Source organism: Pseudopipra pipra, chromosome 7 (assembly GCF_036250125.1).
Source record: "Pseudopipra pipra isolate bDixPip1 chromosome 7, bDixPip1.hap1, whole genome shotgun sequence".
Lineage (NCBI taxonomy): Eukaryota > Metazoa > Chordata > Aves > Passeriformes > Pipridae > Pseudopipra > Pseudopipra pipra.
This window is the reverse complement of record NC_087555.1, coordinates 22,804,430-23,029,869: the sequence shown is the minus strand read 5'-3', so window position 1 is coordinate 23,029,869 and position 225,440 is coordinate 22,804,430. Positions and strand designations below refer to the sequence as shown.

General features: G+C 38.3%; 2 protein-coding genes across 6 annotated transcripts; both read right to left on the bottom strand.

The window, feature by feature from the left end:
- Positions 1-2,859: 2,859 nt before the first annotated feature.
- On the bottom strand, positions 2,860-61,477 carry ITGB6 (integrin subunit beta 6). Of its 2 annotated transcripts, XM_064661094.1 has the most exons (18): positions 52,834-61,477; positions 51,945-52,182; positions 37,524-37,588; positions 37,010-37,086; positions 36,191-36,270; positions 33,267-33,468; positions 32,109-32,355; positions 31,063-31,228; positions 30,365-30,526; positions 29,509-29,604; positions 24,128-24,217; positions 19,343-19,477; positions 18,730-19,147; positions 18,046-18,268; positions 15,130-15,227; positions 10,414-10,533; positions 7,809-7,975; positions 2,860-6,483 (listed from the first exon to the last, which is right to left on the bottom strand). In XM_064661094.1, the coding sequence occupies exons 4-18, from the start codon at positions 37,068-37,070 to the stop codon at positions 6,382-6,384; spliced, it is 2,367 nt and encodes a 788-aa protein (XP_064517164.1). In that variant the 5' UTR covers positions 37,071-37,086; positions 37,524-37,588; positions 51,945-52,182; positions 52,834-61,477; the 3' UTR covers positions 2,860-6,381. The 2 variants fall into 2 exon arrangements, with proteins under 2 accessions (XP_064517164.1, XP_064517165.1); XM_064661095.1 differs by lacking the exons at positions 37,524-37,588; positions 51,945-52,182; positions 52,834-61,477 and adding an exon at positions 37,184-37,474.
- A 6,352-nt stretch (positions 61,478-67,829) lies between these two features.
- Positions 67,830-211,935, bottom strand: RBMS1 (RNA binding motif single stranded interacting protein 1). Of its 4 annotated transcripts, none has more exons than XM_064661096.1 (14): positions 211,524-211,935; positions 131,972-132,147; positions 107,011-107,069; positions 104,051-104,142; positions 92,068-92,225; positions 88,884-88,963; positions 80,196-80,311; positions 79,264-79,313; positions 79,076-79,169; positions 75,781-75,831; positions 73,497-73,607; positions 72,750-72,830; positions 71,429-71,513; positions 67,830-68,562 (listed from the first exon to the last, which is right to left on the bottom strand). In XM_064661096.1, the coding sequence occupies exons 1-13, from the start codon at positions 211,596-211,598 to the stop codon at positions 71,436-71,438; spliced, it is 1,221 nt and encodes a 406-aa protein (XP_064517166.1). In that variant the 5' UTR covers positions 211,599-211,935; the 3' UTR covers positions 67,830-68,562; positions 71,429-71,435. The 4 variants fall into 4 exon arrangements, with proteins under 4 accessions (XP_064517166.1, XP_064517167.1, XP_064517168.1 ...); XM_064661097.1 differs by having other exon boundaries at positions 80,205-80,311; positions 211,524-211,878; XM_064661098.1 differs by lacking the exon at positions 211,524-211,935 and adding an exon at positions 159,044-159,321.
- Positions 211,936-225,440: the final 13,505 nt, after the last annotated feature.

The following is a 225,440-nucleotide window of genomic DNA, read 5'->3' as shown; positions in this document are numbered from 1 at the left end:
TTCAGGAAAGTCTGGAAACCAGAGCTCCCATTGGTTTTGCAAGCGATAGAATCTGTCTTCATTACTTATACAGTTATATTTTATATTATATCAGCACACACACATATGTGTAGGCACCAGTGAACCAATTGTTAAAATTTCTGCTCTCTTCTCTGAATTTTATGCTGCTAAGAAAATAGAAAAAGCAAAAATATTTTTCCTTTGCATTCCTCCATGCCCAAATTGAAAATTCATTAACAAGCACAAGAAATCAAATTGGATTGATAAGACCAAGCGTTTTCTAGTCCCTGCTCATTTCAGGAAGAAGGAGAATAACACTTGCTCGTGGATTTTTTCCTATGAAGAGTTAGACATGTTGGTGAGAACTGCATAATTTTTCTGCAGGGAAATTCTGTTTACTAACATGAGGCTGAGTTTATCATCAGATGCAAATGTGCAGTCAAAAAACTTAAATGCTTTAACTGTAATAGGGTAGATGCTGTGACTATGAGTCACTGAAAGGTTCTAATCAGTGGGAACGACTTGCCAGCAGTGCTTTTTAACCAGTTTGGCCTTTGATATAGAGAAAGAAAATTCCCAGCTATTAAACTTTCTCCATCCTTAGAATCTCAACATGAAAAAACTCAAAATTTAATCTAAATTAATTAAATTAGTGACTGTACAGTAAATCACATCAATTGAATTAAACATGTTCAGACACTCTTGCCCTTACTTTGAAATAAAGATTAACTTGATTAAGACCAGTCCAATTCAAAGTGAACATTTTCTACACAGTTTTCATGTGGATTATTCAGCCCATAATAAATTCCTCAATATATTTCCGAATTAATTTCTTGAGTGCCACTAGTGGACAAACCCTTAGGGACAATCTTTCCATAAGCTCTTTTGGGATGCTGACAAATCACCCACAGTAAATAAAGTGTTGAGTGAGAAGCCTCTCTAATAAAGCTCTCTATCTGCAAGATTCAGAGAGCATCAGAAAGGAAATCCAAAAGTCGTAGTCTATGGGAGGGGGATGTTGAACTGTTCTCTTGCAGCTGCTGTTCCAGACATGTGGCAGCAGTAGCTGTAAGTACTCTAGGATGAATACAAGAAGTACAGACCACTGTTTCTGTAAAAAGCCAGATTCTCTTGACTGTGGTTCATTGGACTGTCACCTTGTGTGCTGGCTCGTGACACAGTACCACAGAGGACTTTCTCTCCCTGCAGATGCTGGTGAAGGAGAGGAAAAGTGTGTCAAAAGGGACTCTTTTGCTAGGACTCTTAGGCTAAACAGTTCTTTTCTGGTTGGATATATTTTCAGGCTTAATTTCTCCATCACCTTTGAGATATTTGGGGATTTTTGTTATTGTTGCTGGACTTTGTTTTGGTTTTGTTTTGTTTTTTTTTTTTTAATCTATCATTTTTCAAATCCTCCATAACCTAAAATAGAAGCAATCAAGGTTTTGTTATGTGGTAATTACACTATAATTATAGGTCTGGTTTTTAAGTTGTTGAGAGTTTTTAGAGAAAGCAAATTTTAACCTCACCTAAGAAGATCAACATGAGATACAATTTGCCTTTGAACTAGAGTTATTAACTTTGAAGCCTGATGTTGGTACACAGTTTTCCAAACACAGGTAACATCTAACTGCTGAATGCTAAATAGAAATTTCCTGTTTCTTCACACCTAAAGACTTTAGTTTTATTTACACTCCTACCTTTTCTAAATATGGAAACAGTAATGAAAAAAACCCCTGTTGAGGAAATTTACCCTGTGGAAAAATGGCTTTTTAAAAAAAGTATCATGTTTTGAGAACCTCATCTATCTGAATACAGAAATGTCTTGAAATTGTTTTAAATTGTCCAATTTGATTAAAAATAAGTCTAAATTGTAGTGTAAATACCGCAAGGAAGGAAGAGGTTGCAATGAAAGGGTTCTCTCTGCTTTTCCGTGATGATTGGTTGAAAAGAGAGAATGACCCAGCTTCAAGAAACTAAGTTCTTGTCTACCAAGGTCTTTGAAAAGCCAAAGCCTTTTTTTTTATCTACACCACCTGTTGTTATTGTGGGTTAGTTGCTATCTGTCAATGTTAGCTGATATGTAGATCAGTAAAAACATAGAGGTTTCTAAGCGTGATCATTCATAAAAACAAACAAACCAAGAAAGTCTTGGGGTAAAATACGTTCCAAATTACATGCCATGAGTATACATTATGCAATTGTATCACTTTTTTTTTCACAATCCACTGTGAAATGCAAGAGAACATGATCTTACTGTATGCCTGGAGAATACAACAGACTTTAAATATGGTTCTGTTAAGGATGGAGAGGAATTCCTGCTCTTCCTCAGAGCAGGAAATCAGCAAACATCAAAATACATGACTTTTCATTAGAGGAAAAAAAGGAATTAAAGGGATTAAAAAGAAAATATACACCTTGTTGTGTATTTCCTAAAAGATATTGCTGCTGTTACACTTACAGAATGGATGGATCTTTAGCTTTAAGCAAGTTGTGTAATTTAGGGGTCACTGTACAAAAGAATCATAGAATGGTTTGAGTTGGAAGGGAACTAAAAAATCATCTAGTTCCAAAGAATGAAAGAATGCCATATGTCATCAATCAGGGTTCCAGAAATAGGTTGCTTACAACATTCATCCACTAACTCATTTCCTTGAAAAGTAAAAGGATCACAAATGAAGAAAATCCAGACATTAAATTGCTGTCTTAAAAAAAGGGAGAGAAGTAATAAAATAATCTCTAGGCTATGACAAAGCATGAAAAATTTGCTAAGATTCATGAAACTATTTGAAAACAATGATAAAGACAGATGCCAAAAAAGAAAATGTAGAATGAACAATTAAAAATATTAAAAATGCATTCAATTTTACAATCTTTATTCAAGGTCAGATAACTCCTTTTTTTACACAAACAAGTTGAGACATTTACCGGTTTCTTTCAAATGGATGAAGCTAAAAATTGTCTTTTTTTTTTTACTTTTAGACTGTGTGTGGTAATTTTCATGCCCACTGCAAAACGGACTTGAACTTCTACATAAAGACAGATGAGACATGGAGAGTTGCACTTGACATCTCAGTCCTGTATCCCAGACTCATTACCCACTTGTTATATCACAAAACAAAGTTGAATGCAATCTGGACATGTAAAATACCAACCAACATGCAACTTCTATAAATCAAACAAAAATTATCCATTTAACATACATTACTGAAATTACTATGCTATAGGATGTAAAAGATACACAAATACCCTAAAATTGCTAAGGATTATTCTTTAATTCAGTTTAACTCTTCAGTGAACAGTAGTATTACTATTAAAAAATGTTTTGTCCACTCTCAAGGTCCAGCCTCAGGCCAAAACAGTATTTGTGAAAACAGCAGAAAGACTTTTTCATCCCACTCACCACACACAAACCCACTTATAGTTTGGTGGAGGAAAATAGAATAGACAGAAAAATATGAACTTTGATACAAATGCTACAAGATGAAAGTGATATAGTTAATACAGAAGGATGAACATCACTCTTATCTCTAGGGTGAATGCCAAGTAAGATCTTGAAAGTTCTTGAAATCTGGGAGTTTAGTTGAAATCTAAATTAATGCTGGTAAAAGAATGGCTCATATGAATGAATCTAGTTATTTGATATCCCTCAATAACAGAAACCTTCCTCACCAAGCCCTTCTATTTTCTCTCTTCTCATGAATTCCTAATTATTTGAGTGATTTCCATCCTGACAGTTCGGAAGGTGGACAGAAAATTTATAGTACAGTCATTGCAGCAGGGAAATTGCAAATCATACTTCCTGATTTCATTACATCTTTGATAATTTGGAGAGAGATTGTTAGGAGGAGTAATTGGGCTGTAAACATTGTCTACATACCAAATTGGATCCTTGATGATGACCGGAAGATGCAAGTGACAAGAAGAGAGCAAGAAGCTTTGTGAAACAAGATCTCCTGTAGGAACATGGAATGTAGACCACCAAGCATTTGATATGAAATGCAAACACCACCCTTTTAATAACATTTGAATACTGAGATATGTTGCAATATTGAAATGGGTGACCTACAGAAGAAAGGCTTTCAACCCTAATATTGAGCAACAGAATCAGCCTTCTCAGAAACAGAACTTAAATGGTATTTAATAAACACTATAGATTTTTATTACTTAAAAAGTAATAAAAATATTTTCATGTCTTTCAGAGAAAGTTTATAATTTGATGACTTCTGCGTGAGAAACAAAAGAGTAACAGATTACTTACATGGGCTAAATCCAGATTTCCCTAGTCCCTTAGGCAATCCTGACCCAAGTAGTATCTAAGCAGATTCAGGGGCCAGCTTTGCATCCCATGAGTTTATCCACGTGCCAGGGAAACAGGATTTGATCCCACATGTAACTTGCACTGATATCTGTGGGAGTCTAGCGGTTGGAAGGGCCACAGATGCAAGTTTTTATCTGTGCACAGTTTCCACAATGAGATATGCAGGAATACCAAAGAGTACAGATGTGAATCTGTTCCAGTATAATAACAGACATCATTTCCATCATACTGCTATATTTTTGTACTTACTTCGTTCGCGAAGCTTAGCCATGAAAATGAAAATGGATATTGCATCACCTTCTTTCCAAAAGCATCTGATACTATTTCTCTTTGCACAGAAGTATATAAGTTCTAATCCACTTACAGAGAGTATTAATCAGTTTGTTTAAACAAAACAATCTTTGTAAACGAAAACTAATAGTTTCACTGAAACTAGATCCTCATCTGTAGCCATTGACTCCAGTAGGCTTTGGATCAGGCCCTAGAACAGGCATGGGTCAGTCTCACTTCCAGAAACTGTAGCAGATATGGAGTCTGAAGCTGCACAGACTTTGTAAATATTTATTACAAAATGGACATAATTTTTTTTAGATCAAACACATGATTTACCACAGGGAATGTATGTGATTGTTTGTGACTGTGTCAATGTTTCTTTGATTTCTGTTTTCTTTTCTAAGTACCTTCATATGTACCTTTTGACCACCTGTTTCAGAGTAGCAAAAAATGTAGCTGAAAAGTGATATTAAAAAGTAAAGTACATTAGTGGTATCTTAAAATAGCCAAATGCTGTAATTTTTCTATGCCAGCATGTTAGCTGCTTTTTGGGGCTTCTTTACCTGGTGCTATGCATGATAACAGCATTACAATTTAAATATTTATGGCAAGTCATCTGTAACTAGCTAAAACTGAGATTTAAAAATCCTCATTAACATGATGTAAATGAATATGAAGTGAAATCCATAGATCTGTTTCTTGCTTAGTTTGGGGGAAAATAACCAAACAACCCAGCCCAAAAGAGCTGAATATGTTATTTCACATATGACTAAACAGTTTGGCTGCTGGGCATTGAAAAAACCTCAAAATTTTGGATATATCAACAAAAAAGTACTGTCTTTGTGTGTGATCCTGAGTATTTTGTGTGAACATTTTCTGCATGTAAAGGGCTCCTGAACCAGTTTGTGTGATAGGCCAGCATGTGAGGTTTATTTTGAGTGTCTAAACCATTCACAGGATGCAAATGGTGAAATGGAGTTCTGGTAATCCTCTGGTTTAAGAGTCTCTACTGGGACCTCTAATTTACAGATATTTACCTTTTGTTCTGGATCCTTTCTACTAGAATTTAAAGGAAAAAAAAAAAACAGTCTATGCCTGGAGGAGAAAAGTATTCACTGCAAGTGAATAAGGCTTGTCTTAGCTTTCCCTGAGAAAACCCCAGGGACTGGGTTCTTAAAGAACATCAAACGGCAACAAGGACAAGGAAAGAGGGAAACAGGACAAGAAAGAAGAATCAGAGAGGAAATGCTTCTGTATAACTTAGACACATAAAACAGTCAATAACACTACTTTTTTCTGATGAAAAACTATTCAGTCACACAGGTGGTATGAGGAAGCTCTATCCTCAGTAGTTCATTCATGAAAAAAAATCTTTTTTAAATTTAAATCAGCCCACCAGATAGACTGGTACAAATACATTCCTAAACATAAATATATGGGATTGTTTGTATGAACAAAGTAGTGTAAAGCTCATTGTAAATACCTAATTTAACAAAAATAGGCTTACATATGATAATTTTTAATCCTCAGTATTAATGACAAAATTATTTGTGATGCCATTTTTTTAAGATGGGAGCTTAATAGTAAAGAATTCAATTTTTTAATATTTCTACCAACCTTTATGTCTAATATGATATCTGTATTTTTCCCAACACAAGATATATTTTCTCCAACAGAACAGTTATACCACTGCAAGGTGAAAACAAATATATCACATAATCAGCTGAGAAGAAACAGGTGTTTTTAGATTCCCTGCCAGGATAACTAAGTTTGTAGTGTTGGAGGTGCTAGTAGAAATCTGCAGCCATGGCCCCTTTTTGCTTTTCTTGGTTCTTGTAAGTTATATTTTTAAAAGTGGTTGTTGAGCCTCTGTACAGTGGATTTGTTTCCTAAAAAAAAACAAAACAAAACAAAAGAACCAAAACAAAAAGAGGTGAAATGGGAGTCACACAGTGTTCGTATAGAAGTAATTCTGTACTTTTGATGATTTTAGAATAGCCTTCAGTGCCTCACTTATATTCCAAGCCACTGAAATTCAGAGTGGTCTATAAGAGGCAGCACAAACCAGCCTGGGGTCAGGAACATGCTCCCCTTCACGTCTGCCTCCCAGATTAAAGTAATGCACATTGTCAAACAATACTTTATTAAATGCGTCCCATATAATCTGTGTATCAAACCTGGCGGCTGGACGATTATAAAAGCACAGAGAGTGTCTCAGCAGTGAGGTGTTACCTGTCATGGTCCTCTTTCTTGAGCCACATAGGCTATCTACCCTGTGGTGGGAGAAGGGCAAGTCTCATCTGAGCTTTTAATCCTGGTCTCTCATCAATCACTTCCTATCCTTTCGACTTGTGACAGAAAAGAAAATTAAAATGCTTCTATCAGGTGTATCCTTCCCTTCCCTCTTACCATATGTAGCTCTCCTGAAGGATCAAGAAAACATTCTCAGGTGGCCTTGCCTGTAAGTAACTGATTTTTCCCATCTCAAAAGCTGAAAGGCTGACTGTGCCCATTCTTGGAGAAATGTTGCAATCACAGGACTTGGTAGGAGAATGGAGCGGAATGAACAGCAGCACATTGCCTATCCTCCTGACACTCCCTAGAAATGCTTACTCAACATGTTTGTTTTTCAAAGATCCTCAGAAGGCTTGAAGATTTTGCAAAAGAGCAAAAAAGTCAAGGGCAGAAAGGAAAGAAGAAAAGGGAACATGTGGTGTAAGCTTGCATTAGATGCCTGAAGCTATAGATAGAAGATAAGGCCTGAATTTCTCTGTCCTTTTACCTACATTTTGGACAGCTTCCATTTGCTGCTCCTCTGTGTGAGTGGGCTCCCATCACACAGGCCATCACAACAGCTCTTTCCTAAACAGCTGTTTCTGGGCAGAGGGGTACACCTCTGATAATCACATAGGCAGCCAAGAACTTTGTTAAAATTAATCAAAGACAGGGCACTAATTAAAAGCAACTAATAAAAATAAAGTTATCTACACATTCTTACATGTGCAAGAAATTAAACCAGGAGATTAAACTCCAGATATTTTTCATCCATAAAGGAATCATAATTTTACTTTATAGGATACTAAATGTAGTGAAAACCTACCAGCAAAATCTATCCATTTAAAAGAACAAAACCAAGACACAGAATTTTAAAGGCAGTTGTGCATCATGCAACCAAATTAAATAACCTTGTATGAAATCAATGCTTGTCACGTACCGTTTGCCATTTAACTTTTGATTTTTCTGCTTCAAACTTGGCCACCTCTTTTCGGTCTTGAACTGACACCAGCAATTTCCATATACAAAGTAAAACAATACCAATGAGAAGGATAGCAAGGGTGACACCCACCATTATCATTGGGATATTTGGAAGTTGTGTGCAATCTGTGGAAAAAAAAACGTTATGACCGTGGATATCTCCAATCAGTAAATTTTAGGCAATTAAAAACAGCCAAGAAGTGTTCTGAGCTTCTCATTTGCCATGAGCTGTGCACACCTTTTTCTCCAAGTCCACTTTATTTTCCTCCTGCTAGCTTGCTAAAGGGTTTGTGAAACCAGTTGAAAAATATTGCATTAAAAAATTAAAAAAATTAATTGCTAACTTGTTCCACTGCGCTTTTACCATGTCAATCAGTTAGCAGCTGCTGGATACAGAAACAGATTCAGAAAAGCCAGAAAATTGATTTCAGATCTGTGCCAATATAATCCTAAAAAACAGGGCTGAGTTGACAAGGTTATGAATTTTACAATGTTATGGCTGGAGCTCTAGTCCAATTAACTGATATTCAGTGTGTTGCAGAAGAAAAGATTCTGGCGAGATCTGTATAAGGGTAAAGTCATCAATGATATTGATAAAACAGAGGAAACTACATTACTGTCATGAATACAATCGGTAAAAAAAACCCTTTAGACTTGTTGAAAATGTAGGACTGGGCAATTGGAAGCAATTTTGGATTTCAAGTCCTGAATTAATTTATCATACAATATTTCAGAGAGTCAAAATTAAAACTGAAGTTTTTGCTTCTCCAAAACACAAAGAAGTTTGATTCTTTTAATATTAGAAAGTATTGCTTATGTAAGTTGAACACTACTATTTTAAAAAATTTTCTGCTGAACTATGGTTTAAGGACATCAAAAAATTCATTTTAACTAATCTGTCTTACATGATTGTATTTCACATTTTGATTTTCCTTGATGTCATCATTTGACTAATTCTGAGGGGTCTGATTTGAGCAGTGGGCTGGCATTCTGGCTGCTGGTACCATGTTGACTTTACTGTCATCTACTGTTCTGCTTCTGGGCCTTGAAATGTGAACTGAGGTAAGACCTCAAGAAATTCTCTAGAAATATGATTTCATTCATGGAAGTGAAGATGGTTATTGTAGCACTGTGGGAGAGCCACTACACAGCAGTCACTGCTTAAGGAAATACCTTCTTTAAAATATTTCTTTTGGGTTTTTTTTCCTAAATCTACTTAAAATACATAATAAAGATATTTAATAAAGAGAAAAATCTTACCCTTAAATTCTTGTATCTTAAGAATGTAGTTTACAAAGAGCTGTGCTTCTTTAATACTAGCTTTGTTACAACCATCTTTACTGTACTAGTAACCTATATAAAACCAGACCACTGTTCTTATGGCAGAAGTCGCTTTTGTTGTGCAGTGAAATCACTTTTGTTCTCATGTTTGCTAAAGAAAGGCTACACAAAGGGTTAATAAAACAAATGCCATTTGTGCTAACAGAAGTAAGTTACAAATCTGCATGGCTTTGCCTAAAACATAACTAACATTTAGTACGAAGATGTCTTAATTGCCTGGAAGATAAACTATTTGGCTGCTGAAAAGTGGTGTCTGGGTTCTCTCTTGTCCTGCCTGATTAGGAGATTTAATAAAAAATCAGTAGTGAAACAACAGTAAATAAAGAAGTCATGTTAATGAAAGGACATAAAGAGATCTGTTCTGTATCTGTTAGTTATTCAAAATATTCAGAACTTAATGAGAGCTGGAGCACACCTCCTATGAAGATGGGCAGAGCAAGTGGGGGTTGTTCAGCCTGGAAAAAAAAAGGCTTTGGGGAGACCTAAAGAGCACTTTCCACTACCTGAAGGGGCTACAAGACAGCTGGAGGGGGACTTTTTACAAGGGCATGTAGTGACAGGACAAGGGGGATTGGCTTTAAATTGAAAGAGGGTAGATTTAGATTGGATATTAGGAAGAAACTCTTTACTGTGAGGGTGATGAGGCCCTGGCACAGGCTGCTCAACACCTCAACACCTCAACCCTGGCAGTGTTCAAGGCCAGGCTGGAGAGAGCTCTGAGAGTGGTATCCCTGCTTGGATCAGGGTGCTTGAAACTAGATGATCTTTTAGGTCCCTTCCAACCCAAACCATTCTATGATTCTATGATACTGCAACATTCAACAGAATTACAAATATATTTTAGAATTTCATCAGGTAAACTCAATCAGATAGTCTTTTGAATATTTGTCCATCTATGAAATATATATACATTTCAAAGTGAATTCTAGTTTTATCATATAATGCAAATGACATCTAGTATCTCAGAATTGCACAGGACTTTAAAAAAATTTGCTTATTCTTGTAGCAATGATCACTGTGCCCATCTTTCATGAAAGGTCAAGTATTCATTTTACCACTGCATTAAATAAGTACTTGAGGAGGTGCTCTTTTGGCTGGGCAGAGAAGAACTACAAACACAGGGAGGTGCTGTTCTGCTTAAAAGAGCTCAGCTTCTAGATTGCTCACCCTGTCTGTGGTTTTAAATCAGATTTCACATAGGAAAAGCAATATTCACTGCTTACCTTTCTGTTCTATGCTGTGAATGACTGTCCTTCCCTGTTCATCCACAGCCAGTAGAAATGTGGTTATACATTCATTTTCCCCCTGCAAAGAGCAGGAAATGGATTTATCCTCTGAATAATCTGCAGAGAGAAGAAAAAAAGTCATTCATCAGATGAAATTAAATTTAACATTAAATAACTAGAGAGACTGCTGGCATCACGTTTGTCATAGCCTCATCTGTGGATGGTAAAGAGTGAAAGACAAAAGCAGTAACACTCTCAGAATTTCCACTAAATTTAATGGCTTTTCTACCAATCCCAATTTTGTTTAGTTTCTGATTTTTCGCTTATATTTCCAAAGAACTAATCCCGATGTTGTCAATCTGCACTGACCATCTAGTGTATCCTATTAGTGTGCTGTGAATTTCAATGAATTGGAAGTGCCTTCAGGATGCTTAACTGCCATCTGTCTAGGAAATGTAGTAGTCCCAAATTAGAGGACAAAGTAAAGAGTAGAACCAAGTGTGTTCCTTTGGTTTACAGCTACTCCTGCCATCTCTAGATCACGTGTCAGAAGTAAATATACATATATCAAACAGCAGTGGATGCTGTTAGAAGGGCTGCCATTCATTTCTTCCACAAGACCCCCCTCAAAGGTCAGTGTGTGTCCTGTACCGTCACAAGAGTAAATATAGATTAATAACAGAAAACTGTAATTCTGGGATTTTTGTAATGTGATTCCAGGGAAAGCAAATAATGTGACCTGAGATGACAGTCTGCCCTTGTTTATTCATCTCTCCACTTACTGTTGATCTGCACAAAAGCTTAATCCACTTCTTTCCTTCCAGATTATTCCTAACTGGGGAGCTTTTCTGCTGAGAAAAATTCATTCAAAGGGAACAGGGAGACAGGAGGAAGCTGGCTTTGAGGGACAATATAAAGCAAATAAGACAATCAAAAATTACCATAATTTGGAGCGCAATCATAGTATAATATTTTACAGAGAAAAAATATCTTATAACTGTGTGCAATAATGGATTATAAAGAAACCTGTGGTACATAAAGAAATAAGTGCTCACTCTGGTTTTTTTATTCACATGCCTTATTATCATAAGGTTTGGTCTTACAGAAAACACTATTAAACGCTATAGAAAATATGACAGTATTGACTATAATAGCCCCTTTCTCTGCTTGTTATAAAAAGAGAATCACATCTGGTTGGATTTTAATGGAAACATGCTTTTGATTTGCGATAATCTTGTATTTAACCTGTTGCCTGTCCTTAGTGGCAGAGCAATGTGTTATCTAGCAAAGTGACAGGCAGCCAAGACTTGCTGATTTAACAAGATTTGGTTCTGTTAGAAGGGCCACAAACTGCAGACTGATGGCTCTCATTGCCAGGTCACAGTTCCAGTAACACTGTCAGAAGTTCTGCAATATTTGTACTTTCCCAACTCCTTTAAGCAAGCAGATTCAAAATATTAGCTTGCTTAAAACAAACAAAAAAAAAAAGGGTAGTTGTTAGCTATCCTGAAGACAGCGAAAAACTTGCAGACATATTCCAAATATCATCCAGAAGGCAGTAACAGCACATGTATTAGATATTTTTAAATAGTAATTTTTAATTTAATGTCATCATTTGAAACCAAGGGGAGCAGAAACATGATTATGTGTAATGATGTAGAAATGAAAGCAAAGATGCCCGTTCAAGCTATTCAGAACCCATCTTACAGTTAATATTTTTATTTCTCTGATGTTATTTTTAGGATGAGGGATCACTAAGAGACTCTGTTGCATATATTATTTGCAGTTCATCAGCACAAAAATTTGCCTACATAGGTAAATTTCTGTAATTTACATCTGTGTAATTTTTTGCATTCTGCAGTGAATCATCACACTCTTCTCACTTCTGTCTGCAGCCTAAGGCTATTAATTTCAATTTTATTTGAAATCATCAGAGTCATACTGGAGGAGGAATTGGGTAACAGTGGCAAGATGGATACTCAAAGCATGAAAGACTCCTAACAGAAACTAATATAAAAGATTCAACAAAAAAAATTGACTGTAAATTTAAATGTCATTATGCCCTTTCTTGTTTGCCTTTTGCTCAACAAAATGCTTTTTTTGAACAGAGTTCATCTCACTTTGAGTCATAACAGAGCAGTGTTTATATAGAGGTTTATTCAGGCTTCAGTATCCACTTTGCTGCTGCACTTGGAATTCGTGAGGTGTCAGCACTACGAGGGAGGAAAAACTCAGTTTCTCCAAAGAAAGTGTAACTGTCCCTGCTGGGCTTGTGGCAGGAACAGCCTGGTGCCCTGTGGCTGGGGTGGTGGCAGGAACCACGTTTTTGGAACAGTGGTTCTTCTTGGGTAGCGAGGGCTCCTCTTGCACCCATCTGGCAAAGGAGGGATTAGCCTAACTTAAATGTTCAAGTACTAAAAGTGAATGAAAATAAATGTATAAAAGTGATACCTGCTGTGGAGATAAGCCCAGAAAGTGTGAAGCCATTAGCACCTCCAGAGCTGCTGGGCATCCCATTCCCTGACAGATCCTTAAGGGGAATGGCTGACCCATTGTGTTGTGGGGAGCAGGAGGAGAAACCCCTGGCAACCTCAGAACCAAAGCAGAGGAAGCGAAAGTCACGACTCAGAGCCTAAAATGGGCATTGCCATTTAGGAAACAGGAAAATGTAAAGCCTACCCTTTTTTCCTTGCTTCATACTTCCAGTCATTGTATTGCAACATACACATGCAAAAGAGAAATGAAATTTTTTAAGTGCTAATGTGTTATTTAAACTAAAGCTATTGCTTTTGTTTGTCCCCAAAGCCTTGAAGCATTAAAGAAACCGAAATATAAACCAGAAAGAAGTAGACTACCATATGAAGTTGCTCAATACTCTTTCTTAAATATTATGTGGTGTGCCAGTTATAGTGTTTTCAAATTGTTGAGTTTTGTTTAAGTAATAGTGTTTATTCTATGATTATTTTTTAATTCTTATTTTGAAGGTTATTTTTTTCCTCTAAGGACTTCTTAATGAGGCTACCTCCATGCCAAAACAAATCCTTGGAGCTATTAGACAGGCATTTAAGATGAAACACAGTTTGCAACAGCTTCATCTTTTTCTCTTTTTTCTTTCTTTTTAGAGGTCCAGATGGGAAGAGTTCACTTCACTACAGTAGTTACTGTAACTGCTAGAAATAAATTTTAAACCTAAAGAAGTAGCTGACAGTCCCAGTCAGGGAAGCATAGGACATGAAAAAAAGGAAATAAGCAGGAATAGGAGATGGTATTGTCATACTCATATTCCAGCGAGCTCTGTGTATGTGAACAGAGGCATATAAATGGCTCTTTCTGCTCTTGATTATTTTTCATTATATTTGAAAATAGAATGTTTTACATATTCCAATCTACAAATATCTGCCATCTGACAACAGCAACTTGCAAACTTTACAGAGATACAATAGAAGTGTTTATATTTTTTTTAAGCCTGTAAAGATGTTTTATATTTATAAACAAATACTGATGTTTAGAAAGGCAAAGCATGATAATAATTTTAATAAAAATACAAAATTATAATTAATTGTCCTTACAAGGGCAATATTTGTGATATTTTAGCTCTGTATTATGGAGTATTGTCATCCAAAAAAAAAGGAGTAGCTTTCCTGAAAATATGTACATCAGTGATGACATTTCTGCATGCACAGCTCTGGATAGCCTTCCAACAGCTTGCAGACACAAACCTTAGACATGCACACAGGATTCTGCATTATCATCCTTATTCTTACATTTGTCTTATTTAATGCTTATTGTACATATGCGATGTGGATACAATACACCTATGCAGAATATACCACCTAAGGAGTCCTTCTGCTGTACCTTTTGCAACCAGACATGTCTATCTCGTATTGGCCTTTTTAGCCACCAGCGTGCTTGTAACAAATGTGGGTAGAGCCCTTCCCAAATCTTTGATCGCAAAGCCTGGCCATGATGTCCTGCCTCACTTAACAATTGCATGTGCCACAGGGTTAGGACTAGAATTACCATTAGAATACATACAGACTACCTGTTGAACAGGCAAGTGTCTTCCCCTACAAAAAGAAAAATATGCACTCTTTCATTTAAAGGTTTGCTTCTGTTTTTTTTTTATTTTGATGCTTTTTGGTTTTCTTTTTCTGATAGTATTATCTCACTGAAGATTAATTACTGTTCCAGAAACTTCCCTTGATGGAGGGCGGCTTTGAATTAAAGTGAACGACTGGAAGATGTGCTTAGCCTTTTAGAATATAAGAAATGTCTTTGCCACAGATTAAAGGGCTGTGTCTAGTCAACCAGCGATAATCAAGGGTCTGCCTAAGGACTGGAGTCAGGTTTTGTATTTGTATGGTAGAAGAAGCCCCATTGGAACTCATGGTACAGTCGTAACTTAAACTTAGGGACTTTCATTAATCACTGGTTTGCAGGGACTGGTATTTATTACATTCTATACTTTCCTGCATAAACTTCTTAGAAAATAGGCATGACTCAATATGATAATTAACCTGAAAGGGTAACACCAGCCCTGTTCTGCATTTCCTGCTTGCCTCAGAAGAGCCATAAATGACAGTAATTGCCTTATGAGCCGTAAAATAATTCCACAGCAGAAAAACAAGGATACTTTCAAATATAAAATTACTGAAAGTGGAACCTACCACTAATCACACACAGACACAAGAAAGGAGGACTGAGTATACCAACCCTTTGCAATGCTGACAGTTGCATCAACCAATTTGCATTTTTCACTGCAATCTCCCAGTGACTTGTCATCTGAAGCCAAGTGACATTCCACACAGCTCCTGTGGAAAATAATTCAGCAGCCCATCAATCTCTGCCTGTCACAAAGCAACAAGACAAAAGCCAGTATGTGTGCATCTGCATTTTAAAAGGAAGCTAAATAAAAGGTCTCCTGCTATGGATACAGCAGTTCTCAGGAATATGATAGGTACTGCCGCAAAAAAAAATCCCAACAAAACCAAGCAAAAAAACCCCCACCTGAATAAAGGTATTGTGGATAAGCTCTGTCTTGTCCTCTATTCTCTCCCAGTTTATTAGCTACCAGACAGAACCCCAGGCAACATTATTCATGTAGGTCTATCAAAGACATGTGATTAGTCACACACAACATTCATTTTTAAAAATTTAGAAAATAAATATTCTGAACATTAAATACTCTTACACAAAATATCAGCTGAAGGAATTCCTATCAGATGAGTGATATCTGAAATTGACTTCAAAGAGATCAAGTTGGGGCACCAAGTATAAGTCTGCCTTTGTTGAAAGTCTGTTGAATAATGTATTAAAACACTTTTCAGGTGTCTCAATGGTTGTCTCTTGAATGTGATTACTTGTGTCAGGAATTACTTAGATCCTAATAATACTAATGAAATTTACTGGAAAATGATTTTTTTATTTAATGGTGGAATGATTGAAATACTATTTAAAAACACAGAATCTAAACCAATTCCTTTAGAAATCTCTGAAAATCTTCCCATAAATTCAATGAGGATTTTAATAAATCCAGAGCTTATTAATGGAAAATAAAACAACAAACAGAATTAATACATGAAAATTTCTGATGAAAAATGCATATACTGATTTCTTACAAATAGCTTCAGGGGCTGAGACTCTGAGAAGCAATCTGAAGAACTGAATGCATAAAAGAAGGGAAGGGGAAGGGGAAGGGGAAGGGGAAGGGGAGGGAAGGGGAGGGAAGGGGAGGGAAGGGAAGGGAAGGGAAGGGAAGGGAAGGGAAGGGAAGGGAAGGGAAGGGAAGGGAAGGGAAGGGAAGGGAAGGGAAGGGAAGGGAAGGGAAGGGAAGGGAAGGGAAGGGAAGGGAAGGGAAGGGAAGGGAAGGGAAGGGAAGGGAAGGGAAGGGAAGGGAAGGGAAGGGAAGGGAAGGGAAGGGAAGGGAAGGGAAGGGAAGGGAAGGGAAGGGAAGGGAAGGGAAGGGAAGGGAAGGGAAGGGAAGGGAAGGGAAGGGAAAACAGTGGCTATGTTCTGTTGCACTGAGTTACATATATCCATGGGAATATGCTGAGGCTGCTGAGTTTATCTTCAGGGGATGGAGCTGACCTTACCACTTGCTCTGTAGATAGTGAATAATAAAGTGAGCAGGTAATGGGATAGCCTCTATCTCATGGAGACAAATTCAGTGTTGTTGGTTTTGTCATATTTGCCATGTTTCTTTTACAACACACTCTCTCAGCTGCCTAGCCATTGATCTCCACCCTCTCTGACCTGGTCTTTCAGCTCTCTTGGTTACCCTACCCAGGTATTCCCAATATTCTCTCTCTCCTGGCTTTTTGTATCCTGCATTTCAGCACGAGAAGACACTGAAGTAGAGAGAAAAGATCTAATATTGTATACAATATACATGTTTAAGTGGGATAATGTAATGCCTATCATGTAACTTTATATTTCTTATTCTCTGCCAAATCAGGCAGAGCAAAGCAGCAGCCCCGTCCTTCATGTTTAGAGCAGTTGCATGCAGAAGTTCTCTTTACTCACAGCTTTGAATATACTGAGAGGCTTACTTTTGTAGGTCAAATTTAGCACTAACAGAAACAGATTCATGATTTAATCACATGCCGTGGAATAACTTCTTACTTAGATACAGTAGAGACTGCAATGACAGGTATGAAAATGCAGTGGTGGAGAGCTGGTATGGAAGAGAAATGGGACTCAACTCTAAATAAGGAGACAGGACATCATCATGAAACATGCAGCTGAAACTGCTCATCACTCAGAAGGCAAAGCCAGGGTCATTAATAACATGTTCTGTGAAGCCTAATTCAACTTCTAGCTTAAATTTCTACTGAAGACTGCCCAGTTTGGACTGTAGCCCTGCAAGAACTCATTTAATACAAGCATGAGCGATGGTGGTCAGCTTCACAACCTGAGTATTTTTGGTTGATTTTCCTGTTATGCACCATAGCATTCACCTCGTATCACAGCAGGAAAGCTACATAAATTTTGTATGCTCAGTGGACAGAAGTCATTTCACCATTTACAATCAATTTATCATCAACTTACACATGACATACAGTTACCCACTAATTCATCCCCAGACTATTACCTAGTTTATCATACTTGCATCTTTTTAATTCAGCCAAGCTTAACTGAATTTGGACTATGAATTTGCAGATGTGTAAAACTTGAGTGGACAACACTACCTTATTCATTCATATGCATGAGAATGGTAATAAAAATGCCAATTTTTTCTGCAAGTCCTCATTTTTGCTGCAGCAGCCATGCTGGGACATTTTTATTTTGTACTATGCACTGGAAGGAGGTTTGTCTGTTTTTGTCTGATGTCATATAAGGTCACCGTTCTGATTAGTTGTACAGCCAGGGACAGCAGTGGAACTGTGAAGTTTTACCTGTGCTGCTTGAAGGTGATTTAATTGTTTTCCATAAAGTCCTTTTATATGAGAGTAGTGCTCATGAATGGTTGAAATATGAATTATGACTACCTCTCTCAAAGGGCAAAGAAGGTCTTGGGTTCTGGTCTGTAAATCCAATTTACAGACACAGCAGTAAACATACTGCTGAGGCAGTATAGGAAATAGATACCTGGATGATGCAAACATCAGAGATGTAAAACCAGCACATTACCATCTGGAACTGCAAGAGTCACCGCAGAGAGGGCATTTTTCACATGTTTGGCCTGAAGTCCCTGGATGGGTGCAAGCACATGTCCCACAGATGCATTCTCCTCTCCCACTGCACAGTGTCCCATCCTCAGCAATGCAGGCGCTGGTGTCAGTTGTGCAATTACAGTATTCACCACTCCATCCACTGTGGCACTTGCATTCCCCACAATCACAGTCACCATTGCCTGGAAAAACATTTATTGTGCTTCAGATCAGTCTCTTAATAAGAACCTGAAAGATGACCTATAAAATCATTCTCCTTAATAGAAAATATTTTTTCCTCTCTAACCTTTCTTCCAAACATCTTTCTCTCCCAGCATTTTCAGTTTTAAGCTAGAGGATCAAATTTTTGTTTAGACTGGCTGTAAGCCAGTGCAGCTCCATTGTCTTTACTGGAGTCCTCCACACAGACCTTGTCTCCTGACAGTGCACAACCTAATGGGTAAATACTTCTGACTTATAATGGTATAGCCCAGGAAAAAACTGGTTTAAGTCTAAAGACCATCCAGAAATAGCAAATTACACTTTATACTGAATTGATTGCAACTGAATATATGATGAAAATACAAATTCACAAGCTCACAGCTAAGGATGAGTCAATAAAGCTCTAAATACAGACACTCAAAATAGCACCAAGGGACCATACCTCCACACTGAAGCCCTCTGTGCCTCCCACAGGAGAAGTCATCACACTCGCAGTGAGGCCCGTACACCTTTCCGTACGGGGACGGGTGGCACACACACTGCCCGCAGTAGCAGTCGCCTCTCCCGCTGCAGGAGCTCTGACCAGCTGAGCCCTTGCAGGAACTGGTGCCCAGGGAGCTCTCGTCACACTCACAGTGCGGCCCCACATACCCCGGGCTGCAGACGCACACCCCACACTCGAATGATCCTTTCCCTTGGTTGCATTTTGGGCTGTTCATCTCGGCCTTTGCCTGACAGTTGCAGCTGCATAGGGGATGTATTTCCATTTCCAGCACATCACTGAGCCCCACAGGTTTTACCATGATATGCCTTCTGTTTTTATCACAAGAGGGGAGACTTACAGTCACATTGAAAGAGACCTGGAAGAGAGAATGGGGGCTGTTAGGAGGTGAAGCACAGGGAGCTCTGCAGAGTAGTCAGGACAGAGTAATAGATACTGCCAGCTTTTTGGTAATTTTTTTGGAGGAAGATTATTTAATAAAGAGAAAACTCTCTACCTTGGTGTCCTAAATTCTCTGGACTTGATGTCTTTTGAGAATTTGTTCTTTACTTACTGTATCTCCCACTTTCACGCGAGAGCATTTCTTCTGATGTGGAAAAATGGTCCCATTGTTACAAATGGCCGTGAAGGAGAGATTGAGCCCTTCTGTCTCTCCCAGGATCTCCAACTCCACCTCAGACCTTAGCTCCTTCAAGGGAAAAAAGTGAGATGAATGGAGTGATAACACTGCCAAGCTCTGCCAATGTTCTGCGTCTGTGTAACGTGGACTGTAACTTATCCCAACTTACATAGAAGTAAACCCATGCTTTGGTACTTTGTTTACAGACCTCTCTATTGCAAGAAAAACAGGGAACAAGCAAAACAAAGCAAATGCCGATAGGCCTGGCTTTCAGTGGAAAGCAATGGTGGCATCAGTTTAATATCCACTATCACGGGGCTTATTTCCTGCCCTTGCAGGAGAACAAATTCAATGTTTTATTAAATCATCTTTCATCACTCTGCTAACTGATACAGGTTTTTCTTTAGATCTGGTCTTACTGAGGTGTGGATTTGTGTCCCTGATTGCATTGCTAGCTCTGGGCTTTTCCTGATTAGCCAGGTTGTGTCAATATTGTTCCCTCCCTTCCTTTCTTCTCACGATGGAAATTCCTACTTCATAAGCTGTATGTGCTATTTCAAGCTGTATTCAACAACATTCTCATTTCTTAAATCAATTTGTTCAGTCAAACTTTCGTTTCGTAATTCACAAACTTTCTTCCTGAACTTGCTCATACTAGGTTTTTGTATTTTAAGTCTTTAAAATATTTTACAGCAACTTTGCTTACATAGCCTTAATCCAAAGCCTGTCACAGACAATGGGGAAATTCCCTATGATTTCATTGGCCTGTGGATCCAGTAAATGGAAATTTTTCAAAAGTACCTCAGCAACTGCTGAGTAAACATCTCACTGACTTGACTTTGTGCTCATGCGAGCCTAATTGCTTACAAAATACCCCCTGCCCTTCAGTCAGAGCATGAGGAGCTTGCTGACTTTACTTCAGTTAGTCATTCTACTAAAGTTATCAGGATGACTCACTGGAGTAAAGGTCTGGTGGAGTAAATCAAAGTAAAAGTAGAATAGGTATAAACCTGCATAGACAACAACTCTCTGTCCTTTGTACATTCCCTGGAAATTTGTCTTAGGGTTGTAAAACTGTGCCCTGGGCATCAGGTTGGTAATGTTGGTAGCTTTAGATATGTCCAAATTTCCCTTTACGTTTGTTTTAGAGATAGGTGCTTGTGTCGCTATTGAAACAATACAGAGAGTCATAAAAATTTGTTTGCAATAGATGGGCTCTCACGAAAGGACCAAATATAAACATCTAGATAAAACTGTAACTGTTGGTATGTGCTGATGTTACAGGAGATATCACCAATAGTTCCTCTTCCACCAGCTGCAAAACTTCAAGGCTCGAACAGAGTGCAACTGTGAGAGAAAATTAAATGCTATGGAACACCAAATCATAATACTTTGAATTCTGGAGTCTGTATTGGGTCATTGGAATGTGCCTTGCTATTGTGAGAGGTCAGATTGGACACTTTATGCCACCGAAAATGAACACATAAACTGTGACAAATTTGAATTTTTTTTATCTTAATATCTGTGAGCACTTCTAATGATGTTTTAAATTTACTGAGCTGCCTGACCATAGTTTGAGGACAGATAGCAGACAGTTTAGTGAGCTTCAAGCCATTCACAGAGAAACATTTATGGTTCAAAAAATTTTCTGAATGAAAGAACAGAAAAAGCAGTGTTACATACTTGTGCCCTTTTGTTACCTGTCTTTTCTAATATACTATTTCTTTGGTCTCATTTTCTTGCAAGTGAAAGGATCAAACACTGGGGAAAAAAAGCAACAAGTGGAATTTTTCTGAAATTTTAAAATCTTGGAATGGCTTTAATCAAATGGCCTGCTATCTGTCACAATGCATTTTAGCCTATAGCTTGGCAATACAAAGTTATGGGGAATTCAATGCTAAACAAAACAGGCAGAAATATGCTTACAGAAGAAAATGAATCATACTTGGAAAGAACATGAGAACTCCTTGTAACAAATATTTTGACAGCTCAGATTTTCTTAACTTTCTTACTTCCTCTCTGAAGAGTCTAGATGGCAACACATTGTGAATGGCATTAGCAAACCTTATGTTTGCACAGCAAGCAAATACTCGAAAACACTTTAAAAGTGTTAAAAGATTTAATCTAACTCTACCCAGGGGGACAAAGAGTTATTTATTCCTTTTGTGTGAGTAAAGAAACAGAGACACACCACATTGAATTACATTGCTAAGAATATCATGAAAAGTGTCTGACAGATCTTCAGGGTTTGCATGTGATTTTTAACTGTAGATCTACCTTCATTTCCCCCCTCACAGTAAAAACCTCAAAATTAGATATCTTCACTTACATCAAATAAGGTGGGTTTTGTGTTTCCTACTTGGAAGATTTTCAATCTTGAAGCAATAAGATTTTTAATCTTTAAGGTTATATGTAATAAGATGGACTTAGGGAAATTTTGAGTGTGACATGTTGCTACTTGTACACATTTTACATCTTGAAATGTATGTGGGATTTTAAGAACCTATGTGCCGCCCTGGTGAACTGTCTGGACATGCTGTACCTGGATGAGGATGAGATGAGTTATGGCCCAAAGGCAGAACCACCCTTTCTCCAGTCACCTCCCTGATGCTCCTCGAGTGGAACAAGCATAGAGCTTGGAGCTCCCTCCAAACCATGTCCATGGGATGGGTGAAAACAGGATCAGCTGAAACAGCTCAGGAGCTACATCGTGGTCACCACTGACAGCTCTGAGAGCTGGTCGTCTCAAAGCATGCAGCAGCTAAAAAGCCAACAGTGTCCTAAGTATATGAGCAAGGAGGCTGAGAACAAGACAGAGGGCATAATTTTGTCTTTGTATAAACATTAGTGTGCCCTCTATTGTGTACTGCAAGCTCTTGTGGTCTCCACATGTCAGGAAGCACTCGTTAGAGTCAGGGAGCATAAAGGTACAGTCAGATAAAGTCACCAAGAGCATGGAGCAGCCAAAGAGAGACTTAAAAGGCTGGGATTTTCCAATTTGAGATTGGACAACAGAGAAGATTGGACTGTGGGTGGAAGATGTTTTAGTGATAAAATATTAAGAAATCATGAAGACATTAAGATAAGGTAAATGCAGAGCTCTTATTCACCAAATTCTGCAACAGCAGAACTAAAGTGGACTCTGTGAAATTTTAAAGCATAGGGAGTAGGCTAAGATAGGAATAAGAAAAGTGTATCTTGACACAGTGTGACTGAAGTCCTTTTTGCTGTAGAAGGCAATAGTAGCTGAAAAATCAGCAGGTTCAAAAATGAGAGTAGGAAAAAAGTCATACATGATAGGAACATGAGCAGATGTTAAGAGGAATAGGCAAGGATGCACTCTCCACATTAGCAATGTTTCAGTGAAGCACCATTCTGTACTTGATGTTACAGCACCAGCACATAGCCCTGGAACTTTTTTTGTGTGTTTTTCCATTACTTACTGGACAACAAATTGGTATTTCAGCTGTTAAATGTCGGAACCTCTGCCTATATGTTAGAGTACCATCTTGGAGAAATCCTGGTAGGAACCAGGTGTGACTTAACAGCAGGTTGGAATCCAGAAGTGAAATTCTGTTGCCACTTAAAGTTTAGCAATTGCTTTCCTCATGTAAAAATTCCCTCACTTATATTTATTACAATTTGTAAACTCCTAAGACTAGTCCTGAAGCTCTTTCCTTATATATAATTTTCCATAGAATGGAGAATCTTCTAGTACTTTGTATCTCATTTAAAAAATCATACCTCACAAATTGTATTACTTTCATAAGAGTTATAAGAGTCGTAAGAATCTGGTTTGGTTTTGACCAAGACCAAAATAATTTTTGCATAGGGATGATTATCTCATTCAGGTGATAGAAGGAAGAGCAGGAAAAAAAGTAAGGAAAGAAGCAGAAGCTATTTGCAAAGAGTTGTTTGTCATTGCAGACAACTGGTAGAGCAGGTTTTTTAAAAAAATGGGCTGAGACAGAAGAGAGAAATCTGTTGTATATCAGTATATATATAAATTAATATATCTGAGTGAAGACCTGTACAACTGTCTAAGAACATTCCCCTGACAGAAGAGAAACAGGCACGCAGAATGCATTTTACAAACAAAGCTCTGAAGAGCAGTGCTGTGTTTATGTTCCAGACATCGTTACAGTATTTCTTTGTATTACTTAAACAAACCCATTCAAGTCTTGATATTATCTAAACAAACCCATATTGGCTCCTGTGTTCCCCTTTTCAAAAACTTCAGAACAGCCTCACAGGGACAGCACCAAATTGCTAAAGCAGAGAAAAGCACTGAGCATGGGATAGCGCTTTTTTCCCCCAGATATTCCCACGAGGCAATTGTATATCTGCTCTGGTGGCAGCTACCAACTGGGAGGAAACTGAGTCCCTGTCCAGGTGCAGAACTGGGAGCCCTGAATATTAAAGAAGCGTCGAGAGTAGGTGTGAAATAAAAGACTATGATGAAGGCAAGACAGATGAGACGCTGATTAAATTCAGTATTCCAGAAGAACCAAGGTGTGACAGATGATTATAGGAATTTCGTTTCTGCGCTCCCTCAATCCTCAGAGTGAACACAACCTTTCCTGTTAAGGTCATCACCTAGCATTAAAAGATGATGTAATCAGTGCATAAAAACAATCAAAGACACTTGTTTTTACTAAATTGCAAGCCAATTTTGAACACAGAAACATGAAGGAAAAGACTGCATTATAACCATCTTACCTGATATGCAGTAATGATCAATTGGAGAATATTTCCAGAATCCTTCTGTAGTCGTCCAACGGTAGCTCCAGGAATAAGTTTTGCATAGTTCTGAAAACATAAAAAATTAATTTAAAGCACAAAAAACCCCTAGGTGATAAGGAGCTAACGTCTAAAAAACCCAAATCAAAACAAAAAACCAAAACCCAAAAAACCCTCCACAATACCCCCACAACAAAACCAAATACATTGAAGCCAGCAAAAATAAATGACAGTGACATTTTCAAGGATCCTTGTAGACTCCATTCCACATGTCCTAATGAAAAAGTCCTATGGAGAAGAGCTAGTTTCACTGCAAATTCATTGGACATATATTGCTGAATCACCTCTATAAGTTTGATTCTATAGTATTCTTTGAGCTCTAATTTTTCAAATTTAGAAGGAGGATATATTCTATCAACAGTTTTGTTTTTCTCTAATAAAAATATCGAGAAACAGACTCATCTGCTCTACTGTTGCTGCACGATTCAAGAGTCTTGGACTCTACATTTTTGTCCTTGCAGATGTATCTCAGTGGTCTGTGGCTACGATGGATTGTATGTTAAATTTATGTTAATATTATAGTACCTATTTAGCAAATTCTTTTGGTGATAAGCTTTCTTTTAATTTTGCATTAAATTGCATTGTGCCACTAGCATGACACCTAGCAGCTAGAGTTTAAATATGCTGAATTAAAATTTATCTTGCCTGATTGTTAATGACATGAACTTCTCTTGCTTGTACCCGTGACTTTGGAAAACAATGTATTCATCATTAAAAAAACCATATTGTAGCATTAATTTTCTTTTGCATGATATCATATCAATGCTGTTATTCTTAATAAAAAAAATCCAGAGAACTATTAATAACATGGATAATTTGATACTCTTATATCCTTCTTATACTTCATATCTCCAAAAGTCCTGTGATTACTTTATATATTATGTGTGGAATAGTTATCATTCATTAGATTTCTAAAGTGCTATTGTTAATCAGTGGGATTAACTACATTTCAAGTTACAGCTGGTGACTTCTCATTCCTGACTCCTCCTGTGATTAGTGTCCTCTCAAGGATTCCTGGAATATTGAAACTGCATTTTTTGCACATGACCTTTTTTGTGAGAAAAGATGATAAACCTGGAATTTAAAATATAGCCCTCTTTAATCTGTGGTATGCAAAACAAACAGCAGGGATATACCACTCTGAAGACTTCATTTGATCTTTCCTCTTTGAACAAAAATTTTCTGCATGGTGATACAAGGATGACATTTCAAGCCCAGGCTAAGCACGTATCTCCAGTCCATTGGTTAAACCCTACATTTTAGCAAATATTTCTGTTTAACCATGAATAAGGTGAGGCATATTGATGCTTTTGGGGTGCTACTATGGTAAAATATCCAAAGGATGCAATGGAATTTACTCTTTTGGCAAATATTCATTAAGAGGCGAAGTGCCAATTTATAGAGATACTCTAATTTATATTAGAGAAATTGGACAATTATATATTTGACCTCAGTGGGGTCGTGTCTAACTTTTAGCTTGGTAAATGAAAGAAGAATTTTCATCATAAATAGAGTGTCATGCCAAATATATAAAAATAATTTAAAATTCTGTTAAAGTGTGGAGACTAGAGTATTTTTAGTTAAATTTTCAGCAATGCAATGCAGCATGAAACTCCAATTTTAAAGCCGCATTATTCCGTGATATAAATAGAAATAATTAATCCAAAAAAGAGTAATTTCTGTTTTGAAAGAAGTGCTGCTTAGTCAGGATTAAAGAGAGAGTCTTTCCCTTATCTAGATTTGAATAAATTTTTAAAGAATTCTGCTTGAAAACAAATAATATCAACAATAATAGCAACTACTTCATAGAAGCTTAAAAACTGGTGTTTTCTTTTATGCTAAAATAGGATACGTCAAAATATAATTATTGTTACAATAGTCACAGATGAGTGAATGGCTTCTATAGGATAAAAACATCCTCTGCTGCTTTGGTAAGACTCATCTGAGACTAATGATGCTAAAAGTTAGATATACATGAATATATTTTAAAAGATAATTAAAAAAAATCCTTTTTATAAATCATCTCAAATTATCTGGGCTCAGTGCAAGGAACTTTCTCTACTCTCTTGAATTTAATTTTGAGTGGCTGTAAAAATGTTTCCACATGACTGCTTCTTGTACACAGAAGTTCTTGTGCTCAGGGACAGCGTCAGATGTCAGACCTAAGTGATCTCTTGCAGTTGCTGTACAGTAGCTGTTTGGATGCATAGAAGGATCAAAACTAACACCAGCTCTGTAAAAGCATATGTATTCTGTGCTTGTGCCACCCATAATAATTGTGTGTTAGATAATTATACACATACAGTAAGTGGGTAAAGTGAAAATTCAGTTGAAGAGGATCAACAATATAACATGAATGAATTATTTTGGGCTAAATTGTTGGGGATTATACAGGGCTAGAAATATAAACCATGTATTTGACAGTCAGAACACTGCACTTAAGACTAATGGAATCTATCAAGTGCATTTAAAGAGGTGCTTTCTAAGTCCTCACAGTAATTTTAATGTATGTTTGTCCCTAAGAACTGAATTATAAATAGCAATGGTCAGTATTGGGATCTGATATAATTAGATGCTGAGTTCAAGTAGATTTGTGATGAGATATGGGGAGAGGCTTTCCACCTCCAAGAATAATTGGAAAGGTTTTCAGAGGGAGGCTGCAGAATCTCCATTGCTGAAGCTTTTAAAAAGTGAAACACCAAGACAAATGTGATTTAATGGTGGTTTAGGGTCCTCTGCTACCTCTTCCAGGCTACCTGAGCAGTGGCCTTACCACAAGAATAACTCTTGCCTTGTTTTGCTCTTTTTGCATTCTTAAGTGTGGATACTGGTTATTTACATTTATATTACAAAATTTGCATCACACAGATGAAAACATGGCACTATTGCCCTGTTTGCACATCCTACATGCACCCTTGAAAGTATATTGCACTGTGAAAAAACTGCACTGTGACACTTACATGTGTTTTTTGTATTTGCTTTGACTGCTTTTCCACGTCACCTACAGGACAAAAAGCAGACCGTAACAACTACAGCTATCCAAAGAAGTGAAAGAAAGCAGTACTAGAAGACGAAAGCAGCAGATAGAATACATTCAGTGGGATTACTCTATACCCTACAAGATAGAAGATAGTTGTACTTTCTTTTTTCTGACAAAGAAAGTAATGAGAACAAACCATTCCCTAGTTGGGTTAACCAGGACTTTCATTTTTTTGTAGCTATAAGCCTTTGTTTAGTGTTACCATGAACAAAGGGTGCCCCTTGGTAACTTTGATACTGGTATAAGACACAGGGATACTGGAATAGAAACACCTTGATAAGAATGCTGTTGGCCATCTCTGAGGGTAACCACTAGCAATTTCCAAGGAAAAATACAATGCCATCAGTAAGAAAAAAGTTTCTTTGGACAGAATAAGACTCTTTAAATCAGATATTTCCAAACTACCTTCCTAGAACTGCCCTCATTTATGCAGCACCTATTAAAATCAGGAAAAATATTTCACTTTTCGTTAACCAGGTCTCTATTAATAAATTGCTGAGCAATAATGGAATTTAGTAATTTTTTTTAAATGTAAAAATATTAATTAAACTATGCAAGGACTATAGAATCTCACTGCATTTCTAGATGACTTCTGCTGTTATCGATCTAAATTTTCATGATCCAGCTCAGTATTTAATACAGTCTTTAAAAAGGCCAGGCAGTCAGTGCTTCAAGATGCAGAGTGTTTCCTCCCTTGTCAAGGCTGTAATATGAGAATCAGTTTATGAAAGTTGTGACTTCTGTCAATTTTGTAAAACAGCTGGAGCATTAGTTTTACTCTAAACAACTCTACCACTGGAATCAGTTACAGAAGTACTGGGGGAGTCTTCCCTGGCTTACACAGAGGACAGAAATAGAAAACCGTCATACTGGTGAGTACTTCAAGGATGCATCTGCTCTCTCTTTTCCCCTACGCTTTCTTTCCTTTTTTCCATGTGGTAATCACACCAGAGGAGTACCTCTCTCCTCATTACCGTACTTTTGTTTTTAATGAGGAATGTTTTGCAAAGGTTTTTCCTTTGGAAAGCCAAGCTTATTGTATTAGCAGGATCACCCTTATTGACTCCCTCTCAACCAACCTGAATAAATTTGGAGGAACAATTTCTCTCTGCTTGTCCCCTTTCACACAGCAGCAGCAGTACGTGACCAGGCAGCCAAGCTTAGGCTGCAAAACCCCTTATTATCCACACTGAACTCAAATCTAGAATTTCTTTTAGCATGTGAAAATTTCTTTCCCGGAGCAGGACTGGACAGGAAAAGAAATAAGAATTGCCAATATCCATCCTATTTTATCTTAGACGGCTTTTGCTCACATTCATTGTAAGAACAGTGAAGCAGCTGTTGGCAGCTCTGCCTCAGCTCACAGCTGGAACATCCAGTGGGTCAAAAGTAGCAGAGGCCTGCGGAAGGGCTTGTAACTGTGGAGGCTGAAAACAGATGCCTGCACAGATGACTGATGGAGCTGCAGGTATAAATTATATTTGAGTTATTAAAAATATGGATTTTGTATATCTGTAACCACTGCTCTTCTGCTCTCCCCTCTCTCCTGGCTCCCGTTTGCCATGACATGACTTCACAGAGCAGGAAATTGACTTCACTGAAGAGGATTCTGCTAGTCCCAGTGTCCAAAATTCCTGTAATGAAGTGTTTTCCTTCAGTAGTCATGAGGACAAATATATGAGGAAAGAGGACCTTGTCCTTCATCTTCTTCACTTTTCATCTTGATGCTAGTTTCCTACTAGTCTCACTGGAAAGCATCATAGAAATAAAAGAAAAATGGAAAAAACCCCAACCAACCAACCAACCAAAACACAACCCCCCCCAACGAAAAAACCCAAGAAACCCAAAACCCCAAAAAACAAGATCTCAGAGTTGAGCGTGAAAACAACTGTATGTTTCAGAGTGTGTTCTTTTCTTATAGAAGGCTCAATTGTCCTCTAGCCTTATAAATTACAGAAGACTAATCCCAATGATCACACTGAAGTTTAGCAATGCTTAGTTTGACAATCCTTGACTTAAAAGATTAGCGTGATTCAATTTGAAATCCAATTTAAAAGTTACCTAAGAATGTCAAAATCAATACATGAAGAAGCACTTCTTAAGCAGAAGAACTTTCCTCCAATATACGATTTCCTAGTTATTTTTAATATATAAATATCTTGCAGAATTCAATCCTTAGTACTAGAATTATTGCATCAGCTGTGCAAAAAGGTGAACTTTAAAACAAATACCAGCAAACTGAACATTTTAATTTGCTCACCTCATATGTGTGAACTTGCTCATTTGTTACAGCAAAAATTAATAGAACATTGTTTTGCACAAGTTTGTCAATTAATTGTCCAATTGTGGGATACTCCTGCAAACAAACAGAAGAGAGGCACATCAATCTGTTTCTCAAGTGCTTCCAGTTACTGTCTGTCTCTCCCGTGAGAACACACATTCAAGTGATCATAATTAACATTATGTTCAAGTGATCATAATTAACTCTGTGTTCTCTGTGTAGTACAAACTATAATTAGGAATACATGTATACAAAATAGAAGATAGTTTATATAATTTCCTCACATTGTTTTTAAGGAAACCCCTCTAAGAAAAGTATAGAGCCTGCTTCCATGCTGGGAGATTTGGCTCAATAGCCTCTGTTATCTATATATTTAATCCAAAGAATAACACTGCACCAGAGCAACTGGATATTTGTCCTACACTGAACACCATAGTGTATATATGCGGTATTTTTGAACAATGAAACTTAAGCTGGTTCCTACAGGAACAGTGTCCTGGAAATCCCTGAACTACTCCTGAATTCACACCCTTTTAGGGAACATGATCAAGGAGGAAATACTAGTCAGTCCAATTCTATGTGCTTTCCTGGTTAGCAAAAATCAGATTTGCTATTTCTTTTTTCTTAGTTATAATCTATCCTAATTCCATACAAACACACCTCTCTGTTTACTGAAATGTGCACTTACAGATAAATAGACTACATGAAATACCTGCATTCCCTGGCTTTTATACATTTCAGTGTTAAAAGTATAATTCATTAATTTTTTAAGTTGCTCATTTTAGTCTTTAAATTTCCAGAATGCGAGAGTTGTACAAAATTCATAGTTACTTGCCAGAACAGTTGACATGGAATATTCATTATTGTGGTCCAAATGACAGTTCCCATCATTAGGAATAACAATTCCTGCCAGTTTACTGTCCATCCCAAAATGGGAATCAGCATCACTCACAAACACCAGCAAATGTAGAGAATCATTCCTCCATCCGATTTTTTCCTGTCATTTAAAACACATCAATTTAGCAGACTATATTGCATGACAATATAGAAAAGCAGCAAAATATTTGGAGGACGGCACCTCAAAATAAATGAAGAGCATAATTTTCAAGGGAGTGTCAAAGGCAACACTGTCTCTTAAAAGATGATGTTCATTCCATTGTCTTTGGCTAACATTTTGTCTCCCCATCCCTGTGTTTAATAACACAGGCTGGCCATATTCATATCAATCTGCTTACTACTCTTAACAAAGTTAATGAGAAATATTTGAAGAAAAAACAATCAAGAAAACAGACACAGTAATTATACAGTTATTTGGGGTTATTTATCCCTGGCAATTAAAAGGAAACACTAAAATATTGCAATGTGCATGTTTTACTTGGTACAGCCAAAACTATTTTAACACAGATTTAATGAGGCTCTTGGATGGCACTAAAAATTCTTGAAAAATATTCTGCCACTTTGAAATACCACCATATAATACTAGAAGCAGTAATACACGGAATAATTAATATCATGCCTAGAAATTTCAATTACCTTGCAAACAGCTGCCTGCATAATTGCATCAAATCCTCCCTCTGGAGTGTCTATATTAGCAGAGATTCGCTGTACTTTCACGATTTCATTGAATTTTTCAGCATCATTTGTTAGCGGCAAAACATGCTTATATCCAAAGGTGGGTAAGCACTCATATGGTACACTTCTGCAAGAAAAGTGAGACAGCTTATGGATAATACAGAGTGAAAATTCACTACAATGAACACTTCAAAGGCCTGCCTGGATTAGTTTTTGGCCATGTATCTCTCCTCTGTGTCTGAGAAGATCTAATGAAAAACATGAAATAATTAAAGAGCATCCAGTAAATTGGGCAATGGAAAAAGGTCTGCATAAGGGCTGGGAAATGCCTCCTAGAGCAGTAATTCAGCCAATTACAAAAGTGCAGCCCTCGTCATGCACCCTGCTGTGTCTTGATTTCATATTCGGAAGCCCATTAGGACCTGTAGTTCCTTAATGACATTCAGAGAGCACCACCAAGCTGCTGCAGTCCTGCTCCAGACTGCAGAGCACAGCTTCTCCCTCACAAGGGCTAGGGCAAGAACTAGGGCAGGCTGGGTTTAGGCAGACTGCTAGACCTTCAGGGTGTGGAAAAAAAAACAGGAAAACAACATTGATGGCTAAATGAAACTGATATTCTGTGTTGGGTTTGAGTTTGCAAATCCTTAGTTTGGTGTCATAAAATTCTTATATATATATATTTATTTTTTTTTCTGGAGAATTAAAGAAGAGTATAATAACTATTCTGCATATCTGTTTGTTAATGCATTAAGCACATTTGTCACTAGCAGCAAAGACTAAAACGCACAATCAGTCTCAGTTTCCTCTCTCCAAATAACATCATATTTAACAGAATACTGACCAGAGTGTGAATTTAAAGAAACAAATCTTGTTTCACAAACTTAGTCATTTACAGCTGGAAGAGGGCAGAGGTTCCAGTGAAGCTGCTTAATTGAATTTTATCCAAAAGATTAATATTATGACTTAATGTTGGCATGCAAACAGATGTTGGGACTTTCCCTGCCTACCTGCAAGGGTTGTTTATTTCTGCAGCTGTAGTTTTGATAAATGGTGAAACTGGTTTTTCAACAAAAGATCCAAACCCCAGTCTGAAGTTGCTTGTCAGTTTTGACATTTCTTTAGAAAGAGTTGAACCCAGTTCTTTGATTGTATTCAGATCATCATCCATGGAGGCTGAAAGATCCATGAGGTAATAGAGATCAATTGGATAATCTTCAGTCTGGCGAACCTTGATCTGTATCGTTTCTTCATGTCCTATAAAGTGGGATACACATCAGCACTTCTAGGCAGAAGGTATGAACAATGTCAATTTCTTCATAAACTTCTATATGGTGAAAATTATCTGGTATATTAAATAACCAGCAGCATTAACAAAATAACTTTAAAAATTCTTTGTCAAGAAAAATCTCAAATGAGGGTCTGATAAATTAAAAGCAGTTCTAATGTTTGGGGCTTTTTCCAAACAGTTCTGCAGTAAAGCCATAAGCACAGAATTAAAACTGATTGCTATAATTTGAAAAAATATGAGAACATCTTCAGCAGTATACAGCTTTAGAAAATTTAGATGTGAAGCTAATCAAAACTAAAGGTAGAGCTTATGGGTCCTACCATATACTTTAGCAATTCAAAGAAGGCCAGAGTGTACACATAAGTTTTATTCTCAGTTCCAGCACTATGACATGACCTAACTGGATGTCTCCTACTCTTCTTTATTTCAAATTTTCTCCAGGAAAAATTCACACCTGAAGGACCCCAAAGTAGGTCTGATGTGTAACCATAAACGTCACTGGTACCTTGTAAATCCTCAAAGCAAGATTTTACGCTGCCTCTGAGATATGCTGTTTGCCAGACCAGCAGAGGAGAGGCAAAGGAGGTGGGCTCAGGAGGAGCCAGGGGGTTTCATTCTATCCCTGCCACCTCAATGACAAGAGAAGAGAAGAACTAAAAATATGAATCCCTACTTTTATGATGTACCCAGCACTTCTGAAAGTATTTTGAACTCAGTCAAACCTAGTTTGCATATGATGTGTCAACATATAACTCTGGACTCAACGCAGGTTTTCATCTTAATTCTGCCAAGATTTTTGTAGACCATTCAATATGAGAAGCTTCAGCATATCACATTGTCTGAAAAAAATATCCCACATCTATGAACTGTGACTTACCTGGTCGCAGCCTGAGAGTTAATTTTTGAGGAGAAATCTGTGTGACATCAGAATTGTTCTGGACTGATATAGTTAGGGGCTTGTTTCTGTGAATTTCTACTTCTGAAATGGGAAATTCAATCAAATTCAACTGGCATCCTTTTGACAAAAGATTTTCTGGGGTATCACACCTCCCATGAATTCCAGCCGAGTCTGTGTAATTCTAAGGCAAATAGGAGAAGGAAGGGATGAATTAAATGTTTTTCCTGACTAGCCACCAGCATCTGACTGATGAAAGGTGAGTCCAATGCAGGCAATAGAAACAAAAATGCAAGTTACTGCAAACTAGTGCAGAATTAGATCTAGGTGGCACAGAAACCCAAATTTGCCCTGTATGGATCATGTCACACAGGCGCATAATTAACGTAACTTACACTGACTTGTTGTCCTGGGAGAAACTGCCCTATTGTTGGGGAATGGGAATTGTGCCGCTCACTGCATTTGGCTTTTCACAGTGCTGGGAATGATAACACAAAGCCCCTCTGAGCCTCTGTTTTTTCTATTAAAGAATTATGCCACAAATTCATCAGTCTTTCCTAAACAGTTTTGAACTGCTGTTCGAACCACATCATTTAATAATGGAAGAGGTCTTGCAGATAATAAACCCCTAGACATTTTGTGACAAATTGATTGTGGGGTACCAAATGTTCACTGTTTCTTTTCTTAACTGACCTACTCTTTCTCCACAGCACTCATTTAACATGTTCACTGAAGCAGGTAGAAAGTCCTTGTTCCTCTCCCTGGTGCCCAGCAAGCACCACAGCCTGCCCCCACTGCTCCCCAGCACTAGAGGGGTTCCCGGCATCCCCACATCTATGTTTTGCCCGGTATCCCACTTGACCTTCTTCCATCCAGAGGCAATCACAAACCTATTAATATCAGTTGGATATCTTGCAGTTTACTTTTGTTATTCAATTCAAAGCATTGATATGCATTCCTTTCCACAACACTGCTGCATGGTAGGTACTAACCCCATGTAGTGGTGAGGTTAATGGTTAGTTTTAAAAAGCGGCTTCTGTGTCTTATTACCATTTCCCAGAGCTATGTCTGGAGTTTAGATCCTCAAAATCAGTCAGCTGTCTCCTGAAATGGAAACTGCTCTGGCCTGCAAGACCTTTCTAATCAAAATCAGGCATTAGCCGGTCAAACCAGCTCTGAAACATTTAATTCCTGGCTGATGGTCATGGGCCCATGCCATGGAGCCACTCTTCTCTCCTACATTTGGGCAAGTAGCCTGAGTTTCAGCCATTAAACCACAAATATTCTTTGAATTCAGTCACTGAAAAAAATTCCATCCAAAGCAAAGCAAATTTATTTAAACCTATTAAAACCAGAACTATGACCCTTTTTTCTACCAAAACATCACCCTTCATGCCTGAAAATTGTCAGGGATCTTATATATTTTGGTGGAAGCAATGCTGAGACACCTGCTGGGAACAGTGGTTTATTATTCTTCAGACTGGATGCCTTTGCTCAGGCAAAACTCTCACCCACTGCTTCTTGAATACAGAGTGCATGTAATACATGTACCATTATAAAGCTTTCACAGGGAGATCCATATCATCTCCTTTAGTTACACAGTTTGTAACTTTTCAAAACATGTGTGAAGAGACAACCTCATATTTCAAATACAATTACAAGGTGTATTTTTATCCTACTGAAAAAAGTGATTTCTTTGGAGGTGCTTGTGTTTGCTCTGACGCTAAAACTCCTATGTCTTTTGCACTCTTAATGTGCTGTTCTCTAGCAAACAAGTGAATGAGTTCATGAACAAAATAAAAGATTATGTTTACTACTCTGAAGTTTTCAGTAGTTCCACAGTTTTGCTTTTGTTTGGTTTTAAATAAATAAATTATATTGGGCTTTTTTTTTCCTGAAAAGACATGGTAGTAGTCAAAATTATGTGATCTCATTTCAATAAAATCCTGTTGCAAAAGGCAAAAGATATTTCTTAGAAAACTTATTTTTTAAAAAAGTGCAGTTTGGTCTTTGTGAGCTATTTCATAAAGCACTATGTTAGTCCCATCCTAGGTATCATTTTGTTATACACAAAAGCAATAAATACATTTAGCAGCAAAGGTGCAAATCAGAAACTATAATGAAAAAGACGTTTTATTTCTCTATTACTTCTGTCAAGTTTTAATTGTGATAGCTGGATAACTCACTAACATTAATGAACTAGAATATTCATTGTGAAGTGGGGAGATATTATTTAGCATAATTTACAGGTAAAAGTTTTAGAAGCAGAGATGTGAGTTCACTTGCCCAAGGTTACACAGAAAACCTGAAACAGATGTACAGGAAAAAATCCAGATATATTTTTAAGTCCAATATTTTAGCCAAAACACATCTATATCACACTAATTATAAAACTAACACTATCATCATACTTAAAGTCCACCACAGATTAATAATTTCTGTATGTAAATTTTACATCAGCAAACTTACACACTGTTTACACCTGCAAACCTTCTGTTTACACTGTCTGGCTTGACACATAATATGTAAGATACAGTCTGGACTCTGACTTCATGTCTGGAGCTTCATCATTGCTATGGGTGAGTCACCCCTCGGGCTGGTGAACTGAGCCCCTCTAATAGCACTTTTATTTCTGCCTTAGATGACGAAGGTTGATGTTCTTGTGTTTTTTAAAAAAAAACAAACACAAAACCAAACCAAAACAAAAACAAACCAATCACACTCCAACAATGAATAATAGACCATGAAGGGTAGATTCAATTCCACTTCTGATCCCCAGGAAGGCTTCACTAAGTGCTGTATGCACTACAAAAACATGGGCTGACCCAATTAAGTCAATACTTCATCACTCAGAGCGACTACAAAGACTTCAAGTCTTACTTTGAATTTTTTTTTAATCACTGTACCTCTTGCAAACACCAAGCGCAGTGCGGTCCGGAAAGCAAACAATCTTCACAAGTCACTGTGCTTTCCTGCGAACAGGTCCCTAAATTTAAATCCAAGAAGATAAAAGGCTATTAATAACATGCTTAATCATTCAATTTATGAAGAAATGAATAATTTAGAGAATGTGGGAGGTGAAAAATGCACATGTTTAGCCATATTTAGGATTACTGATAAAATTCCTTCTTAATGGTAGTTCTATTGGTAGAAGATTAACTCTCTAATAAAGATTAAAACATCAGAATTGCTGGCAATTAACATACTTACTTTTGCGTGCTTTATGGGTGGCATTCGCTGAGAGCATGCTAACTTGTTTTCTCCAGTGCACCTGATAAAGGGTTACATGTGTTTCTAGTATGGTGTAGGTAAGTAATTTCCAACATAACCAGGGATATTAAAAGAACAGATTTATGTTCACTCTATATGCTTAAAATTGCTTCACTCAGCTGTGTAGGTACTTAATATGATTTTTATCCACTGTGCAAGTACCAGTGAAACACTCAGTCATATGTATAATATTAAAGTTTCTCAGCAGATCAAACTGTGATTAGTATAAACGAAATTGCTCAAATGTCTGTCTCTTTCGAACATGTTGTGCTATGTAATGACCACCAAATCATAGTGAATTGGCAGTGTAGCCCTACAGCAGTCTGTCAAAAAAAAGTCATTAAACAGAAAGGAAGGATTAAATACAGAAGACACAAAGCTATTTCATTTCAACTTCAGGCAAGAAACAATGCAGAAAAGGTTTTGAAATGGATCTCCCTGCCCCTGAGCCTTACCTTGCACATAGTTATTTCTTTGCAGGAATAGGAAACAGAGGCAAAGCAATTCAATCCCCATTCGTTTTCAGTGCTGGCTGCGTGACAAAAAAGTATTAGCTTGTTAATTATCATCTGCGTAAAGGTAGAATGTCGTAAAAATTGTACATTCCTGGAGGGTATGTTTTCACCTACACCAGATTGCGAGGAAACTTCAACCCCAGCAGGAGGGACCATGAACAAAAGTGAAAACAAGGGCTACCTGGGCAGGTAAAGAGCTGTGCATACAGTAACTTGAACATGGTTATCACTTCCTTGTTTTCCTGGACTCCTTATAAGGCATACAGGGAAAATTCATTCAGGTGAAGATTTCTGTCAATCCCAGTCACTCTGGGTCCTAGAGCAACCCGGCCAAGAGACTCTGTTTGTATGTGTACAGCAAAGCTTAAAAGGGTCCTTCAAAATAACACCTTTAATTGTTCACCGAGGGAGTGCACTGAAGAGATGGATCATTACAATTGCCAAGTGAGTATACCTGGAGAGATGTAAAAATCCCATTTTTTCAGATTTCCTGATGTGTAGGGAAACTCGTAAGGGCAACTGTGAAAAAAAACAAACAAACAAACAAAAAGCAAAAACCAAAAAGCAATTACATATTAAAATTGAGGACCTGGTTTCAGTATTTCAAGATACATAGTAATTGATTTTATTAAAATTCCAGACTGAAAGGGAAATGCTGCAGTTCTGTGGTTTTTTAATATGTAGAAGGAGGAATAATTGCATTCCCAGTTCTGCAGCTGACTTGGAAAAAAAAATCATGTCAAAAAAACTCTGCCTAATAAGTCACTGAATATTCTACAGCACAGATACAACTGCATAACAAGTTATTGCTATCTACTCTTTCCCCTTCCCAACCTGAAATGAATGCAAAATATGCATTTCTTACCACCTCATTAAAAGGAAATAAAATTTCTTATTTGTATGTTCCATTTCTTCCCATCTTTTCTGCTCTGCTATTGTCTGTTTTGAAAACCATTTGGTCAAGACAAGTCCTATCTTTTCATAGGTGCTTGCAATAGACTACATGGAGCAGCATAAAATTCTAATTTAGTAATTTGTGTTGCTGGTCTGAAAACATATATCCTTTTTCTCTACAGTCAGAAATCCTACTCAAGTTAGCTCATAAGGACTAGGTTGCTCTCACCAAGCAAGAAAGCTGGCAAGATCAGACCCCCCCCCCGCCCTTTTCAGACTGGTAGTAGCTGCACTCTCAGGGCAGGATGTGAAAAGTAGGGATGGGTCTGTACTAGTTACACTCCTGAAACACTCCTGGGCATTGAGGCTAACTGGCACAGAAAGACCTGAGTTCATTCCAAAGTGCCTATTGGAACCATTTTAGCAACCAAATCGTGCCCAGAAATTGTTTGCAGAGAGTGTTAATTGGAAGAGGTCAAATTCATGCCAGGGAGCATTTTAACAGTTTAATAGCATAGACGATCTCATTCCAGTGCTTGGAAATATTCCCAGGCCCATCCAATTTTACTAGTATTTACACAGTCTACGGGTAGTTTCAATAGCAGCTCAAACTGGATTACATCAGGACTACCTTTCCTCCGCCCTTGTGTTCCCACCCCTTCTCTCTTACCAGTCAGTGCTCATGTCCGAACAAGCAGTGAGCTGTTTCATACTGATCCAACTAAAATCCAATCACCTACTGTGGGGAAGGTGGGGGGCTGTTTTTCATCTGGGTAGGTCCCTTGAACCCTGTGACTGTCCAGTCCAGAGTGCAAGGCAGAGTTGGCAGGAAAGGTGGGAATATGTTAGGCTGAATTTATCCCAGTTTAGGCTGTTGCGGAACCATATCCTAACATTTCTATTTATAACAACAGTCCTAAGTCTCCTTCAACTGCTCTCTATACCTTGGAGTGTCCCTTGTAAGGCACTTGTTCAGCTACAGCAACTTTCCTGTGGCACAAAAAAAGCATTGATTAGATTATGTTCCCTCAGCTTGTGAAGACACAACTCTATCAGAACGCTGTAATTACATAAGGTCAAAAAGAAGTGTAATCAACTGAAAATGTTTGCTCTTACTAAAAAAAAAAAATCCTCCTGTAAGTGCCATCTTATTTCCCTGTTTGTAACTGTCATTTGTGTACGTGTCCTTTAATATTGTTGCTGTGTCGACAGCCTTGCAGAGCTCCAAAACCCAGTGCTTTCCCTTTCAATGTAGAAGGTCACCTTGTAGCTCTTACCAGCCCCTGGTAATGTAACAATTCAAAGCATGTGCTCAAAGGACTCAGTGGCAGTCCTTCAGCCACCAAAATGTACCAGCCACCAGCAGTGACCCAAATTAAGGACCAACCAGCTGAACAGCTGGCAATTAGGAATTGCTTATTCTTAGATTCAAGATATCAGACTTTTAAGTGTAGAGAGAATGAATAATACAGCCTACACAAAACTTACAAATTCTATTTGATATTATCACTTCCCCATTTGCTTGTGAGGTAATATTTTATATATGTCTTGGCAAGGACAGCATGGCTGGAGGCTAAGTGCGTGCCTGCCTCTGAATGGGGTGGCTGCCAAAGACTATCTGCATAAGTCTTTCCTGAATAAAATAGCTAAGTTTCTGCAAATTATTAGGAACAGACCTCCCCAGATTGTCTGGAGAGAGCAGAGAAGAAAAAGAAAGTAGCAGAACTAACAACAATAAAAACACACAGGAAAAAGTGATATCTAAAGGTAAGTTGATTAGGAAGTTCCTCTAGTAGGTCAATGCTTTACTGGCTTTAACTATCTCTAGAAGAATAGAATTTCAATCTGGAGTAGCCATGCTGATGTGGGAAGGATGTGTAAAATCCTTTGGGGTCCTGGCATTGCTTGATTTGACAGGGTTTCCATCCTTCATAAGGGTTTTAAGAGAGTCTTGTTTCACTTACCCAAATTAAAGGCATCAATTCAATGAGATACAACAAAAAGGTAGTTTAGAGTACAGTCATAACACAATTATTATTGTTTCCATCAGCCACTATATTTTCATTTTGGAGCAAATTCTGGTTCAGTTAAATCAGAGTTACAGTTTTATAATGCCACATCAGAACAGAAAATAACTGTTTATCTTTCACTATGGGCAATGTTGCAAAATGCAAGTCTGTGGCTCTCCAAAAGATAATAAAATCTGTATAGGTTAAAACCCTTAGTACATTTTCACCCATACCTGGCACTTATAATACACAAAGATAGCACAGATCTCTCAACGTCACATACAACCCAGCTCTTAACTCCCAATGCTCTTCTCACACGCACACTCACCCTGAAAGCCTTGAAAAATATGGAGCAATTTAAAGTCTGAATGTCCCCTGGGCTGAGATGATTCTCAGAATATTTACAAAGGCAGGGGGAGGCATCTCCTGCACTTCAAAAAACATTTCTCTCTTCTGGTGAGAGGGGGGTCTCCCTTCTCTCCACCATATAGAGCCACCATATTCACATCCTCAACGCATCTTTAAGAGGCAAAGGGCTGCAATTCGTAGGTCAGAGGCAGGTTACTTTGTACTTGGAACATCTGGTGACTTTATTCTCTCCCTGGTTGGCTTCCCAATCAAATTGGACTAAAAAGCTCCTGAAAATCTCTTTGTGAGGAATCAAAGTAGACTTTAAAGTTTTGGTCAAACTTTTTAACCCAAAAGATAGTAACTGAAAAATATACAAAAGTCTGCAGGCTAAAACACTTTTTTCTTGAAGAAGACATATGTTCCATAGCTGTATAGTCAAGTGCTTCCAGACTCTTGGGCCAGCAGAAATGGAAGGCATTTTCTTTGGAAAGTCTGAGCAGAAATATATGCCTCAGCAGCCTGACAGACACAGTTCCAAATATGTTTTAGAGGATTTCTGTCAGTTAGCTAAGCAATGAAGCCTGAAAAAAGTTTCCAAGCTTGAAACTTTGATTCATCTCTAAACAACTAAAGGTGATTTGAGTAGCCACATAGCGGCGTGAGAGTCCTGAAAACAGGCCAGTCCAGCACAGACAGAAACCACAGACAAATACTGCAGTGACACTGGAAGGACTGTCCTGTCTCTGCCTTTGCTGCAGGACAGGTCTGACAATGCTTTACAAAGAGCTGGTAAAAACATTTAAAGAGGAAGCAACAGTCCCTAACAAACAGTTGTATTTAATGGGGAAATTCACAGTGATGGTGAATATGACTAATCAGCAACTTTTTTTTCAGTTGATACTACCTGCTATCTCTTTCTTTGTCAATCACCATGGCAAGAGATGGGTCCCGCTCCAACAGCAAATGGCATCCATCCAAAGAAACCACTGTAAGCATTTAGGTCCTGTATAAGTGACATGGAGCCTGTTGTAAGCAAAGGTCTGAACATACAGGGATGGAGCTGCTTCACTCCAGCTCCTGTGTTTTGGGGTGTACAAATATCATATCCCATTAGGAGCCTAGGACCAAAACACCCCTGTGTAGGGTGAGCCACAGAGGCCACCGAGACATGGCCGGGCACATGGAAAGGCAAAGGTGCTGTTTCCAAGCACACCTATGCACAGTGGAGAGCAGATTTGAAAGAAGAGGAGGAGTGTCTATAGCTCCTTCCAGAGGGTTGCAGAAGATGAAGAGCCACATAGAGGAAAGGAATTTTCCCCTCCAGCTCTGATCAAAGCAGGGTGTTTGGGATTGGTGACTCAGTCTGTGATTCATGCTCTGGTCTCCTCTGGTTTCCGGAGCAGCATGCTGCTGGTGGACGAGGGCAGAGAGTGAAGTCAACAACCTACCTCTGAACAAACAGAGAGGAAGAGAAGGAAGGAGGAGGAATTGCTCACCAACTGTGCGATGAGCAGCAGGCAGGCAAGTCAGGGAGTTTTCAACCCATGTTTACCTTACCCACAGCTCTGACCTGGCTGGTTCCAGCCGAAAGCATGAGCAAACCTCTGTTCTTGGTTTTCTTGGCATGGGTAAGCACCCTGAAAGATTTGTTTGCTTTTCAGATTTGAATACACACTCACACCCAAAGCAAAATAATCAAACCTCTGAACTGCAGAAGGGCTCAGTTGGAACTGTAGGAAAATCACCTGGCATTGGAAAAGGACTGCCAATCAGCCTATGACACTCAAACCTGGCCAGGGACTTCCACACAGCCCATCAAATCTGGCCTTGGTTTCTGTCTGTTTTTCATGGTTACATGGTACCTCTTATTTTCCCTACTTGATAAAAACCTGGGGCAGGGGTACCAGAGTAAGCACCTCTCCTCAAGGCTGGTGCAAGGCTGAGCATATTTGGGATGGGAACGACACTGAATACTGACTGCACAGCTCTTCAGACGCCTGCACTTCAGCTGAAGAACTTTCTGTAACTTACTCTATTCAGATTAATGCTAAATTCAGACCAGACCTGCTGTCCCCAGCACAGAAGGCCAAAGTGAGTCCTGAGCCAGGTGTGTTGGAGTGGCATGAAGGGAAAGACAACCCTTTAGCACAGCCCAGCAGCAAGCTGAGCTTGCTTTTGGAAAGGCCTCTCAGGTTATGCAAACACAACGTCTTCAGGCCTGACCATATAAACTATGGAGCTGGGATTAAATCACTTGTAAAAAGTGATTCCACCCTGGCTTTACACATAGAAAATAGTTTTAGAGCTGACCTTACTGAGACCTACAGAGGTGTTGTGCTTTGCTACAATACGTAGTTTGAATAAAGTTACTCTAGAATAACCAGAACAGATAAGAAAAGAGTGCTTAGCTCAGCACCCAAACAGCTGCTAAAAACTGAGGAAAATGGGCTCAGGTACTGCATGAAAGCATTTCTGAAGCTTCTCAGGAGTTATTCTGGGCTCAGTCAGCTTGATTTTCATTTACAGACACCCAGCGTTCAGGCCACTTGTTCCCACCAGTGGCTGACGTCTCTTTTTGGGAAAAGAGCAGGATTTAGGGTTTCAGGAGCTTTTGTGCAGAGTGCTGCCATCTTATGGCTACTCTGCTCCTCTGGAGTAGAGAAGTGAGGACTTTCAAACTCACGAGGGAAAAAGGTGTTCAGATACTGACAGGTCTGTTACCATTTAGCAATATTTTGCCTTGCAACTTATATAAGAATCTTTGGAGGCATTCACATATTTTTTAAACAATTTAGTCACTTATGTTATATTAGAGTTATAATTTAGTTTGCATGTTTTTTTCAAATTCCATCTCTCACAGTAAACAGAACATTGTACTTCTATTGTCTTTGTTATAAGCTCAGTTACATGATTCTGAAATGTCAGAAATTGTTTGCAACATCTTTGTCAATGTAAATTATTACTATATTTTATAAATTTTGCCTTATTCTTATGTGTTTCTTCTGGAAATAGGAAGGAAATTTAAACAAACCGTGTCTGTTCACATGTAAACAGGAACATTGGAAAAAACAACATTATATATAATGATTAGTGCTTCTACAATTCTTAAAGAACTGATCAGAACTGTTGATATTCTATATCTAATAAAACCATGCAAGACTAGGAACATGTAAATAGAACCACCTCTAAATAAAAATAAAATCAACTAAATCAAGTATTTTGATGAGGAAAACGAAAAGGATAATGCAGAGCAGATTTTCCCTAGCAATGTTTTCTAGGAGTTCAAAATGATTAATCGTGTAAATACTGGCACTAATATTAGATCCACTGATACATATGTTTCTTATCTCATACATTTGCAACTGCATTGCTGTGCTTTAGTTGGACACTTAGCACACAGATTTATCACGATTTTAAAACAATATTTAAAAAAATTTAAATCTTAACATTTTGTAGCATGTCAATATGACACAGGAGGCCATAGAGTCATGCTTTCTATCTGAACCCATACATTAGCAGAAATTTAAAAAAATACTATTGCCACAGCAGTACAAAGCAGAGGCCATAACACTGCAAAGGATCCCATGGATACTGAAGATGTGTCCTTTCATCTTACACAGCTCTGTTAATAAACTTATGAAAATTCATCATAAGGCTACTCAGACTGTTTGACTCTCTGGCAGAGAGGCAAATAGAAAGTGGCTCTACTCACCGTTATGCAAGAGCTAGGTTAATTCTTATTATCCAATTTGCAAGCAAATAACTTCCATTTCACTGTGATACCCACACCTATAATACTTTCTTCCTGTTACTCTTACTAGAAGATTGTTTCAGAGATTTCACTCTTCTCATGGCTGGAAACCTTCACAGCTCCAGCCTGGATAGACTAACTTTCAATTTATATCCATTTATTTTAATTACAACATTGTCTGGCAACTTAAATAACTTCTTTCCCTTCCTAGTATTTGCCCTGCCCTTTTTCCCCTCCTCTTGATATATTTATAGATAGCAACTATATATGCCTCATTCTTTGTTTTGTCCAATACTACTTTTCTGCATTTCTTTCAATGCTCTCCTAATTTTGAGTGACCGCTTTCGGTACCCCAGAGAAGCTTTGACCAGTGCCTCCTACAATGGTGTCCATACTTAGGTATCCCTTCTTTGAGTCTCCTATATCATATTTAAGAAGGATCATTTTTGCCTTTCCCATGGCTCCATCCCAGCTCTCTCAGCATCATTAAATGACTAACCAAGACCTTGTGGTCCTTCTGTTGTCCAACTGATCCAATTTACAACAGAAATCATTTCTACCTCCATTTGGATGTGGTCCAGCACTTGTACTATTAAATTGTACCCCACACCTTTAGCTCTCTGTTCCCTCACAATTGTATATAGGGGAATAATGGTACAGATATTTTTCTCATCTGACCACTCCACTTTTAGGAACAATGGAAAGTGTTAACACTTTGAAGGACTAGATGAAACAGTGACACTTGAAAATCTCTACACAATCTTAAAGTTGCCAAACAATGCCCTTTCCAGAGAGATGGTACCATACATACATTCCCCCAGTCCTAATACACTGTATTAAACAGTTATTGCTTATTTTCTCTATTTTATCTTTGCACCCTTATTTATTCTTTCTTGCAAAATGTGCACAAAATTTTCATATTACTAAGGTTAATTAATGAAGTTGTAGATGTGATGTCACTTTTTCATATGCTCTTTCTGTCTCCTTTGTTTTGGTAGATCTTTAAAGAAAAACTTGATCCCATACCTGAAATTTAATTTTGCTTCTTTGAGCATTTTAGGATGTATAACAGACACCATTTCGCTATAGGCCTACTACACTTTGTATTTAGTTTTCAAGTTTCTACAGATACTTCCCATCCTGATTCTATTTTACTCCATGATCTGTACCATCGTCTTCACAGAATTTACTTGGTTTGGGCACTGTCCATATAGGCTTTGATCTCTACCCCCTCCTTGCCACATACCAGACCCCCTTTTATCTGTGTGGTAGGAGAAACTCTCAGTCTTTCAAACATTGTTTACAGGTGGCATGTCTGTAAATTTGACAGATCTGACTGCATCCTCTTCTTCTAGGTTACCAAAATACTATTTTCACTGATGATCTGGTATGGTAGGGATTTCTTTCCCTATGACTTTCACGCTCATTGCTCACTCCTAATGTTGTTTTTTTTTTTTTTTTTTTTAAGGATTTGTAAGGTGCTAACACCCTTCACTCTCTACTTACAGTGCAAATTACAGATGTCTAAATTATTATTTAAATTAAATTAATTCTAATAGATTTGGAACCTTCAACCAATTTATATCACTAACTAATTCCTTTAGGTACAATATTTCAAAAGGACAAATTCTGAAAAACTAACTGGCCTATTCTTGTTCGTTCTTTCACTTATTTTGAGTTTTATCAAGTTGGGATAACTTTAGCTAGGTTATTTTCTACAACCAGCTGCTCTATGTCATCACTACCTAACAAAGACCACCTAGAATAGCATCATGGTAGTCCAGTGACTGCTCAGTGATGAAATCTGCCAGTTATTATGCCCTGGAATAACTGGCTCTATCGTTATCAGGAACATTTGCTTTATACTCTATTTCTGACGAGTTTAAATCTCCTGCAATGAGGCAATGCTTGGGAGTTTCTCTTCCATGTTTTTAGTAATGTGATTTAGATCTAAGTGTAACAGTTCCTTAGCGGTCCTTCAGAAGACCTTTAGTTTGACAAATTCCATTCTGCCTATGTTACCTTTCTCTGCCTCTGTAGGCAACTTCATTGCTACTGAGTGATGCCTCTCTACCTCTGGTTTTATTTCTAGTTTTCTTAACAGACTACACATTAGTTTAAGTGCATTTCAGCCACAGATTACCCATCCACCCTATTTCACTATTCTTGGAAGATTCGGAGTCATCCTGAATGCTGCAGTTCTAGCCTGTGTGTGTTTGCATGTGATTTTTGTACACAAACATCTCAGGTCCTCTTGTATGACTATGTGCAATTTTTTTTTAATTATCACATTCCTCTTATACCTGACATCCAGGCCACACACATCACATTCACACTCACATCAGGCACATCAGTGCTGATTTTGCCTGTCCATTTCTTTCCCCATTTCTTGCCCATCTTTGCTCCCACTTCTTTCTCTTCCATATATCCGCCACTTTCTGCTTTTCAGAACCAAGCATGAAAGTTACTTACAAGTGTCCCCCAGAGATTCTCTACTATTTCTTAGCTTACAATTCTTTTACTTACCATACTGATATATTAATATATATGTTGTTATCATCTGCTATTTTTTAGCATGCTACATGATCTAATCCTATTATATTATATTGAAATAAATTATAACAATCTCGGTTCCAGAAAATTATTACTGTGTTTGCTACAATGTAGGTCATGTAGTTTGTGTGAAAAATATTCTTTCTTCTCAAAAGTTACATGCCTTACAACACTCTTCATAATACCAATTCGTAAGACATCTGTTGCTCTTTATTATCTTGCATGCTTTAACACACCCTCTTCAGGAATGAAACCATGAAGTGGGAGCTTTTCCTTCAGGACAAATGCACTCACACAGATTTTCTCTGTTTTTTGTTCTTTCCAGTGCTCGCTCCTCAGTCTTTTATCCTACAATGTGATCTGGTACAGTTATATTTCATCTCAGAGATGACTGCATTGCCAGAGGCAATAAAATGGCTTCTGTCTTATAAACGGGACAAATAATAAAACTCCATGCACATACTCTGTGTGCATTTGTCTGGAATACACTCATTTTAGCTTAAAACTATGCTCTAACAGTACTGCTGACTTTATATTTATGAGGTAGTTTTAAAATAGCTTCAGTTAAAATAAGTGTGTTTTTGCATGAGAGAACTAAAGTGAAAGTTTGAATATAGTTTTGAACCTGAGTAACTATGTGAGATGTCTCATCAGTTCTCCTGGAGATATTTTAGTCATTGGGAGTTAATCATTACCTGAAATTACAGGAAAAACCTATTCAAAGCCATTCTACCATATAGTGTTGTGTTAGGGAAGAAATGCAGACACTGACTCATAGTTGTCAGTTATTTATTGAGTCAGTTATGCTGTGATTCTTTCCAACATTATTTTTGCTTTTGATTTACAGTAAGATACTGATCTGGTGGATGAGACTCTCTCAATTAGAGCAAGACCCTGCCCACCTTAATCAGGAGAGATGTTTGAGTGTCTAACTACCATAGGGTCACCAAAAAATTTTAAAACTGTATGAGAAATACACATAAGGGTAAAGAGGTTAATGAGTTAACATTTATTTGAAAGAGGCATCTGAATGCCCTTTTACATCAGAAAGTGATAGCTGTGCTCAACAGCTGAGAGGAACAGGAGAAGCCAAGGAAAAATTTAAACAGGTCAAACAGTGGTGCTATGGTTGCTCCCAGTGACTGTGACAAGTCATGGATAAGGAGATAAGCAAACCTCCGGGAAACAGCAGACACAGGGCTTGGGCTGACACACAGGAGGTGCCTCACTGCACTTTCTGTAGACACAGTCAAGAACAAACTTGTTCCTAACTTGGGGATATCAGATGCTTACTGCTACAGAGTACACCTTTCTTTCTGTACTACAAAGCTAGGCAAGTTCCTCTCTGGCTCTGTAGTGTGTGAACTTTCTTGAATGTAGGAAAAACAGAAATTCCTTCTTCTGCCTGTGTCATGTTAACCTGAAGATTAGACAGGATGGGTACACGACCTACAAGTCAAAAATCACGGTAACCATTTCAGGTAAGATTATCTAATAGATAGTGTCAGCAGTGGCCTGAATATGCTAATAATGTCTTGTGGAAAGTGCATATTTTTTATGTTCTCATGATGTCAGCATTTTCTACCTCATTGTGAAAGTTGATCAATATTTATGGTTTTAAACATACAGAGAAGCAAACAAAACCATTGCAGTTATTTATTCAGACACACAACTATCCACAATGTCTGTGCAGTCATATTACTGATAAAATCACTCATTTTTGCTAGGTCTCCTTCATCATCAGCTTTCTCATGTGGAGTAATAAAGCCTATTTTTCCTTCATTCTGAACTGATGTTTATGTTCTCATGTTTTACCACCTGATTCATCCTCACCACTTTTATAGGAATATTTTTTTTTCTTCCCCCGCTGCTTCAAAAATCCCTTCTTATGTTTATTTGCTATGCTTGTGGATTGAGCAATGACAGTTTGATTTAGTTCATGCTTCTGAACTTCCATGTCAATGAATCTTTCAAGACTTGGCCTTTTGCTTACATTTTTCTAAGTTCATAGTCTCCATAGTGTATAGTTTTCTTTATGAACCTGGTACTGTGCTTCTTCTGTTGTTATAGTGATGCTTGAGGGAGATTGTTCCTTGAAAGTAATTGTTCCACTCTTACAACCAGAACCAGTCTAGGTTCAGGGCATCACAAGCTCCAATCTGCACAGCCTTCCTGGCTGAAGAAATTCCTGAGTGCAGCTCTTGTAGCAGAAATCTGACAATCTCTTTTGTTTATAATGTCTATTAAGACTCTGAATAACAGCACAGGCATCACAGAGGCTTGATTCTATTTCACAAGGACAGCAAGTAAATATTGCCAGAAAAATAACGGTCCACTGTCAGGAGCAAGGGATTTCCAAATCTGAGCCTGAAAGCCTGGGTGGAGGACAGCCAAGCACAGGAGATGTGGAAGCCAGGAAAGGGTCAGAGAGGGAGCAAAGCTTGCTGAAGCTGATTTTTAAAAACCATTGTAGGTATGGGCTGTAGCTTTAATATCCGTTGCTGTTGGATGAGATTAATTGCTGCTAGCATGGCACTCAAGGAAGCAAGAAGTATCTTCTAGGGATAACAAGGTTCATCATTCCAAGTAGGTTTTCTGTCCTGGAGAGAAATGACAGCATTTGCAGTCCTATCCCTAGACTGTTCTGCTAAGGGAAAAAAAACCAATCTCTCCATGACCCTAATAAGACACCTCAGCAGACACAGCCAGGGATCTTTATCATACGAGTGCCATTCCTAGGTAGTCTGTCAGAGCCTCATTTCAGGGGCAGCGCTAAATGAAACCTCATTTGGACCAAGGTCTACCCAAGGATTGCCTCATCAGCCTTCAGGCTGTCTGGGTGCCAGCAGTGGGAAACAAACCCTAAAGGAGAAACCTATCCCTGGATTTGCAACTCTGTAGCCTAGGAAAAGGATGAGAACTGCTGCCAGAGCAGCACTCCTCCAGCTCTGCTCTACTGAACTTACTCGCCTGCTTTGGGTGCTACCGGGAAAAAGTGCTGAGTAACTGTACAGGAAAATCAGATGAATTCGTTTGTGTTTTCTTTTATGTAGGGTACCAGAGAATGCCATTCAGATGCTGACCAGGGGACAGACATCTGATTTAAGAGGCATATTCCTATCTTCCTAAACTTTCAAAAAGAAATATTGTTAATGACAGGACAGGCATCTCATGCATCCCCAAGCTCCTTCACTCTGATAGCTTGAATGTTTAATCAAAGCTTTGACAGAGGAGTAGATCAGGACTACTGTATCATTTTCCCTTCAAGGCATGCTTCAGCAACCTGATGCAGATTGCTAGGTCGATGAGATATATCAATATTGTAAGACACCACATGTCAGGCTGAACACATTGAAGGCTGTGTTAAATTTGAACATAGGTCATGAATCACTCAAACTTATTCAGCCAACCAGAATTAATATGAAAATTATGAGTAATAAGGGGCTTTTGTTTTGTTTTTGTATAAGCAGGAGGATGAGGCATCTGAACAAAGGTTCATATGAGACAACAACTGTAACTCTGCTCATGTAGGAATGGTTCAGACATTTGGATCACGATGCAGAAAAATCTACATTTGTGTTTTCTTGAAGACTTCACCCTAGCTTTCTGAGAATTAAAACTTTGACAACTTGATTTGGGGAGAGACTGTTAAAACCATCAAGTCTGGTAAAAAATAATAAAACAAAAGCTTTTAAGAAAGCTTCCCCCTATATCTCCTGAAGAGAGAACAGATCATGTTAAAATTGAATGCTACTTTAATTAGTTTTTCTCTTTTTCACCATTTATAACCTTGTTAGCTAAATTTTCTTACAAAGATAATCTGTAAGGTTATTTTAGATTAGATCTCAAACACAAACTCAGTCACTAAAGTGCACTGAATAGTCCTTGACTTTACTGTTACTAACAATGACTCTATGCCCTACACACCATGATAAGTATTTACATGTTCTTACATACTTTGAACAATATGTCATCATGATTCATCATCCTTTATCTGTCTTTGTTTTTGCTGATTTTGCTTCTTTTATAGCTCATCTCTGTCTAGACCAACACACAACTCCTTCTAAACACAAGCTTAATGATACCTAGACATGTAAGCTCAGATGGGGAAAGAGATGGTGGTCTCATCAGATTAACCATTTGCTTTTCTATTTCAGTACCATGGAAAAATTTTGCTCTCAGAAAAAAATTTTTTTCCTCCTTATTGTGGGATGTGCATTGATGAAGCATCTGACATTCACTGCAGACTATTATTGAAAGCTCTTGCTGCAATAAGATTACTCATTCACTTTTTGCACATTTTTGGTAAGTGTGTGGTACCTCAGAACCTGTACCTGTCACTGGGGCTGGCACAGAAGCACTCACTGAGCTCCACACAGCTCTACTAGAAGGAAGAGGACTGTTTTTTGGCATCAGGAATAGCAGTAGCTCATTGTTCATAAGTGGCACAATCATCAGAGGCGGTGGCACAGCAAAAGAAGCGCTGAGAGCACTGCAACCAGAGATGCAAGTAACAGGTCTATTCATAGCCCTGCTTTTCCCCAGGGAATGGCATCTTGCGAGTGACTTCATTAGCTGCTGACAGCAGACAGACTGCGACGCGCTGGGAGCGAAAGGGAAACACTCATCAGATGGCCCCAGCCACAACTGAGGAAATGCACAGAAGAGATAACTGGCAAGCATGGTCCTTTCCTCTCTGTTCAGAAGAAGTTAGTCACATCCCTGAATGCAATGCTGTATTTCTTTTCTTTTGGCAGGGCTCTCTTCTTGTGTACAGACTCACTCTGCACAAAGGGTGCTGCTGTCGATTCAATGCACCCTTGGAAACTACCCAGGCTGTGGGAGATGGGATCTGAATTCCAGATCAGTTGCTAATTGTAAGAAAAAAACCCAAAAGTCTTGGCATTTGTTACTTTTAATAGTCAAAAGAAGACACCCACCAAGCCTTGTTACCTGCCATGCAAATCTGCCCTGTGTTTGACTTCTCGCACTGTGTGCAATAGAACTTCCCTCACTGCATGGCCAACAGGATGTGTGCTCTCTTAGGTGTCTTCAATGTATTTACTCACAGAACAGGGTCACAGAGCCCAAATGACCCCTACCCATAAAAGCAGGGATCCCCACTCCCTTCACAAGATTAAACACATCCCTCCCTACCAAACTAACTTAGAGGGTATTGTTTGTTTGCCTGCCAGTGCCCTCCACGCTCAAAAGATCTTACAACAGCTAAAGAGCTGAGAGCTGAAACACAAGGTTTTCTATACACAGGCACTTCCTACTTTGCCCCAAAAGTTTACAGAAAAGCACATTGCCTTACCTGCCGTTCCCCAGTACACTTGCGCGTTTTTCGGGTGCAGAGCAGACTTGCCAACATCACAGCCATTCTTGCGCTGCAGCCCAGCTTTCTGCTGGATCTGTCTTTCCGTCTTTCTCCGTGTGGCAGCTGCCCTGCTGCTTGTCAGCCCTGAAGCCAAGCCTCCTTTTTAAAAGCACACCACCATCCTCCTCCTTCTAACTTCATTTTTCTCTGTGGATTCTCCAGGCTTGCCGAGTGTCTGTGTTTCAAACATTAATACTTTGATTACTGGCTTTCTTTAGCAGGTTTTCTACTCTCCAAACCCTATCTCCTATAGAAAGTTTGACAAAAACTGGCCTAAAATGCCATTAATTGAAAGTCCTGTTCTTCCCAGAAGAAACGCTAGTAGTCCTTCATAACCAAGCAGGCTATTTATAGGAATGGTGACAGTACAATGAGTATGAGGCTGTCCAGACAAGACAGGATGATAGAGGCTGTTCATAAAATCAAAACTGGAATTCACGTGCTGTGTGTCAATAGCGATTTAAGCAACCACTTTCTTTCTCCATTCCAGAGGGAAGAAATAAAAGCCCTCTTAGCAGAGGGACACACAAGACATTGTCACTGGAATAATGAATCCATTATTTTAAAGAATAATGTTGAAGTTTTGTGTCTCTTATAATCCTAATCCCCCCTCTTTCTGTAATGCAGTGCTTCCGTCTCTTGTGCACCTGCTTTCACACTTCCCAAAGGAGCTTCTTCCCCATAAACTGCACTGCAGTTTCATCTTAACAGACATATAACTAGGTTCTTTAATCTGAGCAGCAGAATACAATTAGTTTGGGATAAAGAACAGAGGGATCCCAGAAAAGCCCCAGACAAAACCAGAAAGGCAGGGAGGCAGAATTACCTTAGGGAATGCACAAGGAAGCATCAGTGCCAGCTGGGTTGTGAATCAGAACAGCAAACAGCTGTAACACTTTCTTCTAAGGTACTCGGTGGGAAGCCAGGCATAAAGAACAGAAGCATCCCAGTGTACACATCATTTCCCTGTGCAGGAGATGAGGAGCTGGGGAAGCACTGTAAGAAAAGGAAAAACATGTTTAAAGCAGGTAGAGATGAAATAAGGATCTAATGTAGGGTTAGGAATGCTCCTAGTGAAGGATTAGAAAAACTTGTGAAGAGGCAGGAAAATCACATTACTTGGAGTGGGGCTGGAAGCTGCAGTGCCTGGGGCACCCTGCAGTGGCACAGTGGGCTCAGCAGCCCACTGGCCCCTTCCCCATGGCCAGGCTGCCCTGATACAGGGGCAGAGAAGACCAGTGCAGACCTCACGGGTTCCAACTGAAGACCCCTTACCACCAGAACTGCCACTTTTCCCTCTACCTACAGTAATAAACAAAGCCACCACCCAATCTCTGAAAGACCCAAGTAGGAAGATAACAATCAGCTCATGTTCCACTCTGCCTTGTCAGCCCTTTGGGCTGATGCACATAGGTGGAGAGGCAATGACCCCCTGTGCTGGCTCTCCCCGTGTTTGAAGGCATGTGGGGTGTGCTGCCAGGGAACAAACACCCTGTACTGTCCTCTCCCCCGCCCACCTACAAAGACATGAAGCCCCTTAGCAAACTTCGCCCACCTTGCACTTACGGGTGACTCCCACCTGAGAGCTGGTGGCACAGTTCCTGCAGCAGCTGTGGGGTCCCTCGCAGGCTGGGTGATGGGGGTGCTGCAGTGCATCCCCACGACGCTCTGCACCACTCGAGCTCTGCTCAGCCTGTCCCTGTCCTGGGCCACTCTCAGATGGGGCCAATTGAACTGCAATGTGGCACTCAGTGAGGACCATGTTTGGAGAGCAGAGCCCAGGGAGACAAACCGTGGAGACTGCTAGAGGTTACTTCTTTAATGTCAGTGTCACTCATGACTGTGTTTGCTTTTTGACAGAAAGTTGCCTTGGGTCAGAGACGGCTCTGTGTTTAGTCCAGCCTGTGCTGGGGTGTGAAAGGACAGTGGTGGAAGGCAATTTTCCCACAGAAGCATCCAAGTGGCAGAGGTGTTTCAAAGCAGAGGGAGAAGGGGAACAAATGACAATCAAAAGAGCTTCAGGGAGCCAGGCATGGACCCAAAATGGAATTAATGAATGAAGCAGTAAGGTCAGAGTAGAAGAAATAGGCTACATTGTAAGAGAAGAATCCCTTAGAATTGGACAGAAAAACTATCACAGCACAAATTTTGCTCTGAAGGAGAAGTAACATCTGTGGCCCCCCTATAAACCCATATCATGGCTTTTCACCGATATGTCCCTGAAAGCTAATTAGAACCTGAAGTCGTAAATTGGCAGTTGATTAGGAGGCCAGAAGCACCAAAAAAACATGGATACCGCAAGAAAGCCCACTGTGCTTCTCCAGCCAGGAGCCATGTGGGGTGGGCAGCACTTTTCTGCCCTCCCCATTTTTGACTGACAGTCAGGTACAGTGAGACATAAATTGCCTTGGCAAATTGTGTCCGGTGCATGGGTTACTGAGCAGCAATTCCCCGATGTGCCAAAAGCCCAAGCCACTTGTGGCAGCTGAGGAGCACAAGGCAAAGGGAGGCTGAGCTGAGGCAAGGGGGACTGAGCTGTCCTGAGGGCAGCAGGTGAGATCCAGCACATCAGCAGCACCAGAGATCTCCTCCGCCCTCTCACAAATCCAGCAGCCCAGCCCCATGCACCAGGTGCTGATATGCATTTATAGGCATTTATATAATACCAATCAGAAAGACGATTTTCCTGAGCTTTTACCATCAATGTGGCACTAGGTCTGTGACACACTAGGGAATTCCATTATGGACCTTTAAAAATGGAATTTAAATGGCTACAGAATGACTTGCTAATAATAGGTGGCAATAAAACCTCTCTACTTAATACAAATATCACATGAAAAGAGGGAGACCAAGCGCTTCCATATTGTGTTTGCCTTCCACACACCTTCCAATAGACATGACTGGATTTTTGCTTTGATACCTGGAGGAATATATTGCTAACAACTAGAACTGAATTTGTACTTAGATATGTATTCCAGGGAAAAATATTACCCAAGTTGTCTGCAGTGGTAGCAAGTCACTAACTTTTTTTTTCTTTTCTTTATACAGGCACAGAATTAAAACATTAATTACCTTTTTAAATAAAGCTGTAAGGCTTGATTCATCTCACATGTAATTTTGTAATTTTGATCCTGTTGATTGATTTACTTCTTCAGTAATCCCTAAGGATCAAGAGTCATGGAAAATTTGAAGTGAAAGAGGATGTTTGTTAAACACAACTACAGGTGCCTTAATGCACAAAAAATAAGTAAAACCAGAAAATATTTTCCCTGGAATAAAATGCAAACCCCCTTAATCCCCAGAAATTCACTGCTTTTCTTCAGAACAAGCATTTATTGGCAACATACACTTCCCTGAACTAGGTAAAACTCCCAGCTGCAAGAACAGTGGTGGTAAACCAGAGGTTTGAACATGCAATGAACAAATTACATGTAGAATTATTTTTGACAGGCTCAGTGAAATCAAACGCTATCATTGCTTATGGCAATCCACCTCACTGACCATATTGAATTTGCCTAGATACATCCCTGAGAGCAAAAACTGCAGCTGCCTGGCATAAAACCTCTAGATACAGAAGCCAAAAAAAAATCCTGCGTAAGAACTTTATCAGAGCAGGGAGGATAAACCCCTTTATATCCCTGCTATGCAAACTTAAGTGATAGAAGTACCTGAATATTTTATGGGACAGAATCTTCTGATATATATTTATTCAAGGTGTCCAAATACCTCAGGTCTGTGTTTTTGAAAATATTTACTTGATCTGTGGTTAAATCTTTGGGTCAAATTAGTGCTAAGTTAAGTCACACCACTTTACATCATGATGGACAAATATTGCCTTTACTTGATGTGTAGATATAAAAGGGGCTGGAGGTAGTGGTGGGATCAGTTTATATGTTATTACTTCTATTACCCTGCTACCTTAAGCAGAAACAGAACTTCATGGTAGAAATTGTACAAATATCCTTAGATACAACTCATACCCAGAAACCCCACACAGATGAATTAGTTCCACAGCAACAGAGGTAAATTTTGCACAGGAGTTGCTAGAAAAGGGGCATGGCAAGGGGGATGGACTCAGAGCATGATGCAGTCTGTTAGCAAACTGCAGCAGAAGACCATATGGACTGAGGAGGGATTTTGTGATACTACAGGAGCAAATGAGCTTTGCTTCTGCTGTCTAGAAAGGGGACTGCTGAGCACTGTGCTGGGGAGAAATCAGGGTCTGCCCCAGACCAAGTAAAGTGTCAGAAATTACTGTTCAGAACAGAATTTAGTAGTAAATATATGAGTTCTATTTTATCACTCATAAGCCTGGGTGGAATAAAATGTAATGTAGGGTTAATAATCTCAAAGTATCAATAAGGAAAATTTATATCAAAATATGATTTCCATAATTAATAAAACAGGCAACTATTATACTATGCAATGAATGGTTACATGTGTTTTGTGAGACTGAGTTCTTAGCAACCCCACAGATCATTTTATTACAACTTTACAATTGCTTTTTTAAAACATTCATAAAGCAGTAAAATATCTGAATAAGCCAGAATGAGTCTTATTTATTTATTACTGTTATTTATTACACTGCATAAATGGACACTGGCCTTAATTCATGTTTAAAAAGCAAAGACATTAAAGTGATGCATAGTTACAGCAACCCTAACAAAGCATCTAAACTTCAAACATATTATTTTCACAGCCAAATCAATTTCTGAAAAACCTTACACAGTAAAGGATATACTATTAAACCTTCCATGTTATTTATACAAATTATAAAAATAAATGAGCATTGACAAACTTATCCATATTTCAGAATGAATTATGTTCTCTTTTGCAGCCAGCATCATATTTGATCAAGAAACTCGTTGGAACCATGGGGAATTTTTTTTTTCCAATTCGTCAGTTGAATGTGCTTTTTAACATTATTAGCTGCAAATTAAAGTGATAATAGAAACAGACCTAGAATATATGCTCTGAAGCCTTTAACCATGCACTGCACTACTTACCACTCAGGACAAACCTTTCAATTCAGAAAGTGTTGAATGTATTACCAGGCCCAATGTCCAGAACCTCTGCTACACATATCATTTGTCTCTGCTGTGGTAATAAAGAGATTCCTGGCACTCTGGTATTAAGAAACCAGAAATAATATATTAGTTTTACTTTTCCACTGCTACTTAATATGAATGCATACAATGGAGCACGTACTTTAGAAGACTATGAAGATAGTATCCTATTGAATGACAGACTGTCTGGTTGATTTACATGAAATACCAAGTGCTTGTATGAGAAAAGGTTAAAATTAGATTGACGAGCAAATGTGCTACCAGACTGCTGGCTGACAAATGGCAAAGTTATGCCAACGTATTACTTATTCTGGAGGCGCCCAAGAAGCAAGCAGGAGGATAGTAATTCATGTGCTAGAATACATTCACATTTAGCATAAACAAAGAGTCCTCAGGGTCTGCAACAGGAACATATTAGCTACATGTAATTTATGCCAACCACTAAGTCAGTGGAACAATTTCATTATTAGATACAGAATTTGAATGACTTGTGATTTCTTAAGTCAAGAGTGGGCTGCTCTACTGTCATTTAAATTATTTCAGAATAATGCCCTGATGAATGACTACATTGTTCTTCCAATAAATTGACTGTTGTGCTACATCTTCCTTCCTGCTACCAGTCACACAGTGAAAATACAGATTAGTCATGTAGCTTCTCACAGTAGCTCTTAGATTATAGTCTGTTGCTTCTTGGTCACCATAAAGAGCATTCTAGTTCAGTGGTGGTGACTCCTTTCCCTTTATCCTTTCCTTTCAGGAACTTTTGCTGAGATCCATGCACCCATCTACACTAAAGCGTGTTCACTAAAAGGTGTGAACTAAGTAAAAATTTCAACTTGAAGGCACTTGGGGGTTTAAAATTCAGCAGTGAAGATGCATCACAAATTGACCTTTGCGCTGTGGGCATGCAGCAGGTCTGAAAATTAAGTTTTATAATTCTATGGGTGCAAAAATCAATCCATCAGAGATGCAGGGCACCTCCGTAAGCATTAGCTTTAATGACAGGAAGCTGGATAATGGTGATAATGAATACCAACCAGTCAGATGTAGCTCAATTTTGCCTATGAACTAAAAACAGCATTCTGAAAGAGATAGAAACAAGTTAAATTACTGAAATCTGCTACTTTTAAACTCATCCTACAGGGCTTAACTAGTTACACTTTGAAAAGCTGGACAACAAAAAACTGTATCTTTCTCCCTTCATAGCTAATGGCAATGCTGCAGTTTACCCCTGTGGTGTTACAGGTTGGCTATAGAGTGAATTTTTCAACATGAGAACATGAATTAAATAGGAAAGCAGAGCAGACAATATGGGCTTGAACCTGCTCTTCATTGGAACAACTTTCTGATATTTTGATAATATGAAATTTCATTAACACTAAAGCTTTAACAGACCCAAACCCCTTTGCCAACCTGTTTCCTTAGGGAAAAATGTTTGTATTTCCTTTTCAATCGCCATGACAGACAGCAAGTTAGGGGAGGGAGATAACTGTCCCCATCAGTCATCACCTTGTCAGGATGACTGGCAGTCAGTAGCCTTCAGGCTTGCTTGAAAAGCTAAAGCTAGTTAAGATCTTCTTAAGTCTGGACTGGAGAGACACCTCTGGACCTGCTGCCCCTCAGTGACACCTGAAAAGCTGGTCCAATATTCTATGCCAGGTCTTTAACATGTCTGTTAGTTTCTTCTTCTTCCAAAACTACTGTCAAGTAACAGGGAAGGGGAAAAAAATGGAATTCAAGGTTTGAACCACAGCAGGGGCTCTTTTTAGCCTCCCCCACCTGCAACATTATTCTTGCAAGTGATTGATGACCAGGGATATATATGCAGGAACAATTTGTTATTATCAAAAATAATACACTAGAGTGCAAAATAGCCTCTATAAAAAGAGTAGCCATTTCTGGAAAAATCTCCACTTTAAAGCTATGATAATTGAATGGAGTTTACCACCAGAGCCTTCACAAGTAGCTGTTGGAAGCAGTTATTAAAGTAGGTATTAGGCTAGACTGAGATCTTGTGCAAACAGTTGTAGCTCCCGTGAGTACAATCACACTGACAGGCTGGTTTCAGTCCTTTAGGCAAGAGAGAGGCAAAAAAGTGAGAGACGCTAGCAGAGCATCTGCTAGTTAGATCAAAAAAAGTCTGTCTTGTTGGCAGAGCTATTGTCCTTTGGTCACACCAATCCTAATTTGAGTCCTGCTTGCAGCAGCATACAAAACCTGTGACAAACATAGTCATGCTGACATTGAGCTGGATGCCAAAAGAAGATAATCACAAGTACTTGAGACTGCAAAGAAAAAAAACAACAAAAAACCACAAAAAACCCAACCACACACAGAGGAGGAAAGATTTCAGGTCTGAAACTGGAAAAAAAAAAAAAAAGTGTATTTTTCTCCCCAGCCCTCATTCAACATACAAAGCAATACTCAAAAACTGCAAACACATGCCTGCATCAGATGTTTTTCAAGAAATTCAAGTCTTTGTCTGTGCACGGCTTAGCCTAAGGCTAGGGCATGTGGAAAACAGAGAAATACTTTATTTCCAGACTTACAGTATTTTTATTCATGACTGTCTATGAACTCTCCTACTTGTTCTGGTTGCTCTTTGGGTCTTTTATTGTGCCTGATACAGCAATCTGGCCTGGTCCAGAAGTGAATCATCTAATTACTTTGAAGAGTCACAAAATCCCTGTCAGAGATTAACAAATGCTTCTTGTAGTTCACATCTAAGAGCAAGGCTGTGCAGGTCAGAGCTGCTGGCCAGGCCTGAGGCACTCGTGATGCAGTCCAAGGCTGAGTGTCCAGCAGAACAAGAGGTGAACACAACAGTCTGAAATACATTGGCAAGATGATTCTCTTTGGCCAAAAGGGATGATGCAAAAAGTTTCTGCGACTTGAAGCGCTAATATGCTCTGTGGGTTATGGTTAATTTATTAATTATATTCAAGCTGTACTACAGACAGAGAAAAGCAGAAAAAATAACAATTTCTGTGGGTCTCTCCTCCCACCTGTTGCATCTGTATTAGTAATTTGGATATTGACTTGCGGAGCAAGAAGTTGTCTTTAATGATCATTGTAAGGTTTTCTTGAACGAACTTTGCACAAATGAGCTGCCTTTTCTATATTACTCTAAATACTTTGCATAGTTTTGTGTTGTAGTTTTTGTGATTTTTCGTCTAGCCCCCAAGATACTAATTTATTTTCAGAGATTTATTTATATCCTGAAAAGGTATTTGTTCCTTTTACACTGTGTTTTGAATGAATATATTTTCAATTGTCTTGACTCTTATGAAGACATAATAATAATAAAAAGGATTCTCCCAAGAATACATGGAAATAGAGAGGCTTTGAGTTAATGAGGAAAAGGTTTATAACTCTGGCCTCTGTTGACTGTTTGCAGCCTGCTTGACTTTTTCCAGAATTCCCTTGCTGTTTGGCTCCTCTTGTGTTCATCTGTCCCACACAAGTTACTTGTCAATTCTCCCTGACCCTGCCTGGAGCATTTGTGTTTTTGGTAACATTGTGGTTTTTATTAGATTCTTTTATTTTTCCTTTTTTTTCCCCTTGTCTTCTGTGCAGTGAAGACATCCTTACGCATTTCATTAATCGAAAGAAAATTACAGTTTTTATTTTCGTCCGATAAAGACAATCCTATTGTTATCTCACCGATGAGTAAAAACATATTATGAGAAATGTGAGCACTTGCACTGTACTATGCAAAGGCAGGATAAGGTTTTGCTTTTAATAACAGGTAACTATAAATGCACCACAATGACATACTATGAATGGGTGTTTACCTTTTCTGATTATTTCCGCTTACACTGAAGATGCCCTCTGGCGGCTGCATCACGAGAGCTCATTATTTGACCCTGTGGGTAAGATCAGCAGCAGCAGCAGAAAGAGCCCGAGTCCCAGCCAGCACAGAGTGCCCCTCTGAGCCCAGGGCTCTGCACCCCTCACTCACCTTGTGAGTACAATTATAAAAGGGCAGGTCCAATCGTTGTGTTTCCTGATGCAGCACAACATCGCTTAGAAAATTAATTGCAGCCTTAAAACAGGGTAGCACTGCACATTGCAGGGCTGATCAGATGATCCCCATCTGGAAGAGATGAGCTGTGCATATGCTTACTGTAATACACGCAATGGTATGGTTTGTCCTGAATTGTTTTCCCAGAGACAATTGGCTTAGTTTCATCTGCAAAATATTTTTAGGAGAGGAATTCCTGTAACTACTTAATTTTTTTTAATAAGTGTAATCTCAATTTTCAACACTTCAGTACAAAATTCACCCTAGAACAGAGGGTAACGACACCGAGTCAAGACAGAGCTAGACCACTCTCAAAAACAGTTTACCTAGAAACAACTTAAACTCCAAAGTGTTTCCACTCTTGTACACAAGCTTACATACCTACTGCTTGCTTTATTCCATAACTTCTGCAGCTCAGGAGATCAGGGTGCAGTGACTTGCTTGAGTGCAAAGTGACAAAAGGGCTTTTTGCTGTGTGAAGCCTGTGAGTTGCTGATGAGCTGCCTCCTTCCCACTCACATTAGAACCCACTGCCTACCAGCAGCTGGAACTTGTTGAACTGTGGAAAGTGAGCAGGGCAGGGCTGAAGGAGGTCACGAACCTATGGTACACACAGCTGGGAACTTCTGGAGCATTTCATTCTATCTAGCTGCACTGGTCTTTCTTAAAGCTGTTTGAAATCTAGCTTTCATTCTGTTCTGGCAAAGACAGCAACACTTGCAGCTCTTTGAACACTCGCTCCTCCAACTGCACTTGAATGTTTTCTTGACATGAGGAAGACCTGGAATATGTCACCCCTTGCTGCAGACCCTGCTGTATGCCTCCCTCCCCTCTCCCAGGGCCAAGGTTCCCTGTGCACGAGGGCCCAACTCTGATCCAGCCCAGCTGTGTATCCTTGCTCAGAGTGCTGGAAAAATGCTGTGAGAAAGCCTGGGGAAATAGGAAAGGTAAAACTATGCACCAAGGTAGAGCTATTAGGACAGGATTGTCAGTACCTCAAGGGTTCAGGAGGGAAAGCAGCAACATGGAAAGGGTATAAAATCTAAAGGAAGAGCAAAGGCTAGTCAGGAAGCATCAGGTCAGTTTGTTGGGACAAGTCATCAGTGTCAGGGGCATTGATGGAGCTTGAGAGAGGACAGAAATGTGGCAATGCTGAGGGTCTGCTCCAGGGAGCTGCAGGGACTGACCCTTCCCCTCCCGCCCAATGTCTGCCTGGCCAGCAAAGCCACTGCTAGTACCTTGCTTGGTGAGCAGAATCATATTCAGCCTAATGGCTTGTGAAATCCTTTCTTTGCTGTGAGCTGGTCAATAAATAACTGCTTCATGCACCTAGTTATGTACATACTGCTTAGAGATTATCTTTCAGACTGGCTAAAGATATCAGTACAAATACATCTTCATTTTTTTTAATATTCACTGGAAGGCAAAAAAAATTAGCAGAGTATTTTCTCATTGGTGTGTAATTCTTTCCCATTGGAGAAAGGCTGAAGCACAAAAAGGAAAAGTAATGTTCCATTTGTACTTGTAAAAAACTAAAATTATTTATCAAAACATTGAATTTACTAGCAAATTTTCTCTCGGCCTACTTTTAAATCATTGTTTTATTCCATTACTTTTAAGTGCTTCACAGATGTTGCTTAAAAACCGTCAGCCCTGTGTGTGAATTTCAGGTGGTGAAAATACTTAGGAAAATTCCTGCTGCAGATGACTTCTTTAAATCAGCAGAGTTCATGTGCAGAAACCATTTTCCAAGCGCCTTTCCCCTTGGTAACACTTGCATGCTCAGCTCCAAAACAATAATGCTACTTAGAAAGCTGCATGAGCAGGTTGACCTGAACACCTGTAGTGTGCATGTGGGAAGTCTTCAGGGTGCCACATACCTTCATTCCTGAAGTTCCCCAAAAATCTCTTTCTATCTCAGGGAAGCTGTCAAAAGAGGTCAGTTTATTCAGCTGAAGGGACACCAATATAACACAGCAGAATTCAGAACACCACTGATGTAAGCATGGAGGGAGGGGAAACTGTTGTAAAAGGCAAGATAAGCTAAACAGTTACAGCTTGTCTGTGGAGAATCTAGCCTTTCTTCTTGGACATGGAAAAAAATCCAGTAGTATTTTTCCTTGATATTCTCCTTTACTACAGAAATGAGCTGCACAGATTTCTCAGATGGTAGATGTGGTTAGAGTTGTCCTGTAAAGGAAAGTCTGACTCACTCCACATGCAGGCTTTTACACTCTCCCTCTGGTCACTGCACTGTAAATCTTTGCTGTTCTGACATCAGCTTGGCTTTTCTTAGTTGCTGGAGGAGAAGTTGCCAAACAGAATAGGTTTTGTATATCCTAACCCCTATTCTGGATAGAATTAATGGACCAAGACCGAAAGCCAAAAGCCTCAGATTTGTTTGGGTTAATCAATGCCAGAATTTGTTGGCTGGAGAATGATACAGATGATCTTTCACAGTAGAAAGACTATGTCAATGTGGCAAGAGTTTGGAAGGTAACAGCACACATATCTTAAATGCCACCAAGTAATACATTGGCTTTCACAATAAGACACTGCTGGACAGGATAGGATTAAGTATCTTATTCCAACACATGTGGAAATTTGCAAATAATTTTGGAGTGGTTGATCACAGCAAAAGAAACAAGTGCAGTGAAGTGTGCACAGGAGGAGTAGGAGCACAAACCTATATAAATATTCTGGCACATAAAATGCAGCTCTGACATGATGGTTCTATGCAAATTAAGGTGACACAGTTTTAGTAAATCTTGAGTTTTTCTGCTATGGTAGAGGTATCATGGCATAAATTAAAGCTAGAAGGGGACAGCAAAACAGCACTTTCTAATAATTTTTTTTCCCCATGAAAAACTAACACAGAGTACCAGGAAAGTGCTTTAGACTACTCTGACTTACTCTACAACTATTCTAGCCCAATATATGCAAACAGTCATTAGCAGGTCTCAGTTGCTCAACAGTACTTTCTTATACTACTTGTCTTGCACCTGCCCAGAGCACTTAATTTAGAAAATGAAGAAAAATAAAAGATTATGTTCAGTGCCTAAAGAAAGGCTACTTTCTAATCAGTAACAACCAACAAACAACAAGGTCGGTGCATTGATCTTACACACAGCATTTGTTTTGGTACACAATTACCCTAAATGAATATAATGCTTATCTGTATTTGTTAAGAGGTAAAAGAATTTATTAACAGCAGGTTTGCGAGTAGGGTTCAAAACAGGTTGTATGCAAGAGGATGGAGTCAATGTTTGAATGAGGCAGTTGGTAATAAATATGAGTTTTATTATATGCAATAAAAGCATATTATATAAAGATACTGCATTACTGCAGATCGCCTGATAGAAATAATACACACAACCTTATTATATCAGGCAAAAGGTACTAATCTGAAAGCATTCATTCTTATCAATTATAGTGAGAGAGCTAAGTTTATCATAGGGATAATTACAAAAGCAAACAAAGATCAAAAACTGTTTCCATCCTGCACGGAGTCTATTTTCATACAGCTTTTGTAAGGTAGTATTCATACTTAATTCAAAGAGACTGCTTATTGATCTGAGATTAATTCAGTATGGTGATAAACATGAATAATTAACAAAACCCTCTTTAAGTTTTCTGTATTAATATTCTTATGCATTCCATTTTAGACAAGCAACATACTGGGCCAATATTTAAATGACTCCAAAATGGTTAAATGGTATTTTTTTCAGTTACAGGAGTCGAGTACTTAGTAGCAGAGTGTGATTTTTTTCTCTCCATTAGTAAAAAGGGCCATCATTGCTGAGGATGTCTTCATTGCATAAGCTACTGTAAACCAAGTTTCCCAACCTCTAGGTGCTAGCTCCACTGGAAACACATTTATCCTCATTATCTTGTGCTAGTATTGTGTGACTGAAAGCTTGAGCCGCACACTGCCTGCAACATGCCCCCACCTGACATCCCCAGCAGGCTGCCTGGCCCACCACAGGGCTGGTGGAGCCCTTGGGATACCTCAAAGCCAGGTATGTAGTAGAAAGGACTGTCTCCCAAGAGAGAGAGGGTTCTCCAGAGCAGCGCAGCCTGGGGTGAACCTCCCTTTTGCTGCTTCAGCACCCATAGCAAGGTGCAGGAGCCCACTGGATCACTCAGCCACTGTTGTCTGCCACTGGGTGCACTCTTGGGCACCCAAAGTTAGGTTAGAGCCCCTCTCCTGCCCTACACATCAATACAGAGTCACATCGAGATCATGTAATTGATAAAGCATTTGGCTGAGGAGACACAATAGTTTGAATTTTCCTCTCTTGCTTTCCGAAGCCTTACTTTGGGCAGAGCAGTCCTCTATCGGATACATGCCATCAGCAGTAGTGATCTTGCCAAAAGGATAATAAAATCAGAGATTATCTTTAAAGAAATAAAGTGCTTAAAGATTGCAGCTGGAAGGCAACACTGGGGATCATTTTGCATTCCAGTGAAGTATCACCTCTGCTCTCCAGAACCGGGTATGCCAGCCAACGCTGGCACACGTAGGGAAAATAAGCACTTGTAGGAAGCAGTCTGATACTATGAGCTACCAAAGTGACCCTCCATTTCCACCTTTACTTCTAGAAAAATGGCTAGCATTTACAACTACAGCATGCAAGCCTGGTTACACACAAGTCTCCGTGTGGGCTGACACAGAGAACAACAGAATTTTTGCATTCAGATCACACATTTCATCATATACTTTTCATACATCTTTTCCTGTTTTGCCTAAAAGAGTGACTTTGTAGTTGATATGAAAGAGTTAAAATCTGATTTTAATGAAAGACAGAGGAGGGAAAAACCTAGATGGTAAAGCAGAAAGTAACTTCAAAGATTTCAAAATAAACGTGAAGATTTTACCATAACCTGTTGGGGTTTTCCCCCAGTAAAGGAAGGACTGAAGGAAAAAGACGAAACATTTTCATTTTTTTTTTGATATTTTTTATTCAAAAGTTTTCAAAGAAATAAAACAGAAAAAAGCTAACAATCTAATCAAATTTACAGTTCAAAAATGTCTTTTGGCGTTTAACAACAAGTCCTAGGAAACAAAACTACAGAGTTATCTTGAACCGGACAAATAATTTACCACTGGCAAGTTTGTGGCACTAGTAAAACAAAAATAAAAAATTAACTCTCTTGATCATATAGATATCTCTATGAAAATCTTTTTTTTTTCAATCTGTACAAAAGGTCTTTCTTCATAAATTAATTTTTTTATAATTTAATGGCTGTCTACTATGTGATGTTTAAGTAACTGATTATTTCTTTATGTACAGAGGTTAAATTTCCCAAATCTTACCCAGACAATGAGTATGGCACTTAGTTCAGACATTTCTGGCAGCAACTCTTCCCTCCCTCTAACACAGCTATCATACTGCAGTTTTAATTAACGCAAAAATAGCAACTAGTGAGAGATCCAGGTTTGGAAAGTTACCAAATACAGGCAAGGTGCTGCAGGAAGTCTGGACTTTTACAAAGCAGTAATATTCCAGGGAGCATAGAACCAATAATACCACAACTTTTTAAAAAAAGAAAAAAACAAAAACACATCTCTTATGACTATGCATTTCACTAGAATCTACACTTCTCAGAGCAGCAATTTACTTTTGAAACTATGAAATGTCACCGACATCTATACTCCAATACTCACACAAAATTTAAAAACTAAAAAATACTTGAAAGAAACAATGCTTAGCCCTAGCTCCTGAGCTAGGATGATTTGGTCTGTGGAAACAGGGAGGGCCAGCAACCTGTCCCAATACAAAAGGAAATAAACTTTGAGGTAGATAACTGATCATATACAGCTGACCAGAGAAGTACACAGTTTTGGAAGACAACTTAATTTATCATTCGATTTAAAACATATGCAATTGTAATAAAGAGCTTTAGTAGCAGTGAATTATTTAATATGTGAAGTACAAATAACTGTGTATTTATGAATCAGGAATTTCATAGTTTCAAAATTGGTTTTCTTTACACTTAACACTTGTAGTGATGATGTAAAGTGTGGCACTGCTTGGATCCAAGTCTTCCTTCATGCTTTTGTGTCCATACATCAATTAAAATTATAAAACCTAAATGCAAATGTACAAAAAAGGCACATTCTCCTAACCGCAAACTGGTCCGGCAAAAATAAAGAGTACAGAAGACGCAATGCTGAGACAAATCAGAATTATTGGTTACTGGCTCTTTGTTCTTTGGTAAAGTTACCTTTTAAAAGTGCCAAGTCTTTTTATTTTTATTTACCTACTATAGAGAGCTAGTACCCAATCAATTATGCTTCTACTTAGATCTCAGCGTATGTTTGAAAAACGAGTCCTTTAGCTTTTGCCATTTTGCTGTAATAGCAACTTTTCTGTTTGCTAAGTCTCAGCACAATCCTCATCCTAAAGCACTATCATTAGTATAAAGGAAGGACAAAAACATTCGGTGATATCTCCACCCCAAACTCCCTATTCTACCTATGCTAAAACTAGAACATCAAGTTAGTTTCTGAAAAAAGGCAAAAAAAGATTTTACATTGCATCATACAGCAGAGTTCCTAAATCATTCAAACTACCAGAGGGAACTATTGGCATATGGCCTTACAAACAATTTATACTATTAAAATTTCCCCAGTCAGAAAATGTGTTTCACACAAAACATTTTTTCCCCTCTTGCATTTCACTACCTTACATATTATGTGAAAAAATCATTAAAAACACTTACTACACATTAAAAAAGCCAAATTTTCAGCAATTTTTATTGACTACCTTTAAAAGCCCTATGCTGCTGTTTTACAAGGCATAATAGACCAGCTCATTTGGTCAAAGCGTTCTACACCATTAGTTTGGACTACTTACTGAAACAGCTACAGCATTGAAAGATTTAAGGCAAATTGGAATTTATAGAAAAGGATAAGACACTTCACACTACATTAAAAGAAAAACAGAAAGCTAAAAGACCAGACACTGTAACTGCAACACTGCACTAAAGCAACACTCACACACTGCAAGCACAGAACATCATATTAGATGTTTTACTATTTTAAACTTCAGAAAATCCATTTCATACAAAAAAAAAAAAGAAAAAGAAAAAAGAAAAAAGAAACAAACAAAATAAAAATAACCCAAAACACAAATTCTGTCATGCACGTGAATAAGTCTTCGTGGTCATCTGTGCATACCCAGAAATTTGAATATTTTTTTTTGCGTCATAACACTTGATAAAAATTTTTTTTTTACTAAAATAAACCTGTTCATGGGAACAGCTACTAGATGAATTTAAGGTTTTTCTTATGCACCTTATAGAACTTATAGCAAAAATAGTTTTAGTTGATTTCATTATAAATAACATTTTCAAGAACCTGTGCAAAACTGTCAATAATTCCTAAAGCACAATTGATCAGTAAAATCCATGATTGTTTCAGCCTTTGCACCCTTCTCCAGGCCAGGTCAACACTGGACATCTGTAACACAGAAAGGTCAGAGCTAGAGCAGAATTACAATCACACGCCTTTTTTCTAATGTAGCTGTCCACCAAACTAAATAATTTCCTATTTTAGACAGCTGAGAGAAGACTAAGTGAATCTGAGTATAAACCTGAGAAGTAACACAGGCGGCACTCCAGGTTCTCAACCCTTCCCAGGAAAAGGCTCTCTGCCAGGACACAGCCTGTACTGTATTTCCCCCTCTTTCTCTAATAACTGCTCAGCATGCAGAGTTCCCACTGGGGAGCTGTGAGGCTGCACTCAAAGCTCTTCCCTTCTTTTTTGTTTTGTTATTGTTATTTCCTTTTAATTGACCAAAAGTGGTTGAGTGTGCTACTCCTGTGGCATCTCCAAGGCTTTTGATCTCTGGAAAAGGAACACAACTTTCTTTCAGTGCAGCCCCAGGGAGGCTGCGTACAACAGCTAACTCAGAGACAGCTACTGTGCCTCCATGATGGCAATACTGAACAGCAATTCAGGGCTCATCAAATTTGAAGGCAGACTTCTCAGTGTACTGTATTGGCTTATAATGCCATGTGGGTTTAAAAAAAAACAAACCCAGCTAATGACAAAAAAGTTTAGACAATTTTTTAATTTCTCAAGGCAAGGCAAAGTGTGGTATTTTAAGGCTTGTACATTAATAGGTGCATATAAAATGGGGGTGTTTTTTCAAGTCCGTTTGACTATTTTTCACATAGGAGCAACTTTTTGAAAAGAAGCTGTGAAGTTATTAAATGTAGCTGCCAAAGGAAAGGTGCTGTGTATTTTTGATTGACTGCATCCACTTGTGCAAATGCGCTAGTTGTCATTTACCCCTCATTTATGGGAATATGTATATTGACTTTAAATAGGACATTCCCAAAAGTGCTGCATGTGCATTTAGAAAGTTTCAGTTTGACAAGAGTAACAAAGCTACAACAATCAAGAGACCGCAGTGTTCCCTGTATTTAGGGCACAAAATATCAGTCAAATCCCACCCCTTCACCTGTCTGAAACAAGACAAGTACCAGCATGTTCCAGGGACAGAAATACCAAATGCCATACTCTGGGGCTGAAATCACCTGAGTAATATTAACCTTCCCCACGTGCCCACTGCTATAGCCACTGCTGTCACAGATTTCACTGGCTCCTGTTGCATATAAATACAGGTAACAGTGCTTCTCTGAAGAATAAGACGTGAAGAACTGACTTACAGCAAACACACAGAGTTGCTCACAGAGTTTGGAATTCTACACAGAGTCATCAATACAAAATGTGTCTCAGATGGCAACACAACTCATCCTTTCAGGAGACTTAAGGCTGCTCCTCCTGCCTGGTTTCAGTCTATGGGAAAGATACTGACAGGCTGGGAGAGAGAGGCAGGATGAGGATATGACATGCAGGATTACGCCTCGCTGTCTACCACAGATCTCTATTGGTAAGGAGGTTTTACATGCCCAGAGGGAAGACTTAAGGCAAAACAAATAATTCCTTGAAAAGCGGTTAACACCAGGCAACAGCCTTGGCATGGGAAACGTGCAGGAGTCATGATTTTAACACTAGGAGATGGATAACGAGAAGAGCCTGTGGCTTTGCTTACTGCCTGTCCTGGAAGCAAATCAAGGATGTGGGCTTTCTCTAGATGCCAGCATTTGGCCAGAGTACAGGAATAACACAGGTCATATGCTGTGCTACGCAGGCTGGGCCATCTGTTGAATTTGCCAAGTTTCCCCATTGGTTTGTTTCTATCTTTACATATAAGAAGCTGTTATGCCAATTATGGGGATGAGAGCAATGCTGTCAAATAGCACAGCTGACCTGCAGAGTCAAAGGTAATGCCTAATGTTCTCTTGGATCAATATATTTTAGAGAGAATATCACACAACTGTAGCACATAACTGATTACGATTTTTCCGTATCTAACAAATGCCATGAGGGCTGTAGGAAAACCCTTCTAAGACAGCCTCTAGCACATTATTGCAGCTGAACGGAATTTTTAAGTGTGAGGTCTTAGAAAATGTGATGTAAAAAATTATTTAGTCAAGTTGCCCAGCTTAAAAAGCACTAAAAAAAAAAAAAAAAAAAAAAAAGATGAGTTAAAAAAGAAGAAAATTCCAGAATTTTAAAACATGGATCATGGAAAAGGAAATGATTAGTGCAAGCAACATTTTCAGGACGGAAATCTACAGAAAGAGAAAATTTTGCATGAAAGAAGTGCAGGTAAAGCTAATGACTGGCTAGTAAAAAAGGCCATGCAAGCAAAACCAGAGGAAACCTGGAGTAGGAAAGCAAAACTCTGGAATTAGAACCAAACAAGGACATGGATTAAAAATTAATTGACAAAATTCTGGACAAAACTGCTTTTTCCTAGAAAAAAGAATGAGCAGAGAAGTCTTCAGGAGAAAAGGTCAGCAAGGATTTCTACCAGACAACCTCCCTGCCTGTGGTCTGTAAATCAGTTGCAAAGCTGCTTCTAACCTTATATGTACCGCAGAACTAGAGCATGTCTTTCAATACAGTTCCCTTTAGCATTTTGATTCTCATATTTTTGCACTAATTCCTTGTTATTCTGTATACAACATGCTACTAAAATGAACAAATTAAAATCCAACATAATCCAGTTATGCTATATAGAAATTATTAAAACAATATTACTCATAATTTATTAACTCATTTCTGATCCCATGTTTCCTTCCCTGGCTTCTGACTCTGGCTAAGTTCAAACTAATTTCACTTCTTGTCCCCAGATATTATCATCAGGACTATTTATATGACAATAAAAAAAAGGGTTCAATACAGAGTACTGTAAGTTATGAAATAAAGTATCTTTGAATTACATCTTTCATGAGACAGGATGAGCCCCTACCTCACGGTTATTTATTTTGCTGATACGTATATGGAGAATGGTCACTGGATGTCTCTACTGTAACCTGTTGTTGACCACTGGCTTCCTGCAAATAAAAAGGAAGACGAGCCATGAGACACAAAATCAGGTATCATTACCAGCAATCTGCATTTCAACATGACTTCTGCAATTAACAGTGTTCACATCTAAAACCTTCCTAACATTCCTCAACTGAGGTACTACAAATCTGAGGTGTTAACTTTACATTGATTTACATTTCAGCAAACAAGAGAAATAAAATGATCATGCAAACCCTATATTTCCTCAGCTGCTTTGATGATAATTAAAAAAGAAATCCTGAAACTTTTGACATTATAGAAATAAATACACTGAGAGAGAGCAAATAACTGCTTGAATATTTTCTATCTGCAAATGCAAAAGAACATTCTGCCCCTTTCTTTTTGAGGGGCAGCGAGAAGAATGAGATCTACTTGCCACATATACAAATGCCATCACTATGAGTACTGTGATGTGATTGGCACCAGGCAACACAAAGAATTGTAGACGGGGCTTTGCACCCAGACCCCCCAGAAATCATGGAATAATTCAGCTGAGAGTGCTTTGGCAGCCGGAGCTAATTACTGATCAATATGGGCAGATGAACCAAACTGATCCACACAACTTCTGGAATTTCTGGACAAATAGGTTTTGAAATGAAATGTATCTTTTTTTAGAGGTTCTAGAAGAGACTGGCTAGCACTCATTCTGGATACAAGAGCTGCAGTACATCTTGTCTAGCTCCTGTAAAGGAGTACTGACCTATGAAAGGGTGTAAGGTAAGTCAAAATAGTAGACAAACTATGGTCTACCATTTAGTTATGCTCTCCAACTAGACTAATAAGCTTCTTCAATGGAGGGGTTTATTACACAAATATGCACAGAACCCTGAGTTGCCAGGGTCAATCAGGATTCTCTGCAAAAAATTACAATCATGGTCTGTTGGCAGAGAATTTTTCTCACAGGTAAACTAAATGAAAAATCAAAAATACAATACACTCCCTGTCTTGTTCCTACTGGAGTTAGGTTTCACAAAACAAAAGGTTTGCCAGAGCTATGCTCATAGAGAAGACTGCCCCAAGTACTGTACTGCTATAAGTACAGGTCATTCCTTGTTATAATACTAGCTATTAGTTGAGAATAATGATATTTTATAATTTTAATATATATTGCATTCACAGTACATTCACAGTAACAGTATTTGCCTTTAAGTATTAATTTTCCTGGCCAAAAAAAAAATCATAATCATATTTTTTATCTCTGCTCTTTGATAGAATATACTGACCTCAACAGGAACTGCTGCTGTCTGGACATGTGTGTATTGGGGGATGTAGGCTCCTTGCATAGCTGTTGTGGCTGGCATGTACTAGAAAGACAAAGTCCATTACATTAAGTTAAAGCCCAGTGTAAATTTATGAATATTCAAAATACTTATCATGATATTGTTTAATAGATATAGACTGTTTCCCTAAAGCAACATACATGAGAGAAAGACTTTTGTGTCTGAAATCAACAGGCTTTCCAAAAAACTCACATATCTATTTTGAGAAAATTCAAATTTAGACTTCAAAGACCAGGTAAAGGACTTTTCCTTCTTTGTTAGTCCAAATCATTTTCTTTTTTTAATCCGTTCAGAAAAGAAAGGTCATGCAGTTTAGAAGGTAGCCTGCATCTCTTCTTCTGGTTTACTTTCTGTTCCACACTTTAGGAGATCAGAGTTGAGGAAAGGAATACGAAGAGTAAAACCAACTATTTTAATTTTTTTTATGTAACTCTGAAGTTACCTCCCGGGTTCCTTTCATTAGCTTTGATCTATTTTTATTTACTCATTTCCAATTTCTGATCAGCTAATAGACTCAATAAAAACTGCTAAATATTATTTAAAAACGGAGACAGTTCTTAGCAGTTTATTGGATAAAAGATGACTTAAAGGATTAATTTTTTCTATATGCAAGCTGCACAGGCATACTGTGATCTACATACAGTATTTTCTGCTTGTGTAAGTTCTATTTTGTATGAAATTGCTACATACTGTTCCAGTACTGCCTAATGAAAGATGACTCATCTGCTGCGTCAGAGGGCTTATCATTGATGCAGGCTGTAGTGACATGGTGTGGTCCATGGAGGGAGTCAGTACAGCACCCTGTTAAAACAGAGATGGAAAGAAATGGTTGCAACACTCACATTTTAATTTCATTTTTTATTTGATAGTCAAAGTATGGACTGTCCTTCCGAGGGGATATACCACAAGAACTCTCCTTAATCCCAGGCACTGACTCAGAAAAGCAGATCTGATGCATTCTAAATATTCTACTCAAGCATCTGTGTTTTGCAGTTTGGTAATGGTGTAAGACCTTCACTGACTTCCCATTATACATGCAACTGATGTGCAATGCACTTGAGAGACCTGCTGAAAATGCTTTGTAAAATATGAGTTTAACCAGATGCCAACTTCGAAGCAAAAATTTGCACACATTACCAGGTACAGTTTCACTTAGCTTAAGCTTTGGAATTTCACGCTTTAGGAAGAAACTTCTATCTCATATTTAGGAACAAGGGCTTTGGAGTAACATTTGTGATGGGAGAATTCTACCCACACACAAAACAGCTGCCCTACTTAGTGGCTGGGTTCATTAGCACACAGATTTCAACAGTGAGTTAGCAATGCTGATTTTTTGTCTAAATACTAGCTGCTGTGATGACATTTCTATCACTTCTGCACCATTTCGCTAGCTTCATAAAAATTATACATTGAATTTTTGAACACTCAAGATTTCTAAATATGGAGGGCACACTCATAAGGTTTTCACAGTTAACTGAGACAGGATTATCAAGAAATTTCATTTTACCAATCATGTTCCCCAAAAACACATTTCCAAATACTTTGCCTGACTTATGCTTGCAGAAGGTGTTGATTAAAATTCACGGAGGCTCAAAATTAACAGAAATAATTACGGTGTACTGAAAGCCAATATTTTGAATTAATAACTAATCCTTAAAAGAAAATAATAATAAAAAAGAAAATAAAAAGAAGTATAGAATACAGTTGGAAAAACAACCATGTGATCAGTGTAGATGAAATGAGTCACAGGCACATCAAATACTGAAAGAATTTCCTGTCTGTGGACTGCAGGCTTCTCTGAAAAGCAAATGAACAAGACAGCACCTGTCTTCACACGGGCCAAAACTCACCTCCAGTCAAGAATCTAGATCTTTATTTTCAACTTGAAATCTCATCTTGTGTACCTGTGCAACTAATATACCTTATAGCATTATAACATATCAACTTGTGTCTTTCCCAGCATGATTTGCAATATGGTTTTTTATGCAAATCTGTGTTGATAGAGAGGGAAGTTAAAACCTGTTGTGTGTGTATTTAACATCAAAACCCATAAATACAACAATTAAGTGTGTGAGAGGGTGTTCTGGTTCAGCATCGCCTTTTCTGCATGCCCAAGAAGAAAATGTTCTGCCAAGTAGACTTACATTCTATAATCTGCATGGAGAGGTTAATTAAAGTCAAGACCATGTCCTTTCTATATCTGGAAACAGACGTGTTTGTTAACTACTGGAGTGCATATATTAAAGTGCCTGGTATTACTAGTAACGCTCATCTCAGAAACTTAGTAAGTGTCAGATATAATGGTACTTAATTGGCAAATGACACAGATAAGAAGCAAAATATCACGGGAAAGTATAGATTAGAATGCCTGACAGTCTAGTACAGACAAAAGTGTAGGGAGATTAGCATTACTCCTGAGTGGTGAAGCCAGAACAGGCTATGCAGGTTTTCTCATTTGCCCATAATGTCATATATATCACTACATCTGTCTGTCTTTCATAAATTATCCAGTCTGAACTATGGTAGACCCATTCTAAAACATTGGGTCTTTAATTTCAGCTCCTGAAGGATAAACAGTTTGTATAACGTTGATATTTGCAAAGTGTTTTTAAAGTAAAAATACAATAAACAAACAAAACCACCACAAACCAAAACAAACAAAGAAAAACCCAACAAAAAATCCCAAACAAACAAAAAACCCACCAAATTTTCCTCTTTCTGACATGGTAACTCTAATGGTCCTCATCACCTTGATAGTCTGAAGGTAGCTTTTTTTATTTTATCTGATGAAATGAGGCCCCAATTCAGGTTTACTATCTTTATTTCACCTTTCATTTTGATCCATGATTTGGTCACGATGTAATTGTCAAATCTAAAAGTAACTCGGCAGGAATAGACCTACTTCCTGTTGTTTAAAGTATGCAAAGTATTTATACCATGAGTAACACAACAATGGAGAAGAATAAAAACTTACTGGGTGCTGCATTATATATGGTTGAGGCTGCATCCAAGAAGGACTCTGAACCTAGAACAAAATTGGTATTTTATTTTTCATGTTATTAATCCTTTTCATGAATACTCCAACTGAGTTATAGTAAAAATTTAATAAATCATCTTAGCAAGCCCTCTCCCTTATTTATTGACCTTTTTAATCCAATTAGTCACTCTGTGGAACAACACAGATTTCTATAAAAAAATGGATCCATTGTACCTGTAAATCAGAGACAAGATTTGGAGACAATATACCACATACACCTTGCAGAAAAATATACTGTTTTTAGTGCAGGTTTCAGAAACTTTATCAAGTACACCGAAAGGATTCAAAAAGATGATTGATAGATTTCTGCTATGTTGAAAAAGGAGGCACCATCTGTCTTCAAAATTCCTTTGTGGAAAAGTAATTGGGATCTCAGATGGTATAACATCATTTGCCTTCTAGTGTGTTCAGAATAAAATAAATTATTGTATTTTCACAAGTGAAAAAGAAATCAGGAATTCTGCCATAATCTTGCTCCGGGAAAAAAGAGAAGAATTAGGAGAACTGTTCTTCTCCAAGACACTGCGGTATGTTATTCCCAAAGCACAGGAAGAAAAGGAGGATCTGATGAGCATTCCTGCTCTCTTGCAACAAGCATTTTCTCTCCAAAACCAGTGATCACCCAAATACTTTAATTGTGGCAGCATGCCTAACTTTGCATGGCAAAGTAAAAAGGTAAACTAATAGGTTATACTGTTATCCTAGTTAAAAAGACCTGGTTGCAACAGCTCTTTGAAAAAATGTGCTGCAAGAAATATTAAAAGTAAGAAAAATGTTTCTTCCACACCTGCTATAGGCGTGTAGGATAAGGCAGGATTCTGACTTGCACTGCACACTGACTCACCACTGCTGCTGGACACTTAAAGCCCTGTTAACACCTCAACCATTCATTCCCAGAGTCCTGTGAACAGGACAGGTAGACACACAATTTTGAAAACAATCCAGATGAGGTATTTCCTGGAATATGGAAATATTTCTTGCCTCCCTTTGGTACTGATTTTCAAATCAGAGTAGTTTTTTTTTTCTTTTCTAATCAGGAAAAGAGCAAACAGGAGTTCAAAAATGGAATGGAAAAGACTGGAACACTCCCTTTCCTCAGGCAAAATCTTAATGGCAAAAATACTGGTACACCCTGACTAAAACTTTGGCTAATTTACTCACACTATTGTAGTAACTGGCTTAGTATAGTCATTTGGGTGTACAAGAGTTGCAGAAACAAACACTAGCTAAAACTTTATTAAACTTGTTTACCTTTAATAAGAATAAATCTAGGAGCAGGTTATACCATGCCTCAAAGAAAAAAAATAAACAAATAATGCTTGTGTGATATGACCTGTAGAAGACGGAATGCTGCAGGTTTCAGTGAGAGTAATCAGTAATGATGTGACTAATACTCAAATTGTGAAACTCTTCTGGCCAAGAACCTCCTTCCTCCACAGTACAGAATACTTCAATTTAATTTTCAATTCCAATTACTGTGGCACTTCTAACATAATTATATTCATAACTCCATCCACAATAATTTAAGCATGCTATATATATTGAAATACTGCTAACTACATTTCTGGAAACATAATGGATTGTGGTCTGCCTATCTCAATAAACCCAGAAAACAATACTGTATTCCTAAATAGTATGTTTCCATGCCAACTCACAGCTTTTGCTTGGATTCTGAATATCAGAGTCTTATATGGATAAATAATTTATATTTTAATAAAGGGTAGCAGCTAATTTTACTGGAATCTTTTTCTGGGTAAGAACTTACTGCAATTTCTGAGATCTGCTGTACCAAGCAGAATGATTCAATATACTGAAAAATACAGTACTAGTACTGTCTGCTGAGAGCAAACATTGTGTTGCATAAGTTACCTCAGAAATTAATATAAAAATAATCCAGCTGCCCTTTGCACTGGAGAACACTTTTAATTCCTACACAACAGTTCGCTCACGCAAGAAGGCATTAGATCTCCAAACTAATATTAGATAATTCTTCCTCATTCTTCTCACCGGGAATGGAAGGCTAAATGAAAAATTCTGCAAGAGAAAACTGAGGAAATGGCCCACAGTGCCTCTGTTAGCCTTCTATATGCCCTTTACATAGCCTTCCAAAGGCATTCTTACACACAATAAGTCAGAAAACTCAGCACGACTCTCACTAAAGAGCAAACAGGTTCTTTTCCTTCCCCTGACATAGAGAGGTAAGAATTTTCTAAATTTAATTAGTTTTGGTCATTTATGATCTGAATCACTGATGTTTACTTCATTTATGTGTAAAGCAGTAAAATGCCAAAATAGCTCATGATTTTGTGTACAGTAGGATAATTGACACATCTCAAGCAGTAATTACAGAGCATACACGTAAGACTGTCATACTAGTTGCATTAAAAGCAAGTTGCTTGTAAACTGAAATGTATGATGCCTTAAAATTGAGCATTCCTAAGAGATTTATATCAAAGTATTAAAACTGTTCTATATAATTCCCAGCATATTGAATTGTTCATCAATATCCCTTATGGGGCTCAAGATGGCACCTATCAAAATCCCCCTTCAGAAAGTTTTGGGCTGGGCTCTAAAACCAAAAAAATGTCAATGATTTATGTTTTAATATGTTGTTCAAAATAAAGCAGCCTTTGGTTTAGAAACATTGTCCTAGGATATTAAATACTTTACTCCTAACAGAAAACCACTGAATTTGAATGCTAAAGTAATTATGATTCTGAAATCTTTTCTCAGATTTCCTTCTCTAATGTCAAGCAAGTTTCTGTACCCATCTTCGTACAACTGCGTAACTCATTACTGTCAGGCTTTCTGCACCAAAACAAATAAAAATTCAAAATGCATGGAAACATATATTTGAAAATTAATTTAATTAAATAAAGAAGGTTTTAAATAAAGAATAATTACTTTAAAGATATATTGCTGATACTAAAAGAACTTGACTGAGAGAAAATGAAAACTCAGACATAAAATGCAGAAGTGGCTACAAATACCTTAGCCATCAGCAGAAGTTAAGAGACTTTGTTTTGCAAGACATCCTGCATCTCATTAAATTGCTGTGCTTCCTGAAAACACACACACTTGGTTTCAAGGCTGTCACTTTCATGCTATACAGCACGAAGAGGTCAATTCATTAAAATGAAACATTATTAGAGAATTCATAAAACCAGATGTAACAAGTGATAAATAAACACAAGCTCCAATGAACCATTTCTCCTAAGTTCTAAATACAAACCTGGTACGTGGAAACTGGAGAAGCAATATATGGCGTAATAGATGTCTGAGTGATCATTCTGTTTGCTGTAATACTGTAGGGTGATGGATAAAATCTAGAAAATGCAGAAATATTTATTAAATGCCAGTTCTCTGCATCTTTCATAACGCAAACATTTTTTTGAATTACTGTGTCATTATTCAACATACCCATTTTGTAAAGCAGCTGTGGTTGGATCATACGTGAGTGTCATTCCAGCCTTCAAAAAAAGTAGAAAAAATAGAGTTGATAAAATTAATTTTGATCATAAATTATTTCTCTTACTCTTTCTTTAGTTGTATTATTTTTAACTGAAAAATTGTATTGAAATAGTTTATTACCATAACTTAGGGAAAGGTTAATTGACAGAAGTAATTATATACTGTGAAGAGAAGTGAAGAGAATTGGCGATATTGACTATGAATACAAGTTTCCATGTTCCCATCATGAGGAACAAAATGTAACCTGGGAAATACCTGGCTAAAAGAACACGTGTACATTTGAGAGTCAGGGCATGCAGATGATTATGTTAGGGTGTTGCCTACAATATATTAACTATATGAATGGGGAGTGCAGTTTTTCAGAAGACACATTTGAATTTTCCTGTCTAATACAAATGAGGTGTCTAGGCTCTCTAACCACAGTAGCTCTACGAAACTATTATCTTGAACATTAAAGATAAAAACAACTGTTGACTAAAAAGAAATTAATGCTGCATGGCACTGGTATACTATGTTAATCTTGTGAAAGTGATGTGCATTTGAGCGCTGTATAGATCAAAGGATTATTTACTACATGTAAATGAAGTTATGTTTCTGGTAGTTTTATAATATGAGAAAGCTGAAATTTATAATATGACCAACTTGAAGGACATTTTATTATTCACTTTCATGAGGTAGGATTCCGTGTTTTGCATTTTGCCTTTTTTCCTCTAAAGAAAGACACACTTAAATATTTTTTTATAGAGTTGCAAAGTGTCAGGTGAGAGTTAGTTGCACATTGTTAATATGCCAAAGACCCAAGCCAAGAAGTCTCAATGCCTATCATTTTCATAAGTATTCATTATTGCACACCCACACTAAAGCTTGAAGGGAGGACTTACAAGTCTCACCTCGCCTTCTCTGTGCCATGCTCTTCCATTCTGTATATATTTATTTTGATTCTGTCTCTTTTTCTGTCCTCCATCAGCAAACTTGCACAATAAAGGTTCTGCAGGAACTGAGAAGAAAGAAGAAAAATTAGTTGAAGTGGCATTTTTACACAGGTGTTCAGCTCTCCAAATGAGGTATGGTTTTTAAGTTATATTCCCAATACAGCAGTTAAATAACACAGACTCATACTACAGCATCAACAACTGTTCTGCATAGCACAAGGACAGCTGCCACACACAAACATCTGGAATGCCTTATATCTTTGATTTTAAACTACTGCTCTAAAACCTGTTGGAAAGAAACATGGTCTGTATATCTTGAGTATGTGTCTGTTGGTCTGGGGATGAACAAGAACTGTCATCTGAATTCTGAGCTTTGCCTCCTTGGAGGTATGTCTAAAGAGGGTGGAGAACAAATCTGGCCGAAGGCCTATAACATATTCTCCCCAACCCTTGGAGGTTTCAGTCATGTCCCCAAACTTAAAGTGCTCTGCTCATCCAGAATAGCCAGAAGAGCTGGCACAGTACCTCCACTTACTCCAGCCAGCAAAGTGGAGTGGGCACCTTTATCTCCTGCCACCTTACACTGAAAAAATGTCCCAGCTGTCCACTCCCATTTTATCTCTGCTCTATAAAGAACACACAGTGCAACTAGAAATTCTTCAATATTGTTCTTTTGGGATTTTGCTTACTGTTGTGAAACAGCATCACCAAACATCCTTTTTTTTTTCTTTTTTGTTTGTTTGTTTGCTTTGGTTTGGTTTGGTTGTTGTTATTATTATTTTGCCTAATATACTTCCTGATCATGACTTCAACTTTTAATGTCAGAACTGAAGCAGTGGAAAAGAAAAGTTTGCACAGTATTCTTTCTTTCCCTGTTACTAGCTTCCATGTTTCCAAGTACCTATGGCTGAAGCACAGCTCTGCTACATCACACCACACCCTCTCTAATCACAGGGTGGAAGCACTGGTATGACTTGGATGTGAGTGCTTCTCTGCCAATAATTCCTGACACATGAGCTGTCTAAGCTTTACCATGACACTCCTCCAGTCATTCTCTGTTTGGAAACATCTTCATGAGACATGGCTGGACCTGAAAACATACAAGTTTCCAAATGCAGAGTAAACACATGGGGTGGGAAGGCCACCTGCAAAAAAAACAACCCCAAGAAAAACTTTCAACAAAATCTATTATTATAACCATGGTCAGTGTTGATGTCTCTTCACCTTGTGTGCATTTGCAAAAGATGGTTGTTATTGAAAACCTCAGACACATAATCTCACAAAGACCTTGACTTTCAAAACTCTGACACAAAACTAGCTTTAACAGCCAAGTCATCCCTGGCTTTGAATGACATAGCTAAAACACTAGCTCTGGTTATACTTCTACCTTCTCTATAAAAAAAGGCATGAACTGGGAGACAGAACTGGTGTGTGGTTCCCTGACTTGTCTCCAACATTGACCACATAGGTCAGAGACCTGCACCTTTCTTACCTGTGTGCTGTTATACAACAGGCAAATAACTTTAATATAAGAAAGTCAGACCATAATATTAAACATGACAATGGCATTAAATAAAAATATATTATCCTAAAGAGAATGGTAATTAAAAGACTATAATCATAAAATAAACCAGGAAAAGTTTAGGCTAATGACACTGGAAAAAGTATTGGACACCTGTGGATGGTGGAGTAAATGAACAATGAAATAATAGAAACCCCAAAGTAGGAGAATATTATCTTCCAAACCCTGCATTTCTGAGGGCATTTTTGGCATTCCCAGAACTGAGTTTTGCTTTGGGGTCTTCCATCATGCAAAGCGACTTCTGTCTCGGCATGCTTGGGGCAAAAAGGTATTATATCCATACGCTGATGGACACTTTGATGTTACTTTATAAAAGCCAATGACCCAATAACTTTGTCATAGCACAAAGCATTTTAATCACATACATTTCTGTTAAAATAAAAGGAGTTAATCTCAGAATACAGTAGTCAATATGGGTAAAATTGTCAGGTTCATGTATGAAATTATTTTAATTGATTTTACATAGTGAGGAAAAAAAAATCATCAGAAACAGAGAGTGGAGATCCAAATACTGAAGTTAACTGTCTTTAAAAAAATGCTCTTCCTCAACTTGAGTATCTTTGACTACTTATATGTTATTTCAAAATCTAGTTTTGTGGGGAGCATATGTGACTTCAAAAATACACACTATAAAATTTTGGGTGAAATCAAAAGAAACTGGCATGAGAACAGCTTAGAAAGACACCAGAAAGTACCTAAACATTTCTCGCCCTGTGATTCTGTATTATAGCACTCACAGGTAGTAAATGTTTTATTTAATGCTGCATTATGCTTTCACTAAAAATCCCCATAACAAATTGTAAAATACTTCTCTGAAAGCATTATTTGTGCTTATATTTCCCATTATTGTCTCAACATCAAGATCTTTTAAAAAAATCAGACTAAACCTATCCAACTGCTGAATAAAATGTTCATGAAAACCTATTTTAAGAATAAATTTGATTTGTCAGTAGATAACTGAAAACAGCTAAATTTTAGATGATTAAACATATTCTATGGAGCATTGTAAAAATTCTCCTGACAAATTTAAAGAGGAAGAAAAAATGGAATAAGAATTATCCACATGAATTGGATTTTGCGTATGTAATATCCAAAACCTTCAGCAATGAAAAAACTCACACTTAAAAAGGCATTAATTTGTGATTACCAGAAGTTAGTACTCCATCTTACTGAACATGGATCTGGTCATGGGAACCCTTGTTTCTCTGACCTTCCACCTTCTCTTGCTCCTCACTGCACCCATGAAAGAGGCCAAATGCTGTGAATGTTCCAATTCACATTAAGAAAAACAATGCAGATCATCTATTTAATACCATCAGCTGTTGCGAGCAGGCTCTATAGCATTGGCCTTCCCTGATTCTGGTTCAAGATCTGAATGCTGACAGCAGGGACCGCTCCAATTGAAAGCCTAACTGCAATTTTTGGCTGCTCTTCCATACATGTGACCCAAATGCCACTGTGTCCATTCCTTCAACAACACAATGACTGATGATCATCGGATGGAGGGTCATGAGAAGGAGATAAACCTTCGTGGGAGCCAAGTATGATCTACTGATCTCCCTCCCACCAAAGAATGAACATAGTCCTTACTCTTTCCAAAATGAAATCTGAAGTTTATTTCTTCAGCTTACCTTCTGTTATATTTTTCACCAATATGTAACATATTCTCTCTCTTGCACATAAGAACATGTTTATAATAGATATACATATTTGAACAAAAAACTCGAACAAGCTGTACAGACTAGTCAAGCAATCTTCTGTAGTCCAGGAAGGAAGGGAGAGTCATTTTTATTGTTTAATTGTTTGGAACTATGCAGGCCCAGTGATGAAGCAGATCATTAATCATTTGGTGACTTGTCTGCATGTGCAAGACCGAAAGACAGAGTATTGCATTCACAGCTAAGAAAGAGCTGATGTAAAAGGCTACAACATAGAATGGACTTAAGCTTTTGCAGCTAAGACACCATGTTTACATGCCCACTCTTCTGACATCTAATGAAAACCAACACTCTCACTAATTTGTGAATGCCTGCAGCTATGGAGGCAATCTGTAACTGTAACTGTGAGCTTTGCTGCTCTTTAACAGCAGGTCGGGGCCTTAAAATTTGGGTGTGGAAAGGGCTGACCTCCTCTTCCTGCCCCAAATCATCCTCCTCTAGGGCTAATATTTTTACAGAAGAGAGATATGAATGCAATATTAGTCCAGAGAGTAAATTCTTCCTTGTTGTACACACTTTCTCACATCTCTACATTAGAATTCTGTCTTTCTTAATTCAGTGTTTACCCAAATACATAGCAGGTGATACTATAAATACAAGAACAAAACTGATGTTCTTTGTTGGAATTTGTATTTACACCCTTGACTTACACGGCTCCCTTCACCAACTTTTCAATAAACCTTGCCTTCAGATATGAAAAAATACAATAAAATAGTTGAAAAATACCATTCTTTTAGTCAGTTTTCAATTAAACTGTATCTTTTATTGACTTTCATTGCTTATTTTCTAGTGCAAAGCATGTGGGACTTAATGAATTCTGACATTAAAACATCAATTAAATGGTAGAGCAAGCCTGTAGAGTTAGAAACTTTTGCTAAAGGCTGTGTGAATTAAAAAAGAAGTTATACAACCCAAGATCAGGGTAGCTTTGTAAGTTTAAAGAGAAATTAAATATATACCTTTCGCTATCCTAGTCTCCACTTAAACACAATGCTCAGGGTTCCATTGCTTTAATAATTTATACAACATTTAATAATTCGTCACAGAAGTATATTTCAAGTCAGTTTGAGAAGTATTTTTCTTTTCTATTCCTATGTTGCTTCTTAAAACAAAGCAGTAATTACAAACTATGGAAGTTAGAGCAGTATAAGCTTCTAATTCACAGATTTCACAAAATATTCTGAGTTGGAAGAGACCCACAAGGATCATCAAATCCTACTCTGAAGTGAATGGCCCATACAGGGATCAAACCCACAACCCTGGTGAGGTAATATCAGGGTCTTGATCTAATGAATGAAATTTTCATTCTTCTGCGTGACTAATGGGAGTAACACCTGTACGGTGAGGTCTTGATACTCTTTAGCAGTGGTTTTCAGGCTGTAGTTCACAGATTATTTCTAAAGAATCTGTGAGAGATAACTAAGAAATGTGAATTTAGGGTCAAGTGGCTTAAATTCACTATACAGAGATCTTCAGTGCTGGATATTTTGTAAAGGCAAGCAAATAGAAAACACTCATAAATGACTGACAGAAGATAGCTACTTCCAGGCTCCAATTGCACTCCTCCCTTGCACTAGAAAGATGTCCAAGATCAGAATAATTTCAAACAGTAGGGTCTACCATACCTGGTGGACCTCTTCCTAGTCTAGTCAAGAGCATGAGCAGGAGCAGGGCTCTCACACTCTCAATTTCCTCCCTAAAACATAATCTGAGTGACCAATACGTTTATCGTAAGTGAAAAGAGGGGAGTGGGTCATGGATAATCTATGATTTTTGGATCATCACCATAACCAGCCATTCATGAAGCAAAAATGGTATGGGATGTTCAGCAAAAATGCTCTCTACCTTACAGCCATTTAAAAAATTAAAAATCACCTCCATTCTTTTTCAGGAGAAGAAATATTAAAAGAAATGTTAAATATAAAGAAATAGGTTCCAAAGCCTTTAGAACATGCATAAAACTTTTGTAACTTTTCAACTCCTACATTTTAAATTTTAAATATGAGACAAATAGACTTACACACATCTTATGGATTCTACAGCACAACTGCTTTACAGAATCATTTATATAATTATTCTCACATATCATCACCCAGCTACATGCTACTGTGATAGGGAGTTGATGCCTTGCATGACTTTGCCTAGCAGATAATTTCTACAATCATTAGGGATCCAACACAAAAACATAAACACAGCGAACATTTGTATCATCTTTAGGGGAAGGAGGCTAAGTACAGTGCTCTGCTCTCACTACTCATCTACTGTGTCCTGGCTCCTTTTACTGGTCTAGTCTGTTTCCTGCAATTCACATCATGAGGTTTACATTTTACAGGAGAATAGAAAAGCTTTAAATATCATATTATTCACTGAAAAAATAGTTCTTTAAGTTCTTCTTTAAGTTCTTTAATAGTTTCTTTTAAAAAGTAGAACTAAATGCAAAAGTTACTTCAAGATTACAGCAATCATGTAATAAATGTTCATTTGAGAAGAGAATTAAGTATAAAAATTAAAGTTCTGAGAGAACTAGAGAGGAAGTCATAGTCCATAAAACATAACAAACTATTACAACAACTTACATAAAAAAGTACAAACCCCAACAACAAAGAGTGAAACTAATATATCACTTCTAGGAGTTCTAGGATTATACCAACTTGCAGTGCATTTCAAATTGCTCTCTAAGGTAACTCTTCTTGTTATTTACTGAAGACAAACAGGGACACATTAAATATTGAATATATTTCATTAAGCTAAATAAAGCCCGAATAGCCTGTTACATCTGGGTTTAGCTTGCTCAGTATCATCACTCACTCAACTCTAGAGTCAACACTTCTGTGATCATGCTGTGTTATCCTTGGCCTTCCCAGATTCTTATAGGTTTTTCTGTTCTGTGTTCTCATACTCCAGAGAAGGTTTCATCTATGCTTCCTATAACCATTTAACCCATTCTTCCATTTAAACCCAAACTTAGTTAAAATAACAAAGCTGCATTATGAAAGCATGTTTTTGTTGAACAGATGTTCTTCCTCCCACACCTATTTCATTACAGGCCCATCTCTCCTACCCTCTTCATCCTGATAACAGTGTTTTTAGAGCCAGCTCCCTTTGCTGATTTTAGCTAAGTTTCTAGGACACAAGGTTTTAATTTAAACATAGTTCCAGTTCTACAATTTTATTTTGCATGTCTTTGAACTTGCTCCTCCATAAGCCCAAAAGATGCTAATCTATTTCAAAACCTTTTCCTAACCTTTGTCCAAGAGGTTTCCCACTACAATCACTTTTCTCAGTGCAGGTAGTCCAAGATCTCAGTTGCACCATGACTCTGCCCCACTTTTTGGCAGACTGCAGCATATTATTATGCATAAGTTGAATTCTCTAATATGACTGCATTACTGGACATGTGCTTGCTGTGCAGTAAAGAACTCCTGGAAGAATCTGAACTCCACAAAAAACCTTTGCAAGGAGCAATGAAACTTCACGCAACAAAAATCAAGGGTCTTTAAAAAACAGTGTTCTCATGACTCCATTATGTAATTAATTATTTGTCTCTTTTTCAGTATTATGAAAGGTGAAACTCATGTCACTTAACTGACTTTCAGATGTTTAGAGTTATCTGAGTGACTGATCTAGACACCCTTCGTAATCACAAGAATAGCTGACAGCAACGATACCACCAGTCTCTGGAGGTGTGTGTTTCTTGTCCTGTTCTAGATAGAGAGCCTAGGTTACTTTGCCAAGTAAGCATTAGAAGTTAAAGTCTGTGAAGTGGATTACATCTTGAGACCCCTCTCTAGTTTCCACTTTCAGACAATGGACAGTTCTGTGAAAATTTCTTAATCCTAATTATTAACATTTTTCTGGTAAATGTTTCTTCCACACTGTAAAAATTGCTCTTACAATTCTGTGCAGCGACTTTTCATTTCTATCTGGTTGAACCCAGCCATAAAAGGGCGCAGCTTCAGCAATGGTCCACCAGAATATGACTAGCAATGACATGCTTGATGGCTTATTCACTGAGAAGAGGAAAATGCAAGTGAAAATAAAAATTAAAAAAACTAAAAAGCGCTAATAGGAGGTTCTGTTACAGTTTTCTACTGTCTTTACGGTCTGTTTCTACATAGGAGCTGTAACATTTTAACTAAATATAACAAAGTAACAAAGGAAAAAATGTAACAGAGTGCTTAAATTTAAGAAAACTTTGTAACAAAGTTTTAACTAAATAATCTCAGCAATTAATCCCAAGGCAAAGGGTCTGCAAAAACCCAGCCAGGGAAGTCAAAATCCTGTATTAAATTAGTGTTGCTGAAGGGAGTGGTTTCCTGTGCTCTGAAGCACTTTCCATCCTTATTGCAGCACAGACTGCCTCAAACTGGTGCAATCTTTCAGGGACCAGGCATGTATGTAGTTTTACTAAACAAGCTGCATTCTTGTCTGCCTGCTGAGGGCTACCTTCCTCCTCCTCGGTGACAGGGTCTGGCTACAGACAACATTTCACCAGCAGGATAAAAGCAGCTTCAGTGACCACATCAACAGTGTGATTTGTAAAATTCCCACTTGGGATTCTCATTAAAATGGTTACCGAAAGTTGCCTGGAATGTCAGGCATATATTCTTTCCTTCTTTCTTGTCCTCTTTCTATTTTACTCTGCAGCTCTGAATTTCCTTTCCTCATTTTTCAGTGTTTATGGAATATACATTTTGTCTCTAAGAACAGTGCTGACGAAGCAAACTGATGAGGAACTTGGTGTGACAACAAAATCGTACTACACAGCTTTCTCTGAATTTTGCCTTGCATGATATTTCTAGAAGCAGCATTCTATGTTGACCTCCCAGCTTCCTGAAAAACCTCAAAACCTGCAATGACTTGAGAGTCGCAGCTCCTCAGTGAATGATACTGCCAGGCACTGCTGCAGATCCTAATTTTTTTATAATTAAATACATTTTTGAAAATACTTTGAAAAAATCATCAACAGATGACAAAAGTAGACGATTTTTTGTCTCTGAAAAAAACCCTGTTCATGGACAATCAGTCAGAGTCGGTTCTGATACACATGTTTCCTGACTTCAACTGGGATTATGTGGGATATAAATTTGTGCATAGCTAGCTTAAGCTACTTGTCTCTCTGCTAGGAGAGAACATCATTAGATTCCTAGAAAAGGTTTACAACAGAAAAGTGATTTACTGTGTTCCAAGCAAGTCAGTATTATAGTCGACCAACAAGATACAGTTTAATAAGACTGCCTCTAAATGAGAAGCCAGATACAACAATCAGTGTAACAGGCTTCCAGCACATAAGCAATAACCCATTCATACATCTTGTTAGAAATATATGCAACATACCAGAAACTCCTGCTGGTGTCTTTATGAATTTTCCATTAAAATGAGCAATCACTGCTTCACATTTTTCTGTTGACTCCATCCTAAGAAAATAAAGAATAATTTACATAAATTAAACACTCAACCAGATTCCCATGTTTGTGATTTTTCTTAAAGTGTATTTCTTGCTTTTTCTCAAAGCATATTTCTTGCTTTTTCTCACTTCACTATTGTGGTTTGCTTTCCCATGTGTGAGCAATAGAGAAGATGTTTTCTAAGAACAAATAATTTCAGAAAGGTAAAACTAAACTCATTAACATTTTATGCACTCTGAGACCAAAGTCAGTGCCAAACTGAAAATACTATACTCCTATTTACTCAGAAATTAGGCAGCTTGGACAGTTACAGTGTAAAGTACCTTTGCTGTCTTGAAAGAAGCAGAAAGACTGAATCACTGTCACTCATAACTGAACCCTTGGTGTCCATGATGCACACAACAAAGGTTAATGTCACTCTTCATAAAGGATTTTGAAGTGTCTGTACATTTTAAGAGTAATAAACCCAAATATAAACATGGTCGACCGAATGACCCAAACCGACTTTGCAGCTTTCAGCTTATACACATCATTTCAACTAAATGATGTACTTGACTCCTATTTAATTGTCTCCTAGTTACCTTCAAAACAGGAACCAATAGCTGTGATAGCTACTGAGAATATATCCAAAATCCTGAACAGGTTTGTGCATTTAGGCTGTTAGATCTAGACTTAATAGATTGAGCAGGCTACTGGTGAGCTACTGCCAGTCTGGGAGTGGTTCCGGAGGCTGCAGCTACATCCTTGCACTGCAGCGTAGATGTGTCTGTCCTAACTCTCAGCTTGGACTAAGTTGCAATGGGTGACTGAGATGTGCAAGTAAAACAAAATTTATTTTAAAAGATGAACATATTTTACAGCTGTCTGCAAGATGATATACGGTAATGTCAAACAGACAATTTCTTTTTATTTTTTCATTAAGTTCTATAATTCATATCCACAAATTAGGCCAATGGACTCAGCAGCAAAGAAACAGGACTAAAAATTACTAAGTCTTGGCATGTTTTTAATTCTGGTAGCCTTTCTGCACAGGCTGACAATATGTAATTACAGACAACAAGCAAAATGCCAGACTGAACAAGAAGTTTTCCTCGTTATTCCAAAAACACCTTTTAGAGAATTTTCAGAAGTTTTGGATTGTTGGATCAAAGAAATCTAATTTTTTTTGTCTCTCATAAAACAAACAATATAATTTAGTTTCAAACTCAAGTCTAGACTTGATAAAATACATTACTCCTCATTAATCTAATAAAATTCTCCCAAAGGGAAGAAATTAAAATCTATATTTAATGTCTATAAGTTTCTTGGACAATTTTAACTTTAATTAATATTTATCCAAAAATGTTCCAGTAGAAGAAAAATGTTCACCTTGCAAAAGGAAAGAAGTTCTAATTAGATATAACCATAATAGCTTATTCAATAACTTATGTATACTATATATATATGTATATAAAAATAACTTCACATATATGCATATATGAAACTTATAATGCATAATACAGAAACTGTTGAGAAAATATTTGAAAACTAATCTCTCTTAAAGTCTTCAATAGAAGTGAGGTTTTGGATACATACAAGTCTTTTGGACTTTTGCATGTGATTCTAAAACACTTCCAGCTATATTAGAAAAAATATATTTTCCTACCATACCACTGATTCAAAGCAGAGTTGGTAAGCAAGTTTAGGGAGAAGAGATTGAAAGAATTCAAAATGCCTACCGAATTTTAGCTTGGATGTTACTGGATTCTACCCTTCATAGTATCAAAAAGTGAAAGCTATATATAAAATACAAGTGTATGAATGAAATAGAAATGCCACTCAATTTTACACCAAAAATATTACAAATATTTGTTGATTTATTTAAACAGAAGAAAATTTGATAAACTCTAAACGTAGATAATGAATATTATCCTATTTTGTTCCTTTGTTATACCTTCTTGAAACTGGACAGCTTGATAAGCAATTAAAGCTGAGAAGTAGGGGTTGGGAGGGAAGAGATCAAAAAAAAGAGAAGAATAAAAATCACAGTGCTGTGAAATACCCACAGCCAACTCACAGGAAAACCAAACCCTAAAAATATTGGCTTCATCACAAGATATAATTTGTTCAGTTCTTTTCTGTGCACTAATTTTAGATTCTGCTACTTGTTCAAATACAGAGCTATTGTAATACTGGCTGAACATCTGAATTACTGGAATTTGACTTCACAGAGATTTTACAACATATTTTGAGAATCCCAATTCTTTGCTCAAAGCATGTCCCTATTTTTGACGATAGAAATCTTCAATTTAAAGCCTCTAAATTGTGATTGTCATACAAGGTTTAAAGCAGGACTTAGTAATAAACAGAATAAAATATTAGAAAGGCAGAGAAAAGGCTTTGATGAAGAGATCCCAGAAAAAAAAAATGAATTAACTAGGGAAAAAGTAGACTCACATGGACAGAATATTTGGGAGGTATCTACTAATTTATGGAAAATACTTTCTCTTGTTGATTTGGGTGGGATATTTGACAAAGCAGTCAAATATTTTAAGATGAGATTTACTGTAAGTGAATAAAAATATTTTTTTTCCCAGTTGACATCATGTTAATGAGCCTGAAAATTCAAAGGGCTGATGTTCAAAGGGCAATGGTGAGTTCATTTTCTCTAAGGAGCTAATGAAGAAAAAGAAAGAAAATAAAAGGCAGGGGGTGGAGAAGAAGGGGATCTTCCTTATGGTCTCCTGCCTCGGATTCAAACTTCAAAAGCCAGAAAAGTCACAGGAGAAGTCTCTGTGAAGCATTGCATAACTCTTGCTCGCTGGTTCAGGGATAGAAGAGAAAGCAGAAGTACAGAGAAGGAGAGGAAGTGGTTTAGAGTGAACTCTTATTCTAGATAGTTGTCCTGTAAGAGCAATAGATTCAGATTTAGCCATCTAAGCAAGATGAGACACAGCCATATTTGCTTTACCACAGGAAGAATTAACAAAATCCTACTGGGTATCTCCATCTAGATCTCCCTTATCTTTAAAAACTTTATTATTTTCAATAATTTCTGCCTTTTCCTCCTATTCCTGCCTTTTCAATTATAAAAAGGAAAAAGGCTGCCAGCATGGCTAACACCACTGACGCACCTTGCAAAGCCAACACCACGGCTGGTCCCACTCGAGTCCCGCAGTATCCTCGTGGAGATAACCTGCCCAAAAGGTTTCAGCATGTTCTCAAGCTCCTGCTCATCCATTGAAAGTGGCAAATTGGAAATGTATAAGTTTGTCGGGTCTTGCTCTTGTTGCTGAAAGAAAATTGGAAACAATTCTTATTGTTGTTACTACTGACATCTTGAATATCAAAGAAACCAGCAATTACATAAAACTTCTGCTGCAGATTTTTACTTCTCAGGCCCCTTTCTAAAGGCTATTCTTCCCTAGTATCAGTGATCTCCATCTTGTGCCACTGCCTGCAGCATTCCTGAGAAAGTTCCCCTTCTATTACTGCTGACAATGACATTTTTAAGTGGAGATAAAGGTGAATAATTGACCAGTTTATAGTCCATTTTACAACTTCATGTTTCAGATTTTTCTGAGGAGAAAAAAAAGGAAAAATGAGATAGAGAAAACAAGTTAGCAAACAAGGAAATGCAAGAGTGGTTGAAAGAGCTAAAAAAGCCAGATGTAAATTAAAAAGAGAAAAGATTGTAATGACAATATGAAAATAATATGAGGAAAAAATGAGACAGTGCATTTAAGAGTATATACATTTCCAAAATGCTACCATAAAAATAGGATGATACCAAAGTGAGTGGGACACTACTGTCTTCTCCCACACATGAACATTTTTGAGTTTTCACCAAACTTTTACATTATGCATTTAGACAATACAAAAGTCTTTCAAAAACTTTCTCTAGAAACACACAAAAAGAGAGAGGAAGGCAGCCAGAAGATGACCGATTAGGGAGGAGACAAATGTAGTTGCATCTTTGCCATTTCCCTGACCTTAGGCTATCTACTGTGTGTGATCTATGTATGTACCATGAAATGTCATCTCAAAGAAACATTGTTGTTGAAATTGATTATTTCCAGTATTTGTCTACAGATTTCCCAGTTGTGGTTCGGGAGCATCTCTCTCATACTGGTAATCACTGGCCCTGCTCTGTGCTGAAATACATTCTTAATCTACACAGATCTATATGACTTGGCCCTTAAAGTTCTGCAAAACCTTGATGTCATCATTGTGGCTCCCTGTATAGATTTAAGTCTCTGCAGGATGCAAACATTCACTTTTTTTATATGATCTGAAACAAATACAATTTTCATAGAATCACAGAAAGGGTAAGGTTGGAAGGGACCACATGTGGTCCAACCTTCCTGCTCAAGCAGGGTCATACTAGAGCATGTGGCACAGGATTGTGTCCAGATGGTTCTTGGATATCTCCAGTGAGGAAGACTCCACAACCTTTCTGGGCAGTCTGTTCCAGTGCACAGTCACCAGCATAGTAAAGAAGTTCTTCCTTGTATACAGGTGGAACTTCCTGTGCATCAGTTTCTGTCTCTTGTCTCTTGTCCTAACACGTTTTTTGGTCCAAATGCATTTGTTGGCATAGTCATCAATATATTTTTATTTTGTACAAGAGGGCTAAATGACTTACAAAGAAGTTTGAATCACAACAGAAAACAAAACCAGAACCACAACACTTGCCTACTGGAACTGAAGCAACTGTTACAGTGATTGTACTGTATGAATGGTGATATCTTCTCATGAAGATTATGCATCAATTTGTGCTTAAGCTGCCCTTACATTAATAATATCTCAGTACCTTTGGTAGCATATTGCATAATTTATTATCTTGCTATCTTGGATATCACCTCTCAGTTTGGGTTAGTTTTCCATAGGAAAGAAAAAAAAGGAAAAAAAAAAGGCATTGGGGCTGGGGTGGGAGGTCGTACCTTTTAGGGAGAGAATTTTTACCCCAAGCCTCACATTCAGTTCGAAAGGGCTAACGTTTTGAAGTTTTCTATAAGAGTTTTTGAAGAAATTTGAGCATCAAAGGATCCATAAGAAATGTTCTCCCATTACATCCTCTTGATGTGCATGCCCATGCCACTGATATGACTGTAAGTCTTAGCCACACTGAAATCCCACATACTTACAAGATAAACTTTTCCAACTCCAAAGTGTTGTCCTCATAAGCCCCTTTACAGTCTATTACAAATGGCATTTGACTACTGTGTATGTTTTTTCTTTTGTTATTTAGTGGAAACATCTCCCTCCCAAAATAGTACTGAATCTATGCAGTGCACAGACAAGCTTGGGATTCAAATTATCTTAGGATACCTGATTTCTTTTTCAAATTAGAAAAATCAGCAGAAAGAGAAGACAAGAAAATGAATTCACTGAGATGCCAGAGCTGACATTAATGTTAATTGCTGGGCAGTGTTTGACCATGAGGGAAAACCTACATTACAGTAGTTAAATCTTGACATTCAGTTCAAATTTCCTCAGGGGGGAATGTGAGATGAAAAACAGCTTTCACATTTTTAGAACTAGTTAGTTACTTTGACTGTATTAGGCAATTTTGCTTTGCACTTGAGATATGTAGGCTTAGCTTCCTTCTTTAATGAGGTCTATTAGCAAAAGCTTCATAGGAGGTTTCAGTCATGAACATTACAAAATTGCATTTGTAGCTATAGCATGATTTCCTGAAATTCCAAATAGTATTTGAAAGGAAAAATGTTGAAGTTTTTACTATTTCTATTTTAAGCTGTAAAATATATGTCATGCAAATATCCTAAAACTTCCCTAAATAACCTAAGACAGCATATAAGCTGGAAAGTCAGACTCTTTGCATATTTTCATCTAATTTGCTAATGTTTTTACTGTACAATATCAGAAAGTATGAATTATATTATAAAAATTTTCTCATTACATAGTCTAACACTGGGAAAGATAAGGCTCCATTTTGTTCACACCAATAAAAATGTAATTTACATGCAAAAAAATAAATGCTTACATTCAGAAACACCCAACAGAGAAAGAAATTCAGTTAAGTGCAGAATATCAGAGAAGCCTGTTCAGGTAACTGGGTAGAGCACATTCACCTCCTCTCAGGCTTCTATTGCAGCCTAGAGGTTACCAGACTTCCACATTACACTGGCACTGTATTCAGGATGAGAGACCATGAGCTTTCCTTGCCAAAAGGGACACGAGGACCTACTGTGACTCACTGTACATGCTGGCACATTAGATTCTTGTACTTATGCGCCTACCAGAGAAAACTTCATCCCATAAAATCATGTAACACTGTTGTTAGAGAAGGCAATGCTCCACTTTGAAAGAATATTAGCAACTTCACCACTAACCCACATTGCAAATCCCTTAGGAGCAGAGAGAAAAGAGAAGTGCATCTGAGGAAATTGTTCTAAGGAAATTGCTTTCTCTGAACAGAAAGCATTTTGTGATGGAAAAATTTTACTTGTGGCCCATGAAGCAATCCACATTTTTGCATTATTACCTACTGGGTTTTGATCAAATACATGCTGAATGGCTGACTGGAAAGGACTTACTTCTGCTTTCCTGACCCTTTCTCCATGTCAGAGTCTATTACAGCCTAAATGCTCCCAGGGATTCAGTTATTTCTGCTTTTGATCTTTGGACAGAACATACAGACCACAGCAGACAAAGCAGAGTTTGAAGACACTTCACATATCTATAGCTAGAACTGATAAAGATGGCAGACAGGGGAGAGAGAGGAAAAGCAAAAAAGCTGCCAGCACATGAGAATGTCTCACTGAAATCCTGAAATACAAGTTGAAATTTCTTCCATCTATATTTCTTCCAGAACAAAATAGTGGAAATGCCAACAAACACATTCCACAGTGCACCCAGGTGGTATCTGCGCCGCATGTGAAAACCCATGGCCACCCTGGGGAGCAGTAGCAGTTCAGCTATAAGAACAAATCATAGAATCAGAGAATATCTCAAGTTGGAAGGGACCCATAAGGATCATCAAGTTCAACTAGGTCAGGACAGATTAATTTAATCCACTTCTTCGCTTTGGAGGAAAAGAGACTGCCATTCATTCTCAAAAGGGCTCATTTACAGTACTCATTTACAACCCCAGCCACTGTTGGAAGTTAGATGCAAAGCAAGACTGAACTCTTTCTAGAGGGTATTTGGAACTTTATACAGTTTGGCGGCATACAAATTACACCTATTAATGTGGAAGACACCTCCTCTCCTCCTGTTTACAGTTTATTTCACCATGCAGCTTTTGTCATGTCCACACGACTACTAAACCTTGAAACAGCTATCTGGGTACATTTTGGGAGATTGTAAGCAGCAAGTTACTTCCTTCCTCTTAGAACATGCTGGATTTCCAAGCTGACTTCCAAATAGCAACCACAACTAGGACTCCCCATCCATCTTTATGTTATCTTACACAAAAGGCACTGTGCAAACAGATGTTTGCTTTTATACAAGATTTTGGCATGGAAAATGGTTAACTGTTAAAAATTCAGGAAGTTATGAGAGAGGCAAACTTTTTAACTCATGCCTCTGTCTGTCTGGAAAGCAGGAGTTTAATACATTAAATTCCGTGACTTCCTTCCTTAGTGAAACCTGTCTCACCGTAGCTTAATTCACATGGTTATTCTGATTCTGTTTCAAAAGACAAAAGCAATTCCTTAGATATCTGAGTTTTTAATTCCTCTTCTGGAATTAAGCAAAAAAAGTGAAACCAGTGAAAATACCTTCCAATATATCTCAGCTCAAACCTTGCCTATACACTGTAATCATTCTAAGTGCTTTAAAGGCAGGCATTTCTTCCTGTGCTTAAAATCCATGAAATTGTATATGCCTCTTTCACCTTAGAAATCTTAAATCTCTTGAAATTATTTGCATTATTTTATAGAAATGATCAAAAATATTTACTAAAGTCAGTGGAAAATCTCCTACTTTGGGCCAGCAAGCCACCATTAAAATATAAACCACTGAAAATATACATATATAATTTCTACACAGTTTAGAAAAACTGTTTAATTTGAAAGTCTTGCTATCTCACACAGGGTTCTCCTCAGTTAACAGTACTATCAGCATGTCCTGAAAGACACTGAAATTGCTAAATATTTTCAGATTATGGGCAATATCAGGGAATTTGTGGGTTACTGTAAGTATTTACATTACCGAGGGAACTAGAAAGTCTTGTTTTTAGCAATGCAAGTCATCAAGTTTCTATCAGTCTTTTCTCAACAAATGCCTTTAGATGTGTCCCCAGAACATAATAATACAAAGATGCAGAACAATGCCCTTGCAGAGCACCCCTTCTTTTTCCTAAAGAGCACTTTCAGCACTAACATAACAAGCTGACTATAAGATACAGCATCTCTTATAAAAGTGATTGGAATGATCAACTGTTAAGATTTATTTCTGTAAAAAGAGGTGATCAGGAGTCCAACATAATGCTAAGTGCTCCAGCATCATCTGAAAGAAATTAACAAAAACCTCCCTGTGCGTGTGGAATCGTTCCTAAATTGCAAGCAAGAAACTTGGCAAAATGATAAGACATCTGTTTTCTGTTGCTCTGTGTAAGGTCAGAGCGAACAGATAGCCATTCAGAAACATGTGACTAGGCACTGCTCACAGCATGGAAGATCCTCTGACTGATAGGGAAGGGATGAAATGCTTGTCTGCCTTCATATAGAAACTACTTTAAAATTTACAGTTGGCCAGTGTCTCACTGAAATATGTCTGTTTTAGCCACAGTTTTAATACTGTCTGACCACAGACTGTTAACAACACAATTCAAGGGAAAAATCTCTACCCTAATCTTCACTTGTTCTCCAGAATTGCGTATGATTAATAAGCTAAACATTTTAATTCATTTTTACAGGCACATCTGTATTAAGAAGAGGAATTTAACTACAATAAGCATTGTGATCAAGATTGCAATCAGACTATCACTGCAATAATACATTCTCTTTTTATTCCTCAGCAATCTTGCTTTCCCTTTGCTGGAAGGGCACCCTGGGAGCTCTGAATGAACCCACCAAAGCTCATAACAAGGCACCAGTCCCTTGTCAGAACAAGCCACAGCAGTACTTAGCTATTGAGATAAGACTTTTGTGGGTTGAAGCTGTGTACTCAAGGGAAGTGGTTGTTAACTGCCTTATTAATACACGTGCAATTACTGAAGTGATAGTCATTTGGCCCCCAGGTAGGCAAAATTCAGCTTACCTTCAATTTATTTTATAATGACTTGTAAGAACTTTTACAAATAAAAGGAGGAAAATTTATTAAAAGCCTATTACAGTAGGATTTAATACTATTACCTACAAAAAGTACTACAAACTAGGTAAAAATAAAACTTTTCTTACAAGACAGTTGCTAAAAACTGTTGTAGAAATCTGCTTGAGTTAGCTCCAGTTTGTCTGTCATCTGTTCTTTGGTATTCAGAAGCCCAGATGCAGAAAAAAAAATTGCACCATGCCTACCTTCTCTAGTCAGATTAAGTGCGCTGGCTACCATGGTAACCTAAACTTATTTTCTTACTTTACTCTGTAGGAATGAAAACTGATTTAATTCTCCAGAAGGTTTCACAGTGAAGACAAGTACAAAAAAAAAACTCAAAGAAGTTAGCTGTTTCTCATTTTTGCTAACTCAAAACCACTTTCTTTATCAGCAACATAAAGGAAGACTGCCCTCAATACATTATGCTTGATAGCTGTGGAAAAGCCTTGATTTCTGTTACAGAGATGAGGACAAGCAGCTAAGCAGCTTTTCCCTCCCCAAGTTCACATTTTATATAGTGTGACAGGTCATCTTTTCCAAATATGCTTGGAAAAAATTCACCTAAAGTAAGTTTAAAATATAAAAACTTAGGAAAGAAAGATAAAGCTACAAGCACATGGAGAGTAAATCACAGTTCTGCCTTTATAACCATCAGTAAAAAATATAAAGGTTACAAATTCAGGTCACCTCTGGGTTCTGGAGGATTAATGTGAACTCAGACAATGGGCTCATATTCATCACAAACTAAAACTCACCTCCACGTAATGAGTTTCAGAGAGCTTGATCTGCTGCTTTGAGAGGCAACAGACTGCTCCCCAGAAAACAGAAATTGTATCTTAAGAATGGTGGAAATCAGTATATGATGGGACAACATACTTTACATTGTTAGCATTGACATCCTTCTGGCAAAATTTGGATAAGAAAAAAATTCTTAAGATGGCCCTAATTTTTTGCACAAGCTTAATATATCTGAAAACATTTAATAATTTGTAAATGTGAGAGCTAATACAATATAAGGAGGATCACACTTAATTGTCAGCGGAAGGGGAGATCTTAAGGAGGAGGAAAGTGTAACATTATGAATCTGAAGTCCTAAGTCCTAAAAATGTATGACTCTGGGGAAATCTTTGAATGGATAAGCAATGAGTCTTGCCCCAGAAATGCACGTTAGTACATGGAACAGCATTCCTTGGCTCAAATTAACAAGTCTCACTGACCACAGAAATCTTACATGTCCGTGGACTACTTTTATGGCTTCTATTATAAGTAGTATATGCTTACTAAGGGTAAGTTTGTGCTTCCATAGGAAAAAAAAAACCAGGAAAACACAAACTGGAAAATAATGAATGTCAATTGTTTAAGTTATAAATTATATTGACCATCTTATAGCAAAGTTGTACACACAGATGAAAATCTCATGAGGATAGAGAGAATAGAGGAGACAACAAGAAAAAGTCTCCAATAACAAAGTCTGGAGGATCAGGGTCACAGAGTCTATAGCAGTTGTGTTGGACTTGGACAGTTAAATCATCTTAAAGAGAGGACACTACATGAATTTTAAACACATGGCTGAAATTCAATTGTGAGAATGCTGGAATGTATGTTAATCCTTCTTGTGATGCCTAAAGTACACAGCAAGCTCTTCGCAAAAAGTGGTAATTCCATTTGTAGAATAGTTTTAGTAGACACAAGTAGATATAGATTTCACTATATTATCTCAGAAATCTGTTAATCTACCATGAGCTGGACAATATGGTTGTACAAATGTCACTGCTACACAAGGAAGGGAGTTTTTTAACACTAGATGAACTCTGAGCTGCCAGAGCCAGATTGCTATTCTGGCTGGCTTGTGCAACTCTACCTTTCTGTCAGTATAATATAGATATTCTCTTGCTGACTTTATCTAGGCTGCAAACACAATGATTCTCTTACTGGCTTAAGTTTGATAGATAGAAAGATAAGAACCGTGGGTTTTATTAACATTCTTATTCAGTAGCTCTTTTTTACCTTTCATATCTACACATTAGTTTAAACCCAGAAGAATTAAAATTAAAGTCAACTTTTGAATTAAAGAATTAAAGTCAACTATTTGAAACATAGTTGTTTCACTAACTACAGGTGAACTGAGTTAATAGCATTTGATGGGACAGAACCTGGTCTGGGCAGTGACTCGAATGCTTTATGTTAAAGTCAAGGTCAAAAACCTATCAGAATTTAGGTGTCTCATATCTCCATAGTATTTGGACCTCATCATTTCTAAAACAACCCTTACAGATTCTCAGTTTTTTAAATATCTATTCAAAATGTCAATATACAGTAGATTTTCTGCGTGCATCTATTTTCCTGTACAAAGTCACATTCTGTCTGCTCTGAACAGTGTAGAAACCTAGAGTTATCTCACTTTTACCTGTGGGGTGGTGGGAAGAGAAGAGAATTCTCAGAAAAATCACTCTGTCAGCAACCACAGTTTTTCTAACAAAAAAACGGTCAGAGCTCTCCAATACTAGTACTAATCTTATCTAAGACTGCACAGCTCTGGAAAATCACGACTTTTTGAACTTACTATTATTGGTTTACAATGAAAGTAGTCCTCTAGGAGCAAGCACAATAAACTAATAAAAGAAATTTCAAAAAATTAAAATTAATGAAAATAAAAATTAGATACTCACCGGTTACTAACTAGCTTAGAAATAAGAGTACTCTTGCAAGACAGGTATCTGCTCTTTCCATACCTTATCTCTTGAGTAAGAGAGAAGCTACTGGATTTGTACCCTGAAAAAGATGGACTTAACACTAGCAATCCTCAAGTGGAAGAGAGCAGAGGGGCAATAGCCTGTTAACTCCATTTTAAATTTCCATCCAAAAGCTACTCCCATCCCCTGGTCATGCAGTATCCTCTTACATAAGCTCTTAGCCTCATTTTCTGACCAAAACGAGCTGTTGGAGGTGTTTCTGTTTCAGCAGTGACCAGAAGATACTGTTAACCAGCACAAAGCAAAACACTTTGCTGCTTTGTCTTAGAAAAGTGTTCCCAATTCAGATCTCAGAAAGAGCAGATAGCTAAAGACACAAAGTTTCATAAGTCATGGACTGACACAGGGTTCCATTGCCAACGTCATTATCGTGACATCTCCTGAGAGGTGGCCACTTCTCCACCAACAGTGACTCCCCTGGAACAGAGTTGGCAGGATTTGGCCTGGAGCCATATTTCAGGCTCTAGGCCCTTCTGATCTGCTCAGTAATAGCAAAACCATAGCAGGTGAGATTAGATTTTTTTAGAGTCAGATCATCTTGGAAACAGACTACCAAGTACAGCATGATCTTACCCCACAGATAGGAAAAGCTCACAAATAATAATAATAATAACAACAATAATAATTTAATTATTTATTATATTTAAAATAAAAACAATAATTACAATTTGAAGTTATCTCTACAAAACAAGCAAAAAAATTTTAATACATACAAATCTGAACCACTTCCACCAAACTAGGATTTGCAGATGAACTTGCTGACATATAGCTACAGCAGGACATCTCAAAAAGGGCTTTACGGCAGCCAGAGTCACAAGGCGGCTTCAGCAATAACATTTTCCTTCCCCTTCAGCTGCTGTGGGTCAGGAACCACCACCATATCTGGGAGGAGGGTGAGAATACTGAGGAGCCATGCTGCTGCCTGACACCCTGGGCACATCTTCCCATGGATAAATCCTGCCAACAGGCATGTATTTCCCCTATGAAACTGAAGCAGCTACAGTGGTCACTAAGGACATTGAGTGGCTAGATAGCCAAGAAACTGTTCTCCAAATCTTCCTCTGTGACACTCGGGCTTAAGCCTGAGCAGTTTCACTGCAAGACCATCACTTCATGGCACAGGTGGTAACATGCAAAAGGATAAAATACTAAACGCACAAACACAAACTTTTACAGTGTCTTGCATGTGAAGGGTCTGATTTGCTGATCTTGTTAAAACAACTGTGACTGGCCATTCCAAGTTTGGAGCATCTAAGCGGAGATATGGCTTTTCAGACAAAAGGAGAGCAACACTGCCCAGGGAAAAAAAAATCCATTGGCTCAAAATAGACAAAAATCAAAGTACCTAAACTCGTAGTCCCTAGTGACTGTTTTGTAGTACTGTTCATTGGGATGGTCTCTTAAGTAATTCAAACACTCTCCCTGTGTTAAAAAGCAGAACAAATTTCACTGGAATTCAAACTTTATAGTTATAGACTTCCCACAGGTCAGAAGGCTTGACACAATGCCAGAAAAGTCAGTCAAAACTCTTGGGTATTTTGGTGCACATTTTTTCATTAATGCTAACAGAAAGCAATATTAGCAATATTGCAACTGTCAGAGGAATTGAGTCAAAAATATACACCATGAAAAAAAATTAAGAAACTATTCATTAGACTACTCTAGTTAATTATTACAGCTTCTCCATCTACTCAAGAAGACAATTAAATCAGACATCAAAACTCATTAGGAAAATGAATTTACATGACTTCACATTCTCTTTTTGCCCCTCCTACCATATCATATCCATCAGATGGCAGACAGAGGCTTTGAAAAATCTGGTGTATATTTTAAAGTGATTACCTAAAACCTAAAGATTAATTAAAAGACCTTTATTAAGTACATAAAACCCTATAAATAGAAAAAAAAAAAATCAAGTGTTTTCCAGTAAGCATGTATGTTTGTGTAATGGCTGTAATGAAACACGCATTAAGTATGAAACATATGGTTTCCATTTTGTTACCCTGGAATCCATCCTAAGACGTTTATGTTGTTAGCTTAACTGTTCTCTTCAGCTGAGAAGTTGTGGAAAATATCTCATCTGAAAAAAATCTGTACCTAATGGATAACTATAAAAGATTTACTAGATCTGCAGCAGACTACTTTAATAAAAAAGCCTCTGAGATTACTAGTTAATTACTAGATTTTAATTTTTTTAAATTTAGAATATAATTTTGAAAATAAAAAAAAATTGCTTTAAGAGGTACCAACAGATTATATTGGTAATATTTTCTATAGTTAATAAATTTGTTGAGGTGTTTATGGCACTCCTTTGGAAACAGGCCATAGACCCAACAAGAATACATGACAAAATCATTACTAATGTATCATGTCCCTAATTTTATATATTTGAGAAACTTATGCCAAAAGAGCACTGCTCTGAAGATCACATATGACTAATAACCTGACTCTGAGACAAGAATCATTAAAAATCAGAGGAAAAGAAGATAGATCTCATTTCTTTGTTTTTTAATAATGCTTGGTTTTGCCTTGATGCAGAAATAGATAGTCAAAGAGATGGCTAGAAATTTCAAGACATCTATCATGAATGGTCAGATTTAAATTTTACTCACACTAACAGAAAAAAAAGGGCTGAAACAAAGTCCAAAGGTTAAATTTTGCCATGCTGTGCTTAAAAATTCATCCCCAAATTGCAATGCTGCTAACCTCAGTAACAAGCAGGCAATGTATAAAACCTTTCATACCTTGTGCTGTAAACTAATTCATTAAGCCTGCTGTAGTTCTTACAAGTTATTGCTAAACTTTCATTTGATGAAGCCAATGGAAAATACTATAATGAATAAATTGATAAATGCAATCAGATCAGTTTGGAGAATTTAACATACTATGCTTCTTTATTTCAATAGTTAAGATGATTTGGGTTATGGCAGTCAAAAGCCTCCATTTTGTTACCTTAATATATCACATGGCTCTCTGTAAAGGGCCTACAACTTGAAATTCCACATTGCCTATGTTCTGCTAACATACAAGCTTGTTCATCTTTACAACCCACTGCAGGAATTAGCTGGTTATTTTAACCCACCTTTGCCATCTGTGCTTGGACTCCACTGGCCTTTAAAGCAGAAACTGCCTTCTGAGCAGCTGCTGGGCTGTCAAAGTCAACAAAACCGTAACCTGAAGTAGAAAACATTTAATTAACAAGAGAGCAACCAGCTATAATCAAACACTTCATATCAAACAACCATGCTACTAGCACAGTTATTTTTTAATATAATTTTCCTGTTGATCAAGAGGAACAACAGCTTGAACTCTTATGTTCTTCATGTAGTCCAAAATAAAAAAAAAAACAAACAAACAAAATACAAACAAAAACCCCCCCACAACAAACCAAAACAAAATGACAAAAAAAAAAAGACAAAAAAAGCCCCCAAAAACCCAACAAACCTAGCAAAGTTCTTGAACCTTGAACTGGTGAGGATCTACTTTAGTGGAACAAATCCATTTCCATGCCCACTTATTATCAGGATTTTGGCCAAACTGCTAACAAGCAGTATGGTGCTTTGCTTTGTGCTATCTGGTATGTATCTTCTAACAGGAGTTTATTTCATAGAGATCACTAAGTAAAGCATCATCTGTTAATTTTTCTAAAATAAATTCTTATCCAGTTTGAATAAATGATGAATAAGTCTAATTTCATTTATTGAAAACGGGGCGATGGATTTAGTTTAAAATACACATATCTATCCAATTTTTGGTTAATGAGTTACCTCATTGTATATACAAAAAAGACAGTTAATTTAAAAAGTGAGTGAAAACCCAGCTTCAGTGAAAGCAAATGATTTTTCCCATTGTTGCTGAAACAAGAATGCGAAAAATTGTCCTGAAAGCATTTTCCATGCCATATAATGCAATCTTTAAATATTAAAATAACCCAAAAGTTCATAGTAACAAATTTCATACATCTGCAATAACTTCTTTCCTTATTCTGAACAACAACATCTAGGATGTCCAAATTGCAATATACCTTGGCCTTAACAGACACTGCCCTTATAGGCTGGGAATTTTTAATGCAACCAGAGAATTGGATGCTCAAGGCTCACCAAAAGGCCGTCAGAGTTTGGAAGCTACTCTCACTAGATGTTATTGCAAACCTCATTGCGCACTTTTCAATCCCCTTCCTTTCCACCACTGAACTGCCCAAGTATTAACAAAATCCCTTTCCAATGTTCAGGTTGGGTTAAAAGAAAAAAACCCAACAATAAAATAACCTCTAGAGGAGTAGAAAATGGAAATATTTCTTCAAAATATAATAGTATTTTCTTACTTTATATTCATACTGAGAAAAGGTTGTGTAATGATGTAACTGAACCAGCTTTAAAGTTCTTAACTTGGGAAAAACAACTCAAGCAGCCTTGTATATCACTGGAGGCTTACTTATCCTGCCAAGAAGCTGAAGAAAGCAGCATATTGTTTTGTGTAACACGTGGTGTTGTGGATTGTTAAATCCTGACATGGAACAAAGTGAGTTAGTTCATATCAAGTCTTGTGCCGCCAAGGCAAAACTAACTTCCCATACCCCAAACTAGCTTTCCATACCCACGGCAGTCTCGGTTATCACCAACACACTGTACGGTGTAATACAAAGCTACTGACAAGCATGCCACCAAAGCTGGCTTTGCCACCTTCTAGATGATATATAAACTCAATTGCTTGTTGTTCCAGTTACTTTAAATGCCATGGCGCATTTTTTGGCAAAAGCCAGAGATGCTGTCAATCTTTTGGTTAAATTCCAGTTAGATATCTGCATTCTGCCTACTTATGTTCTATCACAATTTCAGTGACATGCAGCAAGATTCCCTGGAGTCTTACCTTGCAGTATGGTGTCAAAGCAGGCTGTTAGCTACTGCTTTTCATCAATGAGATTTAAATTCTGTATTGGAAAAATCAGCTTAAATCTCTTAAAGCATTAATGTGAGAATTTCTGTATCACCGACAGGACTACTGAAGACTCCAGGAACTGATGGAATGGACAGGCTAAATCAGTTAAGTGCAATCACAGGCACTAACTAATTAAAATAATTGAAAAGGGCATCTCATCTTTCCTAGTCACAATGACATCTGCATACAAGCTAGGAAAATATTCCAGAAATTTCAGTTTCTGAACTGTCAGCACCCCTTTAAGTTCTTAAGATGGGGAGCTGAGGAGTTATGCACCTGCATTGCTTCCAAGTTCTGCACAAAACCTGTGTCTTAATTAATTATGAACTCTCCTCCCTCTGCCTATCAACTTTATGCTCATTCACGGGCGTTATGCTTATTAACATCACTAAATCAGCTGACTTAATACTTCACTTTGCTTAGAAATTATCCTCTTAATTGTAAAAAAAGAAACTCTGAAATCTGGTATTTCAGCGCCACTCCTTCTCCCACCATGCACCCACTGGGATATAATCTTGCTGCAATTGCAATGAGCGATGAAAATCAGTGAACTGATGTATCCAGTTTATCTAAAGGAGTTCTAATTTTTTTTCCAGACACAATTACTTTGCTGAAAACGAACCCTCTCTTTGCTTCCAATACACTCAATAGCATATAACAAAACACAATTAGAGTACTGGAACATGTAATTAAGTGCTGCTTTAAGCTACTCTAATCAATGGAGCTTATTTCCACAATGTATAATTTTTTTTAGATGCCTAGTATAGTTGAATGGTCTTCTGTAAGCTTCCCTAGTTTCTCCAGGCAAAAGGCGGAAAGCTGCTTTTAACTCCAATTTTGTTTTTAAAATAGAGGCAAACTGCCAGCCAGCACTGTGCATGTCAGCTTCACTCCAGCTTGGCTGCACCACTGACACAGGCTGTCTGCCAGCTCCATTGGAGACAAATGGATTGAATACACCAACCATGGGCAAGAATAAGACTAGTTTAGGAATAAGAACAGAGAGGAAGGAAAAAAAGGTAGAAAGCACTTAAAATACAACATTAATGTATTGTATAGAATCAGTTACGACTTTCAGGTGAATATAAAGGCAAGTGTACATACCTTTGCATTTGTTTGTTGTCTTATCCAAAATAGCCTTCGTGGATACAATTTTCCCATACCTAAAATGTATTACACATATGTAAAGAAAATGAGGAAAGAACATCCTATTATAAGAGATACACAAATCACCTTATTTTATACCCTAGTATCCTTTACTCTATGCAAAATTGAACAATATATAGACTATATGTAATGAAAACACATGTGGAGGTGGAAATGACAAAAAGGATTAACAATTTCAAGCACGATCTTTTCTATTCACCTTATGTTCTCAGTGGTACAACAGAATCACAAAGCAAGCCAGAAAAAAAGTGCTTTATAGAAAAGAATACAATGCAGTTAAAATCGTGGTACATATAAGACACCACATTTTAGACAGAAGCTTGGACTCTCTCAGTATATACACCAGTTAAAGCAGACAAGTTGCCTTGTCAGTGCTAGGCTTGCGAGCTAACACTGTATGTGAAGAAAAAAAAAGAGAAGAAAACAAAACCTCAACTGACAAACCGAAAAATATTAAATTTAATTTAATATTATTCTGCTCTGGAAAGTGACAAGTGGAAGATTTATGAAAGCTGATCAACAAAGTGGCAAAAAAATTTCTGTAAATTTCTGTAAATATAAACAATTTCAACTAGAACCAAAACATTCCTCAGGAAAGTTTCAATTTTCTTTTTCTCACTGCCTGTTCCTCAGCTTCTCAGTAACTGATGAGCCCAGGTACCAGTCTGCTATGCAGCCCAAAGGTGAGCACACAGAGATCTGAGCAACTAAGCTTGCAGAAGCAAACCCAGTTACAGGAAAATTGCTGTTTCTGAAGTACTCTACAATGATTATCAGAATTGGGTATTTCGATCACATTTAGAGTAGAATTTATTGCTGCTGGTAAAAACTTGAAATTTCCCTTGGAAGACAAATCCAGTTTCAATTTAAAAGCAGGAGCTCTGTTGGCCTGCATCAGCAGCGGAATTGGAAATGGAACACAGGTTTCCCAAGCTCCTCACTCACAATCTCCTCTGTCTGCTTGTGAACTACACTTGATACAGTGCTGTGAGCACACAAGAAAGAAACGATGCAACAGGAGTTTGCTTTCACATAAGAATATAATGCAACTTATTACATTAACAGGTATATCTACATACTGTGCGCTAAGAGGCTCTTTAGCGTTGTGCAAGAAACCAAAATGAGCTGAAAATTATGAGAAGTGTTATCAGTATAAGAAAGGGGAATTTGGAGAAGAATAAAGTTTTGCCATCTTACCTGCTAAATATAATTGCAACAGAGTGAGTATCATTTCAAAAAGATGTTATGTCAAAAGACAACTAACTCAATTTCTGCAGTAGCTGTATTAGTCTCTAAAATTCTTCAAAATATATGAGGTCTAATAAATGATGCTTCATTCACTAAGAGTACTCAAATAACTGTTCACTTGCAAAGTGATAGTTATTCAAGGACAAAATCTATTTACAAAGTACTTTCCCCCTAAAGAACATTTAAATACAAGTTTCAATGTAGTTATCAATCTTGGTAACCAATTTCAATTCAATTCACCAGTTTCTGTTTATTCAATGAGCTACTGTATGGCTTCAAATGGTTGCAAGGGAGTAAACCAGGAACATAAGCCACAAGGTGATGGTTTTCTTATTTTATCTGAAATTGTGAGCATCTACACTGGTACAAAATAGAACTATCCATCTATAGCCTAAAAATGTACAAGCATCAATGAAAATCAGTGCATACCTAAATATACCATTTTAGAAGCTGTAATAAAGCAATAGAAATTGTGCCTAATACTTGGAGCAGGTACTTCCTTATTAGTGCCACTTATTTTCCAAATATGTTATTCCATTTAGAAAGCTTTATAATCCCTAAGTCAAAACTTCTGCAGAACTTTTCTTAGTCCAGAGTAAAAACACATGCTATAAATGAGAGAAGTGAACTGTTCAGGTCGCTTGCACCCAGCATGACATTTGACAGCCAGCATTCTCCATATCCTATCAGCTTCCCTAAGCTTCTTAAAGAGAAAAGCTACATAACCAAAGGATGATCTTGTCGCTCCTACTGTTTCAGTTCTTGAAAGCATAGAAAGTGGTGGTGAAGAACTACAGCACTGGGTATCTATGTAAGCACAGTAACTCGGTTGGTTCAAGGTGGGGAGTCAGGGCTGGTTGTGGACTGCACTGGCCCACCTATGCTGACACACACCAGCCCATAAACATGTCTGTATGTCTGTTCTTTACAGCAAATTTGTGGACCACCTTCCATTGTGTAAGATGGCTTAGTGATTTATTTCACTGTTCTAGATAGCACAGCTTCTGCAAAGAACCAGCCACCATGGAAGGCTGCCAAGAAATTTCAGCAGTGTGAGTCTGGGAACAAACTGGGAACCAGTATAACAATAGCAGCTATCACCAGGATTTCTCCTACAATATTCCCATGTGCTAGCTTTCCACTCACGCCATGAGGCACAGAAATCCAGTTTACCTGCCCTGACCCTGGCCACAGGGATACATCCCCTCCTTGTTCCCAACATGGGGTCTGATACCAGAGGAAATTACTCCTTGCAGTTCCTCCCAAGTGCTTCCTTCAAATGATGACCATCGCGAAAACCTACTTTCTTCCCCTTGAATTCTACAGTCCTAATACTCTGCTTTTAATAGTCTCCTGTCTTCAATTTGTCAGGTGCCACTGCAATCAAAACCCAGCAGAAATCAATGAGCTATAAAATACATCAGTCATGATGTAAACTGATAGGTATCACCTGCTTAAAAAAAAAGGATTATAGCAAGCAAGAGAAAATTTATATTTTATGATGTTAGGTCATGCCTGAAGATGATAATTCTTCTCAAAGCTCCTGTACATCTAGTTGTCTTAGGCACTGTGCAGAGGCTTCTCTCCAGCTCCACAGCCTTACTGCATGCTTGGTGAGACTTCCTACCTACAGCAGAGCACTATTTTCATGAGAGGCAGAATCACTTCTACAGTGATTGGCAATTGCTTATTCCCTCGGCCATGGAGCAATTTTTTAAAATATACTTTCTTTTAAATTCAGTATCAGTCTTGAGAAATAACTGCTAATCTAGCTGGTGACAAGCAACTAGGTATCTCTTACTAAGTGGGTTATTTATCTCCCAAAAATAATATCTAATTAATGTTCAGCAGCAATAAAGATTTTCCTTTTTTTTTTTTTTTTTGAGTGCTTTTAACATATTCTCTCTTCAGTCTGAATTATCTTTGGAGATGGAAAATGTTTTCAGCTTTGCATCTCTTTTCTACAAAGCACCTGGACCAATGTCAACTCACATATTGAGAAAGAGAGGGCTTGGGTAAGAGGTAGGTAAATAAATAATTGCCAGGGTGCACTGGGTATGGGATTAAAAGGGATATGCCCAGTAGCAGCCTGTGAACAGCGTACAAGCTATCATTATAGTACAGAACACCAATACAAATGTCTATCTGCATAGGAGATAAAGAAAAAACTTGTTCAAAACCAAGCTAGGAAGAAATGCAGTATTGCTGCTTAATAGGATAATGCTTACCACTGCCCACTACATACTCTTGGTGCAGAAACGAAAGAATTACCTTCATCTGCTCAGCTGCCCCAAAATTTATTGCCAGGCAATGTGAATCTCAAACACAGCACTATACCTTTGTCTTAGATACTTTTGAAGTGGAAGACTTGAAGCAAAGCATCACCATATACTTCTTTAAAATCACATTGTTCAGCAACATGGTAAAAACCAGTGCAAACAATCACCCTGACAGATTTATTACAAATAGCTAGAGATACTTTTAACATTTAAAACATTTCTGAAGCCTAATTTTGGCAACCTCCATAATGTTGAGATAAAAGAGTCCTTATAAAACTAAGTAGATGTATCAACCTGAACTCCTGTTTATTTTTTTCCCTTTGTACATCTGGTAATACAATGAACATACTTGCAAATGTGAGGGTGGTAAGATGCCATCATAAACATGACAAAGAATGAGGAATGAAGTAGCTTGAACTCTCTGCCCCAAGCGCTTTTTTTTTAAGTGTTGAAAGAACTTATCTGTGTGTGCATTAGGGAGGTACAGTAAGAACTGGTAGTGAGAGGCTTGATAAGGTTTCTCTGGAATGAATTGTTCAAATCTTTGGCCACAACAGCTTAATATAATATATCTTATGCTACCAAGCTTTTCTTTGGACTGCTTTCAAACTATATTCCAGCTTGTGCTGTGAAGGGTTTCTCTACCACCTGACATGGACACAAACATGCCAGAAGGAACTCTGCTACCATGAAAAATCCTTGCCTTTTATTGCCGTTCAGGTCCTCCATCCTGAACTGTCCAGAACTTTGCATTGAAGATGAGCAGTGCTCTTTCTTTGCCTAAGTCCAATCCAGTTATAAAAAGAGCATTCCTAGAGATCCTGGTGTTACAGCTTGCATTACTGCAGTGCTGTCAGAATTCCTCTGTTATGCAGAAACAATGCTGCATATCTTCTGTGTTTATTCTAGATTAATTTTTACATCTTAGCATCTTATCAATGCCTTCCATGGAATGCTCTTACTTTTAAGAGTCAGAGTCATGTGGTAAAACCAGACATGGATTTCATAACATGTAAGTGGTTCTGAGTATGTGAACTCACTTTAAGGTGGAATAATGAAAGGAAAGGGAATCTGGTTGAACACCAAAATTTCAGTAGGGAGCCAATATTCTCACCAGGTGACTCAAAGACTAGAGAGAGCACAACAAACTGGCAGATCCAGCAAGGAGGTTGATGTGGGAAAGCAGATCAGTTAATCCTAAAATATAATGCAGTTGCTGAATAAATTCCCATCAAAATAAGTCTTACTTTAGACTGGGATAAATAACAAGAACAAAATGCACAAAGCAAATACTTCCAAAGCAATTCCTATATATTAATTGTAACACTAAAAAGAACATGCAGGTGGGGCTGCTTAGTCTGTAAATCAGCTTTAAAAATAAAAGAACAACAAGAAAAAGACAAACAAAACCCCTTTCTTATTCAAGATGGCCATATTCAGCACACAATATGGTCAGTGGGCACCTTGCACATGCTCTAAATGCAGTAAATTCCTGCTTGAAAGGAAATCATGCTATCTTTCAGTACGACCCTACATAAATGCAGATAACAAACACTGACTTGTGCAAACGAGTGATGTGCAACTTTTAAGATAATCCTCACCTCCCCAAACAGAGAGTGTTGTATTTTGAACACTACAACTCAAAATATGAATATAATATGAAACTGATGGTCTTACTAGCCAAGCCCACACCACCAACTATCTTGCTTGTAGAGTAGGTGGAAGCCAGTCCATTCATCTCAGCTGAGACTTGAAGAGAAGAAACCCTAACAGTCCATGAGAAAGCCTCATCTCTGCTGCAGTTCTCAGCTCCTCTATAATACCTGGTGCAAAAGGAGCAAAGAAAATTCCCTGGAACTAAGGAAAAGAGTCAAGGGAGTTGTCAGTAAGAGCTGACTTGGGACAGCCATCTCCTGTTCCTCACTGATCTTCCAGTGTTCAGAGCATTTCTAAGCCAACAGCAAAGCCAAGGAAACATAATCAGCCCCAGCAATCTTTTGCCCTGGATCCAAAAACCAAGCTCAGAGCAGCACAAAAGGTTTTATCTAGCTCCCATACCTCCCTCTCTCTGTTGCATTTTGGGAAAGTGGTGTACTGAACCTTAAGCTCTTGCTCCCTTTTAAGCTTAGACAAATATAGGGAGTTTTTGTTTCTCTATGTATCAAATTTTTGACTTCCCAGTAAGGGGAATTTCAGAAAATAATTGTTGATACAAAACTGCTAGTCCTTGTGATAGCCTGTTCTTATCCTGCTCTGCAGCTATGGGTAAATGTTCTCTTACAAAGACTGGATAAAGAAATTTATTCAATCCAGCGGAATACTGAATTTGGAGAACAGAATCAAACCATATGGTTTCCATTTTTAAATTCTTCTTCACCACATCTATGCCGTAGTGTAAAAGGAGACGTTGCTGAGAACATTTTGTCTGTATTTTGTTTTCTGTTGTTGGAAGACACGCTACTCTTTGAGAAACTCTTAGGAATAACTCAGTCAGTTTATGGCCATCATGGGCCTAAAAGTCTGCTACTGGAACATAATGAGTACCTACCACCAAAAGCATAATTAAACATAACATAAAAAGTTGCAGTTATGCTTTTCGTATTTTTATTTTCACTGTTAATGAGTACCCATAATCTAGCTTAGTATGAGTTGTTTTGAAATTGTTATAGATTTGGTTAATTTATTTGGTTCAGTAAAATCTCCTTTACTAGCTTCAGATATCCAAGCATTGGGTTAATCAATGCCACCAGATGTGCCCTCTTTCAGGCACTAGATCATATTTTTCATGATGTGCAAAATAGAACTTCCTCATTAATCTAAATTAAAGTGTTGCTTTCATGACATGCTGTTAAATGGTCATATGGTTTTGACATAATGCTAGTTCCTTCCTTTCTTACTAATTGTCCCTTTGACTCTCTCCGGTACTTCAAAGAGAAAGATGGTGTTTTCCAAATATCCAAATACCCAAGTAGTTCTCATTGTCAATGTTTATTATTTTACTCAGGAGATAAATAATACGTCCAAATAAATTAGAATTAATTCTTATAAAAGCCAACTACTGTTTTGTCTTTACAAAATTATGAAAATTACATTGTGTGCATTAATGTAAAGACTACTTTTGAAATCTGTGTACTTAAAAAAACCAAACAAAAACCCAAACAAAAAACCAAACCTAAACAAAAAAATCCCCCAAACGACCCCCTGCAAACAAAACCAACCAATGAAACAACAACCAAAAAAACCTCCACAGATCATTGGCTTCAATGACAAATCAATAGTCTTACATGCTGCTGTAAATTCTTCATTAAGACCAGCAATTCTTTCTTCATAAGCTCTCTACCTTTAATTCTTCATTTAAATTTTGTATATTTGTGTTTTCAATAAGAATCAGTGGATAAGAGTATATGTCATCATCATTACCAATGCCATTACCAATACCAGCCCAGTGCAAACTACTACTTTGGTACAAATAATTTTTTATTCAGGCTCAGTAGGTTACAATTTCAGATTTCCCTGAGAAGTTATCAAAAGTAGCAAAACCAGATCCAAACCCAGATATTCTCTGACCTCTTACAGCTGCCTGTCTTTAAAGGAGCAGAGGCTTTGCACAACGTACATACACAACTTTGCAAAACGTGAACAAATGCCTTCGTTTCTCAGACAATATTAATTTCAACAAATAAAAAGCAGTATTTTATGTATAGGTATTTGGTTTGTAGTGTACACGCCCTACACAAATGCAAATACTCCTTAAAGCTAAAAATAAACAAGAATTCAAAATCCTGGTGGATAGTGAAGAGACACAAAGAAAATGATTTTGGAAATAATTATATTTCAGCTACCCAATTTGTTTTTCTCAAGAGTAGTTATTTCCTCATTCAGACAAAGATGAGTTGTGGGGACAGGGAAGACATGATTTTAGAATCAGGAAATGTTTGCTTCCTCTTGTTGTTGCTCTGTAAAGATGGGAATAACCTCTATCCATTCCTAGAACCTGACTGAAATTCAAGAGGAAAGAGTCCTGTTAGTATCCTACGGCTATTTTTATGACATTTTTGCAAAGGTTTTTCAATTAGTATGGTCCTTTTTGCACAACAAATTGATTATCTTAAAAGCATGACCCACTGTACAACATCCTTTCATTTAGCACAACCAAGGAAGACTCTGAGTAGTGTCTCCAGGCATTTTAAATGTTTCAGACGTATTTCAGTTGACACTAAAGCAGCATTCTTAATGTGGCTTTTTAGTGTGTAGTAAATGAACATATTTCCAACAACTGCCTGCAGAGGTGTTTTCTCTGTCAGTCTTAAGTCAACAAAAATGTGAGGGCATGTTTATTTAGTTTTATTTTATAAGGTTAAGAATGTTGCAATACAGTCCTATGATGACACAATCATGGGGGAAAAAATTTTTAAAATAATCCATTAAGACAGACACACACAAACCCTGCAAAGAGGAGTTGGAGGAGAAGGCTGTCTTGATGTCCTGTTGGGCATCAAGAAGAATTCGGCTGATGCTACTTTGAGAAAAAACACAACAGCAGTAGTATTGATCTAAAAAGAGATTTAAAAGTTTAAGTATAAAATCTTTACATTATGGTTTGTTTGGGGGCTTTTTTTAGTTAATTGAAAAGAAAAAAAAAGGCAAATTCTGAAGGATGAACCTGTAACTTCTATTCTAGGCTCTGACAAGTTTATCAGCATCTGTAGTCTCAGTCGCTCCACTGAGGATGTGAATTCAGATACTTGGCAGAGCCATGATTAATAATCACCCTCTCTTCAAGGACAGTTTTTTTGTCAAAGCCCTAAATCTTGGCCTATCTTTGCTCAGCTGCAACATGATTTTTACTACTAAATACATGGCATATAATTTCCTTTTAATCTTTCATAGGCTAGCAAGAAAATAATGTTCAACTTTATGGTAGGGAGGGACCAACACAATAGCTCCAGACACTGAAAAAGGAGAGAACAATAGCAGCTAAAGTGGAAGAGCTGACACCTTGCCCTGCATAGAAGATCATCTTTCACATTTCTGACTCCTAATGATTCTCATCACCCTAATGATTCTTATGAAAGCCAGGGTCCTAACATACTGGTCCTAAATTTGTTGATTACATAGCCGTTTTAACTGTGAAGACACAAGATGTCACATGCGGCAAAGAAAAACAGAATTTCAAGTAACAAATTGTGAAAAACGATCCTATTCAATGCTTCTTGAAGCCTCTGCCCCTGCAGTAACCCAACCTGACTTCTGACAAGCTGAGGTGATTTAGTATAATCTCTGAACCATCTGCTAGGCTATCTGTCAGTTCAGTAGCCTTCTTACTTTACAGTTTATAGGTTAAGCAGGATAAATAACCTATCAGAAACACAAACAGATTTGCCTCTTTGACACACTTTGAAACACAAGTATTGTCTAAATAACCATAGCTTGCTTACTTCTAAACTGAAGAAAAAGAAAATTAAAATCAAAGTAATGCATTAAACAAAATGACTATTCTTTCAGAAGAAGAAATTATTTATCATAATCTTTACAGTTTATGAAATCTACAGATCAGGAGAGCTAAACTATTTTTTCCTAACTAATTTCTGCCTACGCTTTTAGGAGATTTTTCCCTTCACCCATTTAAAAACACACATGTGAAGTATTTTAAAATGTGTAAATTGTGTAGAGTTACGTTTTCAAACATCTGTTTGTAGGGACAAAAATGCTGGTTGACATTAAAAGTGTTGTTTCCTGCCAATGGTCTAGAGAGTTTGATGAGCAATGTGAAAGACCACTACATGTTTCTCTTATTCATTATGTGGTATTGTTCTTTTGAGAAAAATATTTTAAATATGAAGGGATGTGTGCAAATCAGATTGAACAGTACAGAAACTGATTTGCTACTACTCTACTGCTAATGTAGTATATTGTAATTTATATTAAGTGTTCTTCCACTGAAAGCATTACAGAAAGTTCTACTGTAAGACGTGGAACTGAGGATCATTCATATGAAAATCATTTGTAGTTATTCGCATAGTCACAAAAAATAAATCTCAGTAATCATAAATTATCTGAAATCAATCAACATATTAAGATGACCCACACAAGAAGTCACCAGTAAATGCTGCAACATTAGAAAAATCAAGATGTCTGCCTTTCAATGCCTCCCCCACAAAGCAGGTTGTGCTTCCTAATCTGTACTGTCCAGCATCCTGTTCAGCAGAGCAAACTCTGGAAAATCCAGATTTTACAAAAAAAAAGAGATAACTAATTTAAAAGATATTCAGAATTCTTGGCTAATTCACTTTTTAGTACTACAATTATTCTTACTTAGGAAAACACAGGACAATCTAGATTTTCTCCAGCAATTTGCATTTGAAACCACTAACAAGGCTCTTCAGGTATATGGGAAGAGGTTACAGTTTCCTACTGTTACAAATGGAAGAACAAAACCATGTTATTTTAAGAAAGCAAATGGTCTCACCCTGTTGTTTTCTTACCGTAATGCTACAGAATGGACACAAATTATGCCTAGGTTAAGAACAAAGCACTGAAAAAAAATCTGCATTTAACACACAACTGAAAGCAAAACCTGAAACAATATTATTTGCAAATAATTATCATAGTTTCTGTGGCTCCCAGAAAGAATATAAAAAATATGAGAGCACAGAGTTTCATATAGCCATGAAAGATTTTTAAATAATAATTCATTTGCAAGCAAAATAAGAAAGCATCAAAAAGGTTAAAATTACAAGTCTGAAATATTATTTCTAAAGTCTAGCAATTTCTTTTATCCTTTTTTTCATACTGAGAAATGATCGCTACTAAAGACAATGATTTGGGAAGATGAGAAATTAACCCAGATGAATGCTAATATGTATATATAAGCCAAGCTCATGGCAGGTCTGCAGACGTGCATGTATTGATTTACCACCGCTAGCTGTTTTAATCTGAAAGTGAGGCACTATTTCTACACCCAGCCATAAATCTTGGAAAATTTCAGCCTCACAGATTTTGTAGAGCCTACACTAACAGCCAGAAAGAATAAAACTATGAAGATATAACAGAGCAGTCCTTGTTATTCATAATTCTTTTTTTCTCCCCTGTGTTAAACAGTAGAGATCAGCTTGGGAGAATAATTGAGTCCCTCTATCTGAAGACCTTTAATTTTTCAATTCCTCCTCCTCCATCCAAGGAAGACAAAGTCAGTCACTGTCAGCGTATGATGGATTGTCTATTATTTTGTCTATTCCTAAGCATATTTCTTTTTCTTGTGGAAGGGAACCAAGGAAAAGGTAAAAATATAATAAATATAAATATATAAAAATATATATAAAAAATATTAAAAAATAAAATCATTTATCTATGCTTCCCAATACTTTCCCCTTTGTATAAATCAAAATGTGTTATTTTGACTACAGTCTTAGCTAGTGTGAGGTTACCCCCTCTCCGGATATATAGGCAGACATCTTTTAATATTACAAGCCTGTATATTTGCAGAAGGTTAATTTTTAATTCGTTCTTTCATGTTAATTTCACTTCTACTGAAAGTTGCTAACCAAATCTTTACCCACAGTTTAAATAGATGATGCCCCACAGAATATGCCATAAAAGTCCTGAAAACCATATCACTGGAGATTGTCATAGTACACGGGCACTTTCAGCCACATCCCATTTCCTAAACCCTGATCCATGTGTCAACTCTGAACTACAAAAAAACTGTTTCACATATCGTGCAAATTACACATATACATTTAAAAAAATTACATACATTCATATGTACATGCATACATAATGTTTTTTCTCGCATTTATCTTGTGTTGAAGATGTCTAGTTGCTGGAATAATGCCTATCATAGATAACTTTTTCAAAATACATCAATGTATTTTGTATGTTTTCCTTCTGGTCTTGTAACACGAAGACAACTCAAAGTCAACAGGATGACTCCAAGACTTGGCCTGCTGGGTTAAAATATCTTATACACAAAGATACCTGTTTGTTCTTACCTCTATCTTGCACTAACTTAACACCCCGTCTTGGAAAGTGTTGACTGCCTCTCTTCTGTCTGGAAGGCAGAAGAGGGAAAAACCCAATACATTCAAATAACTTCTAGTCTCTCTGAACTGCATTTTAGCAGTAGCTCTTTTATGAAATACTCATAGTAACATCCTGCTTTCAACAGCTATTTTATACTGGAATTAACACCTCATAATGAAGAATCTGTACAATAAACAGAGTATGATCTCTTTTAATTTCTGGTAACTTAATGTCAATCATTAGAACAGCACTAAATGGACAAATTATTCAAAACCACTGCTAAGCCTTCCAGAGGCCTTGTCTCCCTAATAGCATGGCATGTAGACTTTATCCCTATTTGAATTTGCTTCTGTAGTCTGAAGTCCCAGCTGTGCTGAATAGCAAATATCTCCATTTCAATAGGGAAAATGGTTGTACTAAAGTAGTTCTCTCCAGGGGTCAATATACTTCAGAAGGCCATTTAAGTGCCTGTATGTTATTGAGCAGAAACATCAGTTCACATATTATTGATTGTAACTGCATGGCTCTGTTGAAAAGATGCCTGCAGTAGTATTAAGTGCTGAGATAGGGACAGAGGAGTGTTATGCATTAAAAAAATACTACCCATCTGTTGCCAAATTTTAGATAGATGAGCAATCACGAGCTGTAACACAAAATCTAAAGTGCAACCTCTGTGGCTGATGCGTCAGGGTCATATTCAGCAACACTTCCTCAGTTTCACACTGCTTAGACAGTCTTTTGAATATTGATTGAACCAAGCAGGAGGCAGAGTTTGATTTCTGCAGTTTTGCAAAGAGTATGTAATAGATACTTACACGGAAATTTGCTTTTGGTAGCTTAAATATACCATTTTCTTTAAAAACATCATTAACCTGTTCTGATCCCATCACTACAACAACTAGCCAAGTACAACTGAAGCCTTCTGGAACCACCACACGGTCAGCCCACTCAGCCCTGAGCTGCAGACAGTCCTGCAGTCACAGCACACTGCACTCCAGACTGCCATGGAAAACACAGCAAGTTGCCTGTGATCCCCAGACCCTCATCTCCAGTGACTTTTTCCATAATGATTACGTCAAATACCATCATGGAAGGGTAAGTCCAATATCCCAGACTTCACTTTGGCAGTGTGCCCAAGGAAGCACTTGGATCACCGGGCTTCACATTGAAGTACACAGACAATGAAGGGTAATCCTGGCCTAGCAGGAAAAACCCAACCCATAAGCATTTGTGCAAAGGGTTGAGTCAAGACTCAGTCAATTGCGCTCAGAGAAAATTGAGATCCTCTAGTTGGCTATGTCAAGTGCAAGCCTGGATGGAATCTGCATTAAGCAGAGTAAGACATAGATTCAAAGTTTCTTAAAATGAGCAGTGGTAGGAGTTTCACAAACCCAGAGCATCAGCAGATCCCACAGAAGGGACTAGTAAAAAAACACCACAGAGTCAAGAAATATCAAACACTGCATGACAGCAAAGTTGACAGGCAAGCCCAAAGTCAGTGAAGTCAGTCCTGTATCACCATCTTTCTTGAACAGAATCAACATATGCCAGCAAGGAAGCTTGTATGACATGGGTACAGTGTTTCTGGGCTTTACAGACCTTTTTATTTCAGAGAGCCTGAGATGACTATTTCTTTGCCTACAATAGGGCAGTAGAACGAACTTTTCTCTTAGAAGTGATAAAGTACTATATGAAAGAACCCATAACCTCTATTTGAGGATGAATCTCAATGCCTACACTTCAGATTTTAAAATAGTTCATTTTCTAATTTTTCCAATCAATTTAACTGAACAAGATGCTTAAAACAACTTTAATAGAAATCTTAAAATACTTTTTATGAAAACCACTCAGAAGCAGGGAAACATAATGGATACAATTATCACATAGAAAAGGACTGAGAATGCAGTGGCTATACCCAGTGTCAGAAAGCCATCCACTAGTAAAGAGTTAAATAGTATCTAGGTCACTCTACCATCTTTCCTGCACACCCTCAGCTCACTGCATATCGGAAATGCTGTGTGGGAAAGCCAGGGAACTAAACTCACAGACCAAGTATGACTCAGACTGCAGTAATTTAATGATACTTTTATTCTCTTAAATTATCTTTGGGATTAAAAGAATCCACACCCTCAACATGAAACCAAATCATGGTGAAAGGAAGAAACCACAAATTCACAGATCTTTGAGTTCACAAAAGGTATCTAGAAACAAATTAATTATTAATGGTAAGGACCGAAACCTTTCCTACAACATACTATACGGTCAGAACAGCAGAAGGTGAAAAATTTGAGCCCCAGTCAGATGTTCTTCTGAAAGCCCTAGTGGAGATGATCTCAGTGACAGGAATGTCAGAGAACTGCCTGCCAAAAAAAAGAACTATCACAGTCAAACGCTGACCTCTACCACTAGAGGAAAGGAGCTTGAGAGTAACAGCCTCACATTTCCTCCAGCACTGAAGGAATTGAACTCAAGAGATGTCAAACATCTTTGGTACAAGCATAAGCAGAAGTCAACTACAGCATCCTGGAGAATGCAGAACACCAGTGACCAAACACAAATCCAGTTAAATTCCTGATGAAAAATTATAATTTCTGCAAATTCTCTCCCACTGAACAATGCAGAAGTTTGTAAAGGACACTAATGAGCAGATGAAAACATTGGTCTCAGAAATACTCCTTCCTGCCTATAATATAAAATTTTGAAAACTTACTCTTTCCTCTGCACTTCAAGCTGCTTCCCTGTCGCCCACTTAAGGAAAAGACAGAAAAAGGTACGGTAACTACCAGAAAATGAGGAGCAAAGCTAAGATGTCCTAACAGCACTAAGATGTCTTCTATCACAGGAACTTGAAAATTTTCATACAGAGAAACAGAAAGTAATTTCCCTTTTTTTCATGGCAAAAATTTAACTAATTTTGTTGTGGTGATATGAATAGCAGTGGAAGCTCTTTTCACAAGGGTTTTAGTAGTATATTATAATAAGATTATAAAAAATTTAGCATCTGGCTCAACAGTTATGTATTTAGATGTATTCTGCTCTGTTTCTAATTAAACTATCCTTTTTTTAAATCCCGTGAGATAAAGAAACTAACAATATTCCCACATCACTAGGATGCTTGTTCAGTAACCAGTTACCTTTGATAGTCAAGTCTTGCTGCTGCTCATCTTCCAGCTACATCCAAAACAGTGAGCCTGTGCTCCTCAGACTACCATCTCAACCTTGGTTCAAGTGTTATTTGAGAAACAGTTGATCGGTGACAGTCAGGGCTGTGACCTTTTCCTGAGAGGGCCACTCTTTTCAAAGTATTTAATGACATCTACAAAAGTGCATAATTCTGAGTGATTGTCCTAGACTTCAAAGAGAATTAACAAATATTTAACTGAATAAGCAATAAGTAAAATGGGTGGAAAAAATCTTCGGAATTTCTCATGGAACAAAGCAATATGCAATTCACTTGGGAAGAACAGAGGACTGGGACAGATTCTTGTGTATTTTTATAATGTCATAGCTCTGAATATCTGGAAGATGTTAAAAAAAATTGATCCTAATTTACATTAAAAAAGTACATTCATGTCTTGGTAAGATGATAGACTTTTCAGCAGCAGTCCTGGCTAATGGTCTTTCACTCCTAGTACTGTACCTCTGTTCTGAAACATGGAAGCCCTGTAAGCTGTCACCGACAAAAAAGATCACAAAGCAAGACTTTCCCTCAAGTATCTGAGATCTTGAAAATGTAGCAAGCATACTTTTGGCAACAAATAAAAAAGCCTTAGCAATAAAACTAAGACAAAGCCCTCTGCACAATAAAAACATGTAGCTTCAAGTATGGGAAATGTAAGGGTTTGAATCCAGGGGTGGAGCGGGGTGGGGGAAGGCAAATGATTTACAAACCTTCCTTTCCAGATCACAGTACTACAAACAGCAACGCGGGAAAGGAAATGCACATTGCTACGTCAGCTCTGCTGGATACCCCACCATGCTGATACCCTCAGGCCTTGAAGGCAAAAAGTCTCTCTTCTCTCTGCCAAATGGCTTCTCCAGAACTCAGCCAAGGCATTCAGACTTAACACAGGGGAGATTTCTGCCTGGGGTACTGCACAGCTATAGGTTGAAAAGAAGAAGAAAACACAATGCCAAAAAAAGAACCAGAGACTGTGGAGTTCATTTGGCAGTGTGCAATCATGTAGCTGAAAAGCTCAGCCCTCACTATCAAATAAATCCTAAGTCTGCACTACGGAGCAGTAAGTGGTTTTAAACACCAGCACTGGCAATAGGAGTGGTGGGGTCCCGACCTTGCTCTGTGTTTTCCAGGATCAGGCCTTTGAGAGCACACTGCAAACAGACAGCTTGAGTCAAGACTGTCATCATCTATGGGGCATAGGTAAGCATTTCTGTTTTACACCACTGGTGTTTTTGAACATATTAATTCCTTTGTGCTTTTACATATACACTAAATAAAATTATGTACTGAACTCTAAAACTGTGCTAGTCTCCAGGCTCCAAAAGCTCTTCAGTTACCCTTTCAACAAAGTCCTTGAAACCAGAAATAAGTAGTTTGGCTCTTTTTCAGGTCTTTAGATCATTTATTTCTGACATTAAGGGTTTGCAAATAAAAGATTTGAGATTTCTCATGTATTTGTATTACCCTGTATGAAGTTTTTTTTCTCCTGATTTTAGATCTTTTATTAACATAATGCTTATTTCACTATTGCATTCGCTCAGACATTAAAGAAATTGTCCTCACTAATGCAAAAGAATAATTGTTGATATTTTGATAGACTTATGAAAGCTTATTTATGACTACAAGTAAACCAAAAAGCAGTGCTAGGATTTGAAATACTGATAATGTGTAAGACCTAAGTCTACAGTGTTCTCTTAGGCAAAAATAGTGATCCACACTCTGTCTTTTAAAGATAGTATGTAAAATTACACAACTGCACAGAACACAGAAAACAAACATTTAAAAAGAGTACACATTTTGGACTAACATATTTCAGTTAAGATGACCACGATGATCAGTTAATTAAATGCAATTATTTGTAACCAAACGTGAAGTTACACACATCTTGGTGGATAATTTTTCTCTTTTTGTAAAATAAGAGATTAAAGTAAGAGAAGAAATGCAAACGTAAGGGGCAAGATAGGAGTACAAATCAGAGCATATTTTTTCCACTGAAAATTATTCTGTTAACGATTAACTCTACTCTCATGGGTTATTTCAAGTAGAATATTTGTACAAGTAACAGTGTCAAAACAGACCTCAAATCAAAGACTTTTCTTTTTGAGTTTTCATCTGTGTTTTTTGCTCTATGTCCATGTATCATAACATTATCAACATTCAAATTAAAATTTGACTTTTTTTCACAGGTACTGCACATCTATCTGCAAAGATCAGATATTTAAATGATGAAATGTTAATTCTTCTCTCAGCGATACTTCAGTAATTTAATTTTCTACAGAGTTAGTCTGAGCCTTGAGTAAGGCACTGCTCAAAATAAACTGAGGCAGTTGACATTTTTTGAATGCCAAAACTGGGTAAAATTTTAGGAGTTGTGGGAAAACAACTGAGGATCAAGGCTTAACATTTTGTGGAGTTTTCTGAAGATAAACACTGTTTTTTCTCTCTATTTCCTCATTTACAAGTTTCAGTAGAGGTAGCAGGATCTGAATTAACTTGTTCACCTATATTTGCTACTGCTTTCATTCTGCAGGTAAAATATAAATATTTATTATCTGGGCTGCATAGTATGTGGAGGTGTTCCTTGTCAACCTTAAACGTAGCATTGCAATAATGCAGGTAAAAAAAGGCTGAAACATTACCAAAAAAAATGACTGGCCTTATAATGCGTCACCATCAGATGGCTCAGTTTTTCATTTCAAGGAGCTAACATTACAGAAATCAGAGCAAAGCAGAATGAACCTCTAGCAAACAAATTTAAGACTTCACAAGATTTCTGTGAGTTACGTGAAACGACACGAGATATTAGACATTGGATATAAGAATCTGCTTGCAAATACTGATCCTGCTTTCTACACTGAAAGGTTTTCTGAAGAAAAGGGCAAGTTTAGTGTATGCATGCTGGGGCAGAAACCAACTTGGTCTCTAAGTTGAGTCAATTCTGAACTGGTTTATGACTGAAGCACCTGCCTAAGCCGTCTGTGACAGAAGGGGCATTTTTTGGCATTATGGAACCCACTAAAAAGCCTGATTAGTACTTGTTAATGTTTTTAGTAGTCCACTGGAATTAAACAATCCCCTTCAAAATGTTCTGGAATTACTGGTTATTCCAATGAATTACTGCTGCTATCACTTCACATCTGTGTCAGGTCCCTGCCATTGGGGAAGCTGGGGACTGGGACCCTGATCAAAGGCATTCCAACAGCTGCCATTGGACATTTCTTTTCTGCAGCTCTGTGGTTACATCTCCATACAACAAATACCTGCAGGCTTGCAAATGCTCACATATTTTGCAGGCTCCATGTTACCACATCAGCTTTTTGTTTTCCAAAGAGAGATCTTCAATGGTGGTAACTTTTACCAATCTGTTTTTCTAGTGCTTCTTTTACAAGCAGCTGCGGCTGAAACATTCCTTCCACTCTCTTCTCCTCCCTCGCCCCCACTTCCTCAAGGAAATTCCATGGGATCACCATTCCTCTGGCCCCACACTGCAACAAAACTCTCAACTCCCAGGGGAGATGGAGCTTGTGCAATCACTGGATCTCTGCATCTGCGAGCACAAGGCAAACACAGAGTTCCTTCATGCATCTGTATCTGGATTGCTTGTTTTTTAAACAATGTGCTGCTGACTACTGTTAGGCTAAATGAAATACTGAGTTTGAAAAACTTCAATCTTTGCCTAATCACAAAATGGAAAGAGAAAATTAAAACTATATTTGTTTTAAATTCAAGAAGTCTCGAGAGCCTATCTGCATCCGAAGGATAGGACTCTAGAAGACAACTTTTTAACTTTTCTTTCAATTACAATTTCCCCAAAAATACCTATGGGTCCCTAACGGCACTCTACAAGAAGGCATTATTATAAAAAAACTGCCCAGAACTTCTCAGAGAGGATTTCAGTGTGGATTTCATTTGATCATGAGGGTAAAGCTGTCTGACTTTTATTTCTGATTAATTAAAGTACCAATACTGAGAGGAAGAGAGAGAGTCTTCCTTTGCACCCTGCCAAGCTAGACCCTTCATAACATGACTGCCAAAAGGAGCTGCTAAACAATAAAGGAAATGACTATTTAAACCAAACACTATGTCTCCAGGCCAATCACAATTCCCATGGCATACCATCTAAATGCCTTGCCACTGACTGTGGAAGTCAAACCCTAAAGAAAAGGAGCATTTCATCCTCCATATCAGGCCTACATCTCTCCAGTTCGTCTGGCAAAAGAACATACAAAAATGAATAACATTTCTTTTCAGCTGTGGAAATACCTGTATTTGACAGCTACCTCTTAAAAAATCGTCAGCTAAGACAGAAGCTAGCAGAGTTGGTTTACATACCATAGTGCCATGTAACTCCTACTCTGACAGTTTGTCTATCTGAGAAACTGGGTACATCAGCTGGGCAGAACTAAATTCTGGTCCTGGGGCTCGTGTGGGTGTTTCTCTGCCCTGCTGCACTGTGTCCCATGTCACTGTGTGCCCGCACAGGCAACAGCACTGACACAATCAGTGAATACATCTAGGGAGCACACCTTCACCATTCTTGGTGGTATGTTTGCTCTGAAGAGCAAAATTGAGTGAAAACTCAAGTTAAGGAAAATCTACTGCAGATAATACAAACCCCAAACTATGCCACAGTCCTTCAACAGGAAATAAAGAAAAATATGATGCTGGTAACATACAGAACTGAACACTACAAATCACATGCTATTCAATTACTAAAGAATCTATCTCCTCCTACAACCAAAAAACATTCTGCAAACGTGGTGTTATTTATTCAGATGCTTGCAATACTACTATTTTAAAAAATGCATGCATAACACTCTAAAAGAAGAAATTTGCAGAGGGTTTCTTTCTACCCTAAAAAAGTAAGAATGATAGATAGGCTCTTGCTCCAAAATAATCAGTATTAATACTGTTCTCAAAGAGAACAGTTTCCGAGACACTGATGCATCACATTTAATTATATGACATGAAATCATATTCCACATAATAATGAATGCAATATTTCACTGCAGCTGACAAATCATGAAATAAAAATGCAAGAAAATGGAGAATAAAGGAGAAACGAAAGAAGAGAAAAAACACTTTAAAACAAATTGGAGCTCTGAAACCTTCAATTCAACTTTTCCCTATCAACATCATCTATCCATAGGGGTTGTATTCATGTGCTACAGGCATTTCCACAGGCAGAACTAAGCAGCAGTGACCTGCCCAGACCAATCTCCCAATGAGTTAAATGCAAGAGATGGTCAGAGCACTTCCTGAAGTCCAGACATGTCTTTTTTTCTAATGAGATATGCAGAGTAAAATTAGCAAGTTTCTTGCTCTTAAGTGACAACAGCACTGCTAACTCCCTGCTACAGTAAATGTTTGAGCTCCAGTTCACCACTTTTCAGACCTGAGTGCTTTTGAAGGAGATGGGAAATGGCAACATGGGGAGAGGTCACAATTACACAGCAAGCAAAGAACATGGAAACATTAATATGCTAATGGACGTCACTTGACTTAATGAAAATATGTGTTTTATTAAGAGCAGGGAATTGAAACAATTTTTAGGTGATTGTGCCTCAAAACAGGGAAACAGAGTATGTAACTTCAAAAAACAAAAGTTCTTCTGCTGTGGAAACAAAGCTGTATAGCACATCTGGCTCAAGTGTTTCAAGAAAACCATTAGCCTGGCAGTTGTTTTAGCTATGCCTGTGTTCATAATGCTGAATATTTAGAAAAGAACCCTTAAAATACTCTCTAAACAGGACATAATTTCACAATGCAAAGGCAGCCACTGCAAGTTTCCGATCATCCTGGCACAGAACAATGGGCTGTCATGGTAATTCTATATTTTTTTACCTTACAAGCAGCTGCTTTTCTGGTTGTAATCCCACTAAAAATGCACATTATAATCATCATGGCTAGGCTTCACGAATGAAGATTTGGGAAGGCTCTATCCACATTTGTTACAGGCATGCTGGTGGCTTATGAGGCCAATACGAGATAGTGCTGGTGGCTTATGAGGCCAATAATAATACAGTGATAATTTAAGGGGGAAGACCAACTAAGTGAAACTGTCCAGAGCAAAAAGCAATTTCAAAAATATCATATAGATTACAAACAGCTTGATACAAGCAGCGCAGTATGAGCAAACAGCCAGGAAGGGAGAATATGAAAGGGTGGGCTGGTGTGGCGATTTATGCTGAACTGGATAAAGGAGACCTGGATTAAGGCTCAAAGCTTGAAATCTCACCCTGGGACTGGGGACTGTCAGGAGGATGAAGGGTCTGCTGCATCATCCTCATGTAATGATGTAAACGTCACAAAAGGAGGTCTCTGAAGAAATTCAGCATTACAGAGATGCCATGCTGCACGCTAGCAAGTAAATCATAAGTAAGACGGTGGAAAGCACAGGGCTTTGGAACCATGTGGTTTCAGCATAAAGGTCATCCTCAGCAAAGCATAGCGCTTAGTGAGGGTCTGGAAAGCACCTAGAAAACATGCCAAAGCAAGTTACAAACTCCTGACTGAATCTGCTAAGACTCAATCGCGTTAAGTCCCTAATCAGATAAGCAGGCTCAACAATTTCAGTGAATAACTGGAATGGATTTATTCTTGTATCTTCAGATGCAGATATTAAATGAGTTAAAAGAAATTGCTATCCAAGAATCACAAAATAAGAAAGTACAATTAAAGTCTAAATAAAATATTCATAAACCAACACAACAGCTGAAGGAAGCGTATAAGGTATTGATAGCCACACTAGGAGAAGTGAGAACAATTACGCATGGCTGAGACTACCCCTGCTTCAACAATCCTGTCAAACCAGCTCTTCATGACAGAGGCTTGGTCAGTGCAGCAGATCTCATGCAATGGCACTATATAGTTGTGAAAAGAAACCACACAGCAGTCAGGCAGCTTTCTACAGGCTTCCCCAAACCATGCTCATTGGCTCCTTTCCTTTGCTCTTGTCCCTCTATTTAGCTGATCGCTCTTGCCTGGCCTCCCACAGAAAAGACATTGTCTGTGGGCCATTACATCAATTGCTTTGCCTACTCCTACATACCTGATGGAAAGCTCTTATGGCCAGGATTGACTCACCTTGTGTCCCCCCAACACTCCTCTGGTTCTGGGTTGACTGTTACGACATCCTTATGACAAACATAATACCTACTTTACTATTCCCCACACTTCTGCCTCTGGCACAACTGATATGAAGAAATTTGTTTTCCCAACACAGAACTGGAGTAGCAGGCTTAGGTTTGAGTGGACTGTTCAGAAACATGGCAGCTTCATTTCCCACACAAACCCCAATAATATTGTCTGAAAAATAGTTATGCTCCAAAGTAAGCCCTCACAACAAAAACATAATCTGCTCTTTTCATCTTGGAAAAGAGGAAAAAAGCTTCAGCTAATAGAAAAACAGAAAGAACCAATCAGATGAAGGTGGAGACAGATTTGTAGAGACATATACTGGCAAACTGTGCTCTTGCCAGGAAAATACTTTTCCACAAAGCTGATGAACATTTGCTAACTGTGTTCATAAATACTGCACAGCTGTGCTACAACAGGAGAGCATGCCCAACACTTCCATAACTTGATAAGAGGTTTCTCTAGTGATTCACCAAAAATAATTAAACAAAATTAAAACATAACCAAAATTAGCACTGCTAGCTGTCATGAGCAAGAACTGAAGCAAATATTGACTAAAGCAAATAAAAGTCACAGTATAATATGATCCCCCACAAAAGAATTCTGTAGATTATTCTACCTTGTATTCTAATGGATTCTATCAAAAGCAATATTTCTCTACAATAACCATCCCTGAAAATAACTTTTTGTATATGATACAAGTCCAGGATGATCAGAGGGAAAAATCTCTGCAGATGAGATGTTTCTGGTATTTGCAGTAACAATTGATGTTTTTCAACCATTATTTCCTCAACCCACAGGTGTTTCTCTGCCTTGTCTGACATTGGTCAAAAGATACAAAACAAGCCAGTGACCTTTTTCTGTACCTCCACTGAAAGCTGCTTTTTGCCAGCTAGCAAGATCATTTCTACAACATGCAGAGCAGCCTTTCTATCCATTCTTAGCATCAAGCACTCCAGCAGACACCCTCTAAGGACAGCAAGATCCACTCTATACGGGGAAAAGAAGCTAAAATTACTCTGAAGCCTCCCAGTAAAATATTAGGTATTTGGAAACAGCTAATGAAAATATTTCAGAGACCTGGAGTAAACACCAGTTTCTTTACTGATTTTAGCGTGCCCAAGATTTTATTCTCCATTTATTTTGTATTGTCTCAGCTTAAACAATGAATATGGCAGGTTCACTTTTAAGAATATCTTGCCCTCTATGTCCTAAACGTTTAGGTAGATTTGTAGGAAGGGAACAGTTAGCATCTGAAACTTTCCATGATCTACAAAAGTGGATTACTGAGCTTCTGTGAACAGGGTGCTGTCACTTCTATCTTACTGCTGCATCAAGTTAGGTGCTAAGGGACTGTGTTGGTCAACACTAAAATTTCTGGACATCTCACTCAGTTCCTCATCAGAAATGGAGAATTTTGAGACAGGGTTTCCCTTCCTCTCAAGTAAGATTCTTAGGAGAGAAATATCTCACAGGAACAAATGCCATAACCTTCCAAGACTAAGTTTACATCAGAATTAACAGTTTCATTACTGCAGTTCTTGTCTGTTCTTTATTTATACAATTCACGCTATTCCAACTACAATTATATATTGAATAGCAACAAAAAAATTAGAATCTTTGGCTATCCAAGAAGAAGAGGACCAGTTACAGCAAAGTATTGAACGTACTTTTTTCTAGGCTGTTCATACATTGGTGATATCTGAGACTGTGGAAACCAAAATGTCTTCAGAAAGATTAAGGAGCTATAGTAACCACTGCACAAATAGTAGTTACTGGGCGGCTCCAGTGCAAAATAACCTCCCAGCTCTGTCCTAACATAACATGAGTGCACAGGCCAAGGTTACTTCATCAGTTCAAATGACAAAAACGGGAAGGAAAAATCCACTTCTGTAAAACATGCATTTGCAACTAAAATTCTTCTATATAAATTAGGTATCAGATATTTTGCAATATTAAAAAACAAAGGTACTCCATATAAGCTGAAATCAAAGATTTACTAGGCGTTCCTAGCAATTTTTCTTAGTTGTGTTGTGCTCTTGGAGATGTATGCTTGTATGCTGCTAGTTATTTATCTGCTAAATGGAACATAATAAATGGAATATAATTATTTTAAGAATCTCAGATAGTGGCGTTATATAAAATTTTAATGATTGTCCACTCATTCAAGATAGAATTTGATGTTTTCTTACATGTAGTATTGAAAACTTAGCTAATTACTTCTGATTTCAAAATAATCCAGAAAGTGCACTATGAATTTCAGAAGTACTAAGAATTTTAAAAGTTCAGTAAAACATTTATGAAAGGCAATTTTAAACAGTTTATAAACAACGTAACTGCACAGTCTCTTGACGTATGACCCACATTTGAAAGTAACTAAGAGGCATGTGCTGCTGTAAAAATTAAAAAATAAAACCAGTAACTCACACAAGCAAAAAAATCTCATGTTAACAACATTGCCTGAAAACCTCATGCTAGGCCAAGTCTACCCAGAATTCCAGCCACTAGAGAGGATTCTTACATGGATCAAAAAATCATAAAAATAATTGTACAGTAATGTACAGCCAAAAATTAGTCTGAAAGTAGGATAAGCCTTCAAATGCACACTGTAATTTACAGTGATGCAGAACAATTACTTGAGGAATTTATATCAACAGATTTATCTTAGCAGTGAATAGAGAAGAACCTCTCTGCAGGTTCTTAAAAGAAAGTTTCATTTTTAGATATTAATTTTAATTTATCTCTCATTTCAACAGCATCAGGGAGCAATATCAGTAATCACAGTTTTTGTGAAAGTAATGGTTTGATTCAGTTCACCACTGTATTTCTACTTTCTTTGCTTTTCCAAAGTGCCAAACAATCTTTTCCTTGTGATTGCCAAGGAAGTTGAAACTTGCCACCATACCACAGCACGAGGTTGGTTGTTCATGAATCTGTTTTTCTTCCCTCATAATCCAAACACTCGTTTTGTGTACCTACTATAGGCTTTTAAGGTATGACATTATAATTTACATTTAAACATAGTACTTACGGTTGGCATAATTTTACCAGGTCCTGGTCAGTGGTGTTTGGAGGCAGTGCTCTGATGTAAAGGTTAGTTTTACTTAATTGATCCCATCCTGAGTTGCTGCTGCTACTACTGTTGTTATTACTGCTGGTGGTGCTGGGACTAGGAGGAGCCATTGGGTGGGCTGGTACAATGGACTGCTGCAAAGGAAAAAGCATGTTAGAGTAAACTGTAGATAGCAATCACAGCATGCACATCACATCAGCTCAGTCTACAGTAGCCTGTTTACCATTTGGAGCTCTGTGTTAAATCTGTTTGTAATTACTCATGGATTTTAAAGACAACTGCTTTCACACCACATTTGGGACAGGATTCACAGGCACATTCTAATATACCCAACCACCATTTGATGCATGCTTACTGCATGACACAGGGTCAAATTATACATAACCTCCACTGAATATTACTCATAGGATTTTATCACTCTTTATTGTGTTATCTGATGTGAAAATGAAAGAGGAGATATTGTTCCTCTCGGTTCCAGCAGGTATAAAGTTTATATCACTATGATTGTTTCGCATGTCAAATTGTGGCAGACACAAAGACCATGCTCTTTCCTTAATCTATCAAAAAATACAAAAATAATTAGAAGCCTCTTTTCTGGCTTTTAGTACTTCACACAATACTGCTATTTTATTTTTTTTTTAAGATATAGTCCTTAAGCACAGATAGCTTAAGGACCAGACTTTAAATTAATTGAGTGCCTCGGCAGAACTTTCATACTGCCACCAATTCTCCACATTTGTGGATTACTTCAAGACTGTCAAGAAAAAGATTCTATATAATGTTAAAAAAATTCAAGTTTCAAAAGGAGAAAAGCACATAAGTACTTCTACCTAGTCCTCAAGGTATCTAATGCTATTGCTCTTAAAATCTTATGACCCTAACGGAACATAAAAACATCCTAGAGAAAATCTGCAGTAGAGTAATCATTTGCATTAACAACAGTATAGCAAGATACTGTACAGAAAGTACTATGAACAGGTCTGTGGTGTTGTAAGAGAGGAATACTTTAACAAAACACCAAGAGAACTACTGTTGCCAGTAAACGTCTTGTGACTAGATGGTTTTCACTGCTGAACCAGCTGCATGTGGCCCCTTTCCTGCAAAAGCTTGAGCTTCCATGGCTCAAGAAGCTCATAGAAAGAACTGCCCTGTGAACTGCAGAGGAAAGGCATGGTAGAGGGGAAAAATCTAAAGTGTAATATATAGCGAGATGTCAGCATAGGCTCACTTGTTCCTGCCCTGGTGCCACCCTCTTCTTTGGATTAGTACAAACAATTGTACAGCCACAGACCGAACCAAAAAATTATCTTCCCTGATCTGGTACACCACATGTGGCTTTGTGCTACGCAAAAGCCTTGGTTGTCACAAGGCAGGGAACAGGAATGTAAAGAGAGAGAGGAAAGCATTAGAGTTCACCTCTGCTTAAAGCAACCATGAAACTACACCCTTAAAAAGAAAAGTGAAACTATTTTGGACATAACTTCAGGAAATTGGAATGAAATTGTGAGGGGGGGAAAAAAGTACAAAGGCATGCCTTATATCAGATATTTTATGATAATTATGTGTTTCTTTTTTGTGTTTCCCTAGGAAGGTTTCAAAAATCTTCCAATCTGGCATATTGCAAAGTTTATTATGCAGCTATAATGGCCTGGAAGGGCCAACTGCAAAACTTGCTATAAAATCAACATTAATAAGTAGTAACACTGTTGTTCCCTAATTTAATTGAATTGAAAATTACCAAAAAGAATTAAATACACTCCATAATCATGCAATATTTCAAAACTGAATATCAATATTTCATTGTCATAAGGTTAGAGATTTTTGTATTTTGATTGGTTTTAATAAAGATTTTTAGAAACATCAAATCTCTTCCAAAATATTTATATTTGGAATTGAAGCACTGATCTAGAATTTCTTCCAGGGGAAAAGATTAAATGCTCTCTTCCAAGATTGCAATGGAAACATTGACATATTTTAACTATAGCAGCACAAGTCAGATTGTCAGACCACTCTGCTTCCACTAACACCAGGCAACTACTTTTGGGGTTACAAGCAGTGCAAAATGACAGAGCAATTAGTTTCAAAACATTTGCACAACAAACAGAACAAACTTAGTCTGGTACAATGAAATTCTTTTCAAAAGCCTTCAGTGGAGTTCTCAAAATGCAAACAGCGATCAAATGCACAACTACTCTGTTCACGATCTCAAAATGTACACTTGCCTCGAGCACACATGTACAACTCCACACACATGTACCCATCTTCATCTAAACTGGTAATTACAACTGAAGGCTAAGAGCCTCAGTTAAGTTTTTCAGTAGCTTTGGTTTGGTTTTGCTTTTACTTCTTACAACGTTTTTCTCTTAAAATCTTTGTTTTTCTATGTTATGAAGAACTGGAGTTTTGTAAAATCTTGTCACCAGTTGGCCAAGGGCAGGAGAGGAAAATGTGTGTCTTTGTGTAGAGAGAGCAGGAATCCTAACTCTGTCTGTCTGTAACACATAAACACTCCGTTCTGAGAAATTTAAGCTTTTATTTAAACATGAAGACGTTCTAGTGCTAGTGGTCACATCCAAACACGATGAGAATGTAAATGGGACCACAGTTGTCTTCCTAAGTTTACAGACAGAAGATTTTTCACTGCTTCCACAGAGACTCATACCTCTACAAGCCTTAAAGGCTTTACAAAACACAGATGCTGGGCATACTGCAGCTCTCAAAGCCTGCAACCCAATGACAGACAGACAGCCATTAAAGGGCCAGTGACAGCTTAAAGCCATACAACTTAAACATGTTTTTTACATTAATACTTAATTTTAAAACCTGAATCATTCTTTCCGCTCTGTTCTTCATCGATGACTACTTGTAAAAACTAAATTATAGAGGTCCCTCTGTTGTTCAAAGGGGCTTATTTTTCCAGTTGCTATTGCTGCAAAGGGCTGGTTGGCAGCACAGTCACAGTGGAGCCTCCTACGCTGACAGCACACGCCAAGAGAAGAGTTTTTCTGCTGGCGTAGTTGCATCACCTCTCCAAACAACACCAGCTAAGCTGATAAAAGTTCTCTTCTGCCAGCACAGCTGCATCCACACCTGGGCTTTTGCCAACATATTGATGTCAGTGAGGATGTACGACTTTTTTCCACACTCCTGGCTGATACAGTGCTCGCTGGCAAGACGTTCTGCAGTGGAGACCTGGCCAAAGTTTGGGGCTATTTGTTAAGAAACAGCTTTCACAAACATTAACTGAAAACTTTGCCTAAAAGCTGAAATCAAATTTGAAAAGTTTTGTTTTATAAACTGTAGTCTCTGCTGCAAATCCACATCAAAAGCTGTTCTTAAGTTTTTGTCATATGGATCTCACAATAATTTGCAATATTGTAACAAAAACACATTCATTAATTTTTCTTTTAAATCATTGCATCTTAAATTAAAACACTGAACACAAGGATAGGAGAAATAAATATAAGCAAGAGACCATTATTTCTTGTGACAATATTCCTGTTCACAAGAAATACCATTGTCACACTGGTTTGCCATTTCCTCCTTCGTTTTCACTCCCAAAGGTAATTAGAGATCGTTCTTTCTACACAGCAGTTTCCTTTCTGTCACCTTCAACAAACATCTAAGCAAAAAAGGCCAGTGACAGAATAATCATCCCATCTGCTCTCTGCTGTATGATCACCCTATCCCATTCTGGAGCCAGCTGTGAGGAGCTTCCAACACCCTTGCCTGATCTCTGAAGGACCTTCCCTCCAGCCCTCCCCACAGCACCACTGCAGCAGTGGGAAAACCACAGGTACTTGTTAGAAAAACAAAAAGCTCACTGGTTGAACAGTCCCCACGAAGTGCCTTAAAACAAGAAGAATTGTCTGTCCGAGTTTTCTTTTCAATATAAAACTCAAATGGGACTAATTGCCAGTACTGAAAAACGACTGGAGAATATACTCATATGAACCATTCCTGTCTTTCTTATAAACCACTCTATGCTTAAGGACTGGAAATGAGTCAGAGCAGAATTTTGTCTGCCAAAGAGGAGAAGAGTCTCTTTGCTGTCAACAGGAAAAAAAAAGACACCAAACCAAAATGGAATAACCCCAAGAAATTCCTTTGACCTGGGGGTTGAGAGATACTGACCATTGCTGCCTTCAGAGTACAGAAGTCCAAGGAAATTTCAACAAGCAGAAGATAACTTGGATAACAACTGTCCCAAAACAGAGCATGATCATTATGGTAGCAATCCATTTAAGTCTCTAATTTCATGTTAGAGACTGTGTATGAAGAGCAGGTATATAGAGCATGCTGGCATTTAATTATGAGTGTCTTCACTCAGCTAAAATTCCTGATGGGAAAAGTACCGTGACTTTTAACAACAGAGTTAGTTCTTGCAAATCTGCTCTAAATTCAAATAAATTGTGGCATACATTAACTACCAGATTTAGCCATCATCTCATAATATTAAAATCTTGTCGCTAGGGTTTTCCTAGCTTTTTTTCAGGTGACTAAGCTACAACTACCTGCTCACCCTGCCTGGCTTAGCCTAACCTCCCTGATTTCCCTAAATAGTATTTTGAAACAGAACCTTCAGTAACTGGCAGTGACATAAAAATTACCATACATTTTTCATGAATGTGTTCAACAGTGATAAAAAAGTATTAAATTACACAAATCTGGACTTTTTTTAAATTAAATTGGGGGTTGTTTTATTTATTTATTAATTATCTAACACAGAGCTTTACCTGTACAATGAAAGCAAGGGCTCAGGAGAACAAAAGATGCCATACCTCGTGAAGCAAGACACTGACACATTTCGTGCACAGCTTAGGAAAATGAAAATTGTTTGGAATTACATCACATCCCTAGCAGAAAGAAGAACTTCAAGTGTTTAACAGAAATGACTGTTCACTGATGAATACAGTTGCTTTATCACCTTTTTTTAGATAAGGAGACACTAAACCTTGATCACCTAGTCTAAGCCAGCAAACCGACGGCTGCAGCAGAGATGCCATTTTGAGTGTCTTGCACTATTTTATTTCATGGTTTTCCTCATCATGCCTGAAATGTAATGGCAAGCAAAACTGAATTTCTGGAGGCCTCTCCAAGTCTAATTCTCAATGGACAAGAGTCAACCAGTAGAAACCGAAATATCTGCTGCTGCTGCATTCACATCTCCTGCCTTAGGGTAGGTTCTCCAACTGCTGTTCTTCAGTCTGTCAGCACTTGTCACAGTAAGATTCAGTAAGTCAGATGCTTTCTAAGCATTTTCAGGATGATACCAGTATAAAGAATATCTCAGGAGCTCCAGACTCCTGTTGAAAAACTCCTCAGGCAAGAAAAACCCTGAGACCTGCCCCCCTTTTCACCTTTAAAACACCAACCTTAACTTCTCTTTGTATGGGTAAGGAATATGATCTCCCAGTGACACTGTAAGAGTCAACAGGACTATTCCAGCAAGGGCTGGTTTACTGCACAAGACTGAAACCATGGATATTGTGTTCTGTGATCATACAGAGATATTTGCACACCCAGGATCCAAGCCTATTCTATCTTCCTTTAGATGGTGATGATGGGTGTTACTGCTCCAGCCACAAGAAGCAGAAGCAATTAGGTTCTGGGAAGATGGAGGACCCTGTAGGTGGAGGCTGGCATTGTAGAGACTCTTTCTGTTACAAAACATCACAGACAGCCCAGGAACACCTGGAGATACAGCCCTGGATTTCTCAAAAAAAAAGTAGTCTAAACATTCCATATCTTGGCATGGAAGAACTATACCCAAAATACTACAGCTGTAATTACAATAATGATGGACTGCAATAAATAGGTGGAAAATTAAGTACTGAAGTTAAAAAATAAATCACACTGAACAGGGAAGCGGCCTCACTTTGAATTTTATTCCTTAACACATAAGTTTTAAGAGGAGCTTTGCAAGATAAAAATAGAGGGTTATGCCCTTTTACTTGCTGGTGTGTTACAGCCAAGTCCTATGAAAACTACTTTTCTAAATACGGTCTTCTCCATACTAAAAGGAAACAAAAGAAAATAAAACCTATAGGTGGATATCACCATGATTCTATGAAAATAAAATCTAAAGGAAGTTATTTTCACTCTTTTTTTTTTTAGTTAACATTCTCTTTCTTCACAAACCCATTGTGTTTCAACTAATTTGAACCAACTTGCCATTAAAGATGAGAAATGTTTCTGACTAAATACAAGAAAGCTGTCAATGTCTTTTTTTTGAGCCATTTAAGAAGCCCTTCCTTGAAATACAGAAATGCATGAATGAGTAGATGCTTCTCTCAGCTTCCTTTTTAAAAGAACTTAATGAAGAGTGGCTCTATCAGTAAAGAAACAAGACAAAATCTAGCATAAGCCCTTAGTCATGGTTCCAATGTTCCCAACAATTTCACCTCTAGATTATTCTGACTATAACCCAAGTTGTCTCCCCACTGAGCTATTTTGCTTCCTTTCCTCAGATTCTACAGTAAAGTAGCAGGACTAAACTTGTTCTCACCAGAAAACAACAATTACTAACAACAGAAAGTACAGAAGTAAACCTTCCCAGTTTGTTACAAAGTGTCACGTTTTCATTTTTTTAAAGAAAATGGAACCAATGTTATTTAAATGACACATATTAAAGCTTAATGCAACAGCAATCTTCTGTTAGTAATGAAACAAAGCTCAAAATCTATTTCCTTTTCATGAAGACACTTGAAAAAGTGTGAGCATAATCCTGGCCACATTGAAGTATATAACAAAACCCACACTGATGCTTCCGAACAAATTTTTTTCTCCAAGAATAGGGTGTGGGGGTTTTTTCATTATTATTACTAAAATAAAATACCTTTCTAATTTGGAGATGGCCAAAGAAGTGGTAACAACAGAGCAAGCAACAAATGCAAGAAGCTCCTTCTGGTTCAGGTAGCTCTTCTAGAGTCAAAAGTTCCCAGGAACTCACCTACTCTATCGACTTTATCCCGTCAGGGATTTTCAAGTTGCGCCACTGATCAATTCCCCCAGTCCAAAGACAAATAAAAGGTGCTGGATACACAAAACTAGCCACACCACAGCACAAAAGGTATCACAAAGGAGAGCAAGGGGAGTGCTGAACTGGGCTACATCCTATTACTTTGCATAAGTTATGAATCCTTTTCTCTTCTAGCTGCTCATCGTGAATCCCAGCATCGCTCTTCCCTCTCAGTTTTATACCTGGATTTCCTGGACAATCCCCTGAAACAATACATTGGTCCCATGCCCTAGCCATGACTGAATTATAGACACATCTAAAGTAAAATATTTGAGTTTTAGTTTCTGAAATTTGAACAAGTTGCAGCAATACAACAGCTAGTCCACATTAAAAGAATCTAAAAAGAAAGTAAAGATGCTGAAATATCTGAAGAAAGACAACATGGTACTAAGATCTACTAGACAGACAAAAAAGCATGTACATGTTTTTGTGGTTAGCCCTTCGTGAAGCAATAGACACAAAAGAATTCACTGCCAACTTCCTTCTTGACTCTAGTAAACACACAGGCCTATTTCCTTCAGTGAAACCAGCCAAGGCTTTTGCTCAGGATCCAGAAAGCAAAGGGTACTGAATATTTAGACTGTCAGAGTTTTTGTTCCAGCCTGAGGATTCAAATTACAAATAAAAGAAAACACATCTATTTTCAGAGAGTCTTAACTTGTATACTAATGGTTTATGCCAGCCCCTGAAAGGTAGCAAGACCAACACGACACTGAATACAAATAATAACAAAATTCCTCCCTTGCATTACACATCTGTTGATATATGTTAATAGCAGAGTATAAAATCTTACAATGTTTTCCACAACAGGAAACATTCAAGATATTGTTGGTAGGGGAAATGCTTCACCTGAAACAGCAATTAACATAGAAACTCCTGTGTCATGCAATAGCTAGGACTAGACCACAGACGGTCACATTAGAGCTGGCAAATCACAAACAGCTCACAAGCACTTCAATGGCAGCTCAAAAGACAGTCCTTACGGAATCTAAGTCAAAAATTATTCCATAACCTTTTTATGTCCCAGGTTGTGTGATGGGAGATGGACCACGCTGGGTCATATGCTAGCAGGAAGGTCCTACATAGGGGCATAGGCCATATTTTCAGTAGACTCCATGAAACCAGCGGACAGTTTCTTATAGTCTTGAAGGTAGCAGCCATGAGGCTTAAGGGGAAAAGAGGAGAACTGTAGCATTTGTATTTTCAGACAGATGACTATTTTAGTGCTCACAGCATGAAGACGTTCATAGTGGTCGCTTCTTACTGTATACAGGATTCTGCTTTAGTACCTATTAAACAGAAAACTCCTACTCACTATCTCCATTTAAAAACTCTCCATATGTCAGCCCAAAACACATGAAAAATCAAAGATTATTCAGGCAATTATATTACTTCATGGAAGTTGTCAAATTCCCAGCATGTTAAAAAACTGTCCAGTCGAACTGCAGCTGGTACACACAGAATTCCCAAGAAGAGTTTCTCTTCTCTGTCAGCCATCAAATGTCTTGCAATTTTTATTTTTTTTAAAGGGTAAGAGGAAGACTCAGGGAATTTCACAGCAATCAGCCCAACTTCAATTGCCCAAAATATTCTGCAACAAATTATTGAACAATCATCTCATGAGAATCTAGAAACAGAGAAAAAATGACCAAAAAAAAGCAGACAGAATAGATCTGTCAGAAACAGATCACATAAAAAAGTCTAATTTTTTTTCACTGCCAGTGCAACCAGCGTAGCAAATAAGGTAGAAGCAGTAAATATCTAGAGATTATGACTGAGACTTCTGACATCATCCCACGATATTTCCATCAGAAAAAAAGGAAATATTCCTAGACCATTTCTAAGGCACTCTGTAGCAGAAGTGTGGACTGGAGTGGAGCACAAGCTAATAAACTCATTAGATTCTCAGTGTGCCCTGACAGGGGAGGGAAGGAATAAGAGCGAAAGGCACACTGAAAGGCATTATTGATCCTATTGCTCACTCCTTCTCTTCGGTCCTCAAATTCACCATGCTTCTGAACCTTTGTGTTTTTATCCCCTCTTAAAAAGCGAAGTTACCCTAAACCTGACTGAAGACCAGAAGGTGCACTAATATCTCAAAGTAAAAGATACAGCTCTGATTAGGATAACAGAAAGTTCCTATAATTTTTTTTCTTTAGAAAAATAAAAATAAAAACAATTAGACATTTCCCATAATAAAAAAAAAGTAAAGGAGAAATGGCACTTAATTTTTTTCTTATTCATGAAGCCTGGAAAAAAGAGTACTGAGATCTGAGAAAAATAATACATATTATCCTCTTACTGCATTTATAGTGTAATGGGAAGAAATGGGACTTAAATGTATGGAAAATGAGAGACATGGCTTCATCCTGCATACTTTTTGGCTCCCTTCTAGGAAAATACGAGACACCAGGTAACCATTTCTCTAAGTAAATCCCACAAGACTAAGCTCTGGCAGCAAGATGTTCCTGCATCACACAGGACAGTTACTTCTGTTCAGAGGACAGACTCTTTCATGAGAAGAGTGCTGATCTCCAGCTCTACTGTCATTTGTTCAACTTTTTTTTGTCATTACCTGTTGTGAACCTTTACCTCCAGTGCCGATATATGGTGCCACAGACAATATTCAGTGTGATTGAAAATTTCTGCTTTCAAGAACTTCTATTTGTGATGTTAAAATGCATATTTTTTATGGGTGTAGGTAGTTACATTTTTAATTTCATAAAGTAGTAAATATGCCATCTTTTAACTATTAAGGATGTCATCCATTGGTGGTTAGTCCAGCTAAATCTCTATATCTCATAAAGTTGCTGTTGATGAGTTTAAGTTAAAAACTAGCACACTACAGATACTTACCTTGGCTTACTCAGAGAAATGCTTGAATATCTGTATTAAAAAGACTGGTAGTACAGCAAAAAAAAAAAAAAGGTATGCTTGGCTAATCTTTAGTTCTTTAAAATAATAGATAAGGAAATGTTTCCTTTGAAAAGTTAAAAACTCTACACAGAAGTTTCTAAAGTATTATTTACTCTTATTTCATATTGCATTAGATCTTAGATTTCTGATATAGTCTTGCAAGTATTGTCTCTTACTTAAAAAGTGTCACAGGCTTCATGATGCACACTGGAGAATTCTGCAGGTTTTTATTTCAGCTTTATTATTTTTTTTATTTCCTTTTTATTATATTCCAAACTCTTGGCTTTTTCCCCAAAAACTACAATGTCATTATTCTGCTCATCTGGCTATTCCTATCCACCCTCACTCCATAGACAGCAATTATAGGACAGAAACAGCACCACATTGAAGATGCATGTCAAAAGAAGCATCTGTTTTTCTGGCAAACTCCACGCTGTTGGTGGCATTGGAATTATTGCTATACTGTTTGTCACAGGGTTAGACCACAGATGGCTCTTTTGGCTGACATAGGATCCGCTATGTCATTTTATGTTTATATTCAAGTTAAATAAATTGAAGAACTTGTGCCCGACCATGCATGAGGGAGTCAATTCCTATCAAAATCCCTTTGTCTATGACTGCTGATTCCTTACGGGCAGCATACTGTACCCAGCGTAGCAGCAGCAGTTACTGTGAACCCCTCTTTCTATTTTAAAGAAGAGAATGTACACTCTTTCTGGCCATTTTTCTGTTACACCAGTATTTAATAGGTAACCCTGTCTATTCCTGCTTCTCCTGCCACATTCTGTGACAACGCTGAGAGAACAGTTCAGGCAGCTGGCTCTGGCCCTTTCTTCTACATTCCTCAATCTTATTCTCTCTCTGACAGACCACACCCTCTTCACTATGCCAGCATCTCCAGTTTGGGAAAGGCGGCATGTCAGAAAAATAAAAGTGTAGAAAAAGCCAGTTTTGTAAGACTTTACCATCAAGACTGAAGCTAGATGATCCCATGAACAGGCTTCTTTGATCTGCACAATTTATGCTTCACAGTAGAGATCACTTTAGATATTTTATCCCTCCTACTCAGTTTGCAAATGTTTTACCTTTTCTAAGTGTCTAATGCATTTCTGTGTCTCCAGGCCTAACTAATGTAGAGGTATCAGCAAACAAGAAGACACTGTAGATATACTGCCCAAGTGCACCACAAAGGTAATTGCAATTCTGATATCAAGAAGGTCCAATTCTGTTTCTCAACAGCTTGTTATGTGCCTGTGTCAAGTTGCAGTTGAATCAATTTCAGTGAGAACAGTTCCATCTTACATCACTTTCCATGGGAATGAATGACTCCTCCATGAGCTGAACAACAGAAAAGCATACTCCGAACATCACTGTCCTTCCTAGTCAATCCACTGTAATTATTTCCATAGTCCTTCATATTATTTGCCATAGAAGTGAGGTCAGCGTGATCTGTGCTGGGCCGAAAATTCCATTCATCTTTTTGCTACTCACTTCAGAAATTTCAAGAAGTGCCCTTGAAAAAAAAGTTTTTAATATTCTGCAGTATGATAAAATGCAGAAGACACAACTCATTACAATCAACACATTGAAAGAGGACATATACAACATTACTGGTAAAGGGTTAAAGCAAGTCTCAGGTTAGAACTAGGAAAGCACATACCTAATTCAAGAAACACTAACAGTGTTAAATACAACTTCAGAATTTCATACCCCACTGCCTTCTACACACTAAAGTCACAAAATAGGGAGCACAAGATACTTGTATGATTATTTCAGCAAAGGTTGAAGTGACTATCAACTAAATTTCAACTAAGAGTTTGTGCTAAATTTGCCATGGTATTTTGACATTCGAGGAATCCACAGTTCAGACAACGTTGCTGCAAGTTGTGTGTGTATTCATTATATACATATAAACACAGATTTTTATATATGCATATATACATACACACACACACACACACACACATATGGTCTGACACTGATCTTGTATTTCTCTATGGCAGGGTGACCATACCTCCATAAATGTGATTCTCCTCCATACCAAAAACACCAAACTGAACAGAAGCAGCCAGTTTTAGAACAAGAGCAAGATTAGTAGAAAGTTTTAAAACCATCCTTATGTAAGGAGGTGTCAGTTTTCTGCACTTGCACATATCAGCCTAGTTCCACTCTCACCCAGTGGTGCTGTATTCATTTAGACAAGCTGAAACATCTGTCCACAAGTTTTATACATTTCAACATTGTATAGAATTGACAGACCAGGAGACAAAAGTGTATAATGTTGGCAAAACTTTTCAACATAGGGCTCTTCTACAGAGTATCAGGGAGCAAACTCTGCTTGGTTTGCATGCTGCAACATGTATACCAACTTTCTTTGGATTTTAACGAGACTGTGGGTAGCATGTATAACACTGCAAATGACATTCCCAAAGTCTTCTAAATTACTCTCAAGACTCTACATGGCTTCCTGGAATAAAACTTGGAAGCTGAAATCTCATTAGGAAAGAACTGGAGTTGAACTGCATTGCTTTTAAGACGTTTGCCTCCCACATCTTTTCCCATTCAGGAGCAGAGTGTAGCAAACCCCATGCCAACCTTGGTACAGGCGCCTGGCTGCACCGCTCGCAGTGAGGGTGTGACGCAGCAGTAGGACTTACCAATGATTTTCATTAATTCAACTTCAAATTTCAGTGCAATTACATGCATTGAGGACAGACAGGAAGGTGATGAATACTGCAATGCTTTAAGTTTGCCTTATACCCAGCAAAAGTGATTTAAAGCAAGAACTAAGAAAAAGCTGTGTAAAGGCAGACCTGACTCTAGCACCAATGACAACTGTTTCTAAATGTTTAGGGCCAGTGGACACCATGTTACTTTCACCATTTCTCACAGATGATCTTGCACCATCAGACAGCCATACTTAAAGCCCACCATATCCAACATTTTTGGCCAAATGTTTACTACAGCATATTCAGCATAGCTGACGTTAAAGGTCCACTTTCTACAGATGTATGATGTAATACGCAGTTCACACACAGGATACCCTATGCTCTTCAGGAAAAAAGGAGTGGTCCATCATGCCCAGAACAATTTGCACAACTTTCTCCTATATAGCACACAGACATTTACCCATGCACAGGCACCACAGCACAAATTACAATCAGTTTAGCATGACAAAAGCAGCTGTGTTTAACTCCTGGGAAAAAAGGAAACAAGCTCATCCACAGCCAATGAATGGTTCAGACAGATATCAAACAACACTTATCTCGTGGCTGCCATTACTACAGAAAATGCTGCTAAGATGGTACAGACAACTCCAGATGCCCTCAGTTGATCAGGAAATACTAGCAGCAGAGAGTGTAGCTTGATGAGCAGCAAGAAATATTCATAGTTTCTCTCATTTGTTATCATCTTGCCCCTTTACTCTTGAAAGTGTCTTTGTGCAAGTATACGCACATAAAGCAGTTTTATCTATATTACTTCTATATTACTATATTATCTGTGAAACCCATCTATTCAAATCTTGAATTAACCTACAGGCTGTTTGAACACTGAGAACTAAGACAGTGTTACACACTTTTTATTTTTTTCTTCCACAAGCCTTTATGACCTGCTATGTTGAAACCATGTGATACGAAGAGTAGTAGGAAAATGTTGATATTTGGACAGTTTTCTCCTGGAAAAGACAAGAAAATAATAATTTTTGTTTCTAGATATCTTCAAAATCCTAACCTGCAATTGTAGCTTGGTTTAGCTGCCTAGAAGTTAGAGAGAAGCATTTTCCTCTCACATTTCCTGTCAGTACATCTTTTGCATCTCACAGTACTGAGTGATTATGTCCTCCGACACCTTTTTCTCTCCTCAAGTAGACAATTTTTATGCACAAGAATAAAAAAGGAACATTACTTTATTTCTTTAAGGAGAGTTTCAGATGTTACAGTAATACACCAGTCCTTTGTTTCATTACCAGAAGGCTTAATGGAGCAATCATTTTTCCAGCATCATTTCGGAAAACTGGGACTAGGATACTCCAGAACACAATTCTTAGTGTAGTACAAATACTATTTAATCCCATTCAGCTTGGATCAAGCAGGCTTGTTAGCATTTGCTCAGCATCAGTCTCAACAGATCCAGGCTACTTCTAGCAAAACCATTCTATTGTTTAATGAAAGCCACTTTGGGCAGCACGTCTACATCCATGGCTCAGAGAGCTTGACTTCAGGTCTGTTTAAAGCACAAAGTTCCTGAACACCAGTTGAAGACAATCTGTGGGTGAACTCTTGAATTTTAAGCCATAACAAATAGGAACACAATACATTTAAATTAAAAGTAGCAGTAGTAAGAGAATCTAACCAATTAGTAAATCTAATTATCTTTATGCAAAATTATTAAAAATGTAAATTTTCCTAAGTACAAAGGATTAAGGGTGTACAGAAGAGAAGGAGTTGTGTCATACGTTAAGGCAATTCACTACAATACTGCGAACACAACAAATCTGGGGACTTGATAAAACACAGTAAGGAGTTCGCTAAAATCAGCATAGCAAAATGCAGCACATGAGCCTACTTTTATAAATAGTAGTCTGCTTCTCCTTACAAATAAGGAAACTGGTATTCCTTCAGTAGGATGAAATTCTTGAAGTGTCAAAGGTAGGCAAGATTAAAACCAAAGATTCATCCATAAAAATGAGAGCAAGATTTCCAAAGGCAGATAACTTTAGATGGAGCTCCCCAGTAGACGTCTAGCTGCACGTTTGGAATGATTTGCTTGCACTGACCTTTGATGGCCTCAACATAGCATCAGGTCAACTAAGAACAGCACAGAAAGCTGAAATCTTTCCAACATTACTGATAGCATGTTTTTACATGGAAAGTCAACTCCTGATAGAAGTTGTGACATAGAAACAGCATTTTCTGAGAGATCAAGGAGGTACAGACAGTGAAAAGGGTGGTATAAGGAAGTCAAAAAGCTTTAGCACTGGTGGTTAGATCTGCTGGTCTGATAAACTAGCTTTGGTGCAATACCAAATAAAGAACAAAGATGACTTTGCTGGTCTTGCTGGCAGCTCTGCTTTTAAGCCAACCTTTACCACAATTTGGCTGAGAAGAACAAAGTGTGATGGAGGCAACTGCGGACCCACAAACCAAGATGGCAGTTCAAGGAATAATTTGAGCAGACATTACTGCCAAAAAGCAGCAGCCCTGACCCCACAGCTGGTCTTTCTCCCTCCTGGTGTCTCCCCCTTGCTAATGAAAAAAACAAAGAGAAAAAAAAAAAAAAAACCAAGAAAAAGGAAGTTCAGACTGCTTCTTTTACCAATGGTGCTGACTCACAAAAGTGGTAACAAAACACTATTAGGCTGTCAATCAACCAGGAATTAAACCAACATTGGTTTTTCATACACAAAATAAAGCAACTGTAGCAAACACACGTGGTACCTCTGTCTGTAAATGAGCCTTACAAGTAAGGCAATAAACAGCATGCACAAACCTGTCTCCTGTAAGTCAGTAAAATCCTGACATCATATGCAGCAATGCTGCTCTGGCCTTAGGGTCAGATTTTCCTTATAACCTTATCTGAAACAAACCCAAGTCAGTCTTTTCTCATTCTTTACAGGATGATGTTTTGGTAGACACTTATCACTTATTAGATCCAATACTTTCTGACTGCTGAAAACATCCTATTTTCTCTTTACAAATTATGATCTTGTCCAAAATCCTTGTGCATGCAATTAGAAAAAATCCCCCATGTTAAGACTTTTACTTATCATTTTCTGTTCTTTTTTATAGCTGTAATTTATATTTGAATCATTCAAGCAGAAGAGCTGTTCTAACTCACTTCCTTAGCCCTCATCAGTTTTCCTCACATACTGCCTTCTAATTTGAAACTTCACTCTTGGTTTGAACCAAGAGATAAACATTTTTTTTGTGAACTGCTGTTTTAACTCATGCAGCTACTTTTTAACTCTAACAGATTCTGAATTCTGAGAAAAGTGGTTTTAAGTGGTTAAGAATATCATTCAGATGTCTGAATCTCAAGCCACACGACTTATTCTAAAATTAAAATGTTGGAGACTTCAGAGTGCGTGATAATGAACGATTCCTTTTACATCCAAAAACTTAGTTCTGAAGTTCGGCTACAAAGATTTAGCAGCTGCATGCTGAGCAAATGCAGGATGCCATTCCTTGATGCATCCAAGTAGCTGCTGGGGTAAATGTCTGACTCCACAATGAATCACTGTCAATTCTGAAATGAAAAAAATACAAGAATTAAGTAACACCTAGGAAAGCTTCCAGATGTACTGCTAATACAACATTTTAAATATATTAGAAATTAACTGCCAAGAAGAACTGGCCCTGGCAGCACAGATAATAGTTTAACTCAGGCATATAAGTGGTTATAGCTAAAATCAGAGGTGACACAAGTAGTGCTTACAGCTACAGTCACCAATGTATTTAGCAGCCCGTGTGGTCAGCAGGCCACGCATCAGCACAGCTGGCACATACAACTGCAGCACCTGTGTGAGACAGCCTCCACCTCTGGATGGTCAAGTCACTTTAACCATGTCTGGTGCTATGTATGGCTAGAGATGACAAACACTGTGTCAAACACTAGCCAGGAATAAACCAGTTCATTTGGGCACAGAGCTCAGCTCATCCACAACTTTATTAGTCATGTTCTTGTTCTTAGTACAAGAATTCAGCTGAGGAATCATACCTCTGAACACATCAGAAAGTTATAGATAAAGGAAAATACTTTTAATAAGTACACTTGGAATTGATAATTAACTTTAAAACACTGAAGTGAAAGAGAATCTGCCCAGATAATTGCTAACATTTTAAGATGAATTAATCACTTTGCCTCTTCTTACTGCACAAACACAGTGCTAAGCAACTGCTTTCAGGTTGTCCTATACAGTGGACAATTTCAAGAAAACACATGTTTAATAAGAATATTCATCTGTGCTTTTCTTAGAAGAAATTCTACCTTTGAAGCTTATCAATCTGTCCAACAGTTGGATGTTTAACACCAATAATCTTGTAAACTATCGTTAGTTTGCTACAACAGCCACAATAAAATAAAGTTGAAAGACCATGTATTGCATTTCCTTAAAGCAAAAAATAAACCAAATATTTTAATTTTGAAGTTATGCAATTTCAAAGTTAAAATGGGACAACAGAATACTAGAATAAGACTTCCCAGTGGAACAAAAAAAAAAAAAAAGGAAAAAACCCCAAACCCTAAGGAAGTTAATTTCATAGGAAAGATAAGGCCATAAAACCACTAAGGCTATCTTTATTAAAATTCTGCAAATTCTAAGCCATTGAACTTCAGGGAGTTATTCCTGTTTTCAGTAATATTTTCATGGTTGACTCTGCCTTTTTGCACGACAAACATCTGCTTAGAAATAAGCTTAACTAATGCTAACAGGAAAACAACATCTACTCCTTTCTAAAACTAGAGTTCTAGATAGTTTTATCAGTCCAGTTTCTTGCCAAAATGAATTCTGCCATTGTTGATAATCTGGAAATATCAATAATAGTATTCACATGAACATTCCCATAGATTGCAAAGAAACTACTACTACAGTAAGTGACAGGCAGAATTTGAACATGGAGTTTATCATTCTGAATAATTTGCTCTACCCTGAGCTTCAGAGGACAGATTTAAACACATACATCTATATATGTATGTGTACATGTGTGTATATTTTTTTTCAAGATATTTAGTTCTAATTGATGTAGTATCTGAACCATTTGCAGATGTTAGTACATTTCTGTACAAAATCTATGAGAGGTAGGAAACTACTATTAACAAGTACTTTTGACAAGAGTCAAACGTTAACAGTTTACCTCAGATTATCCAAAATATCGGTGATAGGACAATTTGAACTTCAGGTCACCATCTTAATCCCTATGAATAAACTTTATAGGTGTGGCTGACCTGGGACTTTTATTATCACCCAGGACAATGACTCAACATAGAACTTATTTCAGGGAATGAAGAAGGTGGAGATGGATTCAGTCATTTTGAAAGACAGTTGACTGAGAAATGTCACACCAAAATAAGGTCTTTTGATAGAAACATAAAACACACAGATGGGCTAGATGTTTCTTTCCATCATCTTATATATTGGAATACAAAACCATATATAAATAATAGTAAAACAACAATAATTAAGTCGCGACAGAAACGTTAAACTGGAAAGTACAAAATGGTCAGGACCTTCAGAGCAGGGAATTCCCAACAACTTATCAGAATACATAAAGAATGGTTACATGAAAAGCCAGAGTGTCTTTTCTAATGACTAAGCCAGTCTTTAGCCCTTAGTGACTTCCGAGACCACAACACTCCACACCTGACAGTTCTATGTTTGCTGGCAATCTGACAAGGTCTGGTTCCAAAGTTAACATGATTTTGTCACTACAGCAATTAAAATATTGACATAATGCTGAAACAATGACTTCCTTAACTATTGCCATCTTGCATTAGCCTCAAAAGGATTGCAGAATATTGTAACAGGGAATGGAGGCAGCTCTTAGGGCACTTCAAACAACCAAAAAGCCCCTGCATTCTTCTACTGGTGTTGCAGTGTGCAACACCAAGTTTAACTAGCACCTTTAACCAACTGAAATTCTATACAGTGAATTACATCTTGGTATTCTTCACCACTAAAGTTTCTGAAGCCTTCAAACATACTCTATAGCTCCTCAGTACTATAGGATTCTTCTGGTTTTCTCATTTCAAAAATTGTCCCTAATTCTGGAATATTTACCCATATACATGTGTATTGGAAGCGTTATTATTCATATTTTTGTTTAAGCTAAACACTGTAGAAATACTTTCTCTAAAACCCAGTTTTGATAAGTCCTTCTCACAAGTAGCATTCAGAGATATGGAATGTTGACCAAAAGCCAAAAATGTCCCTGTTTCAAAGGTTAGTAGCCTAACTCAAATGTTTTTTCCAAATTATACAGAGTACTTTCAAATAAGCACAAGTACTATCATAATTAGGATCAGGCAAGCCAAATAGATTGGGTGGAATAATATTAAAGCAATTTAAATACTATTTGATTCTGTTGAATATAAGTTTAAGCCCAACCCCTATTCAACTTGGGTTTCTCATGGGGGAAATTCAGAAGTCTTCTGGTTCTCTGTCTCAATAAGCACTTATTTATGTCAGCAGTCTCACCCCATACAGTGGCACCACTGGGTATGTAAATATGCACTGGCATAAGCAAGAGTCTTAAAATTCAGACCCATATTTTCAGAACTCTTCTTGAACTCTGGAAGACAGACCACTAAACACTTCAAAGGAACTTGTCCTGCTGGTGGTTGCTTTCATACTGGACAGAAATCAGTGGAACTGTGTGCCCGGCTCTGCAAAAGCGCAGGTTTATCCAGTGTGGGTGCTGCTTTCCCGGGCTGGCAGGAGGCACGTTCCTGGCCATGCCATGTGTTCATAGACGTGTGGCACACCCACTCTGTCTGTCCACTCCCACAGCACAGCTGCAGTAGGCCAAGTTAACACAAAATTGTACTGTATGTTATTTCTACATTACATACTTCAAAGAGTTTCATGTTGTAATAGGTTATTTAAAACCTTAGCTAAATGATTAGCTAAGCTAAGCCAGAACAACACACACATGCCTGTAGCAATACAAACAGTTCCAAATGGGTCACCATGGCCGTGCTCAAAGGTGGGCACACAGACAACACACAGTTGCCAGTCATCTGCAGAGGCTGGAGTGACAGGGTCTCCTCCAACCCCATAGTAGCCCACCGAAAAATCTATTGCACCTCTGTTTAAAGCATTATTAGCAAATTATACATATAGGTAGAAAAGAAAGAAAAACACCACAAGACTTGAAATTCATTCATCATTTCATAGCATGAAATCTCCTCTGCAACACACCAACCAGCTCTTTAGTGCTTAGCTGAAGAGAACTCCAAAGCCTGGGCAGGCAGCATTGTACGTGGCAAGGCCCAAGAGACATCATTACTTCCAAAGCAGGTAAAAACAACCTATGGTCTGGTGAAAGAACGCTGAGTGAAAGAGGCATCACTTACTTAAAAAAATAAAATGAAACCTCTACCCCTTATCTTTGAGTGGGTTGAGTATGAAAGGAAATACAGAGCCTTAAATCAGAGTCTCTTCTCTGAACATGACTCGAGGCAACAGCATTGGACAATAACCAGAGTCCCCCTGGGAAGACTGGAGGTCATGCACCACAGGGCTGCACACAAGGTAAAGGAAACCTTCAGGTCTCGTACCACTATTTTGTTTGGGTTTTTTCCATTCCTTGGTTCTAAGAATTACATATTCTTGTTTGTAGATTTGTAAACAAGGATCTGCATTTGATTTTACCCTTACCTGCCTGGTGTTTTGAGTGATTTCAGATTGTTGCAGTGGCACAACCTGATAAAGTTTCTGTGGGTCAGGTAAATCTTAAAACAGGATTGTGAATCACCTCAAAGGAGTCAAACGTCTATGAACACTGCTTTGGATTGTCAAAGATAACTGGATACTCCTCCATTAAGTTGCAGCAGCCTTCCTGGGAGCTGGTAACACCATAGGCATGAAAAGTGGCCTGCAGTGACTAACTGCTGAGAAAACCTCCCTGTAGCTCATCCAGACTCACCCCTGAACCCTGAGATTTCACTCGAGCACACTAAAAATGGAAGTGCCACACACATACCTCGAATATCCCAAAGGACTGAATTCTAACATTGTTAGTACCCAAATGACAGAATATATGAGCTGCAGTTAACCTAAGGAGTCATGTTTCCACTTTCTTGAAGCAAAGCACCATATGGTAGAGGAGACTCAGATATAAATGAACAGAAAACAATAGATGGTAAGGAAAGAAATAAATTCCTTTCTCATCTAAGCAGAGAAACAGAAAAAAATGAACCAGAACAGAGTGTGAAAGTGCCACTGTCAAAAATCAATGATGAAATAAAAAGTTACATATATTTAGCTGCTGTAAAGAAGTACGTAATTTCACAAGCAGGTAAGGCTTAAGATAGACTAAGATTGATATTCACCTTGCCCTGGTGTTTCTGCTGTTCTTCATCCAAGGAAAATGAAGCCCAAATGAGGCTCCCCAGAACAACATGCTATTTGTTTCCACTGAACCTCACAAAGTTCTATCAACTGAATAAGTAAATTCTAAACACCCCCTCTCTGTCACATTATTTTTCTAGAGTAGAATACTTTAAAAAAACAAGACACACAGTAGTGATTTCCTAAACAATTATAGGTAAGCGAACAACACAGCTTTTATGAGGACACATGGACAAAAAGGTATTATTATATATTATACTATTATATATTTGTACATATCTGTAATAATCAGTTTTTATTTTGCAATCGACCATGAAGCTGATATATCTTTAAACTATATCACAAATTCCAAAAAAGACATTTTTGAAGCATTGCAACTGTATTTCTGTTTTGAAGAGCTTATAAAACTTCAAAATATTTGCCAGGTATTTTTTAAGCCAGTGCATCTAAGTGCACAGGTTAGGTCTTCAAATTGGTATAAAGTTGTATTGTTAAATATCGATTTATACAAACAGTAATAAAAGTTACTAAATTTAAACCGCTAGAAATAAACTAACTCAAAAGACATGAACCTAGTTCATCTTGAATCTGTTTAAAGCAATCCCTCACCAGCATTCAATTACTTCAACTGCAGTTTAAAACTACTTTGTGTGTCAATACACAGCTGCAGCTACACTGCCTTAACTGCAGTCTCTTGAGGAAAACAGAGCTAAAGCTGTGCTAATCACAGTAACCAGCCCTTATAGCACATTTTTTTTATTGTGTGTACGTTTCCAAGTTGCTAGGTTAGCAGGCTTGTGCTTATCTAATTCCCCTCTATGTTTCTCCTCTATTTCTAACTCATCCCTTCCCTTTCCTGTTGCATCAGGAAGCTGCAAATACAGTGACTTCTGCAGGGTTGTTATAATTACCACAGTACACCACAATTCTGAAACATACGCAAAATAACTCACGATTACTTCAACAAGGTTTGAGAACTTTTAAATGTGCTTCTGTTGGCTTTAGAAAATTTCTGACCAACATACTTCATCCAGGATCAAAACATCTCTATGCACTCTTCATTAGTACTACAGATTTAGAAGCCTTCACACTGTCCAGCAAGGAAGATGTTTTTAAAACAGTTGGATGTTGAATAAGAGAAAAGCATTCATAAGAAGCTGGAAACAGATCCATGAGGGAAAGCCAGTAAAAAAGGTTCCTATTCTCCACTGACTTCTTTTGTTACTCACCATCTCGTGCAACAAGCAAAGGTCAATTTTAATCACGACTTTAAAAAAAGGGGGGGAACAGACCAAAACAGTTATAATGTCAAATGATCATTATTTTTATTTACTTGGTTGCAGCACTGTGCGGATGTTTTAGGAGCCATCTCAAGCTCTCAGGAAAGGATTTCCCCCTCCCTTCCTTCCTTCCCCTCTCCTCCCTGCCAGCAGTCCTAGTTTAAAGGATCTAACCCTTCAGAAATGTGTTAACTCAAGCAATTTTTTTAACAGTTGGAAGTTTCAGGGGAAAAAAATGAACCCAAAACAAAACAGCAGATGTTCAAGACACAGACTTCTATCTTCCCTTCCATATGAATTTTAATGGCAAAGACACACACTTTGAACAATAACACTTACAAAGCGATAAAAATATCAAAATGTTAGAAATACTAAACAAAACCTTCAAATTGCTAAAGATAAGACAATCATATCACTTTTCATAATCTATAACATCATGCCTGACAAGATAAGGTGCTTCCTTTTATTTCTTTCATTCACATTTTGTTACAAGCATAGAAATCCACTGACTGAGTAGTTTTGCTCCCTTGAGAATAAAGCAGAACTTCAGAAACAATCTTATAGATGCACTTAAAAAATTAAAATAGCTGGTACTTTATAGTACCAGTTGTGAAACCTCGGTAGACCCTTTAACATTGTATACAATGTAAAAGAAAATAAAGTCTGTCACAGCAAGCCAGTGATACAAAATTACAATAGTTCTGAAACAAAGAAACAAAAATACACTAATCCCATTTATTTGTGTAACCAAAGATACCGTTCAATCTTAGGCTTCTCAGCTCTCCCTCCTACCCCCAGCACCATCCATACACACAGGACGTGTCACGTCAAATCGTTCTGGGCAAACACTGCTCCATGGAGCTGCATGTTTTGAGTTATGACCATGCCCAGCTCTTGTAAGTTTAATGAGGCTCTTCCCACACACACAGACACCACACACAGTGTCAACGGAGAAATAATAAAGGAGAATTACAGGTGTAGCTTCTTGATAGGTTAAACCTATAGATAGAATGAAAGGCTAATCTACATTTTTAGCCTGAGACTGGTAAAAGTTTTCTTCATTTAACCATCATTATAAACCACCTTAACCTTCAACTTTTAATAAAACCCAACCTGTGACATGACACTTGATGTTAACAGAGCTGCAGGAAAAGACTGATCAAAACCTTTGTCTGTCTCTCCTTACACAGGCCAAACATCAAATCAGTGTTAAATTCCTCACGTGCGGCTACGCCCAGTTAATCTTCTGGAAAGCAGCAAACTATGTAAATCTCCTTATCCTGGTGAGATAAACATTACGGTCATCAAAATGTAACAAGAACCACTGTTACTGGGCAAAGCTGTTAAAAGGCACAGACACTGGGTTGAGCACCTGGGCTGTGGTGCCAGGACCCCATACTTGCCTCCATCCCAGGCCTCCAGAGCTGCTTCTGGCTTCCTCTCCAAGAAACCTGAGAGCAGAGAAACCTTTCTGCACTAAGCGATTTAAAAGCCCTAATCAAATAGCTGCAGTAGCTCTGTAGATTCAAGGAGCAGATGGCAGGAGAAAGCCTAATTTTCCATTTATGATAATTTTACAGAGTAGAGAAATATTTACTCCAGAGGAGCGCCTCCTGATTTACATGAGAATAATAAAAGAGGGAGGAGGGACAGAGAATCATCTTGTCCTCAACAAACCAAGAGCTAAAAAAAGCCTGTATTAAGTAGGATATTGTATGTCATTTTGTTTCCTTCACATTATGGATGCAGATGTGCATTCTTTGCATAGCTCAAGTAACCTTGTTAGTAAAAATATTACCTTACACCCACCTTTTTCAGACAGGATGTATAGCCTTGAGTATTGTGATAGGTTATTACTGCAGATACTGTGTGGCTTTCATTTTTTAACTAGGCCTGCATCTGCATTTCAAGTCAATTCTCAGATGAGCTGCCACTCATTTAAGCACTGTCTAACTTTTAAGCCTGGTAGGAATATTTTTAACATGCCTGTCTGCCTGTAGCACAGGAAATCCTTTTGAAAACACAACTTCAGAAACCATATTTTAGTACTCTTACGAGTACTCTAAAAGAGGGAAGATGACTAGGCACTATCCAATCAAATCTGACCTGAAATTGAGAATGTCAACTGGCTCCTACATGCCTGAGTTACAACAGTGTAGACATAGCAGGTAACAAGTGTAATACTATAAGCACAGATTTGTTTATAAAACAAAACATACTTATTTGGGAAAATAAAAAGAGTATGGGTAAAACTCTGGACCTACTGTAGCTATATGGTATATTGTCAATATTTTAAATTAAGGTAGCAATCCACATTACATTACATTGCCTTAAAAATAAATCAAGATAGTGTCACCTTGCATTTTATCAATTAATCAGTCATCTTTTCACCAGAATCTTCTATAGACGCTTAAAAATTAAACAGAACAGTGCTAAATATGAAGTGTTCTTATATTATTCCGATATCATATATATATATATTACAATACCAATAGAGACATACAAGCAACTCAAAAGACTTTAAATTCATTTTTAAGTTAAAATTCCTTCGGCTTCATATACTGCATGCTGTTAGCATAAGAAATCCAGTTGACAACTTTTCCTACACTAACAGTACCTAGTGTCTCAGGCTAAAGCACAACTACAATGCAATTGTCTCAATATGGGTTACACAGAGAAAGCAGACACTTAATTTGAACTTTTCTAACTATCAAGAGTTGAAAAATTTGGCTTGCAACACTCTTCAGCACTGTTTGACATCAGCTCACCCCTGCAGGTGAAGTCTGAGTGAAAGGGAGATCAAAAAGCCAATCTTTAAATGACATTAGTCTACATGAATGAAGTTAATAGGAGTTTTCCATGTACTTAGCTGGAGAAAGGCACAGACCCTGGCTCCTTATGTAGGAAGTGTTTGAGCAGAGAATAGCTACACACTAACAAAAGAAACCTTTGGTACCCAGGGTCTTAAGCCCACATAATACCCCTGCATTCATTTCTTTCTCTGCCTATTGGGAAAAAAGGGTCTGTTTGTTTTCCTGATTCAGTCGGTCCTTTTAGCTCTTTGAATCTAAGGAGTGCACTGTGAAAAGAAGAGCATCTTATCAGCCTGCTCCAGACCAGCATGCACACTCACATCCGCACACAAAACACAGCCCTGCCAGCACGAGGCCTGGCCCCACTGCCCTCCACTCCTGCCAACACCCTGCCCAGTGCCCAATACACTGCACAGCCACTTAAGGGGCCTTCATCGATTAATGGTCCTTGCAGGGAGAGCACAAAATAGCATCCGAAAAATTAGCTTAATTTATAAAATTTGCAGGAGAACCAGACAAGATCATCAGCATGGGCATATCTAGGACATTTATTAACAACAAACCAAAACCAGCGCACACAATAATCATGTTTTGTTATGTATGGACTTGAACACTTCGAGTACAAGATACAAAGATAACTCCACGCACTGCTGGTCAGCATCTGCAGAGCACTGCTGAGATAACACACCAATGATTCTTATTGAAAAGCTATTTCTGTAAAATAACGGGGAGTAGAAAGGAAACGACAATTTTTGTTTAAGCTTCAAGAAAATATGAGAGTCTAACTTTCACTGCCACACAGATCATGTGCCGTCCCAACAACACACCAAGAATTCAAAATTTCCAAGCCCATTTCCCCATTATTTATATGAAACCCTTCACCGTGCGCAGCAGTGATATCTGATTTGCTATTTCTGCCCTTAATGTATCCCAACCCCAAACAAAATTGGGCAAACTTCCCCAGTATTGCTGACTGAATCTGTCAAATTACTTGTTTTAACTACTAAGAGTAGCAGACACGGAAGGATTTTTCCTCACCTGGAAAGAAGCCTGCCATAGTATTTTTGGTATGCTTTGTCAAGCTGAGAGCTTGTCAGTGACCTCTACTCCATTTACCCTCTGGCACACACATACAGCACCGCTTTCCCACTAACTTAAAAAGTAAGATATTTTTTTATTTTTTTTAATCAAAGAGTCAATGAAAAAATAACACGCTAAGCAGGAAATAATGTAACATTAATACCAACACTGCGTGTGTGTGTGTGTGTCTGTGTAAAAAGCGCAGCCAAAGACAAACGGCCCAGCAAGGTTGTAACCCAACTATTTCAAATATTTTATTTCCAGCGACTAAACAAACAAACAAAGAAATACCTCTTTCAGTACTGCTCCATAGAAGCGAGTGCTCCGAGCTTTATCAGAGCGATTCCTCTGTCCATAAAATGTCACAGGGTCCCCGGGTGCCCTACCCGGGGGGAGCAGAGGCGCGCCCGAGGAGCGGCGGCGGTGGTTTTCTGGAGGGTTGTTTGAAAGAAAGAACGCGCCCAGACCCCTTCACTCATTTCACGCCGAGCGAAAAACAACCAGCCTAAAGTTTCGCTGTTGCGACACCGGGTCCTTTCTAACCTGTTGCCGAGCCCAGCGGGGCCGCGGCCGCCCCGCACGGCCCCGCACGCCCCGCGCCGCCCGCTAAGGTGACCCGGCGGTGGCCGCCCGGGCACTCGGCAAGGTCACGGCGCGGCTTGTGAGAGGGGGTGAAAAAAATATATAAGAAGGAGAAAAGAGTTGCTTTTTGTAAACCGAGAAGCGAAAAGGCTGAGAGCTGCAACTCACGCCAGTCGCCACCCCTCTCCCCACTCCTCCCCCAGCACCTCGGGGCTGCTGGGGGAACGCGGAGGTGGGGGAGCTACAAACCCAGACACACGCCTCCCTTACCTGCTTCCGATACGGGGTCCGGCTGCCGCCCGCCGCGCTGCTGTTGCTGCTGGGGAAGATCATCGCCCCGCCTGATCCCCCGCTCCCCCTCGGGATGGGGAGCAACTTTGGCGGCCGCCGGGCTGCGGTGCGGCGGGGCTGCAGGGCGCTCTCCGCCTCCGTGCCTTCTCCGCCGGCTGCGGCTCCTCGCTCCCCGCGCTCGGCCCGCGCCCCGCCCGGCCCCGCTCCGCGCCGACCCTACCCCCCGGCAGCCGCCCCGCCTGCCATCCACGGGCCCCGCTGACCGCCGCCGGCTGCCCCAGCCCAGCCCAGCCCTGCCCAGCCCGGCCCGGCCCGGCCCGGCCCCGTCGGCCCCACCTCCCGCCGGCCTCAACCACCGCCCCGAACGCGGGAGGGAGCGCGCGGGCGCCCGCCGGGGCCGCCGTGGGTGCGCGCAGCGGGCGCGGTGCCCGCGCCCCGCCCCGTCCTCCGCGGGGCGGGGGTACGCGGAGCGGGGCGCGGCGCCAGGAGAGGCGCGGAGCGAGGCGGAGGGCGCGCCCCCCTCCCCAAACCCCCCCGTGCCGCGCAATGGTCGCGCCTGAGCGGAGCGCGGGGGGGCGGCGGGCCCGCGTGCCGCGCATTCCGCCGCGGGGCGCGCCCGGCGGGGTCCCGACCCCCGAGGTGCCACGGGACGCCCCGCAGAGCCCCGGCTGGTGCGGGGAGAGCCGGGTGTTGTGTACCCCCCGAACCGCGGGCCTGACGGCTCCGAGGGCGATAAATACTGCAGGCTTTAACTCTCAAGTTTTTCTTGACTAGGGATGGGGAGGGGGAAGGAACATCCGGTCACAGCCCTCTCCAGTGCCTCAAGGCAGCATTTGGGAAGCAGGAGGAAATTCTTAGTTTCTTCTCAAAATTTGGGCCTAGGAAACGTTACAGTTCTTAGGCAGTGAGACTGGGACACAGAGAGAAGGAGTTTCCAACTTCACTCACTAGTACTCTGCACTGTTTAGATTACTACATTTACACTGCCTAGTGATGTTGGTGATCTAATTTCTAAGAAAGTCCAGAGCTACAGCTCTGTCAGGCCACTGACTCTCTGATCATTGACACTGCAGAAGACCTTCTATCACGAACATGCATCATCAGGCACCTTTTGGTTTCTCTTCCTCTTTCTGATACTACTGTGGCCCCGATTGCACACACTGCAACATGACCAGGGGAAACAGCTGCGAAGAAACAGAAAATTGCCAGGTAGTTCATTACTGAAAGGCTGAACAACATCTGACAACACTAGTACTTATAAAAGCCACAGTCTTCAGTTATTCACTTCCCTAGAAATAATCTCTAAGTATTTTGGTATCCTAATATATTGCCACCACAAATCAGAGCCCATCTGAGTACAGCTTACAGTAAGAAAGCATCGCCAGTTGGCAGAACTACATTCTGCGTAACTTTCCTTTTTTTCCCGCTTTCAAGTCCTAAAATGGATCTCATTCAGTTTGGCCTTGATTTGATAATACAAGTTTAAGGGTTGCTAGTACTGGATGAAAAGCACTGAAGGGACGTGGGGATCACTGGCACTTGAAAATGTTTGATGGAATAAGTTTGTACCAGCAGACTTTATGTCAGATCAGGTACCGTCTGTCTGTACTACCCTACCTTCATGCTGGGTCATGGAACATTTGTATTCCCACTGCTGGCATAAAGCTACCACATGGACTTAATGCTAAGATAAATTCACACTCCCTGGTCTGGTTAAGGCTTCGTGCCTGCTTTACAACAACATCAGTTGGCATCACTGCTCAAAAAGCAACAGTTCAGCAACCGATTCTGGGTGAAACCTTTTTTTTTCTCAGATCAGGTTAATTTTCTTCCACATCATTTCCTTTTCTGGTTCAGCATGTGGCTGTGCTGCTGCTTGTGCCAGTGTAATGGAGGAGGTAGCATGTAAGCAAAAATAGGCAGGGGAGAGAGGACGGATATGAGTGCTTTTTTTGGCAGCAATATCAGATTATATTTGCTTAATATGTTCATGTACCTGTAGCTTAATTTGACAGAAATGTAGCTGTATGCTCATGCCTTCCCAAGATGTACCACACACAGTAGGCAATCTGTGCTTTGGTCTTATTACAGCCCCTTGGTCACAGATGTCATAGTTAGACTCAGTGCTGAAGCGCCGTCTTAAAGCAATACAAACTGTAACGGTGACAGGCTACTTCCCCTGCTAAAATCTCTATTCCTAAACAAAAATAAGAACAATATTGTTCTGGGCAGTGTTGCAGTCACCCCAAAGGGGAGACAAAGCTTACATCTGCTCCAGCTACGGGAGGGCTTTGTTAGCTGGAGATGCGTACAGTGACCACACCTTCCCCTCACGGGGAAAAGCTTTTCAAAACCCATCCATCATCCCTTGCTTCCTTCCCTCTCCTCTTCCTGCCCCATCCCCCAGGGAAGAGGCTGGAGGGATGTAAACACTATATACTCAATTGGGCCTATTCTCAGTCACTGTCATACCAGGGAAGGCTCTCAAGAATATTCCAAAGCAGTATCTGAAATGCTGCTGTCTTGCCCTCTCTGCTGTCACATGTCCCACGGCTTTCCATGAATTGGTCGTGGATTTCCTTCTCTTAGATTCAGTATGTGGCACATTTCTCTTGGTTACCAGTACTTTCTTTCCTAACATATTAGGAAAACACACATCAACAAATATAATCATGTAAACATCTACTAGATCACAGTCAAACGGTATCTGAATATTTATTTTTGTTAAAGAAAGAATCATTACAGAATTTTCTGTGAAGAAAATTTGATGTCCTTTCCTAAGTGTTAATATGCCTATCAACATTTTCTGTTCTTCCTAAAAGGCTTGAGTAATCTGTCTCCATTTTTGTCTCAAACCTTCCATAGCTATGATGAAGTCATCAAGAATATAGAGCCAGACTCCTTACAGCAATGTGTCTGGAGAGAACGGGACAGCAGACCTAAATTGAAACAAGAGCATTTCTGACTGGACATTAGGACAGCCAGACATTGCTCTGAGAGGCTGTACACTCTCTATCCTTGAACATTTTCCAGACCAGGCCGCACACAGATAGCCCTAAGCAACCCTACTTGATCTTTTTGCTGATGCTGCTTTGGGCTGGAGGTTAGACTAGAGAGTCCCTTCCGATCCGAACCTGTGCTCATACGAGAAAGCTGCTCTATTCTTATTCCAGAATATAGGCAAAATGATTTCTGTGTACAACCCTGTATTTGAGATTAAGGTGATAAAGCTCAAGATAATTCCCGGGACTTTTCAGTACTTGTGCAGTGATGTATCAGTTCAAGTACTGATAACAATTCCCCTACATATTTTCTGGGATGCAAAAAGCATGTCTTTTTTGCAAAGAACAGTCTCAGTCTTACTCACTTAGGAATCCCAAAACTGAGACACCTATTTAAATCAATTTTCAAAGACTTTGTTATTACCTGTGTACAACAGGTGTGAACAGACTTGCAGGTAGCCAGGCATCTTGCTGTTTGCAATTATAAATGAGCAATTCATTTTGATTCTAAGGGGAAAAGGTGACCATGGGGTCTAAGAGTGCCTCTATAAATCATTCAGAGCTTCTTTAAATTACCAGAGTTGTTTGTTCAGGAAAAAAAAAAGGAAAACTTGTGAGCAGCTCTGTGCATTTTTGAACTACAATGTTGCAATTACATATTCTGTTTAGTTAGTTTCTTTTGGTTTTTTTAATGTACAGTTCAGAAATTTATGTTTGCAGAGAGATTAGCTAAATACAGAAAGAAAGAATTTGTCTGAAAACCTGGAGACAACTGAAAGTACTCAAGAATCTTTCCAGTAATGTTTATCAATCTTAACAAATAGTAGACTGGCAAAATGAAGCATTATTTTAAAAACAGTTCTACACATTTAAGCTGCTACTTTACCATTTCTGTTCTAAATCAAATTCATGGCTTCTCTTACTTATCTCAAAATTCAAACAAAGTAGCTATTTCCCCTTAGGGCATTCAGTGCCTCTGTAGGACAGATGGTCCCTCAGCACTGGATCTGCTTTAAAAGGGAAACTTACAGTTTATTGCAAAACCCTGTGAGTCCAGACTGAATCTTCTGAATTTCCTTACAACTCTGCTCTCCTGTCCACTTCAGGGCCTTCTGAAGACCCACTAGTAGAAAAGTGGCTGTGGGCACCTCATTTACCCACTTTGAGGAGACCCAGAAAACCCGTGGGCTTCCACCACAGTGCTCACTTCCTTGAGCATCCATCCTCTCATCAAACCCAGTCACATGGAGAAAGACAGAAACCAGAGTAGGCAGGAAGCTGAGCCACAACTATTCAAAAATACTTTTAAATACCCTATGCAAGCCAAAGAAACTGCATGCAGGGCTGAACTTTGGGAGATACTAAGCGTTTCCTGTAAAGTGTTAACAAAGGAGTATGGGAGGCTGAGCATCATACAGAAGCAGACTTCTAATTTTAAGCTTAAATTCATTGATTCTGAAAGCATGAAAGCATTTCTAACAGCCAAAGGAAAAGAGTAAACTTTATTACATGGGAAGCTCCTTTAGAGATAAGTAATCTCATAATTAATCGTTTTTATTATTATTTAAGTATTCCCAGTACACAGGCAATGAAAAAAAAATCTGTATCTTTCTAAGTCAGGATGAGGAGGAAAGGTGGGTAGAAACGGGACATAGTAATGCCGTGAACATGCCAAACACTTTCTATACAAAATCTTCTGTAAATTTTCTTTTTTATTAGAAAAACAAAAGTACTAAGAAACAATGATTTCTGCAGAAGTATATGATCTGCTAAGAGTGAGGTATTGCATACACAATGAGAAGCTGTTGTTTAAGAATGCAGTCTTCAAAATAATCGCATGAATATATTCAACAATAAGAAATGACTCTCCATGATGATCACAACCAAAAGGGGAAGACAAATAATCTTTTCCAGCTGTACCATTTTAAACACTGGTACTGAAGTATCAAATTACTTAAACTCTACATTAGAATACAAAAAAAAAAACCGAAAAACAAAAACACCATGTTATCACTCATTATAAAATACCTGTGCACAATCACTGTAACATATTTTTTTTTATTTGAACTCATCAGCTCATTCTCTCTGGGAATCCTCCAACCTGCCTCTGATTTTCCCATCACCTCTACTGCAGTATTTTTCCTTTAAATACAACAGCTCTCTTTGAAAAAAAGAGCAGCTCTCTGCTCCCTGCAGTGCTCACAGAATGCCTCTGCTGCGGCCACTGGGGTTGCGCCTCCAATGACACGCTTTGACTCCTCCCATTCATTTTAGCTTTGCAGTTCATTCCTTCCATGCTTCCTTAAATGTTCTTGGAAAGACACTTAATATAAATTGCACAATTATAAGTAATTATTGCCATTCCTTCACTGATGAGTAGTGTTAAGAATATGAACATAGAGAGCAACACAATCTCTTGTTAATGCCATGCCAGCATTTTATATTATGGAATGCATTATTTATTATTTGAAAGCCAGAACAAGATACTTTCTTATAGAAGCATTTTCACTGTGTAACAAATCCCCTTCCTAAACATACCTTGTATATTCTGGGAAGCACAAGTATGAAACATATTTACTGTAAAGGATTACTATGTAACAGAAATTTAAGGAGGCTGCTCATAATCAGTAATGAAAACACAGGACAAAATCCAATCCTCATTTGTGGAATGGACTGAAATGACTCCTCAAGATCTCAATTCTGCCATTAGCTCGATAATGTTGCCAGACACTTTTTTGAAACTATAAAGCAGTCAAAGTGTGTAAACAGTTGCCAAATTTATTGCAGAATAAAATAATAAAGTCTGTCCAAAATGACAAAGCATATTGCTTTTTCTGCTTTGTTATTAACTATGTAGGAAGTAGTTCAACATTATATTAAACCATATTTATTTTTTAAGTGAGATTATGAAGAAGAGCTCACTCTTTTGACATGCTTTCTTGACTGTGTATTTTTACATTTTGTGCAGGATAAGTTTATGGAACAATAGAAGAAGAAAGCAAAAATATTTGCAAGGTATTTTCTAGGAAACAATTATTCTATGCAGCTATTTTATTTTTATATTTTTTTTACATATTTACATTTTAATACAAATAATAACAGGTAAAGTAAAATCTGGAAATACAAAAACATTTTTTCTAAAACTTCAGTTACTGGGTTTCTAAAGTAGGGTTATATCTGCTGATTTTTAAACAGAAAAGAGGTTCTTTCTTGCCACAATATTGAAATAATCAAAAAATGTTCAATTTTAATGTGCTGGGTTTTCTTGGATGAAATTATTCATCATGTGAATCAGGCTTGAATGGTTACTATTTTATAAGAATTTTAGAAATAAGAAAAAAGAAATTAAAAGACTCCTACAATTAAAATACATTTAAAGATTGAGAACAGTTAACGATAATGAAAAAATAAATCACCACACAATAGTTAGAGTGGAAGGTCTGACCAAAAATCAGCCAGACATAAATCTTGTTCTTTTGCATGTTGTTTTCTTGGTATCCAAGCCCATGAAAGCTTCAGATTTTTCAGTGCTCTGCTGTTATAGAAAAAAAACCCACACTCTTATCTGGTCTTTACACGTCTATAAAATGGAACATATACTTTGAAGCCTTGAGTGAAATATGCACTATTTGCATTATAAGTAAATTTTGTACTAACGCCATGAGGAGCAGGCTGGAATCACAACATACACTAAACCAAAAATGTCTCTTGATGGAAAAAGAGGAAGACAGAAAATCACTTATGATATGCTACATCAAAAAAGATGGAGTTATTGTCACTAGTGCTAAATCAGGCTTGCACACTCAAACTATAGGCTTGAAGAATACCTGAGGAAAAGCCAAAGCAGGTACTGCTCTGCAAACCTCTGCTGCAGACAGCAGTCACACTGGCAGAAGCGACAAGCCAAGACTAGAAATTGTGTACAGTAGGTGTATACATGTGGGTATCTTGGAACAAATCCACAAAACACCAGTCTTTCCAAACAATGTTGTTGTCCTAAGATGACTCTTCTTGGTTTTTTTCCCTTTCCCTGGAATGAAGTCTTGTCATGTTTGTTTGGCAAATACTAGTAGTCAAGTGAAGAACTGACAGCTCTACCCACTGACATGCACTGTGCAAATTTTTCTTGTCCTCACACACTTCCCTGTCAATTAACCTCATTTCTGACCTCCAAATGTCTTTACACTGTTCCAACTCCCCTGAGTACACGGACAACACTGTACCAGCTCTCTGGGGTCCATTTACATCATCTCGGTTGGAGTGTGAGAAACTAATTTCCATATAGATTTCAAAAGGGCATATAAATTTTATCTGTTTCAAAATTACAGTCTTTACCCTCCAAGTTTGTTTTATAATCACATATAAACAGAAAGACGCTTGTTTATAACACACAATCTGATTTTAATGACCTAATTTAGAGTACAAAGTGAAGAAGCAAGATCATGTGTCAGAAGTTAAGCAAACATTCAATAATGAATCTGAATCTTATCACTTTTTCAATATCTTTAAAATAAAAGTATCCACATAAACCTTGATATAATTGTTCCTGAAGTACCTGGTACAGCTTACATCTCTGACAGGCATCATGGATGCCTGTAAACTGTATTTTCATCATGGATGTCTGCCAAAGAAGCTGTAAACTGTATTTTCCCCCTAGAAATACACAATCTGCCCCTCTGAGTTTTGAAATTGCGTACTTGCTACATTTGCAGCATCTCCTCAACATCAATATAACGCAGAACAAAATGATCAACAGATATATCTTCAGGATAAGAAAATTCTTGCTCCCACATAAATTCGGCACTCATAAAGGTCATCTGGCCCATGGTCATGGCAAAGACCTCCACCAGCAAGGCACTCAGCATCAGCAGTGGAAGGTCATGCCTCAGTAACTGGCAGAGCCCACTCTCTGAGGTAAGAGAAGGGTGTAGCTCCTGCTGATGCAGCCATCCCCTGAAGGGCTATAGGATCCTACACCTGAAGGTACAGTATGTGGCTGATGCACCACAGATAGGTAAAAAGCAGGAGCTGAACACCAAAGCCACTTCTGACACACATCAGCTGCAAACAGGGCTTTTTTGCCACTTCCACTCTGAGCTCAACTAGCAACCAACTGCATTGTTACCCCAAGTCTGTGTTTTCACTGTCAGTATTTCAATTCCTGCAATTTCAAATTCAGATATGATCTGAATATTTATGTTCAGTAATCAGCAAATTAATCAAGATGGCTAGGACAATTTATTTCAGGGAGTAACTCACAGAGTGATTTACTAATGTTCCATACTAAGTGTCATGGGCTGGCAGCAGCACAAATCATGGTGGGAAAATATTTCATTGCATCATAATTAAGTTTTACATTTATTTAAGTAAATAGATTCTTAGAGTTGTTTTCAACACATTCTCTTGAGTCGGAATCAAAGTATCTATCAGATACTGCACAACCAGTTTGTTCACCAATATCAACACACATAAATCAAAGATAAAACCTGGAATTAAACCCCGGTCTGATCAATAGGAGCTTTACCAGCAGACCCCAGATTTTACCCAGAATGAAAGCACTTACACTGTGCTTTTGTGATTACTGAGTTTATTCCTCAAAACATTTAATGCTGAGGGATGCTGAAAAAGAGGAAACCTTCTGCTCCTTTCCCCCTTCCTGCTCTGAGCTTCATGATTTCAAGCTTAGTCCTATGTTTCTTTTGCTTGCTGATTCAAATCAATAACCCAGCAACTTTTCTTTCTGCCACTGTAAGGAACTGAGCTTGGTCACCAAGATGTCTAACAAGATCATCACAAGTTAAGTGGCAGGAGCACACAGCTGGGAGAAGGCAAGGTGGGGAAGGTGTGTGTCTCCCATGGGAGGAGGCTGGGTGGCTTCTCTCAGTCTAGGGGCTCCCTTGACGAATTTTACTCAAAACATTTTCACTGGCAATCAATTTTTTAACAATGCATTTCCAGTCATATTCCAGAAAAGTGAGGTTATTGTTAAAGCCAGACCCCAGCCATTTTATGCAGATGTACTGCAACAGAGTTGGGTGAGTGAGTTCAGATAACACAAGAATTAGGCTGAACTTTCGCCCCTCGTTCCAGTGTTCTTTGAAGTTCTTCAGTGCCTTGGCAACTCCTTCCCCTATCTTCCACTATTGCAGCTTCTGTCAGAAGCTCTGCATAGAGAGGATTTTCTCCATTCTGGGATCTTCAAAAAGAATTTTGCACTAAGCTCCCCAGGGACCAGATCTTCACAATGTTTCCGTGCTTGTAAGTACAACTTGCTACACATTTCTGAGAAGAGCAAAACTCCCAGCTGTGTTTGCTGAATGAGACAAAAATTATTTCAGGAAATGACTACGGGAACTTTCTATGACTACCTACTAAGAGGAAATAGATGATCTTCTTCTAGTAGGAAGCAAATTTGGATGATTTTCGCAATAGTATTTTAACATGAATTTATGTGAACGTGTGCCCATGCAGGCATCTCAGGTTTTTGCTACTCATCCATCAAAACTACCAAGTAAACAACTGTCCACTTCAGGACCTGGTCCAGTTGTCCCCTAATGTAATCCAGAAGTACATAATGGAGACAACTGGGCATTTTCATATTTTGAACCTAAGACACAATATACCCTTCATTATTTGAAAGATCATGGAAAAGTTTTCACGTGAATATTTGTATGTATGTTGTATTTTTCAAATTTACCTGTCAGATCCAGGATTCAACCAAATTAGCTGAACTCCAGTCCAAAATACCATCCAGCTATATTTCGTGAAGTACTCAAAATTGTGTTTGGACAAAGAGAATGCTTTTGGACACCTATGGATACCATTGCTGCAGAACACAGGGTTAGCTACTCCAGAAGCAAGGAAAGGGTAATGGCTTGGAAAGGCAAACATGCTTACTTCTTATACCATCATTGTAATCAGTTACTTTACAGCAGACAGTCTCATTACTATAAATTGCAACTAGAGGCACTTTTGCCTTGCAAAGGAATTCATAAAAACATGTCAGATCACGTCAGCTGAGATGTTATATAAATCACATTCTACACTAAGCGAAAAAATACATTTTGCATCCAAGAAATTTCAGATTGTTTTCTGAGTAGAGCCTACTGTTTCACAACTCAAGAAGAATTTTTATCAGAATTACAGACATCATTTAAAAGACATGAAAAGAAAGTTAAAAATCTATGCCTAAATGCTTCCACTTTAATCCCCTTGTTCATTATATTTCCACTAAAGTTGCTACTTCATTCCACAGAGGGGTTGTTCCCAACAGTGCCTCAGACTGTGTAAGCATATCATTAACTTCTGCACTTACATGTATGCAGTCAAGTGACATTACCCGGAGAAAAAGGAGTGTTCTTAAATCAACTACAAGTGTACTGACAAAAGGTATGAGTAAAGAAAAACCCTTATGTTTTAATACTAATTTAAACTGCTCCTGACACCAGCAAGGAGCTAACTACTAACTTTTTTTGACACTACCAGGTCTTTGGCTTTCTTAAATCTAATTCAGTATTCAGTAACTTGAGAAAGAATAAACCTCTGCTTCCTAGTGACGACATACAATATGATGGTTCACAGGAGTAAATCATGTAGGCACATGATTTTTCAGGAACTAGGCCAGAGTGAAAAAAAAGAGAGAGAGTTGCATTAATCCCTTGGTGACTATATTCAGTGGGCTATACATTGGTTTCACCAGCACATTTCACCAAATTGTTCTTTCTTCATTCTCACAGAAGGGAAGAGAAAAATAGGAGAAGTCAAGTCTTTGAGATATAAATGACTTAAACTGCAAAATAAAGTCCAATTTGCATCTTCATTAAAAAATTAAACAATAAAATATGTATTTCGTATAAAAATATGTAATATCTGGTCACAAGTCAACTTAAGCAGAATCACACAAAACAAGTAACTCATGTTGAGCTTCCTTGCTGTAGTTTTTACTAATGTCACTTTAGAATACAGAAAAAATCTGTTTATTTCCCCTAAAAAAATCAGTCTTTGAAATGTCACCAATGTAGACAACCTTTAATTTTTTAACAAAACAAAAGCAGTTTTAAATTAACTAAAAGGTTAATTCTAGAATGTATTACCATAGCATTTCCATTTAAAATAGTACATTCCCTTATACTCTATATTTTAGATTCCTCAGCTATAGTTGGTTTAAATGCTTAAAATTGTCTAATTACTTATTTTCTGTTGTGTTTTGCTGATAAAATCTATGAGTTGAATCAAAACTGTGCTAGAACTCCTCTGTTAAAATGCTAAAACAGCCAAGCAATGTGCCTCTCATTATCCACCAGCTAATTCTTGACTGACTGTCGATTGCCTGCAGGCAGTTCACCCTACTATGGAAATTATTTTATGATACCTACCTACAGATCTTAGTTTGTGCTGGACTACTAGACTGCTCCCTGCTCCTTTCATGAATTGTAAACTATAAAGTAAACATACTGGGAGGGGTGGGGGGAAGCCCTGCCTTTTCAAGCAGAGAAACTCCAGGCTTCAGATGACAGATAGTACTTAATGCTATTTACTGTACCACTGTAATTATTCGGTAGCTGATCAAACTAATAAACACACCATTTGGCAGAGTGGGGACTTGGGACTACTTGAGTAGATGTGAGCTCCTTTTCTGTGCAGAGACTTTGCTACTTCTTTGGTATCAGATCTGATTTAAGAGATGTCTCTCCCCGCCATAGCATTCCCTCTCCACATCCATGCCAGACACTTATTCCACCCTTCAAAGCAGACATTACCACACTCCTTAGCTGGCCTGAATCTACTGTTTATGCGGGTGTGCTATGAAGTGGAAAAGAAAACTGATACAGTTTAAGTCTATAGATATACGTATATATTTTTTTCCTAGTGTTCTGATGTAGAGAGCAGCTGTAATACATAACAGGCTTGGCTAGACCTGGGAACGGAGGCAGAACTTCTAAATCCCACCCAATTGCCGAGGGAACAGCAATATCAAGATGCAGTCTGACTGCAGAGCCCTGACCAGCCCCAAAACTGAAAGCAAGCAGCTACTCAGGGTTTTACATAGCAGCATATAAAATGTTTTAATTTCAAGAGACATTTACAAACACAGTCTGTCCTTAATTTTGTCTTCAGATCTCAATTAAACTTGCAAAAGAAATAATCTGTTTAAAACCATAATTTAGGGAAAGACACTGCAATATACTATGTGCTTGGAAACAAACTAATACAGCTCCACAAAGAGATGGAAAAGGATGTGATTTATTCATCTGGATATCAGTGGTTTAAAAAACAAAGCAGAGATATTGCACATTTAACAAAAACCTTAGGTTCACAAATTTCCTCACGTGTAGGGCAAATCTTTCTTCAATAGCTGAAATCATGGTTACAGTAACTTCCTATTCAGTCATTTCCTTAATTAAACCATTGAACTTTAATGTGAAATGCAGCCATTACAAAACCAGAAAGGAATCTGAACAATAACAATCCAGTCAAGTGGGTAGTGCAATAAGAACACTGGCTGACACTTTTTTCTTGGAATCAATGATGCTGTGATTCCCTGAGATACTAAATCAAGGTCAAGGAAACTCTGTGCTTATTCAAAGCTGCACGATGCAATGCAGTGAAAACTTGGCACTAGTGGACTCTCCTTGGTAAAAATTATTTACAAACAAAACTGTATGTCATCTTTTTTCCAAGTTTTTGAAAGTGACAATTTTAGTCCAGCAACAGGCATGCCTCATCATAGCCTCAAACATCTGTACTGCTCTGAACTTGAAGATTACCCAGATGGAGGCATTTTTTAGTCCCTTTTCAGCTACTTTCTATTCCAGCCTCACAGTCCCTAGTGGTACCCAAAAGGTCGGTGTTCTCATTTTAAGCAGGCTCTTTCCTTTGGACAGTCACTGCATTCACACCTATCTTTGCCTCCCAAAAATGGTCCAAACACCCAAAAAGCCAACACCTGGGAGGATGCCAGTCCACCACTGCTCTACCTAGGGCAGTGTTGGCTGCATCAGTGACAGTAAGTCTGTTCCTCTAGTAATGCCAGAAATCCTGCCCAGCTCCAGAGCTGTGATGCACTGCCTGCATCACAAGCAGAAAGAAAAGGGCACTGACGCAGGAAGCCGCAAGAAGTTCCAGATGGGCTCCAGGTACTGCTCTGCTTCTACAGTCATAAGTCCTGCACTGTGCACTGCCTCAGCAGCAGCAATGCAGCACCTGGGTGCTTGTACCTGACCCCTGGACCATGTATGTACAGCCAAACAGTCCCACAGGGCACAGATCTGGCCACGGTATTAGGTTTTGATAGTATTCGATACTATTAGCTCTCTTCTGTTGCCCAGACAGTAGTAACTTTGTGGGTCTCTAGTTACAGAGACAGTTCACACTCTGGGTAGGTGTGAAGGGTCACAGAGTCACTGCAGGGAAGGATATAATCTGTTTTCCAGAACAATTTAGTGTGATGGGGCATAGTGCCTTCCTGAAGATGCAAGGCCACTAGCCAATATAAACAGACAGCACCTTAGTTTTTGAGGGATCAGTAGGTCATTAAAAAATAAGAATGAAAAAAATCCAAACAGTACAAATGCTATCAAAATTCTGGTGCCTGCTATCTAGAATATAAATAATCTTACATAAATCCTTACATTTGATCAAGATAATTTTGACTGGTATAGTCAAAGATTTTACAAAATAATTGAAAGTACACATATGCTGACTTTTTTTTTGTCTTACATGTTTTACAGCCCTTAACCTGAAAGCAAAAGGAACCAACTGATCCAATGGATCCATGTTTACTATACTGGAGTTACACTTCCAACTTTAAATTGCGCTGAAGAGACAATGTTTAATTGTTAAAGTGTAAATCTTGTTGCAGAGATGGATATTCAGTGAAATGGGCACACTAAAACTTACAATTTTTCCAGTATCACCATACCTCCAAGAATTTTTAGTTAAAAAAACCGAACAGACAAACCTTAGTTAAGAGATTACTTTTAAGACACTGACTCATTCAAGTTGTGGAATAAGACACAATGGTGTTCTCTTCTCTACCTCAAATAGTACTCTTCTAAATGTTTCTCCTAGCTAATTTTATTCTTTACTGCTAAAAAAAATCTATAAAGATAAAAATCAAAAAATCCCTTAATTATGCATTTTAAAGTGCATGTTGTCTGCAGTCTGATCCAGCTCCCAGACAGTGGGATTTTTCCCCCCCCCATATTCAAAAGGAATGATAGGTATCATGTTGCTAGCTTCAATGCTGCAATCTGATTTAAGCAGGCCAGCCCAAGTGGAGAGCTACTGAAATCGGCTGGATTCTTCTATGGTACAAGATAAAACTGTATAGATAACGCTGAAGATTGAGTGCTAGGGCTAGAGCCTGCTGATTTATCTAATTGGCTACACTAACATACCAACAGAGTCTCCCTGGCTTTGCCAGCAGAATGCTGCACAGGAGCAGGCGGTACCCCAGTGCACACTGCAGGACCCAGCCTTCACCTTATGCTGGAAATGCCCTGCAGTGGAGAGTTCTGGACAAACAGAAATGTTATTTTCACAGGTGTAAACCCAAAGTGACTTTTTGGTCCAGTTTACAAAATCTAATTTGGAATGAATCCTGGATTTCTCTGTTGCTAGGTGCTTGTAAAGCACCACAAATCTCAATGAGCTAGTAATTAAGTAATAATAGCTATCATAAAATTTCAAAATTCCTATATGCTAGATAAGACCATAATCCTTCTGGATTATATAATGATAACCAACTACTTTTTCCTTGAAATTAAAGATAAATGCGATAATGTTTGCTAACATGCTATTATGAATATTGCTTTCACTTTACAAACTGTTAAGAGAAATATTTTTCAGTAATTATTTAAGAAAACCCAGTACTTGTATAATAACCCTGTTAAACAGACTGACACACAGAGATGTAGAGGCTTTGTTTGTAATGAAGATACTTTATTAAAGGGAAAATGAATCTGCTTCTGGGCTGGATCTCCAAATTGAAAGGGTTTTTCAGGTGATGGAAGTAAGTATTGTGCTGGGTCTCCAGCCTGATTACTTCCTGCAGGGATGGTTTTGTCATTGTGCCACCACCACTCCCCTGTGACTTCTAAACAACCCAGGGTCACTGTGTCCTCTCTTTAATTAGTATCTCACTGCTGGAGGGAGGGGAGAATGTCAAGGAAAAAAAGAATGAGAAGACACTGTAAACAAAGGTCCTCGGGGGATCTTAACAATTTGGACTAGGAATGGAAAAAATGCTCAGTTCTTTTGTCAGTGGCAAAACGAAAAAAAAAACTGGTCGGGGTGGTCCAAATTTTAATTTTAGTTACATGAATTTGGATAAAACAAAGAGGAATCATGCTAAGAAAAAAAAGACTTTTGTTCCCAAGAGGGTTCTATCATCCAGCAGATGAGCATACAAGCCACATTTCATAAGTAAGCCAACACAAATATGGTGTTCCAACCATAAAGCAGCCAAAGCCCTAAGATATACTCTGCTTCCCTAAGTGCCATAACCAAGCTCAGCTGGGATGAAAGCAGTTATTTTTATTTGCATTGAAAGAAAAATTTCAATGGGTATTTTTGTACAAAAGTACTTGCACTGCAATTTACACCTATATTATTGACAAAAAAAGTCAGATAATCCAACAATAAAGAAAAATGCATATACCACTTCACACTAGATAATTAACTTGCTGTGAAAGTTCTCTAGACTGATGAATCATAAAAATAGCAAATATTACTAAAAACTGGATTTATCATTAGGGAAATGTTGTGCACATAAGCATGTTGCTTAAGAGTTAAAACATTTACCTTTTTTACTTTCCAGAATCAACAATAAGACACATAGGAGAAATTTTGCATGTTCTGTTAGCTAAATAGAGTAAAAAGGTCAGAGCTCATACAAAATTTTATTTTTCTTAGAATTTTGAGTATTCTACAATATTTCAGATTACATTTTTTCCTGTTGTCTCCTGGTAAATCAGAAAACGAGATTTGATTTTAAAGCAAAACTCTGCTGAAGGGAGAGTTTTTCTTTAAAGCTGACAGCATGAGAAGTTAAATGGCAGCTTGTCAGTCACTTGGCTATTGTAGCACATAGTAGGTGGCCTTCCCCCTTCTGGAATTTCCTGCTCCAAGGTAGGCCCTTAGGTTACTCATGCCATTAGTAAAGGGAAAGGGAAGAGAAACCACATATGCTTCAGAAGAAAGTCATACATGAGAGGAGCTGCAAAAGAAACACACATTTGGAACATCTGGGTGGAAAAACAGGAGCCCCAAATTCAACTTGGAGCCAGCACTCGCACCCCACCCTAGTGCCTGTTGTTTAGAGCACTCAGGCATGGATGTGTTTCAATTCCTGGTATCGACATGGTCACAGTTTTACGTAAAATAATGACATGCTAATAAGGAAGAAGACTCTAACCTGTGGCTATGGCACTCATCCCAAATATAAGAAAACCACATTTGAATCTTTACTCTTAAATTCTGTTTCCAAGCTACTGAATGCAGAAATACACACAGAGTATATTTAGATCCTTAGGTACCCACAGAACTAGATACCAGTTAAGGCAGGGCTTTATTGGAGTGCCCCAATGACTGACTCAGCCGCTCAGCCTCTATAGGGATTCAAATATTCTGTTCCTCTAAATAAAATTAAATACAACTGAGAATGTCGGGTTTGGTGTCTTGTTCTTTTAGGTCTTGTTTTAAGGCCTTGTATCATGAAGTCAGATGAACAATAGACTTACATCAACAATTCTAACATACCACTTCAGTTCATGGATGCTTTTGGTTCTGTTTTGCCTTTTGAAGCTCCTGAACCCTGGTCAGTGTAGTCTCCACAAGGTGGGTTTCAGCTTCAATGGCATAAGTCTGGCTGTGAGCTGAGCATTATTCCATGGTTTCAGTCTATAACCACAGGAGTGACGCTTACCAGTACGCAGGTGAGCTCAGATTCTAGCTTCGGATTGCAGCATAAATATATACAGAATCTCATATTTTGTCTTAAATTCTTGAAAAATACAGAACACCTCCCACCCCTTCTGCGTAAGACTGCGGTGTTAAACTGAAGAACGGTCTGATTTTCTAATCAATTTTTCTTTCTACAAAATCAAATGTAGCTTTTAAATACTTGTCTTTTTTTTAATCAGTCACATGATTTTCATGACCTGAGTTATGATGCCAAACACTTGGGGCAGGTAAGAGTGCCATTCTATGTGTTCTAACTCCTCTCCCACCTCACACAACCATGCAGAAAATTCTTTTTTTTTTTTTTTTAAATACCAAACCCACCAAACTCTCTGTGTGAGGGGAAATAAAAAGCACATTTGAATCATATGAATTCTAGCTTTAAAAACATTGACATTGATTAAAGATTTCCATAGTGTACAATTTACAAGAAATTACCTCAGCAGGGTGAATGGATTTGGTTTCATAATCACAAAGTTCCCTAACTCCATGGTATTATATTCCAAGCAAGCTTGTATATTAAGTTTAATTTCACTTTTTTCAGGAAGTGATTTTACTCAAGATTGAATACAGCTGTTAGCAGAGCTCACTGTTCCAAAAATGCTTCTATGCAAACTAAAAAAAAAAAGATGTTTCTGTAGGTGAGGATTCGCAGCCAAGTTCCATTTCCAGAAAATGTTACTGAAGAAATACAGTCTTCAAATATTTAAATATTAAAGAACGGAGAGAGGTCTGTTTAACACATTTGATGACTTAAACAAATTGCTCAATCTTCTTTGACAACACAAAGCTAGCAGACTCATTGCTTTTACAAAAGGAAACATAGTGGTAGATATACCTCTTCTTATTTTGTGCCAAGCATTAGTATCAAAACTCCACTTTTTTTTTTTTGAGGGGGGTGGGGGATGCAGTTTCATTTACTATTTCATCTTGATTCTGTTCTTTTAATATACACAGACATGTATGCTGGCATACAGAACAGGGCCTCTGCGAAGGAAACGCTGCCAGCTAAAAACACAGGATGTAATCGAGACCACAAGAGACACATACTCAGTTATAAATGTAACTATGCTGGAGGTATGGGAAAGAAAAAACCCTCTTATTTTTCACTGCCAGTTTTAATTGTTTCAGTGATATTTTCCCACTCTTATTTTGTGCCGGTATAATGAGAAGAAAAATAATCAAATTTAATTACTTTTGCAGCTAAGATAACTGCAGGATTCAGCATTCAGCAGCCCAGACGTCCATTTCTCCTTGCAGGAACTCCTTGGGTGTTTTACACACATCTCGGATGACAAGCACACACTCTCCGTGCAATGCGAGCTTTAGCAGGGCACTGTCTGGTCAAATAAGCCCCAAACGCATAATTAAAAACAGTATTAAAATAGTCTCAGAAAAAAAAATCCGAACCTTAAAAAATATAACTAAGGAAACTAAAATTTAACACTAGTAGGAATACCCGGTAACAATCCACTTTTATCCCTACTCTCCTGCTTCGAGACGAGAACCAGGAAGTGAAACAGACTAAAAAACGGGGGGTGGCGGAAAGTGAAACCAGTTACTGTCTTTTCTACAACTAAACGTACGCTCTGAAGCAGTCAAGAGTAGGCGAGGTCCCTAAAACGCTCTCCATTTTAATAACAAATGGGTTTCATCATAATACGACTTAAGACTTTTACAATCTGTCGTTAATAGGCGGCCTCAGCCACTCTCCGCGGGCGGGCGAGCGCGGGGCGCGGCACCGCCGGACCAGGACGGGCTCGGGCCCGGGCCGCCTCCTTATCGTCCGTGTCCGGTGCTTCCGACCACAGTGGGGAAACAACCCTGGGTTCCACGGGGCCCGGGGCGTGAGGGAGCGGGGAGTGGAAAGCGGGAAGTGGGGCGGCTGGTCCGCCCGCGGGACGCAGCGGCAAACCCGCCCGGCTCGGACGCGGGCGCAGCCCGGCAGTGCCCTCTCAAGTGCTGGCTTGAAGCAAAGGCAGCTCCTAAGGAACGAGCCCTGCCAGAGCCTCGGCGTTCGGGCAGAGCGGGTGTTAACTTTCTCCTTAACTTTCCCCTTGACTTCATTGCAACCGCCCAGCGCCAAACGCGGGAGGAGTTTTAACTCTGGAGGCTCTCGCAGCCATCTTGTTTCTCCGCTGTAAAACTCCCCGCGCACAAGCCCGTGAGAAGCGCTCCCCACGCTAAAATTACCCGCTAGAGGGAGCACGAAACTCCCCGAGATAGGAAGAATAAAAGTATATACAATTAGGGAAATTACATTTTTACTTATTCGGAAAGTTTGTATGTGATGTATTTAGAACACTCCACCGCCCGCCCACAGCCTCCAGTGCTGCAGAGCGGCCGCTCCGTTGCCAACAGCCTCACTGACTCATCGCAGTATACAAAGGAACCTTGAAGTTTTGAGGCTATCACTGTTACGCAGTATTTATATAAACTCACCAGTTCATAATGCACTAAAAAATAGCGTGGAAGTCAAAACTGCCCCTAAAATATTGTCTATATTCATATGGTCAGTCTGAAAGGAAGATCGACTTGCACGCACGCAAGTGGAATGCGGATCATAAACCCTACCCTAGCGAGGCTTCCCTGGCAGATGTGCTGGAATACGGAATAAATTCTGGTTTTGCTAAAACCATCAGATGTTTTGCCTATGAATCCAGTGGGGGCAGAGTTAGCTCTAGATGCACCAAACTGGAGGGGTCTCTTCATGCTTCTTCACACCACGCCTCTAGGGTTCCACCCAACTTGCAGGAATGAGGCAGCTCTCGGGCCAGGACATCAGCTAAAAAAGCTATAGAACTGGGTACAGTCCTGGGATGTATTTGTCAGTTTATTTCCATCCATCCAAAATGTTCTACAGCCCCTTCACAAAGTGCAGTTTGTGCAGAAGAGATGTGTTTTGCCTTTATCAAATGAACTAACAGCATAACTAGAAGTTTCTGCTTTGCCCATTCAACATTTCTCCTTAGGAAATACAGTTGCTACAAGAAAGGAAAGGAAGAGAAAACCACTTTGCATAAAAGCTTGAGACATAGATTTGAGCAGTAAAAGGCCCTATTTGTGACAACAGACTGGAGTCTATTCATATCAAGTTTGACAATACATGCTTTTATTGTATCCACTGAAATCCATATTATTACCAATTTGCTTAAAACTTTAGTAACAGAATGCTAATTTTGGAATACCCTTTATCATTTAATTGTGTATCAGTTACCACATCATCACAGCTTACTACTCCTCAGATTCTAAACTGTTCGCTAATTTTGAACTCATTTTCTTCCAACAAAAGGACTACAGTACAAATATCCAGGTTTCCAAAGCCAATGTAAAAGGGAGATGGAAACAGAAATAGTTTAAAGTTTGTGCTTTTGGGCCCCCTAGCAAAAGAGGGCACTCAAGGTAAAGGGGTCTAGTGTTTAACATATCACAATAGGATGCAAGAGAGCTATATATGTTCTGTTCTGCTTCTACCACTGCATGATTCCTCCACTGCGAATTCATTCCTCTCTGCAGTGAAATACACTGATAATCCTAGGATCATACTTTAAAGCTATTTTGAACCTATCAATGAAAAAGGAGGCATTAATACTATGATATTAGAGCTACAGTTGCTCTTTATCTACTGTTAGTTTTCCATTCATATTTGAACATTTATAAAAAACCTATTATTGCATAAACTTCTAGCAACATTTTTTTACCCTTGGAATTTAAATAAGATTTGCTGTACTTTGACCTTTTATTTGATCCAATATTGGTTATTAATATTGACTTTAAAGCAGTGCTACTTCTCCACTTGTAGCATGACCCAAATAGTATACTATCTGATAGTTTTATCTGTGTTTCATGTTACCTGTTTGGAATCTTGATGTTTATGCCAATCTTTTTTAAAGTAGTTGACTCATACAGTACTTGGGAGATCCAATTCAGTCTTCTTCTCAATCTAGTAATGCTTTTGATCTCCTCATAACATAGAAGAGAGAATAGAATATTTACAGTACTTCAGAAGAACATTTACTATGAAGAAATAACATCTAAATAAAATATTACTGAAACATGCAATCAATATTTGTTTGACAAGCACTGGTTTATGCAGGGTCAAAAAAGCCACTAGGTGGAATAATGTTTCAATTATTTTTTTGACCTCAGGTCTGAATATCACTGAAGAACATCAAAACAGTGAATAAAACAGGTATAAACACTACAAAGCAGGTCCATACTATTCTTCTAGTGATTATGGCAGAATGCACAGCACTCCAACTCATTACTGTCACCTAATCCTTACTGTAGTGTCTTAAAACCTCTGTAGTCAACATGGGAGACAAACGATACATTCAAGTGGGACAGTGAAAAGTTCCTTACATTGCAGTGCTGAGTTGAGAACCGGAGCCAGTACTGTTCCCTTCACACTGATTACTGTTCTACTTTGATATGCTGATAAATTTGGATAATTAAATATAACCTAAGAGTAAACAGAAGAATCTAAAAAAATATAGGGCTAATACACAAGCAAATATAAATACTAGTAATCTGTTATCCATGTTTAACTGCTGCTGGTTATGACTGGGAAAAATAACAAGACAGAACAGAAACTGTGAGAGGCACATAGGGGAAAGTGACATTTTTCCATCTACTTTGCTGAAGTGATCTGGCAGACTACTGCAAATATGAAATAGATAATGGCTATATGAAATATGGAAAATGGAAATATGGAGGCAGTCACCAGAGAGAAAGCTCTGCTTTTGTAGCCTAAAAAAATTCATAATGGGGACTAGATTTGATCTAAACATCTGATTAACAAAAAAGAATTATATATACTGCTGGACCAATCTGAATTTTTAGTTTAGACAAGAGAAACAGACATTGTGTTGACAGGCCAACCTTGCATCAGGAAAGCAAATTAGAACTTTCTTAACCTGTAATAGGGAATTACACAGTTGCAGTATCACTCTTCAGATGCAGAGTCAGGATTTATTTCTTTGAAGGTACGATAGCGTTTTAACTAAAGGGACAATTTAGGAATTGCAGTGTTCGAGGAGGTGGCCCTGCTGCTAGACTTCCTACCGTCTTGCTTATTATTGGAACAACCTTTTGTCCCGATTATTTTCAGACTACCAAAGCTATCTATTACTGGAAAGTGGATGACAAGCAGGTAGTCTGCGATGGGGGAGATGTGGGACCTGACTCATGAATTTGCCATGCTCTTGGAAGTCATTTAGTCTAGAGTTAGAAGACTACTGAAGATTTGATTTAGATTTATTTGAAGGTTCTGGGTAACAGACACGTTATGCCCACTTTGTTTTGCTATAAATACTTTCTTGAGGGCAAGGCAATAAAGAGTCACAGCGTCTGGCTCTCCTGGTTAGGAACACACAGAAAAATCACAATCATCAGCTAGCAATAATAAGGACATTCTTTGTTTTCTTGTATACTTGGTTCAGCCCTCGCAAGGAGCGGGAAGAGGTGTCTACCAACACAAATCACTGGGGTTTCTTTAACACATGTTCATGTATTCTTTTCTTTTTTTCTGTCAGAGGTATATCAATAGATATAACCAATCCTAGAGATAAAACAAACAACTCCACAGTATCTTCTGAATTCATAGATAAGTTCACAACATAAAATAATGCTGACTCTCTTGATCTAAGTATAGATTCCTTGCTCAGTAATAAAGCACAGAACTCAGGTCAGAGGGGAGGAGAATTACAGAAATAATGCATAATAATGATATGAAAATGGTGGGTGAACAGCAGAGACAGATTGGATTTAAAATGTTATCCTGTCATGGCTGCTATCCTACGCAGCTTTAGGATGTATTAGCCTATTCTTCGAGAAGAAAATGGTGCCTTCAGTTGCAGAATGCAGAGCTTTCCTGACAGAAGAACTTTGCCTTGTGTAGGCAAAAATGGTCATATGGATCCATACAAAAAGGAGACATTCACATTAGCTATAGATTCTTTTTCCATGCCCCAAATGCCCTAAGCCTAAGTGTTTGCCATTACTGTGGAGCACAGAGCACAGATCACTCTTAGGGAGGAAGAAATTGTTGCTGGGGTCAGGCACAAGGTATTTCCTGAATTCATTATTTTCAAGTACAAAGTTCTGCAAGCCTGTTGTAAGCTCTGTCAGACAGCACTTTGTTTTCTGAGTATTTGAAATGTCAGATCTCACCATGCAACTAGAAGTTGTGCTTTACAGAAGTTGTGTTTGTGTGCAGCATTCAAATATACAAGTACGTGAATGTTTTAAAAAATTAAAATATATTACAGTCACATATGGGATCACAGTTCCATAACTACATACTAACAAACATGATATGTTGTCATTGCATTATAAAATATCCATTAATTCTTACTCAGTTTTCACAGTGTACATAATAACAATCATGGGTTTCATCTTTCCACAAAAGATGGACTAAAGAGGCTAAATTTTGGATAATTGTTTTCCAGACTAAGTTGTTTGGCATATTTTTTTATTACATGCACAAACTTTTATTGCTAATTAGATTTATTTAACATTTTTCATTCTTGAAGAACTCCACAAATAATGAAGCTTCTCAACACTATTATTACTATTCATATATATTATTATTGTTTACTACTATTACTAAATTCTTCATATACAGATGGTGGAACATCTGTAACCATTTTAGGGAGCTATCCTCATGAGTGAACAGAAGACAGCAAGCTTTAAAGACTTTTCTCCATTTGTGCATTGGTTTTTAAAAGCCTGTTCACTAACACAGCATCAAGTTGAGTACTCAGTGTCTTAATACCTTAACAATAAAATCTTTTGCTCATCTGTGCCATGTTCGACCTCACTGACAAGGGCCAGAATATAAATGTAATTTAGTCTTAAACTTCCTTGACTAAATAGGGAATAAATAACAGCTCCCAAGTTAGCTGTAGTGGATCATTCTAGGGCACAAGTAGTATTGAAAAAGTTTGCTACTGTTATTCCCAACCTCTTTGTGACCTTAGAACCTGCCTGATGACACAATTTTTCATATTTTTTTTTTTTCACTGAACATGATCTGACTTATTGCCTTTGAAATCTTAGGGACTGGTGGCAAGACAATTACAGAAAAGGTGTTCTGCATCTGGCCTGGGCCCTCAGTTATTGTGCCTCAGCCAGCATTGCATTATTTTCACATTAAATCTCAAAAGGTTTGAGATTAATGCCTTAATCCAAATTTAAGCAAGTCCTTAACTGCTATAAAACAAAGTTAAAACTTAAATTCATCTTGAAGTTAAACTTCAAATCCCTTCCTTCTCAACCTCAAAGCTGGTTTAGTAGCTCTGGAAATGACAAGATCACATTTTCCACAAAAGAGGTACAATGTGGGCAGTGGGAGAGGAAGCTTCCCCAACTTCCCTGTGGATTTACTTCAAAACTGCTTTTGGAGGTCTGGCTTCAAAAAGAACAAATATGCAGTGCTTTTTTTTAACTCTCTGCTGAGCGTTAAAGGAAGGGTGACAACTGAGACAGTGGCCTCTGTAAGTACAACAAACACAGGCCGAGACCAGCATCTCATTTCACATCACCAACAAACAGCCATTGAACACTGACAACTTTGTTCCCTTCCTAGTAGCTACTATGACTTTAGACAGTAATATCAGCTTGGAAATTAGGTATGTTTGGGAGAAATAAGTAATTTTTAAATCAGCTGGAATAAAGTCACTTCAACATCATTCATGCCTTTATAAATTAACTACATTCTAAAATCTCGAACGTTATAAATGACAATTTGCCAGATGTAAAATAAGTGAAAACTGAACTCTCAGAAACCATATCATTTTTGCTGAAGTTACTTGAAAATCTATGAAAAGCAAAAGTAACGAGAGCAGGCAACAGAGGCAGCACTTGATTAAAAATTATTTGTCTTAGAGCGATGTAGTCCAGTCAACCCTTTTATTAGCCAGAAAGATAAAAGATACACCCCTATCTTCCATAAATCAAGGCATGCAAATAAGGACGGAGTTTTGAATATACAAGGAGGCATTTGATCTGGAACGTGGATACACAAGGAGTGTCCAGACACAAAATACAACAAATCTGAACTAATCTCTCCATCAGAATCAGGGATAAGCACCATGCAGCAACAACAACAAACCTCACAACAGTTATTGACAATATGCCAGTGCACCTCTTTATTTCATTCTGACCTTTTTCTTATTAAATGATTAAATATAACATTTCAAAATGATCTTTACTTCCTTTTAAGTGAGCTTCAAAAATCTTGAAAATTAACTGGGGCAAAGAAACACTTAACTCAGGCTGAAGCAGAGTGCTCTCAAACTCTTGTTTCACTGAAATCTAAAAATGATCCATTTCAGGTGGATTAAAAATTTTCCATTGCAGGTGGACTGCAAAATGCATTGCTTTCCACTCCCAGTTTTCAAATTCAAGGAACTCAAAAAATAATTTCCTCGGATAGCTCTTGTCTTACCAGATAAATGATAGTCCCCCAAACTTATAAAGCATAAACCCCAGACAGATAAGATATGGCTGTGTTTGAAACTAATTAACAGATCCATGCTTTAAGGCAAAATAGATTTCTTCAAGGTGTTGGGATGTTAGAAGAGGTTGGCAAAGCTCTCTAGGTGTGAAAAGACCTCTGCCTGTGGGACCTTGATTCACTGTATACCTGGGGAATGCTGGTATCTCAGCATCTGTACACCCGGTCATTCGCTGCTGTGATTTGCTTGGTTGTTTTTAACTAACTGCATATATGAACTACAGTGTGCTGTGCCCTATTTACATGAATCAAAAGACCCATTTACAAAACCATCAGATAGACTGTGTTAGCCTTTGCAAATCTGATTTCTTCCCAAATATAGCATGCTTTTCTCATTCCATTTTTACTTTATAAACTTATTTCATGTCCTGTGGTATGATGATTTCATCATTAAGAACAGACTGACTGATTGGATTATTTTCTTATTCTTAATGACCACAACAGTGGTCATTAATGTTTACACAGAAAATGTAGCTCATTGTCCCCCTATTGCCATACTTTGACATTAATTTCCTCATTCAATTTGTAATGATTAAAATAAATATCCATTTTTTTATACATTTCATTAGACTTTTATCATGGCCTGTTTTATACTGAAGACTACAAATTCTAGTATTGAAATACCATAATACTGTAGCACAGGATTTTCTCAGAAACTCTCTAATTTTAGTTTGAGTCCCATAATTGCTTTTTCCTCCACTGTAGCACAAAAGCAATTTTTAATATTTAACTTCTGAAACCCATTTTTTACTTCTAGATTACAGAAGGGCCTGACTAGACCATGTTCTACATGGCAATAACATTTATGTAATAAATTAACAGTAGCTCACATTAACATAATCCCTTTCGTAAGATATAAAGGTAAATAACAATTGTGATTGCTTTTCCCAGACTGCCAGGACATATATCTCATGTTTTACTTTGCGCATCATCGGTTGTTTTCTCCCAGCAGTGAATGAAAATTCACTAGTGCAAAAGTTCTTATATTTCTTTCAGCAACAGTGCTAGCATAAACATTTCCCCCCTTATCCTGCTTGTTCCTGGTATTCATTTTTGCTGTTTATTTTTAACCTGGACCCGTTCCCAGATCTATTTCATTGTATGGCCCTACTAACAGCTATGCTGGCATTGTTGATGGGGTAATGTGGGGAGAAAGAACGGCTGGAGACAAAGAGGGATGCTTAAAGTTGGTACTGCTACAAAAGAATACATCTGAAAACACAGCTTTAGTTTTACAATGCATCTTCTGTATTATAGGATACTGATCTGAACTGAGCTGCAGACCTTGGAGCACAAATTATGAGCACTTAATGTTTGCCTCCCGTTCATCTCCTTTAGACCCACTACTTCCACCAGCTGCTTCTATTGATACCATACAGCAATGACTTTGTTTGTTGACTACTGGAGAGCAGTGAATGTTCTTACTACAAGTTAGGCTTTGGCAGAGGAACATTTGCAAGCCTGCCTCTAGTAATTTGAGGTATTGCTGCCTCCAGGTGTCCTTTTTGCTCTTCTGCCAAAAATGGCAGAGTGAGCAGAAGGGAATGCTTGGGCCTCAGCTGCTCCAAGTACAGCATGTGGTATCTCAGCTCAGCACCCCTTTCCCCCCACATCTCCCCACACTCCTGCACCACTACAGTAACTTTCCAGGCACTCCACCTCGTGACTATGAGAAGAATTTTATTCATGTAGGATAGACTGAGGAGGAGGCTGGAAGGTGAGCTTTCATGTGCTTGCCAAGTACTCTTTCTGTAGCTGCTCTTCTGTATTCCCTTGGCTGCCATGTCCTCACCCCTTTTCCCAACTAGATTCTCTTCAATGAAGCTTCATGTCTGTCCCAGATATGTTCCTTTCTCACCTTCTGCCTACAGCAAACTTTCTTCTCTGCTCCCAGGTAGCCTCCTGTAGTTACCAAGGTGGGACATCTTCCTATAAGAAGCAGTGCTGATGATGCTGTATGATCAAGCAAAGCAAACTTGAGTGGTAGCGCAACTCTGCAAAGGAACAGCAGAGGCATGGGCAGGTGTCCCCTTGCTGCCTTTGCTGAGAAGGTGTGTGAGTAGGGATAGGCTAGGCAAGGATGGAGTGTGGTTAGCTGGGGAAAGTAATGTTTGACATCTGTGCAAGATTCACCAGAGGTAACTTCTAAACCCTTTTAAATTATTGCTTGCATAGGAAAAGTTTAAGAATGCATTTTTCTCGTGTTTCTACATTCTGTTACTGATCCAGAGTCAAGAGGTTTGTGGTCAGGATTAAAAATACAGAGGCTCAGCCCATGTCTGTTTCAATGTTAATGGCATTTGTGACACATCCTGACTTATGACTCTAACAGAAGAAAATGTCTTATGACCAGAGTTACTTGGGTGGAACCTTTAGCTAAGCTAAAGCTGAAAAACAGCCCATCAGTGCTTTCTCTTGATGATTTGAAACTGTAATCTTATTACGAAAATTAACGTTAGGAAGGCAACAAGGAGTTTCCAGATGAGGACTGTTGCTAGGGACTTTACATGGTTTGGCAGTAAAATGCTGCTGTTTGTAATAAGCCATTTGCTACTGTTGATTTAATCATATTTAAGAGACGGTACTCTCTAAACTTCTATGTTATTCGTAATAAGGTTGCCACCTCTCAGCTTTACTTCATCCTGTCACTCTGTATACCTTTAGACAACATACAGTATATCTACAGATAGGGTATATCTTCTTCCTATAGACCTGGAATTACACTGCAGTGTAATGCAGTGTAATGCAGCCCTTGGACCAGCAGTCACCTCGCTGACACCTCAGCAGAATTTGCCCCAGCATGGTTTCCCTTTGACTCTGGGCTGAGAGAAAGTGATATCAGCATGATAAAAAATCATGTGAAAATGCGTGCGGGTATCCCTTAGGGGTATTTGCAGCAGTTGCTCTGCTAATCGAGGAACACTGGAGACATGAGGAAATTCTAATTGCCCACCCAGAAGAAGAGCTGCATCACATCTCTCACTGATTCCCCCTCTTCCCTTTGCCACACCAGGTAGGTGTCAGTCCCTGCCTCTGGTGCTTTTACCATGAAACTAAATGTGTTGGCTAAGCTGTGGGAGAACACCCCCCTAATTTAGAGGGTTGTTAAAGAAGGATTAATTGTATTTTCTCTAAGAGGACCATACCCCAAGGATATAAGAAAGAAAAATATGAGAACCCTTTTTCTTTGCAGCATTAACTTTTCTGGACCATACTTCTCACTGACTGGGCTACCATAACACTTAGTTCATAGTAAGAAAGTTTAAGCCTTCACTGCCTCACTTCATTTGCCATTAAAACTCCCCTAAAAGTCGACAAGCATTTCATTTTCTTCTTGATCCATTTGTGACTTGTATCAGCACCATGCTGAGGGCAGCAGGAGCTGAGGGTGCTGGGAACGCTCAGCAATACCCAGGACCTGGAGCTTGTGTTTAAGCCACAGCTCCCTGCCAGCTGGAGACACATTTAACATTCCCTGCATGACTTCAGCAGTTCAGCCACTTTCCCACATTCCACAGCTGGCCTCCCACCACCGCTCAGCCTGCAAGCACACAGCACACTGGGGTCATATTCTTGCCATCAATTTTCAAGTACAACTTGCTTGTGAAAGCACTGGAGAGTTCTGCTTAAAATGTGATGACACCATAAGGCCTGCACATCCTGGTGTCGCTGAAGGGGCAATGCTACATATAAAGAAGTACTTTCCCTTTGCTCTTTGGCTCCTCTGTGTTTTATAAAAGGTCTGCATATCTTGGGAGCCACAAAATGGTTGGGTGGCAACCCTGTAAAAGTCCCAGAACAAATCCTTACTACTATGAGTAATCGCAGTGCTTTACAACAAGACACAATTGGAAAGAAAGTCCTTCAGGACTGCATCCATGGAGGTTTATTGTTAATAGCTCTTTTTTCTGACTGCAAATTCATGTTGCTTCATATGCATGCCACAACCATTTTCGTTCTTGTGCAGAAGTTAAAAACAGAAGCATGGAGTCTGTAGATATCCATTTTTAAAGCAAAATTAGCTCAATGGGTTATAGTGGATTGGTTGGGGTTTTTTATGTCTACTAGTTGAACTGGCTCATGCCTTTTTTGTCATGCTTTTTTGTGCCATGAAAAAATAAACAACAACAACTTTCTGAAAGAATTGATGAAGAAATGGAAATTCAGTAAATTTCAGTAAGACTTTATGACAGCGACATTCTGGCAATTTGTACTTAAAATTTATCTGAAAACAAAACCCAAAACTATTCAAACAATTTATAGGTTAAGCATCAAGATTTTATGAGGATGACTAGAAGGGAAGCCTATTGTATGATTTGCATCTGGATTCCTCATTTATCTAACACCAAGCACATCAGTGGTTAGGAACTATGCAAATAAAGAATACTTGCACAAAATTAAACCTGCATGTCTGGGTGTGTTGGACAGAAAGTTCTACAAATGCATTTTAGTTTTCCCTGGAAACAATGAGTAAGATTGAGTGAACATATATCATTGAATTTCTGGGGTACAACACAGGACTATTAATTCCACTGAAATAATGATTTGCATAGCTGAAGTGAGCTTGAAGTGAGCTTGATGTGATTGTATAGCAATTGGATGTTTCAGGTCTACTGAGATAATCACAACAGTTGGGAAACTGGTTCATGGATCTGGGCAGGAAACTAATGCAATCCTTGGGCATTTCTCATGTATCATTTTAGGCCTATTTTGGTACATAAACAGGACCTCATCATTCTGTAGCACCTTAAAACAACATGAGTTAGATCCACACATATACCAGAAAACATCTACCAGAAGATGTATTTTAGTTATATATTATATTTTGATTATTATTTCAGCACTTACTTCACTAATGTTTGAGTGAATGCCTTAGAAAATTAATCTAGCCATATTATCATTATAGCATAAAGACATTTGGCCCACATTTTGAAATATCAGGTAACATCCTCTCACTTACTTTGAAAAGCTAATTTAAGTCACTGTTGAAAGATAAGTAACACTCAAATAAGATGGTAGCTTCTTTTTACAATAAAAAAAATCAGAGAAACATATTTTGTACAAATTATTTTCTATAAATTCATTTTGAGCAAAGTCCCAGGTTACGAGTTAACATAACAAATGAAATATGCTCTAGCTCTAAACCTAGTTAATACAAATTTATCATGGAAGCAGTGACAACCCTGTATCTGCACCAGGATGGCTGGCACCAGTACACAGAGGGAGTTGCTACAAATTCAGGTCATTAGGTATTACTAGAAGAAAACTGTGCTGCCAGTGAGGAGGTAGATTTATATTAGCAAACATCAAAATTTTATTAAGATAGAATTCTTTACAGCCACAGGACATGCAGCGTAGCACAATATTCTTAGTGTTAAAGAAAACGTGGCAGTTGCAATTGAAAGTGAACTAAATGTAATGGCTTTTAGAGTTTCTCTCTCCCTTCACTGGGCATAAACCCATTCAAATTGGTGGAAATACGTGTGAAGTTACCCATAGATAGCAACAAAGTAATTTCCCCACTGAAGGTAACAGGGAAACCTCTCCAGTCCAGAATGGACACAGATTTGACTTTACTGATGTGCAGCAGCCATGTGCCTTTAGGTTTAGCATTTCCTTTTACTCTGCTCAGACTACAGTTCTTGCACACCTAAATACCAGTCACCATCTAAACCCAGGGTGTCCCCACAGGTGCTTGTTTCCAGCCTACAGGCACAAAGCTGTGTACCAGGTGCATTTAGCAAATGGTGAATTCCGCTCTTGGTCTACCAGTGACTATCCATCCTAGAGCACCAAAATATTCATTGGACTTTGCAATCCAGGACCTTTCTTTGGATTCCTAGGATATACAAACCCCACCTAATTTAAAAAGCAAGAACTCATTAGATATTGAAAGAATTTTCTTGTATTAAAAATATGAGGGAAAGGTTGGCAATATAATTTCAATTGGCAGCAGTTGGCAATATAATATCAATTGCATCTGGCAGAAAGGCCTAATTCAAAGGACAGTATTTTCAGAAAATATATTTCAAAGGTAATAAATTTCCTGTACATTCACAGACAAAAAAAACTTCTTGATGGGGCTCCTTCAAGAAGCACTTTCTAATGCTGTTAGCAAACATGCCATAGGATTGCTAATGAAATTGTTTATCTACTACTCGCACAAGAGTCCATGCACTACTCCTAAATTCTGAAATTTTAAAGCAATAATAATGGCATATCACTGATCTCCAGCTGAGTATCTGTCCAGACAAATGAGATGCTTTTTTTTAAAACTGAAAAAATAATTCACCACTGAGAGATTGAGGGTCTTGACAACATAAAATTATTATTTTTCCTCTTATTATCAGCTCTAGTATAGAGTAGAATATAATTATTCTATCATAACTGTAATAAACTGCAATTTCAGACAAAAGTGTGAATAATTTTTGGTCTATAAGCAGTAGAAATGGCTCAGTGAAAGTGAAAAGACTGTATAGGTAAACATTTTAATTTCAAGTCTACAAATACTACAAAAATCTGTTTTCATGTTTGATGAGTGAGCGTTGTGATTATCTGAATGTCACAGGATTAGTACTATTCCTACAGAAAGCAAAGGTCGAGAGGTCCTGATTAAGAAAAAGAATATTTGAAAGAAAACATTGTCTATTTGAAGCAAATGCAGGCTCCTTCACCTGGGGAGGAATAACCCCATGCACAGGCTGGGGGCTGACCTGCTGGAAAGCAGCTGTGTGGAGAAGGACCTGGGGGGCCTGGTGGACAACAAGCTGTCTATGGGCCAGCAGTGTGTCTGTGTGGCCAAGAAGGCCAATGGTATCCTGGGGTGTATCAGGAAAAGCATTGCCAGCAGGTCAAGGGAGGTAATCCTGTCCCTCTATTCAGCCCTAGTAAGGCCTCACCTGGGAGGTTCTGTCCAGTTCTGGGCTCCTCAGTGCAAGAGATATGTGGAGCTCCTGGAGCAGGTCCACTAGAGGGCTATAAAGATTATTAAAGGACTGGAGCATCTCTCTTACAAGAAAAGGCTGAGAGAGCTGGGCTTGTTGAAACTCAAGAAGAGACAACTGAGAGGTGACCTCGTCAATGTGTATAAGTATCTGAAAGGAAGTTGTGAGTCTCCCTCACTGAAGATACTCAAGAACTGTCTGGACACAATCTTATGCCACATGCTCTTGGATGACCCTGCTTGAGCAGGGAGGTTGGGCCAGATGTGTGGGCCCTTCCAACCTGACCCATTCTGTGATTTGTGTTTGTAATTTTTTCATAAGCTTTGAACTGTTCTTCTCTTCTGGATGCTGATGAAAGTTCAGAACATTTTTCATATACCATTTAATTAGTGTCCATCTTTCTGCTGTGTCATCAACTGCACACAATCTCATTAATTGTTGTAATATTAAACAAGTCATATACTAAACATTTAAATTCATATCCTACATTAACTTCCATTTTTACAAACAGCCATTAATATTAACAGCTTTTCATTAAAATGTTCATTCATATAGAGTCTCTACATAAATATTAACAGCTTAATAGGAACTGAGGGTGGCCAGTTATGAAATAACATTAGTTACAAACACTACAAGAACTATTATGATGTATACCCATGCAAAAGTGGTATCCAAAATAATTTCTTTTAAAATAGAAATTAAAAATAACTAGAAAAAATATAAAATCATATTGGCAATTCTGGAAACTCCTAGTGTTATAATGTGAAACACAAGTATTACTGGGACTAATGACATGCCAAACGGCAGTTACAATTCAGATTATCCACTTTCAAAGTCTATCAACTGGCTTGTTGCTTTAACTTTCCTTTATTCCTTCAGTAATTTGTGTTTGCCTTTTGTGGGCTACTATACCAAAGCAAGGATAAGTATATAGATGCTGATTAGTCACAGAAATAAGGCTGCAAAAAACCAATCAAAATTAATTTTGCAATATGTTAAATAACTATTAGTCCTTACTTGCAACTCCCAAATTCAAGTACACATTCACATGTCAGAGCTGAGTTCAGGTTTTGCTATGCCCTTACCATTATTTTGTATATCTAATTTACTTCTTAAGCTGTACAGGTGAAAATGCAGTCATGCCCCTCGATGCACTCAGCTACCATGGGATAGAATTACAAGTCAATGTTCTCTCCTCCTGTTTATGTTGTAAGTTCCAAGAATGATTATCATATGAGTACAATGAAGGTCTTTTTAGCAGTATGCTGACATGAAAGAAAAGTTCAGCTATGTTGTTTAATTGTGTATACTCCAGTGCTAGGCAACTCTCCAAACCTTACAGTAAACATTGTTTAAGGTTCATCCAGATCAGCACGATAATGAAGCTTGTGCTTTTTACACTTAGCTTTAAATGACAGTTGCTTTTCTTTATAGTTTTATTTTACCTGTTCTGAAGTACATCAGAGATATCATACCGGGCTGACCTTTTTCTTTTACAGATTGACGGTTGTCCTCTAGAGCCCTTGTCTAATATTCTGTTTACATCGTTTTGTTTTCCTGGATGGAGAACTGATCTATTGTCTTTTGTTAGTTTGTCTGGAGAACATATTCATCACAGCCTAACAAATGGCAATACTAGATTAGTAAGAAAAAAAGTGCATATGCAACAAATATGTTGTTGAATATTTTAATGGAGCCAAAAACATTTAAAAGTTCTACAAAATGTATGGTTACTCTGAAAATACTATTCATGTTCTAACAAGTATGTATGCATATAATAATGTGAAACTGGCACCACTAACTCTAATATATAATCATTATGAAGTTATTTTTGTTAATGTAAAGACATCTTCCACTACAAAAATACACATCTGAGAACAAAAATATAGGACATGTGCTTCTTCAGTGGTGAGTTGTTCTAAGTGCAGACTGGGTGTGTGTAGGCAGACAATTGTAAGACAAAGAACACTGCATTCCTAAACTTCAGTTCAATTTAGGAAGAAAGTTCATTTATTGCTCAAAGGACATAATTTACAGTGTTCTAGGTTTCTCTTATATAGGTGCTGCTGTATTTTATTTTCAGCTGGACAGTGAAATTTCACTGAAGAAATGGCCATTAGATTTCATACAAATACATGGTCTTCATGTGAAATCGCTTTCTGGGGGATGAGTACTGCAAGATGTGCTTTTTTGTAAATGGCTTTTAGTTTGCACCATAACACAAAACCTAGTATAGTATTTCTTCAATCCCCCACTATATACATATAAAAACTTATGTGAAGTACAGCACATTTTAATTTTTACTTATGTGCTTGTCAGAATCTAGACACAGAATTCAGAGCTATAGTAAAGATAGGCAAAACTTCAGACTTGATCTGCTGGGCTCAGATAGAACTTCAAAGTTTTAACCATGTGAATACTCTTAACTACATTAATAGGTCCAAATGATATTCCCATGATTAAGCATTTTAAGAATTGTGACGTAGAGCTGAAGGTTGTTAAAACTGACAGAAATAAAGTATTAGTGAAAAATAACATCTCTGTTGCAGCTGAGGTGTATATATAGGTCTTTCAACACTGAGATTAATGTGTTGCTTTGTTCTTTATCAGGTCTCCAATGAGCCTGACATTATCTCCCTAACATTTGAGATTTCCCTAATAGTACCCATTAGTCACAGGATATTGAACTCACAGAATGCAACAAAGTTTTAAAAAAGTAGTAATCTATCTTAAACCCAAGGATTATCTCAATGGATGCCTGATTTGTGTAGAGGACATCCAGGGTACCTCAAGGATATAAAGAGTAATAATCAATAAGCCGTATCAATTGCCAAGTACCTTCCAGTCTGCCAGTTTCCAGAGACAATCCTCCTAACCACCAGGGCTCATATGAACAGAACATCAAGTAAAAGAACAAAAATCTGCTTTTTCTTTACCATTTATTTTATTTCAAATAAATGTCCTTTTCTGTTTCCCACAAAATTTGCTCTCTGCAGGTTTAGCTGGATCCTCAGCAATTCCTTACAACAGTCAAAGTCAACAGAGAAGGGTCTCTCGAAATATGACAGCTGTTTACCTGAAATCGTGATCATCACCTTCCCTGGCACAACAATGTTCTAGGTGGGCAGTAGTATCATAGGAAGAAAACAAGATAGATGGAGTCCAATACCCCTCACTAAACCTGATCAGCATGGGGCTTTGGCTTGCACTGGGAATGGATTCAGGAAAAGTGAGTGGAGTTGATACTACAGAAGGTATGTCCACTCGAGGACAAAACAGCTCGTTTGCACCTGCAAGGGTCTGGGCCACTGTGAGAATGAATAGTCAGGAAATTATTGTCCATCTCCGATGCACCAACAACAAAAATCATCAATTTATTTTTTGTTCGTGGTAACTTTTTTTTAATAAAAGATCACTGAAAGCACTGTACTGAATGCTTCTGTGCAGATGCCAATATTTAGTGATATTTGCTCCTTTCCTTGATGAAACAAGTCTGTATGTTTGGAAATTAATTGCTTAAAATCAGAAATTTCAAACTTAATTGGAGTGAAAAAAACAATAATGTAAAAAGAAATTAAAAGTAGATACAAACACAAAACACTAATAAATGAAGTCAAGAAAAAACCCCTTTTTTTCCCTAAAGAAATTTTACTAAAATCCAATAAAGACCAGGAAATACATACACAGATATTTAAATGCTTCATATATTTATGCTCCAATGCACCTCTAGAGAAAGAAAACATATATTGCTTACCCAGCATAGTGCTCTCTTTAACTAGAAAAATATTTAATTTCAAGTATTTCTAAAGTGTAATTTGATTCTCAGTTCCTAGCTACATATCAGTCCTGGGATACATTCCATAGTTATGAAGTATTACCTTGAGAGATTTCATGCTTCCAAGCACATGGCCAATTTCTGCCCTGGGATGCAAACATACAATTCTCTTTGAAGTCTATAAGAGTCACAAAAGTAGAACATGCTGCACACTACAACTGAGTTTTTTCTGTATTTAGCATCAAATTCTACTCAGCATTACTTATTTAACTCTATTCCCCTCCAATTTTAATTGGAGGGCTACAACTGAGCTGGATTGGTCTCTCATGCCAACACTTAAAGTAATTAAATTAAGTCTATGCATACATCATTGTAAATGTGGTTTTTATAAAGCTAAGCAACTTCATTCTTCTGTGTAACATAATTTTTTACCTATAAAACTCTTACTATTTAATGTGTTAATATAATTATGATACATTCATGTAGTTGTGTTTTGCATTACTGCACATTCTAGAAACCTTTCAATTTAAAATTAAATCCAAGATACCTGTGTAATTTCAGTACTTATAATTCTCAAGAAAGGAGACTTTGAAAAAAGTATGCAGAGAAATCTCATCTGTGTTCTAACACGTGCTCTGCAGCCCAGTTCTGAATACTGCAGGCAGGCAAAATGCTCACTTAGTGAAGTGAATAAATATTTATTGCGCATTTATTTACTTCTGCTATTACTGGATTTAGTAATATAATTAAAACTATTAAAATTATTAATTAGAGGACAATACAGTTAAAAGAGTTTTAGATTACATGAGTTTAGCACATTGAGTCAGCTTAATTAAGTCTTGTCTATGTTTGGAAAATTACCGGAACCACTATGAAATAGCCTCGGATAGGGACATGTAGATATGTGAACATCTATATGGGAATTTAACACACTCAGTAATTCCAGAAAAGTATTTCCTTATAAATTCCATTATATTTTTAAGTGCATACAAGCTCTAAATCTTGTTAGCGTCAATATTGTGCACCGTTGACAGCTTTTACTCTCTAACACTCCAATGTGTTTACTTCAGTATCATCAAACCCTTAAAGCCTCATCCTGGAAAGAAGCAGGAACAGAAGCCTCATGCATCCATTAACAGATTTAAATGTAAAAACATCTCCAAGTAACTGCCATGACAAGGCAATCACCTTGCAGAATAAGAATGCCTTTTCTTGCTTAGCTGGCTTTGAAAGTGGATTAAGCTGCTTTGGACAAGGGTGCTCTTTTTCAAGAGGAAAGCTCTGCTCACTTGAAACTATTTGGGGATAATTATTCCAGAATACCTAATAAATCCTTATACCTGGCCTTCCACCAGTGCTTGCTGTGCTAGTATTGTGCCCAGTGCTTGCACTGCAGTTACCTCTCAAGGATCCCTGCTGTCAGAATAAAAGGAACTAGATGCCAAACACCATTCTCAGAGGATCACTGCAAACAAGAGAAATGCAAGGTGAAACTATATGCACAAAAGTCTGGGATTATGTAATGCTTGAGAGCTAACATCACCAATATAACCCATGATTAAAGAAGTCCCACCAGCAACAAAAAGAAACAAAACCAAAAGCTACAAAACTGAGACATTAAATCTGAACAAAATAAAAAGGATCTACTCTTGTTTGGATGTAGTTATGGTTTCAGGACAACATACTGGAAGTGCAAATCACTGTCACACTTATTTGTGACTCCCTCTCCACAAAACTGAAGACCTTTCTTGGGCTGTGTTGCTCCACAGAGGTAGACTGTGACATAAAAAAAAAAAATACAAACTCCATGCTACTCCTTTGGAGTATCACGATCTCCACCATCTCCAAAGGCCATAGCACAGTTGAGAATGATTCTGGCCATTTCACAAAAAATATGAATTAAAATATACAGATCATCCTATCTCAGTTACAGGAACTGCAAATGCTATTCTGTTGTGATGACTTGAGCACTTCTAACCTGCTCTTGGTCCTGCTTTTCCCTAAAAGTGACCTTAAAGTCCACTTCTCTGCTCACCAGATTGGACTGGAATCTTATTTCTAGTCCAAACACAGAATCCACTCAAGGCTGGTAGGATGGCCTTAGCCTCTGAGCTGACGTATGACCAGACACATAAGGGTTCTGGCATAATACAAACAGCACAAATGAATGATGAAAACTTTAATGTAAGAAAGCATATTTTTCTATGTATGAAGTTTAAAGACATGAAAATACGTCACTATAAATTCTAAGTTTCATTCTAGCTGATGTACTGTATAATTTCAACTGAGCTCTATTTCTCAAGCATACTATTTTGATTTTTCATATTGAGATCGGTGCCTTCTGGGTTTCTTTTCTGTTTAGCCACTTTTGCTAGGAGCAGTGTGTGATATAGTGTAGTGATATTCTGGCTCCTAAGTGGATACTAACTACATTTACTCTTTGTTATATTGTATATTTTCTTCAATTCAGATTCATGCCACACCTATCAGGATAAGAAAATTCCATAAAAATAAAATACCAGAAAGAATTGCAACATCACCACGTCACTTGAGAGTCTGTTCAGGAAGTTCTTGCATTTACTCTAGTTTCAGTGTAATAAGAAAACAGATGTACAATCTACAGGAAGTAAAAAGAAATGGCAAACTCTTCAGTTCTGAGGAGTTTACCTCTGTAACTTTATCTACATTATCACAACAGGGCTGCAGAAGTTAAGAGGCAAAGATGAGTGCCACAATTGCCCCACGAGCATCTTTTGTCCTCTCACAATCTGTATAAAACAAGGCCTTTCCCAGAGGTCCTGTTTGTTCCCCAAATCTGTCCATTGTTTTTGTAAAAATAACCTTTCATTCTTGCTGAACTTTAGCAGTCCCCAAACTGAGTTCTTGCAGAATACTGCCTTCAATCTCCTTTTGTTGGAGATGCAACTCCCCATGGATGGCCTGGCAGCTGGAGGTGTCTTCTTGTGCCATGTTCTGGCATACATGCCACAGCCTCTCCACTGAATTGGGCTTTTGCTCTTCTCTGCTCTTTTCACTTATTCTTTTTCCTTATCTGTTCTCTACAGCAATTTGCCTCTTTCAAAATTAGTTTTCCCTCCATCTGGCTTTGTACTTTTCAGTTACCTTTTCCTCTTTTCCTATCTCAAATGACAGCACAAGGCTCAAGAGACAGGTCTATAACCAGCTTTTAAGAGCCTATTTAACCTACTTTCAGAGATAAGCTCAATGCTCAGGGGCAGAGAAAGCAAACTGGATCAGTCCCATGGAACCATTTCTATTGTGTTCAAACCCACCATTCTCAAGACCAGATGCTCTGGGTCTCAGTGTGGGAGTAAGGACTAGCAGTAGTTAGTTCTTCTAAAGGTGCCTGCTGTTTCAGCGAATCCAATATTATATAAAATTGCAGAACCCAGATTACTTCTCTGTTGCTATCTCAATGGCATCCTGACATGACTTTCCTCTTTTCCAGATGCTACTCCTATAAGTATCAATTATCAAAAGATTCTCACTAGAACTGTGAAATGTTTTTTCATTTCTAGACATGGCTCTCAGCTTTCTACTCCCAGAAATCCCAGCTCAGTCTCCTGACATCCTCCAGTAATTAGGCAAGCCAGAGTCACTCTAACTTATATACAACCCTGGATACCAGCAAGGCTTCTTTCCACTGTCTCCAAGGCATCTAGAAGCTCCAGAATTCTGCTTTAAAGCTATATGCTGTCTGGTATGGTCTGGAGATTTTGCAGATCATTTAAACTGAAAAATGGGAGGCTATAATGAAACAAATACTAAAATTAATACTATAATGTTTATTATTGCTTGACATAAAAGTAAGATTCTGGTGCATGATTTTTTCTGCAAAGACTAAATTCTGTGGACATGTAAATTAGAGAACACATGGAGCTCAGTATCAGTGTCAAGAGAAGGACTAAGGTCTTAATTTATGAAAAAATCACAACTAGGGCCCATTTTACACATGAATGCCTTCATTATATAGACAGCAAGCCAGAATATTTTATAAATAATACGCACACATCCATACTTCACTAGATTGCCCAATATCCAAATTACTTGAAGCACAGGCTGTCTTGCAGAGTAGACACCACACTTTCAAAGACCAAAGAATAACACTAACTAGTCAATCAAGAAAATTGAATCAACTGTGGATATTTTCTAACAACTGGTAGGTAAATCTAAACTAGACTATATATCCAACACTTTTTAAAAATGTGTGTATACAATTACCACCAGAGCACTGGGATGTGCAGCATCCTCCCTGGATGACAAAAACAGCACGATTTCCATCAATGAGAAAGATGGAATACATTTTGAAAGACAACACACAGATAAATTTCTACTCTTAAAAGGTGTGTCACAGAAATGCCAGGAGTTCTGTTGTTCAGCATATAAACATTTTTAAACTTCATATAAATATCAGTAAAGAGGATCCATTTATACTAACCTTGACAGAGCTGAATAGAGTGTAAGTAAGCGTGGAAAATGACCCATTATATTTCATATGAGTAAAAAAAGGTATCTATAACTCATTTGTTCATTATTCAATTATTCATCTGACATAGAATTCCACTTTCAATTTTAAAAGAAGAAAACAGGTAGCAAATATAAAATATGCATAGTTGCTTTTCTGACTCTTTTGGGGGCAACATGGCAAAGCAAACTTCTGTTATTCTTCTTTCATTTTTACCATGGTATTTTGCTATTTCTCCCAGAAAGCAGCATGGCTATTTAGCATGTAACTGTTAGATGCTTGGTAACACTACCAAGCCCTCAACTAAACGAAAGTCCAAGAATAGCATTTAAAATCCCTAAGAACAAAAACATTCTCAGTGCACAAATGTATCTTGTTTTTTTCCCCCAATTCTATATTTTTGTAAAAATCTGTACTTTTTTTTTATATTCAGATAGCCCAGTCACCACCAAGGTAAACATTCCAGGATAAAGGAGAAAATAAAGATGTGTTCAGTTGGGCAATTTATTTTCTGTGATAATAACTTGGATTGACAATACTGCTGTCTCTTCAACTCCCTGGCCACGAAAGTCATCTTAAGGCCAACTTAATCCAGTGTTGGGTCCCTAAATATATATTCTGGCACCTAACAAGAAACCTGATTTTCAGAATTAATGGACAACCACGATCAGATTATTTAGTTAGCAGTGTAAAAATGAACTGACATTTGGTGGGTTTTACATGTTTTTCTTATCATCAATCTGGCTGACAACCATGGCTGTGATTTTATTTTTTTTTTAAGATCTAGTAGAAGCAGCATCTTTAAGATTAACTTCAGGATTTGGGAACATGTGAGTTCCTATAATTATACTTGCCATTGAAAATCCTTAGAAAATCTGGGGGAGTAAGTATATAAAAGACACTGGAAAGAAGTGCTAATAAAAGCAGAGTGGGCTAAAGAAGCTGGGTGGGTGGGTTTGGAAGCCTTTCATGTATCCATTGCTTCTGCAGCTGATGAACTTACTGTAATTTGGAAGAAAAGTCATGTGAGATATAGCAAAACTGTCAGTGAAAAGCAAGAGGAACATGCTAATTCTTCCCATTTGTTCTCCTAGAAAGTCAGAACACTGCCTTCCTCAGTACTCTGCTGTTCCTCCAAATAATGTCTGCTTAGAAAGAAACAAGATTTATTTTGGGGTTAATTATTATTTTATTTAATTTTTAATCCATGTTCAAGACAAAAACTTATCAACACATTCAGATTTGATGCAGGAATAAGAAATGTCAGGCTAAAGAGGTGGTTTGGTATGAGAACGTTTACAAGTCTGTCACAATTTACAGCATAATTTTGTAGCACTATAATGTTCTGCCAGGAGAAAAACAAACAAATAGACAAACCTAAAGCCTTAAATTGTAAGCAGCTTAAATAAGATATTTGCTAAAACTGGATAGGGAATTTGCATGATTTGTGATTATTGAAATATCATCTGCATATATAACATGCATTATACAATCATGTTCTGTTAAACAGAAAAAGGGATTTCCTTCTATACCTTTCCTTTCCAAATTCCATAGCACAGCTTACAGTGACGGAACATGAAAGGAGGAGTAACAGTTTCTTCAGAGTCTCCTATGCTGATGGACAGCTACCAGGGCCTACCTTACAGAATTACACACTAGTCTGGAAAGAATTACTGGAGGTCATCCAGTCCAACTGCCCTCCAAGAGCAGGTTCAAGTACAGCAGGTTGCTTGGGACCTTGTCCAGTTGAGTTTTTTTACCCTCTCCAAGAGATTCCAGAACATCTCTCAGCAGGTTCTTGGCCACCCTTATGGTGAAAAAAAAGAATTTCTTAATTTCTAATTACAAATTTCTCATGTCACAACTTGTGTCCACTGTGTTGCATCCTATTGCCTATTCCCTTCTATGATAAAACAACTACTTCTGTAGACAAGAAGAGAACAGTGAATGCTGCACTTGTGAAGGAAGAGTCCCTTGAAATGACGTCAGCTGAGAACCGACAGGATGAGGAGCAGCTCTGCTGGAACAGACCTGGGTGCTGTGGGAGACAGCAAGCCAAGCATAAGGCAGCAGCATGCTCTGGCAGTGAGGTGTTCCTCCTGGGTGGCATTCGGGTGAGGGAAGTGACTATCCCCCTATTTGAAGGGCTCCATCTAGAATACCATATGCAGCTTTGGGCCCCCAGTAAATGACACTGATAAGCTAGAGCAAGTTCAGTGGAGGGTGGGGCTGGGGGCTGGATCACATGCTCTGTGAAAAGCTGGGTTTGTTCAGGCTGGAGAAGCGAAGGCTTTGGTGGGAGTTAATAGCAGCTTTCCATTTATAGAATGGAAAATTCTGAGGAGGTTATCAAGGAGAAGGGGCTAGGTTCTTACAGCGGTGCATGGCATGATGATAAGTCAATGAGCCTAAGTCAAAACAAGAGAGGTTCAGACTGGACATAAGGGAAAAAAAAATCACTAGTATTGGAACAGTGCAGAGATGTTGTGCATCTCCATCCTTGGAGACTTTCAAGGCTAGACTGAATAATGGCCTAAGCAAACTGGTCTGATCTTCTAGATGACCCTGATTTGAGCAGAAAACTGAATTAGAGAGCTCCTGATGATCCTTCCAACCTGAATTATCCTGTGATCCTATCCCTGTGCATCTTCAATAAGTGTCTGGCTCCACCTTGTCTATACATTCTCATTTGATACATTTAGAGAGCAATTAGATCTCCCCTTAGGTTTTTTTTCTTAAAGCTAAATAAAGCTGTTTGTAGAACCCAGGAATAAAACAGGGGAATACACATATTTCTCAGAAAAGGAAAAAAAGTCACTGAAATACGGATATGGAAAGAGTAGAGTACAACCTGAGTATACGATCCAGTAAAAGGCCTGAACAGTGAGAATAGTGAATTGGGGAAAGGAATTTGGGACTGAGAACAAAGAAATTGCTTCTACGATTCAGGATCCCTGTGTTCAAGGAAACTGGAGTTTGACTACTCTTTGTCAATAATTCAGATGCATCAAAGAAACTACTAAGTATAGCCTACTAAGAATCTGAATTTTTGGCTAACTGACTGGGTCAAAAGAAGAAGGAGGCATTCTGAAGTCTTTGACCCTGTTAAGAGAGATGTTTCGCCCTCCAAAATGTCCCTGTTTATTCTCCTCGCTTTAATGTGCCATTGTCAAATGCAAATGGTCACTAACCAGGAAAGCCACCCTGAGGAAAACAGAGGGTCACTGACACTATTAATGAAATTCAAAGTTTGTATCATAAACCCTTCCTTAATGTTTTTTCTAGGAGACAGAATGTTTTAGCTAGTACTTTTCCAAATGAGTCACTAACACCCTTGTCTTAATTCTGCAACTGCTGCTAATTTGAAGTGCCAGCCTTCTCCCCTCTTTCCCCAGAATGAAATAAAATATCAATGTTGCATTGTGCTGAAAATGGAAAGTTAGATGTAACACTATGCTACAAGGCCTCTGGAAGTTCCATTTACATTTGATTCTTTCTTTCCTCCCAGGCCTATACCTAACTTAAGCCCTCTCAGCAAATTATTTCACACTTACTTCCACAGTCATTGGTCCTAAGAATGAAAGATAGACTCAAAAGGGTCTGTCCCTTAGCGCAGACTTAGTGAACCAACATCTAACACAATTTAAAAGAGTGAAAGAAAAGATAAAGTCATAGAAAAATTATGTTAACAGTTATCAGCATATATGTGAAATCAGCAGATTTTGCTAACCTAAGAGGTCTGTGGGCCAAGGCCCCAGAAAACCTTTTATTCAGAAAAGCTACACAACACTACTTTGTTGGACAAAAGCAAGGCCTATGAGGATGTACTTCTCTCAGAGACAACTTTACCTATAGCCATGCAAATCTCAAACTCCTTAAGTATCACATTAGTTGCTCCACTGTAAAAATGTATTGCAGGTGGTGGGTTCGGGGTTAGTTTTCAGCCAGACTGGTTTCTTGATTCAGCTCACTGATGGATCATACGAATGGTTGTGCCAGCACAGGGGAAGGGAGAGGAATGGGTTGCTGGGAGCAATGGGGGAAGACAAGATTGTCCTTTTTGGCTGCTGCGCATAGTTATGTAAAATTAAAGTGATTATGTAGCTATGGCCTGAGGGATAGAAGAGGTCACAGATACTACCACAGCCTACAAACTGCTGTAGAAATTGTGTCAGTGTGTGTTGCCAAGAGACAAGCAAGGGAATTCAGTTCTTAACCTGTTGTAAAATCTACAAAGTGAAGCCCGTTGACTCTATCTCCCTACAAAAGATCAATACTTTCCTCTCCATGCACAAGAGTCACGCCAAACATTTTGAGTTCCATTTTGTATCAGTAAGCTCTGCTTATCTACCTGGAACGATTTTGAAGTACTTTTCATAGGCCTTACATGCATGCTGAGATTTCAGAAATTTAGCTTAAATATATTTGGAAATGTTTTCATCAAGTCAGAGCAATTGAGACTAAATGTGCTCTTATGACCTCAGACCATGAACAAGAGCACAGTGCTTAAAAGCCACCATGAAACAAGTGAGTCATGGTACCTGGTTACACTCAGGTCCAAGCTCGTCTTCCTCAATTCTGAGATAACATAATTCAGCTTAGAATTAACTGAAATTACAGTTAAATGCAGATCTCAGTATATTCAGCTGAAGAAGACTAAGAAGATGCAGGAAGTCAGATAATAATCATCACCTATTTGCCACAGTAAATATGACCTGAATCTGTTGAGTGTCTGTTTTGACTGAAATGAATTAAACTCAGGCAGAAGAGATTTTTATCAGCATGCTTCTCCAATATTTTTCACTTTTTTAGCAAAACAGGAGTTTTTCCAGTAGAAATAGTTGTGATCGCTACTTTGCACAGGCCACAAAGTCTATACAATACAATGAAAATAAGTATATAATTTTAGCTAAATCTAAGCACATCTCTTCAAGAGACTATTTCTCAAACCAAAAGCATAATTTAATTGAAAACAATTTATTTTTGAAGCCATTGTTATTCACTCTTGATTATGGAAGACTGAAACTGAAATATGTATCTGTACCAAGCTATAATTTCCTATTTATTACTACACCTTTGTTCAAACTTCTTTACTACTACCACAATCAAGTGTCCTTCATTAGGATTAGCAGCATCAATTACCTTTCTGAGTAAGAGTGATGCATCTGCTATCAACATTCATAGCTCAAACTGTTGCTTGGACTTCAAAGCAGCTGAAAAACCATGTCTAAGTTGGCTTTTTTGATGTATATCCTCAATAGATATGTTTCTTAAAGATATTGTTTTATAGAATAATAAGTTTAGAAAACAATGCTTTACTACACTGCATTATTCTTCATTAGCAAATGTCAATAATTTTCCCTACCTTTTCTTTGTTCCTTCAACACTAGGTGGAAGCTTAGAAATTTGCTCTCAGGAAATTTCATCCTTGAGACTGAGACCTAAAGGTTTATACTCTAACTAGAAGCCAAGTATTTTGAAGTATAGGGTTCCCTTTACAAATGAGTTTACGAATCTAAACATCATGCTCAACTGTGGTTTAAAAGAATGAGAAAAAACTACAGTCATTATAAAGAGTTTCACCTGAGTTTTGAAAAAAAAACCAAACCTGAAGAACTATTTTATTCAAAGAAAATTAACTTCTCCCTCTACAAACTTATTGCACACCTTTCATGAGCACCTTGGGATCCTGTGTTGAAGGTAAAGCTAGAAAATACACTAGTACAAATCAGACAGACTGTGTAATTCCAGGCTTTTGCAGCTGTTGTCTACCTATTGGATATAAACTTCACAGACATGGCTTTGGAACAAACTGGGAGCCTGGGGGGGTTAACAATCAAACACAAAAGAAAAAAAGCACTGAATAAATGTTTCAAGTCTATTTCAAGTCATATACTGGTTTATCACTTTTTTTGTAAAAGTCAGTCAGTCCCTTAAGACCATCACACTCAGGATCTGCTCATGTGTCTGCAGTAAAGTTACTACAGAATCAAGGAGAGGGACCAAGATTTTGTTGACATTTCTTAAATTACACCAATCACACAGTATCAAATTAAGCATCAAGCACAGTGAACTCTAGGGACGAGTTTAGTCTCAAACTTCTCGAAATTACAAAGCTAATAAGAACCTGTAATTTCTACCATTAATTTGGTGGAGGAAATATTTTTTACTCTGTCATTTGCAAAATCAGTCTCTAGTGCATGTATATTTATACCATTGCTTTCTCTACAGAGGTTGGATTAAGGGAGGAAAGTTGCGGCATTTTTATAACTCTTTTTAAAAGACTCCCTAGGAAAAAAATACAAAATAAGCACATTATGGATGCCATTGCTACTTCTCCTTGATTCCAGCCCTGATCACACAATCTATAAGCACTCCCTAACTTTTGCTCCTCTGAAGTGAAGATTATGACCACCATGTCATTTCAGATCCCCCCCAAATTAAGCATGGTCAGCATAATCCAAGCATAAATTAACATTATAGTACATACTGCTTATTTGAAAACAAAGGCATAACTCATGTTGACTTCAATGAAGCCAGTCTTCAAGATAATGATGTTGTGAAGTGTGAAGAAACATTTCATGTTTCTTTATCAGTTATTTAAACAGTTACAATAATGCACATTATTGTACATTAACATACATCCTTCTTGACACCACCATAATGTACATGATACATTAACATACATCCTTCTTGACACCACTAAACAGTGCAGTGCTCCCAGCATGCAATATCTCAGTTTAAGCCTTCCTGAAGTCACTACTATTAACAATATGTCTGGTTACATCCTGCTTCTAATGCATATTTGCCCAGGTGGCTAATCTGACATTAATTCTCATGAAAGCTCTGCAACAGAATAGTTCAAAACTGGAGTAATTCCACACAAGGAGGACAGACATTTGCAGAGCTTTGTATGAACTTTGCTCAACCCATTTCCAGAAGGCTTTTGCATATTTAAGAATTATTCTAGCAAGAGTTTCTAGAAATACTTTCTGAAGGGCATATTTCTAGTTCATAGCAAGCCACCTGAACCAAACTTTAAAAGTAGCTATAACTGGGACAAGGATAGACGTCCCTCACAAAACAAGCTAGCTGGAACAACTACACAGAACAATCATTGTGACCAGTGGTCTGTCTGATGGATGGATGTAAACAGACACTCCCAGTTTTGGACTGGAATGTTTGGAAATAGAGAAAATGCTCTTTCTAGATAACACTCTTCATTTCTCCCTATTTTACATCCCCTGGGATGTACATTTTATAGAGCTGGAGGGATTACCTTACCACCAGGCCTCTCAAGTTTTTCTTAAAATGGATAAATTTTACAATTCTTTCCACAATATAGTACATTTTTTTGAAAGAATCCTTCGGGTAGTTGCACAATAAAATCCCAGGCTGGCTGGAAATGGGAGAGAACGCATTCAAGAGGCTGAGGAGGCTAACAGGACCAGGTAACTGTGTGGAGACAAAAAGTTTGCTTGCAGCTAATCTGTGCTTTTTTTTTCTTTCTTTTTAATGGATTTCTAAGTCCAGTCAAGAACTAGAGAGATCACAATTATGGACAATTAATATAACTTCCAAGAATACAGAGTGTGCAAATTATTTCTATCCAACCTTATAAACACGAGCACTGTTTTACTGTAAACTTGTCTTTTACTATGTACAGATTCTGCAGTCATAGTGCATACAGAACAAATCTAACTAAACTGATTAGTAATCATTTATGCTGATTAAAATCAGCTCATAAGCTAGTAAAACTTTTTAAAGGGTGACAGACCTGTGCTTGGTACAGAATGCAGTGCCAAGGTATACATCAGCAGCAAACAATTAGCAGGTCCAACCTCCTCTGCTTTAGAAGCATTTAAAGCAGAAGGTTCTACATCAGTCTATTAACTTCATACATTGACACTTAACTGCAGATTATCCAGTGTCTCCTAATAATAAAGTTTCATATCTGTTTTGTTCTTACTCTACCATCAACAGGTCTGGAAAAAAATTAAGTGTTCCCATTTTAAAGTTTGCACTGAACAGCCTGAAAACCAGTTTTTGACATGGCAGAATCTGCCTGCTCACTACAGTTTATATCAATCTACAGTCCTGCCTACAAACCTACGCAAACTTCTAGAAATATTAGCTTTTCTCAGAGCTGCCAGGGCACCAGTTTTGTAGCTCTCAAATTATGAAGTTCAAGGTCCACTCTAAGGTAATTTAGCAAGATTCCAGGATTTCATTTCTTCTATACAAAATAAATAGAATTCAAGTATCACATAAGTATTATCTATGACTATTAAAAGCTTGTACTTCAGATAAACCACGCTATCTATAGGAAATGTTTCCATCTTCTACTAACTCTCTCTTATACAAAGAACTTTCCTTTATGATACAGAAGCCTGTTCGTGAAACTAGTCATATTGTCACTTTATTCTCCAAGGAAAAAACAGTAAAACAGCTAGTTATCATGATTTATTTGTAAACTGTTGTGTGCATCGTGACCCTGAATTCCATTTGATATTTTGGTAAAGGGAAACAAAGCATGGATTCACTTTTATTTCTTATTTGACCAAAGCAAATTGTGGCCTAGAGATGTCTATATACATTTGTATTTGTTTATGTGTACTTTGTCTTGTTAAACTTTAAAATACTCTGCCTGGCACAGTCAGGTTTTACTCCTGGGCAGACAGGCCTTTAAGCATTACTAAAACACATACAGTCTTAACGAACATGATTTTCCAAAATGCTGAAATACAGAATCTCTCAATTACAAGTAAAACATTAAGTACGAAAATGAAATACAACTGAGTTGAAATTTGAAAAGCAAATGTTACAGAAATATTGTTTTAAAAGTACCTAAACCATTAGAAACATCCATTAAACTTGGAAAATATTTTTGATGCTCTCTGGCAAGCCATACAATGCTGCAATATAGGAACTGTAATAAAACATACATTCATTAGAAGACACAAAAATATGTCAAACATATCATTTGCCAGAGTAAAAATTGTGGCAGTCCCAAAAATGAAGGTTTTACAAGCTTCAACTTAAAGCCATTTCAAACTATTTTCATTTCCATAATGATTTTCATATTAAAAGCCTTACACCTTCTTCCAATGTTAATTTTGTTCATTTAATTTAAGTCCATGGTTTCACTAATCTCTTTTGATGCTGAGCTCCCTAAGACTAGGGGGAGGGAGGTGCTGAATCACAGCAAATGTTTATATTTCCTCCCAGAATATATCATTGAACCAGCTTGAATACTTCATAAATAAGACTGTGAGATCATAACAGTCAAACACAAATCTGTTTTTATAATCTATAACATATTTGTAGCAATTAAAATAGTTGACCACATCAACATTTTAACCTAAAGAACCATTAGGAATGTATGCAATTTCTAATGAGTATTTTTGAGCTCTCCACAGAAAAAACTCCAAGCAATTCCTGTCACCTCCTAATTATTGATTTGCAGTTTATTAGTCAGCAGATTTTTCATCGTTATTTAAATAAAAAGCAAAACTTCTGGTTTCAAAATCTCCTACCTCCCCCAGTGTAATCAGGTACCATTACCCATCATTCATCCAGCAAAGGCTATTCAATTCTATCATCATTTATCTTTAATAAGAACCAAAGATTTCTCCAGAATTACTGAAATAGTTCATGTAGTGGACAAGAGGCTGTTTTAGGGCTCAAAGAACAGAACAGCTGAAAACTATGAATTAAATTAATATTTCTACACGTTCAGAGAGGATCCAAAGGGAGAAGATTGCTTGTATTACTGGATTCTGCATACTTGAATATCAAAACTTACAATTACTGGTCCTTTTATCTATACCAAGGAGACACCTTTTTTTTCATTTATTTCTTTTATAAAATCAAGATCTATGAAAACAGGAAACTTCCACTGGATCCCAAATATTTCATTTCATGTGTGTACGTCAAATGGCTGTGTGTTCTCTCTGTGAAACAGAGCAATGTAATTTCAGGCTGTATAATTTTATAGCAAAGACTACAAGACGCTTTGAAGATGTCATTGACTGTAATACAAATCAATATTAAATTATCTGTACAGGAAACATTTTCAAAAGATGGTCCACCATGCTTTCTCATAGGATCACGGATTTCTAGGATCATTCTCTAGTAACTACTGTAAGCTATTACAGTTTATCTCCCTCTTTAATTATTTACAGGTCAAAACAGCCAAACGACATTGCTTTGTATATATTCCATGTTATGTACTTGGTTCGTAACTTACTATTGCCACACAAAACCATGAAGGTAAAAGCTGCTGAATAAAGACATTTGTTTCATTTGAGAATATTTATATAGTCATGAAGCTAAGTGATGCAAAAGGCTGTCCTTTAGGCATTCTACCTTTCTTCAAAATTCATTCAAAATATATATGTAAACAGTACTGAAGTGATTGCTCTGCAGAACAATCTTTAAATGGCTATAGTCTGTACTATTTAGCCTGATGTTGATTAGACATTTAAAAGATTAGTAATTTCAAATCACCTAAAGACCTTCACCACATTTCTATCAATTTATGTGAACGCGCATTTCAAAGCCTCCTCATTGCTGCCTTGTAAAACGTCTCATGACCGTCAAACTGAATTTATCTTTCAGCCAAGCAGTAAATAATACGTTTCACAATACAGTAACACAAACACAATAAAAAGAAGAGCCTATCAAGTGTGCAGATAAAGGGAAAGGAATTCTTGTCCTGTCACTGTCAAAAAGGCAAGATGCTTTAATAGGGAAAAAAAAAATCACGACCAAACCCCACACCACGGTTATAACCTCTAAAAAAAGTTCACACATTGAAGCCTCATATGGGTCTGTTTTGATTTGTGAGGAGTGACACTGGTGGTTGGAAAGGCTTATGCTAAATGTTCCAGACAGCTGATGCAACCACCTCTGCATCTGCCAGTTTGCAGCATGATGCTTCTAGAGCAGTGGGGCTGGCTGCCCTTACAGACTTGAAGGAGAAAGGAAAAAAAGGTGGAGATCCACCACCACAAGAACTGCTAATATCAATATTCCTGCAAACACCGCCTACCCGCGTACAACATTAACCATCAGGAGCTGGACCCTTAATGCGTTTTTTAATCCAGTTCGAAAACTGCGAGGTGGCAGCTCACAAAGGTCCAACTCCACAGACAATGAGTATCCACCCGAGTCCAGCAGCTTCCCCAGTGCCCGTATTTAATTGGAATTACAGCCATCTCCATCGCAGCAGCAAGCATGCCCTGCCACCCCTCGGGATGTCACAGCACCCCCACCCCAGGGTGGCTGAAGGACGGCCATGGCAGACTCAGCCGGGCCCTGCCGCCTGAACTTCGGGTCCTCTCCCTGCGTTCCAGGGGCTGCACTGGGCGAAGGCAGCGGGAGCGGGGCCCGCAGCGCTCCACTCTGTGGCGGGGTGGCCGAGGACGTGGTTGGGAAGGAGGAGACAGGCGGAGAGCCCCGGGGAAGAGGAGGGACCGCCGGCGGGAGGGGGAAGGCGAGAGGGAAGGAGTCAGGTCGGAGATGGCACGGTCGGGAGCGAGGGGAAGGGGTGGGAGCCCGGCGGGGGCTCCCGGAGGCTTTCCCGGGGCGGCGGCGGGCGGCAGGAAGGGGCTGCCGGCTCTTTCCTGTCTCCGTCCCCCGGTGCAACCTGACCGCCTCCCGCGGGCCGTTCCCCAGCCGCGGAGCCCCCGCCCGGGTTCGGCCCTGGCCGGCCGCCCGGAGCGGGGCCAGCCCCAGACGCGCCGCGCCGCCCGGCGTGCCGGACCCTACCTTCGCCTGCAGATACTGGGGGTAGTAGTAGGTGGTGTACTGGGGGTACATCTGCTGTTTCCACACTTTGCCCATGAAGCTGGAAATGTAGCCTGCAGTGCAGGGATGGGGGGGTACTCTGGGGGGCTCCAGCCGCCTCTCCGTCTCTCTCTCTCCCTCCTGCCTCTTCCTCTCCGGTGGCGGCGGCGGCTCCTGCTCCTCGGCCGAGCCCAGACCTTCCTCCTCCTCCACCCAAAAAGCCACAGCGGAGCGGTGGCGGGGGCAGGCACTCTCGCTCTCTCCCCGGGAGTTCCTGCCAAGTCCCCGCCCGGCCGGGCCGAGCAGGAGCAGCAGCGGCAGCGGAGCGGCGGCGCAGGGAGCGCTCGGGGCCGGCGCGGCAGCGGCGGCAGTGCCGGGCGGCGGGGCAGGGCTGGCGGAGGGGCGGGGGGAGAGGGGGCGAGGGGAGGCGCTTAGCCCCTCTGGGAGCCCGGGGCGAGTCTCGGCCCCGGCCCGGTGTCGGGGTAGCTGCGCTGGGTCGGGTTGCTGCTCGGCTCAAGGGCCGCTCCAGCAGCGGCGAGAGCTGCCGTGCCCGGCAGGAGCGGAGCGGGGGGTTTCCACGTTCTGGAGAAGGAGAAGGAGGACTGCAGTGGCCGCATCGCGCCCGGCTCGGCTCTGACCTAATTAGCCGGGTTGTGCTTTGTTATCGCCTTCGCTCTTTGTGCATCTCGCTGCCGAGCACTGGTGCAGGACGCAGGCTGGAAGGGAGAATTGAGTACGTTTTGGAAAACCAAATTTGGCTTCGGTTCTGCCTGGCGGTACAGGGTCCATTTATCTGCTGGGAGCAAGAGGGACTGCAGTCCTAAAATCGGTTTACAGAGCAGCAACCACAAAACCAGACCAAATTCTCTGTCTGGCCCATTGCACATTCTTAAATTTGTACTTTAGCCAGCAGTGCTGGGTACACTTCATTCTGAAACAGGAAACATCCCTGTTCTAGTCAATAGTAGTTATATTTTTTCACTTGAATATTTTCAGTCTGAAAGCTAATTTCCCAAACATTAGAAGTGGGGACTGGCAGCACACTATAGTCCACTGTTGTCTGTAAAAAAACAACTTAGTCCACTGGTTTACTTCTGACAAATCCATCTCTTTTCAACCAAAGATAAACTGATCCTCAGAGCATTAGGCAGATGCCGTTTCTTTGTCACACTAATCACAATCATTTTTGTCTTGCAGCATTGTTTGATTAATAAAACATGTACATAAGGTCAACAAAAACTCCTGAGTCTATTAGTGTCAGCCAAACTAAATGTGATAATAGTGGAAAGAAAGATTAAAAACCTCAAGGATGTACAAGCATCCCAGAGCGATAGCAAAGGCAGCTTTTGTGCAGCCATGAATCCCTAGTGCAGCCTGAGCAATGAGAGGTAACTGCAGATATTCTTCCAAATTCCAGCTGAGCAGAGGAAAATTACGCAAATGACATTGCAGCTCTCCTGGCCAGCCATTAAGATCGCTTTAAAAGTTTTTTTTCCAGGGAAGAAAGTTGTAAGCACTTTATGGTCCACCCATAAGAAACTAGTTGCATCTTTAGGAAAAGGCTTTTTCTTCAGGAAAGGCATGGGAGCTTTTGAATTTTGGTTAGGTTTAGGCGGGTTTTTTGGTTTTGTTTTGGGGTTTGATTGTTTTTTGTTTTGTGTGGGGGTTTTTTTGGTTGGTTTTTTTGGTGGTTGTTGTTAACAAATGACTTTGAAAAGAAGGATGAACACAGAAAGCATGCAAGTTGGTAACGTTTTTGTGCCCACAATGGTAATTTTCTGTGGGAGGGACAAAGAATAAACTTAGAGAAAAGTTGAGCAGAGCAGAAATATCAGGTATTTGAGGGGGTTAAGAATGTGTATCTAGAGAAGCTGAAATGGCCTTGGTCAAAATCAGCTGTCCTCTGTTTGGTGGCATTTATGCAGTGAAAAAAGCATACAGGCTGCAATTATCTCTAAACCATGTGAGGTAATATGGTAATATATTTCCAAGGTAGCGCATGGTCAGAGGATAGCAGAAATGAAGTATCAGAGCTTCATGGGGAAATGTGTTGCTACAGCCCAGATACGTGAGGATACTGTTATAGACTGCTTTGAGAACTGCCAGATTGTGGTCTGAAGTTCTTGGTTGAACTACAAAGAATGTAGTGCTGGCCTCTCATAAGCTGACAGGTTTCGGGTGCCAGTACACTTAGTCTCCTTCTGACAAAAACAGAATAAGCAAGAAGAAGAAATAAAGACTGGTAAATGATGAATGCATTTTGTGGGGATTCTCCTGAGGAGAAGGAAAGAATGAGATCTGAAAGAAAACCTATTATACTGAAGCCATCTGGAAATAGAAGAGTGTTTTTCTAGAATCCCTCTTCATGTAAACAGCAACTGTGGTTGTCACAAGTACATTGTGTAATCCTGAATAAGGAGAGAAGCATCCAGAAGAAAAAAATCTTTAGGAAATCAGGAGAAATGCAGCCTATATCACTCCAGCCTTTACAACTGCAACAGTCTCCAGCTTAGTTGTGTCAAGTTACTGAGAATGGCTGATGGCTGCCAGCAAGAGGAGCAGCAATACACTCTGCCACAACGGCTCCTGAAAGTGATGAAAGAAGAAATCTGGCTAAGAGAGTATTTGATTTCAACTGCAACAGCTAAAGCTGATCTCCAAGTTCCTTCCCAGTCTCTCCTTGCAGAGACTTAGAACTTCCTCAAACAAGGTCTTTTGCTCTAAAGCTTAATCTCATCACCAAACCTGTTTCACTGTTAACATAATGATGACACCAATTTGGTTCCATTTTCAACCAGAATATTTTCTAATTAAAGATCTATTTCTGTTGGAATATCTGCTAAGCTGACATTACAGAAGTTCAAAATGTATAGTTTAATATTTATCATTGAATTTAAAAATAAGCCTGCAACTTAATACTGCAAACTTTTACAGTGTAGTGATCCCACTGATGGTTAATGAGAATTTGCAAATAATACTGAGTTTTTATTAAAATGAGGTTAGAAAATGTAATTATTTTATTGGAATCATTTGTATGAGCCTCAGTTACAGAATTTGTTTTCATTTTTTAAAATTATATTTAAGATGCTTACTGTATTAAGAAGGAATCAGTGAAGAATTTTTGGGCCAAAAAAATCAAATTCAGCATCACTCAAGGCAATCTCTGCTTCTGTTTTTTTAATATGTTCATTAGTCAGCCAACTTAGTAATATGAATGCAAGTTGTGCAATACAGACAGGATGGCATTGCAGAAGAAACTTTTAACCAAATGACTAATTTCTTAACTTTTCATACTAATGGAAAGGTTTGGGTTTAATTGCTTATTCTATGTTCATTGCAAGGGCAAATAAACACTTTTAAACTGAAACTGTTTGTGCCATCTGGTGGTACTAACTCTTGTCATCATAACTAAATACTCACAAGGTTAAAAATGCTTCCCCCATTTATGCACCACATGAAGTATAGGATTAAAAAGGAAAGTGTACACTGAAGTGTGTTCTGAAAGCGTGTAGATACTCAACAGAGTAAAAAGATGACTTCCTACAAACTGCACTAGGACAAATGTGGATACTGTGGCTTTGTGAATGTTAGGGAAAACAGAAATCCATAATTTTGCTTATGGCCAGAGTTCATTGACTATTGATGGAACTTTATTAAATGCTACATTTTTTTTACATTACTTCTTTATCATAGATATTCTCTGTGGTCAGGAGTGATTAAAATATTATGAAAACACAGTTGGGGTGTTGCTGCAAAAGCCTGAGAAGCACTTTATGTGCTGCCATGTCAGAGGAATTTTAGGGCAACTCAGTTCAGCCCAATCACTAGTTATGCACTGACTCTAAGAGTGTTGGAAGAGAAAGACCATTTATGCTTTACAGATTAACTTAGACATTAGAGTTCTACCCTGAGGCAGAAAAAGTCAAATGCAATGCAGAATAGGAGGGAAATCTATTTAAACCATCTCACTTCAGGAACCTAGTGGACTGCTGTACTCTGCACCAGCTGGGATCTTTGCACTGGTTAAGCTGAAAGAGACAGACATGTTTATGCTGCAATCGTTATTATTTTGACACGGTCAGGAATATTTGAACAAGATTTTTTTTTTTTTTTTTGTTAAGATACTAACTTGTGTCTTGCGATATCTTTCTTCAAAACCAGATGTACCACAGCATATGGGTGAGAGGGTGAGCAAGTCGCTGAACTACCCTGTGCCTTACTTCCCATTTGCAAACTGTCAAACGTTCACCCAGTTCTTTGCCTGCCTTGTGCGTTCGGTCTGTAGGCAACACAGGGCACCAAAATCACTTGCTAGGAATCTGCCTAGTGCAATTCACGTAAGAGGACTAAAACAAATAGAAGCAGCGGCAGTGCAGCACTTCTGGATGCGGAGAAGCCAAGTACTGCGTCCTAATTCACATACAAATGTTAACAAGCCAAGGATCTATTTTACATCCTCAAGCTGCATATTAGAGCTACAGAAATGCAGCTAGGTTTAAGTGCTCCACCAGTAACTCCTTTGCTCTTCCCCACGCCCCCTAACACACACTGTTCCAATTACTTGCAAAACCTCCTTGTTGTAATGCCACCCTTAGCCCCATCATACGGCCTTGACTGCTTTGCAACACAAATGAAAGACTCTTCAATTCAGGTCGCACTAGGCCACACTCAAGCACAAAGGCTAAATAAACGGCCATTGTTAATGGGCCACCAAGATGAAAAGCACTTGATTGTTGCCATCAATTAAATCAACTCTGTGGCTTTAGTGGCTATTAACTCTTTCAGTAAATTCTTAAATATTTATTTCAACAGAGTGACTATAATTCTATATTTTTACAGTGGCTTTCCTGGTGTAACAACATTTCCCTGGAACACTGCTGAATGTAGTGTGCCCTTGTTTATTCTTACAGCTGAGCCATGCACTGCACCAGCTCAGCTGCTCCTGACAGCTGCAGTCTCTGTAATTCACTTTTGTAAAATCTACAGGGCTATAAACTACTCTAAGATTGTCCAACTGAAGTATTTATCTGGCACTAACATACAGGCATTTAACATGCTTCTGCATTTGGGCTTCCCCTTTCATGGTTTCATGTGCACCAGGCAATGCTCCCATTATTGGCAATGGACATTCACAAAAAATGCCACTGGAGTGCTCATGAAAACAGTTTGTGTTTGCAGCTACACACATCACCATGAATTTGGGTACACTGATTACCAGCAATAACCTTTGTCTTGTGTTTAGATAGGTCTGGGAGAATTCTTTGCCACATAAGCACCTCATTTTCTATGTTTTCTGTATTCTCCTTTACTCTACCCTATGATGCCCAGCTAATAGAGATGATTGCATACTGAAAGCAATTGGGTTTTTTTCAGCATTCGTTGTGAAACCTGTGAGGCACCTCTTGTTGGTCCAGTTCTATAGATCTGTTTAGTACGTGTACATTTTATGTAAATAGTCTTCTCATTAATGGCAAAAATGAGGTGTATTATAGGAGTGTGTTCACTTTAGGGTGGAGATAGTTAAGAATCCCACTTCTATTCATAAATTATTTATCAGAAACTTCCATCCCATGCAGTTCCTAACTACCCTGGAGTGTCTCTAGCAATACAGTCTTCGCTGTGCAAGCAGATGAACAAGGAGCAGAATAATTGTACCTCTATAAAATATTGATCAGCTACAATTCTTTCATTCCCTTTTAATTTTCTCATCTCAGTTTCAGGGCAGTATTTGTCATTCCTTCTTTTCTTTCCAAACACCAAGCACAGCCTGCTTTGGCTGCAGCATAATAAGAATAATTTTGGGTATCTTTTTGCCGTCTTGACCAACCAGCCACGGTTGGTCCTGATAGAACTCAAACTTTGATTTTAAATATTTGTAGATAATTTGGAACAAACTCTTTTTTTTTCCTGCCATGCAAACAAAAATTAAAAGTTTAATTAACTTAGAGAACAAACATCTTATTTCTACAGACTTTAGGGACATATTTCATTGTCTTTAGGCACATCTTAAGCAAGTGAAGGATACATCCCTCAGGTTTCTATTCTAAAATACCTCTAAATTTTCCCATTTTTTGAATAAAACTATTCCAAATCATGCGATGTTAACCTTCCAGTACAAACACAGTTTTATTTTAGACAAGTTCTACAGCTTATATAGTGTCTAACAAGTCTTTCCAATGTTTCAAACTCCTCCTACTGCTTCCATCACCCACAGCAACACCTTCAGCTGCCTCACACCCTTGTGCAGTCCCAGGTACGAGCTAGTTGATGTAATTCAAGTGCTGGATGGCCAGATGGCCCAGGCTGAACCCGACCTGCCGGGCTCTCAAGCAGGACACCAGCTTTCTCACCTTTTCTGAGCTGCTGATTTTCATGCAGCTTTCAGGACCATCCTCTCTGCTCCAACATCACTTTTCATTGAAATTGCCTGAAGGCCGGGAGGGTGAAGGTGTAAGGGAAGCTGAAGGAGGAGGTGAGTAGGCAAAAGAATTACACAAGCCTTATTTCCTTAAGAAAGCACATTAATAAGTCCAAGAGCATAGGCAACTTACCTTTAATGAAATATACCATATTAGGTTCTACATTTTTGATGTCCTAAGTTTGTAATTTAATGGAACTAGAGAATAGGGCACTTTCATAAACTTTAAAAAATCGTTTGCCAAGTGAACCAAACACTTAAAGTATGTATCTCAACATATTCTTATCAATGCTCTTTTTATTTGATTTTCTGTAGACAGAAAAAACATCTTAGTCACAAAAGGACCAGAACACATTGCCATTTTGAATTAGTTCATGTATTTGAGCTTCATTCACAATTTATCATGTTTGTCACAAACTATTTGTAAATGCATTAGCCTCCGCTACATGCAAATTGACACAGTGCAATACATCCTCAGAGCCAATAGGTGACTGTCTCTACTGCATAATTCAAAAAACCATTAAAGTGTCATCACCCGTGATCTACTGTAAAAATTGAAGCTTTCTCCTTGGCTTTGAATCCATCTCTTCAGTTTAGATGAAATGCCAGCTTCTCAGTTCAGCTGGGGTGATTCATATTAGCTGATAACCCTGCTGTGGAAGCCCCAACATTCCCTGCTGAAATAGTCCTCAAGTCATGCAACACTGACAATCAAAGCTGAGCAACTTCATTTATTTTTCTGTTTGGCAGAGACAGTAATGGTAATGCTGATGGGAATTTGTGGAACTAAGAGCAAGGCCCAGCTAGATGTCCCAGTTATGGTGTATTTCTTAGGTGATTAAAAAGTTTTTTCTTATTTCTGAGAATCAATAGAGGAAAAGCATCAATATGATAAACTGAGATTCTTCTTGGTCCATTTTGTGCTGTTTCAAGACATGCCAATTTACATGCTAGTGTAACAGAGAAGACAACCCCTTTTTCATTTAATTATAAACATTTAGGATGTTTATATCCCATCCTTCTACTGTACTGTGATGTCACAGTGGTTTTTTGATTTATCTGCACAATACTTTTCTGAACCCATTTTTTGAGTGCATTCACAGACATGAAACTGAGATGTGGAGGGTCTATGTGATTGTTATAAGATTATAAAGGACATAAATTGTGTTGCCAATAATAGAAATAAAATAACAATATATATTAGAAAAAAAACATAAATAACTCTGGATTTTCTGTTTCCAAGGCTAGTTCTTCAGGTTAGGACCAGCTTAATGATTTTGTTGTTCCTTACATAAATAAGAGAATACACCAATAAAAGCTTTGAATTCTCACATGTAGATTTAACTGTTTTGTATCTTTCTTGTTTCCAAAACTATCAGTCTCATTTTAATATCATTCCTCCCTTTCTTAGGATTTCATGCCTGTCAGAAACATTGTTGTATCAGAAAAGTCTTTCAGACAGACAGCAAAATGTGCTTAGCATTTAAAATCCTTTCCAGATCTTGTGTTTCACAACAACTCTTTATAAACCAATCTGTATTTATTTTGGTGGAATGTTATCCAAATAAAAATATTGCATTTGCAGCTCTGGTCTCTGGGGCTTTAATTCACTGAGAAACTTAAGGAAGTACTCACTGATTGTGGGATAATATTTCTGTCAGATGCTAGCAGTATTTATTGCATCATTTTATGAATTTTGACTCTTTTTTTTATAATTTCGTGTTTATAAAGCACTTTTGCTTCCGTTTTCACTAGGGGAGACACAAAGATATCAAACCTCCAAACATATGTTCCTAGGGGACCTAAAAATTGTAAATAAATAAGCCAAAGTCTGAGCTGTAGTCAACACATCTCTAGCAAAGAAGACTGTTAATCATTTTTTCTCAGAGGACGTAGAGACTAGCAAGTGTCTGCTAAACCTTACCATCATCTTTAGGATTTATAGTTTTGGATTTTCATGCTTTAATACTGGCTGATCAAATATGTTAGGAATTCACAAAGGTTTTATAGTTTTAGTCTATTATAATTTCTACTTTATTTACAACCTTGGACTCCCTACATAACCTAGGAAACACCACTATGTGTGACAACGGCCGTAGTGCAGATTTTCGGAATGTCACACACGGTTCTGCGCGTAGGTCAGCCCTGCCAGGCAGGCGCAGCAGCGTCTTGGACAAAGCCACATGTGGACAATGTGGATGCTCAGGGAAGCACCAGTTCCTGACGCCTCAAGAACAGCCTCCCTCAGGAGCTGTCTCTGGCCAGGTGTGACAGTGGGGACTAACCCCTGACTGGGGGTCGCAGCGCCACCGACACCCCCGGCTCCCCGTATGTGCGGTGCGCTTGGGGAAAGCATTGCGGGACGTGCAAGGCTGCGCCTCACGGGTGGCGCTGGTGGGGCTCCTGGCCCTGCCACAGCGCCGGGCCCGCAGGACACGGGCAGGACACGGGCCCGCAGGACACGGGCAGGACACGGGCAGGACACGGGCCCGCAGGACACGGGCAGGACACGGGCAGGACACGGGCCCGCAGGACACAGGGCCGCAGCCGCCATGGCCGCAGCCGCCGCGGTGGCGCCCCCTGGCGCTCAGCCGCGGGAAGGGGCGCGGGACGGGATCCGGGGCCGAAGGATCTGCCTGTTCCATGTAGGAAACACAGACACTTGTTGACGGCAAAAGCCCTCTCCCAAGCGATGCCGTCACCGACATACTCGGAGAAACACAATTTCAACGGTTTTTATTCGAATTCTGGCGTCTGAAACTTTCGGTGCAGCAAAGTGCCAGGTGCTCCTCGCTCCTGGGATGTCCCACTGGAGGTATGGAGCACCCTGAAGGTCTCATGGCACTGCACATTGTCTGACTTATTATCAGCTCCATTAATTTATGTTTTCTATAAGCCTTCCAGATTTTGGCCTTCCAGATTTTGGTCTTTCCACATACCACCATAATGACAGAATCACAGAATGGTTCAGGCTGGAAGGGACCTTAAACCTCTTCCAATTTCAACCCCCCTGCCATGGGCAGGGACGTTACATCATCTTTGCATTCTAAATAAAATTTGTTCCTTATTTCTTGTTCATATTTAAAGAGACAGCAGACCATGATGAAAAGTAACTGACACATTTGATTTCTATTCATCCCTTCTACCTTTTCATATTTTTCTTTCATATTATTTGTTTTAATCACTGGTGCTGCATATCATACATTTTAGAATTTTCTTTAACTATTAACTGTGTGTTTTCTGACCAGCCCTGAATATATTCCCTATCTCAGAATTCAATTAAGTATTCAAAATACCCACGAAGGAAAGAAAATTAATCTGAGATAACTGAAAAACTGAATAATTAAAATAACTGAAATTAATAATTGTCAATAATGTATTTACATAAGTATTTAACAGAACTAAGCAAATTCATTATATATCTATTCATATATTTATACTAGGTTTTAACCAGGGTTGTAAGTTTTTGGTACAATGCACAGATTCTTGTTACCAGTCAAAACTTCCATCAAAAAATTAGGAAAAAAAATCTCCAATTAAAATACAGGTTCTAAAATCAGTGGATAGGTTGCTTTGTTCTTTCAATTTCTTTTTTATTTCTAAACACCCTTTTTTCTTTCTTTCCAGTTTTACTAAATTCTTAGCAGGACATACTAAGACAGAGATTTAAACCAATTTCTCAGTAGGATACTAGAGGAGAAGACATTCCTAAAAAAGCAAATACAATCCTTTTGAAAAATATATCTATGAACCGACTCAACTGGGAGCATGTTAGCACATTTGCGTATGTATGTGGGTATTCTCGTTGGCGTAAATTACCATGGACATCTTCAAGTGAAATGAGGGGGTCTGGTCAAAGATGGTGGAATCAAAAGGCCTAAAAAGAGGGAGGAGACTTTTTCCAAACAGAGCAGTTAAAATTACAAGGAATTACGTGTTTACATGAAGAAAGCTGATATTTGACTTCACGTTTGAGCTCAGCCTCTTCAGTTTATCAAAGGAAAAGATAAGACATGGCTTCATTCACAGTTGCTCATAAAGCTGCTCAGAGATAAGACCTTCATAATGACCTTTCTTCAGTCTGCCATTTGATCATGATGTGGTTCAAATCCAGAAGTCAATTTTTATGTCTCAATTTTTCCTTCCCTTTGTACATTCAGGAAGCTGAGAACGTTGCTTAGGAAGGATCATATCTTCTCATGAGCAACATTTATTTTATTGTTAAAAGGTAAGCATTACGCATCTTTTGACATTGGTCATTTGGCCGTGCCTTGTGCCTGATGATCCAGTTCTGATGAATAGTCCTTTTCATGGGTGCAATAGTTGCCCAGTTACTTTTACTTCCACAACTATGTCCATGCTGCTGTCTTTGCCTACTGTTAGTCTCCCCATCTCAGATCCTTTGCTTTGACTCCATTCCTATTAGGTTACTTTAAATGGCTGAGGGATCAGAGATATCTATGGGGCCACCTATGCTAAGATTCTCTTTAGGTTTTAAAAATATAGATGCTTGCTATATATGAAAAAATGAGGGAATAAGATACCACTTTCATAAAGAAAATCTGCTTAAGCAGACAACTTATAAAGAGCTTACTCATAAAGAGGAAGCTGATGTAATAGACTTTGGACTCCATCCCTCTGGGAATATACTGACTATCATAAAGATGGAGCACAGGATCCCAGAAAGCTGTAGGCTTTTGCTTTATGCACCTAAGCTCACACAGGATGGAAAAAATTGTCTTCTTTCCTCTATGTCAGTCACTGTGATGTTATAGTCTCCTGTGTTGCTGTAATGACTCCCTCCTCCAGGGAGTATACTATCAGGCTCTTTTGCTCTTGGTTCCAGAGTTTGGTTTCTGATATAGATGAAAAAGGTGGGGATGGGGGCAGAGCTTATAAAGAAAGAACTGTTTTCCCTTGCAAGTTTGTCACCTAAGAATGTTCTCTTTCCCTTTTCACTTAAACATGCTCACAAACACATAAATTGGACCTGACTCTCTCTCAGGTGGAGAGATGAAACACTAATTTGTTGGGTTAAAAAAAGAAGTTGCAATATGTACTCTCAGATAGACAGTATAATGATCTCGCTATCAAGTCTTGTCTTACATGCAAAGGTAAAAAACAGTGCTCTAAAATATTGGATCATCCTGTGTTTTGCATAGCCTATAACTCCATGAAACCTCTTTCAGAATAAGAGTCTTATAAGTCTTATTGATAAACATTTATAATCAGCACTAGTGTTCACAGTAATAATTTGCCACGGACTTCTGAATTCTCACAACCCATTTCTTCCTTAAGAAAGGTTCCTTGGGATGTTTGCCCTTTCTCAATAGCTGTACACTCACAGCATGTGAACATAGTTCGTTGCACATTATTTGTACAAAGTAGGGAAAAGAGAGCTGCACAGAAATATTTTCCTTTCCAAACCATCATGTTTGACAGTTCTGTTTTACACTTATGGAAGATTTTCTACAGTGCCTCATCCTAACTGGCTTGCCAGTGACCTACGTTGGTCACAGCATAAAGTGTTAGCAAGCTCAGCCTAAACTAAGTGTGACTTCCTGAGATGCTTATTTCATGGTTTACCATGAAATGGATTGGGATACACTGGATAAAAAGTGCAAGGAAGCTGGTGAGCTGTGGTTGTGCCACTGAAATAATAAAAAAGGGTTATAGTCTTCAAGGGCAGCCAACAGTTCAAGAGGACAAACTGGCATCATTTTAGGCACAGTGCTAATGGCAGGCAAATATAAAAAAAACTCCATGTCAGTTAGCATTTAGCATCCAGAAAGCTGGTGGCTTTGTTGAACAGCTTTGGACCATGAAGCTTGTGAAATTTCTGCAGGGGTGTTAGCACTTCCTGGCTTTGGCAAGACAGGAAGTACTGCACAAATGCCCTTATCGGGGTACTCTGGTGCTGCCAGTTCCAGTGCCAGCAAAATCTAAGAATTCTCAGGCAATTATAAATGCAAACACATGAATAAAAAAGAAAAAAAAGTGGAAGACTCTGAATATAAAGAAGGCATAAACTTATGATGATTTTTAATAATTTAAACAAACACAGGTCTATCCTGAATTAGTAGTTTCCCCTTAATTTCAATAGTGTCATGCATTAAACTGTTAAACAGCAGAGAAATACTTGCCTTGTAAATATTTTAGCAGAAAACTTGCTTAAATAAATGGCCATAGTGGAAAAAACCTGAAATTATGTACATTACAAGACAAACATTAATAGAAACACAGAGGGAATGATAACAGTGAGGAACTACTTGATCTCCCAGCTACGTCATCATTATTATTCAGTACATATTGATGACATTTTTTATAAGATACTTTATTTCTGCCTTCAAAAGGGTTACAATCTAAACTAACACAGACACAGAACAGATGAGATAAGCAGGGAAGGTAAAAGTAGAGAACAATAGACAAACCAAATCTACATACATTACATCTAACATCAATTTAAAATTAATACTTTTATCACATTTTGTTGGAGATAAAAATTAATATCTCCACCTGATCATGAGAGAAGTCCATGGATGGAGGGGAGAAATGCTGACTCTGTGGTCTACTTTCTTTAAACAAAAAAATGTTCTCTGGCATCCTCATAGGAGTAGAAGCAGGTGAAGAGGGAATAGGATGAAATGTCAGTCATTATCCATAGTGTTATCCTGACCAGCCCACTAAAAATTTTGAGCATAATTCAATGATAAAGTATAGGAATTAAGTATAGTGATTCATCCACTCTAACGAGAATCTTTCTGAACAGGGGCAAGGCAGCTACGCTGTCAAGGATAAAGAGAAATTTCTGCTAAAACCTAAGGTACTTTACTTACTGTTTTGCTTGCAACAGCTCTTCAGTGATGAAAAACCTTATAGTTATGTGGACCTCTTTTCAGAGCTGTAGAGGGCTCTTTCAAGAGCATATGAGCGTTCAGTGCTGAAAAGTACTTGACTTCGCTTTGATTGAAGGCAAAATCCAGCATAACTCAAAGCTAGTGTGTCTGCATCAGAACACGTAAGATAAATTACAATGAGTGACACAGAAGGTGTAAATCTATTACAGCTCCTCTGCCTCTTCATTCAAGCTGAAAAAGACATGTTATAGCTGTCCTTGGTTCACTACTCTCTTACTAACAGCTTATAGCAGTTTCCTTTGTAAAGCACTTCCTGAAGGCCCTGGAGCAGAATAAGCTATATACCATACTATGAAAGTAGGTACACATGCTTTCATATATGGGAGAAATCCAAATGTAAATCCATTAATGTAGGAAGAATCGAAGCCATGAAGTCCAGATCAACTTCAACACAAAGACCTCTACATAGATGGAATAGAAAACCAACAAAATGTATGTCTTTCTGCAGAGTGGAAGAATTTGAGACTGATGAGGTAGAAAGAAAGAGGACAAAACAGAGAAATTTTTCAAAGCAATTTATTATTACATATATTTGAACAAAATCCAAATAAAATTCAAAGTATT

Excerpts from the sequence above, each read along its gene's own strand:
- RBMS1 (XM_064661096.1), bottom strand. The coding sequence starts at position 211,598 with ATGGGCAAAGTGTGGAAACAGCAGATGTACCCCCAGTACACCACCTAC. Across the intron at positions 88,964-92,067 it reads CGTGGTGTTGGCTTTGCAAG|GATGGAGTCAACAGAAAAAT; the intron begins GTGCGTCAGTGG and ends TTATTTTCTTAG. Across the intron at positions 72,831-73,496 it reads CATTAGGCAGTACTGGAACA|TACATGCCAGCCACAACAGC; the intron begins GTATGTAGCAAT and ends TTGTCTTTCTAG.
- ITGB6 (XM_064661094.1), bottom strand. The coding sequence starts at position 37,070 with ATGGGGATTGAATTGCTTTGCCTCTGTTTCCTATTCCTGCAAAGAAAT. Across the intron at positions 31,229-32,108 it reads GAAATAAACAACCCTTGCAG|AAGTGTACCATATGAGTGCT; the intron begins GTAGGCAGGGAA and ends CTTTTCTTGCAG. Across the intron at positions 6,484-7,808 it reads CAAAAGTTAAATGGCAAACG|GAAACAAATCCACTGTACAG; the intron begins GTACGTGACAAG and ends GTTTTTTTTTAG.